Source organism: Trematomus bernacchii, unplaced genomic scaffold (assembly GCF_902827165.1).
Source record: "Trematomus bernacchii unplaced genomic scaffold, fTreBer1.1, whole genome shotgun sequence".
Lineage (NCBI taxonomy): Eukaryota > Metazoa > Chordata > Actinopteri > Perciformes > Nototheniidae > Trematomus > Trematomus bernacchii.
In genome coordinates, this window is record NW_022987564.1 from 18,704,811 (window position 1) to 18,970,641 (window position 265,831).

Here is a 265,831-nt window from a genome sequence, read left to right on the forward strand (position 1 = left end):
ACAATATATAATTTAAAAATAGCATGATAGGTGTCCTTTAAGGGGCGCATGCTCGGTGAGCGCACATACGGGTTCTTCTGCTCTGACAGCTAGGCATGATGGGTAATCTGTGACGTTTCGTTCTCTCAAAAGTTGGGCCATTTTGTCCTCATGCGCCAATGAGCAGCTCTCATAGGAAAGAACGAGACCCCGCCTCCCACGCTGTATCCAGTTCTTATTATACATCCATGGCTGTAACTCAATCTTAAATAAAAATGAACCATACTCGCAGAACGCCCCACAGACAGCAGAACTAAATGGTCCCAGGAGGGAGTTTTTAGCTAAAGACAGCATTAGGGTGCCTCCTGATGAGTTTAAAGATAGAAACCAGATATCAGCAGGTTTTGAATTAATATTCCTCTGTCCCACAATCAACAAGAATGTGGATGGGGTGAACTATATCTACTATAACCAGCAGAGATTCATAAATTACACCAGAGACGCAGTAAAAAAGAAAAATAGACATAGATTAGATTCACACCTCAAAAGGTGTGAAAGGAGGGATTTATTGTGGAGTCTATTTTTATATAAAATTAGAAAGACTGATTCTTATTATTACATTATAAGCTTATTGTGCTCATTTTATGTTGATGTGACTTTGGAATAAATAGACAAAATCACCAATCCCAAGGTTTATTGGATTGGATAGGAAACGAAGGGAAAAGTCACATAAGAAAGTTTTAGCCTGCAATACAGAGTAGCAAGATCAGGGGCAGACACTGGAAGAATACAAAGAGTTATTCATTAACAGGACATCGCTCCAGCCTTGAGTTGTATGGGAGCTTCACACCCATGCATAGCTAGGAAGCAGTGTAAATGGAGGATTCTACTATCTGTCTGCAAAGCAGCTTGAGCGAAAACAAATCACTAGGATAGCTGATAGAGTAGGGAGGGACTTTGCCGGCCGGCCGAATGCTGATTGGAAGGTTGTGTTGCCAAGAGACCTTATCTGATTCTGTGCACCAACAAGAGAGAGCCAAACCAAGGTTACTCTCCATCTAGTCTCAACCAATCATAAATGAGTATTTTAGAGTAGGCTATATCGCCTATATGGAGGGAGAGCAGCAGGGGAGAGGCTACCACGAATTGGAGCTCTCGCCCTAAATTGTTGGTTGGTTAATTGCAGTGTGTGTGCCGTGTGTGTTGACAATTGCCGAGTTGTGTGCCTCCGGTAGAGGGTGTTCGCGTGCCGTGTTCTTTGCGTGGTGCCTTGTTAACGCTATTAAACTTGCCCTGTGTTGAAGTGTATAAAGTGGACTCCACAGTCTACTGGGGGTTTCTTGTGTCCCGTGTACTCGCTTCCTCTCTTGTTCTCTCCTCTCCTCTTATCCACGAACTGTTGTAATAATAAAGATTGTCCTATATTTTGTACATCGCTGTCTCTGTATTTATTGGAAGGTTCTGACAAAGTGGTAGTGTTTTCCTGCCACACCTGAGCGAATCCAACATATATTACAATATCGTCCAAGCACAACTACCATATGTGCATAAGCCAGTTTCTTCCTGTGCTATAGAAGTCATGCCATCTCAGGCCAGGGAAGCTTGGGGAGCCTCTGACAAGACCAGACATCTCTGGCTGGGGAGAATTTTGGGGTATAAAGTGTTTGACACATGACTTTAAATAGTCCATCAATTATTACAGAGCTGCCCCTCCCACATGACAGGAGGGGGGACATCACCACAGACTCCCTTTTTCCCTGGTTAAAACCCTTCTAACCTACTGTTCCCCCACCCCTCTTGGGGCAACAATGTCCCCAAAAACAAGCCCGGCTTGGGACAAGGCTTTCCAGTGGGCCTCAGCTATGTGAAATATAAGAAATATGAAAGCTGCTATAGATGCTCTGCACCTATAGCAAGATATTTGACCCCTTTGGGTGAACAAGATGGACAAGTTAACGCTATCCCTAGTTAAAAAAATGTCACCTTTTGACCCAACCTATACCCCTTTTTGTATTTTATCTCAATTTGCCCCCTTCTCTAAACCAACTTGATTACATTTCATTTTGTACATACTACCCTTCCCATTCTTTCCCTAGCCTACGGCCTACCCCTTACCAACCTTCACCTCCTATCCTTTTTACCCTAACACCCAACCGCAATTTATTCATTATCCCTTTAAATATATTTTATAATTTTAACACATTTCAAATGTTTTTTTTCCCTTACATTCATATTTTAGGCTATTTTTGTGGAGTCGTTTCCAAATAACAGAAACTCTTCTTTGCTGCGGTCTGCTGGGGGGGGGGGGGGGGGGGGGGGGGGCAGCATCAGAGCCGGTCACACCAGCAGAATCAATAAATCGGCATCGGCATCAAGCTGGACCCCTTTGAAGATGTGGTGGAGAGGAGGACACTGAACAGGCTGTTGTCCATCATGGATAACCCCACCCCCCCCCTCTCCACCTGCAGCTGGACAGACAGGAGCTCCTTCTCCAACAGACTGCTGCAGCTCCCCTGTCACAAGGACAGATACAGGAAAACATTCCTGCCCACTGCAATAACTCTATATAACAAATCACCACTGGCTGGAAGAGAACTCACTTCTCCATAGTTTGAGTTTCTCCTTCCTAATAACCATGAACAATTAGCAAATTCTGTATATATGTACATTTTATACTTCACAAGTATGCTCCTGTAGTGTAAGCACATATCCCTTCTACTAACTGTAGTATCTTTTGACTTTTTCAGAACATTTAAAATATCCAGAATCTTATATATTATTTATATTGTTTATATCTGATATAATATTTTTCCTTTTATTTTTTATTTTACATTTTTAACTAATGCTAATTCTATTTCACTTTTTAAGGATTTGTATCTATCTCTATCTATCTATCTTCAACTCTCTGCATGCTTTTCCTGCAGGTCCATCCATTAACATGGGTGACATGTCACCAACTTTGCACATTTTTGCCAAAAACAAACATCCTTCTCTCATGCCAAAGTGCCCCTCACTATGTTTGTTTTAATAACAGTCCTGGCAAGGGGTGTACCACAGGGTTATCTATCTTTTTTCTTGCCCCTTCCCCGAAGTTTATATATGGAAATGTACTGTACACCCATGAACACTTTAAAAATTGGTTTGAACCTCCCCTCCTAACTAACTGGATTGTTTACAGATTTGCCCAAGGTCTTCGATTGCGACAAGTGGAAATGCTGCAGGAAGGAATTACTCGTAGCTCTGCAACTGACTAAGCTTGCAGACAAGCTGCGAAGAGTTTGCAAATCTGCCATGAGAAGAATGAGAAGAAGAGGCCAGCAGACCATTGGAAGATGAGAAGTTGTTATGATCGATGAAAGCAAATTTGGCCATAAAAGAAAGGTGTGTAAACTATGTAAAAACTTTAAGATTGTTACCTTGATGTCCAAACAATACATAATAAGAAAAAGTGTATTGCCTATGATCTTGCATAAGCCTGTGCTTAACAGAGCTACTTAATGTAGAGAAAATATGCATACATTGAATACACAGAAAGTTACAATTGAGTTTCACCATTTCTGCTGTACAACAGTGTTTATCATATAGACTATTTTTGCTAATTATACATAAAGTAGTAGAGTGTATTGTAAATTGTAAAGCATTTTAGAAACTGTTCCAAACATGGTGGATAAGTTCGCTGCTGTGTGAATAATAATAAAAAACAATTGCATACAGTATTCCATGTAGAGATATACAATGGTAAGGCTCTACGGAAAATATTTTAAAACATTCTTTATTTAAAGAAACTGCAGACAGAGCCATTTTAATGTAGCCATTCCAGGTGTATGTAATCCTCTTTCCCACTTTTACCCATCCCACTGTTTGTGGCTCAGGTGGTTCTGCATTATTGCCCAGAGCTCTATGTGGCCATAGGTTGCATAAATATACAATTATTTTCCCATGGAGCAAAGAGAAGGATGATTTTGGTGTGTCAAAACTAAGAAGTAGCCTTTGTGTCAGTATCCTTATCTATGAGAAATGACTGTTGCGTTTTGGAATAAGATACATGCAGTTAAATTATGCCATAAAGGGAAATGTCATATTATTCCTGCACCTCAGGACAGTTGAATATTTGTAAACATGCACTGCTCCATAATACTCTTGTCATTTTCAGTACAACACAGGACGGGCGAGCAACAGGAGTTCCTGGGTGTTCGGAATGCTTGGAATCAGAAATGACAGGAGAGCAGCCATTTTCAAGATCGTGCGTCGCCGCTCAGCCAGACATCTTATGCCTCTCATAAAGAAGCACATTAAGAACGGAAGCTCAATCATTTCAGATGGATGGAGGTCTTACCGCCGGCTTCAGGACGAAGGTTATAATCCCCTGACTGTCAACCATCAAGAATTTTTTGTTGACCCTCCAGTGTTTTCCCCTATATACAAATAGCGGCGGCGCAGGAAACCATCACAGAAATGGACCACTTGGAATGCTTTTGCATGACATTAGGAACAAATATAAAGTGTGAAGCCTGTGAAAGGTAGCAGAGGTTGCAGATAGCAAGTTGATATTTACACTGTCAGTCAAAAGCTTTGACACTATTATTTATCTTTGTGACCCTGTAGTAGACAGCTCTGTCTGCTAGAAAGACTGATAGAGAACGATTTGTTGCCATTTGTTGCCATTTGTTCTGAGCCTTGACAGTTGAGCTATTTGCACATTTATATTTTTGTGAAATTTGTACTGAACTATTGACACTTTTCAAATGTATGGCATGATTACACACACTGTTAGTCTTGTCAAAACACAATAACCACCTCTCACCTATTGTGTAAGTACATACAAGCAAGTCACACAGTATGATCACAAATACATAAACTCTGTTAAAAATCAGTTTTTATTAAAAAGTACAGGCTGCATATGTGTTCTCAGCTTTTGAGAAACATGACATGTTTTGGGATGTGTCTGAACCTCTCTTTAGTGGTTCATTAATAAAACAGATATTTCAACGTGGGCCTACTTTGTTCATGTGCTGTTGAGGTTAATTTCAGTAGTTGTGTGCTATAATGTATTTACAAAGTGTGAAGAGGAGGCAACTTTAGAATAGGGAACCTGTTCAGGTCAATTAGAGTCAAACTACTAGCTTATTGGTTATGAACAAGACTTCACTTTAAAATAGGGAACATATTATTAGATAGAAATACCTCATTTTGAGTTATTTAGACACAATTAACACTTATAGTTTCATGTCTTGTTACCTAAGAATAGATCATATTTGTTAAGTGTTATTATGGGAGAATTACTTTTCTTGCATCTACTGCCTTATTAGGCCCATATTGAGCAGAGCATATTAAGACCATCACTCATGTACAACAACTTCCTTACTTGCAATAAATAAGCACTAATTAGAGGGTTATTGAGGAAAAACTCTCAACTAATGGCTTATTACTTGTAGAATATGGTCATGTAGAATAAGGCATTAATAAGTGTTTTATAATGACTAATAAAGAGCCAATATACTGCTAATATGCATGCTAATGAACAACTAGTTGATGGTGAATTTGTGCACCTTAATATAAAGTGTTAGCAAATATTCATTAATGCAGTTCAATAGAAAAATATTTAAAAGGGAGTTCAACCTCAACCAACTCCAACAGTAAATGACATTAATGCATTGGTAACATGAATCTAATGATATGATGTATAATAGCTACACAGTCGCAGCTTTGAGTCATTTTACTTTTCAATCATTTTGCAGCACTTTTACTGGTGATAGTGTATTTTTGTGGTATTATTACTTTGGTACGTATCAGTTTACTATCTGTTAATATAAAAATTGCTTCAGCTTTACTTATGTAAACTGTAGTGTTAGTTTAAAATCTAACAAAACATAATTTATATTCTCTTCACTTTTTTATGCAAAAATCTTAATTTATAAGGTAGCTAGTACTAAAGCTGTCAGATAGAAGTAATGAAGTAAAAAGCACAATATTTACCTTTATGATGTCGTGGAGTAGAAGGTGGCGTGAGAAGAATATACTTAAAGGTGGGGTATGTAATTTATTTCAGAAACACTTTTTGTTATATTCCATGGAATGCTCTTAACATCCCGATAGCAATGAATATATTAAATGCTTTGACAAAAAATCCATAAACATTTTTCATCTGTGGAAGCCGTAGTACTGTAAAAAGCACGACCAATCATTTTAGCCGGCCCGGCTAAAATAACTGGATGGCCGACCTGCCTGTCAGCCTTCCATCTGTGCACAAAACTTATCTCGTGCCCTCATTGGTCATGTGCGCGTTCGTGTGTGTTGGAGGAGGGGCTCTGTAAGGAAGGGGCAGATTTTTTCCGGTTGTGTATTTTCAAATTCTAGCGCACTCGAGCTGGTTTCTCCAAAATTACCTACCCCACCTTTAAGTTAAGTACAGTACAAGGACTTTCAATTCGTACCTAAGTAAAGTATGAGCAGCTTTTTTGACAGAACTTTAATTTGTGCTACAACTGCTGGGTCATCTGTAAAAATGCATTAAACAAACTTCATCTATAAATTGTCTGTTTTTTGTCTTTTCATTTGTATGTTCAAGCATTTATTAAAGTGATTGGAGATTTACATAACAAGGTACTACAAAGATTACTTTCAACTTTTATTTATTGATACCAAAAAATAAAATCTTGAGTCACAGCTTAATGGCATCAACATTCAAATGACTCAAGGAAGATTTAAAAAGCAAAGACTTAACAAACAGCATAAATCAGCAGGTAACGTAGACTTTTCTTTTCTCTTAAAGATATCAAAAACATGTGAACATGGTTCAGAGGGTGGTAGGCGATGGCGATGGTGTGGAGCGAGTAATGACAAGAGGAGCGTTCGCAGAAGATCTGAACCCACAGCAGCTCCGCTCTGCAAGGCGCTGAGATTTTATGCCACTCAAAGTTTTTAGAAAACAAACTCCTTACAGAACTGTTACATTTTCCCAGAATGCTGCTGAAGAGAAGGGAGATTGGATTTTGTTTCCCAGTCAGCCAAGAAGAAGACGTATTATTGTAGGCCTGACATATTTCTGCCACAAACATGTTCAGGAAACCGCTGTCTTCAATACGAGAGAGCCGGAGTGGTGAAATGCTTTCAGGGTTTTAGGACTCATAACTGCACCAGTGACTATTAGTTTAAACTAAGCCACGGTCCAAGTCTTTATTTAATCACCCTGTTAGCAACAATCCAAACTTTTAAATGATTTGAAAAAAAAGGCTTGTAATGTTTGATTCATCTGAATTCGTGATGCAGAGAGTTTGAAATAATCACTTTACATTGTGTCCATCAGCGTGAATCCTCCTCGTCAGACTCAAACATGGTGTAATCTGACGCCTGCTGCTCCGTACCTCGTCTGTCGTCCCTCTGCAGCTCTCTGACGGCGAGGATTCGTGCGAGCATGGCCTCCATGGTGCTGTCGTCCAGAGGCGCGGAGGAGAACCACAGGGGGCTGTTGGGAACACAACACTGATCCGGGTGGAGGTAGAACAAGTCGCTGCGCTGCCTCACCGACTCTGAGCTGGAGGACGAGAAGACGCAGAAAATGAAGATTGTCAATAAGTGAAAGGGGGAAAGAGGAGAAAAAACGACAGATAAAGAGTCAAAAACATGACTAAACTCAAAATAAAATGACGCACCACTTGGAGAGGTAGAACTGGTAGAGTCTGACTGGACAGCGGAGAGGGTTCTCCGTGTTCTCCATCATCTCCACGATGTCCTCTTTACTCTCAGTTCTCTTGCGCTTCTTAGCTGGGACGCCGTATGAATCTGAGGAACACACATAACCACATCCACAAGTTCTGTAAGGCTCATACAGCAGTCCCATTGGCTCACTGGTCTTAGCCATGCCTTTCTTGGTTGAAAAGCCCATTTTCATTGAATTTGCACTTCCCTATGTCGAGGCAAGCTAGTACACAGTCACCTGCTCTACGATACGCTGAGTGTTGTTGACATCGCCATCTTAATCCACACAATGTTAATGCAGGAGGCCTTTCGGTCAATTAATAATAAAATAGATGTTAACAATTATTTAGGTGATTTTAACTGCAATATCGGGAAAAAAAACGTTCATAAAATAATCCCCATGTTAAAGTAAGAGATGATGTGCAGGCGGTCATTGATTAAAAAAGGACACCCTAAAGGACCATGCAGTGTTCCCGTTAGTTTGTACTTCCTGTCTGTCTTCTTCTGACGTCCAGTGCTCTGTTTAACCTTTGTCCTTCTCTTGTTTTCCTTTTCTTTACTGAGGACATTTTAGCCATCATGAATCCACAGTTTTGTGCTCTCCACAAATATAAAAATGAATATGAAAGCCCAGCAGCGCCTCCCCCCCCCCCCCCCCCCCCCCCATCATGTACACCTTCTACCGAGGCGCCATCGAGAGCATCCTCAGCAGCTGCATCACGGTGTGAAGCTGCACCCCCTCCAACCGCCCTGCAGCCCATAGTGAGCTCTGCTGAGAGGATTATTGGTGCCTCACTCCCAACACTCCTGGTCCTCCACAACACCTTGAAGCACTCAGCATTGTGGGGGACCCCTCCCATCCCCCATACTACCTCTTCACCCTCCTGCCTTCAAGGAGGAGGTTCTGCAGCCTCCGGTCCAGCTCCACCAGACTCAAAAACAGCTTTTTCCACCAGGCTGTCAGGATGCTGAACTCTCTCCCCTCCCTCCCACCTCTCCACACTCTCAAATATATTGATAATAAAGTTGACTTTGACAATCCTACTGGTACCTGACTCTGCCTCGTTTGGGGGGTAGAAGCGCAGGAAGGTGTTCTTGCTGTTGTCATGGTTGGTTTTGGTGCAGCGCATGACGTGGGCGAAGGACAGCTGGCGGTGCTGCTCCACCGTAGTGAAGCCAAAGTACTTGCAGCAGAAGAAGAGCAGAGTGTTGAGGAGGACGATGGGGGAGTACGTCCCCAGCTGTTTACATTCCCAGAGAAACTCCTCCTCCACACGGGAATGGATATAACCTGTAGAGAGGGAGGAGGGCTGTCAGAAGTCTGATCACTCTGAGCGGGTCATAGGCGGAGAAAAGACACTACGACTCACCGCTGGCTGAGACTGAGGGTCTGAAACTCTTCAGGATCTGGGTGAACATGGTGGAGAACTTGCTGTAGGTCAGATCACTGAATATGTTCTCCATACGGGCGTTCTCAAACAGGTACTGAAGAGAAAAGACAACATTTAAGTCAGATAAAGAAACAAAACTGTGTGAAGGCACTTACATCAGACCCTTCAATAACAATCGACAACACAGTGAATGTGAAACTATTATAAAGGGTCCCATTATTAATAGAATTAGCATCATAATCACATGATATCCAATATATATACACCATGCAGTGTACACAAACGTTAAATGTCATATGGAATAAAGCAAAAAACATATGACCCTATATCTGTATGAAACAGTTACTAACGGAGAAACAAGCTTATATGAGGAATGTTTTCACATTTCTATTATGCATTATGAATGATGGCACATGGTGATTATGTGGTGTCTTATTTTGACTGACTATCCTGCATAATGTACGTAAATATATTTAGCAAAAAAAGATATGGTAATGTAGATTCTTCACAGTTTTTTCATATCAATAACTGTGGTTGATTTATTTATGTATTCATGTACGAGGAAGTGGTAGAAACTACTATGAGAGTGCATAATAAAATGTGTGTGTAATGTTGCTCATCTTGCCTGTTGGATGCTGAGGCAGAGGTAGAAGAGGCCGTCGGGGGGGTACGGCTCTCCGTCAGGACGTTTCACCTCAGTGATGAAACGACACAGGCTGTCGTTCAGCTCTGCCGCGGAGCAGCGGAGAATATCTTTGTTAAACGTCACGGCACAGGCTGACAGGAGAAGAGGCAGGAGGACGTGTCAACAATGTTGTATTGGGTTATCATATACTTTATACGTTGTTTATTGAGTTCAGGTTCCACTGACCTATCTGTTGAGTTATCTAAATTAAAAAAAGATTATTCTTGAAGTGAATTCTAATCTAGATTGTTTGGGCTCAAGCTGAAATACTACCATGCGTGCCAAAAAAATAATATCACAATAATGATAGAAGTGTTAGTTTCAAATACCTTTGCACAAACAATTGCAGACATCTGGCATCAAGATTTGTTCTAACTCAAAAAACGAAACTTTTAGTTTAGCTAAAGAAAGTTGACGAGTTGAAGTAGAGAAGGAAGAAAGACAGAAAGACATACAGGAAACCAGGTCCAGGTCAGTTTGAGATTCCCTCCACTGTATCCATCTCTTCCAGGCGTCGATCCCACGTTGACTGTTCAGTTTGTGGCGCTTCCTCGTACTGACCTCCTCTCTTTGGGAACTCTCCGCTTCAGCCACGTTGGAAGGCTGTTGCGGTTTATGACCCTTTAAAAGAGAATTTAGACAAGATCAAGCCACAGAAAGATGAGACCAACGCATCTGAACTCCCAGGTGGTTTGTTACCTTGTCCTTGTTGTGGACTGTCCCCACAGTCTGTTGTGATAGCAGAGAGACTGGTGCAGGACTCAGTGAGCTCTGGGAATCCCCTCTCAGCTCCAGAGGAGGAGGGGGGGGCTCATTGGCCTGGCACAGCTCTAAAACCGGAGAAGGTTTTTCGCTGTTGTTTGGTCGACAGAGCGATCCAGAGCTGCTGCCAGAGGAGGAGTCTTCCTCGTTGGTAAAAGTGGCCTGATGATCTGAGTCCAAGTCATCGCTACACTTACTGCTGTGGTCTAGAAAGAGATTGATAGAAAATAAATTAGATTCAAGTATAAACTATTGTGAATCCAGATAGTTTGAATGTTTTTGGTTTTTCTAAAGCTCCTTCCAGAGATTTTTTATCTACGTTAAATTATTACCTATACTAAGAATTATCAATAAGCGCAGTAGTATTCTTCAAATCCTAACGATACTCATCCCTAGAGTAAATATTCACTGAGAGAAGAAAGTTGAAAGGAAGCATAAACAGCGCTAAATAAAAAAGAAAGAAAAACAAAGACGAGAAAACAGAATGACTAAATTAAAGGGATGCTTGAATAGATTGACAAATGTAGGGGGAGTCTAATGTAAATTACAACCTCCACTTCCTCTACAAATGAGTCAAAAAAAGTGTCCAACTCAAGGACACGAGTGGAAGCTCTAATCCGTTTCTCCTGTGGGATAACAACCTCCCTCTGTCATCTTACACAGAGCTGTTTTAGCTGTTTAGCTCCGTGCCTTGACTATAACTGTGTTGCAATTGTTAATCTAAAAAGAGAATTCATCTCTAGAGTTTTTTGATCCTGTGAGCACCAAAAGGAGTTTGTGCAACATGCTGAGCCTTACATCAGAGTCTGCCTTAACTCCTGAATGACAAACATAAGTAGATCAGAATCAGATCAAAGGAGGACCAATGTCTTACCCTTTGGAGCACGATTTTCTCGTCTTTGTCCCTCTTTTGTTACCAGTGTGTCTTCTCTCTCCTTCCTCTCATCCTGTGCTTTCTTCAGATCAGACGTGAAGCTGAGCTCTCTCTGCAGGTCCTTCATGGATTTCCCGGTTGGATTTGGTAGAAACACGGGCACAGGCAGCTGCAGCAGGACAGTATGACAAAGACAGGGTGGTACATTTGAAGGTAGCACCTGGAGGTTTTGTTGCCTAACCAGGGGAACCAATGGGAGGAGGGATAGAGTGGGGAGGCTGGATGTGTCTTGAATGGATGTGTCAGAAAGATGCCTGAAAACAGACATTCAACACTTTTCCACACACTCTTTTAAATGTCTTTACTGAAAAAAAATATTCATAACTCATATTCAAATACCTGAATAATTTCGAATATTCGATTAATCGTTCCCATCCCTAGGGCTTAGCAGTGCATCATGTAAGGAAGAAGGGAAACACTCTGATGTCTAAATGTGATCAAGGTTAGCAGGAGGAGTTTTACATACCAGTATGGGCAGGCCCACCGGCCTCGGTGTGTACTGGCTGTACATGCTCATTGGCAGAGGAACGTACACTGGCACTGGGACAGGCAGGACTATGACTTTGGGGAAAGACTTGTCTTCACACACAAAAAAAGGGGAAAAAAAACAGAATCACATCTCTTTTTTCAGGATAGAGGGTAAACGTGTACAGCAGGGCTATTCAATTGGCGGCCCGCGGGCCAAATCCGGCCCCGGGGTGATATTTACTGGCCCTTTGAGTATAATGTTAAAAAGTAATCAATTTTTTTTTTTTGTGCCATAGTGCCTTTATTCCAGAGAGGGTGTTACATTGAGAGATAGAGGGGTAGACAATGCCTGAAAACTTCGACCGGCTTGGGTTTCGAACCCACCTACTATACTGTAGTGACAACTCCTGTCATTGATTGCATCTCTGCGTGAATGATTAGATCATTTCACCTAAATGAAATCAAATGAAACATGTAGGCCTACTGAGTTCTGAACTTGCCATTTAGATCTATAAAGGCCTTGGGGCTATGTTGTTTGATTGAATTAAACACAATATATGCACTCCACTATGCTGTTGTAGTATTTACTGTATCTGAAGCTCTTCAATATGATTGCTCATATTTCAAGCCATCTTTTTCCCAGCCCCTTGCTTTGGATCATTTTCATCAACCGGCCCCCATTCCAAACTAATTGAATAGCCCTGGTGTACAGTACATCTTTGCACTAGTATATTTGTCATAAGAAAATATGTGTGTTGGTCACGAACTCGCTGATTCAATAAAACTGGCTAACATCTTTGATTTGGTAAGGATCAAAGAATGGATTCACAAGAACCAGACTAGCATTTTAGAAATCCTGAAATGATGTTTACCTGTCTGTGTCTCTGTGTTGACAGTCTGCGTCGTGCAGGAGACTCCTTTGTTGTGGACCAGCGGTGTGCAGAGCATGGACTTATTCTTCAGCTGCTTGGGGGAGGTTTGAACACTGGCCTGAAGGACACAACAACAATAACAAAACATCAAAAAGGTTAGATATTAGCTAATTCAAATGTGTGCTTGGAAAAACGTTTTTAATCTAATATGGGTAGGAGTTTTTGGAATAAACTTACATGACCAACCACCTTTGTCTGAATGTCAGAGACCGGCACTGAAGAGAAATGACAGCTTTAGTCAGAAAAACAAAGATGTTCACAGCAACTGAAGAAAGTATTTGTAGCGTTTATAACAAAGGCTGTACCACGTCGTCTTTTTTTTTTACATTCAAAGTTTATTTTTGAATGTATGTTGTATTTTATGATGTCATTACCCTAACCATAACATTTTTGATCTAATCCATAAATTCAATTTTTTTACAAATAAACTGAATCTACAGATGTCTTGACAGTGTGTGAGCTCCAAGTAAATGCAGCTACATAATAGGGTCTTTTTTAAACAACTTACGTAATTGATGAAATATACAATTAATGCCTTTGTTGTTGTGCTTCTATACATGTGATCATAGAGAGTGAGTGAGAGTGAGAGTGAGAGTGTGAGTGTACCTTGCTGTGCAGAGCTTTTAGAGGCACGGAGATGGTTAGCCAAAGCACTAGCGAGCGACACAACGTTAGCGATGACGGGGGAGGATTCCACTGTGCCTGAAGATCGAGGAGGCGAAGAGACTGCAGCCAGGAAACAAAGCAGGGACTGTTGGGATTGATCTTACAGCATTGTATACTGACGACAAACAAAGATCAAACCAATACATACCTGTGCTGCCCATCTGGACCTTTTTATTGCAGAAATGTAGGAGACATCTCAGGTCACAGAAGTGTTTGATCTCTCCCAGCAGGGGGAGACTCTGCCTCAGTTCACCGTCACGACCGCAGGTGTCACATTTGGCGACCTGAGAGAATCAGACAGTTATTGTTTAGTCAATACGCAGCACCTCATCACTATTTTCAAATAACAGCTTCAGCTTTTAGGCTAGCTTATATGCAAGTCGGCCGCAATTAACTATTCGATACATTCTAATTACAAGATTATAAGACGAACAAAAGAAAAAAGACTTCAGTAAGTTAAACATGATTGTGTGACTGTGTGCACAATATTTGTATGTTCTCCTATAAGAGAACATACAAATATGTTCTCTTATAGTTTTAAATAAATGATACATGATATAATTTGAACTTAACATTACTTAGCAAATAAAAACATAAAAAAGATACAAAAAAGGGCATTGCAAACTAAAGTGTCTACAAAGGTTGTTTGTGCAATAAGTCAACTTGTAACTCTACGTACATGGCAGCAGAGCAAATTGTACTGTGAGCTGCAGTTTTCAGAGCAGAACTCTTTGTCAGTTCCTTCAAACGTTGCCGTCACCACCGCCTTAGAGATGGAGGAGCAGTGCGCACACGAGCCACAGTGTTTGCCCCACTTCTTTCCCAGCTCCTGTCCAAAGAACACCCTGCAGCCTGGGAGGAGAGAAGGGAGGCTCAGAGATTCACAGCTTCATAATCCTGAATTTCATTTATTTGTGTTGCTGTTCTTGATTTTAATCATATAAGTGCAAAACTAAAAAAGGATAGAGTATTTGAACGTGCTTCTCACCATCGCTGCAGAAGTAGCAGTCTTTGCCGTTGACCTTCTTGACGTCGTCGATGATGCTTTCGTTCTTACAATATTCACACTTTCCCGTGATGTTGTTGATGCTCTTAAACTCTTGAGAGCACGTCAGGCTACACAAAAAACATATTTTCCCCTGTGCGGAAACACACAGTGTATTTTAAGGAAAAAATAAAAACATCAAAGCTGCATTACTGTTTCTGAGATATCACGGTTAGAGGATTGAAGCTGTTCTGAACAGTAGGGCAACATTGTCAAAGCAGAACTTTGTGAATCAATGGACATAACAGGACTTTTAATCACATCCTCTGGTTTAACTAGCTTTCTGTTCGAGCTGCCTATTCCATCTTTGAAAATGAAACCCCACACACCTTTTTCTCGATGACAGTGGGTGCACTTTTAATCTTGCGACGACACTGGGCACAGGGCAGTGTCTCTGGTGCTTTGAGGAAGTCGCCTTGGGTTTGATCTGCGGCTCCTGTTGTTGAGGTAGGGGCAGTCGTGTCTTTATGGGACTCCTGTGGCAAAGAAACGTACAGAGGTTTTAGAGATCCAATGTGTAGGATTGAGTGACATCTAGCAGTGAGGTTGCCAACAGAATACCCCTCCACTCATCCCTTCTTTTCCAAGAATGTTGGAGGAATATGGCGGCCTTCACGTAACGTAGATACTGTATACTAGTTGTCATTTAGGAAGAAAAGTATGGGCTTTGAAACTAAAACACTGGCTAGTGAAAAGCTGTAGGTATTACCTTAAAAGTCATGGCACAGGTGAGAGAGCAGAAGTTCCTGATGGAGGCATCTGACATGGCGAGGTGGCAGGCTGGTAATGTCTTCTTACCACACAGGTCACAATTCTGTGGATTACCTGGGAGGGAGAAAAGGTTTTGATGATACAAAAATTGCAATTTTGCAAGTATTAGTAACACTTCAGTAAGACTGAGATTTCATCGGTTTACACGCCAGGGACAAGACAAGAGAATGGAATATGCACATTTCTCACAGATACCTTCACACATTTTTTGCAATAATTAAGAAAATAAAGTTTTGTTCCCTCACAAAATCATAGATTTATTGTTGTTTTACTGTAATAAACCTTCACTCAACTCTACACACTGGAGACCGACTATTTCTTCCAAGTGTGCAATTCTGTGTAGAAAAGTTCAAATGTGGTCATATATTCCATAGATGGCACTAAATAAGCATGTTATTGTATATTGCTGAGCTTCATTGCACTGGGTTTCTATCATTTGTGACTGGAGTCCAAATATATTTATCCTACAGTCTGTATGTTGTTAATATATTTGATACATGGCTTTTAAAACAAGACTTGGAGGACAAGGGATAATACCTTTTAGACATCGTGGTTTCGTTAAGGGTTGACTGTGAGCTCCAATGTGACAGTATGAAGATAGTTATGATAACACGATCAACACATTTTCCTCAAACGTCAGTCATTATTTTATTGGTTGGTTATTGTTATTATCGGCATCCAAAATCCTTAGAAATAATTGACGTGCAATTTATTCGCAGAAATGATTTAGTTTGGACTGAAAATACTTAAATCCTCTCTATTTACATTTTGAGGATTTAGACCAATCGACTGCATTACATTTTATCTTCATTGACATACCTATTTCATTGAGAGCTATAATTAAAAGACAGGTAGAGAAAGAGAAGTACAAAGATAAAGAGCAGCTGTGTTGTCAAAGTTTAAGTGCAGTACCTCCTGCGTTCACTGCCTGGATCTTGGCTGCCATCACACAACTGTAGTTACAGAAGAGCTCCACCAGGTCCTCGCTGAATTGGTTTTCCAGCATTTCGGACATTAAATGGGAGGAGCGGCACATGGCACACGGCTGCATAGTCTTATTTTTCTGCAAAGAAATAAGAAAATAGCACAGGTAATAAAGTCAATTCACTGACTGAGTATAACTAAGAGCATTACAATTTAGTAAGTAATTTTTTGGAAGCAATGATTTAGCTTGTTTTGTTTTTTATTTTATAATATCCTTACAGCATTGTAATTTTCAAAATTGAGACCAGTGTGTAGAGGAATGTTTTAACAGAAATGTAATGTAAACCTTCAAATTAGTATCTACATAGCAAGCAGTTCCTCTTTCTTCCTTAAAGTGGACCTATTATTAGTGATGTTACGTATTGCGCCGAGGCTTCGGAGCGTGTGTCGAGTAATCCCCGAAGCTTTTTGTGAAGCTTGTATCGAGGCTTGTATCGTTTTGGGCCAGTGACGTCACCGATGACAAACGAAGCCTCGCTGCCTGTCGATACCACGTGACTGCTTCAGGAAGCGATTCAGATCGGTTGAACCACAACGCTCATAATACCCATGGATGTATAATAAGAACGATATTACCCTTCCTGTACCCGGGCCCGGTGACACAATGGAATTAAGAGAGCTCAGACCCTCACTTATATAGAGGTCGGAACATGTCATAAGTATAAATAAATAACAGCATAACTAAATGTAGGAATAAAAACATGAATAAATAAATGAATAAATAAATACAGCAATAAATAGCATACAGTTTTTACAGGTAGATTCAGTGTGTGTGCTGTGGCTCAGCTGGAAAGCAATTGACTCACAACCCGCAGGGTCCCTGGTTCAACGACTGGTCAATACGTATTTATTTTGTCTATAAAAGCTACAGCTAAATGAGATAATGTAGTTAATAAATGTATTCTTTGATATGGTTGAGCCTTTCTCAGGCTACAACATGGTTAAGTTTATGAATATTATTAAGCATCCCTCTTTGCAATGTTTACCAGCCTCCTTAGGCTTTTCAATCACAATCATTAAACTGGAATAAAAACAATATTGTTAACATGAACATATGATTTTATGTTCGTTGTTTAGAGTTATTCTAAGGCTTTACTCATTGGGAACTCGGTATGAGATAGAGCAGCGGTTCTCAAACTGTGGTCCAGGTGGTCCTTGGAAAAAAGCTAAATAAAATCCACTTTTTATTATCAAGGATTTTCGGGGACCACCTCATATGTGACTTGCTCTATCGAAATCAGTCGCATTGACCCGTGAGGCGTTTTGCTGAACAGAATGGTAATCGCCGCATCATAACAGTGATTGACAGCTGATAGGAATAATGATTGTTAATATTATCATATTAATTCAGACAAACATCGATGAGACAGTTAATTAATGTACTTATTGCAGCAGTCTGCATAGATTTGGTACCCCTGGTCTAAGAGTGAAACAAACTAATTCAGTTATTGTTCAGTTAAAATGCATTCAATTATGTCTGCCATCTTATATATCTCTATTTAAGGCTTTACTGATGTGCCACAATAATGTCACCTAATGTTATTGAGTTAAAATATCAATATTGTGGCTTTCCAAGTTAACATTGATTGATATGACTGCGATTAAATCAGCATATACTTCTGCCAGGGGATGCCACCCCTCAAAATCTCCTGCCACCCTCTTGCCACCCCATGAATATTTTTCTAGATCCACCCCTTTCGTTTCGTTTTCGTTAAGTTAATTTCAGGACAACTTTGGGAATTTTGTTTGTTTGTTTTGAGATTTAAAGTGGACCTATCATGCTATATTTGAATAATATAGTGTAGGACCATAGCTATATAAGGCATATTTATACTTTTTTTTTGCAACAGATCATGCATTTTAGCCATGCCTCATTTTGCTCAATTTGACATTTTTTATCCCTGTTTCTGCAAGGGCAGATTCAGTGAGAACAGCACCATCTACAGGCCTGGCATATGTACTACAGCGTCTCCAGCGCTTTCGAACGGCAATGGCCGTGGCTGTCTCCTCCTGATTGGTGGAGTTGGCCCAATAGCCGTAGCGCCACCGTCCTGACTTCAGGACAGTGTTCAAATCTGGATCAGTTTTTATCAGATCCGTTGCAGCCCCTTTTTTAGAGATTTGGGTATGGAGGAAAATAGAGAGGGTTGTGTTTTCTGACATTTGGTGAGTTCCCTGGAACACCGGGGACACATATTCATGTAGAAAAGACGAACAAAAGTGCATTTTGCATGATAGGTCCCCTTTAAATAGATTTTGAAAGTGGAGATAGAGAGAGAGAGAGAAGCAGCGCTGTCTGCTTAGTTGCAATACTGTAGCTCAAGCCTTTATGCAACTTAGGCCTATACATTGTTTATGTTACTTATGTCCTGTGTGTCCATGGTTTTGAGTCTGTGTGTGGAGCGCAGCGCCGTCTGCTTTTTGCAGTACAGTAACTAAAGTAGGACTAAGCATACCGGTAGTTTTTTGTAGACCTGTCTGGCCGTTTTGTGAGTGCACTGCGCGCGCACTAATAAATAGTGGTCTGCATAAACAAAACGTTTGAGAACCCCTGAGATAGAGCACACTGTTGAGATGTCAAATCTGCCTGTTTTACACACTTTGACCAACAGGGGGGCTTGTGTTCAGATGAAGCCCATGATGAAGTCTCATGAGATGAACCCTTTTGCGAACCAATTGGCTGGAAAGCTTCAAAGCTTCATAAAGCTTCATCTCGCCATCACTACCTATTATGCCAGTGGTTCTCAACTGGTCAGGCCTCGGGACCCACTTTTTACTTGGTCAATACATCGCGACCCAACATTTTGAAGCACTCAAATCTATTCAACAAAAAATCGTGCTGTAATATATACGCTTTTGAGCATACAATATTAATGAAAGTGAAGTACAGTGCATATATCCCTTATATCCCTTCACAGAACTAAAGTATGCTTTTAAAAAAGGTTTAATGAGATGATGGAATCAAAGCTGAACTATATAAAAAGGCACACATGCTGAAAACCCAACCCCAGCAGGGGGGTCTGGGGGGATTCTCCCCCAGGAGATTTTTAGAAATACTAACATAAACTACGCATTCTGGTACACTCTGAGAAGAAAATAAATAAATCTATTACTACCCGACATATTAATAATATTTTATGCTATTGTTTGTTTTTCACTTTGTTCTGACATCTTGCTGTGAGAAGAGTAAAGAGGAGATAGTCTGTGTGATTTACTTTAAATTGTGGGTAAGGGTAGATAGCTCCCATTGTTCTGTGACCTCTCAGTCATCAAACCGGGGGTCATATTTCATTATGTGTTCATTTTTATCTGAAGTTGTACCCATGGATGTATAAAGAAGAGTTCTACCGCAAAGTTATTCTCCGTGGGGACTTCCGGCAACAATCTTGATTCTGATTGGTCAGAAGACCCGAAAAAACATCAGCAAAGATGTTTTATTGAGAAGACGATCGTGACAGAAGTTTTCAAAACCGTTTATGGTCTCCGGTACTTCCAGTCCAACGCCGACTGCATGCACAGCGTTAGAAAATCGGGCCTTAAAAATAAAAGTTTGACTTTTTCCCCCAAAAAAAAAAAAAAAAAGAAATTTCAATTTCTTTTTTTCACTCACACATCCGCGACCCACTCGAAACGGGTCCGCGACCCACTTTTGGGTCGCGACCCACCAGTTGAGAACCACTGTATTATGCTATATTGGAAAAACATATTGTAGGGCCATATCTATACAAAACATGTCTGTGAAGTTTTTTGCTTAAAATACCAAACCCCATTGTTGCCATGCCTCATACTGCTCATACCCCTCTTTTGCAGCCCTGTTAGAGAAACGCGGATTTTGGGTACTTAGCTTAAAAAAAAAAAAGAAAAAGAAGAAACCGGAGCTAATGCCTGATCAGAATTCTACCGGAGATAAAGTTAAATTCTGCTGTGATAAAACGCCATCCTGTTCTAAACCACATCAAAGATTATTTCTGAAACAGTATGGAGCTCAAATGCTTTTTCTCTTGCGGGTTTATCACAAGGTGAGTTCCTTTTTTTATTTCCTGCTTTTTAAACACATGTGCTCTACACAGTACAGGTTAGCTCTGAGTGTTAGCGAGGCTTGCTAATGTAAACAAAGACGAGATTACGTCCAAAACACGTCAGGCATTGTTTCTGATAGCAACTTTCTGTGGGTTCGCCGCCAATTTGACGTCATATCGGCAGCAAATCTGTATCCACTCGTTTTGGGTACGGAGGAAAAGAGAAAGGGTTTTATTTTCTGACGCTGCGTGAGGTCCCCGACACACCGGGGACACATATTTATGTAAAAAAGACATCAAAAAGTACATTTTGCACGATAGGTCCCCTTTAATGTTGCACAAACATGTTTCTATAGTAGCCCAAAAGGGACAAATGATACCCTTGCTCTATAAAGGGGTATTTTGGTGGCAATGTGCAACCTCACCACTAGATGGCAATGAATACACACATTTTTGTTATTTTATCACTGCCTTAGCCTAAAATAATTCAGTACCATTACCATAAAATTCACAAATAACTTAACTTGATACAGCTAAGAGCCGTGAAGTAAATTCTGAAACTTGGATAAAAGTGTACATTTAAAATAATGTTTTTTAGATTGTGTTACCTGCTTGAATTGGGTCAGACACTCGGCACTGCAGAGTTTGATGCTGCCGCCCTCCGTCTTGAGCATGACTGATTTGTCGCAGCGGGAGTGACAGTTCTCACAGATTGACAATTTGTTGATGTTGCAGAAGCGGAGAAAGCAGGGCTCGCTGCAGATCTTGTGGACGACGTCCTGCTTTATGATCTCATGTTTGCTCTGCAGGACGTAGACAAACAACAGAATGTCAAACATAACTCATTTCATATAAAGCTAGTAAACAAAGAACGGAGAGTTAAAATGTTTATATGTGAGATGAAGATATAAGTTTTGCATGCAATATTTATAAAGAGTTTATAAGTCAAATCTATTTGGAAAAGAATGTGTTTTCTATTATCGGAACGTGGCCTATAACACAAACATGTAGTTATTTAAAAGGACACAGTTTGTAGTTAGTTGATTAGATCATTCTTATAGCAGGCATTGTTTTCCCATTATTGTAGGACAGTGAATTAGAGCCACTGTACGGAAAGAAATCATTAATTAATAATTACGAAGCCCGGCAAGAGGGTTATATTCAGATCAGAATATCAAGATTTAAGTCGTAAATTTACCAGATACTTACTTACTCAGATTCTCTGAGATAAGAAAAGCGTACTTTTGTAATGAAGAAATGTTTTTGTTGGAGATTCAAGTCAATGAATCAAGTTGCTTAATATTAAAGAAACATGAACTCTAATTGTTTCTATTAATATTTTCCCTTTTCTCTTACAATGCAGTATCTGGTGCACACGCTGCATTGTGACTGAGATGGGACCGGCTCGAGGGAAATTTTGGTCGACACAATTCTCTTGTAGTTGAAGGAGGACAGGCAGGTCTTGCTGCAGAAATCCATAATCGTCCCCTCGTTATGCACCGCAGCCTGGAGGACGTCCTGAGGCTGTGTAATCCCCCTGAGAGTACGAGGAAGGCTGAGATCAGTTCAAACTCATCTTGAAGCTTATATGAGTTCAGCTGGAGAATATTTAAAACCAATTTCTTTCAACTTGTCAGAGGGACAGGGGAAATGTTAAGATGACTCACTGGAGGCAGAAGTGGCAGGTCTTCTTAACTTGGTAAAATGTCCAAAGGCAGGGAGTGGAGCAGAAGATTTCAGCGTGGCTTTGCCTCTGGAAAACCGTCTCTCCGTCCATCAGGGGCTGTTTGCAGTTGAAGCAAGACGCAGGCAGATTCATGTGGGCTAGAGTAGGCGCTGCAGACGTAGAAGAGTCTTCTGTTAAAGAGAAGACTGATCCAATCTTCAAGTCCTCCTGTCAGAAACAAAAAGAGAGTGATCAATAAGCTGCTAATATTGTTTTTACTGTTATCCTAATGACTATTGTTGACATCTTTTATAAAAAAAAGAAAGGTTTCCTTCTCATATAAAGCGTTTCATGTGTCCTACCATAGCAACATCATCTCCGGCCTTAGGCTCATACTTGATGCCTTGAGTGGAAATGGCTGATGGGAGATTCTGGCTGTACTCTTGTTCATCATTGGGCTCTTCTTTGATCTTGATGAGGAGTGAAGAGAGAGACGGATTAGTTGTAACGTTTACAACAGTCTGTGAGGAGAACTGCTGTTGTCTTTTGTTTGCACTGCAATACACTCAATACACTCAAAAATAAATAATTGTGGTACTCGTAATACTGAAGTCCAACTGTCGGTGATATTACTTATCAAGCACAAAACAAGCTATACTGCTATACAGTACATCAAACACATTACTACAAAAATTGCAGAAATCATATTCATTCAACTGCCTCGAATCAGGAATCTGTGGCTTTCAATAATAACAGAAGAATTTATTCTGGAAGAAAATCAACATCGTTTGTATGTATAGATTTTATATATATATATATATATATATATATTATATAATATATGATATAGATAATATAGTATAATAATAGTATATAATAGATATATAGATATATATATATATTATATATATATAGATATATATATATATATATATATATATATATATAATATATATATAATATATATAATATATATATATAATATATATATATATATATATATATATATATATCGTTTCCCACTGTAGAGTGAAGGGATTCTGCCTGTAGTGAAACAGACAAGCTGGGAGAATGTGTATTATTTGTGTATCGGGATATTTTGTAAAATGTAGGCAGCTGTCTATGCAGATTATACATCATTAAAAGCCCAAAATATAAACTCAAGTGTCAAACAAATGTGGAGTCTCTCTAGGCAAAAACATATATATAGTGGGAGAATCACTAACCCTGCTCTCCGGTGATTAAAATTGAAGCTCACAAAGATCGATTTCAAAATCTTAAAAAGGGACAGTTTGTTTGATTTGGCAGCATGGAACCGCCAATTGCAAAACGGTGGTTATACCGTGTTTGCATAGATAGATAGATCCCCATAAACACTGGTCCTTTGAAATCTGGCATACAGGGTTTATTTAAATAAAAAACATGTGTTGCACTCAATAGATATTATGAAGGCTATAACGCTTCATGATATCTATATAAACGCTTCCTTGTGGGAAGTAATAAAGCCTGACGTTCTCAGCCACTATCCCAAACCCTGCTTCCACTGCAGAGAAAGTGGGTTACAAACATAATACTCACAAAATCCAAATTTTGTAGCGATGGCTTCACTTCTGTAATTTCTATCTCTTCTTGCAAAATCTTCACTTCTTTCATTTCTTTATCTTCAAGTGATGGCTTCACTTCTTTGATGTCATAATCTTCTGGAGATGGGCAGTTCCTTCCTATAAAGAAATGTTAAAAAGAGGGTTAAAGGTGGGGTAGGTAATTCACTTCAGAAACACTTTTTGTTATATTCCATGGAATGCTCTTAACATCCCGATAGCAATGAATATATTAAATGCTTTGTCAATAAATACATAAAGAAATGTCATCTGTGGAAGCCGTGGTGCTGTAAAAAGCACGACCAATTATTTTAGCCGGCCCTCATTGGTCATGTGTGCATTCGTGTATGTTGGGGCTCTGTAAGGAAGTCTGAAGGAAGGGGCAGATTTCTTTCGGTTGTGTACTTTCAAATTCTAGCGCACTTGAGCTGGTTTCTCTATTCTTACCTACCCTACCTTTAAGTGGTCATAGATGATGGTCTACAGAGATTGCTTTCTGAATTCACTTGAAAGAACATTAGATGGGATAAGCAGTGTTAATAATAATGAGCTTTCACTCAAAAAGCGATCGGAAAAGGTTTCTGCTTATTATTTCTTAGAACAGTAGGCTGGTAAATGCATCCCGTTGCTTGTCTTAAATTTGTGAACTGTTGTCAAAGCTCATCAATTATTCAGTTAAAAAGCTATACATTATAATTTAGTGCTAAAACGGGGGATAAAATATACTGATAGAGGATAACCTTGATATTGGAAAGAATTCAATATGACAATATTGTGTAAATATTCCAGTTTTCTTTCATTGCCAAATTCCTTATATTCGTTCTATGATAGTTATTCATTTGGAGAAAAGAGTCAAAATGCACCATAAACAAAGCTAAAGATATGACTGGCAGCATTATTTCCTTGATAATTGTGAAGTGAAAGTCAGATATCATGACAGCCATAGTGAAGCCAAAAAATAAACTGAGTGCAGTACCTGAGCCATTTGAAGACTGAGATCTGTGTACCATCATACATCTGTTGCTACAGAAGAAGTCCAACCAGCCCTCGTCGTTTTTATTATCCACCATGTCCGATAACTGATGGGACGTCCGGCACATGGGGCAAAGCTCAGGCGTTTCAATTTTCTGTAAAGATGTGAAAGAGTAACAGCAGAGAAACAAAGTGAGCAAACATGCAGGATTGGATGGGAACCCTTTATATTATATAAGCTGAAAATGTTTTGAAAATATTAAAATTCCTCTTTACTCCTTAAAGTACGCAGTTTCTCAGTATATGCTCTGTGTATTTGTATTTAAAACGCAGAACATATTTGTAATACTGTGGATTGCCTTTTTCTTTTAATCACAAGCTAACCTGATGTTTAAAAAACAAACTCCTGTGAATTAAAGTGGGCTTCCACTAACAAGAACCAAAAAACAAAAAAAAAAGGTTTAAAAAAGATTATCATAGTAGTCCAAATAAAACTAATTAAATAATAATTTAAATGAAATGCAGCTCAGTGAAGCTTTTTATCTTTCGATGAACCACCAATCCGTTTAAATAATTAAAAACTTTATTTTTGTCTTACACTGGCTTGTTTTTTAAATATCTGGTTGGTTATTTATTTATTCATTCATTTATTTATTCAGTCATTAAATCATTAATTCATTCATTATTTTCCAATTCATGCAACATAATTCAAACTAAATGAAGTAAATAAGTTTGATAATTGACCTACAGACTCGTGCTGTTTGTACACAAAAGGGAGTTGTAGATATTCCAACACTAGTTCCTCAATATTTACAGTGTCTTGGTCAAATGAATTGATGGTGATTTTGACATGAATTCCTCACCTGTTTGAACTCGACCAGACATTCCTCACTGCAGATGCTCTTACTGCCGTCCTTCTCCTTCAGCAGGAACTGTTTGTCGGTGCTGATGGAGCTGCAGACACCACAGGTGTACAGTTGCAGGTTGTTTACTTTTTGGTAGTTGATGAGGCAGGCGTCGCTGCAAATTCTGCCGATCTTGCCATCCACCGTCAGCTTGAATTTGCTCTAGGGATGACAAAAGAGCATGTTGATTGATAGTATTTTTGAAATTCAGATTATTCAAAGTAGAAAGCTACTACTATATTTTCTGAATATCCTATGAAAATGTGTTATTCCTCTGCTTAACAGACCTTATGGCTGCAAATAATGATTATTTTCACTATGTATTTATCTGCAGATTCTTCCCTTATCATGCAGGCTATAAATGCCAGAAAGAAGTGAAAAACATTCATCCGAGTTTCTTTAAGTCCAAGTTATATTTTTAAGTTTCTTGAAATCTCCATATTATCCATCCATCCATCTATCCATCTTCTCCCGCTTATCCGTGGTCGGGTCGCGGAGGTAGCAGTTCCAGCAGAGCCCCAAACGTTCCTTTCCCTGGCCACATCAACCAGCTCTGACTGGGGGATCCCAAGGCGCTCCCAGGCCAGCCAAGAGATATAATCCCTCCACCTGGTCCTAGGTCTACCCCTCGGTCTCTTCCCAGCTGGACGTGCCTGGAACACCTCCCTAGGGAGGCGCCCAGGTGGCATCCTTACTAGGTGCCCGAACCACCTCAACTGGCTCCTTTCGACGCGAAGGAGGAGCGGTTCAACTCCGAGTCCCTCCCGGATGACTGAACTTCTCACCTTATCCCTAAGGGAGACGCCAGCCACCCTGCGGAGAAAACCCATCTCGGCCGCTTGTATCCGTGATCTCGTTCTTTCGGTCATGACCCATCCTTCATGACCATAGGTGAGGGTAGGAACGAAAATGGCCCGGTAGACGGAGAGCTTTGCCTTCTGGCTCAGCTCTCTTTTCGTCACAACGGTGCGGGAAAGCGACTGCAGTACCGCTCCCGCTGCTCCGATTCTCCGGCCCATCTCACGCTCCATTGTTCCCTCACTCAAGAACAAGACCCCGAGATACTTGAACTCCTTCACTTGCGGTAAGGACTCATTCCCTACTTGGAGTGGACAGTCCATCGGTTTCCTGCTGAGAACCATGGCCTCAGATTTGGAGTGCAAAATGCCTTTCTGACATTTTCGCATGAATATGTATTTTAACATTTTTAAAAATCAACATGGCTCAAATGGCTGAGAGTGTACCAAGCTCTCGATTGAACCAACTTCATCAACATATGTTCACAATGATCCCTTTCACTTACATTAAACATGATTTAGTAATCCATTATAACTTATGGAGCCCTGTGCTTACTTACATGGATGGTCATTTCTATATTATCCATACGGTTGAACTTGCTGGCATATTTATTTATTATGATCATGGAAACAATGTTTTCTTTTCTTTTTTCCAGTAAATTCCATTTACTCTACTGTTGCAAATACTTGTTGTACTAGTATGAAAACTATTCAAAAGGTGAAAATAGTTCCCAACAAATGAGCCATTTACTGCAGTTTCAGTCAAGTTTGTTTAAAAAAAGACAGCCATCTTGTCCTTAAAATGTCATATCACAACATAAGGCATTGATGCAACTTAAAGTCAAACAAAAGAGTAAGTATATTTTTTTCTTACATAGACTTTTTGGAAGCACATCTTGCACTCTGAGAGAGGAGGACGTTTGGGGGCCGCCAACTTCCGCTTGGAGTTGACAGAAGCGAGGCAGGCGTCGCTGCACAAGTCCCTCAGAGTTCCTGAATCATCCACTGGACAACGAATCATTTTGCGAGGCCGCAGGATCACCCTGAAGGGGAGGAGATCAGGGTGGGATTTGTCAGTGTTGCATTGGGTGCTTTGCTTTCACACAGAAACCTTGTTTTTTTTATTTATGCATTTTCAGTCTCCTGAGTTGAAGGTGTTTGTTTGTTTTAAGAAGACATATAATGCTCATTCTCAGGTTTATAGTTGTATTTTATGCTTCTACTGTGACATGTTTAAATGCTTCAATGTTCAAAGAGGTCTTAATTGTTCTCTGCTGGCCAGCTCTGTTGTGATTTGTCAAACACTTAGAGATGTCCCGCCCAGTGGCGTCGCCTGGCCTGGGCATCCGGGGCTTTAGCCCCGAATGTTTTTTCTGTAGCCCCGGACAATTCTCCCTCAATAATATAATACATTAACCGGGCTTTACGTGAACCTCATCATGACACAAGAGAGGACGGCAGCACTGTAATTTCCCGTGTTCAGTGAATGCAACAGAGGCATGACACCAGACCAATCAGAGAGTTGCATAGAAATAAACGTGTGCTTGTGTCATTCAAGCTCGGCTCTGTGTGGCAATAGCGCATTTAGTGTGATAGAGAGAGAGGGGGAGGGAGGGACCGGTGCTGTTAGCATCTGGTTAGCTAGTTGCACTAACGGACATAAGGAGCTGTTTGTTCCACAAGAAGCTGGAGGAGAGTCCTCTCCTCTCAGACTGAGAGACTCAGGTGAGCTAAAGGACTCTCTGAGTGTTTAGATAGTTAACTTTAGTCTAAGTTATCTCAGTGGGTCTCAAACGGTTTGGTCACAAATTATTCAAAAGATTATTTCCGCGGCACACCTTCATATGATCATTATAGTTATACAAAAAATAAGAGAATAAATGAAAAACAGTTATGAAATACTATATGGCAGTAAAACAAGAATAGAGTTTAAAAGGGGAGTGATTAGTAAAATATCCATAAAGAAAAAGTACATCTGTTTACAGTTCTGCTTCATATGGGTGCTGAGAGAGGTATCCATAGATCTCTTCATTTTGCTCTCAAAGTGCACCAGATTGATGCATTTAACTTCAATATTTAAAAAAAATCTTCCCGGGGGAGCATCCCCCTAGAGGAGGTGAGCCCCCCACTCATAAAAAATTCCACTTTACCCCTGCATATATGCCGTGAGCTGATTATCGAGCCTTCATTGTAACAGTCGCGGGTGTACTGTGTTGTGTGCGTGTGGGGAGTGTTGCAGTAAAAAATGCCACTGTGGGCTAAGCCCCGAATGTTTTCAGGTCCAGGCGACGCCCCTGGTCCCGCCCCTTAGCCTATCACGTACAATGTATTGGAGCGCTAGCCAATAGAAGCAAGCGTGTTACATAGGGATGTCACTCTGTTGCGGAAGTAGAAAAGGAGTCCAATGGAGGCGTTTGAGGCAGGGGGGAGTGTGTGGGACAGTAACTCCCTTTGGAGGAGACACAGGGATTTTAACCTTTGCAGACCATTTACTGTACATGCACAAAAACATATAGAACACACTACAGGAAAGGGAAATCCCCCAAAAACATAACAAGGCCTCTTTAAACATAAGCTCAAGATCTTCAATTTATAACCACACCTCACAGCCCAGAAGCTTGAACAAGGGAATGCTTTTTTAAATGTTTTCTCTTGAAAGAAACATAAATTGATTTTCCAAATACTATTCTATACTATAATACTATACTATACAATAATACTATACTGTAGATACTGTATCATAACTGATGAACTTTGTTAGAAAATTTGAATTTAGTACATTTTGTCTGTTTTATACAAATGCAGACGTACAGACCCGAAACAGCATATATAGAAATATCCAGGACTTACTGGAAGCAGTTGTAGCACGTTTTGGTGACAACTGTCATGTGGGGATGCTTTTTGGCGAGGCATTCTGGTGAGCAAAAACTCTCCTTGGAGCTCTTTGGCTTGTAAAGCGTCTCTCCCCGCTGCAGTGTCTTTCCACAGTTGCAACAAGCAACCGATGAACATTCAAAGAGGAGTGTAGTTATGACCTCTGCAGATGCATCATTTTCGTTTGCAGTGGAGGGCTCACTGATCTTTCCCTCTTCCTGTGGGACAACACACAGTTATGGTACTGTTACTTATCTAGGCTCAAATCAGACAAACTTTGTATTTACTATGAATTTCTTTTATGCAATATACTCACAGTATTTTGTTCTGACTGCTTGTCGCTTTTCTTCTTCCTCTGACGACAGTTTTTCTTTTCTGAAGCGAGAAATCAGAAACACATAACAATTATAAAACGCCCTGTAAATACACAAGTTATCTTTTACTCATGGATGCACACATGAGTAGCCACAGTGGTTGACAATACATTAATAAACACATCAATCTGCTCACAACTACATCCTAGTCTGTTATAAACCATTATGAAAGGTTTATATATTAATTCAAATGTTATCAAGATTAAGATCAACATTTATTAATCCACGAGGGGGAATTCAGTCAGTAAAACTGGACATCCCGGATCATATTTTATTTGGGGATGCACCAATTGTGAAATTCTGGACCAATACCAATGCTCAAAATAATAATTTGGCAGATATAACCTTTAAAATGAAAGTTTTACTGCTTTTTTTTGTGGAACATATGGTTCTTGTTGCTGATCTTTCTCAGAATTAGTTCCACTTTTTTGTAAAGAAACAACACATGGATGGCACACTATGCCAGTGTCTGGTTAAAATGAACTGAGCCCAACACATGACCAATACATTTAGCCAGTGCAAAATGAATAGAAAATGTATTCTCCAGTACCTTGAAGCTTGTTTTCATTTCCAGGCCACAGCTTGTACGACGCCACACATTGGCTGGAGCAGAAGAGCTTCACCATGTTCTCCTTGTTTTTGTAATCAATCATTTCGGACATCGGGTGAGGGGTGTGGCACAAGATGCATTGGTGGGGTGTGTTGATTTTCTGCAGAATAAAGGGGGACAAAAAGTCGGAGATCAAACATCTCAGTGTCTTGCTTTGTGCCTTTAAGGTCCATTTAAGTACATTTTATTTTCTAATTTTTTATAATCATATTTTAAAGAGTAGTGGGTTTTAAGTGCTGATATTGATGTTTTTAGGTGGCTATATTTGCTGCTGTCCTCATCCACAGCTGTACATTTCTTAGCTCCTTTCTCTTTCTCCAAACTGGGACCCAGCCAACATCATCTACCCTTACATATAGGAATATGGATAAATACCTCATCAAACCCTGCTTACAAACATCCAAACTTTATCAATTTAAGTAACGTTTTTTTCTTTTCTTTTTCTTTCGCACCTCTATGAACTGGCGCAGACAGTTCTCACTGCAGATGGTCTTGGTCTCCTTATCCACCTCCAGCTTCAGAGGTCTGTTGCGGCAGGTGGAGCTGCAGATCTCACAGACGGCCTTAATCTCCCCGAGGAAACCCTCCAGGCAGGAGTTGCTGCAGAACGTGTGGACATCTTCATTCAGGGTTAACTTGCAGGTGATCTGAGGAGGATAATGATAAAGAGCCATCAATACGACAAAAACGTTATGGCTACAATAAAATAAATTTAAAAAATTGTTTTTTGCTTACAGTGCAGGATTTGTTGCACATGCTGCAGAGCTGCTGTGGTGTTTGGGTGCATACAGGGTTGGACTTAAAGGAAATGAGGCAGGTGGGACTGCAGAAGTCCTTTATAGTTCCTTTAGTGTCCACTGCAGCCATGATGAGGTCCAGAGGCTTTGATATCGCCCTGACACAACGAGGAAAACAGGTACAAAAAATGTGAGTACTAAAACATTATTTTCTGTTTTAAAGTCGTGTTTTTGAACAGACTCACTTGAGGCAGTGGTGACAGGACTTGGTGTCTGGTTTGTTGTTTGGGAATATTTCAAAAAGGCAGTTTTTGGAGCAGAAGACATCTGCGAATCCCTTCTTCTGGTAAGCTGTTTGGCCCTTCATCATGCTTTTCTTGCAGTGGGAGCAGTTCATCTGCGTCGCCTGAGATGCGAGTGAACATGGCAAAAAGTACCTGCTTTGATTGACTGTAGTTTGTTGGGCAAGGTTTAAACACATACATGCTAATCAAGCAAAAGTATAACAAAATAACTGGCATTTAAGTTAGAACTGCATTAACTTTATACAACATAGAAACATATCTAGAATACTATTTAGAATGAACCTGTATATTATTGAGAAAATTGAGAGAAGTTCCCAATGTTTGCACTTTTAGAACACTACTGTTCTTACAAACAAGACAATGAATAAGATAAATCTTTAAAAATATATATATTTTGCTCTGAGGATTGCATAAAGGAGTGTGGTTTCTAAAATCATGATTATACTATATATGCGTTTACCTTTGCAAAGCTCGGCTTGTCTCTGACGTTTTTGGATGTAGAGTTTGTTTGCTTGTTTTCCTCATGGATGGACGGATCTTTCACTGGCGATTTGACGGAGTTACAATCAGAGGGTAATTGGGAAATGTGGACTGAAGTCTGAAACTTTTCCTAGGACAAAACATAACAACAAATAACAATATTGCCAAATGGGGAAACTGTGGCTCTTGTTATGCAAATGATAACACTTTGTTAAAACAGAAAATAAGGTTTTTATGAGACTTTTCAAATGTGTGTCATTCATAATTTCTTACTACATAGGCTACAGTTTTAGCAATCTACACCCAGCCATGGGTGTACAATAGACACCCATTACACAAAAAGAGTGATGTGGTTGCCAACATTATGTGTATAAAGAATGTATTTAATGTATTAGTATTGTAGTAGTAATAGTAGTAGTAGTAATGTATTTAATTCATACTTCAAACCAGATTTTGAGAATGAAAACGAAAAAAACTGGATACTCACAATGTCAAGTTTGGGGATTAATATCTTCACTTCTTTCATTCCAGCGACTGCAGCTAATAATTTGTTCTTCTTTTCTATAAAAAAAAGAACACAAAGTAGGTGTAAAACCATTGAAATGTTATACAGTCCACATGCTTCTTTACAGACATTCATGGTCCCCAGAGGATGAAGCTTACCCACTTAGGTAATTCATTTTCCCTTTGCTTATCCCTGGACTTAATTGCAAATAATAGGCCAAGTTTAAAACTTATTCAATAAATAGTCTGACATTTCTTTTAGAAGGATAGGCACAACATTTGGTTTGGACATTACTGGTTCCTAGATTATGTATCCTTCTTAACGACTTTGTTGGCTTAAGAAATCTCTGGTTACATTTTACCTGCATTTATGAAGTCAGGGGAACTCCTGATATCCACATCCATGTTGTTTGCTGTATCACCTTCCATTGTCTCTTCAAGCTCTGCATCCGTTGCGCGATTGTTAAGTGAACAATTGTTCTTCTGACTATCACTGCTGTCATTGTCCTGCTCTGTCACATCTGGTATCAAAGGCGTCGTTTCACGTTCTTCATCATTTTCCTCATTTCTGACAGTGTCTTCATCTGTGTCCATGTCAAAGTCCGCATTCATGTCATCATCACCATCACTGAAAGACATGTGTGTAGCATCCTCGTTGGTAGGAGACATGGTCTTCTCAGGAGTGATGACAGCAGAGCTCTCGGGCATCTTCTGTGACTGGTCATCCTTCTCTGTGTTCTCTGAACACAGAGAAGGATGACATTTTCGGATGACATTTTCCACATCGCTCATCTCAGAAGAATCACTGTCCTGCCTCTTTTTCGGGGCTCGTCTACGTTTCTTCTGGAAAGGAATTTTTTTGGTTTCAGAAGAGTCTTTTGTGAATGGAAGACCTAGAGGAGATACATTTGAGAGAACATTATGAAAACTTGTATTATTCACTATTTACTTATTCCTTTCCTCCTTTTGTCCTTGAACAAATAATGATCTCAAAAACAAATGACACAGAGTATTCCATATCCTGTATAAAATGATAAATCTGCGCTCCTCAGTGCAACAGGCTGAAACCAAAAGTCATGGACAAAAGGTCAGCGAAACTTGTGCTAGATATAAATTGTTTAATATTCATAAGAACTGGAGCCCCGATTTAATTTGTGGGAAATTAGAACAATATGGTATATATGGATAAAATACATCTATTTCATCTTACTTTGTCATGAATTATGAAATAAAAATGTGTAATAATACATTAAAAACATATTGCATTTAAAACAAGACCTCAGTGAGTAAACAAAAAAGGAACCAAACACAAACTGCTTGGGCTTCAAGGGGTTAAATCAAATGATTGTAATGATTGTCGTTTAAAAGGAAAATACCCTAAAAGATTAAAAAGAGAGTTAATGAATCTAGATTTCCAAGACAAAGTCACCTAACTCCAATATAAATGATTTTATAATAGACCCCTCTTTCACATTTAATATATTGCTGTATCAAAAACCCTTATTCAAAAGTATCTGAATCGGTAATTAAGCTAAAACAGTTCGCTGCTCAAAATGCAGCTGTTTTCTGACGGTAATCTTGTGCCAGTGAATGCTAATGTAATGATGCGTTCTAACAGCTTCAATGCCACAGAAAACGTCTGCATGGAAAAACTATTCTGAATTACAGATGAGTATTGGAGTTAACAGTATCAGAGTTTGTGTGTACTACCTACTTCGCAGCAGAAGAGAACTTTCTGATTCTTCATTGTCCTCCTCAGCATCAATGTTCTTGGAGTTGTCCAGCTCTAATTCATCTGCAAAGGAAAACAAGATATATATTGTGGTACCACTAGGACTAGGTGATTTGGATTATCAATTCATGACATTATTCCAAAGATTTATATTTTTTTATTGAATAATCAGTTAAAGGCTTCTGTCTACTGCAGGGGTGGGGAACCTGCGGCCTCCAGGCCGTATACGGACCGCGAGACCATTTGGTACGGCCCTCGAGGTAATTTATAAACACACGCAAAAAATAATAATTAAAGAAATCTAGACCGCAAAAGAATTAAACAAGCGAGTGCCTGTTTTTCCTGGCCAAGGTCAGGGTCCTTGAACACAACACGAGCCTAACGTGTCATCACGTGGTATATGTCTCGCCTGACACATGCTGAAGGAGAGCACCGGAACGCTGCTCCGCCACTTCAGAAATTGCAGTACCCATAAGGAGCCGTACACATGCCGCAGTTTTTGTGTGGCTGTGTCTTTAGTTGTAAGCCCAGTGGCGATCTGTTCATCTGTCATATTGATACAGTCAATAACTTTGTTGTTATTAGCATCTGGTTAGCGAGCTATGCTAACGAATATAAGAAGCTTTTTCTACAACCAGTGAGGTAGAGGCACATCTTTATATGATCATTATAGTTATACAACATTAATGGCGCATTTCCACTACACGGCCTCGCTCGGTATGGCTAGGCCTCGTTATGCCTTGTTAGGACTGGCCCACTTTATGCTGCGCCCATCTACTTCCGCCCCATGGGACCTTATTTCGGAAAAATAATGTATTGAAGTCAATGGAGAGAGAAAACTTATCTTTCGATCCCGTTTGAATTGTGCCATGAATTACACATATGATGTTTGTCAATCTTAAAAAATAATTTCCATGTCAAAAAAGTCACAGTTTGTCGTAAAACTGTTGAAATATAAGACTATGAAAAATACGCAACTAGAAAGACTACAAATCCCAGAGTCGCGTAAGTGATGTCACAATTGTTTTCCTCCACTAAGAGATAGCTAAGATCAGCGCCATATAGATAGAATCTATCTATATGGCGCTGGCTAAGATAAGATAACTTTAACAAGATGCCTGTGTGCTTAGTACCAGGTTGTTATCATACCAGCAATGGGTCTTGCTCGTTCTTTCGCTTCCCGTCTGATGAAAGGACCAGGAGTGTCTGGATCAAGCTAGCTAGTAGCTAGCACGTTAGTTAGCATTACAGCCTTGTCATTTGTATTAGCCTTAACATGAAGTAACATTAAGTAACCCAAAATGTTAAACAGTAAGAGTAGTAGTCATATTTCGTGAACCCTTTGAAGAGTACTGTCACCGGTGTGATCATTCTATAATACACAATTTAAGCCAGGAGGAGAAATGCTAACGCTAACGATCTTCTCTACTTCATGCTATCTGCACAAATGGTTGACATTAAACATTAAAACGACCAGGCAGTTCAGAGAGAATCAAAGGAAGGCAGGCAGGCAGCTTTGCATGACTTTCTTCAGGACGTGTTTCATTGTGGTGATAGTGAGGGTAGTCAATCGTTTTGTTGACAAGACAGTAGTGACGGCCATCTTGGTGACGTGTGTTGTTGACCAGAGATGTAGTTCATTGAGTGTTTCACACAAACAAAAGTGTTACTTCACAGTTTTACGACACTTTTTTTTTTTTTTGACTTGCAAAATTATCTTTTAAATTGACAAACATCATATGTGTAATTCGTGGCACAATTCAAACGGGATCGAAAGATAATCTTTCTCTCTCCATTGACTTCAATACATAATTTTACCGAAATAAGGTCCCATGGAGGTCCACCGGAAGGGGAGGGACTTCGCCACTCTATTACAGTTTAGGAACTGGGGTAGTATCTATAGTAACGCAGTGTAGGCGGAGCCGTGACGTCATCTTCAATGAGAACCCCAGAATAACAACATCAGCCGTTAGCTGTTAGCACTCAAGCTCACAGCTCCTCATATCTGTTCAGAAACTAGACAAAAGTTAAACAAGTACAAACCACAGACTGTCTGTGTCATGGCGAATACAGTCGCTGGTTTATTTATGTCTGTATAGGCCGTTGTTGTGAGTGTGGACGGTCGGAGCATATATTGCGTTAGCTTAGCCGATCTCCATTTAGACAACGCGCATTTTAAAAGGTTTTTCGCCTGCCGTCTGTCTGCAGACTTGTCAAAGCATTAATTCATGGTCTTTACTAACCGGTATCAGTATGTTGTTACTTCGGCATCATTTTGAAACGTCTATTACAATTAAATCACGGTCAAATATGTTCATCTTGTTGTAGTTGTAGCCCCCTTGCCAGCGATTCTCTCTCTAGTTTAGCAAACTCAGCCCGACTCAGCCCTGTTTGTTGGCCCCGATAGAACCACGATTTTGTCGGGCCAGAAAAAACGCTTAAACCGCACCATGGTGGAAATGCGCCATAAGAGACTAAAGGAAAAACTGGTATAAAATACTATATGACAGTAAAAAAAAGTTGTTATTAATAAACAAGAATACAGTTTGAAAGGGGAGTGATTTGTAAAATATCCATAAAGAAAAAGAAAATCTTCTTACAGTTCTGTTTCATATGGGTGTTGAGAGATGTATCCATAGATCTCCTAATGTTGCTCTCAAAGTGCACCAGATTGATGCTTTTAACTTCAACATTTCAAACAAATCTTCCCGGTGGAGCATGCCCCCGGACCCCCCTAGAGGAGGTTAGGTCACTTAATTCATGTTCACATGGATAGGAAACTAAATACATTTGCACACATCTTGTGTCCATATCTTTCTGTTTTGGTGGTCATACCACATGCGCGAGTCATGGTAAGATATCTGGATTAAGAGGTTGCTTTTTCTTTGCACAGCATGAAAGAAAGGCGAAATGAATGGGCTGTGATTTTAGTATTTTTAAGCAGAGGTTGAGTTCAATAATTTGTACGGCCCTCGGAGGATGTTGTAAAAATTGAAATGGCCCTTGAGAGGAAAAAGGTTCCCCACCCCTGGTCTACTGAAACAAAAAAACACGAAAAAGCCAAATAGGGCTTCTTTAAGTAATGAGCTGAACACATACCTGGAATGTCAATTTCCTTGAGTGATTTGCCTTCATATCTTTCAAGAGATCCATCCTCCACTGCTGACAGGAGCACTGAGATTTTTGCAATGTCAGCAGCTGCGTCTGGCGTCTGATAGTACTCTCTGTCAGTCTGAATGTCGCGGCCCAACAGTTTGGCTAGCTGACCAAGCTCGTCATTCGTGAGGCTGACAATCTGGAAAACTTTGGCAATATGTTTATGGAAAAGTGCAAAGCGAAGGTTTGACGAGTTCTTTGCACCACAGCGAGCTGCAAAACTGGTGGCGAGGCGATGTCCTTCGTAGAAGCTTTTATGTGAGCCATCCGGTCTTGCGAATAAGAAGGGATTTTCTGTATGTACACCACATGCCTCTCTCTTGTTCTCAAGCAGGGTTAGTGCAGTGATCAATTTAGGGGTCAATGTAGCAGTAACTTTTTGGCCACCAATGGTCTTAACGTTTATCTTCACGGTGTGGTTGGACACCATTTTTTCAAACTCTGACTGGCTAGCAGAATCGTCTTTATGAATCTCTGTCTGGTCCCGTTCAAGGAATGACTTGAGCGTTGCTTTTGAAACTGCTGCCATATTTTTGTTTAAGACTGACACTTCTGCAGATGTCACCCTCATAAGTGCAGTGTAGACTGAAGAGCTTTCATGCATTGTCAGACTTTGAACCGCCAAAGCTGCTGTCTTCTGTATCCACTGATAGAAAAGCTGCACATCATGTATGAATGGTATTGTTGGTATATTGTTTGCACCTGATTTCAGTGGGACAAAGTTCCATTCTTTCTCACACAATTGTATGAATTTCTGTGCTTCAAGGATCTTCTCTGTATCAGCATTCTCTTTCCAAGCTCTGGCAAAGCTAATGTCAGCAATTTTCTTAAGCGAATTTCCTAAATCATTCATGAGAGTTGGTTTTTCACAGGACATGGTTTCTTCATTGAAGCCACTGAGCTCTCTCACTGCTTCAACAACTTTGCTGAAGTTTTGCAGTTTAGTAGCATCTTCCAAGCTACATATCGACTTTTTCTTCAATGCTAACAGGAGTCGTCCAATTTGCCTCAGCCTCAATTTGACACAACTGTATGTTTTTGCTGTCGTTTCCTTCCTGGGGTACATAACCTGTGCCAACTGCAGTAGTAAGGGACTATTCCAGATTTCATATGAAATGTCATCCCTCTTCAGTGTTTTTAACAACTTCCTCACAGCTGATGAGATTTGTTTGGGGTCTGTTGACTCCGCAGCAGCTGAAACTTGTGTCCTTTTACCTATCTGAGGATCTGAGGACGTCTTTGCAGAACAGTTGGGCATATGTCGCATAAGTTTCTCACGAACAAATATGTTCTTACAGTACAGACAGGCTGCATAGGTTTGAGTAGGGGTGGGAATGCTTGGTCTCCTTTTCACTTTAAGTTCTCCACAGCGAGTCTTCAAAACCTCTTGATTGTGTTTTTTATTTCCTCTGTCACGTAACTCATTCAGTAGAGCTTTTCGTTGTTTCGAATTTCTGCGTAGTTTTAACACTGCAGCTATATTAGGCTCTTCATTTCTATGGGTAAAAAGGTGACGAGAAATTTTAGTCTGAGCTGCACCGCAAACGTAACAATAATTTTTTTTGGTGAATGAGGGGTCTTTGAGCTCTTCATCAGAGCTTGAATCAGTGTTGTCCTGCTGCCTGGTGCGTGGGGCATCAACGTGTTCTTCAAAGCTCTGCTTTTCAGAAGACGGCACGTATTCTTCGTCACAGCAGGATGCTGCAGAACTGAAGGATCCTGCTGACTCCTCAGCCTGGAAATATAAAAAAACAAAACATTTAGTAATTCCCCACTATGCCATAAGAGCACAGCCTTAGACTCATATATTCTACTTTTAACATTGTTAAGCTTGTTTTGTTTTCCTTTTTCTCTTTGAAATAAACTGGAGCAATCTAAGATGTTCTTGTGCTGCTTTCTAGTTAGGTAATTCTAAGACAGATTTATGCTTGATAAAAATGGTTTAACAGGAGTCCAGCTGCAGAAAATAACAGCATAGGTTTGGAGTTATAGTTCAGCACTAGAGCACTCATTCATATCACCACCTCAAGCATAGACAGATGAAATACACCCGATTAAGCAGTATTGCACTTTGATAATATTAGAGTCTTACTTACTACTACAACCACCTTAATATTGTCATCATGGCCAACAATCTCCCATGGCATCAGAAAATTGCAGAAGAAAACACAAAGCACTAGGGATGCATCAATTTAAAGTGGACCTATCATGCTATATTTGAAAAACATATTGTAGGGTCATACCTATATAAAACATGTCTGAAGTTTTTTTTTCAAAATACCAAACAGATCATGCATTTTAGCCATGCCTCATTTCGCTCTATTTGCTCTTTTCCAGCCCTGTTTTTGCAAGGGCTGATTCTGTGACGTAGCTTTAATGCAAATGAGCTGGAGCTGACCACGCCCCCCTGAAGGAGAGGGAGATCAGCTGCTGGGCTCTCAGAAGAGGGGGAGGAAAAGAAAGGCTCCGTGTATTATTCTTATTTTGTCCAGAAGATTTAAACTTTAACGGACATGTTGACCGGCGAAAAAATATGTAACTGAAACTCTGCTGCACGGTCCCCCCTCGTCCCTTGGAAGAGGCGGAGAGGTGGGTGTTTTTCATCTGCTGGTGTCAAACCGGAGAGAATTACAGCAGCAGGAGCAAACGCTTGCCTCGGGGAGGGAGAAAAAGAGCCAGAGCGTCCACAGCGGAGAATAAACAGAAGGGCAACCATGGCATCCATGCGCGGGAAGTCTTCTTCGCTGCTTTTCTGGCAGACTACAGCGCCACTTACAGGCCTGGCATATGTACTACATCGTCTCCAGCGCTTTCGAGCGGCAATGGCCGTGGCCGTGACCCAACCTTCCATTCCCCTGATAGGTGGAGAGTTGCCCATATAGGCGGAGCTCCCTGTTTCCGACGTCAGAATAATTTCAAATCTGTATCAGCTCCGTTGCAGCCCCATTTTTAGAGATTTGGGTATGGAGGAAAAGAGAGAGGGTTGTGTTTTCTGACACTTGGTGAGTTCCCTGACACATATTCATGTATAAAAGACGTACAAAAGTGCATTTTGCATGATAGGTCCCCTTTAACATTAGTACCAGTGGCAGTTGTTTTCTCTTTGTGTTGTTTTTTGTGGTCTTACTCAGACAATAGCAGCAACAAACTCAACTGCAGATTCTTTGAAGAAGCCTCTGGATATACACCATCCTGCCATGGTGTGAAAGGTTTGACTTGTGCCATGAAAATGTACGTCCAAATCAGCATTGTGATGCTTTGTGTTTTTTTTGTACTGCCGTTCGGCCACATTTACCATGTGTTTTATAAGGATAATACATCAAACACTTACATCCTCAGATGAAGAGTCTTCAGCATTTAGATCCGTTTGTGGTGTATTCTGTTCACTGGATTCCTGTAAAAATGGAGCTTTGAGTTTTATTCTATTAGACATTGGTGAAATTGTCATGATTAGCATTTGATTTTTGAGTTATAGTCTTCTAGAACAGTGGTTCTCAACTGGTCAGGCCTCGGGACCCACTTTTTCCTTTGTCAATAAATCGCAACCCGAAATTTTTAACCACTCAAATCTATTCAACAAAAAATCGGGCTGTGATATATACGCTTTTCAGCATACAATATCAAAAAAACATCAGCAAATATGTTTTATTGAGAAGATGATCACTACGTGACAGAAGTTTTCAAAAGCGTTTATGGTCTCCGGTACTTCCAGTCCAACGCGTAATTCATGCACAGCGTTAGAAAATCGGGCCTTAAAAATAAAAGTTAGACTTTTTTCCAAAAAAAAAGAAAAAAGAATTCAATTTTTCTTTCTTCTCTCACACATGGGTGGGTCGCGACCCACTCGAAACGGGTCCGCGACCCCACCAGTTGAGAACCACTGTTCTAGAACATGTTTTGTCAGGTCACAATAACCTTAGACCACGGAATTGTAATCAATTAATCTTTCAGTCCATGCAAAATGTGTATAATATCCCTCCAGGTGCTCCTGAGATAAAGTGTTCAAGAGAATGGGACGGATAAACAATATATGGATAACTTAAAGTCATATGGCCTTCTTCCTAGGCTGTCACCACTGTTGAGGCACAAACAAAGATTATAAACCTACCCTTGGGCGCCACGGATAAGAGGAGTCTCCATAATTGTAAGTTATCTCCTCGCCTGGAGATATTGCTGTCACTGTGAACAGGCACAGGTGTGGTTTTCCCTCATAGACAATTTTCTTCATTTCACAGTTTGGACTTATATGATCGTCATTCACGAGTCTCCCGAGGGTCCCATCTTCATTCAAGGCTGTAATGCTAGAAAGAAAAATATTCTTAATGATACTAAAACCACGGACAAAATATATTTTGTACAACATTGACTGGGCTCGATTTGTGACAGATTGTTAGATACTTTATGATTTCATTATTAGCAACTTACACCTGATGCACAGGCGAATTAAGCAATTTAAATTCTACCTATCTAACTTTTTCAAATGTACACTGACATGGTAGCCTGATGTTGAAATATATTGTGTAAATGTACTACATACATACACACGTTGATAAATCAATGTTTAACTTGATAACATCAATATTTTCTGATCAAAAGCCAAAATATAGATTTTTTTTTTTACGAGTCCCCTCCTTAACTGAAAAATCTGAAAAATAAGTAAACTCACCGCCAGTCTCTTCCGATCCATGAGAAATCAAATGAATAGTTTTTCAAAGTGTCACCACACTTTTTTTTCCTGGTTTCTTTGCGACGGGAGATGTTCCCACGATACTCAACAACAAAGGTTGATGGTTCAATGGATTCATTTGTAAACACACCCCTCCCTATAAAAGCAACAATAAAAGAAATTCCATGTTACATCCAATTATTGACCAACAAATTCAGTAAGAGTTATTGTGCAGAGCTCATCCTATAGTGCACCGGTCTTTCTTTAGGACTCCCCGTTTGCATTTAAGGGTTAGCTATAAAGGAAAAAACAAAACAAACCTTTAATGGGGTCAATAAGCCGTTCCTCCAGGAAGGGTTTGTCTCCGCATGTCTTTATGTGCTCAAGGGCGTCTTGCTCAGGAGTCAGGCCTTGTTGTTCCGCAGCATCTAGAAACGTTATTATGTGTTTGATCAATTTCTGTGTTATTTGGGAGATGAAAGTATGAATAAAACAGAAACATTTGACAACATACCCCTCCACTGAAGGAAAACATCTGATTCTTCAAAGTACTCTACACCATCATCACTTTCAGAGTTGTCCTGCTCCGTATCTGACTCCAATTCATCTTGAATAAAAGGCAAGATATAATTAGTTATATGGTTATTTGTAGTTTTAAAAGAGTTTTTTCTCAACCACTGGCAGAAACAAACAGTATAACACTGGATGCCTACCTCCAATCTCAATTTCGTCCAGAGATGTTCCTTTGAATCTTTCAAGAGTACCCTTTTCCATTGCCAGAAGAAGTTTTGCTATTTTTGCAAGTTCCAAGGCTGCCTCTGGCGAACGATAATAGTCCCTGTCGGCCCGGATGTCCTGACCCAACAGTTTAGAGAGGTCATTGAGCTCGTCGCTCTCCAGGTTGAGAATCTGAAAGATTCTTGCAAGGTGCATTTGAAGATGTAACGACGTGAGATGTAATGGGTGCTTTGCACCACACAGACCTGAAAAGAAATTCATGCAGCTCTTTCCAGAGTGGGTGCTTGTGGGAGAAGAATCAGGCTTTGCAAACACGAAAGGATTGTCTTTGTGTACGCCACATGCTTTTCTCTTGCTCACAAGCAGATTTATTGCACTGACCATTTCAGAGGTCAACAAGGCAGCAATGTTTTGGCCTCCCCTGCTCCGAACATTTATCCTGATGAAGTGTTTGGACAACCCTTGAGTAGAGTCATCTCTTTCCTGGAATGTCTTCAGTGTCATTTTTGAAACCTCGGGTGCACATTTGCTTAAGACTGATGCTTGTGCGAGGGTTACTCTGCAAAGTGCATTGTAAACCTGTGGGCTTTCATACTTTTCTATGGTTTCACTGGCAGAAGCTGATGTTGTTTCTAGGTTCATGTAGAACATCTGCACATCTTGTGTGAAGGGTATGGTATATGCATTGTTTCCTTTTCGTCCACCCAACGAAGGTCGGGCTGTTTGGGCGACAAGTTCACACCATTCATTTTCAAACAGTTTCAAGAATGCTTTTGCGTCCTTCAACATCTGCTCATTACTATTACTTCCAGTGAGGACAATGGTGCAGATTCTTTTCAGCGACTGTCCAATTTTCAAAGGAAGACTTTGTATGTTATAGCTCTGCATCTTTTTATCAAAACCTGCGAGGTCTTTGACAGCCTCTACAACTTTGTAAAAATGTTTTGGTTTGATAGCATCCTCAAAGCTTAATATCGACATTTCGAACAATGCCAACAAAAGTCTTCCCATTTCTCGCAGACTGCTTCTTATTTTTTCATATTTCTTCTGGTTATTTCCATGCTTCTTGATCAGATTCTGTGCCAGCTGTATAAGAAGAAAATCATTTACAACTGCAGATGAGATCTCATCAAGTTTCATAGTTGAGAGCAACTTCCACACATCAGGTGTAATTTCTTTGGAGAATGGTGACTCTGAAAGAGCAGTTTCAATTAAGACTTTTGCCCTGCCGTCCTTTGTAGAGTACGGCGTTGTCCTAGAAGGACATCTGGATACGTGCCTCCACAAAGCATTACGTAAATACATGCATTTACAATGAATACAGTGCACATGGGTTTTAGAAGTGGTCGCACTGGTGGTAGGTCGTCTTTTCAGTTTTAACTCTCCACTGTTGTCCTTTAACACCCCTTGGTTATGTTGGTAATTTCCCCTGTTACGAAATTCACTAAATAACTCTTTTCGTTTCTTGGAAGTCTTCGGTAATGACTTCGCTTCAGCGATTTCAGGAACTTCCTTAGCATGCTTTAAGAGATGGCGAGAAATTTTAGTATGACCTTTACCGCAGACATAACAATAGTTTTTATTGGGACTAGAACATCTTTTGGGTTTTGGTTTAGCCTTCCTGGATTTGGAGTCTCCATTCCAGTCGAGTTCCTCAGGGTTGAAAGCAGAGTTGTCTTCCTGCTGGCTGCAAGAAGCATTATCTGGTTGCAGCATAGAGGTCCCCATCATCTCCTGAGAAGAGTCTAGATCTGCAAAAGCTGAATTGTCCATGAAATCCAGCTGGTGGTTCATATTGGTAAAACTGTCACTGCCAGGACTTGTTCGACTGTCAGGAAGTTCAAAGTCATCATCATCAGAGCTGGAATTGTCCGAGCTTGAAGCTGACGAGTCCTCATTCTGAAAATAGAGTACAAGCAAGGCATTTTATATAAACAATAGATAACTTGCATAAGCACACACTCGTATACACAAACACACATGGAAAAATATGTAATCTACTGCTTTGCCACTAGAAAACAAAAAGCCCAAAGTTTATTTCTGACAGTAAGTTTCAGATGTAAATAATAAAGTAGTACAGTATTATTTGTAGATAGTCTTTTATATACCCTTTCATTCCTTGGTGTTGATGTAGTAGCGTGAATGCCTGAGTAGGAAGTACTCGATCCATCATAGGACGCCTGTATAGGTTAAATGCCATAGAAAAGTTATGTGGACATTTGACACATGGATTACCTGGAGTGGAGTCATTGTCTACTGCCTGAATTAATACAAACCAGGTGTTGGCAAGATGCGTGGAGGCCCTACGTCAAATGAAATGCCTGTACCAAATGTATTTTTTTTATATTCAAAGCTTCTAGGGAAGTTTCGAATGAAGCTTTGAATATCTGCATATTGTGATGCGATTAACCTTAAAAAAGGTTTTTTTAAATCCTCGAATAATAGAAAGTGCTTCCTTGGACAAAATTAGTACGTCTGTTTTAATAAAATGAAGCTTATCTTATGGATATATGAAGTGAAAGAGTTTGAAAGGCTAAACACCAACTAATATGGTTTCGAAGCATAATATTTCCTTTGATAAAAAGATTGTTAGAATAGAATCGGAGGGATGAAATCGGAGGGATGAAACCCCTCTTTAATGGTCACACATGCAGAGCACACAGCACACACAGTGACATTTGGCCTCTGCATTTAACCCATCCTAGTACCAGGAGTCTAGTACTAGGAGCCAACACAGTCTCACGGCATTTCGTGTTATAGTCACGAAATTAATCTATTGATTCGTGTTCACCAACACGATTTCGCCATTTTTTTCGTGTCACACAGAACGATTTTAAAAGCAATGTAAATAATAACAAATTAGAAGGAAAAAGACATTTAAAAAAATACAGATTTAAGTATTCTGACACAGAACGATTTTAGAAGCAATGTATTTATATTGGTAGTATGTTTCGTGCCTGCACCAAATAATAACAAATTAGAAGGAAAAAAAGATGACATAAAATACAGATTTCAGTATTCTGAGGCTCTGAGCCCCATTTCTTTTCCTCACTGACGGCACAAAAACTCAGACATTATACAATTTAAAATAAAAGGGATAGGGTTAGGCTTAGGGTAAGATATTGAGTAAGAACATGTTTTTATGAACCACACAGCTTCTGGTCTTCCAAGACCCGACCGGACAAAAAGACGTGTTGCAGGCACGAAACATACTACCAATAGAAATACATTGCTTTTAAAATCGTTCTGTGTGACACGAAAAAAAAAGGTGAAAATCGTGTTGGTGAACACGAATCAATAGATTAAATTAATTTCGTGACTAATAACACGAAATGCCGTGAGACTGGGTTGTAGGAGCAGTGGGCAGCTATTGTACAGCGCCTGGGGAGCAATGGGAGTGGGGGGGAAGGGGGTTGTCCGGTGCCTTGCTCAAGGGCACTACGGCAGGGCCCAGGAGGTGAACTGGGACCTCTCCAAGTAGCAGTCCACACTCAGGTCTGTTCGGGGACCCTATGGCTCACAGTCCAAGCCCCTACTGACTGAGCCACTGCCGGTTAGGAATTTAGAAAAATATGACATCCATCTTTCTTTAAAGGTTTCCTATCATGCTATTTTTAGGCATATATTATGGGTCTCAGATATATAAAAAAATATAAAAAACATGTCTATGATGTGTTTTGTTCAAAATAACAAACAGATCACCCATTCTAGCCATGCCTCATACCCCTCTGTTTCAGCCCTGTTAGAGAAGGGCTGATTTTGGGTCCTTAGCTTAAAAAAAAACACATCAAGGATTATTTCTGAAACAGTATGGAACTCAAATTAGGGCTGCACAATATTGGAAAAAACTGACATTGCGATATTTTCTTCCCCTGCGATATATATTGCGATATGAAAAAATACAGGAATTGAAGAAAAGACCGTTTTTTTTGTCCGCAAATCATCCTTTCTTGAACTTTAATGTTATACAATTGGTATTTTTTTAACAATATTTAACCGGATGAAGGATTTTAGTCACGGACTTCTGGATCTTAAAGGTGGGGTAGGTAATTTTGGAGAAACCAGCTCGAGTGCGCTAGAATTTGAAAATACATAACCGGAAGAAATCTGCCACTTCCTTACAGAGCCCCTCCTCCAACACACATGAACGCGCACATGACCAATGAGGGCACGAGATAAGTCTGTGCACAGATGGAAGGCTGACAGGCAGGTAGGCCATCCAGTTATTTTAGCCGGGCCGGCTAAAATGATTGGTCGTGCTTTTTACAGCGCCACGGCTTCCACAGATGACATTTTTTAATGTATTTATTGTCAAAGCATTTCATATATTCATTGCTATCGGGATGTTAAGAGCATTCCATGGAATATAACATATATTCTGAAATAAATTACATACCCCACCTTTAAAGGGGACCTATCATGCAAAATGCACTTTTGTACGTCTTTTATACATGAATATGTGTCCCCGGTGTTCCAGGGAACTCACCAAGTGTCAGAAAACACAACCCTCTCCATTTTCCTCCATACCCAAATCTCTAGAAAAGGGGCTGCAACGGATCTGATACAGACTGATCCAGATTTGAACACTTCTATGTCGTCACAGAAGTGGCGCTACAGCTATTGGGCCAACTCTCCACCTATCAGGGGAATGTGGGGTTGGGCCACGGCCGGCCATTGCCGCTCGAAAGCGCTGGAAACGCTGTAGTACATATGCCAGGCCTGTAAGTGGCGCTGTAGTCTGCCACAAAAGCAGCGAAGAAGACTTCCCTCCCATAGTTACCCTTCTGTTTATTCTCCGTTGTGGCTTTTTTTCTCCCTCCCCGAGGCAAGCGTTTGCTCCCGCTGCTTTAATTCAATGCAATCCCTCCCCGTCGAGACAAGCACTGTAATTCTCTCCGGTTAGTCCACCAGCAGATGACAAACACCCACCTCTCCGCCCCTTCCAAGGAACGAGGGGACCGTGCGGCAGAGTTTCAGTTTCAGTTTCTTTCGCCGGTCAAGATGTCCGTTAAAGTTTAAATCTTCCGGACAAAATTAGAAAAGTGCCGGTCAAAGGTCTTCTTTGTTATTTATTGAGCTTTAAAACAAATGAATAACGACTCTATTGTAGTGATCACTGATTCATACATTGGGTTACATAATCCAATCATGGAACTACAGGTTCGGGGTACTGTTTCCACACGGACATATATGTTGTTGGTACTTACTGCGTGCCCTACCTTTTGCTTTCTCTTCTCTTCCCGGGCTGCGACCCGACAACATGTCCGCTTCTGCTGCTCATTAAAGTTCCCATTTGCACCTTCGATGCACCGCCTCCGACTCCTATCTCTCGGCACTACACTATATAATAAAACACGGAGGACGGAGATCTCTTTTTCTCCCCCTCTTCTGACAGCCCAGCAGCTGATCAGAGCACGTCTCACCTCTCCTGCAGGGGGGCGTGGTCAGCAGAATCAGACCCGTAGACAGCAAACAGCACATAGAGCGAAATGAGGCATGGCTAAAATGCATGATCTGTTTGGTATTTTGAAAACAGAAACGTATAAATATACCTTATATAAGTATGGCCCTACAATATATCATTTAAATATAGCATGATAGGTCCACTTTAAGTTATCAGAGCAACAAGCTGAGCTAGCTCGGTTATCCTGCTGTGATCTGATCAAGAATGGTTGTGATTGGTGGTTTGCTGTGCATGCAGAGCCTGCATGTCACTCACTCAAGTACCCCTGACATGAGAGCCGCGCGAGTTTTCCTTTTGTAGCAAGCAGCAAAATAATTGTAACACGACGTGTTTGAGTTCATTTGACTACTTAATATCGCACATCCTAAAAAAAGAAATTAAAACGATATATCGTGCAGCCCTAGCTCAAATGCTTTTTCTCTTGCGGGTTTACCGGGGACACATACTTGTGTATAAAAATCATCAAAAAGTGCATTTTGCACAATAGGACACGTTTAATAAACTTTGACTTTGGGACTTTACAACACTGGAAATGTTTGGATCACACAAGATTTCGACAATCCTACAAAGTCACAAATGGAATCTATATCTTCAAAGAGTGTAATACTAATAATATCAGTGTAGCCTTTAAGCCAAATAATGACCGTAGTTGCAACTGAGCACATAAATAAATTGACATAAAACTCAAGCTGTCATCAGAAAATAAAGCTTTTAAATATTTGATAAATTATTTTATGCATTGTTGCATTATTTATACGTTTTTGGTCATTATAGTAATTCTTATCTTCAAATCCGTACTATTTGTCACAGCGACCATTTTATTTTCATATTGGTCTAAAATAATTAACGGCATACCTTTTTGTTAACCAAGACAAACTGAACAGATAATGTATGAGATTGTCTGTATGAGCAGATGTCCCAATTTAAGAAGAGCTGTAGCTGTATAAAATAAAATAAAATACATTGTTAAATGATGATAGTTCCACTGCAGAATGAAACATTTGCATTGCAACCAGTTGCTGGTATTAGATCATAAACAACCTTTAAACTATTTTGTACTTGAAACCAAAATCACTGGTAGTGATTTGTATGACTGTAATTGCAGTGAGTTGCAGTAAATTCGATTTTTGGGAAATTATACTTTCACTTGTGTTTAATATTTGTCTATCCCATTTATGTCAATCAGAGTAGACTCTTCTCGTAAACATTTTCAACAAAATCTTGACGTTATACAACCTTAAAGAAAGGAGGATTGATTGCAAGACTGTTAGACTGAACTAGTTTGAATGTGTCTGTAATTCTTATACAAAGATCAAAAGTCATGCTTGTTCTGTAATACAAACTTACCATTGACCGCCATGGGTAAGACGAGTCCCCATAGTCGTAAGTTATCTCCTCACCTGGAGATATTTCTGTTACAGCAAACAGGCACAAGTGTGGTTTTCCCTCAGAGAAAATGTTCTTCATTTCACAGTTGGGACTTATGTGATCGTCATTCACAAGCCGTCCAAGGGTCCCGTCATCCTTTGAGGCATCAACGCTGCAACAAAAAAAAAAACGTTCTAATGAAACAAGAACATTTGAAATAACTGCACTTAACCATGTTGTTTTCTTAAAAAAACACTTTACATAAGTTAACCATGTCTCTTTCTGACGTAACTTACCACCACTGTGCTCCTTTCCATGAAAACTCAAAGAAATATTTGTTCAGATTATCGCCACATTTCTTCTTACGCGTTGTGTATTTTGGAGAGAAGATGTTCCCCTGATATTCAACCACAAACGCAGATGGTTCAATGGCTCTGCTGGTAAACACTCCTTTCCCTATGAAGCATAGATTAACATGAAAGCATTAGTCTGGTAATGATGAATTTGGATGACCACAATCATTGTTTTATTTTATCAAATATATTTTCACAATGAGACAAAACTTCTCCTGACACCCAAATTACATCTGGAAAAAGGAATGAATGCCTTTTATATAAATCTTGTGGAATGTTTCACTTTGTCTGCCATATATAACTCTAAACTGGGTTATCGTAAATTTACCCAGGACGTCTTACTTTAAATCCTAAAGAACAAATGTACCATACTGAACAATTACAAGTGAGTGTATGTGGACATATTTAAGTCAAAAATAGTCTGTGATGACCTGTGGTTTTTCACTCCTAGTGAATTTATAAAAACCTCAATTATAATGCACCAATGTTTAGATTTTGCACATCTTTCCTCAAAGGACTTATGTCATTTAAACTCCTTCTAAAACACCAGTTAAGGAGGCTTTGGGTCTGTTAAAAAAGGAGTGACTGCTATCAGAATTGTACCTCTTACCTTTAAAGGAGTTGATAAACTTTTCCTCCAGGAAGGGTTTGTCTCTACAGGCAACTATGTACTCCAGGGCATCTTGCTCTGGAGTCAGTTGGCGTCTTTGCTTCTCCATGACAGCTAGGAAAATGTCCCAATATAAAGATATTAGGTTTGGGATTATATGAGATCTGAGCATACTGTTATCCATAAATATATAGCAGGAAAAAAAATTGGTTTTAGCAAATTATTACTTCAACCACTTACTGTTCTACAAATACAACACTGCAACTCTTAATGTTAATCTTGTTAAGCATTGTTTCACACTGTTAAGATATGAGTCTATTTCTGTGTGTGTGCAATTCACAAGGAGTCAAATTCCTGTGTACATATAGGTAGAGATAGATGGTGATTTGGGAAACTTGAACATGATAGTAACCATTCTATTGTCAGTTTAGAGGAGTGAAATATTACCATTTCCTCTGAATCAAATAAATAAAAAAACATAAGGCAGTCTGTAAAGTAACTTCAAATATTTACATACATGTGTACATAAAAAGCTAGAAACATATTATTAAACTATGACCAAAGAAAATATACTGGCTACCTCGCAAAGTGTTGTGTTCATTTCTGTATAATTGCATTTTATTAAACCAGTTTTGTTTAAATGTATAAAGTTGGATCTGACTGTGGTTTGTTTTCTACCTTGCACATGTCTTGCTAGCATGCTAACACTAGCAAGTGGAGAGTAGGCCAGTATTGGTTTTCCAACACATTGCCCACTGCTTTTGACCCAAATAGATGTAGTTTCAGTAAATATATTTTTAAACACGTTTACCTTTCTTTCAATATCCCACAGTAAAAACAAAAAGGGCTAAAGGTGTATCTAACACAGTGGCAGCCATCTTCCCTCTGTCGTCTTTTTCCCGAGACCACGTGACGATGAAGCGACGACATCTACGGCGAGCAGCAGCAACTCCGACCAATCACTGACTGTAACGTCACAGGATGACTCTAAAAGCAGCCAATGAGCGGACGTGGATGTATCCACCACCGTGAGGACATACAAACACAATATATTACAGGCGTGTGTGGTTTATGAGGACCCAAGGAAACAAAACATGTTGTAGCATTTACTGTTCCTACATTGAAGAAAACAAACATTAGGAAACGCATACAACAATTCAACAACTTCCACCCCGGTAACTGTTTTCACATAAAACAACTACATTTGAAAGGATTTTATTCAAAAACAACATAGAATAGAAAATGTCAAGAACATTGGCAGCCATACTTTAAGGAATGGGGGTTAATATAACCAAGATATACATGACAGAACAGTATTTTTTTTATAACGCCAGGGACTCAAGGTTATGTAACAAGTCCATGTATGAGAGGACAGTACTGAAAACAGTAGGCCCTATGTCCAAAATGCAGTCATCAACACTCACTTCAATGCGTTCAGTCAACAAAAGGTAACTTAGTGAAATGTTCCAGTGGTGTGAGTCTTTTCAAACATGATACATTGCTTTAAAAAAATGTTTTCAAATACACTGAAATTAATTCCTAAAATTGGTTAATTTGTCTGCGAGTGAGGCAAGACGAAATGTAAAAAACTATTTGAATCTTTCAGTGAAACTTCTTTTCTTTTGTTGAAGTTCAGTTTCTAACATTTTACCAAGAGCAAATTGGAGAAGCCTGTTGAATCATTTAAACCAGCAGATATAATGGAAGAATGCACAATCACGGCACATTTTGGTAGTATTTACATTATGAATTCCTATGAATTCTATGAATTATTTTGTTATGAAGTGTGCTTCCTACATTTTCATAAATGACATTCAACCCTTAGGGTTTAACAATTGCGCCGCTCTTTGACTGACACAAAATCATAGTATCGATGCATTGTTAAAACTCAAGTATGTAAATGTTGGTCGCCAATTTACATCTACATCACAGTTAGCCGTTTGTCTTCTGGACATTTACTCACTGATAACCTAAACCAAAATTGGGAAGCTACCATCTAGCAGATAAAATACAGTATAGCTTTGTGTCCAATTGAGCAAGTAGTTGATAGTCCGAATTCTTAGTTGAGTCTTCCATCTCAGTTCCAAAACAAGGAATATCACTTGAATTGCAGTTCTGAAAATGGTACTTATGCTCCATAGGGATTATTCTGTCCATTTCTGTTTATTAGGTCATATTCAAATGATCTAATCTCTTTATTTACAATATTTTCACAACAAGTTGATGCACCAATAAAAAGGTATCTTCCCGCATCACTTTCACTCTGAATCCCCCTCTTCTTCCTCGCCAGGTATGTATGGTAGATCATCGGGTTTCTTCTGCTTTATCCCTCCATCTTTCTTCCTCCTGACATGCAGCTCTCTGACAGTGAGGATGCGAATGAGCATGTTTTCCTTTGTGCTGTCGTCCAGTGGGCTGGAGGAGAACCACAGGGGGCTGTTGGGGACGCAGCAGCGCTCAGGCTGAAGGAAGAACAGGTTGGTGCGCTGTTTGACCGACTCCGAGCTGGATGGAAGACAATTGTAAAATATCAACATGGTGAACAGCATTTTTTCACTTCTTTCAAGTTCCTATACAAACAATAGGCAGGTGCCCATTTTATAATTGAAACAGGCTGCTGTAAGTAGTTTGGTAACGGAATATACCCACCACTTGGAGAGGTAAAACTCGTAAAGTCTGACTGGACAGCGGAGAGGGTTCTCTGTGTTCTCCATCATCTCCAGGATATCCTCTTTACTCTCCTCCTCCTTACGCCTCTTAGCTGGAACCTCTGGATCTTGAGAGGACACAAACACAGTTCAAACTTTTTCAATATTTATACATCCAAAGTTGGATTTAACACGTACCTGCTGGTTAAAAATACTATTAATAAATACATTTAGAATAACAGTAAGATGTTTACAGTTATGTGAATCTACAGCCATTCAACTTGCACTATATAACTAAACTAACAATAGACACAGATTAACTTTTGAAATAAAACGTCCATGTATTTTTACAAAAGATAATACTGTCTGCAGTGTTTAAAAAAAATGTTTACAGGATGAAAAACTCTGTAAAAAAAAAAGACTAATTATACAATGCAGTATTTGACTGCAAAATAATGGCTTGACTTTCTCAAAGACTTCTTAAAACACCAAATTTGTGATAGTTAAGTTAAGATTTAGGAAGACTTTTGAGGTGTTTTCAAATATGTTTTAAATACATAGTGGAATGGAACAAACAGGTATTTATTTTAACCCTAGGCCATTCTGGTACCTGGCTCTGCCTCTGCCTCGTTTATGGATATTGGGGGGTAGAAGCGCAGGAAGGTGTTCTTGCTGTTGTCATGGTTGGTTTTGGTGCAGCGCATGACGTGGGCGAAGGACAGCTGGCGGTGCTGCTCCACCGTAGTGAAGCCAAAGTACTTGCAGCAGAAGAAGAGCAGAGTGTTGAGGAGGACGATGGGGGAGTACGCCCCCAGCTGTTTACATTCCCAGAGAAACTCCTCCTCTACACGGGAATGGATATAACCTGTAGAGAGGGAGGAGGGCTGTCAGAAGTCTGATCACATGTTTGTGTCAAACCAGGAAAAACGGAAATATTGACAGAAATTGAAAGAACATGAATAACTCACCACTTGCTGTGATTGAAGGTTTAAAATGTCTAAGATTAGTAGTGAACTCTGTGGCGAACTTGTTGTAGAACCGATCCATGAAGATGTTCTCCACACGACCGTTTGTAAACAGATGCTGAGGAGAGAGGAACGGTTCCAGGGTCACAATGAGCACAATGAGAATAGTCAAGCAAGCGTCAATATCATTTCATTGAATGAGGAGAATATATGTACGAATATTACCTTTCTTGACTTTTTGTGATTTTATTTAGTTTCATTATTAGATTAAAAACCTACGAGAACGAAATCAGAGCTGGAACACAAGTGCTTTTATTGTGAAGAAGTAAAAATAAATTATTTAAGCTTTGTTACCATTAGAAAAAAATGTGTATAATAAACCCTCATCAACTAGACACATTCTGAGCTGTTTGGTCAAATTTTTCCATGAGTGTCCTATGACTTGCCTGCTGAATGCCGAGGCAGAGGTAGAAGAGGCTGTCGGCGGAGTACGGCTCTCCATTGGGTCGTTTCACCTCACTGATGAAAGAACAAAGACCGTAGCTCAGCTCAGCCGTGGTGCAGCTGAGAACATCCTCCTTCAACTCTATCGGGCGAGCTGAAATCAAGATATAAGCAGTCAACAATGAACAAAGTTTAAAAAGATATTAACAAAAAAACATGGGCAAAAAGATAGTATATAAGAGAGTATGTCACAGTGAAAACAATCACCAATCACCTGAAATATGAAATATGTGGCGTCAAAGAGAGGGGCTTTAAATCAAAGGCTTTCAAATAGCTGTTAATAGGCGCTTTCACACCGCAGTACTTTTCCCACAAAGGTTCATCAGAACTTAGTTCATGAGAACTCTTTAGTTCTCATGAACTAAGTACAGATCGCGTTCACACCGGAATAAGTCCCTGAGGGAGGATTAGGCAAATGAAGCCGCTGACGTCACTTCTTCTTCTTCTTCTTCTTCTTCTGCTTTGGGTTTACTGGCAGGCCGCAAACAACTTCACGGCGTATCCTGTCACCCGAAGTCCCCGGCCGGAAGTCCCCGGAGTTGGGGACTGGCTTCAGTAGAAGCTGCTGGGACTCCCAGCAGCTTCTACTGAAGCCTTCCGAGTAAATCGCCAGAACGCCGACACCTCCTCATCTCCACCGCTCCCATGTTTTCTTTTGTGTTGCCATAAGTTAGTCTCTCTGCGTTTGTGCGCTGGGCGAATGCTAATGCTAATGCTAATAATGCTAATGCGAGGATAATAAAATGGCGGCTTCACAAACTTTTTGGGAGTTTTACGGGGCGTGGTTTGCATTCCGCCCAGCCAATCAGACATAGGAACCTTTTTCTCCCACGAAAGTCCCTGCTCTCTAGCAGGGACTGAAAAGGGGGTAAAAAGGTTCTGATGAACTAATTTTAGTTCTGGATTTTTTTGGTGTGAACGCAACATTTCGGGACTAAAGTGGGAAAAGTACTGCGGTGTGAACGCACCTATTGACTTGAGGCCTCGAAAATGTGTTTAACTTAAAATGGATAGTTAATCAAGATTACAAATGTTATGTCCTGTGAGTTAGCTCAGTAACAGACAATTATTTTAATGTATTTATCTGCACTAGTTTGACAATTAATCGTTTGGTCTATAAAATGCCAGAAAAAAGTGGAAGATGTCCATCACAGATTCTCAAACCCAAAGGTGTCTTTAAATTACTTTTAAGACATTTGGTCAGTCAAAAAAAAAAAGCAGGAAATCCTTATATTTAGCAGAATTAAAAAAATCATTTTCTGCTTTGTTAGCATGTCAAAAAACTTTTGAAATTCTCACAGACAACAACCATCAAGGTTTTTTGTTGTTGTGGCTCAGTCAATTGGATTTTCCCTCTTGGCATTTGAGTGTTCCAAAAATAATATTGTTCACTCGATGGAAACACTAGTGCATTATCAGGTTAAGTAAAATAACTATCAGTCTCGGCTTTAGTGGTTGTATTTACTTTACTTCCAGACTTACAACCAAAGCGTGGTTTCTCCATGTTGGGTTGAGCTGGCCTCTTCTGGATCCATCGCTTCCAGGCTTCAACTCCATATTCACTCTGCAGTTTTGGGACCTCTACTGCCTCGGCCTTTTGAGTCGACACTTCAGCTGTCTTAGACGAGCGCTTTGGCTTACGACCCTTAGACAAAATGGAGACATAGAAGAGATTGACTCCAATAAATAAATACAATGAGGGTGAGACAACAAGCCATATAGTAGGTATTCCCAGTGTCTAACTACACATTTAAGTACAATCCCATCTTGTCTTAAATGCACAAGCAGCCTCCTTTCTGTTTCCCCAGGCACCTACCCTTTTTTCTCTGGCTTTCCTGTGAGCTTGTCGTCGCCTTGGAGTAGCAGGCGGAGGGCTCGGGGTGCGCCTGGACTCGTCTCTTAAACGGGCAATTTTCTCCAACATTTCTGGGAATAAAACCAAATGAAACTTTAGACATGCCCACCAAACGATGTGTTTTCCCAAGCACTTCAACTACCCTCTGTAAACACAGGACAAGGGGGAGATCAAATTAAAATGTTGTCGCATGCCATAAATGTGCAAACCTCACCGACAGTGAAGTCTGCTTCGATGTCCAAGGCAGGGTTGGGCTCGGGGAAAGGCTCATTGGTCAGGCCCAGGGGAATGCCTATAACGGGGTTGAGCTTCTCGTGAGCGTGCGGCCGACTGGGAGACCTGACAGCTGGATCAGAGGAGGCTTCCTCCCAGTTATTGAGAAAACTTGCCAAGTCTTCTGTGTCTAAGTCATCACTGTAGTTACTGGCGTGATCTGTGAAATAAACATGAGAGGAACTCTTCATATAGTGTGACACATGATATTTATCAAACTAAAAGGGAAATAATTTTATGCGACAGGTAATGGATACACATTTATCTCGAATTTCATTATCTTTGAGAGTCACGCAATTCTTTCCTTTTCCGTACACTGGAATAATATCCTGAAAAATTGCCAGTTTACTGATTTTTAAAATCAAAAGTCAAGTCAAAGTCAAAGAGATCGAAATGACGTTTCCAACAATCCCGAATGTAAAATTATACAGTTATGTGTAAAAATATGTATAAAATATGTATATCCTATATACACAATCAACCGACACATTTACACATATGCACACATTAAGATAAATAAAAAAAACACGACAATCAATATATACAAAATAACAGTCACTTCAATATCAATATCTTTGGTGCAAGATTGTCCATAAAATGTGCATTTATTGCAGATTGTCCATAGCAGCGTAAAAAAAGTGTCTTTTGCTCTTGTGCTCCTACTAAAGTATTTTTAGATATCTCCAGAGTATTAACCCCCAAGTTTTTACCCCACTACATTTGATCTTGAAGCTGTAGTTATTCTGTAGATTAAGATGTTATATACAAAAAAAAGATGCAACTCATTCATATTATATATTATTCAATGTCTAAAAAGCAGAGGTGGGGACTCGAGTCACATGACTTGACTCGAGTCAGACTCGACTCGAGTCAGACTCGAGTCGCATATTTTTTTACTTCAGACTTGCTTGACTAACATTGATAAAAGACTTGGCTTGACTTTGACTTGGTATTCATGACTTGAGACTTGACTTAAGCTTGAGACAGATGACTTGAAAGGACTTGACTTTTTAAAATTAAATATTTGCGTTTGTTTTTGTAGTGATATATTACGTTTAGTTTTTTCGAAAAACGTGATTGGGTGATTATAGAGCCATGCGCGCAAACCTGGCAACCCACTAGACGGCAGGAGTGTCAGTTAACATGGCAGCGGCTAGCGTTACTCCAAAAATAGTGAAGTTTGGATTCAAGGATTATGTTGTCGATGACGCTAATAAGAAGAGAACAGCGGTATGCAGGGTCTGCAGCATAAAGATCAGTGACACGACCACCACAACATCCAACTTCATTCGTCACTACAAAAAAAAACACAGAGAAAGGTGCGTGAATGTGTTGTGTTAGCTAGAAAGCTAACGTTAAGTTTAAGCTACGTTAGACTTGGTTTAAAATTGATTAAGCATTGCAAAGAGAAGACAAAACGGTAAATGAACACTAGAACCGCCAAGGGATTGATTTGTACTAACCCCGATACTGACGGGCTGTCAGGAGAGGGAGAGAGAGAGGGAAAGAGATGCCTCGTTTATTTCCCCTGTGTTATTCTCAGAAGTTAATGTACACTTTTGAATAATGTAGTTCATCTACTTTTAGTAGTTTGTTTAAATGTTTTAATTATGTTGTTTTTGTTTGTAGAAGTGCATCATTCCTTGATTTATTGTAAAATGAATCTGAACTTTTTGATCTGTTATGATGATAAACTGAAGCAATTTCTAAATGAACCCAATTAACTGAGTTTTAAATCGTCCTACTTAGTTCATAAGGAAATTATGAAGAGGAACAAATTAAATGATTTGAAAGTGATATCTATGTAGGTGCTGACGCTGTTGGCGGTTCTAGTGTTAACAGACATTTAAATTAAATATGTGTAATGGCAAATGCCATATATGATTTTCTTACCTGGAATTCTGCCTTTAACAGACTTTTTGATTGAGTCCTAGCTATATTGTCTGCAGTTCTAGGGTTAATATGAATCTAATATGATTGTCATCGGTCTAAATTAGATTTCAAATGATTAACTGTGTATGTAATGAAGATCATAGTGTGGGTTAAATCCATTTTCATAACCACTGTCTTTTAACGGATTTAAATGCGGAAACTGGGCTTATTCATCAGAATTTCGTATGACTTGACTTGACTTGCTTGACCTGAGCAATGACTTGACTTGACTTGCTTGACTCTCACCACAGTGACTTGGGACTTGCTTGATACTTGTAGGTCAAGACTTGAGACTTGCTCATGACTTGCACATGTAGGACTTACTCCCACCTCTGCTAAAAAGTGACTTTACCCTTGTCTAGATTGATTATCCGAGTTCCCTAATGCCATTCTTTCTTTTCATGTTTCCTACTAAACTAAAACCTCAAAATGTTCTCTCTTACCATCTGGAGCAGTTACTTGTTTTCTGTCTTTTCCCGCCACCTTCTCCTTTGGTCTCTCCTCCTTGTTGCTGTTCTCATGTTGTTCTGCCACCATCTCGGCCATGAGGATGAGCTCTGCCTCGAAGGGGTCGGACGGGATCTTTTGCTTTATCTCCTGGATGGTTTCTAAGATGCGTTCAGCGCTGTCCAATGTCACAGGCAGGAACATGGGTACCGGCACCTAGGGTAGGCAGGAAGGAAGTAACAGAGTGTGAGGGGCTGTAAGGAGGATGGCTTACACCTACTTTTGAATAATTATTTTAAATGAATTTGACATACTGGTAATGGCAGCCCCACAGGTTGGGGGGTAAACTGGCTGTACATATTCATGGGTACAGGAATATACACCGGCACTGGGACGGGAACGATCAGGATTTTAGGAAAGATGTCGTCTGTAGAGAGGGGGAAAATAAAGACAATGTCAGAGTTGTAAAATCAAAATTAGACGGGATAGGTCAATAAAGAAGTTTCGGGCCAGCGCCTTCAAAAGTTGTGATAATCAGGAAATAAGGATTTCATTGTAGGCTATTAAGTACAAAACAACACTGCTTAATATTTGTAGGGGTATGTAAAGACAAAGATGTATAAACCAATACACACACAAACAGAAAATTGAAATGGATAATATGTTTTTTTAAGTTTTAGATTTACCAGTTGGTGCCTTCTGCAGGAGAACAGTCTCTAATTAAGATTTTATTTTTATTAAAATACTGATTTGTATTAAAGTATATGCTTGCAGAGAGTTAAAGCATTTGTAGAAACATTCATAAACAACTTCAAGTTTTCCAACTCAAGGTCTGCTACCGTTATTACGTATTCAGACATGATTATCAAACATTACATACAAAAACCAGCAATGACATTGGTGTATAGTCTATTTGTTTGACTATGGAGCAGAGATGTCGTTACAATAGGAACAACGTTTGGTAGTTACCCGTTTGTGCTTCAACATCGGCTGTCTGCGTCTTACAGGAAATCGCTTTGTTCTGCACCAGCGGTCTGCAGAGCACGGCCTTGTTCTTCAGGATTTTTGGGCGGGAAGGAGAAGGAACGTTCACTGTATCCGTCTGAACACTAAACTGAAGGAGGAAGTACATAAATAGTAACAACTCCAGAATAAAAATACTTCAAAATACATATAAGATACAACAACTTACATTTCCAAAGCTCTTGGGATGACAGGATGTGCCTGTTGAGACAATGACAGAGTAAGAAACCATCACATTCAAATAATCGAATGAGGAAATAGCATGTTTCTTTCTTATAGGTTTGAATATAGTTCATAAATACCTGTGTTTGTGTGTTGTGTACTTGTCTGGACAGTTCTGTTGGAAGCGTTTGATTTCTCTGTTGGAGGTCCTGCAAGTGAGATGACACTGGCGATGACGGGTGTGGCCTCCGCTGTACCTGAAGTAGGAAAACACCAGTGGGATATATAGCTAATACAATTCATAACATTTTTATTCATTTGCGCATGCTTTTATTTTTATTTTTTCAAATTCCAATCCTATAAAAAGTATTGTTATTGTGTAGCCAAAATACAGAACAAAAATTTGCCAAATTAAACCTACTAAAACTACTATTTTTGACAGCTAAAACAGCATAAAAAACACGCATTCAATTTTAACAGGTTTTAAATCTAGAATATGGTTTCAAAGTTGTAGTTTTGACTATTTTCCACCAGCTGAAAATAGTTTATAATGGGCGCCAAATAGATTCAAATGTTTTGGTTGCCCAATTAAAAAATGAAAATGCAGAACCATCAATGTTACTAAACATTGACAGACTGCGACATAGGATTTAGTACACAGAAAATAATTAAAATTCATCATTATTCAATTAAAATAAAAAAGAATAAAATGTTTTAATTGTGTCAGGAATAATTGATGTAATAATTACTGTAACCTTTTTCTTTTTTACGTGGGCATTTTTTCCTCTAAGGACATCAGATCAATATTTTTTTTCAAATGAGGGGACAATACTGTATGTTAAAAAAACATTATTAGAGGAAAATAAATTGAGCGGCAAAAATAATTCCACACCTTTGACGATTTCTCCCTGCGTGGCCACTTTATCGCAGCAGAACTGCAGCTGACAGGTCAGATCACAGAAGTGTTTGACCTCTCCCAGCATGGGAAGACTCTGCTTCAGTTTCCCTTTGCGGCCGCAGGTGTCACACTTTGCAACCTGAGAGAGAAACAGTGAATAAACATTTAGATCCATTTTTTTTTTCTTCCACCTATGATTTTAAAAGCTGCATTGCTTACGTGGCAGAAGAGCATGGTGTATTTGGAGCGGCACTCGTCAGAGCAGAACTCCTCGGTGGAGCCTCCGTACTGAGCCGTCACCAGCTCCTTGGACACACTGTAGCAGTAGGCGCAGGAGTTACAGTGCTTCCCCCAGCTTTTAGTCTGGTCGTGTCTGAAGAGGAGCTTACATCCTGGGAGGAAGGAGAAGGGAGGCTTTATCACATCAAGTGTGTTCTTTAAACATATACAACACAACTTGTACATAATTATATTCTTTGAATGTGTTTTTTATTGTCATCAGGAAATTAAATTAGCCAAATACTATTATAATATTTTTGACTGTAGAATGTAAAAGAAAATTGTCATATACATATATATAAAAAAAGCTTCTCCCCAGTTTAAGTTTCCTGAAAGATTCCATATTGTTGCTGTCTGGTGCCACTGTGTCAGTGTTTACAATTCTAGAGTTTAATCTTAGTATGTAAAAAAATCGTTTCAGACAGTTATTGCAATTTTTAGTATGTATATATTTCCATCTGTCTGGTTACCGTCGCTGCAGAAGTAGCAGTCTCTGTTGTCTATCCTCTTAGCGTCTCTGGTGATCTTTTCGATCTTACAGTATTCACACAGGCTCGTCACGTTGTTGTCTTTCTTGAACTCGTGAGCACAATCAATGCTGCACACGAAAACCATTTGGTCCTGCACACACAGAGGTATTAACATTAGGCATGTCAGTATGTACATCAAGTTCTCAACTGTCAAGGATAAGATACAAAAATTAACTTTTTTCAAATTCTTCAGGATTATGATGTATGGTTTATCCAACATTGCAATCTTTACAACACCACACTTTCTGTGTATTTTACAGGCAGTGTAAGACCTGTTCAAATTATCGGTTTTAGCAAAAAGGAATCCCAAGAGGGATTGGGCCTATTTACAAGAAAACAACATACTTGGAATTCAATTAAATCTACAGATGTGGGATTTGTCCATGATTAATACTGTTACACCTTCTCACTAACGTGTTGCATTTCCTGTTTACCGCCAGCTTCTGTGGTGTGATGAGATTCATCCAACCTTCAAAGTGGAGAAATGTGGTTCCTTGACAAAAAAAACCTTGTTACCTTGATCTGGATGACTTCAGGTAGAGATTGTATGTTGCGGGCACACTGGAAGCAGTTCAGTTTCAGTGGTGCTTTGGGGATTTCTTGCTGATTTTGGGCGGAGGTGATCTGGATTTGGGGTGATCCGACAGGCAACTTGGTAAAAATATTCACCTGTGTCTGGGACTTCTTGAACCTTTCCTATGGCACAGAAAACAATAAACAAGAGTGAAAATTCATTCATGTAGAGTTTCTAGGCAGAGTAATTAATGAGCAAAACAGCAAACTACACATTTTCAACAAAGGATAAGAATTGTATGTAGTGATAATAACCATTAGTTGTGTGGATATATTGGCTAAGTGCGTATATGCAAATAATTGAACCGCAAGAACAAGAATATTCAGAAAATGACATCTCTTTGCTGTTACAGTATACAGCCTTGAAAACCCGGAAAATAACCTTGTTATATAACAACATCAGAAATCCAAGACGATATCTTACCTTATGTGTCTAATATCACAATATCGATACAATATTGATATATTGCCCTGCTCTAAATTTGTATTTACTATGTAAACAATAATCAAGAGTGTGATTTAATAAGTAAACCTCATTACCTGAAAAGCCATGACACAAGGCAGAGTGCAGAAGTTCCTGATGGAGGTATCTGACATGGCCAGGTGGTAGGCGGGGACTGTGTTTTTCCCACAATTATCACAACTCACCCGAGCACCTACAAAAAAAGAGAAGGAAAGAGTATTACAAATATTTTAAAACATCAAAGCAGCCAAGAGCGAGGTAGTAAATCTGTCTTGTAAACTTCTTGTACCTGATGCACTGACGGACTGGACCTTGAAAGCCATCACACAGCTGCTGCTGCAGTACAGGCTCACTGAGTTGTCACTGTTCTTGTTGTGAATCATTTCTCCCATCGGCCGGGTAGTGTTACACATCACGCAGGGCTGGTTGGTCTTAGTGTTCTGTTATGAAATGACAAGACAGACATTTGAGGACTTTTAACAATCTTTTGCTTTGTGTTAAGTACATGTTTAAATCTGCGTGTCCAGGCCACAACTTTGATGCTCACACTGTACGGATCAGACCATCTGTAGCTCATACTGAACATAAGCACAGACTGTCTTGTTTTGTCCAGTGACTCTTCTAATAAAGGTTATTGCATAATATTCTATTATACAGAAAAATATATTAAAATGTTTTAATGAAGCCAGCATTACTTTCAGCAATTCACTATTGACGGTAACAAGAATTCAAGAAAAACATGGAGCCCCGGGTGTTGTTCTAATATAGTTGGGTAAGTAAATGTGCTCTATTGTTTAGAGGGTCTCTATATATTTGGCACACTTTAGCCATGCTGTAATATTTAAATGTGTTGTTTATCTCATAACGAGGGTTTCTGGAATTCACCTCTTGCAAGTAGTGAAAGAACCACATTTGTTTATAACTACAAAATCTGCTAAATAAAAGTAGTAAATGTGTCACTTAGTTAATGTATGTAGCCTTAGTACGCTAAGCAAACTGTAGCGTGATTAAGTAAACTGTTTAAATCTGTTCTCACATATTTACACATCAACTTTTTTACCATTTGACACCACAAATGATTAGCAATACATTGTTGAATATTCAGTTTTATGACCTCCTTGCCATATTCTGCACCAGTCTGACCCTGAAAGTCATATTCATACCTCTTTGTACTTGGCCAGACACTCTACATTGCACAAAGTTTTGTGGCTGTCCTTCAGCTTCAGCATGAGCGATTTCTTGAGGCAGTATGAGCCGCAGTTTTCGCAGCCAGCCATGGAAAGTTTGTTGACTTTCCGGAAACGGTTGAAGCAGGCGTCGCTGCAAAGCTTGTGGACAGCACCGCTCAGGATCACCTCATGTTTGCTCTGCAGGAGGGAGGACAAAGTGGATGTTATTTCAGAAAATAATCCTGTCACTACAGAAAGTGTAGGTTACAGGGTCAGCAGTTCTCTGTACTACTTGTGTAACATTAAACAATGCAGGTTTTTTCAAATCTAATTTAATACTGAAGATGCCACATTTTTTTTGTATTTAATACTGAAATTCCAGGATTTTTGTATTGATTTATAACAAAACAGAAAACGCTGGCTGCCAGACCAAGAAAAAAGTTATGGAAAAATTATTTCTTTGCATTTCTTTATCAAATGGGACACAAATAACCACAAACAATTTTTTATTTTTTTACTGACCACAGTTTTATTTTTATGAGCCTCTACCAACTGGTCGAGGTGGCCTTCTATGGTAAAAGTGCATCATATACAGTTCAGTATTTGTATGCATCAAACTCAAATAAAACAAACACATTTTTTTCTTTTATGGAAGATGAACAATACATACAACCAGTATGAGGAATCATGGAAAAAGTGTTTTTCATAATAAAAAAGGACTTGCTCATCTTACTGTATATGCTGAATTGGCCTAACAACAAACAACTGGCCTAACAGCAAATGTCAAAAGTCAAAGTCAAAGTCAGCTTTATTGTCAAGAATTCTACATGTGTTATACATCCAGAAATATCGTTTCCCGCAGTATATATCCTGTGTTGGCCTAACTTGCTCATCTGTGTGCAACAGCACAAATTATATTTTTGGGGCATTAGATTCATTACCATTTTTTGTGGTATACTACAAAGCATTGCTGGCTAGCATTCAAGCACAGAAAAACCATGCATTTCCCACATTTCCATCTGGACACTCCCTTTGGACAGACCTTGCACCGGCCCCGCATCTCACTGTGAAGTGGCCAATGTCCACAGTTGTCATAGCGCACATTTGGTGGTGGTTGTTGAGCTGTCTTGGTGTAGTATTTATTTTGAGACATGGGTGGTGGTGAGGAGGAGGGGGGTCTTCCGACTTTGGCTGGCTTATTGACTTGCTTCAAACTGTGGGCGACCTCCAGGCGAAACCTTTTGAGAGGCATGGGTTTCTTGTTCAGCAGGCCACAGTCCCTCTTGTAGACCAGCCAGGAATTTGAGACAGATAGGTCAAGCATGTATCCGAACAGGGGAAAGTACCATCGCCTTGCCTTGGCTGGGGTCTTGTATAGGTGGACCAACATGTCGGAAAGATCAATCCCGCCCATATGCTCATTATAGGCAGGAATGAGTGAGGGGCATGGGATGGGAATCTTTGCCTTGGCCTCTTGGCTCCACCGCTTGACAGTCGAAACAGGCTCGACCCCACAGGCATTGCTTAGAAGGTTGACGCATTTGTTGTCAAACCATTTGACTGCGACGACCCCTTCAGAAGATCTGTAATCAAAAGCTCCACGCCCTTTCTTCATCAGCTCTTTGTCTGTCATCAAGGGAGCTGTACCGTTGCGGTTTTGTCGGACAGTGCCGATGCACTTGATACCCAGTCCTGAGTGCAGGTTCTGGATCAAGTTGAAACTGGTGAAGTAGTTATCACAGAAGACGATTGAAAGCCGTGGCAGTTCTATGGTTTTGCACAGCGTTGTCACCACTTTGGCCCCTAGAAGTAGCTTCTGCTCCTGCTCACTTAGGGCAACGTTGAAAAACGTGGACGCCCCTTGATAGAGCAGCATGTCATGAATGATCCCAGAGGAACTGGCCCGGCAGAACAGTTTGAAGCCCCACTTGTCTGGCTTGTTGGCGATATACTGGCAGAGATTGCCAGCCCTTGTGCCCTTACATGCCACCATGACCTCATCCACACTCTGCTTGTAGGTGGAAGGGATCTTGAGACACTGCTTACGAAGCATCTCGAAGAGTGGGCGGATTTTGAGGAATCGGTCTGGGCTGTCATTGAACTGCTGATTATCACTAAAATGAATAAACCGGCGTAACTGTTGAAATCTGTTCCTCAACATGATATCAGCAATCAAGTTGAAACGTGACGCTCCGTGCCAGTAGTCTTCCATGGCTGGGAAGTGGAAAACACCCATGAAGAGTAGTATTGCCAGGAAATCTTCTATCTCTTCACAGCTCGTCTTGATCGGGTCTCCCAACTCCTGGGCAGAGTAGAGGTTGGTATGGTGAGTGATATGTTCTATCATCTGGTCAGTGAAGATTGTTTTGAAGTACTGAAAGGGTGTCTTTACTTCATCTGGGGGTTCAAACCTTGAATCAGGAACCTGGAATTGCTCTATGTCTTCCTTCTTCCAGATTCTCTCAGTGCCTTCTTGTGGGCCAGGGATCTCCTCTAGCTCCTCCATGGAAATTACTTTGAGGGTGTTTTTCCCTCTTCTCTTCTTCCGGGGAGGTGGTGCTGAAGATGTGCTTGTGGAGGCTTCCGCATTATCAGATTCAAAAGGACACACTTCTTCGAGAGTGGGCAGATATTCTGGATCATCTATTTCATTATCATCATCACTGAGATTCTCTGCGTCAGAATCTCGGGGATTCTCTGGTATCAGAGCCAGAAGATTACGGGGCTTTGTTCCATAAAAGCGGTTAGCGTCCATCTATCAATTATAAAAACGGAAAGAAAATCGCAATTACAAACCATGTACTATTATAATACTAGAAATATGTTTACCCCTGTCATTACAAACAATAAGATGGAACATTATTGAAAGTTAGATATTGTTCTATAAGGCCTTAGCTATGAATGCACATCAAACAAAAAAAACTATATACAACAAGGTGAGCTCAGTTCAGCTCTTTACTGTAAGTTTAGCTACATTTGTAAAGCACTTTGGGCTGCATTTCATGCATGAAAGGTGCTATATAAATTATTATTACTATTTCACTCTGAAACTCATAAGGCAGTACTAGATTTAGTAATATTACCATGAATCTAGCTATTTATTCACCATATTTGGAAAACATCTCTGAAACTCTGAAAAAGTCATATTGCTAGTTTTACAATAAAAGGCCAATTCGAACGGTTGGTTGAGCATATTTTCAAAAAAATAATTACACCCTTGTTAAAACTTTGTTTGTGCATCAAGTTATCTAATTCTGTATGTGCTCTGACACTAAAATATATCAAATGATATGCTTACCTTACAAAAGTTGACCAAAAAAAGAGTGATTTCTTCAGGAGTGATTTTTAGCATACCAACTTTCTCAGTAGCCGCTTTCACACCGCAGTACTTTTCCCACTTTCGTTCCGATATAGTTCCGAAATGTTGCGTTCACACCAAAAAAATTCGGAACTAAAATGAGTTAATGAGAACCTTTTTACCCCCTTTTCCATCCCTGCTAGAGAGCAGGGACTTTATGGGGCATTTCCACCATGGCGCGGAGCGCGGTTTAAGCGTGCCGTGTCGTGCCGGGCCCGTTTTTGGTTGCGCTTCCACTAGGCCTAGTTCCGGCCTGGGGGTACTTTTTCACCTCTTTTCTGGCCCGACAAAATCGTGGTTCTATCGGGGCCAACAAACAGGGCTGAGTCGGGCTGAGTATGCTAAACTAGAGAGAGAATCGCTGGCAAGGGGGCTACAACTACAACAAGATGAACATATTTGACCGTGATTTAATTGTAATGCACGTTTCAAAATGATGCCGAAGTAACAACATACTGATACCGGTTAGTAAAGACTATGAATTAATGCTTTGACAAGTCTGCAGACAGACGGCAGGTGAACAACCTTTTAAAATGCGTGTTTTCTAGATGGAGATTGGCTAAGCTAACGCAATATATGCTCCGACCGTCCACACTCACAACAACGGCCTTTCCAGACATAAATAAAGCAGCGACTGTACTCGCCATGACAGACAGTCTGTGGTTTGTACTTGTTTAACTTTTGTCTAGTTTCTGAACAGATATGAGGAGCTGTGAGCTTGAGTGCTAACAGCTAACGGCTGTGTTGTTTTTCTGGGGTTCTCATTGAAGATGACGTCACGGCTCCGCCTACACTGCGTTACTATAGTAACTACCCCAGTTCCTAAACTGTAATGGAAGCGCAGCATGAAGTGAGCCGGCCCTAACAAGGCCCAACGTGGCCTAGCAGTACCGAGCGAGGCCGAGGCCGACCGTGTGGTGGAAATGCGGCATAAGTGGGAGAAAAAGGTTCCTATTTCTGATTGGCTGGGCGGATTGCAAACCACGCCCCGTAAAACTCCCAAAAGGTTTTATGAAGCCGCCATTTTATTATCCTCGCATTAGCATTAGCCCAGCGCACAAACGCAGAGAGACTAACTTATGGCAACACAAAAGAAAACATGGGAGCGGTGGAGATGAGGAGATGTCGGCGTTCTGGCGATTTACTCGGAAGGCTTCAGTAGAAGCTGCTGGGAGTCCCAGCAGCTTCTACTGAAGCCAGTCCCCAACTCCGGGGACTTCCGGCCGGGGACTCCGGGTGGCAGTATACGCCGTGAAGTTGTTTGCGGCCTGCCAGTAAACCCAAAGCAGAAGAAGAAGAAGTGACGTCAGCGGCTTCATTTGCCTAATCCTCCCCCAGGGACTTATTCCGGTGTGAACACGATCTGTACTTAGTTAGTGAGAACTAAAGAGTTCTCATGAACTAAGTTCTGATGAACCTTTGTGAGAAAAGTACTGTGGTGTGAATGCGCCTATTGGAAGCTAGCTGAAGGGCATTCTGTTCGAACCACAGTGATATCTAGAGGTTGTTTTGTGCATAACATGTCGACCAAATGGTAGAGATGGCCGAATCAGATGGAGTTAAACTTGTTCAATAAGATATCAAGACACAATATGTGCACTACCAAATGGTGGCGCTGGCTGTTAAAGGGTTAAAGCTGAAATTGCAGGATTCAAAATTGTATTTGTTAGAAATATTTTTTCAAGATTGTTCAATAATCAGATATCAGATGACTTTTGAGGCTTAATGCTGTAAATCAAACAAAGATTGATTTACTCTCTAAAAGTTGCACAATGTTTATAATAACCTTACTTTAAAAATAAAGATTATATCTGGGTTAATTATTATTTGTGAAAATAAGCAGAAAATAAATCAGCAACCTTTTTTTTTCTTACAAAATGTTAAACTGTTTTTTGTAACCTTTTGACCAGCAACAGGGGTTGGACACAAACATCAGCAACCATTTTGATAATACATGAATCATTTCAGTATTCTTTACAAATGTACAAAACAAGACACTTGTTCTTGAACTTTGGGACACTACAATGCTGATTCGTCACTCTTTTTGACCTTTTATAGACCAAACTATTCATATGTTAATCAGGCAAATAAACAACAGATCAATAGATAATTCAAATAATATTGAGTATGAGCACTGTTGTGTTTGACTTACGATGCAGTATCTGCTGCACATGCTGCAGAGTGACGGGGTTAATTTTGGTTGAGATGATTTTTTGATGGCGTCTTGCTTGAAGTTGAAGCTGGTCAGGCAGTTCTGACAGCAGAATTCTTTCACGCTGCCACTAGCATCTGGAGCCAGGATGATGTCCTGAGGCCGAAATATCAACCTGGGTCAAAACAATAAGAGATACACATTCAGTTATAGTTTATTTGGGTCATGATCTTTCACAAAATAAGCACAAGTTTATTTTTAAGATAGGTCTTCCATAACATGTCTTCCATCTCACTAGTGAAAAGAACAAATCCAACAAACGCAATTAGCTTTAGCATTGTCTACTTGTGATTGAAGGTTTCCTCTTCAATTCACCACAATTGAATTAAAGCTTTAGATAATACCTTATTTGCATATTTAAATATGATATTTCAGAAAGCTTGAGAAACAGAAAGTGATTGTCTTACTGTAATTAACAAACTGTGAAAGTTTTAAGGTGATATCAATTGCTAAAACATTTTTACCATGATAACCTGGAGTCCCCTTAATATTAATTGTGTCAAAGTGTCGTTAGTTTTGAAAGAAGTTACTGTTTTCTGTCTAACTCACTTTTGGCAGTCGTGGCAGACCTTAGTGACTCCTTTGGCTGCGGGGAGCGACGTGGTGAGGCAGGAGGTGGAGCAGAAGAGGGCGGGGGAGCCCTTCCTCTGGAAAGCAGTCTGTCCTTTGATCAGGCTCGACTTGCAGTTGGAGCAGGACATGTGCAGGGAGGAGGGGTTGACGACGGGCAGCGATTGAGCTTCAGCAGCTGGGGTCACAGAGAAGACCGATCCGATCCTCAGGTCCTCCTGTCAACAACAGAACAGGAAAAAGGATTCAGTCGTAGTCGGGATTTGACATTTTACTGGGTATTCCATTTGAAAAAGTGGGGGTAATTTTATATACGAGGACTAGAAATGCGCTCACTTTTTTTTGTCTAAAAAAAAAATGTAGAAAGGTTATTTGTTTTATTTTGAGACGTTTAAAATGTACCTGTTAATCAAACTCAACTTTAGCATTTTTAGAGTTGGCACAGGGATCCAAATATCCACACAGGTGATTAAAATCTTAGGGCAAGAGTGTCAGATTATTGCTGTGCTTGTAAGAGGGTTTTTTTTCTCCACCTAATATGGCCATTATGTTACAAGATTAACATTCATAGTAAATAAAACTTGATCAGACAAAGTAAAATTGTTGTTATGACCATTCAGATATGAGACTAAGACATTAAACTGCCATCAGAAGGCTTGTGACCTACCTTTGCAATATTGGGCTCATCTTTCACGTTTGCAGTGGATGTGGAAGATATCAGAGCTTGATCATAATCTTCATCTATGGGCTCATCCTTCACCTTGACCAGAGGTGGTGAGGGAGACGACCTGATTGGCTGGTCAGCAGCATTTTCCTGCAATAGGGGAACACAAAAGAAAATTATTGTTGTTGTTTTAAACATCCATGGTAAAATGACATCCAATGTGTTTCTATGGACTGGTTTTCATATACACATTTAAGTGGATTGTCTTACTTACTCTTACAGTGTCTAATCTTGGTATCGGCAGGTTAACGACTTTTATCCCGTTCACTTCAGTCGCTGGTGAGGATATGTCCCTTCCTACAAGAACATAAGCAACATGTTGATTTGTTAACTATGTGAATACGTTTTCAAATTAAGTAATATAGACAATGCAATAATCCATTTATTGCAACAGTGACACACAAATAAAAGACAAAATCATGAAGTATGTGATTGAACCAAAATCAAAATGAAAACACAACTGGACAGGAGGATGTAAGGAAGCATCAAGATGCTAGTTCTATTTTATTTGTGGAATGCTTATGACCTGTAATTAAGTAACAAGAAAACGTCACTGGTTGGTAAAAGCCTGCAAGTGTGATGAGAATTGTATACGTTAATCATGAATGCACTTAATTTGACCCCAAACCCCATGCTCTGAGGCCCTTTCTCATTTCTCTAATTCCCCTCCTTGACTCCCCTCCTCGACTCCTATCCTCGTGTCTTAGTCCCGCCCACAGGAGATGCGAGCGGAGGAGTCGAGGAGGGGAAGGAGCAGGCGGTTAGAGAAATCATCTCCTCTGAGCGGTCATTTTAAAGAGACGTCCACTAATGATGACAGGAGGCACAGCAGCCCTCTGTCTGATGGACAGAACTGTGTTCATGACGACTTATATATTTACTTTTAATTCATTCACAGTGCGGTATAATGAGACAATAACAGGCTACAGGTGCAGGCATATATACACACACATATATATTTATATAAATATATACAATTTCTGATTCAAATAAGTATGAGAGCACTCTCATAATAACATAAGACTATCAGAGACTTGAGGGGGTTACCCGACATGTCGTTGCAGTGGACCTTCTTAATCTACCTTCTTTGGGGGCCCCCTTCTGGTCCGGGGCCCCAGGCAGTTGCCTACCTTGCCTGTTCGCAAAGGTGCGCCCCTGTGTACAACACGCACCTACAGCTCCTAAAGCATATAATATATATCAGGATACAGCCGTTGTGTATTTTATTATGTGAAGCACTAAATGGTTTTAGAAAAATATCGACTCTTTGTTTGTAGATATCGACTAAACTAAAGCATACAAATAAAGAGAGTAATGTAGGCCTGTTATACTGAGTGATATATATTTTACACACCGCTGCTTTCGCCACGGACCTCACAGCTGTTCTCACTGGAAACATTGCGTCGCGATTAAAGCAGTTAATAAAATAATATCCAGGGGATGCATGCAGAGCTGTCATTGGCTGAGATAAGTCCGGCTGTGCGTCACAACTCTTTGAAACATCACTGTTGTCGGAAATACATCCGCTGATGATCCGCAGAGGACCCATCAGTGTATCCTCGATTATAGCTCCTCCTGAGAGCCTCCTTGATGCTCGATCCTCGGTTCTTGATGTGCATTTAGAGAAATTAGATGTCCTTCAACATGGCGCGCTGAAATCCATTTCCGGGTCACTACCGGAGGACCGAGGATTCGAGGAGTGGAAATTAGTGAAATGAGAAAGGGCCTGAGGACACTTACCCGTACTTGTCGTGGCTTCAGGAGGTGGAGACGAGCTGGACCTCAGCATATCTAAAGCCACTTTCACGTCCTCCACCTGCTCCTCCTCTGGTGGGGGCAGTACGGGGGGTTTCACATCAACTTCCTCCTCAACAGCATCACTGTCTAACACTGAGGATGTGAGGGAACATTTAAAAAAAAAAAAAAAATTAGTTGGATGATATAAGATAAGATAAGATAAGATAAAAAGGGCTTTTATTGATCTCCGTAGGGGAAATTCTGGTGTTATAGCAGCAACAGAATAAGACAGAAACACAGATAGTACACATGGAATAATAAGAATAAAAATAAAATAAGAACAAATAAAATATAAATAGCAAAAAGGTGAATGGACATACAGTATATACAGATATGTATAAAGGTTACATATATATATATATATATACACATTACAATATGCAGGTAACACTGTGGTGAAAGTCCTGTCTGCATATAGTGCACATTTTATTGATATTGATATTTAGTGCAGGTTAATTTTGATATAAAGTGCTTTGTCTACCTTCTCAGAAAGATGCTGCTATGTTTCAAAATGTTTGGACGATAAATAAGAATGTATAAAGTATTTAATAAGCAGCACTGAAAACAATGCGATCACCCTTTTAACCTGTTCACTTAAATCCACTCCTGGGAACTTTCGCTACAAAAGGTCCAACAACTTCATCAATCTGAAGCTCGGAGGTGCGGAAAAATGGAAGTCATGCATCATAGAATTTTTTAACAGGTTGTGGCTGAACCTGGCACTGGTGACAAAACTGATTTACCACTCTCCTCTAGCTCTCGTTTGTACTTACAAAGAAGTAAGGTGTATATATCTGTCTATCTGTCAGCAGGATTATGGAGAGAAAAAATTGCCAAATTTCATTAAACTTGATGAAAGAATGGAGCCGTGGTCAAGGAAGAACAACTCCGAAACTGATATCAATGTATTGTTTAGGAGTTCTGAGCAATAAAATACAACAAATCTTCTTTAAGCGTCCATGTATCCAGATTAACACTTAAAGCTTGTGAACACACCAAAGTAGGAAAAACAACCTGTCATCCTCTGCCAATTTGACTACCCAGGAGCACGTTATTTCACCATTGAAAGGTCTGCGTCATGAAACAGAAAACAACTGTGATAAAAAGTGTACTCTGCTTAACTTTACCTGTATGAAAAATGGCAGGTGAATGGCTGCAATCCTCCTCCATTAAATGATTCTCTTGCTCCTCTTTCATCTGAGCTTCCTGTTCCCCCTGATCTACTGTACCAATGTCCATCATCTCATCGAGGTCCTCTGCTTTAGGAACCCTGGATTTACTGCCAGGTGACCCCTGCTGAGTGCCTTTGTCCTTTGTAGTGTCCATGTCTGTTTCCATGTTTAAGTTTGTTATCTTCTCAACAGTATTGTGCATATTTGTATCCTTGCTCATATCAGGTTCTGCAGGATTTTCCTCTGAGCTCAACTCAAACTCTTCCTCGGTTTTCACCTGACTACCTTCTTCTTTCTCAGTCTCTGATGTGCTATTTGACCCAACACTGTGAACCATAACTGTGCTGACTGTCTCTTCAGTGGATAAAGTCTCTTTATGCTCAATTTCTTTAATTTCTATTTCTTTTTGAGCAGCAACAAAGGTATCTTCCTCTCCATGTTCAGAGAGTTGTTGAGAAGCTGTGTGAACAAGCTGTGGTTCTCCAACATCTGCAGAAAATCCTGGCTCTGAAACAGCCTCCATAGACTCTCCGTCTGTTACCTGTGAAAGAAACAAAAACCTCCCATTATGTGCAATGCTATTGAAAATAAGTCATACACATATCAGTATAGAATGTTGCGTAATTACTTAGAAATTATCAATCAGAAGTGTTTATCAGATAAGCTATCAATTGGAAAAATCAATTTTCTTGTCCTCCATTTAAAACAATGATACTTTTGACTAGCTTTTCTTTGTTAATGTTTTTTGTTATTAAAGGTCATTCTCAAAAATGTTTTTAATGAATGTTTGCTTTTATCACATCTGTTTTGCATTATATTGTCCTTATCATATCTGTTCTTGCTATTTGCTGCCTCTCTTTTGTTATGCACTGGATTGCTTGGTTTTATAGTGCAATGTTTGAACTTCTCAACTTTGCATGTTTTCATTTATTCCCTCTTATCTTCAGTTTAAGGTAAAACTTGTTGAACTACACACTCTGTATGACATGTGCTTCATTCATAAAGTTGTATTGTCAATATATGTATAAAAAAGGAAAAAGTGAAAGAAAAAAGTAAATATACCGACTAGCTGATAACACAACCAGTGTAACTACGGTTGCAGATATTATATCCAAAATGCATGCATAACAAATATAGTTATTATAGAACTCGTGTTTTAGAAATGTAACCTGACATTAGCACGCCCAGTCAGCCGTGTGTTAACCGTGCTTCCTCGCCAACAAACACGACAACACAGTTAGCTTGTTGCTGCAAATGCAATGTAAACACAGCTAGCATCACTGCTGCAGAGCTGTTAAGACAACAACAGCGGTGTTATTACCTCCTGAGACGCTTCCTTGGATGTGGCCATGTTACGATGATGTGTTGACTAAACACATGAACTGCAAACAAGAGAAAAACTAGCTCACCAGTCGCTAAGCTAATCTAGCTTGCTTTACAAGTCTGCACCATGGTCGGCACACGTTTCTGCCGTAGTCCTCCACAGTGAGCTAGCCTTATAGTAGCTCAATAACTAACCGCTTTGCTAATGAAATAACTTTTCTAGTTGTGTTATGTTGTATTAATTTCTTCATACAGCAACGTTATGAGGATGTATATAATGTATACAGCCGTAACAACGTGCAGCGTATTAGCGCGCCAGCTTCTTGGCATACGGGACTTGATTGGTAGTGAGCAGTGGGTGTCCATCCCCGGTTTCCGTAGCCGCCATGTTTGCTCCAAAATTGGAGTTTTGCAACTAAATATGCGAGTATCTGCGTTTAAAAATGTGGTTTACATATACTCTGCAACCATAAAATACTTTTAATATGATCCCTTAGTACATATGTTGCATCCAGTCTATCACGTTGCAGTGTTTTGCTTCCTTGAGGTTTAATGGTAGACTCAGACTGCAGCTCAAGGTTTAGGGGCATACAGCCACCTACTGTACCGGAGTGGGAAGCATCATGATTTTATATATTTTTTATATTATTGATTGAACACATTGCACAATGCACATGTCATACATACTCTATAAGTAACCAAGTGAAACATTCATACATTCAAACATGTGAGTAAGAAGGGGAAAACAGCAGGAGCTGAAAAAAAACTTAACTTAAAGGTGGGGTAGGTCATTTTGGAGAAACCAGCTCGAGATCGCTAGAATTTGAAAATACTCTGGGTGTTTCTCAATCGCGAGTACGCTTGCTTGGTAGCACATGTCTGCCGAGCATCTTGCTTCAGAAGCGAGTCAAGAATACTTCCTGGCATTCGGAAAACGAAGTGTGGAACACGCTAGCAAGTGTGCGTCATATTAGAGGCCCCGCATTACATCTTCCGCCACAGATTTTGGGAAATTGGTCCGTGCGCAAAGCATTGTGGGGATTTTAAGACCGCGAAGTCTACTCATGTGCAGACTCGATATTTCTCCAAACGGAGTACGCCGGGCTCGGTAGATTTCCAAATATACTGGAGATTGGAACAGTACTTCGGCGGCACTCGATGACGTAGTATGCTTGAAATAGTGGCTCTGAAGCAGCTTTACTCGCGATTGAGAAACACCCACAGCCGGAGAAAATCTGCCACTTCCTTACAGAGCCCCTCCTCCAACACACACGAACGCGCACATGACCAATGAGGGGACGAGATAAGTTTGTGCACAGATGGAAGGCTGACAGGCAGGTAGGCCATCCAGTTATTTTAGCCGGGCCGGCTAAAATGATTGGTCGTACTTTTTACAGTACTACGGCTTCCACAGATGACATTTTTTTTATGGATTTTTTGTCAAAGCACGTAAGATATTCATTGCTATCGGGATGTTAAGAGCATTCCATGGAATATAACAAAAAGTGTATCTCGAGCCGGTTTCTCAAACTTACCTACCCCACCTTTAAGTTATTATAATAATTATAATGATGATTGATAATAATAAATATAATAATAATAATTACAAAGCCTCAATTTGAAATTATTATTATTTAAATATTGGCATTCAAAAATGTGTTCTTACGGGCCGTCTCCACGGCAGCGTTAAAAAAATCTTGGAGGTGGGCGTATCTGAAGCTTGGGGATTGTTTTGCGATCAACCAATCACATGAATCTCCCGCCCGCGACATACGAAGCCAAAAAGCCCGAAGTAAACTGGATATAAACTCCCCAAAACAGGCGAAAACATACCACTGTCTCTGCCACCTCCCTCCATGCCTGGCTCCTCCGGTTTATATCCCGGTAGGTCTGGTCATAAAGCACCGGGTGATTGATTCGCTACCGCTAATTTCTCCTCCATTTTTTGGAATATGAGGAAATGATCTGCGGGATATCTCTCCCAGCATACACGCCGTTTGATTGGCTAGAGCTTGAACTGTCAGATTTGCGTACACGGGATTTGATTGGCTGACGCTTCCTCCTCAGCTTCAAAAGTTGAACATTGTTCAACTTTGGATCTTGAAAATCCTGAGAATCTCCGCTCGCCTGCCCACAATGCATTTCGGCGAAAGCGAAAAAAAGTGACGTCACCCCATTCAAAGTGAATGGGCAGAAGCGTTTCAAGATTTTTTAACGCTGCCGTGGAGACGGCCCGTTACTGTTTGTAAAGCTCCCTAACCTGCATTTTCAAGGCTTCGTTCTCGTCGGCCACCTGATTTGCCATCACTGCCGTCGCTGGATTTAAAGAGTAGTCATGATCCGGCGGCGCAACTGTTTCCACCTCGTACTCAGCTGTCAAGTCCGGGGTGGGACTCTCTGCCCTCGGCCGACGCTCCCAAACATTACGTCTTGGTGTAGGTAGCTCGTAGTTATTCCATGCAAAGAGAACAGGTGTAGCTCCTTTCTGTACTCTGTTCAGTCCTCCAGCTGTGACCAATAAGTCTCCTGGTCGAAAATGCCTACTACACACACGGGTATTTTTTGTGGGGCTGAAATTGTCCCTACGGACCTTGATCAGCCACTGAGCCTTTACTTCAGCATCAATAGGAAATGAATGGAAACTTATCTCCCGATTATAACGGGACGAATTTGTACAAAGGGGTACACAGCAATGTAGTGCCGACTTTCTTACCCGCTGGAAGGCCAATCGCCTTTCTTTAACCTTTCCAAATCCGCTCATTCTTGCTCTTGGTGTCTATGTCAAAACAAACTGTCAAAACTCTGTATTCAAACCGGAAGTACTCGCCCTCACTCCCCCACCCGCCGGAAGTTGATAGACGCCATCTTGTAGGCTATTCCTGCTGTTGAAAAGGGGACTATGGTTGCGGTCGAATAATCCAAAAATCAGCTCCTAAATTCTAACCCTATCGTCTATTCCTTGACCTCTGAGTGAAACGTCATGGGGTTAAGGGATAGTGGATAGGAGAATTCAAAAGGACTTAGGAGAAGAGACTGCGGTACTTTAGAGAATCCGACTGCACTTTCACTATCCGACGTGTTTATGATGCTCCAGCGGACGTCATAAAGTGCGTCTGCTGCTGTGGGGAAACTACAGTTTTCTATACAGCGGACTACAACATGGATGTTTAATAAGAACGAGGGACTACTGTAAACTCATCTAGAGACTCTGCACCGTGCTCTGATGCTGTTGTTTTATGCTTTATGAACGGGGACAACAGAGAAACATATTCTTCATGACCAAAGTTGGAATTGAAATAAAAAAGGAAAGTGAAACGTATGCTCGTCACCCTCTCCCTCCGGTCCACATTAATACAAATGATCCCAATACGTATGATTGTATGAACTATGAAAAAATCTTAAAATCAATACAAATGTATTTATTATAAACGTTAGTCCTTAACATCTATCACTGTGTATATCACCATTCAAACATCTTTTAAAAGTTGAACAAACCCCACACAGCTCAGTAAAGACTGTGAAATGTTGACTTTATTTGATCATTTCAGTAAAAACTAACGTTCATATTTCTCTTTTTGATTATAATACTGATGAACGTTCAAAACAAAGCACTTTGGCAACTTACCACATACGTTTTAAAATGCTTAATAAGCACCGTAACTTTCATGATATCATTTCTCGTTCATAATCGGTTGTTTCCGTGAAGGCATTGTGGGGCAGCATTTTCTCCTCTCCTTTCGGTTAGGGAGGTCCAGTGGTTCCTAAGCTAAAGGAGGTTATAAAGGAAGTTTGAAACCTCCTTTCCTTTCATTTAGAGAATTCGAACGGCACTTATCATGGCTGCCACTGAGGGACTTCCGGGTCATTTCACTCCGTTAGGAAGGTTCCTAAGCTAAATGGACTATTCGACCGCAACCTGTGGTTTATTTGAAACAAAAATGGTGGAATGTATCTCAGTATGCTTCATATACTCAATTACTATGCTTAAGTACAATTTAGAGGTATTTATACTTCACTTGAGTCTTTTATTTTAATGCAACTTCTACTTTAACTCCACTAGCCTAGATCTCTGATGGAAATATTGTACTTTTTACAACCACTTAAATCTCGCAGTTTAGTTACAAATTAAGATTTTTGAACAGAAAACATACAAAGAGATTATGAGCTCATCCTCCACAAACTTTAACAGTATGAGTAAATTGTTAGAGCAAAATGTCAGTGCACGTCCCTGCTTACCGATGCCGTGACGGTCCCGCTCCCACCGTCTGCTCTGGAGCACGGTTAGCGGACGGGACGGCGGTGGGTGTCGGATAGGTGCAACACTTCATGGAGGATCAAGTGTTCGGGTGAAAAACTAACTACAGTTTGGATATGAACAGCAACGACCATATTATGTTATCCATCAGCTACCAAATATAACAAATAGTAATATTCTCTAATAGTTCAATACTGCTCATTAACAACATGGATAGAAAGAAGAGAAGATATTGGAGCAGAAGGACGCCATTAATGTTTATATCCTTTGGGCCAATCAAAAGCGTGTATTTATTTCGGGGCGTGTCTAAAACATGACTTGAATTTTGGAAACATCATATGATGAATTAGATAGATTATTATGGTTATTTGTATCGTATTCTCCTTGTTCAATTATGTTGCTTGCAAACTTTGTATATGTGTTTAACAATGATAATGTTTGTATATTATCCAAATGTTTAATTAAGGTTTAAAAAAAAAACATTAATAATGCACATAACAACAAACCAACTCCAATATATCAAGACAAGCTCATCACCAAATGCAAATCACCAACAAAAATACTTGTTCCTTATCAATATTCATGACATATTTTCTCCAGAAAGTGATATCCTTATGATATGCAGATTAGTGCAAGCTCTTGACTTCAACATTAAAAAGGTAGCAATGAAAATGTTTGTACATTCATGTGAATAATATATGAAATTTATGCTTTTCATTTGCTACCATTTTATTTTCTATTTCATAATAAGAACTTGTTTTTGTTACACTAATAAGAAACCAATTTTATATACACAGGCATATTTACATTTTTAAAGTAGCTTATTAAACTGTGTGACTTCCATGTTTTTGATTTCTCTCCGAGGTTCAGTGCTTTGTCTTCTACAAGGCAAGGCAAGGCAAGTTTATTTATATAGCACCTTTCAACACAAGGCAATTCAAGATGCTTTACAAAAATGAAAGACATTCAGACAAAGGCATTCAAAAAGAGTAATTAAAAAGAAAAGATAATAAAAGAAACATTAAGAGAAAAAATACATTAATAAAAAGTACATGAACCTTGTAAGTGCATTACAAGGGAAGTGTACATGAATAAAAAGTTACAGTGCAGTTTAATATATGAATAGTTCACACAGAAGTTCCATTTTACCGATGCCTTTCTTTAAGGTTTCTCCGAACATGAGCTGTGTACGCTTGTATGGCACATACGTCCCGAGCAGCATACACAGAGTAAATCAGCCAGGACAAAGTCCCCAGACACTGATTCCCTGGGGTTACTAGCCCCAAATGTTCATTAACCAAATACGAAACACAACCGCTCAGTTTCAATTAAAAGCAGCGGCAAAAAGGAAAGTCTTCAGCCTGGATTTAAAAGTAGTAAGAGTTGCAGCGGACCTGCAGGTGTCTGGGAGTTTGTTCCAGATATTTGGAGCATAATAACTGAACGCTGCTTTACAGGCCAAAGCATAAATAGATGTTTTGGACCAGGCTGCATTTAAAGACATTATATGGCCAAAAGTATGTGGACAACCAATCATTACATAAAAAACACTGATTAGATAATGAGGTCTGTGCAGTTTGTGTTTCACTTCTTCCCGAAAGTGTTGGGCAGGATTGAGGTCAGTCAAGTTCTTCCGCAGCAAACTCAACAACAAAAAACGGGTCTTGGCTTTGTGCACAGGGTCAATGCCATGTTGAAGCAGGGCAGGGCCTTACATAAACATGCTGCCACATAATTGGAGGCCTTAACCATAATATAGCCCTAGTTTTGATTTTACTGTAGATAGCATGTTGGTGTGACGTGTAACACAATTGTGCCTGCACCTCCATTCAATGTCCATACGTTTTTCACAGAACAGTGAGCCTTTACAGCAGGGCTGCCCCGGAGCCTCGCTGCGGGGAAACTGGCGTGGATAATTGCGCCGCATTTGCGCATAAGATGAGGCCCACTGCGCAAGATGAGGCCTTACCCACTCTGCGTGTTCTGCGTGTAGGGAGAGGTGACCTGCTTTACAGGTTGTGTAAAAGGGGCTTTAGGGACTACTAGACGCACAACTCAGATTAAAGGTAATCTGAGTTAGGTAGGTAATTCACTTCAGAAACACTTTTTGTTATCAAACTTTTTAGATTGAATATAGACCAATAATATTGGAAGAACCCTTAGTAAGTGAGAGTCTTTGCTGCTCCCTGTTGGAGCTTGAGAGAAATTATCTTACTGTCCAACTCATCCATGAAGCCTTCATCCACAGATTCACTTTCCACCTCCTCTCCTTCAGCCTCTGTGGGCAGGAACACATGAAGCTGAGTGCGGGCCGGACCGGCGGCAGCAGAACGAGCCGGGCGTTCACTGCTGCTCAGGAGACAAGGCTTCCCAACGACATACAAAGGCTCTCCCTGAGGAGATGAGTTGCGATACTGCATCACTAAAGGTCTGAGGTCACCCTGCTGTTCCATCTCTGCGCTCAGGGTCGGGTTGTGGGAATGGCGCCTCACTGGTCTTGGCTTGGAGCCGGGCTGGATGGCCTGGGAGAAGTGGAAATAGGCCGGTCTGCTGCAGTTTTGGACCTGCCGGTGGTTCTGCTGCTTGCTGGTCCCAGATGTGAGGCAGGTCTTGCAGGGGAGCAGGACTGATGACTTGGAAAACGGAGTAGGAGGTGCAGAGCCCTTTTTGAAAACACTTGGGCGACGATTGTTTGAGAATCCCTCGAGTAGGGCGTTTTCATGTGGGGTGAGGAGGGATGGCTCACTGAGGCTGTGGAGACAGTAATGAAAGTTTAAGTAGAAAAAACATTTTTAGAAATATATTTTAATAATAAGCAGACTTCATTACCAAGTTCGATGACTTAAAATGTTACTTGACCAAATCCGAAAAGATTGTAACACCAATGACTTGATACTTCCCTTGGACCTGAGCCTTTTGACTAAAACATACTTAATACCTTACTTAAAGCCCCAAATCTAATAATTTCCCTTAATTTCCCACTACTCAATCCCAGCAAGAGATCCATTATGTTCAACCAGGCAACCAATCAAGTTTCAATAAAGAACCATACAAAATGAATGTCACATGACTGAAGGTAGCAGTTGGAAAAATCCTTCTGGTGGTCCACAAAAAAACAAATTGTAGATAAGTTGCAATTTGATTTGTTTAGGATTTGAAACCTAAAGTTTAAAATTGTGGACTTGCAAAACCATGTCTTTGTTGCTCTGATAACACTCTGATATTAAGCAGTTGTAATGTTTTTCCCATGTGTCATCTTATTTCAGCGTTTTAGCATGATTACATTTGCTATTAGCACTTAACAAATACGATGACTGAGGCTAATAGGAATGTCATTAGTTTAGCTGGTAATTGGTCACGAACCGAGGATGGCACTGAATTGAAATGTAAGTTCTCCAAAATGAATACAACTCATCCTAAGGGAACCCTAAATGTCTAAATCAAGTTTCATCAAAATCAGTCCAATAAGTAGGGAGACATTTTTGCCAAAATCACAAAAGTCAACCTCATAGTTGCAATAGAATAAAAGTTAAAGGATGACTAAAGTCAGTACAATTCATCCTCTGGGGACCATGAATATGTACCAAATTTGAACACAGTCTATGAAATAGTTCTTGAAGTATTTTCCAGTTTGAATCAAAGTGGTTGACTCACAGAAAGACACTGTCAGGGCCACTAATACAAATAGGAATGTTCAAACAACAGAACGCTTCATCAGTTTGATGATTATTCAAAACCTGCTGTGTGTGTGTGTGTGTGTGTGTGTGTGTGTGTGTGTGTGTGTGTGTGTGTGTGTGTGTGTGTGTGTGTGTGTGTGTGTGTGTTTAAGAGCTTAAAGTTTGTGCGTTGGTCACTCAGGTTTCTCCCTCCTCTGAGTTAAGCTGCATCAGGAGACAGATCAGCTTCCACACCTGAGATTTATGACACACTGTATCCTGGCCTTCTGTAGTCAAAGCAAACCAGGGGGGAGCGCAGAGGTGGCCTACTATCTGCTATCAAATTGGGACGGACTGGAGAGGAAACAATTACACTGTAATTCCAGTCAAGCGTTGAACGTTTGACAGGCACTTTTGCTGAGATGAATAGAGACGGTGGAGATGTGAGAGTGGAGATGACATACAGGGGATTAATCACATTCAAACATGCCGCATCACTGACACTGATGTGACTCAGGGCTATGCCTTTTTAAATATAATTTGATGCTATTCTATCATTATATAATACACATTGGACATATATTACTTCAAATTAAGTGCTAACTGTTGTATGTCGGCCTTAGGGAAGGGACTCAACAAAAAAATTAATATAAACAAAAGATGATATGAATACTGGTCTATCATGACACTAATCTATTTATACTTATATACATACCACATGCTATCACTATATTCCTTTTTTTCAGTTTATTAATGTAGTAAAATGTTCCTGTCTAATTCATTTAACTTTTTTGTAATATTTTACTGTTATATGTTATATTGTATATTTTTCCCTTTTAAAAAATTGTTTTAAATTCAGATTCTCATTGTTGTTTTTACTTTCATGATCTTCTTCTATTCCTTTTGTATACATATTTAATGAACATCGTAGGAGGAAGGAGCCTCAGACTGCTTCTCTGTCATTGTTGTGGATAAAAAACAACTTAAGGATACAGTTAACATACACAGTTAAATTGATAAGTAATTGCTTAATATTTGAGCATGAAAGTACAACATTTGTTTTAATTTACATTAAAGGAATAGTTTGACATTTTCGGAAATACGGTGCAAGAATTAGATGAGAAGATGAAGACTCATGTATGTCCTTATGCAGCTTGAGCCAGCCAGCTAGCCACTTAGCCTAGCTTATTTTATCTTAGCCTAGCTTGTGTTAGCTTATTTTATGAAAGTTTAGCTTAGCTTAGCCTAGCCTATTCTATCTTAGTTTAGCCTATTCTATCTTAGTTTAGCCTATTATATCTTAGCTTAGCTTAATGTCTGGAACAAGGTAGCCTGGCTCTGTTTAAATATTACAAAATCCACCAAATATCTCTAAAGTCATATGATAATCCACTTAAAATAACACCTTGTTGTTTTAACACTTGTAGGCTACTCATTGAAAAGGATATGAGAAATTGCTATTTATTTTAAGTTATGTTGTTGTTTACTGTTATGAATAGCAGTTTACTGGCAATGCTGTTATTATAGGATAAGAAACATTGCTTTTAATACTTTATTTTATTAAAAATATTCAAATGAGTGGCTTTCAGTTATTAATTTGCAGATATTGATCCAATCCTCACTATGTGACAATCAACAAAGCATTGGAATAATGTGTCGTATTTTTATTTTTCAAATGTCTTGCAAGATGAGTTTGGAGTTATGTCCTTTCGAGCTTTCTAGGAAATTGCAACTGGACAAATGTGAAGCAAACTGGGGCTATATATAAACTGAACCAATCCAGCCCTTCAGTTAAAGTGTGATGTGCTGCTTACCTAAGACGAGCTATGCTTGGCCTGCGGGGCCCCTGGGCAGTAAGTGAAGGCAGACGGAGAGGGGTCCTGGCCCCCCAGCCTCCTCCTGCTGTGGGTGGAGGGTGCACAAAGCTCGGAAGTAGGTAGGTCTGGACCAAAGCTCGGCTCTGCTTCGTGGCTTTCTGATTCCAGCGTCCACTGATGTCCAAACCCAGGCCGAGCACAGCTGCCTGGGGCGCAGCTTCAGCGGGGCCACTCATTGGTCTCTGAGTTTGTGTCTCACCTGGAGGAGAATTTATCTGAAAATGTCCTGATAATTTAAACCATGGACGGCCCTGACAAAGGCAATATAGATCCAACAGACAGAGGACTGCTGCAGAGACCTAGATGTGGTGCATGTACTACATGTGTGTCGTGTACGGGCCCCGGGGGGTGAATGTAGAGGGGATTGTACGACTCCACCTGCGGGCAGCGGACACCATCAATGATGCATGTCCATTAATGATGCATGGCTGGAGCTGGTCAGGTGGACAGCACCGACTTTACCTCTCTCCCTTTCCCTCTGCACCAGGTCGGCTTACAGTCGCAGGGAACAGATGGTAAACACACAGGATGAACGTAGCTGCGATACAATGAACTTCAAATAAACTCTTTATTTGTTTTTGTAATTACTGGGAACCGTTCGGGTAGGCTACAGTGTAAACCAAACACAGTCCTAACCCTAACCCTAGAACTGTTTCATATTCAACCGTGCTCCGCGCTGTAGTGGAAACGCGCCAGTAGCTCAGAGCTTTATAAATGCATAACAATGCAACATTTTCAATAATTTAGAAATGATATAAGTGAAAGTAAGATGCCATTAAAAAGGTTCACAGAGCCTGCATTTCTTATAGTTTTTTAATCTATTTTAAAAGAATAAAACATGACACAAAGTTCTGCCAATTTCCTTTCTTTAGTCGGTTGTGTAGAGTTTTGAGCGATTAAAATAATATAATCTACTCAGATCGGCTCAGCTGAGAATTGACTCAAAGCCTCTAAAGTTATTAGCAAGAAATGTAATGTGTACCTATTTAGGGATTCCCAAACACTGGTAATAATTGTAAACCATGGTGTACTTCTTCACTACAGGAAGTACAGTACATGCAAAGATTTTACAGCCAAAGAATGTGTAGCAATATTTTTTGATGAATTCGCTTCAATAACTGAACACTGTCATTCATTAACCTAAATTAGCTTTTGACTGCTCTTTCCAGGTAACTTCCTACTAAATTATTAGGAAATATTAATATATTATGTGGAAACAAGTTAGTTACTGCCAATGTGATGAAAAAATGTACTGTTAATAGATCTCGAAATAGAATGTCATATCACAATATGAATGACTGTCTCTAAAATATGATATGGCGGCCTGGAAGGTCTAAATATTGAGTGACTATATATATATATATATATATATATATATATAATATACTATTGGGATTTTTTCCCCCCATCTTATGATCTCATTGCTCATCTTATTTCTTTTATTCACTGAAATGGGTTGCCATAAATATACAATCAGGTAAAATAAGCGGTTAGCTTTCTTGTTTACTGAGAAATTGTGCATTTCCCGCACATTACCACTTTAGCACACTCATTGGATAGTGTCATCTTAAGTTTCCGGGTTTTTCCTTTAATTTGTCACCTGTCTGTGTTTCTGGCTGCCAACAGCCTGTAAACAGAGCGTTATAACACCAGAGAGCAGCTCAGGTGAGCCGACACCAAACTGACCCACATCCAGCCTCCCTGGGTCGGGCTCCTGAGCTTCAGACTCCGTATCGCCTTCATCTCTCCGGGCTGGACCTCCTCCAGGGTTGACAGCCAAACCCTCAGGATACAAGTGATCCAGCAGTGGAAACCTTGCACCTTTATCTTTAATTGTGACTGGCTGGTTCAGGGCAGGAGCACTGAGGCAGGTCAGCGAGCAAACTGAAGAGGAAGCTAATAACCGGCTCAGCCTTTGGTATGGGGTAAAAATGTAGTGAATCAGTGAATGTGATGTCAAGTACATTTCCAAAACCCTTTCAACGTTTTGTTGTATCCATTTGTTCATTGTATGTTTTTTTTGTTTAGTACTTTAACATGCATGCTTATATATTTGCACAAAAAAAAAAGTGTATTGATTAGAAAGTCTACGGTGTAAATACAGCATCATTTTTTTTTAATCAGTCGTAAAGATGCATCGATAAGACTATCAAGCTATTTTTTATATTCCTTTTTGATTATATATCAATTATTTGAAAGGCTTCATATGCTGCAACTTAATGTTGACTGAATATATGTAATTTTGTTATGAATGTAGTATGGTTCTTATCCAAACTCCTACTAATTTGTCAATATAGCAACAGGTTTAAATGGACTCATAACTCCAACAATATGGTGATCATATGCCTTGTAAAAAAATAACAAACCACTAATGTCAGGTTAATATAATTTATTAACACTTTATTTTTTAAAACAAACAGTGCATCCATCCTCTGGACTGCGGGCTGCTTGGCCTCCTGCTGGATGCTTCCTGGTGCTGCATCGCTCCACCCGCAGCTCTGACAGGGAGAAGCAGAAAGAGATTAAAAAAAAAAAAAAAACTGAAACCATGTTTCAACAGGTAAACTGCGATTTTAAATGCATCACATCTTTTTCATTATTATTCTGGATTTATTTTCTTGAATACTTAAGTAACAAGATATTAAATAATAAATGTCTGAATGGTAAGCTGCAAACTTACATGGAAGCCATCCTGGCGTCCGCACACAGTGCATTAGCTCTCCTGCAGCTCTGGCATTTGACACATAAGTCTTCATTTCACCTAAAAAAAACAGGAAGACACAAAAGACAAGACCAACTGTTAATTAACTATTACACATAACACAACAATTTGTGGTATTTTTTAAATGCCCTGCACAGCCTCACTGGAGCTTTAGTTGGTTCAGTGTGTGTATTTACGGATGTATTTTACGTTTTTTAATGTGAAACTCTCTTAAGCTTGTGTTGACCACAGACCTTATTTCAGGCAAAAAAACATTGACTTTGAGACAAGGGACCCGGAAATGGTAAAATACTAACTCTTTTCCGGGCTTAAGGACTCATTCCTGCACCACCGTATGCATGACATACATTTGGAGAAGGGTGGGCAGAAAATTTGATTTTCCTGGTTTTCAACAGGGGCAGACTTGCTGTATTATGCGTACGAGGCAATGCACTGAACATGTTTGTCACAAACCCAACAAATTGCAGAGTACTAACCACTGTAGATCTCACCTTTGTTTAACAGCGTGGATTCTCAGCCTCCTTCCGCTGCTCGAGGCTCCTGTGACGAGAAACAAACAATGAGAGCCGAGTAGTGAACTGCTCAGCAGGTTTACAACATCATTTTTTAAATGCTTGTTTCATACACAGTTTGAGGTTGCCACATTTGAGAATAAAAATATAAATACAAGACAGCCTGAGCATCTATAAGTGTTTTGCATGTTTTTGTATGTGCAGTGACTCAATGTTTTAATTGTAAATACAAGTAATGATGTTATAATGAAAACATGCATTTAGAGTTTAAATGTGAATGTGAGAAAAAGTTCAAATATGTTGTATGAGAGAGTGATACAAGTAAACAACAGATTTAAGAAAGGCATCTCAGCATCCTGAAGTAGATACTTTTGTTTAGAAACTGCAGTCGAGACAAAATCATGACAACGTTCAGGTCTGTTGCAAACCTTGGGAAACTCTGTTACAAAGCCATGGGAAGCTGAACTTCATATTGACACATCCGGGGTGTTACTGCAAAAACCCCAAACAGAGCTGGGAGCTACACCACAAGGCTTATAGAGAGAAGACATTTTCAGTGTCAGTCGTGCAGACTTTGAGGCCATTAGAGGCCGTAAGGGTTGTTCTGGCATCACACTCATTGACAGGACATGGAGATTATTTTGGCCAATCAGGACTGAGGACATGGTTAGAAAATGGATCACAGTGCAGACAGATACATCTCGGCAGCCTCCAGGGGCTTGATTCACGGCATTAGCTGAACAGTGTGGTTCCTTCTTGATCAAGGAGAAGCGATAACTCAACAGTTATTTTGTCTCCTACGTACAAGCAACAAAAAGGAAAATGCCACAGTTGTCATGTACTGTGTATCTCGATGAGCGGCCGGACACTGGCAGTAAATGGTATTCAAAAAGAAGTGAGATATCATCAGTGAGAGATACTGAGGGAGAAAGGAAAGCAATAAGAGTCCAGCACTACTGCAAAATCAAATTGTCACAATAGAATTACATCTCTTCCTGTTCATCCTCCCGTCCCTTCAAGACAATGTCAAAAAAGGTTTGTAGATATATTTTTTTTTAACCAGTTTTCTTTAGGGGCATTGCCCCATTACACTGTCAAAAGTGTTTATTGGCGTAACCCAAAATAAATAGTGAAACCTTTGATAATCAAAACAACGGATAATAAAGCTGTACTTTTTTAAACTACTGTTCCCATGATGCATTGGTGGATGTAAACAGGAAGTAAATGTTACATTTAGTTAATTATGATGTAGGCGGCAAATGTTAATATAAGTTAGGTTTTTTCTAAAAGAGACATCTCATTAGCACCATTTTAATTACAGGTTTTTTGTAGTATTTGTACCCATATGTATTATGTGTAAAAAATGGAAATGTTTATGTATCTAACATACAATATTTCTGTGCATTTGCAAGCAAAGTTTAACTTTGCAAGTGTATCTGCAAGTTCAAGACAATCTAAAATATTTAAGAAATACATTTTTCTGTATATATTTAAGACCTGTTGTGAATAACGCACTGGTGTCACCAGTACGGAAAGTCAAGAGAAAAGGATAAACATGAGATCAGAAAATGAGTCAATTAGTGAGAATTTGAAAAACAATTCTCTCAAGATAAAAATAAAACTCTCCGCCCACAAACAGTAAGTCACGAAGGTTGTTGTGTAAGAATCAGACTGGAGGAACAGAATGACAAAGGGATTTAAATGTTATTACAATCCCACCCAGAGCAACCCAGCAGTATGTGCTTCACTTCAAAGCTGCAAAGATCCCAACCCAGTACCACAAAGTATTAATGTTTATAGTTTTACACTGAAGAGAGTCAGGAGTGGTGACAACAGATGCTCTGGTCAAATGTAAATCATTAAAAACTAGTTTTTATTATCGACCCGGGTTCTGCGAATCACAATAGGACTAAAGGTAAATTCATGTGAAACAAAGTAGCCTGCAAACTGTCCACTCGGCACTACGATTGTGAGATGTAAAAAAAAAAAGAAAGAAGATGTGTAGCACAAAGACAAAGCTACCCAGAAAGCCTTTAAATGAATGCCATTTGAGTTTGACTCATTTCTGGTCATTGTTGCACACAACCTGCCTGTTACTTAAAGTGGACCTATCATGCTATATTTGAAACATATATTGTAGGGCCACACCTATATAAAACATGTCTGAAGTTTTTTTTCCAAAATACCAAACAGATCATGCATTTTAGCCATGCCTCATTTCACTCTATTTGCTCTTTTCCAGCCCTGATTCTGTGAGAAGTCTTCTTCGCTGCTTTTGTGGCAGACGACAGCGCCACTTATGGCGCGTTTCCACTACAGCGCGGAGCACGGTTTAAGAGGGCTGTGACGTCAGCAGCCCGTCTTTGGTTGTGTTTCCACTTGGCCTAGTACCGGCCGGCGGGTCCTAATTCACAGTTTTTCTGGCCTCATAAAATCGTGGGTCTAGGGCCAGAGACAACGAGGCTGAGTCGGGCTGAGTATGCTAAACTAGAGAGAGCATCGCTGGCAAGGGGGCTACAACTACAACAAGATGGACATATTTGACCGTGATTTAATTGTAATACACGTTTCAAAATGATGCCGAAGTAACAACATACTGATACCGGTTAGTAAAAACCATGAATTAATGCTTTGTCAAGTCTGCAGACAGACGGCAGGCGAAAAACCTTTTAAAATGCGTGTTTTCTAAATGGAGATTGGCTAAGCTAACGCAGTATATGCTCCGACCGTCCACACTCACAACAACGGCCTATACAGACATAAATAAAGCCGCGACTGTATTCGCCATGACACAGGCAGTCTGTGGTTTGTACTTGTTTAACTTTTGTCTAGTTTCTGAACATATATGAGGAGCTGTGAGCTCTGAGTGCTAACAGCTAACGGCTGTGTTGTTTTTCTGGGGTTCTCATTGAAGATGACGTCACGGCTCCGCCTACACTGCGTTACTATAGATACTACCCCAGTTCCTAAACTGTAATGGAAATGCGCCATAAAGTGAGCCAGTCCTAACGAGGCCTAGCCATACCGAGCGAGGCCGTGTAGTGGAAACGCGCCATTACAGGCCTGGCATATGTACTACAGCGTCTCCAGCGCTTTCGAGCGGTCTCTCATTCCCCTGATAGGTGGAGAGTTGCCCATATAGGCGGAGCACCCCTTTTCTGATGTCAGAAAAATTCAAATAATAATAAGCTCCGTTGCAGCCCCGTTTTTAGAGATTTGGGTATGGAGGAAAAGAGAGGGTTGTGTTTTCTGACACTTGGCGAGTTCCCTGACACACCGGGGACACATATTCATGTATAAAAGACGTACAAAAGTGCATTTTGCATGATCGGTCCCCTTTAAGCTAAATGGTTTTTAATATGGCAGAAAACATTCTGCAAAAATGACCTAAGAAATCAGCATAGGCCGACTTATTTGGAAAAGATTAAGCCTTCTAATACTTTTCACCTTGTTTGAAGTATTCAAGCAATGTTCTCACAAACTGACAGCAGCACACCTTTTTTTAGAAACTGTAGTGTTGAACCATCGACTCAGCAGTCCATACATAGTACCGTTCATGCATACATACAGAAAAGCCAAAGTACTACAACCATACACACTGCACGGTCTACAATGAGTTACCACATCCACACACAAAAAGGTTGAAAAACTGAAATCTGCACTGTGATGCCATTCTTTACAAGTGTGATGCCAGAAGCCCTGTGAGCGTCACTGCGAACAGCAACGTGGTGTAAGAGGACGGAGAGAAGAGTTAAGTTATGGGAGAACTTTGCATCTGGTATTATAAACATGGATGGAACACTTACCTTACTTGTTCAGCTGATCTGTGTAAGCATACCTCTGGCTGCAGTGCAAACAAGTCCAGGCTTTACTGTCCACTGACTTCTGCAGAACTACCCATCGTCAATGTAACCCAACTGCAGAGAAGAGCCTCTACTGTGGACTGGGGCAGCCTGTCTCTGACAAGCTGGCTGACAGCAGCTACACACCACTCACTTTACCAAAGACACGAAACACACACACACACAACACGCCATCCTCTCTTCAACCGTTAGGTGTACGGGACTTCCTGCCTCAGGTCGGTTGGTAAATGGGAGGTCAGTCAGGTATACTAGTGCAGTTTTTTCCAACAGCAGTCAGGGGATTTCCAAAAAATTAGAATATGGGTGATAATGGGATGGAAAGGCATGAGTCCTTTAAACAAACTGATACCTTCTCTTCAGGAATTTCAGTGTCAAGCTATGCGAAAATGTGTTGCATTATGGGATGTCCATGTTAACTTCTTTACTATAGTTACTTAAGTCAGTTGACAAAGAAATTCTCTGTCGAAGCTTTGCTTCCATGTTGCAGTCAAAATATGTTGATAATAAGGCACATCCAGATCTCAACATCCAATATAGTTCCTGTGTATTCTCCTAAGTGTGGTCCACATTGTATCAATCTCGACAATATCGTGCCATAGCGTTGATTGAACTACCACAATGCCATCTAAATGGGTGGCACTTAGTCCCTGTTCTGAAATTCTAATATACTTTGTGTACCTGGATCAATGTGGTTGGCAACAACCTTAACTAGAACCGCCAACGGGTCAATTTTACCCGCAGCTGTTTCTTGATTGTATGTAACTTTTTTTCAATAAAATATTCATGTCTCCCAGTCTGTGACTTTTCCTGAAAGTGTGTTATGTAGCACCCTCTGTTGTTAAAAATGGTCAATGGTCAGTTGGAGTGAAAAAAGTGGCCCAAAAAAATTGCCATTTATACCCTTCAGCGCCAGCGGGTAATATTTACCTTGTAGAAAATGCAGTGATTTTCGCGCTATTGATCTTGCTCATAAACATGACGTGTTGCTATAGCAACGCCTGTTGTTTACTGCGGTTCCTTATAGATATAGAGAGCTAGATAGATGGTTATAGATAGTTATAGACACTTTTAGCGATATTTTATACCTCATGCTATCTGCACAAACTCGTATAACTCAGATATCATATGAAAGCTGAGAGTCCACAGATTATATTGGTATAAGTTTCATCACTGTGCGATCAAAACTCACTGTTAACCCTGTGTTCTAGTATGATAAATAAAAGAACATTGTACCTTGAAAATCAATGCATTCTAATAGCGGGTACATTTTACCCGTTGGCAGTTTTAGGTATACAGCGACCCCTGGCGGTTCTAGTGTTAAATAAAGGTTAACTCTGAACTCTGGTTACCATTTTACTCAACTAGCAAAGGCTAATAAGTGCGTTGGTAAAAACACACATTCCAGTTTTAAACTCCAACAAGGGTTCTTATTAGTTCGTTGCTTGGCGACACTTAACAAATCTTGAAGAACATCACTTGATGAATATTGCCAAGATCTTGACATAAATAATAAAGTCAGAATGTGTTGGCCATGAGAGAAAACCCTGTCCAAAACACCTGAAATCAAGTCACTGTGTAGTCTGTAAAAACAACTTAATGCCTTTATAGACAGATATTGACAATAACTATTCTCAAAAAATGTCAATGTTTTTTCTTTTCAGCTACATCAACACATTATGGGGAAATATACTGCAACCTGGGCAGTTTAGGGTTTTAGTGCGAAAAGGATGGTAAAAAGTTAAAATCTCCATCTTCAAACTTCACAAGCTTCGAGCAAAGCGCAACCTTTCATGATTACACATTGATCTAAGTCTTTCAAAAACAAGTTCTATTTGGTCCTTAAGGTTTCATTATCAAAAGCGAAGAAGCTACAGATTGGTCTCTTTTTGGAAAGTTCCTTCTCACAGTCCAACACGTTTAAAGATGGTCAAACCTGTCAAAGAAAAACAATTTGTACACAACACCAACACACAGACATAACATCAAAAGATTTAAAAGGTATACCTGGGTCACTTCAATGAGCACTTGTACTATGTTGCAGGATGTTCAGATGCTTTTAAGAGCAGAACGTCTCTGTTCAACTAGCAAAGTCCTTTCTTAACTTCATGTTTCTTTACTTACTATGCTTGTGATACTTACTAATTGTCTTACCAACTCACTTGTGCACCGCCAACCCCCCCCCCAAAGTTTTTCCATTCAATGTGACAAATGGATTCCAGAGGTCAAGTTAACCCAGAAAATCTGGTTAAACATCTGTCCATTGAGTCACACACCGGACTGTATATTTACCAAAGACTACAAAACTGAATCCTTTGTTGCTGTGCTAAAGTTTCCAAATTAATGGACTTAGTTTGTAATTAATTCCCCAAAAAAATCTAAATGTAAGCTTGACAAATTATAATAAGAAATTAAATAAAAAAACAAGCAACTAAACATTTAATTTAGAATCCCCTTAAAAGCTTACAACAGTTTAATGTTGCATTTTTTATTAGTTTTAGACTGTAAACAAACAAAAAAGAGAAAACTCAGCATTAATCTTCAAAGACAATTGCTGTAAACTATATCCAGACTGAACTTTTTCTGGAATGGTTCTCTTCAGCTAATTTAACTTAACCAACACCAATCTGGGAAAACGTTAGAAGTATGTCTTCAAATATATGAGAAAATAAATACTTAATTACTGCCGTTTAAAAAATAAAAAAAACCCTCAAGTTGTAGACAGAATTACTGTTTTTACATCTTGACTGACATAAAAAAGAAAAAATCAATAATGTATTTCTAAAGTTGCAATTCTGTCATGGTTGTCATAAATTTAACGGTAGTTATGTCTACAAGTATCCATTGTTGTCAAAGGAATTGCCACAAAGCTAGATGAGCATCATCGCTCAAAGGCTAACATGTCAGCATCCTGATTTTCTTCCCTTTTACATTGTTCTATTGTGAGTCTTACTTAAGTACATTTGTACACGGGTCCAGTGTCACTTTTTTTTCCTAAAGCATTTTTGATTCCACGCTATACAGCCACAAACTCCTCCACAGTCCACAATCTTTAAAGCTGGTCAAACCTGTTAAAGAAAAATGTACATAACACAAACACACGTAACATTACAGATGAACAATCCTTGTTATCCAATTATTTTACCAAGTATCCGTAGTCCGGTGTGTTTTTCAGGTTTCTCAGATGCCACTCGAAGGGAAAGGATTAACTAGGGATTCTTGCAGGGCAAACATGTGAAGGACATGATGGGTATCCAAATATTATAGGTTTTTTTCTGTTGTGGGAATAAAGCTCTGAAAAGTGTGTGGGAAGGGGATTAAGACATGTCACCACTTACAAATGATAAGGCTCAGTTAAGTGGCCATTTTAAAACAATGTCAAAGTGTTTAACAATAAAAGGTTCAGTTTAAAATCTTTAATTTTTACTATTGGACCAAGAGAGGGTTACTCAGACCTGGCAAAAATGGTTATTCGTATTGCTGGAAATGTCGGAGGGTTAAGGGATATGCCAGAATGTCTAGATTAAGAATGACAGCAGCATTGGCAAATCCAAATAACTGGTTGGATACAACATTTGCTTTTGGAAAAGCATTTGCAGAGGTCTGAGCATTTACTAACAACTAAATTATTTGTTGTTGACAAGGAAAGCCTTGGGGAAGGATAAATCATGCACTTGCCCCGAAATTGTTCTGCATAATCAAAAAGTAAAACTAATTCGATAAAAAAAAAGGGTGTGAAATGCACAAAGCCCTTATAGTGCTGGTTATTGTGCAGAGTAAATTGACACTGCATGAGGACCTTCAACTTTCCTTGCGTCTCAAATACTTCAATGTTTTTGCAGCTATAAAAAAGGCAAATGAAAAGAACTACCACTGAATTGTGGTCCTCCAATTATAAGTCCAAATGTTGTCTTAAGTCAGCCAGTGGATGTTTACGGTTTAAAAAGAGCACAGTACCAAAGACTGTTGATCAAGACACTGCCAAAAAAAAAAAGTGCTTAATTTCTGAGCTCAATTTCCATCAGAAAAACACAGTACGATGAAACAAGTATACTTAGCAGTTAAATCCTAAAAGAAGTAGTTAATACAAAAATACTTACACTCACTTTTAAAGCCCATCTCCTTCTATCACACAACTCTGAGAAATGTTTGCAAAGGCAAGCCAGTGTCCATTTGATGCCAGCGTGATGTCAATGTACTTCAGAGCAGGTACTGACATGGTTCATGGGGAGGGTCCAGATTGGGCATTACAGTTATAATTTGAATATCAGTTGCAGGAAGACTATAGCAATGATGATAGAAAATGTTAATGTTAATAATTTGATGTTTAATTTTAAAAGCAGGCTCTTTTTAAAATGTTATAGACCTCATTGTTACTGTCGCCAAGGATTCGGTCTGGTCTCTTTGTAGGATTATGGAAAAAACTACTGGCCAAATTTTCATTACATTTGGTGGAAGGGTGTTGCATGGGCCAATGAAGAAACCATTACATTTTGAAGCGGCTGAGCCTTGGCGGAGGTCCGTGCTCTAGAAGGGCCCTCTAGTTCAAATAGGTTCCTCATACTGGGCACAAGGCAGCTATAAGGCAGTATAAATAAGATTGTATTTTATTTTTTTTAAACATCCTGCATCCTACAATATTGAAACAGATGACATTGATGCAACTACAGCCTAACACGCGTTGTCTCCTTTAATGCAAAACGGTGCTGTAAATGGGCTCCTGATAATGTCACCCAATTAATGATATGAAGCAGTAGGAATAAACACATTGAATAGAATTGAGGAAATAAAAAAAATGAAAGAATTGTGACCTTTTGCGAAGTGACAAGATGTAAAAAGGGAATTCCCAAATTGGAGAATGTGAAATATCACCATCTCTTGTTAGAAACCTAAAGTAGAAGATGAAGCCAACATTGGCCCGGTATTCAACTGCAGTTCAAACCACATCAATGCAGTCGACCTTGCTTAGGGAAAACATTCTCGTCTTCTTACAGGACAATACATGCTTTGCAACCTTCTACTTTTGCACAAGTTTCAACAAGTGCAAGATTTTACAACACGGGCTGTCTTGCTGACTCGTGTTATACTAATTTCATGTAACTATTCAAATCAAAAATATTTGAATCATATTGGAAATATATTTAAAAGCAAGCATTTAAAAGAGTCAGTCACATTGTTTTATGTTAATTAGGGGGAAGCCTTTTTTTACTTTTATATTGTCTTACTAATTACTGAGCTCTTTCAGACTGATAACATGTACTTATGTCAACAAATATTGTATCTATGGTATCAACATACAAATTAGTTCAACTTTCTTAAACATAGAAGATGTTGATAACTGTACCCAAAAATAATTATTTGACTGAACTGGTTAGGACTACGTTTAGATGCAGGTATGTTATATTGTGGGCGGTCATTCTCTGTGATCTTGGTCGAGTCAATACAAATAAAATAGGGGTCGCTATTGACAGTAGCTTGGCTTTTTTTTCTTTTTTTCTCATTGGTCTGCAGCGTTTGAGCTCCCATATTAATTTGCAAGTTTAGCTTGCTTGAAATCTCACCTGAAGAGTACCAACAAATTATGCAAGTTTTTCTAATGGAAACCAAAGATTGTTGAGCTGTACAATGCAGTAGTAGAAGTGCATCATTATATTGGTCTCACCGCTGACTAAGAAAATTACCAACACAGACTGGGGGTATTTAAAAGCATAATGCACAACTTGGTGGATTGTTTTGTTCAATTGTAATGAGCTCTCAAAAACAACCCATTTACTACCAAGAAGAGGCCAACAGTCACTTTGATCAAATGTTTGCAACTAAAGAGGAGAGCATGGTGATCCTTACATTTTTAAATATTGTATTCGACTGCATGTAAACGTAGTCAATAGCTTAAAAAAATTGCACCAAAGATGCACTAACGTTTCCTGTAAGTCACTCAGTATCTGATATAAGCATTTGTATTTATAAGAAGACGAGTGTCCACTTGGCTACCCACAACCACCAAACAAGTCTTTCTTAAAGGATCTATGTGTAGTATTTCTGCTTTCCGAAAACATGACTTTAAAAGAAGAGTTACTGAATAACAGTGAATGGAACATGCTAAACAGAGAGCGGAGACCTCCATTGCCACTAAGCAGTGTATATGGAGAAACAATTAAAAGAGGTATATTTAAATGGATTCATAATATTGTGTCTCCTATACAGTTCGAAGACATTGATGCAGTCTAGACTTGCAGATGCCAAATGTCCAAGCCCTTTACCAATAAGACATGTCACTGCTAGATTAGTATAATTATTTGATAAAAGTCTAATAAACACTCATATCAGGAATGCAAATTGTAAGTGTCAGCTAGTTCTTTGAGTTTAATGGGAATAAAAAAACAAGCAAAAGACTGCAGGGAAATTTGCAGCATATGCATCAGGAGGAGCCACGCGTCGCTGAGCGATTGAGGTTCAGGACTTCGGCAGAGATAACACATAGACCCTTTAAGACCTATCGTGGCAGAAATAGCCACGTCAATTACAAACAACTATTTGTTAGTAAATTGTTGCTTTTGAACATATAAGTTTATAGTTTCAACTTTTAGGAATAAATGTTAACGTTTTGCCGGACAGAACCAATGTCTCTTTATTATAATACATGCTTTGACTCCAAATGTATGGCACAAAACACAGCCATAGAAGGTAGAGAAAAGTGTTACAGTTATCACTTCACGGCGACTCACAGAGCATAATACATCTAGAAAAGAAAAGTATACATGTGTCAGAAAGAGCTAATGATCACACGAGGGTGTTCCATCTTTCCATACTACTGACAATACAAAATAAAAAAAGGAAAATATTGACTTTGTCATAAAATGAGTAAATTGTCAGGCTAAAATGTAGCAACAATTTAAACTTAAATACAAGAAATGCGACTCAACAAGTTTGTGGTGGAGAATCTATACAAATGTTGCTGCTGGAAGCTTCAAATAGCAGCATTTAAAAACGGGGTTTCTTAGCAGGACCATCAAACTCCTCACGGACCCTGCCGAACCCGGGGGTACCAGGACCCATTCCCCTAGGACCGCCCTGGGCAAAGCGCTCGTTGCGCTGTTGGGTTTAATTTGCCAGGTGGGCAGATTGGAGAGAGGGTGTTAAGTAATTGTTTAGTGCGCAGGCACAAAGTTCATGTCCATATGGAAGTGTATAAATGGTACGGTAGTAAAGGTGATTTGTTTTATATTGTGAGATTTACAACACAACCAGCAGGAGACACATCCGAAGAAACGGTTCGTTCCAATATGAAGGTCCACAGGTGCCACAGGTTACATACAGAAAAGGAAGAGAGGGTAATGCTTTCGTTAGTCAGTGCCTACCTAGTACGGTCTCTCCAGTGCATGCCAAGACCAGCCTTAAGCATAGTCTTACTACTCCGTAGGTCTAGCATTTTGTGAATGCTGCCCACAATTGGCTTTTAAGGTAACTTAATGTAGCAACAGAAAACGCCTTGGAGGCCTTTCAATAAAATAAATGTTATAGTTTGTTTTTTGTTGCGGGCGTAAGTCGTTTTCTTAAATTATATGTGGTTTGATGAGCAGAAATTACATATGTCCTGCTATTACAGCACCTCTTATGGCACTGCAATTTAAAAAAAAAATCATTAATGACTTATGGTCCCAGACGAGACCAGACTGTGAAGTACAAGGACTACATCAGGAATGCATGTGTAGAATATTGCCACTGTAAAATGAAACATTGCACAAGACATTTCTCCAACAGGAAAACAATATGCACATGATATGCCAATGCTGGCATACTCTGTGAAACCTTAATAGTGTGAAAAGACTAAAAGTCTCAAAAGCTAAAAACTCCAACACAGGGGGCTATTTTTTCAACACAAGGCTACATTGGAATGTGGTAAAAACAGAACATACACAACGATGTAGTAATAAAGTGGATTACGAGTATGTACTCTAGTGGAAATAACACTGATCAGACGTCATGTTATACGGAGCTTTACATTAAGACATAATTATTAAATAGTGTCATAGTGAACATTTCATGGATTGTGAGAATGGTGCATTTCCAAACTTCAACAACATTTTCAATTCATAAGAAACCTTTTCTAAAACCACCAAGGAAAATCATGCTTTAAAGGTAAAGCAAGAATTGATAACTATCGGATGCTCTTATTAGCATGAGAACACAACATTTGATTTATCAAAATGGGAAAAACTATTTTCAAATAATGTTTGTTGAACAGAAAATGGTTGTATACAAGTCAATTGTAATTCGGGATGGGCAGCGAAAACTGTTATTAAATGCTCCACAAGGCAAGTAGTAGTATCAATAAACTCTAACTTAAGCAGTTATTTTATTGGCATTTTAAAACGTTCTGGTGTAATCTATCACATCATCATTTTCTCTCTTTGTTGTGTAATGCCTGAGTTTGTCTCACTAAGTCCTATTTGAGAGTACAAAGCCAAAAGTTAAGCAATACACACTTTCAATCATCATAGATGTAAAAAAAATATAGATATAGATCTGCTCTGACTACAGTCTTTAAGCCCCTGCGCTTTACATAAACACAACGTGCTAGATTTGCTAATGGAAAATTGTTACAAACAAGCTATTTGTGTGATGTCTGTTAGCTTGAGTCACAAATCGAAAGAATTTGTAAATGTATCCGCAGTTCTCCTCCCTGTAGGCCGTCTCGTTTATGTTTTTTTAATTTGTTTCCAGAGTTTGCGGTACAAAAACATTTAAATTTGATCCATAGCTATATAGATATTAAAATATGGATTAAATCTAATCCTCTTCTCAATGATTTAGTTTATGAAAAAAAGGTATAATTTAGTAATGAAAAGAACCAGTAAGAGTATTGATTAAGAAACTAACTGAAAAAAGTATCGTTAACAGAATCCGCTGTGATATAATCCAAACAATATCCATACCTAGGTGTTATCCAGAAACCAACCTAACATTAGGCGCGTTCACACCGCAGTACTTTTCCCACTTTAGTTCCGAAATGTTGCAAGAACTAAAATGTCCATCCCTGCTAGAGAGAGCAGGGACTTTCGTGGGAGAAAAAGGTTCCTATTTCTGATTGGCTGGACGGATTGCAAACCACGCCCCGTAAAACTCCAAAAAGGTTTTGTGAAGCCGCAATTTTATTATCCTCGCATTAGCATTAGCCCAGTGCACAAACGCAGAGAGACTAACGTATGGCAACACAAAAAAAGACATGGGAGCGGTGGAGATGAGGAGGTGTCGGCGTTCTGGCGATTTACTCTGAAGGCTTCAGTAGAAGCTGCTGGGAGTCCCAGCAGCTTCTACTGAAGCCAGTCCCCAACTCCGGGGACTTCCGGCCGGGGACTCCGGGTGGCAGTATACGCCGTGAAGTTGTTTGCGGCCTGCCAGTAAACCCAAAGCAGAAGAAGACTAAGTGACGTCAGCGGCTTCATTTGCCTAATCCTCCCCCAGGGACTTACTCCGGTGTGAACGCGATCTATACTTAGTTAGTTCTCATGAACTAAGTTCTGATGAACCTTTGTGGGAAAAGTACTGCGGTGTGAAAGCGCCTATTGGTACTACAATTCTGCCAGAAACATAGATCAAGATCTTTGTCAGTATTCAAAAATACCCCTTCTCAACACAAATGTTCACAAGGTCTTGCCTGCCCCCATCAATTAATCCTGCTGTAAATCCATTTACAATACTGTGTTCCGGGTTCAATACCTTATACCGTCAGCCTGCACTAAAAGCATTTGAAATGCTCAATCACTTAAAATGTTTATGAGAAAAGTAAAGGTTGCTTGTCGAGAAGATGAACAACACCCCAACCCTAGTTCAAATACATGTAGCCTGTTGATATACAACATAACTTCCTCTTATTACAGACAATGCATGAAAGGATAGCTCGGTATGAAAAAAGTTTTTTTTTCTTCACATAATCGGCCTATTGGCAAAGGTTAAGGGAAAAAATCTCAGTTAGACGACATACTGCCTCTGGTGAAAAGGTGCCTGTCCAGCTCACATGAGACAGGGCTTGCAAAAGCAGTCCACTACACAAATGTTGTGATAAGAGAGAGCAGTTCCATTGAGTTCTGCTTTTCGCTGTCAAACAGCACATCATAATGCAATTTCTTATGATTTAGTGCAGGTTGACGGGTTTCCTAGCTGAAAAGCAGTAAGAGCCAGTTGGAGGTAACTGAGGGGGCTTGGCTTACCATTGAAAAAAAATCAGGCAGGCAACACATCTGTCAATACAACAACCAGCAAGCCACCCGAAAACAGCTGGGAGCACATGTCATTCATAACTTCCCATCGTGCTTGGCCAGCTGGCCTTGATGTAGAAAGATCAGCTGGGAGTCCCTCCAACAAAAAAAAGGAGGCGTACACAACAACGACATGACCGACAACTCGTCTAAAAAGAGGGATACATTACCATTTCGTTGGCCATCAGGCCTCCTGCAGCTGGTCCCTTCTGTCCCTCAAAGCCCATTGGGAACTTCTGGTTGGCTCCACCAAATGGCATATCTATAAGAAACAACACGAGTCAAATACAAACTCTGCACATCCTTATAAATGTGTTGAGACACGGTCCCCATGTAGCATTTTGATGGAAAAGGTGATTAAGCAGACTTAGGCAAGTTATACTACTATGGCAGATGTATCGTTTAACCAGTTATGCCCCAAGCCTGTTTTCCAGGTCTCGGGCTCGAAAATGACATTCCCAGAACAAATTAACATAACTACACTTCTAAAAAGAGTCAGAATCAATATAGATTTTTTTTTATTTTAAAGTAAATTCAGATTGAACATAGTAAAAAAATGTAAATTATTGTGTCCGTCCAAAAAAACAACATTACTTTTAGTGGAAACCACCCTTGAATGATGGGATAGTAGACTAAAAGCTTTAGGAATCCAAACTATAACATAATAAGTACCCTGTATCAAGATTGATGCAAAACAAGTGAAATTTGACCTTTTTAGAGAGGTTTAGCAAAACACTTCTGAGGTCATTTGGGTGGATTTGACCTATCTCTGGCCCCCCTTGGTCGATTTTGATGATAAACAATGGAATCGAGGGGAAGTTCCACATACACGTTACCAAATAAGGAGTGAGAGTGACGTGTAGCCAAAACCGGAAGCTGCGATACACTCTGGTGGCTACCATTAGCAGCTAATATTAATTCTCCGATTTTTACATAAAAATGGAATTATGGATTATCAATAATTTTTTCAAAGGGACACAGACACATTGGATTAACCTATGGATTAACTTTCAGCCGTGTTTTTCTCGTTTTAATGCCATTGAACACAACTTGATCAGAATAACAGCTAAAGGTCAGCATATCTCCGTGTTTTGCTACCTAAAGCTACGTCGTGTGTTGTCTTTATTTGCTTCCCCTGTCGCGAGTTCTGATCGCTCAGTGATGATACTTATATATTTCTATAATCTGTGGAATCTCAGCATGTTAGCTAAGCTTGTTTGTGCAGATCCGATAAGTATATCGATTGATTTATACCTAGTTTTGTGCTAAGTGCATTAGCATGTTTTCACTCAGGGCTCATTTAGACCCTTCTTGTGAGACTTGTGTTTTGTTTCGGTAAAAATGGTTCGTATCATCAGTTAGCTGAGTTTTTCCCGTTAGGAGGGTATGACACATTCATAGTTTTTTTAAATATTAAGAAGCCCTGAGACGCAGGGTGTTTCTCAATCGCGAGTAGAGCTGCTGCAGAGCCACTATTTCAAGCATACTACGTCATCGAGTGCCGCCGAAGTACTGTTCCAATCTCCAGCATACTTGGAAATCTACCGAGCCCGGCGTACTTCGTTAGGAGAAATTTCGAGGCTGCACATGTGTAGACTCCGCGGTCTTAAAATCCCCACAATGCTTTGCGCACGGACCAATTTCCCCAAATCTGTGGCGGAAAATGTAAGGCGGGGCCTCTCATATGACGCACACCTGCACACTTGCTAGCCTGTTCCACTCTTTGTTTTCCAAATGCCAGGAAGTATTCTTGCCTCGCTTCTGAAGCAAGATGCTCGGCAGACATGTGCTACCAAGCAAGCGTACTCGCGATTGAGAAACACCCACCGTGTCGTGAAAAAAACCTGTTAAGACCCCGCCGGCGGGGTCTTTGGGGCTTAACAGGTTAAGTGGGTATGACATTTAACAAACTATTTAACATAGTTTGTTTAAATGTTAAGAAGCCCTCAGACACTGTTTCTTGCAAGATGTTGCGTTTAACTGGTTAACACAAGGGGGCTCTGGATAGTCTCAAATGACCAAAAAGGCTCAAGAATCAGGCAGGCTGACTTCTGAAGGTGGACCTCCTACAGGGGTGAAGGTCATACCGGCTCTTCCAAGTATTTTTCTCTTTGAATAAGTGACAACAATTAAATTATTGAAAAGTAACTTACCATTCATGCCAGGATTCATTCTCATTTCCCTGTCCCTCTGTAAAAAAAAAATATATATATTAAACCAGACAACTATTGATGAGATATTTTGCTTCATTGCGGAATGTATCAGTTTTACATTTTACCAGTTTAACTTACATCCATGAAGTTGCCCATCCTGAAGTTCTCCTCACGCTGGCGACGCATCTGTTCTTCCATGTCCCTCTTGCGAATCATCTCTTCTTCCCGCCGCCGACGCTCTTCTTCTTGTCTGTATCAACAAACAAAAAATGTTATAGTGTGATTTTAGTTTATTAATATAAGCAAATCTGCATCGAAAAATCGACATGAAAAAATTATGAAAGTTATTTTGTGTTTATTAAGTTGCCCTAGTGGCTAAAAACCCCTTCCTTAAATAAGCAAACCGAATTCTATTAAATAAATACCTGATCTGCATCTCCTTCCTCTTCTGCATCTCCTGACTGTGCACCTCCTCCATGCGCCTCAGTTCCTCCTGTCGCCTCAGCAGATCTGGTAATGTGAGATCAACACATTTAATTGTGGCACTTCAAGTATTGAACATCTCAAGTGGGACATCCATCTTGTCTCATCTGGTAAAAATACAACTACACTTGCCCTGTCTGAGCATGCTGGCCTGGTGCTCGTGGAAGGCGTCCTCCATCTCGCTCTCCAGCTTGTCACGGGCCTCGCGCATGTTCTTCTCCACCTGCTGCCTCTGCTGCTTCTCCATGTCATCCAGGGACTTCCAGCGCTTGGAGTACTCGTATTCGAAAGTACCAGGACGAGCAAAACGAGGAGGTTCCTCACGCTCTCTATAGAAATAATCAACACAATGTACAAATTGTTAGGTTAACATGATTGTATACGCAACATAAAACTGTGTATACCCTTCCAGTTGGAATTACTAAAGCAGAGTAATTTAAGAACTTGATATATGCTCCATTGTAACAAAGATTGCTCAATACAGTCCAACAGTAACACTCGATTTAAAACTGGACCGCATCGTGATATCAACTTTTCATTTGCAGCCATTGTCCTACAGTGAGCAATAGCCGCTTTCACACCAAGTACTTTGCCGTACTTGGTGCCCCCGGCACTTATTACCCCAGGGCACTAAGTACCAATCGCGTTCACACCGGAGTACTTTTCCCTGAGGGAAGATTACGCAAATGAGCCGCTGACGTCACTTAGTCTTCTTCTGCTTTGGGTTTACTGGCAGGCCGCAAACAACTTCACGGCGTATACTGCCACCCGAAGTGCCCGGAGTTGGGGACTGGCTTCAGTAGAAGCTGTTGGGACTCCCAGGCTAATGCTAATGCGAGGATAATAAAATGGCAGCTTCACAAAACTTTTTGGGAGTTTTACGGGGCATGGTTTGCAATTCGCCCAGCCAATAGAAATTGGTACCTTTTTGGTACCACCTCTCTAGCAGGCACTGAAAATGAGGGCACTAAGTACTCTTTTTGGTGTAAACGCAACATCAGGGGTACTAACGGAACTAAACGGGAAAAGTACGGGGTAAAAGTACTCCGGTGTGAACGCGCCTAATGTTGCCAGAAAAATGCTATTTCCCCCCTTCAGTCAGTTTACCATCTGCCTCTACACAGAACATTGACTTTTAAGAGCTGCAATACCTTAACCACAGCCCCACCCCCATCACACCATCTGCTGCTCACAAAACAATGACTTAGCATACAAATAAGCATAGAGATGCTTGCAGAGACTAATGCCGCGTTTCCACTACACGGCCTCGCTCGGTATGGCTGGGCCTCGTTAGGACTGGCTCACTTTATGGCGCATTTCCATTACAGTTTAGGAACTGGGGCAGTATCTATAGTAACGCAGTGTAGGCGGAGCCGTGACGTGATTTTCAGAGGACCCCAGAAAAACAACACAGCCGTTAGCTGTTAGCACTCAGAGCTCACAGCTCCTCATATATGTTCAGAAACTAGACAAAAGTTAAACAAGTACAAACCACAGACTGCCTGTGTCATGGCGAATACAGTCGCTGCTTTATTTATGTCTGTATAGGCCGTTGTTGTGAGTGTGGACGGTCGGGGCATATACTGCGTTAGCTTAGCCAATCTCCATTTAGAAAACACGCATTTTAAAAGGTTTTTCGCCTGCCGTCTGTCTGCAGACTTGACAAAGCATTAATTCATGGTTTTTACTAACCGGTATCAGTATGTTGTTACTTCGGCATCATTTTGAAACGTGTATTACAATTAAATCACGGTCAAATATGTCCATCTTGTTGTAGTTGTTGCCCCCTTGCCAGCGACGCTCTCTCTAGTTTAGCATACTCAGCCTCGTTGTCTCTGCCCTGGCCCCACGATTTTATGAGGCCAGAAAAACTGAATTAGGACCCGCCGGCCGGTACTAGGCCAAGTGGAAACGCAACCAAAGACGGGCCGCTGACGTCACAGCCCTCTTAAACCGGGCTGCGGGCTGTAGTGGAAACGTGCCATTAGGCCCCGCTCACACGGGACCGTTTGCGTTTATGCACAGTATGCGTATTCAAAAAAGTCTTCCGTTCACATGCATTTGTTTCATTTAACGCGTCTGTTCAAACGAGGCCGCTGGAAACGCTGTAGTACATATGCTGGGACTGTAAGTGGCGCTGTAACTTCCGCCAAAATACACCAAAAGCCGCGAAGAAGAGCAACCGAGCAGCCCCGCTGCAATGTTGCCATGGCTACCCTTCTGTTTAAGCCCCGAAACTGAAACAAACCGAATCTGTGGATATTGCATCCTGACTAAGAAGCACGTCTCCGTGGAGAGGACGGCTCAGAAAGAGAGAGATATTCTCTACAAACACCGGGTGAGATCCTCCTTTGTCAATATAATGGATCAATGCATGAAATCTGACTCTGTTTATTTTGTTTAAGGAGTATATTGGGCGTTAACTATTCTGGTTTGCCTTTTATAATATTATTTCATTCAAGAACCCCTTGTGCGTTTAATTAACACAGCTATTTTTGATAGTTGCTACAGCAGTGAGCAGGAGAGGTGGGGAGAGGCGGGGCTATCGTTATTTTTTCAGGAAATATTCGTATCGAGGTGATTACACGGACTCGGTTGACCCCCCCAGAGCGTTTCGTTTGCAAATCTATCCACCTTGGGACCCGTTATTGTTTGTGGGGTCAGTTTCTATCGGCCTCGTGTAAATAATAGGGCTATACGCACGCGAAACTATGCAGATACAAGCAGTTTTCTCCTCGTGTAAACGGCGCCTTAAAGAGCCTGTGACAGCCTCCCAACAACTGTTGTGCAATGAAATATTGGGCTAGTAATCTCGAACCGTCAGTTTAAAAAAGAAGGTGCGATACCGTTCCGATAAATATCAATAATTTCGAACATCGCGGGGAAATTCCTTCGACTCATTTTGAAGTTTTGGGGGAAGCCGGAAGTCACGGCCAAAGTGTGTTGTCATGCGTATAAATGGTGAATTACTGAGTTTAGGCACGTTAATAACGTTTTAATGAAGTTGACTACAGTATATTCATATTTGTTAGTGCTTTTCATGTCAATTCGGCGAACATAAACATAAATGATCGTGGTGAAGATGATGATTAAATTAGGATTAAAAATCGGTAGTGAGAGCTGCTGAATTTCCTCCCGTCGGATGTGATATAAAAACAAACCGATTATTTTTGTAGTTGTAAACTCAAGTGGATTAAACTACATTTATTAGTGCTTTCATGTCAATTCGGCGAACATATGATACATTAAATGATCGTGAGGATGATGATTAAAAATCGTTTGTTTGAGCCGGTCTGCATTTCCTGATGAAAAAACAAACCGATGCTTTTTGTAGTTTTAGTACACCAACGTGGATTAAACGTGTTTTTTTTACCACAATGTTGGGGAAATGAATGGATAAAATGCACGGATTATGATTTATGATTATTCCCACTCCGATCGGGACACTAGGTCCACTGTTTCCCCGCAGCGAGGCTCCCCCCGTTGACAGTTTACGTGGGCTGGGCTGGGTGCAGTGGAGGACTGGCCACCGGGACGAATCCCGATGGGCCGGTACCGAAGTGGGCCGGTCGGATAAGTCACTAGCACACCCCCCACTCCCCCCGTTGACAATTTACTAGCGGTACCGAAGTGGGCCGGTCGAGAGTCCCGGGCTGATTTTTAGTCCCAGTCCGCCACTGGCTACATGACCGTATTATCGCCCATATTGACGCACCTAATTCCTAAACTTCTAACAGATAAAACATAAACTGATTAGTGTCCACTGCCATTATTTGCAAACAGAATCGTTATTTAGTCAAACTCCGTAAATAAATAGTTTACAAACCATTCCACATTGTTGTATTTTAGTGTTGCCTCTGTCTTTAGTGTCCTATCGGTCTGTAACTTTGTGTGGTAGTGTTACCACTGACAGGTCTCTCTTGAAAATGTGACCTTGTGTCTCAATGAGATTTTACACCTGTATAAATAAAGGCTAAATAAAAAAAATGTTCATGCGTTGTAGATCGAGAGGTATCTCTCGTCGGGCAGGTTGTCGTCTCCACTGTCCGACTCGGAGTTAGTTTCATCCGATTCAGAGGCATATGGTTCGAATCTGTAGGGCATATAGCCAATATCGTCTACGATGTCATGACTATCACTTTCCGATCCTTCAGCCTCATATGAGCTCTCAGACACGTTCAAAATTAAACTGTCATCGCTGTCTGAACTTGCTGCTGTGTGCGCCATCGTGCCTTTGCATGCAGATGCTGGGATCCGGAACGGTGCAGCTGGAGCTCTTGGCCCGCAATTACGTCACACATAATTTGGCGGGATTTGAAGAACCCCCGAGAAGATCCAGAATATGGTCAACATTGAAGGGGAGATTAATGGTTATCAAAGTACAAATATCCCAAATCAGTTCAGTAACAGTTTCAAGGGGACAATATTTACTAAAATTGATGGGTTTGGATGATGGGGGAAACTCGTGTCACAGGCTCTTTAATTAAGCGTTATTCAACTCAAAATCGCATCAACCTTACTTAGCAATCACTTATATACAAAGGCAGATGTTTGTGACGAACTGAACCTTGCTTACGCTTGATATCTGGGGTTTTTCTGTGCTAGTTTTTCTGGAAGACCATCTTCATCGTCATACTGCTCCAGAGGCTCCACAACAACAGGCCGTGGGGACCTAAATGGGTGAAACAATAAAGTGAAATTAGTAATGTTTCATTAACTTAGTGAGGTGCATAATAAAAGCACACAATGTTTTTTTTTTTATTAAACATAAAAAATGCTTACGTGGTGAGAAGGAAGACACCCTCGTTGCAACGATCCAATGCCTTTCTAGCGGCAGGTTTGGAGGCAAACTCAACAATTCCCTTGCCTGTGGGGCGTCCGCGATCATCCACGATGACAATGGATCGCTCAACCATTCCAAACTGTGAGAAGGCTTCCTCAAGGAGCTCGTTTGAAACAAATGGTGACAGGTTCTTCACAGACAAAGCGGCAGAGTGTGTGGCAAATCGAACACGCAGAGGTCTGCTTCTCATCGGCTTGTCATCCAACTCTGCTTTTGCTATCTCTGCGAGTGCACGGGACTCCTACAAGAAACAAAATGTAAGATTAGTATTAGGAACTTTGAATCAGCTTTTCTCCACAATCACCTGCCCTTTCATTGACTATTTCTGAAACAAATAAGAATATAATGTCTTACCAGTCTGATGAATCCAAAGCCTTTGCTTTTGTTGATGAAGACCTCGCTGGGCTCACCATATTTTGCGAACAGCTTCTTGAAATCTTCCTCTGAGATGTCGTTGGGGAGATTTCCAATGAACAGGCGACACCGCTGCGTGTACGTCTTCTCGCCAGGCTTCAGCAGCATGGAGAGGGTCGCCTTGAACGACTGTCGACGATACAACAATACACATATTTAGTTGTCCATCTACAATACTACACCCTGAAATAGTTTATAGTTAAAATTCCAATAAACAAAGGTTATATTGTGCTCGGACATGACTGCTTTTGCTTGCCCAGTCACGTAATTTGTATTCATGGGTGTATCCCCAGGCGAGCAGCCCATCCCCCATTCGCCATTGTTGCTCGACGGAAAAACATGATTGACTTTCTGACGTCAATTTTCTATAACCTAGTGTACTGGACATGTGGCACAAAGGAAATTGTAATTGCTGTTAAATAAACAGAGGTGCGTTTGTGTTTCAGCACAAGCAACACATTTAGAGATTTGTGAATGTAGGCCCAAGTGTTGTAGACAAGATGGCGGAGAGCTAAAGCGAATGCAATAGGGTGCGCATGATTTGAATCACCGCGTGTACAGTTATCATTTTACATTCCTTTTAAAATAGATAATTAATTATTTTCATTAGAAATAACTATTCGGCAGAGTGTTCTTGTTTACAAAAACGAAGAACAGACACAGACGACTGAATACTGGAAATAGTTAAGATAGGAGAGAAACCCCCGCCCGCTCGGGCTGCACTGTATTACTTATCGAGCGCATTGACAACTGAATAAGCTAACGTTAGCGAACAAAGACTCGACGTGACTCACAGTAAAACATTTATTAAAAATAACACTGACCGTATCATGGCTGCCGTCGGTCTCGGCGCCGTCGTTGTTTCCGCACATTCTTACGACTTGGTCCTGTTTGGGCCTCATTGCCGGGGGTCCTGTCCGCTGGCCCTGAAAGGGGCCTGTCCTCTGGCCTTGATGAGGGCCTGCTCGCTGGCCGTTATTGCCTTGGTTTGGGCCAGACCTCTGACTTTGTTGGGGGGGTTTTGGGCCTTGTACAGGCCCCGGCTTTGGGATCGGGTTCGGAGGCGGCTTCTGTCCATTAGTGTTTACTACCGGTGACTTCAGCTCCTGGTTCTGGTTCTTGTTCGCCTGGTTCGGAGGAGGGGAAGTGATGTTGGGTTTCGGAGGAGGTGACTGAATCTTCGGTTGCGGTGCAGGGGTTGCCGGTTTCGGCTCCGGTTGCTTTTCTGGTGTTGCGTTGGGCTGTTGTGCCGGTTTCTGAATCTGCTGCATCGGCCCCTTCATAGTGAGAGCTGGGCCAGGAGTTGGTGGAGGAATAATTGGCAGCGACTGGTTAAGTGGCGGCTTCTGTGGGGTATTTTGCCCCTGGTTGGGAGGTCTGTTTAAGTTATTATTGGCTCCCCTCCGATTTTGGTTCTGATTTTGGTTCTGGAAAGGATGGTTCCTGAAATGTGGGTTTCCCATTATCCCACCCCTCATAGGGCCGCCTGGCCCACCGCCTCCTCTGCGTTGCTGGAAATGATTCATCGCGAAGCCGCCACGATTATTGTTGAATCGAGACATTGATCCTTATTTTAGCGAAAACTATGATTAAAATGCAAAAATGGATTCAACTGTGCTGCGTAACAACGGTGTTCGGCCGATGTTTGCAGGTCGAGCACCTCAAAATGGCGATTGACGACTGTGTGTGTCGGGAGGAGTCTTTCTTCTTCAGCAGAGCGACCCCCCACCCCCACGAGCCGCTGATTGGTCCGCTTCCAAAAAGAAGGAGGGACCGGGAGTGTTCAGGGTCTTATGAAGCATCAGTTCATTTGACTCTTTGCTAAAAAAAAAACTAATTCAGCTCTCTTTCCCAACCTCTCTGTCTCTTCTTTTTTGTTTAAAGTAGAACATGTACACAATATACCTATTAAGGAAACTATCATCTAAATGTAGAGGTATTTAGTCATGGCTAAAAAGAATCAACATTATTCTCACAACAGATGTAGCCTATATATTTCTGGATGTATTTTGAATGGGATTTTCATTTTGCATTATACAAACATTACTGACTGTATTACCATTGAAAAGGACCAACAAATCATTACTAGTTACATTTATTATCAGTTTAAGTCTATCTATTAATGTATATTATAATTGTTTGGACCCAGACAGTCTTGTCTGTCAATCCTTGTGTACTTTTTTGACCAACAGAAATCCCTGCTAGTGATCAGTCTTTATGTATCTCACGAAAAATATCAGAAATATCAAGCTACGGAGAATGAAAAACACTCAACTCTAAAGAAATCTTTTTTTTGTCATTTATTCCGCATACAGGTGTTTCAAAAACCCAAAAAACTGGAGACCATCATGTCTCACCTAAACATGTTTTTTTAATGCTTATAATTAAAAACAAACAATAAAAGGATGAGATGACAACAGCGACAAAACGCAACAAAACATAAGTCAAATAAACAACAAAAACATGAAAGTAAAAACCAATGACAACATACAACCCAGGAGAGAAAACACAAGACCTTTTCACACAGGGGAAGTGTAAGAAATGAATACAAAAAAAGGTGTCAAAGAGAAGAAACTAAAAACAGAGACGTAGAATGAAGGCAGGGCTGCATCAGATTCAGAGTCACAGGAAAACAAAAGGACTCGACGGGGGAAGAGACATTCACTGATTCAACAACAACAATCAAACAGATGTGTTCCTTCCTTTTCTTTTGTTAAATCAGGGTGAAGAACACCAACAAAGAACAATTAATCATGAGGAGCAAAATAACCATTCACAAAGGAAAATGCAGAACACCTGATATATATATATTTTTAAGCACAAACTCCTCAGAGTTACACTCCTATGTTCAAGGATCACACGATGTTCAAGGTTTACTGTTTTTTATTTGTAAAATCACCCTTCAGTTATGATGGAACAGCTTCTTGCCAAAGCTCCCAGTGTATAGCCATTTTATTTTTTAAGAAGTTAACTATAATAGCATTGGGATTCATTTTAAATCTGACCTTATATGGGATATTAGTGGGTTACAGTGTGTTGGCGAAGCAGGGAGCAAGGAAGTGAATATTTTCTTAGGAAAAAAAAGGTGTACGGTTTAAAACTCTGGACTGCTGCGGTGTTGTGGAAGAAGATATAGTTAGCAGGTTTTTCCGGGGTTTTAAACACAAAAAGAACTTTGAAAATCCACTGGGACTGATGAAGAGGAGGGTGGTGGGTGGCAGATGCTGAAACAGGAACACTTGAATGGGGAGAATGTTTGAGGAAAAAGTGTGTGTGTGGGACAGTGAAGCGACACTGGTGTGCAGTCTGTGCCGGCCAGCAAACATCTGGAGCGATGTTTTATTTCATGCAACTCATACCTACAATCTTACATATTTTTGTAATCAATTGAGGTAATAAAAATAATAATCAGAAAGCAGAAATAGGTTAACATGCAGATGTGGACGTTTTGAAATAAACAGCACAGCGTGGCAAAAGCATGGATTGATTGGTTTATTTCAATTGGATTTTTCTTCATGTACTTCAAGATATTCTATTACACCCGTTAAAAAAAAGAAAGGAATGTAAAACCCTCGTGTATGATTGTTAAAGATTACTCAAGAGGGGCCTCCGTACGCGGTTAGTGATGCAAGACTCGGACAGGCTGCTGTTTAGAATTTGTGTGGTGGGATGGAAACCAGATTCTGTGGGACTGACATTGAAGCAAAGCCGTAGTTGGACAGAATTTCACATGGCTGAATTTATTTAATCTGGCCAAATGTACTCGTGTGGTGTAGCACAACAAATGTAGGAGGGGACAGGAAAAAGCTTGGGCAGGGTTTTATCAAACATTGTAATGGTCTTTAGCTTTGTTTCTATCTATGCTCTGATTGTAGTATTGTACCATGCATTTATTAAGCAAGACAATAAACTCCCCTTTCCTAAACTTGTGCATTGGACAGATAATATTTTTGCTGATTCAATCTGATTGAACCAAAGGAAAAAGGTAAATTCCTGACTAGGAGTAAATGTGTTGCATCCCATTCCGTGTGGAAATGATTGGGAAGTGAAATTCGGTCTGACTGCGCCTTAGCATGGTGGCTAACAGAATCATGTAGCTGTTAACCTGCTTATCTGACTCAATGTCTTACATATTGACACAGCAACGAAAGACCGAAAGCAAAAGAGGATGTGACAGCTGGAGGTTAAGATGAGGTAAAAATTTGATAGTGTGGAAGCGACTGACAGAGGTGGTTAAAATAAAACCAAAGGGAATGTATCATGTGAGTTTAGTATTCTCCCTCCGAAAGGCTAAGACTTGTGAGTGTTAGCACTTATTAATGTTAGAATAAATCAGTGCATTTTCAGTATGAGTGTCTGAAGGACTGCATTTGAGAGAAGTATGTTATGTGTAGCAGTATGGATTAAATCAATATTAAATGTGTGTGCGTGTTTGTCATCTTGCTGATGTGTGTGGAAGAGGGGGTGCTCATGGCTGTTTCCTGTGGGAGAATGGCGGATCAGGCGTGAGAGGTCAGTGTCTCAGAGGGTCACAGTGGGGGTGAGGTGAGGTCAGACTCGGGGCATATACTTCTCGATAAATTCCTTTACAGTCGCCATCTCCTGCAAGAGAGCAAAGAAAATGTTGGTACAGTGAAGAAATTAATCAGATGATACTTTTACTGGAACAATTAAATGAAGTGTAACCATTTTTTTTAACGCTTAAGGCTTCGACTAAGGGGTTTAAATGATGTTTCACAAATATTTTATGACATCATTATTGTGGTTGTAAAAATTATAATTTTGGGATTGGAGCTAGACTGCCAAATTAAATCAGAATCGTACTTACTTACCTACCTACTTATTTGTCTTTATTTTTGTTCTAGTATAACCAATGTGTGCTTTTCTTCTCTATATTATTAAGTTAGCTTATTCTGTATTATTTCATGCCTTTTTTATTACCTGCTATGACACTTTTTGCTGTAAAACTGTACATTTGGTGGGACTAATAAAGGATTTCTGATTCTGATAAGTTAAAGTACAAGTGTGCACATTCTACTTCAATTTATATCATATAATATAATATAATATAATATAATATATATATATATATATATATATATATCTATATCTCATACATACATATTGTGCAAGCTGGAGAGCAACTTTTGTTATCTTCAGTGAAAATCTAGTTTTTTTTAAGGCTAAACGTCAAACAATTTGTGTTGCTATAAGCTGAATATTTGGTTGCATTAAACCACGTTGTTCCCTTTGGGACTTTACAACACTCTGGGGTTATTGGAAATGTTGAGATCACACAAGTCAAAAACAATCCTACCACCAATAGAGTCTTATTCTACAAATAGTGTAATACTTAAAATATAAGTGCAGCCTATCTTTAACTGCAACTGTGTAGAAATAAAAGCATTAACATGGGAATTTACAAGAAAACGTTTGTATTGAAGACAGACTTAAGTGAGAAAGGCCTCAACAAATATGCAAAGAGAGAGGGAATATTTCAGGTTTCTGGAATTGCGAATTTATTTTCTGTCAAGACAATTTTGGGTGAACCTGTATGGTTAGAGAGCGCGGAGGAATAGCGGGGAAGGCCCTGAATCGGACACGTGGGGGGAGAAAGCGGAAACATGGGGGGAAGGAAAAGAGGCGGCGGGGGGGGGAGTGCAAAGAGGGACAACTGGAGAGACCGGTGGAAACAGGAAGCGGGGGCAAGAGAAGGAAAAACCACACACACACACACACACACACACACACACACACACACCCACACACACACACACACACACACACACACACAGCACACACACACACACACACACACACACACACACACACACACACCACACACACACACACACACACCACACACACACCACACACACACACACACACACACCACACACACACACACACACACACACACACACAAACACACACACACACACACACACACACACACACACACACACACACACACACACACACACACAACACACACACACACCACACACACACCCACACACACACACACACAACACACACACACACACACACACACACACACACACACACCACACACACACACACACACACACACACACACACACACACACACACACACACACACCACACACACACACACACACACACACACACACACACACACACACACACACACACACACACACACACACCTGAGGGCAGGAGCTGTGAGAGAGCCCTGGGTAGGTTTTGAAGGTGATCATCTGAGGGTTGACTATGGTTTTGAGCTTTTCTGCCGTCATGCCACCAAACCTCACTGGGATCATGCCGTCCATCTCACCGTGGCACTGCAGGATGGGGAGGTTCTTGTGGCCGCTGGAAGCCTGCAGGACACACACAGCTTTCATCTATCTTTTTATTTGTATAGGTCTCATTGTATTACATTTAGTATTTCTCTTTATTCTGATCATTTCAGTGAAAAACTAGGAGAACAAAGTACAAAGAAGAAATACCTTTTAAAATAATATTTATTTGATCCTAGTACATTCTTTTGCTAAAAAAATTTTCCTTGCACTTTCTTTTTTTCCCCTTTACTTTGCTTATGTTTGATACTGCTGTCAAAAAACTAACCTCTATAATATATATAATCTGTTTTACTTCTGTACATCAACATGATTTTACATACATAAGTATAAATACAAATAATTGTATTTATTTAGTACAAATACAAACCCTAACATTAACACTCTTCTTTGACTCAATGAGAATATTTGGAAAATCACAAAAAACACATTTCAAATGCTAGGAAAATCAAATAAAGAAGCCAATTAAACAAGTTTGGATTGAGGAGGCAGAGAACCATAACCTCTCCCCATTATGATAGGTAATAACTGTACCGATGGGAAACTCCTGTGGAGCGGCAGCCAGCAGCTGAGGGCCACGACGCCGGCCAGCTGATGCTGGCAGGTCAGGGCGGTGTACAAGGACAAGGCTCCACCCTGAGGAGGGGTGCAGGAAGCAGAGCGTTATTAATCCACACTTCTTATTACATTGATTCAGAGATATTTCTCTTGTGGAATATAACACATGGTAAGATATGAAGTCCAACCTGAGAGAAGCCACCGAGCATTATACGGTGTGGGGGGATCCCATTTTTCACCTCATGTTCGATTATGGCCTTGACTAGAAGATAGCAAGAACAAATTTGTGTTATTCAATATATATAAAGATATAAAGCTTTTCAAGATTATATAAATATCAGTTTTTCTGATAATCCAGGAAGAATATTTACAATAGAGAAGTTTAGCGCTCACGGCAACGCGTTTATATCTTTTACTTTTTCGTTTAGGATATGCTCCGGGCGTACGTTTTATGAATTGCTATGAGACAACATGAAAACGGGATTGTTCATTTTAAATATTTTTATTTGAGTGATTTCTTTCAATGAAGCACCACATTATGCATTTTTTGTGCAGATCAAGCTTTTTTAGAAAGTATATTTGAATTAAAGTATATTCCAAATCTTAAAAAAACCTATTGGTTCAAATTTAGCATTTTCCAAATGTTCAAGACTCTGTGTGAACCCTTAATGTATAATGCAGATTGCTAGGGCCGCCTCACCCTACAGGCCGATCACGCAGACTCCACTAGCACCCCCCCCCCGTAGACGCTCGCGACACAGAGGGCCTCATATAACTTTGCGTGGGGCCACAAGTTGGCCAGGGGCGGCCCTGCAGATTGCCCTTCCTTGTCACACTGTATTTAAGGTGTTGTTATGCTCTATGACCACCAGGGGGGGACTCAGGTCTTTAAAACATTTCTGATAGTTAGAAAATCAAGGTTGAAAACAAAGGGTCAGAAATGAATTTGTTTTATATAGTTTTATAAGTGTTAACAGGTGAGAGGTGTACTGTAAAGATGTGATGAAAATGTGTCAATCATGAAGAGGTGGACGCAGTTTGTGTGTTTTAATCATGTAACATCACAGTGCACACTTAAACTTACTGCTGTCTGCTGCCTTCTTGATTCCAGATTCATCCTCCGCGGAGTCGGGACTGAGACCCTTTAGATCAAACCTGCACACAGGAAGAGACGAGCGTTGAACGGAACTCAAAAGATACAATCGCATTGTTGTCAATGCCATTATGGGAGCCTATTGTGGTTTCCACGGAAACAATAGCATCCAGTGTTGGGCTAAAAGGCTGTTTTCATCACGCCAACTCACCACGCGGGCATCATCGCATTCATGTTGAGAGTGACGGGAATCGGGGGCCTGCGAGGGGCAAAGAGGGAGGGAGAGAAATGAAAACACGAATCTCAGATTAGGAGTCCAGCTGCAGCTAAACGCAAGTGCATTGTTTGACCTAAAGCGCAAATTGGCTTTAAAATAGAGATGGAAATTGTGTTTTTATTCACACAATCATGCAAATTATTGATAAAATAAAATGTTATGTAAGAATTCCTTCCAGCCCACAAAAAGAAGCAGAATAAGATATCGGAGAAGGGAAAAAAAAGACTTACGCGTGGGGGCAGATGAACTTGACGTGAGGCAGCTGGATCCCCGTCAAAGTGTCGGCCCACCCATGCCTAAAAGAAAACAGAGAGAATTTGTTATTTTGCTGAAGCTGGATGAGAAACAGATAGGTAGTATCAAAACCAGAATGTGTAACAACTTAGTACAACACTGTATATGGCCTACAAATAAAAAAACACTTCATTTGCACTTGAGGTACAATTAACAGGGTATATGCAGGAATCCTGAAGTCAAATGTAATGCATTTTAAGACCTTTTTTAAGACCCTTTCCATACATTTTAAGACCTCATCGCCACTTCGAGTTTGAACCGGTTACATTGGCGACACACTTTACCTCACATTTACTATACAACAGTATTGATTGTCCTCCCTCCTTATCTTCCAACCAGTTGGACCCAAACTTGCATTTCCCCATAACGATGTTGTTTAACAACCGGCGTAAACGGGCCTTCGCGCGCTATCAAGCAGTGAGCGTGCGATGTCCTGTTCAGATGACGTCAAATCCAACAGGATGCCATGAATAAACTACACAGAATCACACTACACACCTACGCAATGATTACATTCAGGCAGACTGTAGAATACAACCTCTTTGGACAATTTATATACTCATTGAAAACAAGCTACAAAATGTAATACCTTGGAAAATGCCGTTTAATACTTTTTAATACTTTTTAATAGCCTTAATTTTCGCTAAATTGATTTATCAACTTTTAATACTTTTTAAGACCCCTGAATTAAGCACTTTAGAGAAAAACACCCACCAAAGGAGTTTTTTTTATATCTCTATTGACACAATTGAACATCTGTGTAAGTGAGTCACCCAGCATGGAGTGATGGTTTGAGAGCCTTTTAAATCATTTATTCATGTTTTTTTGTCAGTGGTTTATTATCAAACTACATGATTGAGGGAATCAATTAAAATGTTTAACACCAAACCACTCTATGCATATTGGCCGGCAGGTAGAATAACAACCATGGGCCGGTTTAATAAAAATAAACAAATAGACGTCCAAATTCATCTGATGCACAAAGCTAGTAGTTCTTGTCTTTCTTGTATAGGACACATTTTACATGAATGAAGATACAGTATTAAGATATTCATTAAGATAACACCACACTTCACTAGTCAATTAGAAAACAGGCTTATTACATTGTTCATAGTGGCTGCTTTAATAACTAAACATCACTCACCCTGAGTCTCCTAATCCATGAAGGAATATCACCTGCAGCACAGAAGAAAGCTGGTTAGAACATTCTCTTTACACTTTATGACTCCAAAATATTGACAATATGCACAAAGAAACAGGGAACATTAGTTATGTTTTCATTGAGGTTCAAACAGCTGACCAGTGATAGCAAATGTGAAACATAATGTTAACAGAATTATTTATTGATAAAATAAAATGTTAAACTGTCAATGTTTTTAATCCTTTCTTACAGCAGATAAAGACTTGGAAAAGAGGATTTGCTTCTTCTTTTTATAATCATATGTACACTATTACTCCATTATTAGATTGCTTTTGATGTATTGCAGACTTTACGGCAGCACGAAACTATTGATTTTTAGAAGTTTTCGAAAGAGTCTCTCATAGCAAAATGAAAAAAACATTTAATTTCCCCACACATTTAAATCAATCTAGCTCCGGTTCGCTCGACATCTACTGTGAGACGACAGGAGACAACAGATCATATGAAGACGGATTGATGAAACACCAGATTATGATAACAAGAACATTCAAATGACTAACCTTACAAAAAACACAAGGGATCAAATTAAGCATTTTCATACAAACCCTCCACATACAAAGATACTGAGAAGTTTCTGATAGGGATTTTTCACTTCTGACACATTAATTGCTGGAGGGAAAACCCCAAAATAAACTCTCTTTGAACTTGGAGATATTTAATCACATTACATCTATCTTGTAGTCCACAATGTACTAGTGGTAAGTGTGCCTTTTTGTTCCAAAACAGAGAAAATCAGGTGCCAATCTACAATTCTTGCCTCGATACCGCCTCATTGGCAGTTTCCACAAACGCTGCTCCCCGCAAAGAAACCATGAAAGGGAATAACAACAATTTAGAAATCTGGCAATTCCCTGCTCGCTGGCTGAAAATCAGAGACTCAGCTGTCTTTGCTCAGATCAAAACACATTTCTTCCATGTAGGGTTTGAGGGGAGCGCGGCTTTGTAGTGTTCAACAAATGCCCGCTCCGTACCTGACAACGGCTCAGATCCTTTTTACACTCAGATCCAGCTGAGCATCTGAATGTGTGCTCCCTGTACTGTGCTTGTTACACGGCCTGCTACAGGTGTTGCATTTTCAGACACTCTCGCATGAGAAATTATGTCCTGATCATTTTTTTAAAAAGCCCTGCCAGGATGTAAAATAAATGTCGCAAATGTGCGGCATCAATTATTTAATTAATGATCCTTTACTGCAGCCTTTACAAATTAAACTAGTGTAATCAAACTTTAATTACATAATGAAGAAAGAAATGATGACTAACTAAAAGCATTTAGCGGCTAGTTACTATGGTTTCAGGTGAGATGACCCAATGCAGCCCAGGATACAGGATTGAGTAACAGATCTATACATTTGAAAGCTTATCAGATGCTATAACAATGCTCTGTCGCTTATTTTTACAACCAAGGAAAGATATCACAGCGGCATGATTTAATCTTTCTTTGCAACAATCACAAGTTGAACAGTGCTCTGATTGGTTAGCTTGCAGGCTCTGTTGCAATTGGTCAACAGCTTAGAGATGTGCTTGCCAATAGAAGTGTGAGTGTGACAATGATGCCGCTATGTTACCGAAGTACACGATGGAGTCCAATTTAGGCGTTTCATGCAGGGGGGGGGGGGGGGGGAGAGAAACTACCGGATTTTAGCCTTTGCAGACCATTTACATGCAAAAAGACTTAAATAACACACTACAGGAAAGGGAAAGCATAATAGGGCCTCTTTAACGTGTTATTTTCAAACCAAGGATCGTGTTTTTACGTTAGGGTAAGGACTCTGACATTTTCAAATACTTTAATACAAAACCCTGTTTATCATCAAACGGAAGAAGCAATTCTCTGATGTTAAATGTAAACTGAGAGTGTCAGGAACAACCTGATGGCAATATCTGACCAGACGTTTTGTTGCCAGTTGTCATTATTTAAAGTTTATCCAAAATTCTGCGCTTTGCACCCGATTTGAAAATTCAACAATTGGAGAGTAATGCTTATTATACTTAAAGGTGGGGTAGGTCATTTTGGAGAAACCAGCTCGAGTGCGCTAGAATTTGAAAATACACAGCCAGAAGAAATCTGCTACTTCCTCCTCCAACACACACGAACGCGCACATGACCAATGAGGGCACAAGATAAGTTTGTGCACAGATGGAAGGCTGACAGGCAGGTAGGCCATCCAGTTATTTTAGCCGGGCCGGCTTTTTTTCACTTTTTATATATAATATAAATATATATAATATAATATTCATTGCTATCGGGATGTTAAGAGCATTCCATGGAATATAACAAAAAGTGTATCTCGAGCCGGTTCCTCAAACTTACCTACCCCACCTTTAAGGAAACTATTACAATCAAAGTGTATAGACTGAAAATATCAAGTCATATCACTAAGATAATATAAAAAAAAGAAGCAAAACAAGTTATTAGAAAATAACGGAGTGATGAAAATCTCTGTTTTACTTAAAACAGATTTAAGCTTAATACCAAGTGTTAATGACAGTGTCAAACCAATTTTAAATATTCCTCAAATCTTTTTCATAAATGAGTATAAATACAGTGTAGTTTTTTATTTGTTTGCCTCCGAACAACAATATATTTCCACTTAGGAATTTCAGTTTTTAAATCTAGACTAAAACCATATTATTCTCAAGCGCTTTCCACTAGGCCTTAATGTCTATATATATCGTTTTTGTTGTCTTTCTTTTTTTAATAAAAAATATATAATTTATTCTATTGTGGATTTATCTTTATTTAATTGTTTTTCCTTTGAGTTTAATTTTCCTAATTTTTTATTGCGTTGTTTGATATCAAATGAGTCAATCGATAAAATTAGTCTGAAAGGCAAATAAAGGGATATTATACACATGTGGATACATGAGAAAAGGCTCATCTTCTAGCCAAAAGTATAGAGGATTGGATGTAAAAGTACTGGTTTTAATATCCCTTAAAAATGACTGTCTGATGTACTTTAAATGGAGCGGCACTAGTATTGGAAGTCACCCAGACATCTCCTCTCTACCAGCTCTCAACTGCTCAGTGACTGTAAGATGCTCCGAGTAATAATACGCTAAGTTTTCCAGTTTCCACTCACCGCCGCAGTCTCCTTCTCCATCCCAGACACCGTCACAGCCTCGGCGAGCAGCGGAACAGACATGTTGTTGCCACACATACACTGTGAGAGGTACTGCAGGCAGAAGAGAAGACAGAAAAAGGGTCAGCTCAGTGCGAACAGTGTGGACACACAAGAAATATGCTGTCATGTGCATTAGGACTCAACAAAGAGCTTTTTTTTAACTCATACATTTCAGAGCAAATTGCTAAATGTCCACATAATTCAAGAGCCTACTGCACATATTAAACATAAGACTATTCACATGACAGATATTAAAGAATCCACTTACAGTTCAGACTATACATATTTTATTCACGTGGTTCTAGGGAGGTTAGTTAGACCCTTATCTACAGGAGCATTTACTGGATGCTAAATGATTTAAAAAATACAAATATATTATTTTACGCTAATCAACAGTCAACATTTCTTCTAATGAATCAGCCCCGGGAACTTGATTCATTTGATTATACATATTACCAACATTATTTATTTGCTGTGTTTTTAATCTGCAACACAAGCAGTGGCGGCGCCAGATATTTCTTTTGGGGGTGCTGTGGGGTAGCTTGACGTTTCATAGAGGGTGCTCAAACATGTAGGGTTTCCCATTAATGTCCCGGGCGCTACAGTGGAATTTTCTACTGCAACAATCCACACGCATATACACAGTGTACAGTGTGGACTGTTACAGTGAAGGCTCGATAATCAGATCACGGCATATAGGTGTAAGCAGGGGTAAAGTGCTATTTTTTTTTTTTTATAAGTGGGTGGTGGACCTGACCTCCTCTAGGGGATTATAATTAATCTACTAAAAAACACTGGCAAATAGATTTTTTTGACCTAAAAGTTACCTATCATTTCGTAGTCCCAAGTCTTAAAAACAAATATGTTTGATCTATATCATGATAATGGATAAAAGTATTAGTTTAATGTAAAAAGCAAATTACTTTCCATAGTATCTATATCAGTGCTGCTAGAGATGTCCCGATCCGATCACGTGATCGGGGATCGGAGCCGATCACGTGATTTTCAAAAGATCGGAATCGGGAGAAAAAAATCGGGGATCGGAATTTTTTTTTTAAATTATTATATTTAATGTTACAAAACAAAAATGACCATGTTCACATCTTAAAGTCATCCTGAGGCCTTAGTTTTGGTTTAAAATTACACAACATCATGTATGTGTTGCTTCTTTTGGGCTTGTTTTCATAGACCTGGTTGCTTATTTCTCTCAAATCTGGCAACAGAGTGGGCAGGGCGCAGTGTCTAATAGTAGCAATAAGCTAACAAGAGGCTACGTTCAGCTGGTGCCTCAGGAGTCGGGACAGAGAAAATGTCAGGAGTTTGGAAGTATTATAAAATTGAAAGCGAAGGCAGTGTAACAGCCAGATGCAATGTTTGCAAGGCGGAGGTTCCACGTGGTGGAAAGAACAGAGCTACGGTCAACACGACCAATCTAATACAAACACCCAACAACAACACGACGAGTACACAGCGGCCACTCAGGTAACGGCACTGAAACAACCGACACTTTCAGAGACTTTTAAAAGGAAAGAGAAACTGCCCCAGAACAGTGAAAAGGCCAAAAAAATAACAGCCAAGATAGCTGAATTCATCGCGTTGGATGACCAGCCGTTATCTGTTACCTTTTTTTTCTCTTAATGCATTGCATAAAGATCGGATCGGCAAAAATCGGTATCGGCAGATTGTCAAAATCAAATGATCGGAATCGGATCGGGAGCAAAAAAAGGTGATCGGGACATCCCTAAGTGCTGCCCTTAATGGGTCAAGCTAAATACATGTTTGGTTCATCAATTGAACAATAATAAATGCAGCTCTTACTTTTATAATGGAAAGCATGATAACTTTGGTCATATTGTATAATTTAGAAAAACGATAAGAAACCTATATAAATTGTAGGGTATAACAGGGCTCCCTTAAGCACAAAAACTGTTTTCAATTATTTTTTTGCTAAAGAATAAACATGTTTATTACATCTTACTTTCTTGTAAGCTGTTTGCAAAGTCAAAGCACTAAATGTTCTAATAACCAGGATGTTTAAAGTTTGAAACAAGAGGAGCTTATTCAAAACAGGTTATTTGCAGAGGGTGTAATGGGCAGTGTGGTGTACAGTTGTATCGTCATGTCGTTTTAGACGACCTAACGGACACAATGACCAGCTCACAGTCAGTTACAACTCTGGCTGGTCATCAATGCAGCCATTCAGTACGCAGACAGAAACAACAAAGCTGAACATACCACGTATACACACACACACAAAATGAAGCTGGACCCCAAACAGCAGTCATGAGGTGTGTGTGTTTGTCAGCAGGCGGCGAGACTCATTAACTAAATGTAACACAGCCCCTCCCCTCTACTGTACTCTGCAGACATTCATCCCTGTGCTATGAGTAAGCCATCGATACAAAGCATGAGATCAGGTGGTTGCTTTACAGTAAAGTGGAGCACTAAAACCTCCTCATGATGCCCTTTCACTTTGTGTTAATGTGGGGAAAAGTGAGGCAAGACAGACGGCGGGTCAGACGCCATGCTGCCTGGTTAGAAAATAGGTGGCGGGGAGACGTTGAAATGTCTAGACGCAGAGGTTAATGGGTAAACCTTGAGCAGGATTACACTCTACGTGTGTTAAAATTCCTCTGCTGCTACGGCCGAGCAGCTAAATGCTGCTTAGTTTCACCCGTGTGGACTTTGTGTTTGCTCTTTGGCACGTGACAATTTAACATCTGAAGGTCATAATCTCAGCAAAAACCTGGGGAAGTGGACGATGAATTAGTGATTAAGTGTAGGCGAAAAAAGGCAGTTAATGCCCTGCATCCAGACCCTTGATAAATGAGTAATAGTTGAATAATAACGGGGCAGAGTGAAGCAACAGGAAACAGTCTTTCAGAACTGTACACATTTCTATTGTGAAGCTTCAAGGACATCTTCTACATGCACGCTTTCGTGTTACAGTCAGTTTAACGTGATATTTTGACAATTTTCCTCCAGCACTGAGTCATTGCAGTGTGTAGAAGGACGGCCTCTATGTTGTGAGCATCAGGAGCCCGACAGCAAAAGTCCGCCGGGTGAGGTGAAGAGAGGGTGGGCGGGAGTGTCACACACTGCGATAATAAAGAGCCATTTAGAAATCGAAAAAAATACCCCTTTAAGTACCATTCTAAGGTTCTTGTATTTCAATGGTAGGCTTCTCTTTATTCATACTTGACCACATTTACTGCACTATTAGGACTGCATAATATGATATTGCAAATACAATATCATTTACAATATTAGAGGGAATTAAACAAGATAATTGTATATATGAAATGGATAATAGTTTCATTATTTCAGATCATTTCTTATTTAGTCTGTAGAATACCATTTGTAGACCTGGACTTCTGTGCCATTTACTTTCACATATTTTGCCTTTATGTGTTGTGATTTCCATCACATCTTTATTAATTATGCAGCTCTACACTACATCTCACACTACAGCTGTAGTTATTATATCCTTTTTTTAAATTAGGATTTGGCATTTAAAAAACATATTATAAATTGTAAAATGACAGAATAAAACAAGTGATGTGTCTACTTGAGGCCCTTTGTCACAATTAGTCTGATTTCCTCTGTCATTTTCTTATCTTTTCTCTATCATTAACCATCTGATGACCCCTCACATTTATCTTGGGACCTTTTAGAGTAGTGGGAGTCCGAGTTAGTAGACCACCCAGATTGACTACATAATTATATAAAGAAGTTTAAAAAGAGCTCCACATTAAGAGGCCAACATACTGATGCTTAAGTATTATGATCTACTAATGACAGATATAATAATACACATCAGGAACAGTGGCTTATTCTTTGCAAAAACAATATGATCGTTTTCATTTGGGCACATTTTTCTGTAAAATAGGTATTTGGGAAATGATGGAATTGGTAATTTAATTTAAGTAAAAGATGCGAGTACTTTTATCTCAACTAAATGCTTAGACACATTTTGTGGGATTAACATGTGCATCACAAGTTGATCATTGTCCCCAATTTCTAACTGAGGGTATAAATAAATGCAATTTAGCCCTGGATGGGAACAGACAGAGCCACTTAGATAATATAACTAATAGTAGACCACAAGAGGAGTGGAAGACAGTAAGAGATAAAGATGGAGGAGGAGGAGTGCAGGAACATGGGATAATGTGTTCGAAGAAGCTCTCTAAACATGCCAGAACATGCAAAGAGGCGATTAATCACTTTTATTCCCTTTTTGCACTCGCCACCTGTTATTGTTTAGCAGGTTCACAGTGACCCGTAACCCAGAGTACCAGCACAAATAACCATGTGGGTTTTCAATGCGAGCTTAGACACAATGGCTCGCTCTCTATGCTTCTGGAGGAGGCTGCTGGTTAAAAACAGTGTCACGCTGTGTACCAGCATCTTGTCCAATTCAGGTTGGGTGTTCAAAACAACTGAAAACAGGATGTGTAGCACAACGTCAATCTAATCTAGGACCAACTATATATGTTCACGGGCAGAGGAGCTTATTTAGAGCATGCTTCACAGATTAATAATGAAGCATGTTGCCAATTTGATTTATGAGAACCTTTTAAACTTCTCCTCATGTAAACAGCTAGAATAGAGCTGTGACAGTTATTTTCTTCATTTGTGTTTGGAATTCGTTTATTGGTCTAGTTATGACGGCATTGAAAAGTTCTCAGATCCCATAGAAAGATCTCAATATGACTTGATGGTCCAATAAATCAGTCACTCAGTCTAAAATTAACAAGCCTTGAATATGAACATAAAACCGTTCCATTACACAATAATCAAATTATCAAATGTTTATCAAAACTGCTGGCATTAATTCTCTGTTTGTCGACTTATCATTTCAGGCCTCAGTTGGTTATTCATTTATCAAACAAAATGTGTATTGTATATCTACCGAAGCCCTGAAATGCCCATTAATAACTTCTGTTACAGGTTGAATTAAGAGATAAAGCTGATTGATACAAAGAATAGAGATGTAACCAGTCCGAAAACAGAAAATAATTAGCAACTATGTCGATAATTGATAAATAATAGAGATGTGTGGCTTTATCAATTTTTTATACGTTAAATTATGTGGATATCTTAGGTTTTTGTATTGAACAATAAGACATTTAATGAAATCACCCTGGACTTGGAGAAAATGGGATGAGCCTTCTTTCTTATTTTTTAACAATAGTGAAAAATAATTGCAGCCCTAATGAAAATGGATATTATCAAATGTTAGTGGATATAGTCACTCATGTGGTCATCTTGGTATTTTTTATATTAAACATTGTGCTATAGTCAAGTGATACTTGTTTTTTTAGGATATAGAAATATTGTCACATGATTAATAAACTGGACTCTTTATGACTGCTCTGTGATACTTTTAGGTGACAGAAACACCGAGATAGGAAAGGAAGAAGCCTCCTGTGTTGCAGCATTCAACTTAAAGCACATCAGGAGTCGCCATCCTGCATGACTCCAATTACATTCAAATCAAACACACACACACACATAAACAAAGTCGTGCTGCAGTTTGTGTGTGTAAGGTCGTCAAACAGGCACACACAAACACCCGGTGCTGCATTCTGACAGCTCTTTGGCTCAATGGCTTCGGATGGGTGGCAAACAGGATAATATGCGGCAATGAGTGACAGGCACGGCACCCCCCTCGTTCCTCCTACTTTAATACACACCACCAGCAGCTTTCCGCCTGCTGCTGCTTGAGGTTAATAGCGCGACTACTAGCCGATGTAGAAACCGCAGTCAAGAGAACAAAGTGAAAGCAGAAGGATTAATCGGTTATATAAAAAAATAAAAGCTTTAGTTGAAGCAGAGGAAGCGAGGGGTGTGGGTGTCGAAGAGGAAGGAGACAATGAATGGTTATTCGACCCATCCGTCCTCATTACTAGTAGTGATGGCATTCAGCACTGCAAAGCCTCTCCTGCCCCAAAAAACACTTCTCCCATTGCTCGGCTTTAATCTCGGTTTATAGCTGGCCAACACGCGCGCACATACACACACCATGCGCGCGCGCACACACACACACACACACACTGCACAATAACCGCGGCTAGCTGTAGTAGAGCTGCTAGCTAACATCATTGTATTGTCTCCTGCCGGTGTCTCTCTCTTAGTTTACCTCTCGCTAACGTTTTGAATCGAATTCGGACCTCAAACACGGGTAGTTTTTAGAAGACACCTTAAGCAACACAATGTTCTAATAAAAATCAAATAAGACCTGGATAAAGTGGATTAAAATGAACATCCGAGGCCCGCTAGCAGAACAAATGCATTACACTTACCGCTTTGCTTTCCCAGTTCGCGACGGAACGGAACTTCCGGTACTGGCCGCACACAAGCAGGGGGCGGGGCCAGGACGTCACCGCATAGCAACGCCCTACTGTAGCTACCATTGTGGTCTTTTTAATGGTTTTTATAATATGAACTTCGTTTATATTGTAAATATATAGGTTAAACATCTGCAAAATAATATATACTATTAATTAAGAACCATTTCCGAAGTTTAATTGTATCCTTATGTGACGGCTATGCAGCTACTACATTGGTAAATGAAAATTGACCAGGAAACAACACAAAGCCAACCACTATTCAAAATATAAATCAGACACTATTGAAAAAAATATTGAATAAATAATAGGCATGCATTGAAAACAGCAGTAATCTATTTATCACTTCCACATTTCTTCTTATTTTTATATATATATAATGACATCTGATCATCATGGTTGTGGAAACAACTGAATGACCAAGGGTAGAAATACGAGGCTCTTATTTGTTTGATTCTTAATTATTTGATTGAAAAAATGTACAATATGTAAAATGGCAAGAAATATTTGTGGTTTGTAACCTGTTTCTTATTGAACCTTTTAATTTTTTTTGTGATGTAGACTCACATTTAGTTATAGCTTGGTCATGTTTTTGTGACTACAACATGTTTAAAAAAAAATCGATGTAACATTTATTAATACATATGAATATAAATTCAATAATTTATAAATCAGTGATTATATAATTTTGCTCTATTTAAAAAAGAAAAGAAAATATAGAGCTCAAAGATCCTTTTTTAACATATGGTCTTTTCTAACACTGATCATACAATTTGCCATAAATGCACTAACAACCTGGTGCTGACTGCATGATGACACACTGCATTACTCAATGAAATCACACAACATAACATGACATAGCCCCTTGCTGGAAAAACAAAGGATAAACAAGTGTTTAGGTGATAAGATTGTTTTCAGGGAGTTGATGCCATTAAGCATTTGGGCAAATGTCACCATGGAAGTGACATGTTTGTACTATAAAGTGAATCACAGCTCGGACCTTTACTGCAGGAAGCCTTGGATTTGGTCCACGCCTACTTAATTAACTGTGTCAACGCACCATGCAGCTGCTGGAAATTCATCTCATCACAGAGATAAAATCAGAGGAAAGACAAACACAGAATTTTGGATTATGGAAGGAAACCCATTTAGCGTATGATCTAATCACATAACTGCTAGCTGGCCGATATTATCGGACAACTACTTAGTGGATGTGTTGGCCTGTCCAGAGTACTCAGTACTCAGATCTTTTACCAGTCAAAGTAAAAAATATTACTTCAACAATTAAAAGTCCTTCGTAGAAAGTAAAAGCATCAAAGTATATTAAAAGTACGAAAAGTAAAAACACTCATTATGCAGAATGGTCCATGTCAGACTTTTATAGATCATACTTTATTAGTTGATTAATATTTAGTGTTTAAAGTAACTAAAGCTTAAAATAAAATTAAGTAAAGTACAAAGTCAATTGGAAAAGAAGTGGACTAGAAGCCTAAAGTGGCATTAAATGGAAATAAGTAAAGTACAAACACTTAAGTTGTATTTAAGAAAAGTACTTGAGTAAATGTATTTGTTACATTTAACAGTGCTTAATGAACTCAAATAATCTTTTATTGACATTATATTAGTTTTTCGACACTTCCTGCTTTGTGTATCCAGAGTGGCTTAACATTTCTGACTGTGTAACACTGAATTCTTTAATTCCTGCAGATGTTTGAAATACCTTTCTTTACATGTTTACTTCTACCTGTGTGAATACAGCAACCAAAGTTTTTCACAAATCAAAAAAGTGCCAACACTTTGTTTATTTCCAGCCTTTTGTGTTTTATTTCATAGATGTGACCCGATTAAAGTGGTAAATATCTTTAGACATGAATACAGGTTAAACTGATAGCAACCGTTTTGCGTGTGAAATGTTTCATGCATTTATTATTAAGCTTTCTGCCCACATTAAGCTGTTTTATTGCCATAGAAAACAGAGCAACTACATGGCACTTCCCGGCACATCTGAAGCTCTGCGGTCAGATTTCAGTGCTCGATCCCTGTCGAGCTCAACCAACCTGCCGCCACGCAGCGCTGAAATCATCTTGAATTTCAACAATGACAGTCAGCAGACGCCACTGAAACATTTCTTCATCTTCCTCCTCCTCTTCTTTCTTCCCACTCTCTGAAGCTTCTTCAGGAAATGAAGTTGGTTTGTGGGATGACGCTCTCCACTTTGTGATCTGCAGGGTTGGCTGATGCCTCGTAGTTACAGATTGTCACTTCATGTCTGTGAGCCTGAAAAGCAAACAGAGAGAAAGACATGTTGACTTACAGCAAAGAAACATTCATAGATATACAAGTAGAGTTTCAGGTTAGGAAGGCTGGGCTAAGGAGGAGAACATAGCTGGTTGTTCCTTTATGTATTCGTTACAATGAAACTTAAGTCAAGTAACAATCTTGAAATTTGAAGTCTCGATTTGTTCTCTTTGGCAGTACCTATGGCAATATGAGGCAATTGTGCAAGTTTTTGGCTCTCACTTCCATAAGATCCAAACAGTGTGATGTCAGAGAGTTGACCCCTTTGGTTTTGTACTTGTTTTAGAAGTGTCATTGTCTATAGTCATTGCTCATTTTTTGGGTGTGTTTGGCCTAGGTAACAATTCAGTCAATATCAATCAATGTTTATTTATATAGCCCAATATCACAAATGTTACATTTGTCTCAGTGGACTTCACAGTTTGTACAGAATATCAGTATGACAATACGACACCCTCTGTCCTTAGACCCTCACATCGTACAAGGAAAAACTCCCAGAGAAAACCCACAGTTAAAAGGGGAAAATGGGAGAAACCTCAGGGAGAGCAACAGAGGAGGGATCCCTCTCCCAGGACGGACAGACGTCAGAGAGGAGGAAAAAAAAGGACGCTGCTTCACACACAAGTGAGCTAAAGAGCAAGTGTGTGCTGCAACTGCAAGGGCTGAACATGAGTAGACCATGGGCTAAATCACTGTGGTGTGTTAACCATTACAGCATAACAAAGTGACTCAACATGAGAATCTTCAAGACTAACTAACCAACCAACTAGCTTAATATCTAGCTAACTAACTAACTCACTTGCCAGCTAACTAACTAACTATCTGACATCTGACACACTTCCTTTTATTATGCTACTTATTTGACTGTGGTTGTGTATGTTTTATTTTAATTCACGCAGGCGCACCTCTTCATTTGATGTTATCCTACTTATTTTATTTTGCCTTTCATCTGCAGTGTGCCTTTGCTTTTAGAACACTTTCAGGCCCCGGCTCCACGAGGACAAATACGGCAAAACGCATCGGAGTAACGCAAATGCAACCGCAAAAAACCTTCCGTCCCCACGCAATATACACCGGATTGTGTCAAGCTCCACGAGACGGCTCCGTTTACATCCAAACGCTGGAAAAGCTGCAGTACATATGCCGAACCTGTACGTGGCGCTGTAACTTCCTCCACAAAAGCAGCAACTTCCTCCACAAAAGCAGCGAAGAAGAATGGTTGTCATGGCTGCACTTCTGTGTATTCTCCGCGGTGGGGTCCGACAGAACCGGGCAGAGTTTTTCGCCGGTCAGCGTGTGTTAAAGTTTAAATCTTCCGGACAAAATTATAAAAGTGCCGGTCAAAGGTCTTCATTGTTATTTATTGAGCTTTAAAACAAATGAATAACGACGATATAATGATATATAATCATAAAATACACGGAGCCTGTCTCTTTTTCCTCTCTTCTGACAGCGTCAGTGTCTGTCTCATGCAGTAGCTGATCCTGTAATGAGTGACCCGACAGTAAAAATGAACATATTTATAACTAGTTTAGGTAGTTTGAGAGGTAATTAAAATAGCTAAGGGTGATGATCTGACTTGAAGTGTGTGTTTTGCTCCCGCTGCATCACAGCGGCAGGAGCTGCGTGTCTCCGTCCTGTCAGATTAGACTTCACTCGCGTTTATGTCCATATCGAGATAAAGATAAATAATCTGAATTCAAGGAGGAGCTCCTGTAGATGTTGCACAAAGAACTGTAGCATGGTCAGTAGCGACTGGAGCACGATAGCAACCCTGCGGGGGAGAGGCGGGGAGAGGCGGGGCTATGAAAACGAATGACCGTATAGGCGACTCCACGGCCCCGTTGGACCCCCCCAGAGCGCTCCGTTCCCAGATCTATCCACCTTTGGACCCATTGTCGTTTGCGGGGTCTGTTTCTACGTTTCCCTTACGGCGTCGTCGAGCTTAGAGGGCTATACGCATGAGAAATATGCGGATTCAACCCGTTTTCGTCCCCGTGGAGCCGGGGCCTCAATTTCCCTGCTGTCGGAGAAGAACAGGATTTTGATTCTGATTCAGACTCTCCACCCAAATTCCTCCATATTGGGTTGTTGTGACCATATCAAATAAATATGTGACCTCTCTGAGTAGCTAAGACAACAAAGATACAGAGACCTAAAATGAAGCAGAAAATATTGTACCCACTGGACAAGCTGTTGTTTGTTGCTATCCTGAAATGTTGGGCAAAATGGTAACCCATGATGTAATCACGCAATAACATAAAAGATAATGGAGGACACTGTCATGTTTTGATAAAGTTACAGTCAACATGAACTCTATGGTGTTAATTTAAAAGAGGCACTTTGTGAACAGCTAACACAGCCGTCACAACAACAGCATCGCAAAAAATTGACGGACACACAGGGCTCTTTGTAGGCTGGAAGAGAAACTGGAGTAACACCAGAGAAATACCTAAACATTTTGGGAAAGAATCGGCAGCCCTGGGGATAAAAGAAGAGTCCAAATAATATCTTCTTTCAATGAAGTTATACAGAAAAACCAACCATAGAACAGTGGGAAAACACATTTCTCTGAACATAAAAGGCCATTTACACGACATATTAAAGTGCAGATTTCTACTGATACTCTCCGTCAACTAACTCAAAAAAGTGTGTTTGTCAGGTAAGTTGCCACCCTAAGTAGTACAGTGACAATGGAGTACCTAACACAACCCCACTTTTAAAAACATTAAACTGTCACTTAAATGTACTGGTCTTGAAAAGGGTAAGAGTTACTGCAGGGGGGGGGGGGGCACCAAATAATTGTTTGATAATGTTTTTAAAAGTTGCTGTTTTTTTAAACTTTAGATACAATATGTCTAAAGTTTAACAGTATGTCTAAAGTTCAACATTAAAATAAACATTACTGTAAAAACAGACCAAACCTGTTGATTAGAAAGATATGTTAAGGATAAACAAACATTTAATTTAGCTAAACTATGCTAAATCACTATAGCTTAGTATTGAATGCACTATAATAAGATATGTTTATACAAGGCATTTTACAAGACATAATTATACACGTTATTGTGAGCACTTTAAGGTATTTTTAGGATCAATAAGAGAATTACACCCTAAAACATGTCTTAGCATTTCTTTTTCAAGACTAACCTGTGAGAATTCTCCTCTCAGACCAATGTAGTACACCCTGGTGTTCTCCTCTCCAAAGTTCTTTGAGATGTGGATGGAGAGGTGCTGGACGTTGGAGAAACGAGCGATCCTGAACAAATAGAGACACTTTAGACAGACATTTGTAATGGGTTGCAAACTAAAAACTAAAAACATGTTCATACAGAGTGTTTGCGTTGGTGGGAGTTTGTGTTTAAATAGAACAGGAACACATATGAGGGAGGCAGACTGAGACAAACAGAAAGAAAACTGAGAAATGGTTCCACTTGTGCTTTAAACGCTTCATCGAACAGGATTCAGAAGATTGGATTTCACTGCATTGTCATGTCATCAAGCTCCTTATATACCAAGCTACATCCATTTCTTATCCCCATCTCATTTCATATTAATCAAGAGCAAAAGTTTTTAAATTCTCTTAAGGATTTCCTAGAAAGTTAAAAAAACTAAATTGTTTAACATTCAAGCCAATAAAGGGTATTGTCAACTGAGTATTTTAGAGAGTATTTCCTGAAATCAGTCTTTTGTCTTCAGGCATTGTCAACAGTGAGCTGGTTAGGCTAATCAGTGTCCAGCTAGCAGCCACAATGTAGGGAATGCTTACCAACATGACAACAACTAAAAGCAGCAGAAAACTAAAGAACAAGTCCACAGCAAATGTCCACACAATACCAAATAGAAGCTTAAAGTTGCTCAGGTGATTAAACATGGTTCCTGCTCTCACTTTGTCGGGTACTCCAGCTCCGCGGTGGGGTCTCTGTTGAGTCTGAAGGCTTGTTCAGGTTCTCTGCCAGTGTCGTCGAAGGACATCTGAGGGATGTTCTTGTACCTGGAGAGAAAAAGAATGTCATGAAATCACTGCCCTCTAGTGAGGGAAGATGGAGAGACATATTGACTGCAGATCTGAGTTCCTAGCAGGTTTTTATTTATTTTTATAAATAGGATTCAAAACTTAAAAGCATTTTGAATCAACACTTTTTTTTGGTATAATGGTGATAAACAAAATTGGGGCTGTTCTGGTGGCCCCAGTTCAAATCCAGATTGGTTCCACCTTGCCTCCCTAATAGATATGCCCCAACTATTTTCTCTCCAGTTAATATGAATTTGAATGAAAAAACAGAGATACAGGGTCCTACATTTTTATGTGGTAAGACTAGAACACTCATTTGTGCACCAGTTAATCCAATAATGAAATTCACAGTTCAAGACCAGATCAAATGTACGTTGAAGAGTCTTGAACATGTTGTCTTCAGTGATTGTGTGGTGTTGAATGTCTGTTTCCTTGTTTCTCATTTTAAATAAGGGTTGGTGTTTCAAATTAAGCAGCTTTGTTGCAAGAAAATTGTCGGAGGTGAGTGACAATAAAATATTATCGTACCTTATGCACCTCATATTTCATATTTTGTGACAGTCAAATTAACTAACATTATAAAGGTTTCATCTACTTCAATTCGTTTTCAGTTGAATTTTATTTGTCGAGTTACCTTGAGCAGTTTCAATTTGAGATTCTTTTGAGAGGGAGAGAAAGAAGGTCCTGTTTTTTGGTGCAGTGTTGGAGAAAATGTAAGTTATTTGATAGTTGATGTTCTATTATGAACATTTAATTTAATTGCAGTCCCTCATAAAAGACAGTTACATTAAAGTGTGTGTATCCTGCCGATTATAGTTCTTAGAAAGAAAGAAGGGCAATGGGTGCATCTCCCTGATCAAAGAAGCGGTGAACACTCACAGTCGAACCTCAGCTGGATGAGAGTCGTCATTTTCTCCAGAGATGATGATGCCTTTCAGCTTCACGCTGCCTGTAAAACTGGAAGAGATGACACATTCATATTCACTGCTATCTTTGACAAAAGAGATGCCTCAGGGCACAAAATAGAACGCTGTGAACGACAACAAGCTGTCACATGAAGATGAATGGTGGCTTAGGGAAAAATGAAAATGAAAATAACAACCACAAACATATTGGACATTACAGCAAATATCATAGAGTTCTTCTTATAATTTTTCGTGAGGAAGAACCTTGTTAGCAACTTACATAGACACTTTATGATAATAACAACTTATGTGCCATCTCAAAATACTTTCTTTTAAGAAATGATGATTTCAGGACTTACGGGATGTTAAACAGCAGCTCTTCATCTGCGTCACTCTCAACATACTAAAAGCAAAAAGAGAAAGAAGAGTAAATCTTTTTTTTACTGAAATACAACAGCAGTAAAACACACACTACATCAAGTAATTGTGATAACGGTTTTAGTGCCAAGAAGACGACAGTACAAGCAATCAGCAATGGGCAATATCCAACATCTGATAAACACACAATTTGTTATTAGTTAATAAAAACTGATCTGCAAAATTACCAACAATGAAAACAATTGTTACAAAAATCTTTTCAATTACTTTACGTGTCCTTCTGTCAACATTTGCCATATTGTGATATACCGGTTTATAAATATCTTAATTTTAAAACCATGTTTGATCGGATGATTTCTACTGTGGTGAACAACTACTGAGTTAAGTCACAGTACAACTATGTCAAAATACTGACATTTTCAAGTAAGATGCCTTAATTGAAAGTAAAAGTATAGATTGTAGAGCCGATGAATGGGAGTCGGAGGCGGTGTGTTCAGTATGGAACTCCACACTTTATTTTCCATTCGTTTACAGAAAGGTAGGAACATCTGCTACCTGCTACTGTCAAGCTAGAATTAATACAACAACACGGTACACTCTCTAACAGGTCCGTGGTGCAACACACAATATATACAACGGTGAATTATGTCCCATAAGATGTATGTTCAGCTGAGTGTATTTAAAGGATCAAAGTCAAAGTAGGTTTTCTGCAAAAAAAACACTCTGAATTTGTATTATATTACATGATAGGATTATGGTGATGCGTTATGGAAAGAGGGCTGCAACTAATTTGCATGTATACAATTATAACTGCCTGTCAATGGTTACTTTTGTATAATGTATACAAAAGTTACTAGACAGGCTAATAATGTAGCCTACTGGACTGGAGCAAAACGTTCAACATCTGAACAGCAGGTTAGCAGTTTAAAGTAATACACAAAACTACACTAAGTACGTTTTAAGTTACTTGCTTTCCCTTGATTTGAACTATTTTGTTTATTGTTATAATAGTAAACAACATGCCAGGCTCCAGCTGTAGCCTCATGTCATTCGACAGCCTGTGATATAAATAAAGTTGTTTTTGAACCTGTACGCAGCTTCACAGCGAGGCTCCGCAGCAAGAAGCCCAACCGGGCACACATTCAGGGAACAACCGTAAACCTCCCCTCGGTCTGTCCCGGACATAGACAGGATGACTGGCCGGGGTAGGGGCTCTGTGCGGCCGTTACCTTGTCCCGCTCGTGGCGCTGGTCCCACGGTTTGAACACCAGCTTCCCGTCCCCGTCTCTGCTCTCGTTCAGGCACTGCATCTTCTCCAGGTCGATTTTCTGGTACAGTCCGTACTCCAGGCCCCTCTCCGCGGGCTCATGTTCCCCCTCACACCCGCCGTGCCCGTGACCATGGCCATGACCGTGTCCGGACATCGTGGAGCTTAAACACGCTACTTTCCGTGATTATTTGGGACTAGGAGCAGTTTACTGCCAATGCGTGTTCAGTGTGTTTTCAGAAATGAACTGCGATAAGCAAGTTTCACTTTGCATCTTAAAGCAAACTGAAGGTGGTTCCGGTTCAGGAATTTCACAATAAAGCAAGCAGTTTTTGTCGAATGTGAATGGGCTGAGATCTAAACATTGAATTGCCTGGAATAATAACGAGACAAAGAAGCATTAGGAAATACAAGTCTCATCATAAGCCAAAATATCAACTATGGCTGGCTCTGTATGTCCTGTCAGCATTTATTTCTTTGTCATATTTTTATTTACAATTCACATTCAAATGTACTTCAATATGTAGACATTTTATTATTTACTGTTGTTCATCGGGGCTTTCAAAATATATTTTAATATAATTACATTTGATGTACACACATCTTTTCACACACGTGTGTGAACATAATATTCCTATCTAGACTTTACATTCATGTGTCAAGCTTTGTTGTCTTTCTTCCTAGTTGTGTGTGACTGGCAAAGCCGCTCAACTACTATTATTGTTAATTTCCGTGTAAATAGATTGAAAAAGAAGCCCTGGATCTCAGGCTTCCTCCAACAATGCACACTAAATATAAAACAACATATAAACACACATAAAATGTTAAGTAATATACAATTGTGGTAGCATGTTTTTGCAAATTATTAAACTTGACAGTAACACAGCCCTTCATTTAGATAGTTAGTCATTAGATTTCTTTTACCCGCACTAACGACTGTATCTATTTATTTATTTATTAAGGAACAGTGTTTCTTTGGAGATAATAGAATACAGTGTGGCCTCTTAACGTTGAACAGTGTATTTGATGAGCAGACAAATATTTTATTTTGAAGGGGAAAGGAAATATTTCTCTACAACATCGTAGCCCTTTCATCTGTGGAACAACAAACCACTAAACACAACGCATGTCTGTTCTTTGATTGGCTCGCATCTCTCACCACCAAACGTCGATACTGTCGTACTGTCGTAAAGTAAAACAAAAAACGCAAACCACAACATAGAAACATAGATATATATAAACCGATATAAACACATGAATGTTTATATATAGCTATAGAAACACCCTTCCCTGAAAATAGTCTGCATTAATTCAAATAAATGCAGCATATTTTGTGTAATTAAGTAAAAGTACAAACACATGCATCAAAAATATACCTAACGAACCAAAAGTAAAATTACCCATAATGGAGTGGACCATTTCAGAATAACTGTAATTGATATTATAATTATTTCATTACAATTATCAATGCATTAATAATCACTTTAATGTGGCAGAAGAAAATGGTTTTGCACAATTTAATTAATTGATATACTCCTGGGTAGCTTAATCTTTATTACTGTTTAAGAATTCATTAGTTAATATTTTTTATTCAAAATATTTAAATCTGCAAATTAACTTGCATAAATATGCAAATCTCAATTACTTGAAATGTTTTCAGAATTGTTTAATTTTAAAATATCAAAGATTTCATCAAATGTGAGGCAAAATAAGGTGAAAAGTAAAATAAAAGAAAGCATAAGTGTAAAAATTCTAAAATTACTCTACTTAGCAGGATAAACCTTTATGATAAGAGATATTTGAAACAATTGGGAAAACACAAGTATTAGGTTTAATTCGTAATAAATGCCGCATGATTTAAGGTTGTGAACAATATTATACAGTAATAATACAGCGTATCTCCTCTGCAGAAAAGAAGAAAGAAGATCATAAGAAAGCACAGGGGATGTGTGCTCAATAAATCACCTCGACAAAATGAAGGGCAAAAAGTCAATTTTAATAAAAATGACCATATAACATTTATTAAAATCTAATAAAATTACAATTTTTAATCTAATTCCATTCGGGCCCATGTTGTAGGGTACCAGGTCCCAGTGTTGAAAATAAATACATCTCATCATCATGTTGTAGAAACTGAAGCTGCAGACGTCCTATTACATAATTTCCCCATTGTTGTGTTTGCTTGATGTTCTTCTTCTCTCCTGCAGTCTCTTCAGCTCCCCCTCAAGCCATTTGTCACAGTGTGCATATATTAACAACAGGGACACACACATTCAACAGCAGGAAAACATGATCTGAAGCCACAGGAGGGTTAAAAATAAGTCTACAATGTGTTTGTGTGTGCGTGTGTGTAGTTGACTGATATCAGTAAAGCCCTACACAAAGAAACGTTTAAATATGCATCTGTTTGTTTGATTTTAAAAAGCAGGGTCTTTGACAAGCCAGTTTTTGTCTCGGCTGACGTGCACCATGCATGCAATTAAGATTAAAAAAATTCAACGGTATGTAGCCTAAAGTTTTTCCTCATGTAGTGTACCATTTGATCGTGATTAAAAACAGCTAATCTTAAAACATCAATGAATCAGTATTGTTTTCTGTCCCATGAAGAAAAGTTTGCTATTTTAGTTGAAGGAGAATGCTCATTTATATTTTGCCAAGAGTTACATAAGAAGATTATTCGACTCCTTCATCTTGTGTATGCTAAACTGTGAAGCTAAAGCCATTAGCTGGAAACGGGGAAAAACAGCTAGCATTTCAGCATTACCCTACCACCACATATGAAGCTATCTCAGTTTTTCAATATGTACAAAAATAGTAGTAGTTTCCAACTAACTTTGTTACCTTTGTAAAGATCAAGGCTAGCTGTGTCCCACCTGCTTCCAGTTAGACTGCTAAGCTAAGCGTCTCCTGGTTCTAGCTTCATATTTAACATACAGTCCTGAATGGTATCAATCTTTTTGTTTACTAGGAAAAATAGTCTTTCCCAAAAGGAGTGGAGCTATTCCTTTTTTTAAAGTTTGCTGGAAAACAAGAAAAAGTAACAGACTGTGTGTTTGCAAGTGCGTGTGTGTGCGTGTGTGTGTGTGTGTGTCCTTTGCGTCTTGTAAAAAGGGGTTGACTTCATTGTTTTTACACAGACCTCGACCGTCATTTCATTTAAAAAAACTAACCATGTTTCAAGCAATACTGAAAAGTTCCTATGATATGTTCGATGGGTAAAGATGATGGTGTGTGTATTTACTTATGTATGTGTGTGTGTGTTGGGATGAAGGGGTCTTCATTACAATTTTGCTCAACTTAAATAAAAAATTAAAAACACAGTTGGAATTGATAAAATACATTCAGTCTCTTTCACACTATCGGCGGGAGAATCGGTTCTTGAAAGCTTTGATAGTTTTGGCCATCATGGGGGCGATTTCTGCGAGAGGAAAAAGCGTTGGGAGATTTGAGAACAAATAGAAAAATAATGTAGTCCCTTTTAAAGATCCTAAACTCAAAGCCCTTTACACAAACACTTACTTTTGACCTGTGGCTTGTCCTTGGCGGCAGGTCCTCCTCCTCCTCCTCCTCCTCCTCCTCCTCCTCCTGCTCCTCCTCCACCTGCTGCTGCTGCTGCTGCTGAGGAGCGGGACGCGCCTGCAGAAGGGTTAAATTGGGAGGAAGAGGAGCGCATCGATTCTGCAGAGTAGTTTATGGTGGCTGGTCTTATTCTGAAAGGGAAGGGGAAAAGAGTTGGTCACGTTGCTGTATGTAAAACAAAAGACCAACTTTTTGGGTGGTCCTGAATTGATCGTTGGGTTAGGGGAGAGGGACCCCTCCTCTCTCGCTCTTCCTGAGGTTTCTACCTACTGATCATTTTCTTCCAATTAACTGATTTATAATTAAGTCCTTAACATGTAGAAAAACAGCAAATCCCCGCATAAAAAGCTAAGAAGAGAAAGTCTTTTTTATTTTTGCTTTGTAAATTACTTGAACAATTGATTAATTAAAAGTAATTTCCTGCTGATTGAGAAATCAGTTAATTAACTAACTGAGTACTTAATTGTATAAATATTTAAGAACTATATTATGCTTTTGGAAAAAAAAGATTTCTTTAACTGCATAGCTAATGAAGTGGGGTGGTGTTTGCGTCAAAATGTGAAGGGAGTTTGTTAAATGATCCATGTTGATACAGCAGAAAAACATGAAAAACAGTAATTTAATGTCCTGAAATTAAAATAAAAACTACATCAAAAAATGCTGTCTTTATAGTATTTAAAGAAATAGATGGATATCTATCAACATTGAGGATATGGAGAAAGAATGTGCTAGACATAATCCAACAAATTGGAATAATAGTAACACAGATTTACTTTAAAAATCATTGAACATGTTGACAGTGGGTAATTCCATAACTGAAGGAGGCCCATTGAAATTGTATGTAATGTTATTATAATTTCCGAATATTTTGTAGTCATTTTTTGAGTGGATTTGAAATATTTAAAATTGAACTCCCTGTGCATGCATAAATACAAGTCACATATATAAAAGTGATGCATCTGTATCTTATTCTATCTCAACACCAATATCATAAACCTGAATGAAAAATACGATACTGACTTTATGGGAGCGGCCGCTGAGGTGGAGGAGGCTGAAGAACCGCTGATGGTGCCGAACTTCTCCTGGCGGCGGCGGACGTCACGCGGCGGCTTGGCCACAGAATTCACAAACGCCATCTTTACCTGCCGCCCTGCCAGGACAAACACAACACCAGCACTGAAACACCAATACATTAACAAATACACTTCAACAATAAATGGTGATGTTTGTGTAGATATTAATGGAAGAAGGCTTTTGATTGGAAACTTGTTTTTAGATTAATTTATGATTCACTTACGATATTGTTAGTTCTAAAAAGTTATAATTTTCTATTGTCGTTTTATTAATCAATTAATTTAATTTTAAAAACATTTAATACATTATTCTGTTTTATTTTAATTGTATTTAACATTAACTTTATTGTTGTATAGCTTTAAAATGATATTCAGAGTTATTTTTTGGAGGAAATTAAGAATTAGCTTAATTTTATTTCATTGTCTCCGTACATTTGCTTTAAAGTGTTACTTTTTGACTTGTTTGTAACATTTTAGTTTAACGGTGTACTTTTTGATCTTTTTTTGGGCTTGTCAGTCATCTGTGAAGCACTTTGAACTGCATTAAACTGTCCTTTACAAATAAAATTAGATTTATTGATTGCTGCTCATTTTGTCCCAGAGCTTCTCCTACCTTTTGGCTTGTTGGCGTGGGCGGAGGAGATGTTCTGGGTGAGCATCCTGAGGCGCTCCTCACGCTCGTCGTGCAGCCTCAGGTACATCTCCCTCCACGACTCGTACTCCTGAGGAGACTCGCGCTTAAAGTCCCGCTGACAGTGACGCATCCACAGCTCGTCAGATTCCTCCGTAAACCACTGCAGCAGAGGAGAACAAAATCAATGCCAGAGCCATCAGTATTCTCAGAATCAGAATCTGTTTTATTGCCAAGTAAGTTTAAACATTCAAGGAGTTTGCTTTGTTATAAGCAAATGCTTAACACACATGTGATGAAAATAAACCAGGTCAGTTGTTAAATCTCAGCAGTCTCACTTAAAGGGGAAATTGGGAAAAGGATTAGATACATATATGTTGAGATGTGGCAATCTGTAGCTACACTTACCTTCAATTTCTTTAAAAAATACTAACACATTTAAGAATTGCTCATAGGCTGCATTGGTCTAAAGTAAAAAGATAGCCACAATTAATATGAATCCTAAATGTGATCTCTGTGGAATCCCTTTCATTAATTATATTATTGATACCCTTGTATAAATGTCCCTTCCCTTACCCGACATGAGTTTTTTGTGTGTATATATTATTTATGTTTTGTTAAATGTAACCTTATTTTAAATTGTGCTTTGTAATGTTTAAAATACAACAAAAGTGCTTTGAACAAAAATGTCAGGTGTCACTCAGTGTCTAGTCCACCCATAGAAAGAGCATAACACAATGGAAGGTATGATGTGGACAAAGGACATCAGTATTGAAAGTGTTCTGTGTGTTACCTGGTTGCTCTGCTCGATGCGGTACAGCTGCTCCGGAGTGCCTCGCTCCAGCACCGGCTCCAGGATCTCAAACGGCACTCCTCCAACCTCAGCGATGGCTGAAAGAGCACAGAAGCACGGAGTCACATCTGTGCAGCAGGGTCTGTTTGTTCTAACCAGCCACTTGTGTGATAAGGAACAATGCCACAACATCGGTTCTGATTTGTATAAAGTCTTGACTACTGCTACTTTGGGAAAGTATGTAATATTACAAATGTGATTATGTATTTAATGAAAAAACACTTCTATCAACAGTTACACTTTTTTTGAGAAAAAGACAAGATAGTGTTTTTTTATGGTATTGCAAAGTAAATATTTGTACATGTTACATTTTATTTACACTGCATATGTTTGTGATTTTCAACTTGTCCCCTAAGACAAATGTAAAATATGTGATATTGGGCTATATGAATAAACTTTGATTGATTTGGGAGAATCTTTTTATTTATTTAAATATGTCATAACAGGTTAATCTCAGGATTATGAAATATATTTAAAAAAAGAAAAAAAGACCCAATGTTTCTAAAACTGAAAAAGAAAATTGAGGTTAGGGTAAGAGAACTTTGTAACTAAAATGTTTGCGAGCAAAATTTGAATTGAGATGGGAAGTGACCGCAGAGGAGTACATATTGACTTTATCCAGTAATTGTGAAAAGACTTTCTGTTTATCTACCAGGTGGTGAGCCACACCTCTCTGGCACCTCTATAACAGTTTCACTATTTGTTCCAGAGCCTTACTATAGTAGTAACTCATGCATTCAAATGCAGTGCTTACTCGGGCATCAGCAGGTGCTCTAGTGCGACTCAGTGTTTTTCTAGCTTTGTTGCTCATGAACAAACAGGAACACTCACAGTCGATGTTGTTCTGCAGTACGCGGATGCACTGCTCATACAGAGTCATCATCCTGGGCAGGTAGGCGGTCTTTGATCCCGAGTAGACCGTCATCTTAGAGTTGAATCTCTTCCCTGTGAAGCCGGAATCCTCCTCATCGTTGCTGACAGGAACTGAGAGTAAAGAAGGGAGTGAGAGTCAGACAGTTTGACACAGCAGGGCAGCACGAACTCGTACAGATACAGTGACAAGAAGGAAAAAACAAGAAGGACAAGATTAGAATTGGCACAAAAGCCAAAATTCACTTGTATGAACATCAAGGTAACAATTACGTATTTGACACCCACATTCTTAGCGGTTGAGAAGCCTCCCCAACACCTCACCATATATAGAAAGCATGGGTTGCACATTTTTAAGTGTATTTTAGCTAACTGAGATTTGACCTAATGGGCTGTGGAGTAGTTTCAATGTGAAGCAACATCCAGAAAGTTTTGCGTTGTACAAGAAGTTACTTTTAAAGAAAGTATTGCTGATATCTAAAATGTCTGATTACTGTTTTGTTTAATTTGTAATTAATAAGCAATGCCTTGCGATCAATAAATTAAATAAAGTTGTAATTGAATATTCCGTGTCTGGGACTTCCTATGGTACTGCAACAGCCTTGGATATATTTATACATTATTTTCTCTTCCTTTACTTGCATATTTTCCACCAGTTGCCTTTAGTTAATTGTTATAAATGATTACGTTTCTTGTCTACAGTTCTATTTCATTGCTATTTTTGCTATATATTTATTTACATACTACAAACGTACTGTTATCGTTGTTATTTATACTACAAAACTATCACTTTATTCCTTTGTTTCACTTTATTTCCTATGTTTAGTCTTGGGTTGGGATTAAGATTGTAAAAACTGAAAATGCATTGTATAGTACCTTTCTATTTGTGAACACACTGTACATTTCTTAAATTAAGAAGAAACCCCGTCAACCATATAATTGCCCTAAAAATCCACTGTCCCTTGAAGAATATGGGGTCCTCTGATCCCTTTCCACAATTACAGAACCCAGAGGCCTGTACTACGAAGCCGGATTTTCGCTTAGCGAGCTAACTTCAGGGAAAACTCTGAGTTTCCGGTCCTACGACGCTGGTTCACTTCTTAGCGGGCTAGATCTCCATGGTAACTTATGCTGAACGGCTAACCTGCTCCGGAGCAGGTTAGCCGTTCAGCATAAGAGATCAACTCAGTGAAAGCACCGCCTGCTGACCAATCAGAGCTCAGTGTGCGGAGTTTAAAGCGATCAAGTCATATTACAGGAGAAAGGAAATACAGAAAAACTGCCGTTGCAGGAAAGACGGCCGGCAAAAATCAACTGACTGTGTGAACGTGAAAATGAATAGAATATCATCTCCCATCTTCAGAGCAATCAGACTATTATAACATTACCGTTAAGAAAGCTTACTTAAAGGGGACCTATCATGCAAAATTCACTTTTGTACGTCTTTTATACATGAATATGTGTCCCCGGTGTTCCAGGGAACTCACCAAGTGTCAGAAAACACAACCCTCTCTATTTTCCTCCATACCCAAATCTCTAAAAAAGGGGCTGCAACGGATCTGATACAGACTGATCCAGATTTGAACACTTCTATGACGTCACAGAAGTGGCGCTACGGCTATTGGGCCAGCTCTCCACCTATCAGGGGAATGTGGGGTTGGGCCACGGCCGGCCATTGCCGCTCGAAAGCGCTGGAGACGCTGTAGTACATAAGCCAGGCCTGTAAGTGGCGCTGTAGTCTGCCACAAAAGCAGCGAAGAAGACTTCCTGAGTCAGCTTCTTGAGCCGTATCTGGCGTGCAACACTCACAGTGTCACATACTGTATGCAGAAGTATTATTTTAAGCAACACATTAAGTTGACGAAACACTCGAGTCAAATGTAATTAAAGTCAGATCCACTCGTGTCTTGGACGGGGCAGTGATTTCATAAACCTGTTAATGTACGCATTCCAACACTTTTCTTTTACCAGCTGTATTCACCTTGCAGCTGCAGCTATGTGGCTTTTATCCTGGATAAAGTGTTTAAGTCATGGATGTTTAAAGTTTAACGTCTTCATATTTGTCTAATTATAGTTGACTTTTCATTCAGGAAGTATGACGCGCTGCGCTGTCAGTACGCTTGTCCATGTTTGTGATTGGTCGAATGCTCCAAATACCACCCCTTTCATGTGAACGCGCACCTAACTAGATAGGGCAAAGCTGGCTTAAGTTAACGAGTTGATAACCGGCGTCGTAGGACAGTTTAGCGAGAGCGCGTTTGTTTTGGATTTGGTAAACCGGGTAACTCAAACATATCCAGGTTATCTTGAACCGGCTTCGTAGTACAGGCCTCGGATTTCTTGTTTACATGACATTTAAGAAAGCTGGTTTCGGAGAAAGGGCACATTGTAACCCTGTTCCTTCCACAGAAGGTCACAATAAAGCATTGTCAGCATAAAAGAAAAAGAGGAAACTGTGGTAGAAATTCATGACCAAGTTTAAAAATAGATAATATGAGGATTAAGATCCATTAAGCTATGGAATGATGGTCCCCTTAATGGTTACGAAGAATGATGCTTCAAATAGCAGACACGAAGCGTTGAGGTGCGGGCGTTACCTTTCCGTCTCTGAGGCGACAGCGGAGTGACGTCGAGGGAGGGCAGAGGTCTGTAGTTGGGCTGGATGGCTGGCAGAGGGATCTCAGGGAGAGATGCAGGGATCTCAGCCGCCTGCAAACAAAAACAGATCAACATCAACAAGCAGGATCAGAAAACAACTTTTCAAAATAAAGTGGATAATAAATAAAAGCAAACGAAAATTAAGTTGGCAGAAAAAAAAGCAGTGATATGACATATTTGGGGACATATGCTTTTACCATACTACAACAATAATCCTTTTATATTAAAGTGTAAAATTTCGGAGGAAAATTTGATTATTCTCTGAGAATCTAAAAAAAAAGTTTTTGTCTAAGAAACACATGGCTTAACTTTGCAATACATGATGAAGACACACAGGAAGTGATGCGGTGCCACAGAAAGAAATGTGGCGATATCCTTCTTCTTTCCCGTGTGATGTAATTCCTAATGCACTAAAGCTCCTCATTCAAATCCATCGGTTGCTTCCTAATGAATAGGCTTAATGCACGGCATAACTTCTGCGTGCTTACGGTAATATGGTGATATTACATCTCGAGTATTTCCTCATTGCTAATCTTTCTGCAAAAGACTACTATGATTAAGTTGCCGCTAATTTATGTTTTTTTTCTCGAACATTTTCCCAACTTTTATCTCATGAATTCTCGATGTATTTTTTTTTATTTAAACCAACAATGATCCTTATATGTTTTTGTATATCCAAAAATCCTTCACAGTGAGATAAACCAACGCTGCTACAAAAAAAAACAGCGTTGATGTTGGGCTTAGTGCTTAATAAAGTATTTTCAACACAACATCATCTGCATCAAAACATGGAGGGTTTTCATTTAAAACTGGAGCAATTAGTCGACTAAATCGACTAATCAGTTGACAGAAAAACCTATCAACAACTATTTGAATGACAGTTAATTCTTTAAACAAACATTCTCAAGTTGATGGTGGCTCCAATGTAAATATGTGATGCTTATCTGTGGGCATACATCATAATAAGCTGATTATTTATTGTTAAGGACTGTTGTTCAAGTATTACATCACATCACATCACCTTGGGCTGCAGGAAGTTATAACAACATTCTGACAATTTATAGACCAAGGTGAATCCATTAATTGAACAAATGAACAGCAAAATAAATCAATGTTAAAAGAAATTATTGGTTGCATCCCTAATATTCGTAAACAAATATATCTTTAGTCTCTGCCGCTGTTCTTACCCTCTTGCGTTTTTCCGTTGAAGCCGAGCTGGAGCCTGAGTGTTGCCTCTTGCTGCTCTGCGTGCCGTTAGCTTTGCTCCCTTTGGATGAAGAGGAGGAAGAGGTGGGGGTGGGGGTGGGGGGAGGGGAGCGTGAGCGATGGGAGGACGACGTGGAGGAAGAGTGGGATGGTCGACTGTGTGAGGAGGAGGAGGATGATGAAGGCTTCTTCTTCTTCTTAACGGGCGTCGGGGCGTCATATGTGAGGAAAGACTCGAAGGACATGGTGGGAGTCTCAAAGTCATCGTCCTCCTGTTTGGGCGGAGTTTCCCTCGGCGCCCGCGGTTGCCCTGGAAACACAAGTGGAAAAGTTAGGGGATGCAGAATGGGATGGGAAATCAGGAACTTTAAATCCTGACATTTCTGCTTACTGAATAAATTATTTAAATCAACGCCAATTTAACATTACATGTCACTTGTTAGACGCTTTTATCCAAAGCGACTTACATACTCAATACTGTGGACAATCCCCACAGGAGCAATTTTGGGTGAAGTGTCTTGCCCAGGGACACAACGACATGCTGACTGCAGTGGGGTTTGAACCTGTGACCCCCTGATCCCAACACCTACGGACAACCCACTACGCCACACGCCCCACAGAACATAATTTCCTACCAAAAAAGCAAATCAGTTTAAAGGGGAGCTATTATGATCATTTTGTGCCTCCACACTTTAATGTTCAAAAAGGTCAGCTGCTGTGATTGGTCAACCGCTTAGAGATGTCCTGCCCTTTAGCCAATCACGTACAACGTGTTGAAGCGCTAGCCAATAGAAGCGAGGGTGTCAAATAGTGATCTTACTATGTTACGGAAGTAAACAAAGCAGACCAATGAATGGAGGCATCTTAAAAAAAATTATAATAAATCGGACAATTGTGTCAGGTGCTATAATATAGCACATGACACAATTGTCCGATTATATATTATATAGCAGCTATATAAATGAAGTGTATTATTATATAACATTTTCCAAAACTCAAAGATATTCAGTTTGTTCTGTAAGCCAATGAATAGCAGAAAATGTGAACATTTAAGAAGCTGTTCCCTAGGCTTAGTGATGGGAATTCCGGCTCTTTTTAGTGAGCCGGATCATTTGGCTCGGCTCACCAAGAAGAGCCGGCTCTTTCGGCTCCCAAACGGCTCTTCATTTTACCACACATACCTTTTACAATTCAGTCAAATGTAGCCCTGTTTTGACTAATGATTTATGTGTGTACACATATATCCCTTAAATTATTCAATACATCCTTTGTACTGAAGTATTCAAAAGTAAAAATTACATTTTTAATATAAATGATTTGCTGTGGCCAATTGTTTTCATTGCATTTACAGACCCTTGTATCTCTCTGATACCACCCCATGAATGCACTGACTTGCTTGTAGAACCACGCTACACAAAGCAGATAGCAACACCTATACAAACTTAAGCATAGACATTTAAAAAAAGGACAGCTACTGTATCGACATTAACAAAACAGCAGGGCTCTATTTCAGTATTAACTAAAGAAAAAAAGACAGCAACAGCTGACATCAAATCTTTGCTGAGCCAAAAGATAATCATAAATAAATAACATAGTGAAAACAAATATATTGCAATGCTCAAAACAGCAGCATCCAACAGTCTCTAATCCTTGGATATTACATGTCACTGCATGCATGCACGGAGCACCCGTAGCGCGGAGATCATCATATCTCTTTGAGCCGGCTGTATCCACTGCCAAGAAAGCGGGTTGACTCCCGAGTCCACGGAATGTTTCAAGCATTTCACCCCCTCCATCTCCCCCTTTCAACTCTTCATCTGTAATAAAGTTACTCTGGCCCAAAAGTGACCTTTGACAAAAGAAGCTGGAACCTGTACATTTTTTACAATTTGTAATTGTTTTAGCCGTACCTTAACACACACACACACATGCGCACACACACATCAATAAATTAGAAGAGGGTTACTTCCTGTCGGTAGTCACTTAACAAACAGATTGTATCTCAACTAGCAGTGCAGGATGTTGCACATTTTGTGGATGATGAAACAGAAACATGGTGCAGAGTTACACATCTTATCATCTGATAAAAAAGTATCATTATCGAATATAACAATTAAAGGTTTATGAAATGCAACTGCATTGTAAGCTTTGTGTAAACAATTCCCGCTCTGGAACACCAAAACAAAGCTGAATGTAACTCATCTCTGTTTTCTGGCTTTTCGTTATATTGCAGCAGGTGCTTTGAACCAAACCTTTCTACGACGAGGACGGGATTCGAACCCACGCGTGCAGAGCACAGTGGATTAGCAGTCCATCGCCTTCACCACCTCAACCTCAACATCTCTGTTTTCCCATCATGTACTTGTGTAATGTCAATGTATAAATACTGCATAATAAATGAATGTATTATGTTGTTATCTTTAAGGAGATATCTGGAACAAACTCCCAGAAAACAGCAGATCCACTGCATCTGAATGAATTTAAATCAAGGTTTATGACTTCTCTGTTTGAATGTCATTTTTGGTTTCTTTCTTTTGCACCATCACTGATTTTTTTTCTGTTTTACATAAAGCACTTTGAATTGCCTTTATGCTTATACTTCTATATATCAGGTTATATGCAGGAATCCTGAAGTCAAATTGTATACTGTATACCGATGTCCTGTTCAGATGACGTCCAATCCAACGGGATGCCATAAATAAACTACACAGAATCACACTACACACCTACGCAATGATTACATTCAGGCAAACTGTAGAATACAACCTCTTTGGACTATTTATATACTTATTGAAAACAAGCTACAAAATGTGATGCCTTGGAAAATGCCGTTTAATACTTTTTAATACTTTTTAATAGCCTTCATTTTCGCTAAATTCATTTATCAACTTTTAATACTTTTTAAGACCCCGCGGACACCCTGTATATCCAATCTATTCATGTAGGGGGAAAAAAAGCTTTTGCTATCACCGAGCTATCTCTGGTGTCACCATTAACCTCTTCTATCAAACACAACCTTCTCCATCAATCAGACTCACCCTCATCTCCTCCCTTCTTCTTCTCCTCCCTCTTCTCCTCCCTCTTGCCCTCCTGTGTGGTGGACTTCCTGCTGTGCTTTGCAGACTTCTGTACCGGACTCTGCTGTCGCTCTCTGTCGGCGCTGCGTTTCCTCCCTTCATCGGCTTCATCGGCTTCTCCTTCTCCTCCTCCTCCTCGATCACTACTCATCTCTGCATGGCGTTGCCGCCGCTCCTCGTCTCTGTCCCTGTTTCTGTCGCTGTGGGACCCGTGGTGGTGATTTTTGATTGGTTCTTTGTTTGGTTTGACGTGGCGGACATCTTTTCGGGGAGGAGGAGGAGGAGGACTCGGCTCATGCTCGGGCTCAGGTTCGTGCTCGGGGCTCTCGCACTCGTCTGACTGGTAGCCTCCCCGCCGTGGAGGGGTATACTGCTCCTGGTGGGGGGGAGAGGGCGAGTAGTTTGTGTGATAGCCTCTCTCTTCCTCTTCCTCCTCTTCCTCCTCCTCCTCCTCCTCCTCCTCTTCTTCCATGAAGGAGGGCGCTTCCTCCGGGGAGGGCTCCCGGGTGCGTCTGTGGCCTCCTGCTGCCTCCGGGACTTCAGAGTTATTGTGTGAGCGTGGAGCCTCGTTGATGTGGCTGTTGGTGGGTCTGAGGTAAAAACATACACAAGGGATAAAAACATATCATATTAATAATTAATTCTCCTTTAACTCCAGAGATGTATTAAAACTGGAACAATAAATCCCAACCTGGAAGTTGAAAGAAATGCATGCCGGGCAGAGAGACAATTAACAGAATACAAAAGCTTGAAAAAGTAACAACAAAAAACACAAATTCCTTTTCTATGTTTATTTTCCTTGTTAATTACCAAATTAATTGACATCCTTAGGCCTCTAATAGGTTTTAAAATGATCAGGAGCAAAACAATCTACTGATACACAAGACATTCTCACAATGCAGCCGCATGTTTTTATTTTTAAATCCAGCCCACAATTTTCAACTCATTTAGATTTTACAAAGTGTTTTATTTCACCCAAATGTGATTTGATCCTCAACACCTAACATTGTTTTATTTTTGGCATTGTGTACATTTTAAATGTTGTTGATTACCTTTTTTAATATCTGTACAGCTCTATGCTTTAAATCCCAATACTACATATATTGTATCATATTATACTGTATTTAGCTTTTGGTATATTTATATTTGATGTAAAGTGTTTACAATAGTTATATTAAAGCATGGACTTCTCCACTCCCTAATACCACTGTTTGTTTGTGCACTCTCAGGTATGCAGCACTCACCTGTCTGCAGACTGAGGAACCAGTTTCTTCCATTTGGCAACGAGACCTTTTGCCACCTCTCCAGCAAGTTGGTGTTTCCTAAAAGAATTCACAATCTTCCCCACTCCAGTTTCCTACAAGAGAAAGCAGAGGAAAGTCAAAACATGCACACAGATTTAATTATTTAACAACACAAGCAGTCAAATAAGTTGATAATACTTATATTTCCAGCTGTTATCATATCTTTGGCAACTTCAGCCGAGTGATCTGATTGGATTTCTGTAAATTGCGCTTGAAATTAAGTAGAAAGCTGACTAAGAAAATAATTGATCTCTCAAAATAACTTTCAACAAAAGGTCCAATTCTTGCATAGTACAAACGCTGTATTATTGCATTTTAGATGGAGATGTCAGTGATTATAGACGCTTAGGAGCTCCTTCCCAAACTGGTTATTTACTGTTCCTGTCTGCAAGACTGCAGCATCATATTTTTGGTGGGTCTTTTTTAGTTTAGAAATCAGGAGGCTCCTTACCACCAGTATGTCCACTGTCATGGGAAGTTCCCCCAGTCTTTTCAAAGTCTTCAGCAGCTGAAAAACAAGAAAGGATTTCAGTGGACACATTTAAAATACCAGAGCAGAGGTTCACACGTTGTGAGTAATACCAGTAGTGCCATTACATTTGTATTTTTTTCATTTAATCGTTTATTTGGCAGGGACATTGCACAGTAATGAACACTTAAAACATTCAAATGTGTCAAGCGTAACAGTGCCAGATTTAGCTTTGAGCTCATTATTATCTATTATTATTAAAGATAAATGTATTCTTCATTTACATTTTTTACAAAGAGTAAAGGTTAAGAGTGTTTTAATCTGGCTTTAGATATTCTAGTTTTTAAGCTTTAATTGTTGTTTATTGACATTGTTTTTCCATCCTTGGTGTTTATCTTGTTATATTGACTTATATTAATAGATGTGTTACATTTTGTCTTGTTATTGGTCATTATAAGCCTTGCCTATTTTGTGTGTGAAGCACTTTGGGATGCATATACTACTGTACCACTGTATATGTTGCATGAAAGGTGATATATAAATACATAAAGTCGACTTAATTTACAATACCTATATTCTCTGAGTACCGGTAGTTGTAAAAGAACCATTCAAAACATGTTGCTTATTATTAGGGGTTGAAAATATGACCGTATATATTGTGATATAAATACCAATTAATATCTCTGGGTGTATGTTATCAATGATAAATCAATAAGCAGGACTGCTTAATGACAATACAATATGTTTATAGGATTTTGGCATTAATGTCATGACATTCTTACATTTATAAGGTTCATTAACTGGTTTATCCAAAAACAGACTGTCCCTATTTATCCATAAACACATTTTTAACAGCTAGGCGTGAAACTTTACAACCCCATCTGAAGGTCTTCCTCAGTGGATGGAGTTGGCTCAGTTGTCATGGACGACCACCTGTTATCAAACTGTTATTAAACTTCAATGGTAAGGGTCACATGGCAACAACTGAGCTATCTCCATGACAATAAAGCAAACTCCATCTGCTGCCAAATTAATGTGGATGAAAGCAACGAGAAGAGATTATTTTAACTTCAAACTTTCTCAATACATTTTCAGAAAATCTACTTAAAATATAAAACTAAATATGTTCATTTTTTTGTTAAACCTTATGTTACATTTGTATATGCTTGTTTTGCTATGTTAAGATCAAATAAATTAAATCAAAAAATCTACCCCCACCAAATGATATTGATATTTTGAAACACATTTGGCATTTGAATGTCTCCGTCACAGCTAAATAAGTGTATATATGTACAGTAAAAAGTTATTGTACATAGGTAACTTGCTTAGTTTTGTAAACTGACAAGTTTAATAATAATGTTTTTTTGGCAGAATATATTTGTCTATCTTTATTTGGTTTGGCTGTTGTAACTGTGACATGTTCCAATTGAATATAGCTATTTTATATCATACATAATAAGTGAATATATATAAGGTTCAGACTGATAAAACAATACATGTTAAGACCTTGGACTCTGAGAAAGTGTAATGGAGATCTTTCAATATTTTCTGAAATGTAATAGAAAAAACGATTCATTAACAAATGAATGGGCAGATTAATGAAGAGTTCAAGTAATAGTGATTTGCAGCCCAAATTCACATATGTATACATGGCATGCACGTCACAACCAGTTGTTCACGATTGAATTGCAACCTCTCTTCAGTGTGACTTAAGTAAAACAAAAAAACTCAGGTGTGGAATCCCTTTGTTCTCATTATGTGCTTTAAATAGAATCCAACCTAAAGAAACTACACCTGCTTTTTACCCGGAGGTTAGGGATCTCTTCCTGCCTGTAAGTGGCAGTGAAGTAAGAAAACTCAGTGTCTGACTGAACAGTAGCATGTAGCAGCCTGTATCCTCATGGAGACTTTATAACGTGGCCTAACGGGTCCGGGCTGTAGTCAAATCACTCAGCTGTGATTTCAACATTTTGAATAAATGAAATAATATGTTGCACAACACGGAGTATATCTTCTGTTTTCTAAATCTCACACACCATTACTGCTTTGTTTTGGGAGGTTACATTTGAGGATGAAAGTAAACAAAGGGGTGGTCGGACATTGTTAATTTTCCTTTATCCGCTTTTCATTTTACACATTTTAAGAGTTCGGTCCCAGTGCATTGATGTGCAGCTGTTGTATATCATGAACTAACATTTATCAGCTCACATTACAGGCCTGGAGTCGGTGTAACTGTCAGTACTTTCCGCACTAACGTTGGTTAGCTAGAAGGCTAACGGCTACTCTGGCCCCGAGTTTCTTCACAAGATAAATTACGTTGTGTCTGATGTTATTATTTTAATAACACATACATTGTCTATGAACGGTATTTAACTGAGATGACAACTGTTATTAGTAGCTCAAATGTAATCTTAAAGAAGTGAATTTTTACAAGTTAAAACCCCTTAATTGTCGTGACGTTTCACATGATGCCTTCACAGACTGTTGGAAATACTGCCATTCTATTCTATAGTGTCAACTTTTGATTATCTAATTAGATCTATTCAGCTAAGTATCGTTTTGACAGTTATCCTCACCATGCATTAAGTATGCAAAAATATCACGAGTTACATCCACATTCAATTAGATCAAGATTGAACTAAGACTTAGTTTTAAGTTAAATGTATGTTACTTCTGTAACACCAAGACTAAGTGTCTAAGTGTCTTTTTTTAAGGAAAGGAAGATATATAAAGACCTCCAATCACATGTTTATTGGATTGGTGAAAGATATACTGATGTACACTCATTGTCTTAGTTTCAAGCCAATTAAAACAACAAAGTCCTTTCTTCATTTTTTTTAAATCTGAGATTCATGTATATCTTTTCAAGTTATTTTTTTGACTGTTTGTTTTTTTAATCAGAACAATTCTACAGATCTTTAATAACAACACACATGTATACATTATAAATCTGACAAACATTTTTAATACATAGCGTATCATTATTTACCTAAGTCATTTGTGAGGGTTATATTCGGACAAGACTATCAAGTACCATTTGTATTTATAAAGGATAGGGGATGTGCAAATCCTAGGTTTTTAATAAACAATGAATTTATTTTAGTGCAAAAACAAGTCAGTGTATTATCAGATAGGGAGCTGATATTAGCCTATATATTTTTCTCTTAACCTGAAGTAACCTGAGACAAGCGTAAACTAATAATTAATGTTGTTTTATTACTTGATGTGAATGTTGATGCTTATACTTGAACCATCATGTTTATCATTCTTTTTTCGTTATTACTTCAGTTGATTTTTACTTTCTACTATCTAACTACTTAAATTATAAATAAAACAATTATTACAGAAAACGACTGTACTATGGAAATAGTATTTGCAGTTCCAACCCAAAAGAACAAGTGTTGCATTCTCTTTTACGGAAAAGATATTCAGAAGACGGAGCACGAAGGCGGCCCTCAAACGCAGCATTTAAAAAACGGTTGCGACTTTCGGAGAGCTACCGTGAGGCTCAGATTTAGGGAACCGGGACAAAGTGTCTCATTTAGGGACGCATTCGGTGCTAAACACACCATGTGTCCGTCTAAACGTTACCTTTCGAGGCTCCGGGTTCTCCAGGAGCCGGGACTGAAGTCTATCCACTGTTTCCAGCAGGTCCTCCGCCATGTTTACTGCTGGTACCCTGTCGCCCGGAAACGACTTCATCTGAATGGGGAAAAAAACGGATCGGTTCCGCTAGTTTAGTGACAGCTACTAAGCTCAACAGACGCATAACAATTACAATATATTATTTTTTACTAAAATATTATTAATAAATACATTTACACTATACAAGTAAAGAAATATTCGGTGAAAAAACTAATGTTTTTATAAATTATTGATAAAAGTCGGAAGTACGTCACGGCACAGCTGACGCAGGACGCAGTGACACCTGTTGGTTTGACGTCAGTGAAAACGCTGAATCAGCATGTAGTGTAATTTACTGTATATCCTGTAACCACAGACTGTGTAAAAGAGCCTGTAACATCACATATTCTTTCAGAGAACTATTACTGTTGACCTCATAGCAGTATGGAGTAGTAGTATGAAGTAGCATAACATGGACATACACATTACTTTGAGTTATAAATTATAATTCCCTCAAAATATAATATAATATAGTACTCCAAAGTACTTCATTACATTCCATCACTGATTTGTAGAATTACTTTTTTTCAAAAATGATATATTATAGACTCAAATAGATGCATCCAAGCATAGTGTAAAGGAAATATAATTATTATAAATATAACTACAACAAAGTTCATTTACTTGTACAGTATAGCAAGTATTTGAAAGTAATACATTCTTTTAATGCATCAATAAAAAAAATCCAATAATACGAAATATACACTCATAAAGTAACAAAGATACATCGCAAGTAAAAATGGTTCAAAAGCAAGGAAATAATGGGTGCCAAAGTTCTTTAATTATATAACTGAGGTTATAGTTTCATATTATTATCAATTATATATATCTTTAAATCTTTAATGAATACATAACTAATGTTGTAGTTCCCTTAATCTGAAGCCAATTTAAAGTACTGTCTAGATAAATTGTAAAGTACTGCATCATTCAAGCATGCTATATCTAGTTAAAGTAGGAAATAAATATAGTGGAGGAAAATGTATATTTCCCTCTGAGATTAAATGAAGCAGAAGTATAAAGTATAGCAAAAAATGCCCACTTAAAAGACAAGGCCTTCTTTTACATGACATACTCTAAGTAAACATGTTTGGAATTATTTTATATACCTCTTAAATTAACTTTTGAATTCAGGCACTTTTTCCTGTAACACAGTATTTTTTACATTGTTCTATTTTAATCAAGCAAAGGGTCTGAATACCTTCACCAATGTAAATAGCTTTAGTAACTATAATTACAGTGACCCGGGTTCCACTTTAAATACTAGCTATATTAGATAACGAGTTTTAAACCTTAAAAGCAGATTATCTGTAAGATTGCCCCCTGTGTTTTTGACACCAAAGAAAACCTTTTTCAAAAGAACACAGACACACAACCAAATCTAAATCCTGAAACCACAAAGGCTATGAAGGGGTGAGGCGGGGTTGGCTGAGAGGAGGGACGGTCTCTAATGGGATATTTTTGGAGGGGAGGGCGACAAGGAGTGCCTGTATTTGGATGTGGAGGTGGGAACTGAAAGAAGAGAGCTCGGGGAGGCTTGGTTGGTTTTACAGGTCCTGGGCAGGGGGGCCTTCAATCCTACGTCACAGCTTTGGATGGGATCATGATTTCCTTCTGATACTGACACACACACACACACAGCACTGAGACAGAGGACGGACGGAAAAAGGAACCTGTTAGAGAACAACGAAGAAAAAAGAAATAACGTAAAAGAAAGCTGGAAGAAGAGAAGCAGAGAAAGCAAAAGGAAGGGAAGAAACGCAAGAACCAGGAGGGAGAAAGAGGTACAAAAAAATACATTTACATTACAGCTTGTTGAGCCAAAGTTTTGCATCATAAAATATCAGCTTTCCCTTGAAGGTAATCAAAATAAAAGCTTGGTTGACATTGGACAATTTCATTGCATTGAAATCACCTTTTAAGTAAATGTTCTAAAGTGCTTAATTGAAATGTTGAGGTACTTTACTTTACTTCATACTTCTTCTCCACTACATTTTAAAGGCAAGTATTGCAGTTTTTACTCCTCCTTACCTAACATCTTTAGTTCTTTTAGGATCATTTTTACCCATCCAACCAATAGTTAATATGTTCTGCACCACTGACATACAAATGGTGTTTCATAGTGTGCATACGCTTCAGAAGTCATATCTAATTCATATATGACATTATAACTTTAAGCTTGAAGTACACTTTGCTAGTAATACCTTTTTACTTTTTCTTCAGTCAAATCTTTAAATTGTATTTTTTGTATGAGTATTTTTCACAGTAAATAGTGGCAGTGCTTCATTTTTGTTTGAGAAAAATATACCATATTACTTAGTCTTCCAGCACTTAAAAAAACACACATAATATAAAAGAACACAGATGGAATGATGCGTTTGACATTATTGTAGATTTTTGTAAATGATACTGACATTTATATTTAACTGCTCAATGGAAACAATGTGAAGTAGTTGCCAGTTGCCGTGTGGATTCTGCTACATGGGGGTGTCAATCCTTGGCTGCAAAACACACACAAAATGCACACACACACAAAGTAAATGTTGAGTGTGTCAGCGCCTATAAATACTCTCATGAGATAGGCAAGGAATTCAGCTGCAGTTCTGAGCGTTAGAAGTGGAGAGGCATGCAGGGTGGTCTCTGTATGTGCAAAATAACAGAACCACTATAATACACAACGCTGTTGGTAATACCACTTCGATAAAGATCGTATTATTCAACCTGTCTGTTGTGTTGATTCAGTTTAACGGTCATTTTGAAGGACCTATTGAAAAAGCAACTAATAAGTTGCCTTCAACTCTACTTTTTAGTGTTTATTAGCTAATTGTTTTGATTTTACAGCAACTTGGTTTAATCTTATCGCTCTGAGGCCATCTTTTTTCGGATTGCATATAGAACGTAGCTTTTCTTAGGGAAAGAGCTCTCCAAATCCACGTTATACTATCTGCCCATCACCTTGTAGCATTTAGCGGGTAAAGACTCAGTGCTAAAACCCAGCAAATAGTTAGCATTTTAGCACAGTGTCTTTGAATTTTGGTTAGATTATTTATTTATTTATTTATTATTGTGATGCTATGAACTATTTATCGTGTAAATTGTAATGATCCACATCTGTGCTCCCGGGTGTATCTGTGTGTTTTCTTCTATGTTCCTGCCTGTGTACATGACATAAGCTGCTGCTCATAACCAATTGCCCCTTGCGGGATTAATAAAGTTGTTGATTGATTGAAATGCCTGAAGATAAGTCTTTGGTTGGCACAGGATTAAGAGATTTGAACCTTTTATTCTAGATCTTTAAAGACGTCAGTAAATACCAGAGTTTAGTGTTGGTGACGTTTAAGACATTTTGTGTAGTTTGTTTCTAGCCTAACATGAGCTTTTGACTTCTGGTGATTGTATGTAATGAACTAGTGGTGTTCATTGGTGAAGAATCATGACCTATATCATACATTGCAATAATACCAAATCCAATATAGAAATACCATTGGATTTTTGATGCGCGTGATGCTACTTTCCAGTTTGGCCTACAAAAGTATGTCAACAGTGCAGCGCTCAGGATTTGGTAGAGACAGAAAACAGAAGAAAAGAGTGAATATTGAACTCATCAGCGGGATGACTCGAACGCTAAGATGACCTTTTCTAACACACTTTTCTGTTTGCATAAAAAAAAACACCAATCACCCCCCACTGTAGTAATTACAAATGTATCTGCAGTTACAATACCAAATCTCAGTTTGCCAGTTAACAAACACAGAGGAAAATGTTTTTTTCCTACGCATAAAACAGCCAATAGTTAACTGGGGAAGTTCAATAGTGTCACATGACTTCAAATGTTAAAATCAAAACATGAGTTCACTGGATTGCAATCAGAGTAGGTTAAGGGTGTACATTCATGTTTATCAGAAACCAGAGGCTGCAAACTGAGGCTGATGTTTCCGCAGCACGTGTTATGATAAAGCCTCTTATGATGGCAGTCATTCAAACCAAGCTCTAGTTCTGTCTCGCTGGATGTTTGCATTTGATCATATCTTATACCTAAGCAAGTTGTTACCCACATTAGATTATGCATAGGCTTTCGCAACTTTGGGCTAATGTTTTTATGAATAATTTGGGAACTCCCATGAGTCTTAAATGGCAATTGAAAATCCCTTTAATACTTTAAAAACAGTATTGATAATCATCCAGCTGCCTGTCTGATATCTGATTCTATACTGACATCTATACCCTTTTTGAGTTCTCTTAAATATAATGTATATTGTTAACGACAGGAAGAATGAAAAGAAGACTTTATTTTAAAAGTCTGTTCGCCAATAGTTACACAAAAACATCCTGTAAATGGTTTCTATTGTAGGGGAAATAGTGGTAGAGTTCTCAACAGTTACTTTAGTTAGTGATTGATCTTTTCATGGTTCATTTATTACAGACTTTTTTTGTTCGATGATGTTTCTCATTAATAAAGCTATAACAATATCTTTGAATGTAACAAAAATAATAACATATCTACATATGCACATACATACAAGCACAAATAGCAGGTACCATCATGCAAATAAAATAAATCAAGAAAATGTAAATGAAAATGTGTGTATTCTTCACAGGGCTGTGTGCTAAATCTTACAGGCTCCTGTATACAAATTGCACATTTTTCATGGCTGTCCTACTTAAGTCACCACCAATTAGAAAATGTCTCTATTTAAGATATTATCCATGCAAAATTACAAATTACAAATTAAGCAAATGTAACATTTCAGGGACAGAATGGTGCAGGCATGTGTAGTTTAGATAATTATTTTTATTTTATACTACTCCTCAACATTAACTGATCAGCTGCAGTTACTGTGTTCTAGATACAAATTTGACTTGGAATACACTTTGTTAAATATTAAAATAATGGTTTAGAAAATCCAGTGTCATGTTTCAGCCTTTACATTTTTAACAGCAAAAAAAGTGATTTTACCCCTAACCTGTCAGATTTCAGAAAAAACGAAATCTATTAACATTCACAAGAAAGTTATAGAAAAGTCAAAACATTTAAACAATCTTGACAACACGTATAGAATAATCACCTCACGACCCCTCAGATTAATCTTGTGATCCCTTTAAGGGGCCCGTCCCCTAGGTTGCAAACAATATGACTAAACTAAATAAAGTTATAACTATTCCACCTTGGGTAGCTCCAACAGTAACAAGCTACTTTCACACAAATGCATCAGTTGTGACAGTTTAATATAGCAAATATAAAAATAAATATCAGTCACATTGGACATTTATCTGCGGAATGAATACTTTTACTTTTTATAATTGTAGTCGATTTTGCAAAAAATGCTTCTGTACTCTTATTTAAGTTTTTTCTGCGATATTGGTTTATTTGGTAAAGTAAGAGAGAAGTATCTGTTGTGGAAAGGCAGAAAATATGTGGGAACTGATAGGCTCTCAGACAGCAACTGTTTGAAGGGTGATTGCAACATCCACATGTAGCCTGTAGGATCTGTAACAGTGTGCGCCTCCTCTTCATATGACACCGCCAACAGCTGCTGCGTCCTGTACAATCCTATCTCTGTCCCCCGGTATGCCCATGTGTGGAGGCTAATACCCAGCGAGCCAATAGGTGCTATTTAAAAAGAGCCGAGTACTTACAGAGCGAATGAGAAGGAGGGGTGGTAGTGGTGGACGGAGAGAGTCATGCATATATTTGTGGTGAGGAGCACTGGATGTAGCATCATTAGCATTGTCAGTGATAATGATATGGCCTCCAGATGAGGTTATTGAAGAGGTCACAAGACAGTGCTAAGAAATGGTCAAAGAAGGATAGATAAGATAATACAAAAAAAAACATCAACTGGAAAGCACATTAATGAACATAGAAAGTATGAGGATTGTAGACCTCCACCAAGATAAATTCCATACAAGTAGTACAAAATAACTTATATAGTGACAAAGTGTTACGGATGAGCTACACATTTTTCCTCCGCCCATGCTACATGATTTTGCCAAGTTCATGAAAATCATTCTCGCTGACAAACAGAAAAACAACCCAACAAATCAAATCGAAACAGGAGTCTATAAAAATGCTAACGGCTGCATGCTAACACCCTCATAATGAGGCTAAGCGGGTATGTTTTCATTTTCACCATGCTAGTTTAGGGTCTAGCTAGCACATGCTAGCACTTTTAGTATCAAAACAGCCACATAACTGAGGATGTGTGTAAATGCAATTATTTGGTCATTCAACAAACTAAAAACTTGACCTCAGGATGATGCTAGTCTGAAAGTGAGAGGATGTCTGACCCAAGTTTCATGCAAATCCATCTAACATCTGTTGAGGTATTTTAGTCTGGACCAAAGTTGTGAACCAGCTGACCAACCGAGACATACATTTGGTGTAAATATACCAGATAAAATCTAAAAATGCAACTAAAAGACAGGTTACATAGCTCCAAAACGTAAATGTTTCTGATAATATTGACTACAGCGGAAAGCCGAAAGGGCGTTGCTCCAGCAAAGAACAAAACATTTAAAGCAGCGATCCTGGCACACAGCTGAAGCCTAAAATAGGCTCTGGGGTTACTTTTAATTCCCACTCTGACACAGCACTGAGGGGATATCTGCTCTGAGGCTCAGGTGAACAAAAACAAACTGTGAGCCAGAGACAAAGATCTCCTGCTGACGTTTCGACGTCCAGCTCACTATAAAGGCAGTCAACACAGCAGTAATATAGCACGATATTACTGAGCCAGAACGCTGACTTTAGGACTCCTCTTGACTTCAGCGGCTGCCAAAATGGCTTATGGTTTTATCTAAATGCTAAAAAGTACTTATAGCATTTCCCCACAATTGTCATTTATAACTGCTACGCAAAAGTCACTGTACATAGCCCTGCTGTGGTAGCTTAAGACCTGGGTTATACAGGATGTTGTTTCCAAAGCTTTGTAAGCAACTAGTTGTTGTAGTTCGACCTTTTTTGCAAAAAAAAAAAATCAAAAGAGGTTAATTGGTCCTGTAAACTATTAAATGTAATGCTTCCTAATACATGTTGCAAACTGGCAAAATAGGAAGTTAAATACAAAATGTCCATTTCTTTTTTAGACAATTTTGCACTCTCAGCCTGCAGCAGATACAAAACCGAACCAACATAATTGCAAGAACACCACAACAATTGGGGTCAGTACATCCCCCTTAGCTGCATCCAAGAAATTCGATGCTCACCATTTCACTATTTGTTTATGTCAGACCCTCTACTCTGCATACTGTATATCAGCACTACATGTGATCCCTTCTCTCTCAATGACCGCCTCCTCTTTCTACACTAAACTGCTGCAGTTTGCACATGTGGCTCATTATGATCATGAATAAGGTTTCCAAGCTGCATTAAATGCTAGACGTTGGCTGTAAACCACAAAAACCTGACCCTGAGCTTCTCTCTGCACACTCGCACCTGTCATTCACTCTGCTGCTGGCCCATAGAAACAGAGTTTAGGGGGTCCTCAGTTTGATTTAAGGTGTCAGTCTGAGTGTTGTTGTCTTGTGTTATGTTCAGAGATTAGCAGAGAAATGTGCATCTGTTAGTGGGTTTGTTTTGTTCATCAGCGACCTTGAAACTTTGAATCAAAGCCTGGAAACATTGCTGAGCGTGCTTCACTTGTTTATCAAGAACTTCCTTTTTCTCTGTATATTAAATATAAAGACACAGAGTAAAGGGGTTTAAAGTGGTTCTTCTTTTTTTAAGTAACTGTGTAAATCAAGTAGAATAAAGATACATAAATCACATAAAGATACATAGATATCATAAACTCAAGACATAACTGATTAACATTATTAAGGTTTCTAAAAATGTGTGTCCTTTTGATACAGGAACATCTAATTCCAGACCATTCTACTAATCCTATACTGTGAACATCATGTTCTTTTATCATTGTGAAAGTTAATCAATACAGTCTGGTTACATTTTGTCCCGGTTGAAAGATCAACAAGAGCAGAATGTCAAGATAAGCTAAAATGAGCTAAACTCGAACAAGAACATCTCCAACATCTCTGAATATTGGGCAAATGTAAACTGATGGCTGAAAAAAACACATTAAAATATAAAAATATCTTTGTTGTTTGTGACAATAGGATTCTTGTACATCAAAAACAAACACTTTGTACAATCATTTGTGTCACGGCCCTGTGACACTGATTTAATCCATGAATTAGTGGGTTGTTTTCATGGCCCATGCTTTACCCATCCGCCAAGTTTCATGAAAATAGCTCCAGTATGGCACACATCTGGATGAAACAGAGACCCGAGGGTTTAACAACTTGCGTCTTAAAATTAAATATGTTATTTTTTTCTTTTCTTCCAGGTGCTGTGTGCTGTGTTTAAGTGAAACCACCAACACAATCCCAAACCAGTCTAACCAATATCATCATCAGCTGCAACCTCAAGCTCAAACACTTACGTGAGGGTTAAGAAACATCACAAAGTAAATTTGGTTTAACATCTGGTCTCTTAGAGAACCAGTGTCAGAGATCTTTACTGAAGAAAACCAGAAGTAAACTCATGCCATCACCTTCAAAGAACAGCCAAACGATGGCTCCCAAGAAGAAGGCCCCCCGTCAGAAGAAGCCTGCCGTGGAAGCCATCTCCCCGGTTGCCATTGAGACCCCCCCGACCCAGCTGAAGATGGAGAACCGTGGTAACGGTGTGATGGTGATGGAGAGCCATGTGAAGAAGATTGAGCAGATGGCGGCACTGGACATCGCTCAGCTGAACAGCCTCAACCTGCCGCTGCCGCTGCCCGTCATCAAGCCCGGGGAGAGGGGCCTGGGCCTGGGCTGCGAGCTGACCCGGCCCCTGCACGGGAACGCCCTGCTGGAGGAGCTCAGCAAGATGCGCCAGGAGAAGTACGTTCTGATACTTACTGTATTGTAATTGTATCATATGATGAGTGATGCTGTACAATTCTGACACGATACACTTCAAATATAATACAATATAATTACAATAAATTGCAGTACAATTATAATGCAGTCTAATTACAATGCAATTTCAATGATAGAGTTACAATACAGTACCATTTCAGTACATTACAATAGAGTGGTTCTGTAAGGGCTCCCTCAACTAAAAGCAATGGGACATTTACATTGGAATATTGCAGAAAATAAGATCTGTGGCAAACACATGTTTAAGATAAAAGCTAGTTTTGTTCAGCAGCATTTCCACATATTATCACCACTTCTATAATATCGAAGCGTAAATGCAATTGCTAGAAGTAAAAAGAAAACATGATGCTGAAAAGGAACTGCATGATAGTCGCATGACTTACATCAACACCGCTAAGCTAAGGGTGGCTAATGTTCTGCGTGATGACGTTTTGTAGACTAATTCAGACACCATTTTTAAGATACGTAAAAGCTTCAGACGTTTTCCAGTCGGATATTCACTGCCGACGATCGAATCATATTTTTTTACAACAATATTCACATAATACAGTTACAATCAAATTCACTTACGATAACATACATTATTGATACAATACAATTTAGTTATGGCATAATTAACAATACAATATAAAATTCATACACTACTGTATTGCCACTAATTATGTTGTTTTACATTATAATTTGCCTTTTTTCCTATTTCAGTATATTATAACATATGTATTGCGTGTGTGTCCTCCACCCTCCTCAGGTTCCTGACTGACCTGGAGCTGGCCTCTAAGACGAAGGCCTTCGACGTCCACAAGCTGGTCATCTCCTCCGTCAGTCAGTTCTTCAGAGAGACTCTGGCCAAAGACCCCAGCATGAAGCGCCTGGAGCTCCCCTCCCTCTCACCTCTCGGTATATTTACCTATTCCATTTATCTAAAGCCAAGATTTTAAAAATACATGTCATTCAAACCTCCAGGACTTTATCTTAACTTGTAGTCAAGATCCCAAACGTTCAAGATGATAAACAATTAATGGCATGGAAATTGGCATATATTGGAAATTAATTAGTTGATTATCAGCGAATAACAAAAGACAATGGATTTGAAGTTTTGTAGCTCTTATTCAGTTTGCTGACATTTTATAGACCAGACGATTAGTTAACTAAGGAAGACCGCTAGATAAAGAAATAAAAATACATTGGTTGCAGGCCTGTTTTCCTAACTTAGAAGCAGCTTGAAAGAATTATGTAAGGAAACAAGTTCAAATCATTTAGTTCCTCTTGTCCCAAGGAGGTTTTATTCCTACATCCTGACAAATATTTGGTTTTAAGTCTGTCCGTTGTGTCTTCAGGCCTCGCCAACGTCATCACCTTCGCCTACCTGGGTCGTGTCCACATGTCCCTCTACACCATCGGTTGCACCGTCTCTGCCGCTGCCACCCTGCAGATCCCTCAGCTGCTGAAGATGTGCATGGACTTCCTCCTGGCCGAGCTCAACGTGCAGACCTGCGTCTACATCTGGAACATCGCCGCCGCCTACAGCCTGGTGCCGGTGTGCGAGGCCGCCCGCCGCTTCGTCCTGGAGAACTTCGTGCAGTTCGCAGAAACACCGCTGTTCACTCAGCTGACCCTGGAGCAGATGGCCGCCTTCCTGCAGGACGACGCTCTGCTGCTGCCTTCAGAGGTCACCGCCTTCCAGGTCAGAGGTCAAATTTAGCTTTTGAAGATTAATGGCGGAAATCTTTAGCTGGAAATCAAGGTTGAAATAGCACACGCTGTCAAGAAAAGCTTTTCATTCCTGACATCCTAATGAGGAGACGGGCCAGGTCTTCTAGGAGGCAACCTCCAGTATTAACTCGTCCGACCCTCTGGGCCTTCCTGCTATTTTCATCCAAACCTAAAAACAGACCTGAGACCAGCTGCTCTGAGCATAACACAGACCCACGAAGCAGAGTCAGTCCCCTTTATGTCGACTAGGAGCAGAAACCACCAAGTATAACTCACTGTACAGTATGCAAGAAGATCGCTCGTTTATTAATATACAACTCTGTTACAGCCCTAAATAGACAGACAGCTGAGAGAAGCACTGATCATAACTATTTATCATCTCAACTAAAAGCCTGTTAGCACAGAAACATATTATTATCCTGGTTTAATATATATTATGAATTGTCCCTTTATTTCTTATATCTTATGAATAAGAAATACATTGACATATGATTTGATTGGATTTTACATTGTGACAAAACAAACCTAAGCAGTAAAATGTTAACTATGACTATGACTATGAAATGGCAAATGGCAAATTTGCTTTCAAATTCGTGTGACTGTGTCTGTACCACGGTTTAAACATTTGAAAAATCTTCATATTTCATTTTGTTGTTAAAAGTTGATTTATAAAGATGATTATCAAACATAAGCTACAATACATATTAAATGTGAATGTTCCTCCCTCAGCTGGCCATGAGGTGGCTGGACTTCGACTCCTCTCGCCAGCCTCACGCCGCGGAGCTTCTGTCTCACATCCGCTTCGAGACCATCCCGGCCAGCGAGCTGGTGAGTCAGGTCCAGCCGGTGCCCCGCATGATGATGGACCCTCACTGCCACCGCCTGCTGGTGGACGCCATGAACTACCACCTGCTGCCCTACCAGCAGAACACCCTGCAGTCCCGACGCACACAGGTCCGCGCCGGACAGCAGACCCTGCTCACCGTCGGTGGGCGCCCGTCACTCACCGAGAGAGCTCTCAGCCGCGAGGTCTGTGCTTTTAATTCGTTTTCTCTATGTATTCACTAAATAAAACACAAGGACTCACTGACCTTTGACCTCTGTGTCCAGGTGATGTGGAGGGACCCTCGTGAAGGAGGAGCCTCCTGGCGTCACCTGAGCCAGCTGCCGGCTAAGAGCTTCAACCAGTGTGTGGCTGTGATGGACGGCTTCCTGTACGTTGCCGGAGGAGAGGACCAGAACGACGCCCGCAACCAGGCCAAGCACGCTGTCAACACCATCAGCAGGTAGAGGAATGAATACAGAAAACATTGTATGATCAGACACAATACCATAGCTGGATTTCTAGAACTTTTTATTTATGAAAATTCTACAAAAAAAGCAAACGAGAAACAAAAAAGCAGACAAATATTACGTCACAGAATGATCAGTAAGCTGAATAGTCTATAGTCTTTCATTATCTTTCTTTAGTCCATCAAATATAGAATGTCAAACTGATGCTAATAACTGGATTAGATCCCTGTCACTTACCCTGACCCTAGTTTTTAATGCATGTAAATGGTCTGCACAGGCTACAATCCCCATGTTCCCGACAGAGGAAGTTTCTCACCCAGAAACATTGGTGTATCCTATAAATCAATGGGTTCTACAAAATAAGAACAAATTATTGATACGACCAAAAATAAGAGGATATTTGTTCCATATTGCTTAGTGCATGACCACCAAAGAATGTTGGGGTTTTGGAGGCCCCTAGGTTTGCTGGTTTTTTACCCTCTCCCCTCTCCCCTCTCCCTCCACCAGATACGACCCTCGCTTCAACACCTGGCTCCACCTGGCCAGCATGCGTCAGCGCCGCACCCACTTCTCTCTGGCAGCCAGCGGCGGCCGCCTGTTCGCCATCGGAGGCCGTAACGTGGAGGGCCTGCTGGCCACCACCGAGAGCTACCTGCCCTCCTCCAACACCTGGACGATGCGTGCGCCCATGGAGGTTCCCCGCTGCTGCCACTCCAGCGCCACCCTGCCCTCCGGAGACATCCTGGTGACCGGTGGCTACATCAACTGCGCCTACTCCCGCTCTGTGGCGTGCTACAGCGTGGACACCGACACCTGGAGCGAGAAGGCCCAGATGGAGACGCCCCGCGGCTGGCACTGCTCCGCCACCCTCGGAGGGAAGGTGTACGTGGTGGGAGGGAGCCAGCTGGGGCCCAGTGGTGAGAGGGTGGATGTGCTCTCTGTGGAGGTGTTCTCTCCGGAGAGTCGCTCCTGGAGCCGTGCCGCCCCCCTCCTCCTCGGGGTGAGCACCGCCGGCCTGTCCCCATTGGCCGACAAGCTGTACCTGCTGGGAGGCTGGAACGAGGCGGAGAAGCGCTACAAGGCGGCGGTGCAGAAGTACGAGCCGGCCACCGACAGCTGGTCCATGGCGGAGGATCTGCCCGAGCCCACGGTGGGAGTCTCCTGCTGCACCCTGACCCTGCCCCCCCGACACGCACCGCGCCGCCAGCAGCACCGCAACACCCCGTCACACGAAGAGCAGCAGCAGGCCGCGAAGAACCGCAGCAGAGAGAGCAGCATGGCTCCTTCACAAAGCATCACTGCATAGAGAGGAAGAGTTTAACATCAGGGGAACATCTGGATCATGTCCGCTCTTTATTCTGTATCTAGGCCTATAATAACTTTTGTGATTGAAATTCAAATGTAATTCAGTTTTTCAATAATCTTTTTTACTAAGAGCATTATATTACTTAAATATATTGCAGATATTAAGATAAAATATACATTTTAATATAATAAATTATTTATTGAATAAATATTATAAATATATATTATATGTTTGATAGATGTGACTCTTACGGTTTTAATAATGATAATCTGGAATTAATTTAGCAAAATAAGCCTCTAGATTTACACAATTTAGACGAAGCATTGGTCCTTAATTCTCCCTGAGGTGATCAAATGTCTATTATATCAATTAAAATGGAACAATGATAGTTTAAAATGGAACCAAATACTCATGGAAAGCCCTTGTATGTGCAAGATTTGCAAGAAAGAAAAGAGAGCTTGCATGATCCAAAGTGGTCTCAGGAGGTTTTACGTTGATGGAGTCTGGGGAGAAAAAGATGGATGAGGGATTGTAGTGGAGCAGGTGGAGAGGTGATGGTGGGTGGAGGATGGTGGAAAGCGTGAACAGTGGCAGGCAGCGTTTGTCACTGAATCCACTGGCAGTTTGTGTACAAAGATTTATCTAGGCAGATGTGTGTGATGTTCAACTGTGAAAATAAAGTGTGGATGTGTGTGTGTGAGACAGGAGTGTGTGTGACAGGAAAATGAGCCAATTCTGACCAAATCTGCAATAATTAAGATTTCTCACCGGCAAACTTAGAAGTATTTCTTCACGGGGATCGGAGCAAGTCAGCAACAAAACAAACCTATATTTATGGTTTTTATTTATTTTATATATATACATATTTCAGAAGTAGTGCAGCTCAATTGTGACAAAATGAAAAAAAATGTAGTAAATATTTCGTAAGTGCAATGAAGTGAAAGGATTAAGTGAACACAAGAGGGAGGTGGCGAAAACTGAAAAATGATTAGATCTATAAAGGAATTAATTTTAAAACATGTAAGAAATATATATTGATATGTACTCTTAATGAAAATAAAAATCAGCAGTAACATTAATACATTAATAATAAAGGAAAATTCCCCCCAAACCTCACCTGTGTTCATTTTAAAACTTGCCATCCTCTTTTAATTTTTACTGAAACCAAGACAAAGTGAAGAACCAGTGAGACTCCAGCAGGTGGACGGATAAACTGATGACGAGCTGCAGCTGCATTTACAGTTATTACCAAGTATTGATCATGAGATACAATCAGAATAACCCGACTCATTTGATTGGATGAGTCCCTCTGTATTTGTCACTGGATGTGCTGCGGGTTTCACTGAATAAAGCAAACGTTATCAAAACATATTAAACCGTCTTTTTTTATTTATTTATAACTACAGACTGGGCTTCTGGGAAATGTAGTCCGACCTCAAAAAAGACTCAGATGTGATGCAAGATACATGTAATTGAGTTCAAATAATTAATATTCCAATACAATGTAGCATAGCATTCAACACTGAGCTAGGTTTAATGAGATTGGATTTACCTCTTAGATAATTAAGGGATGGTGTATCAGACGCAGTGATGGATATTTTAATTCATGCGTTAAAGATTTTAGGTTTAAGTATGAAAAACAAAGGTCGTCATACAGGAAGAATATCATGTCATTGTTAAACACGAAATTTTACAAATTAAGTAAGCAGCATTTAAATGAAGCTGGTCAAGGTGCATCAAACGTTAAGTTTTAAATACTGTTGGATAGTTTCATTTATCATTCAACAATATGTTTTACATGTTCAAAAAGCATTTTAAAATGAGTGAAGGTTAAGTATACATAAAAGTATTTTTGGCTCAAATATCAAATGTAGTCTCAATGCAGTAAGAATTGCCCCTTTGTTTCTTACACTCATGTGTAAGCAGCATTTTGGCATTGTAGCTGGTAATGTACCTATTTTATATTCCAATGGGTAATTTAATGCTATATATCTGTCGTATAAAATTAGTAGAGTAATAAGTTCAAAATGTCCCTCTTAAATTAAGTTGGGTAGAAATGTTAGTATCAGAAAAAATACAAACTACAATGAAGTACCATCAGAATTGTATTCAAGTATCCGAGTAAATATACTTGTTACTTCACCACTGCTTAGGTGTCAGGTTTCTCTACAGATGGGGAAAGTAAATCTATTTCTGGTTTGTCAGTTCCTTCAAAACAGAATGTGTGTACGTCACTAGTCATACAGGGACATTTGTAAGCTTGAAGGCATAAGGTATAATAAGCTTTTTCCAACTTTTAAGTCTCTAAAGGTCATACTGAGCCACACACACCCACCCCCACACACACACACACACACACAATCTTTCTTGAAGTAAACATTAACTGAAGGTATGAGAGCCTAGAAATACCACAACATGAGACAAGTCATTTTTTCCCATTTATTTGTTACAAACATCCAGGAGTGGTCCTTTACTTGCCGGGGAGGATGATACCATCATACTGTAGAAAAAAAGTAACAAGACAAACATTAGATACTGAACAGAAAAGCAAGGAATTTGTTTATAAAAGTATAATTTCAGATACAGAGGGGCACAAGCAGGGGGATAAAGCCAAAGAAGCAAGAAATTGCAAATACTAATCTATTAAAACTTATAAAATCATTATTGGCATCAACTACTGTGATTAATAAATGTACCGTTTATCAAGCGTTTGTTTATCAGAGAAGAGACAAATCTCCCAGATGGCAAATTAAACGATTATATATATGAAATAAGGCCTTTAAAACTCCATCATTATTATACTATCAGTGTTAATCAATGATCAATTCTTAATTTAATGGGTTTAGATGTTCTGCAAATTATCCAACAAATCTCCCCATCATAAACATTGTTGACCTTACATAAATGTAAACATTGATAACTATAAAATATACCAGGGATTCCCTTCTTTCCTTTTAAATAGCCATACCAACCATGAAATAAAAAGTGGAGCTAGTGTACTGTTTTCAGGCGTTAGCATTTGTGGTAAAGCAACACTCACTTTCTGCTGGAACCAGCGCATGGCCTCCTCTCTGCGGATACGATGCCTGAAGCCGATGCGGCCCTTCTTCCGCTTCTTGTCAGCAATGCTGAAGCCGGGTCTGCCCAGAACCTGAACACAGAGGGGAGGACGGAGTGGTCAGAAAAAAAAAACAGCACAAATACTTTATACATTTGTACTGCCTCTTTACTTCAGTACTGGTTGAAAATTATGCTTAATATATTTCATAGAGATTTAGGAGTCTGTAACACAGGAGTCCAGTGATTATTTTCTACAACCCAAATGAATATACTTTTAAATGATTGTTGTATTTAAGATAAATTGCGAATTCTAAATTCATTTCTGCATAGGTTACCATTACACACCAACAGCAGGAGCCTTCTTGTTTGTTATATTATGAATAGGAAGTATTTCACATTTTATTAAATGATCTTAAATCAGAAAAAAAGGAGCATCTGTATTTGAGTACCCTCTGATTCTAGATCCAATTTAAAAATGAGAAAAAAAACATGCAAGACACCATTAACATGCTTTTCATCAGGAAATATAGCGCATCACACAACTAGAACAAACAGCATTTAAATGATTTTATGTTGACTACCTACTGTGGAATGAGTGCCAATAGAAAAAGGTAAACTAAGCTGCAACATCTTGTGTGTAAAGCACAAAACCTTCAGCCTTTAGAGTCTAAACATAAAACACAACTTTGTCTCGAACGTGTACTTGCCGTTATATCAAAAGACAGCTACATTAAGAATTTGGTTTTTTGGGGCTACTCACCACGTAGAAGTCCAGGCCGTAGATGCCGATGCTGGGGTCGTACTTGATACCCAGATCGATGTGCTCCTGGATACCGAAGCCGAAGTTCCCGGTATTTGAGAAGTTGCTCTTTCTCAACTCGTACTCACGCACCTGAAGGCAGGAAGTATTAACTTGTCAATATCAAAATAAAAAAGAATGAAAAGCAATTATTAGCATCAGTACACACCACCAATGACATTACTTCCTAATTTCACTGCATTCTTTTTTTAACATGAGCTACTCTGTCCCATAGTATGCCCTTAACTTAAATTCAGAAATCATTAACAATAGCAAATGGGTCATTCTGAGGTTTCTTTCATTTTTCCCTCCAAGTTTCTTTATTGTGGTTTTCTGTACAGATTGCATATTCCCTTGGAGCCACAAGCCAAAAGTAAGACTTCAGACAGTCTGAACTAGAGAGAAATAAACCACATGACTTTCTTACCTTGAGTCCTTTCTCGAGGATCTCCTCTGCTTTGGCACCACGGACGGTGCAATGGACAGCGATCTTTTCATTTCTGCGGATACCGAAGGATCGCACGGTGTAGCGGGCTGCAGAAAACACCAAAACTTAAATACAGTACTTTGATTTATAAAATACTTTAACATCTACAAACTGTTCAGATTTCCCCCTATTCCGTGACTCCTGTATAGACATGTTGAACATTTAAATAAAACAAATACAAAATGCTACTAGAAAAAAAGAGGAAATTATACAAGGGACAGTCTTTTTTCACACTACTTCGATTTTACAAATAGAAGTCAACACTTCCACAGCTCCTTTAAGGTTGTTCCTACACACAAACACCCACCTTTGGAGAAGACGGGAGTCTGTCCCGTGAGCTGCTCCAGCACCTTAGCAGCACGGGTCAGTCTGTCTCCGCTCTCACCGACGCAGATGTTCAGGCAGAGCTTGCGAATGCGAAGCTCCCTCATGGGGTTCTCCTTCTTCTCACCCTGTTCCTGCAGGACAAGAATATAGCAATTGTTAAAGTCATGGCAATAACACAGAAACAGGACTATGGAAACTTGTGCTGTAAGTCTACTGTTAAATAAAACAGAAAATTATCTTTGTAAGAAATGCCCAACTTTCTATTATTAATTGAAGATAATCAGATAACACCTGACCAATTACAAAGGTTTTGATCGATAAAAACATCCATCTCCCTTCAGTCGTTTGGCATTTAAAATGAAGACAGCCCAGTCTTCACTACCTGGGCAACACAGGAAAGACCCATGTAGACTTTACCTGCTAACGTGTTAACATTGGCTAAAAAAACTAAACCAAAGTTTCAACAACAGTCCATTTTCAGTTTGACATTGACATGCATTATAATCTATAATTCCCAGAGTCCTAACACTGCTATTTTCCGTCTCAAAAATCCAACAGACTGAGACAGACACATCAACACATGCCGGCCGGAGGACATGTCGCTACATATCCCCGCTTTGCGCTGATAGCATTGACACAGCTCACAAAACGTTTTGTTTCCGGATAGTAAATAATAACTAAGAAAGCGCATACAACGAGTAGAAACATAACTGCTTCATATTCGCAGCATCACAATTTGGCTGCAATATCAATAATGAGTATATATAAAACTGCAAGTATACGTGCGGACCGTGTTATCAAGGAGCTAGCACGTTAGCATCACTCTCATTCTTTAGTTTTAAAGTCCTCCGTTACATTTATTGCATTAATAAGACTCTAGTTTAATTGTTCATGATATAGTCTAGGTCTCTGTACGTCAAACAGCGGTTAATAAGACCCCACAGCTCCGATGATTGTGGATTTCTAACACAACTTCATGTTTGTTCGATGTGAGAGCGTACTCACCGCCATGTTGGATCACTAGTAGAGGCCGACACGTTTCCGGCGAGAGACTTTTATAATGATGTGTTCATGGCTAATAACCCCGGAGAGACATCGCGGGGAAACGCAAGGGTTCCGGTTTACGGCACTTCAAGCAAAAGATATTACTCAAATGGCAAGACAATTATATTGTTCCATCTTATAAAATACCTAACCGTACTTTCAAGACTTAAGGTGCTCCATACGCTACTTCACATAGTTTTAATGTAGAGTTAATAATTGAAGACATGTAGAAAAGAAGTAGGACGAAAGAAGATGTATACAGATATGTACATTTATAAATTTATTTTGTTTGTATAAAAGGTGTTGTTTACTGCTTAATGAATAGGTTATTCTTGTTTTTTTAAACACAATATATATATCTAATATATCAATCTAAATATGTTGATCAAGAAAAGAGAATCTGCAACAGTAGATTGATTGGTTTGAAGACTTGTGTTTTTTTACTGTATTTGCTTTTGCCATATATTTCTCCTAATACCCTTTATTCTTTATTACACCAAAAACACAAGGCATTGAGTTCCATTTAAAAACCTTTCTTTAATTAGGAATCAACATATTAATTCAATTCATAAGTACAGTTTACTGGAAATCACAGAAAACACAAAAAAAAACACTTACCCTAACATTAAAATGGTATAGAATACACAACATTAAGTAATTTAATTAAAACGGGTATGGGTAAAAAAGACCTTGCACAGAGACAATGTCACTCTGATCTGAAGCAAGGACTGAAAATAACTCTATTATGTTACAACATTTTATAAAGTTTTTTGTTTCTGGAAAAACATAATGAATATTTTCTTAAAGGTCCCATGACATGGCCATTTCTACTGATCATAATTCCATTGTTGAGGTCTCCTGGAATAGATTTACATTGTTCAATGTTCCAAAATACAACATTGCTTCACAAAGACAGCACAACAACAGACCAATAACAAATCAAGAGGTTTAAGTAAACAGATAAAAAAGCTTTTGGTGTGTTTAAAACAATATAGCATAAAAAGCTAATAAATTGATTAGAATATAAGAAATAAAAGACAGTTTAGGAAAGTAAAACCAAAGTTAGATCCGGAAAGACTATCTGATAAAAGCATGTTTTAGAATACACTTAAGGAGAACTGTGACCCCGGACATGATTTCCTGAGACAAATTAAGGTGTGCAAAATGGTCTCTGTGTCTGTTCATATATTTGAGATATTTCTAAGATGATAACATTATGATTGTTGAAGCTTTATTGTATGCTGCTCAATCATTTAAAGGAACATGTTATGTGCTTTTATGTGTTTTGGTCTAAAAACATGCAAAGCCATTCAGATTTTACTCCCCTTCCTAAATCATAGCAGGCTCGTTAGAATATACTGCCCCCGTTTGTGCGTCTCCGCCCACAGATTAAAAACTACCATTACAATATTTTTCTCGTTTGTAAACTGAGACTGGGCCTTTTTTTGGAAGGGGGCTTTAAAGAGATAGGTGCTTATAATGTGTTTTTTTGTATGCATGTTGAAATGTTTCTAGAAGAAACCCATAAAGTATGAACCTGAAATTGAGCAGAACCCAAGACTATTTGCAAGAAACTTCATACGATTCAATAAATATGATATTATCCAATTAATGATCATTTAATTAAAATCTATAAGGAATAACTCCCTTAGTTATCTGTTTTCCAATGTATACATTGCATTAAAAGAGGGAGGAGTGTCTTTGATGCTTTATATATTCAGTGTGAATCCCCATTTTGTCTATAATGTATATAATAGGACACACACAAATGCTGCCACAAGCACTAGGACTAGTTTCATCAATGCAGTGTCCAGAGAGCAGACTGCAGTCAGTATGGAAGGCTTTTCAGTGGATGTATCAGAGAAGCAGAGAGGACCCAGAGCAGTGAGGCTACGAGGTTCAGATTCTCTCCAATCTCTCCTTACCAACTTATTGGCAGAGAGGGGTGAAGAGGATGTTAGAATAGGAGACAGAGAAGGGGAAAGTGAAGAGGGGGAGTCAGCAGGTGAGGGAGGAAGTGAAAAGCTTTCATCAGATATCCCTTTCACAAAGTTGCAGAGCGGTGAGACAGGAGCGGGAGGCTTCAGCAGGGGCAGGCCTTCCCTCCTCTGCTCCTCCAAAGCATGGAGGAGGAAAGACATCGCTTTGCGGGGGAAGACAGCACCCGAGAAGAGGTTGTAGTTGGGAGCGAAGAAGTGAGGGAGGACTCCTGCACGAGTGTGGGCCTCCAGAGCCCCGAGGAGGAGCAGGAAGCAGGCGGGGAGCTGCTGGAGAGCCCACATCGAGTCGTCAAACCTGACAATGAAAATAAAACGTCAGAAAAATGACTGTAAGAGAAATTAGGAAACTGAGAGATATTTATTAGTAGTTCAGTAAGAAACACTTAAGTCAAAAAAGCACTCAAGGTGGAAAGAGTACTAGCACAAGACAGAACAAAGAAGGCATCGATGTCAACAGAAATGACATTTGAACAGTCCGATACAGCATGGAAGAAGGAAGAGCTGGTAGAGCTTGGCCGCTTAGCGACCAGCAGAGGAAGCAGCTTAAATTGGCACCCTGTTTGAGGTTTATTAATCAGATGCGAAAATGTAATCAGCTGTTCATCATCTAATGTAGCTGGGATTGACACTGATGCCTGACTCTGTGGCATACTATGCTTAATTCTTCAACTAGTAATAATAATAATAATAATAAATGGAATTTATAAAGCGCCTTTCAAGGGACCCACGGTCGCTGTACATGGTGGACAGACAAAACAAAACAGACAAAGAGGAGCAAACAAAACAAAATAATACTAATATCATTCAAAAGGTACTAGTACTATAACTGCAACAAACACAATGGCTGTTTATCTTTTGCAAAGCGCAATACATCATACACACACTTTATAAAAACATCCGCTGGAACACCTTACGGCAATTTGCACATTTTATTCATAATAAATATAATGGAATTAAGTCCTACCTGATGGACAGCATGTGAAGGAAGGCGGTCTTCCCGTGGTACGAGCAGAGGGGATCCAGCTCTTTGGGGAAACGTTGTTTCAGACCTTCAATCAGAGACTTGAGCAGCATCAAGCACCTTTTACTGCCAGAGAGAATAGCAAATCATTTATTGTGAAAGGGCCCAAATAAAAACAAAAACACTTATAATACTTATTGTAAAATACAGTTATTTATAATAATAATAATAATAATAATAATAATAATAATAATAATAATAATAATAATAATAATAATAATAATAACTATTTATATTGCACCTAAAAAACTATTTTACAAATGAAAGAAAATTAAGATAACATTAAAACATGAAGATGCATGGGAACAACTATATACAAATCTAAAATTGTTTTTATAATCTGATCTTATTAAGAATGACTAAATACAACTTAAAATCCTTTAATTAAGATATCCTATTAGAAAGCGGCACAGAATATGCTCAATAAATAGTTTTATAAAAAGCTAATATTAAGATATTTCATTTCAGTGAAGCTCTGTATAACCTCTCACCTCGTGACCTCGTGTTTTGTTTTATATATTTAAAGTGTGTTGTTTATATGAATTTTTACTCTGTAAAGTGTCTTTGAGTTTCAAGAAAAGCGCTCTATAAATAAAATGCATTATTATTATTATAACCTACAATACCTGACACTATTTTTTAGATTAACAAGGAAGTAAATGTTACGAAGATGTGAAGATAAAGAGTTCAGAGCCTAACCGGCAGCATTTGTTGGCTTTGCCCTCACAGCAGGTTTTCTTGTTGCCATGGCTCGTGATGATTTTCTTCTCAACGTGAGAGAAAGAAATCCTCCAACTTTCTGTTGCAGAAAGACAAAAACACACTCATGGGAACATGTCATCACACAAATAAACACTCACAAAAATAATAACAGTCCTACATGTCCTCCTGTAGCAGTCGGCATGAGAGGATTACTGAACACGCCTGTCTTGCCTGCACCTACAGGATTTCCCTGAAAAAGACATGTTCCAACTACAACGAGACATAAAGCAACTACAAAAAGGGACACGCAACCACAGACACAAACTAACTCAAATGACACAAGATGTCGGAAACAAAACAAAGTTACTAAAAACTAAATGACCTCAGAAGAAACACCCATTTACGAACTCAAACTATGGTAAAGGAATATAAAATGTCCATGAAGAGAGACACAATGGTCACAGAGGTTAAACAACTTTAAAGTCTGTGTGTATTGCTCATTGGAGGAGAGCTGGTGAAGCCCTTAACATGTCTGTGCCAAGGGGCCTACCATCTCATTATCCATGCAGGGTAGTCAGGAGGAACATTCAAGCAGAGCTACATTGTCTGTTAATAAAATCATTTTATATATATTTTTGCCTTTATTAGACACAGCTGAAAAGAGGAGAGGGGATGAGGGTATGCAGAAGAGGTTTGATTTTGTCAGTCATTGTTCTTCACAGACAGATGTTTCTCTCACCTTTGGCTTCCCCGCTGAGGTTTCTTCCCTTCATCCTCTTTGGTACGAAGTAACACGGTAAACTGGTGATCTCTTTGCGAACCTTCTTTCCCAGCCAGTTATCCACATCGGGTCCGTTACGGACTGGGAGAGGCCAGCCCTGAGAGGAGTGAACCTCCAAACAGGAACAGGGACAAGTGCTTTAAGTGCAATACTGCTGTCACTAGTACCAACTCTCAGTGGTGGGATATGTTGAAGGATATATTTGAGGTATGTGTGCTTTAGTTGAGTATTTCAAATGTGTGCTATTTTAAATTTAAACTACATATCAGGCAAATAATGTACTTTGAATTTTACTACCTTTATTTGTCAATTCAGTTAGCAGAACTAAATCCTTCAGTTAGCAGAACTAGATCCTTAATAGAAAAGATATTCAACCAATACAAATGATTTGTTATTATTAATTAAGCTACCAAGCGGTATATAAGACTTTTAAAATCAAGTATAATATACTTTGTTCTGAAATACTGCATAACAAAATGAGATGAAACTATGTCTATAGTCAACATTTTCAGTCACTCACATGTAGAGATTTCCAGATTTTCTCTCTCTGTTAATATCTTCCGGTTTTGGACAGACAAAAATAAATCAAGACATCAACTTGGACTTTGAGAAAACTAGATGGACATTTACTTTATTTTCTGACATTTTTCATAGAACAAATGATTCATTAATTAATTTAGAAAATAACTGGATGATTAATCGAAAATGAAAATACTATATATAAGTGCATTTAGTCTTTTTTTTTTTTCCCCTTTGCAACTTATGTTTTAGGACTTTAAGTGTCTCTTATCAGTATCTGTAATCCAAAAAACATGGAACATTTCTGCAGATTGACACTACTCTTCATGATAAAAATAAACAGATACAATGATTTACCTCCAGAGCAGGAACCAGGTCCAGAGAGATCAACTCGTCGCTGTACATGTCAATCCTGAACAGAGACAAGGTCACAGCCGGTGAGCCGGGTTTCTTCCTGTTCACCTCCCAGCGACAGCCTTCATCTGGCACTGGAAGTAAGAAACATGATTAAAAGGATTATCCAGGTTCCCAAAGCAGGATGAATGTCAACAAAATATACAGAAAATTTGTCTTAAAATCTCCAATTCCAACAGAAAGTAGGGCAGATTTTCAGTCAGAGAGATGAATGACCAGACCTTTGTAGTTCTTGAGGAACTTGCGGACCAGGCGAAACGTCTCATTCAAGATCTTGCTGGATGAGAGGGTGAGCCCATTCTCCAGGAGAAAAACTTGTATGGGGCCCCGAGTCGGCCGGACAAGATCGATCTGGTAGAAAAGGCCTTCGTCGAGCTCCTTCATGTTGAAGCGTGACGGAGCCTGAAGCTTCAGCATCATGTCGAACTCATCCGGGCTGTGGATCTGAGATTAAACATAGCGACAATGGAGGTGCTTGTTTGTGTTCTGTCAATAGAGTATTTATTTCTCTCTTCTCAAGACACCCATTCAACATTGACTTTAAACACAATATGTCATTTTCTGTCACTAGGGGTCCCTCAATCTCAACAATAACGAGAAACTAAATGTTCTAGTATTTTAGGATCATGGGGTTGTTGTTTCCAACACCATTAACGTCATTGGAGTAATGTTCTCCCGGTTAGATTTTCTCATTGTTTAGGAGTTTTTTCCAGGTGCTGAATTCCTTGCAAAGCTGTCCTCCTCTCCGTAACAAACTCACCCACTGAGTTAAACCAATTAAAGACTTCACAAAGCAGATTCACATTAGAAATAAGGGGTTGTGAGGCGCAATACCACTTCCGCTTAATCAAGATCCTAAATTCTAAAAAGTAAAAATAAAGAGTTAAAGACAGCTATGATCTAAAAGGGTTTGGTAAAAATGTGGCCTAAAACTGGATAAAAAGTCAATTTATGACGCTTCTGACAGACAATTACTAACCTTGCCACGGCTTGAAAGGGGAACGTGCCCATAACAGTTGAACAAATGTAACAGTGTCACCTTAATTAAAATGTAGTTTTAAAAAGTAATTGGAATTATTGGGACAATAAAATGTCACCAAAAATGTAACACAAGCACTGTAGTTTTTAGACATTTTAGACATATTACTATCAGTCACAATATTCCCTGTGTTTGTAGCTGTATGGTTGCATTTAGACATTTTAAAAGTTCCTCAAGTTCTCACCTTCACTTTCTCAAAGTAGCTGCCGGTGGTGAGGAAGTCAGCTGACTGGAAGAATGGCTGATCACTGCTGCTCCGCAGGAATTTCACCAGGTTGTCTCGGAAATCGTTGACCACCTCTGCAGCCCAGCGGCGGTCTGTCTGCGGGAGCTTTAGCTCATTGGCGTTGGCTTTGATCCAGGAACTCAGCTCCGGGGAGATGGAGACCGGCTCCTCCAGCACTTTGGACCACTCCTCTGCAAGGAGACAATAAGACTGCAGCTCAGTATATTTACTAAATACTGTACCAAGTTCACATTTAACCTTACAGATTACATTACATTAAATGTTTCTGTCCCTTGAAAAACCATGTTCCTCCAAATGTGTTGATTTAAATTGTTTGTGATTAAATTAAGTGGGTTTTATTAATGTGTTTTAAACATTTTCCATCATCTTAAACTGAATACAGTATTTAAAAAGCCTCTTTGATTGCCTAGAAATGCATCTTCAGAAAGCTGAAAACATTGATGTTTTTCTACAAAACTTGTAAAAGTTGACTTTAAAGATACAGGACAGTTACAACGCTATAATGATCTGCTGCTGATTGCTAAATATTAAACTGATTATAAAGCAGTAAAACTAAGGTTTCCAGATTTACGTGTAGTGGATTATTTTCTATTGCAGTTTGGACAAAATAAATGCTTAAATGAATACAACCAGGCCGAGAGTTGTACACACTAAAACAGTTGAAACTGCAGTATCACCTGTATATTTTTGCTGTTGAACTTGTTTTCTTGCTGGCGTGAGTCGTAGAGGACTCGCTTTTCCCCTTGTGGCATCTTTACGCTGCATCTCTTCAATCAGACCGGCCTTCACATCTCTTTCCTCTCGGTCCATATTCACACGTCCCAGCCCTGAATATTTATGTACAGAAAACAGAGAAAGAACATCTTAAAGTAGAAACCAGTTGTTTTTGGTTGAAAGGTTTGAGAGAGAACGTTGTTGTCTTTTTCCTAATGATAAAAACATCAGATCGCCATGATTTAACAGCATGTACATTATTTTGGCATTAGCAATAACTTAAACACATACACACAAACTACAACTATTTGACAAGCTTGACAGCAAGTTGGTAAAGATGAAACAAACGAAAGACAACCAATTAACTCTACATCACCCCTGCCCCCAACATATGTTCCTTACCCTAACAATGAGTGTGTCCACAGCTTTATTCTAACTTAACATCAGGTTGGTAATTCATCTTCAGATTCTGATTTCCGGAAATGCACTTTGAAAGTGAAGCAGTTATGAATCACTAGTCGATTAAGAGGAGTGCTGAGTCAGCAGTCAATGATGGTGATAGCAGTCAATACAAATAATACACTTTGCAATAATCTTTGAATTCACATCACTGCAACCATGAGAGGTTTTTGAGCACAAATGAGCATAAAAACACACACACACACACACACACACACACACACACACACACACACAAACACAAACACAAACACAACAGTATCTCCTCACGCCTGGCAGAGGTAACAAATAAAACTATTAAATGAATTAGAGAGCGATGATAGATAGATAGATAGATAGAATAGAATAGAATTGGGAGGGATGAGACCCTCTTTAATGGTCACACATGCAGAGCACACAGCAAACACAGTGACATTTGTTCTCTGCATTTAACCCATCCTAGTACCAGGCGTCTAGTACTAGGAGCAGTGCAGCTATTGTACAGCGCCCGGGGATAGATAGATAGATAGATAGATGGATGGATGGATGGATGGATGGATGGATGGATGGATGGATGGATGGATGGATGGATGGATAGATAGATAGATGGATAGATAGATAGATAGATAGATAGATTTCTAGTGGTTAACCTCACCAGTGTTTGTTGAGCTTCTGTTGCATCAGTGATAGGAGCTATTGTGTGTATTCCCTTCTAATCAGCTCTATCCAGTCTATTTGCTTTCACTTTCAATTTCTACTAAATGTAATCTGATGCTGTTGCCTTCCACCTGCACAGTTCCACCCATGATAATTACGCTAGTCTCTACATCCTGTTCGGAGGTCACATATTGGTCCAACCAGTTGTACAAGTGTATACGTGTCACTTTATCAAAAGGTTTTTCTTTAAATTATTCGGGCCATGTAGCAGTTCATAACTAAATAACTTGTTTGCCATTTATGAAAACATCTCAACGTAACGTTCACATATAGACATGTTACAGTTTTTTTCAGTTGCTAACACACAAAAATCTCACATAAAGCATAATTATTTAAACTCACACTCAAAGAGCAAAACCTCAGCTCAATACTCCAAAAACATTTTCAGCTCTGCGCCCAATTTGCAATTCAACTTGGCACTTTTTGCAAAACACTGCACAAGGTTCTCTAAGTAAAACACAGTAATCTGACATTTTCACTTATTTGCCATTTTTAAAACACTGCCATTAAAAATGCCACACACATGAACCAATCAACAAATACACGTGCCAAATGAACATAAACACGGAAATGCTTTATTGTTGACTCAGCAATCAGGATGTAAGCACTTGAACAAGGTTCCACATAATACCTTTTTACAACATCAATGGATATATGGACAGCAGCAAGAGGAAGAGGCAGAGGGAAGATAAGAGTGAGAGGGAGGATGAACTGAAGTCAATTGAAGAGTTTATTTGCAGCACAACGGTCAAAGCTGCAGAGCATACTTTTGGTCACACAACTGCAACTGTGTTTGCTGTGCATACATTTTGTTGTGGAGAGAAATACAAATGTTTTGTTTCAAAAGAATATTGGTGTTTTTGCACATTGTTCTGTAGTGCATAATTTTCTACATACAGAAATAAAAAGCATAAAAGTAAGAGTGCTTTAGATTGAGCACCACAGTGTGTAGTTAGTTGCAAAAGTTGGGTTTCAATAAGAATTGATGTTGTTTTGAGTGCAGTTAGTCATTATACAGGATATATACGTTTTTTTGCAACTCAGATACGTAATTGTATGGGACAATGTCAGCTTTCATCGAGCAGCCACCGTCCAAAACTGGTTCGTTGACCACCCACAATTTCTGCTTCTGTATCTTCCACCCTACTCTCCATTTCTAAGTTATCTTCGGCATGGCGCTGGAAGGTGTATGACCGTCAGCCATACGAGCGCTTGACTCTTTTGGAGGCAATGGAAGAGGCATGTGATGAGATTGATGTGAGTGCTATCCAGGGATGGATACGACACTCAAGACGCTTCTTCCCTCGATGTTTAGCCAGGGAAGATATTGCTTGTGATGTGGATGAGGTGCTGTGGCCAGGCCCAGCTAGGTGGCGAGATGCACCCGAAGCACTTTTCTCCTCTGTCTTTTTGTTTTAAAAAAAAAAGGTTTTCCTCAAAGATTTCCTTTACATTTACTGTGTTTGAGGCATAATTTGTGTTTACACAACTGTTACTATTTGTTCTGCATGAATGTTGCACCAATTTGTTTTGGACAAAAATAAAAGTATAACAATGTATATTTTTGTCTCTGCACATCATTTTGTAGTCTTGAACAATCTTTATATGCAGAATTCTCTACATAGAGGAAAAAGACGAGTGTGCTCTCTAGATAAAGCACCACAGTGTATAGTTGGTTGGACAAAGTGGCTTGTACTATAAGTGAAGTGTGTGCCATTTGGTGCAAAAGTTAGGTTTTGGTAAGTGTTTATGTAGTTTTGGGTGCAGTGCTTCCTTTTGCAAGAAAAATTAGGTGTTTTGCACTTTGGGTGTGTGGTTTTGAGAATTGTGTTTAGTGTTTAGAGAAAATGAGCCCTGTTGTCAAAAATATATTTTAGCAATTGAAAAAAACTGTAATCACAAAAAAAAGCTTTAGGAAGACACATACTAATCTCTGCAGAAGAAAATAAGAATGTATTTTATCGATCTTTATTGTTGGAGTCAACCTGAAGTGTGCTCTTCTAGTTCAGATAATTTCTTCATGAAGTTGTGTTGAAATCTTGACACCCTTTAACAAAAACCAAACCTGTGATAAACATTTGCTTCTTGTTTTTGTTATTTTAAAGATTAAATATAATAATAATAATATTAAATTAAAATATATATACAGGGAGACAATTCAGTCATCCGTGCTAATGGGAAAGTCCTGACCTGACGGTGCTGGAAAAGAGGATCACCAAAGCAGCTGCAATTGGTCCCGTGGAAAACATAAATGTACCACATTTCATTGCACAAATCAATAATATGTACACCATATATCAACCACACTACTTACCTTATCTTAAGAGGCAACAGTAAGTCAGGGTTATGCCTGTTCTCAGTGCAAACATGCATCTTTAGCTCACTGTCAGTTGGTCACTCCACAGATATGTCCTACCCTTTCAAAGATTTGCATAGCATCTTGTTTCTCGTTCTCAGAAAAATAAATAAATATCTAATTTTTCTCTTTTCTTTCTCATGTTTAAAAGTTCTTCATGTTCATACGGTGTTTTCTTAGATTTTTAATAGAGCTCTTAACTGATTTTTCCAGGACAAAGGTAAAGGTACAATAAATAGACACCATCATTTAATCCCATAATCCATAGTTAGTTTAAAGTGCAGGATTAACAGTTGACATAGTTAGCTCAAAATGACAGGTTAAAATCGACAAAAAGCGGAAAATAGTATAAACTGTTCAAATAGTTATCTTAGAGTTATAGATAAACAGTTTAAGTAGCGTAGAGTTATAAATGAACAGTTTCAATAGTTAGTTTAAGCTAATGGATAAACCGTTTAAATAGTTAGTTTAAAGTAATGTATAAACAGTTTGAATAGTTAGCTAAAAGTAATGGATAAACAGTTTAAATAGTTAGCTTAAAGTAATGGATAAACAGTTAAAATAGTTCGATAAAAGTAATGGATAAACAGTTTGAATAGTTAGCTTAAAGTAATGTATAAACAGTTTGAATAGTTAGCTAAAAGTAATGGATAAACAGTTTAAATAGTTAGCTTAAAGTAATGGATAAACAGTTAAAATAGTTCGATAAAAGTAATGGATAAACAGTTTGAATAGTTAGCTTAAAGTAATGGATAAACAGTTTGAATAGTTAGCTTAAAGTAATGGATTAACAGTTTAAATAGTTATCTTAAAGTAATGGATTAACAGTTTAAATAGTTAGCTTAAAGTAATGGATAAACAGTTTGAATAGTTAGCTTAAAGTAATGGATAAACAGTTTGAATAGTTAGCTTAAAGTAATGCATAAACAGTTTAAATAGTTAGCTAAAAGTAATGGATAAACAGTTTAAATAGTTAGCTTAAAGTAATGGATAAACAGTTAAAATAGTTCGATAAAAGTAATGGATAAACAGTTTGAATAGTTAGCTTAAAGTAATGGATAAACAGTTTGAATAGTTAGCTTAAAGTAATGGATTAACAGTTTAAATAGTTAGCTTAAAGTAATGGATAAACAGTTTGAATAGTTATCTTAAAGTAATGGATAAACAGTTTGAATAGTTAGATTAAAGGTGGGGTAGGTAAGTTTGAGAAACCGGCTCGAGATACACTTTTTGTTATATTCCATGGAATGCTCTTAACATCCCGATAGCAATGAATATCTTAAGTGCTTTGACAAAAAATCCATAAAAAAATGTCATCTGTGGAAGCCGTAATACTGTAAAAAGTACGACCAATCATTTTAGCCGGCCCGGCTAAAATAACTGGATGGCCTACCTGCCTGTCAGCCTTCCATCTGTGCACAAACTTATCTCGTGCCCTCATTGGTCATGTGCGCGTTCGTATGTGTTGGAGGAGGGGCTCTATAAGGAAGTGGCAGATTTTCTCCGGTTGTGTATTTTCAAATTCTAGCGGGTGATTGGGTCCTTTTATTATTATTCCTAAATCACAGCACATACAATGAGCACAATAAGCTTATAATGTAATAATAAGAATCAGTCTTGTAATGTTATATAAAAATAGACTCCACAATAAACAGTTTGAATAGTTAGCTTAAAGTAATGGATAAACAGTTTAAATAGTTAGCTTAAAGTAATGGATAAACAGTTTAAATAGTTAGCTTAAAGTAATGGATAAACAGTTTAAATAGTTGGCTTAAAGTAATGGATACACTGTTTGAATAGTTAGCTTAAAGTAATGGATAAACTGTTTGAATAGTTAGCTTAAAGTAATGGATAAACTGTTTGAATAGTTAGCTTAAAGTAATGGATAAACTGTTTGAATAGTTAGCTAAAAGTAATGGATAAACAGTTTAAATAGTTAGCTTAAAGTAATGGATAAACAGTTAAAATAGTTCGATAAAAGTAATGGATAAACAGTTTGAATAGTTAGCTTAAAGTAATGGATAAACAGTTTGAATAGTTAGCTTAAAGTAATGGATAAACAGTTTGAATAGTTAGATTAAAGGTGGGGTAGGTAAGTTTGAGAAACCGGCTCGAGATACACTTTTTGTTATATTCCATGGAATGCTCTTAACATCCCGATAGCAATGAATATCTTAAGTGCTTTGACAAAAAATCCATAAAAAAATGTCATCTGTGGAAGCCGTAATACTGTAAAAAGTACGACCAATCATCTGAGCCGGCCCGGCTAAAATAACTGGATGGCCTACCTGCCTGTCAGCCTTCCATCTGTGCACAAACTTATCTCGTGCCCTCATTGGTCATGTGCACGTTCGTGTGTGTTGGAGGAGGGGCTCTGTAAGGAAGTGGCAGATTTTCTCCGGTTGTGTATTTTCAAATTCTAGCGGGCAGTGTTGCCAACTTGGCGACTTTCTCGTTAAATTCGGCGGCTTTCCAAACCCTCCGGCTTCTCATTTTTGTCAAAAGCGACTAACGACTAATTTAACGACTTGTAATGGTGTTATTAGGGACTTTTCTGGTGTTTGGAGACTCAAATATTGTTCAGCAGTTAACGAGCCGCGGGTGCTGCCGTGAGCCCCTCTGCCCTCCCATAGTAGGCTACTCATGGCGCAGTTCCACTACAGCGCGGAGCTCGCTTTAAGCGTGCCGTGTCGTGCCGTGCACGTTTTTGGTTGCGCTTCCACTAGGCCTAGTTCCGGCCCGGCTCGGCCGGGGCCACTTTTTCACGTCTTTTCTGGCCCGAGAAAATTGTGGTTCTATCGAGGCCAACAAACAGGGCTGAGTCGGGCTGAGTATGCTAAACTAGAGAGAGGAGCGCTGGCATATTTGACCGTGATTTAATTGTAATACACGTTTCAAAATGATGCCGAAGTAACAACATACTGATACCGGTTAGTAAAAACCATGAATTAATGCTTTGTCAAGTCTGCAGACAGACGGCAGGCGAAAAACCTTTTAAAATGCGTGTTTTTCTAGGTGGAGATTGGCTAAGCTAACGCAGTATATGCTCCGACCGTCCACACTCACAACAACGGCCTATACAGACATAAATAAAGCAGCGACTGTATTCACCATGACACAGGCAGTCTGTGGTGTGTACTTGTTTAACTTTTGTCGAGTTTCTGAACATATATAAGGAGCTGTGAGCTCTGAGTGCTAACAGCTAACGGCTGTGTTGTGTTTCTGGAGTTCTCACTGAAGATGACGTCACGGCTCCGCCTACACTGCGTTACTATAGTAACTACCCCAGTTCCTAAACTGTAATGGAAGCGCAGCATGAAGTGAGTCGGCCCTGTTAAGGCCAAGCCGTACCGAGCCGTACCGAGCCGTACCGAGCGTGGCCGAGGCCGACCGTGTAGTGGAACTGCGGCATCACAGTAGAGATGGGCGAGTCCTGATTAATCCGGATCATTAACCCGGATCCTAGAAATGAGCTGGTCGTGACGAGTCTCCCCTCTCCATTAACCCGAGTCCTTGAGTCCCACACTTGGTGTGACGTACAAATTAAAACTATAAATTGCGTCACTCGCTACTCTCTTTATAACATGTAAAATCACATTACAACGTACCCCAGTCCATCTACCTACCCTTTAGCAAGTATACAGGATAGCTGCCTGCCAGAAATTATCGTTTGGCTCAGGGGAGGGGACGCGGATCAGTGAAACTTCCTGCAGACTCGTGGGGACTCAGAGGAGGCGACGGCTCCTAACCGTAATAGCATAGCAGATCCAGCGATCCATACTCGTCATGTGCACGAGCATAGCCCCTCCTCCAGCACCCGGCTCCCGCGCTATATTATGGACGAGTCAACAGCAGACTCGCAGATTCGCAGATTCGCAAATCCTGACTCGCTGCAACACACAGCGGATCAGACTCGTGCGGACTCTGAGCCGTAACCATATAGCAGCAGATCCAGAGATCCAGCAGACTCGTCGTCATGCACGAGTCAACAGCAGACTCAGATTCGCAAATCCTGACTCACTGTGCAACACACAGCAGAGCAGACTCGTGTGGACTCGGAGCCGTATATAGCAGCAGATCCAGAGATCCAGCAGACTCGTCCTCATGCACGAGTCAACAGCAGATTCAGATTTGCCAAATCGCAAAATAACCCTTTTTTTTGTGATCAACATTTTTTATTAAAGCAAAATACACTGTGTAGCGGAGGTTAATATAACGTCAGTTTAATAGATAGATAGATAGATAGATAGATAGATAGTACTTTATTGATCCCAAATTGGGAAATTGTTGTTACAGCAGCATAAAAGGCATTTTACAATAAAACAAAACTACAAAATATACAAGAATAGAAATAAAAATAAAATAAAATATAAAATATACATGTCGAAATAGAAAATATACATGCAGATATTATATATATATATATATATACAAATATATATATATATTCAAAATATATGGAATAATAATATGCTCGTGAAATGCATCAACTTTTCGGTTTCACCGATAGGATTTCTACGGTCTTGGTGATGCTGACTCATATGACTCAAATGACTCGTATGATCCGGATCTCTTCAATGACTGACTCAGAAGACCCTGGCCGTGTCTCAATTCAGGGGCTGCACCCTTCGGAGTACGCAGCCTACGCGGTCCACGGAGGACCCAGCCCACGTAGACCGGGTAGGCTGGACCGAGCGGCCTACGAAATGAGACGGTCTAGCCTACGGAGCGCTTCGTATTTATGTCACGTGATACGCGCTGTTCGGTTGCGCTGCTCCAGCAGCCTGCTAGCAAATTAGCTTACAAGCTAACTCAGCTGAAAAGGATCCAGAAACTTTACTTTTACTTTTACATTTTTTGGAGATCACCGTCGGCGATGAATTAAAGAGGACCATGGCCAGGTAAATAAGATGAAGCTGTTCCTTTAGCCCCCAGTAATGTTACATTAGTAAGTTAACAAGTAAATTATATATAGCTGATGTAATTTAATCATATTATTTATTTAAAATAAGTCTTAATTGTTCTGTACTAATAAAACAATATGTTTTTTAAATGAACCAAAGCATGTTGTATAGATTGATTCTTAACAATATTAGTGTTCTAATCTTAATAGCTGTGATCAGAACAGTTTATATTCTCCTTCTTCCCCTAAACCTGCCCAGATGATGTCCCACTGACCCCAGGTCAGCACCTCCAGGTCCAGCAGCACCGTGACCCCCCGCTCTGCTGAAATACACAATTAAACATTTTCTATGACCTATTTTTTGTATTAATAAAATTAAACTGAAGACAGTTGAATGACCTAGAGATATCCTATTATTCCACTGCTTATGTACACATGTTGTAAATAATGGTTAAAACCTCAGTAAATGAAATAAACAATGTGTTTAACAATTACAATTTAATATTGTATTTTCATCTTATCACAAAGTAGAGGTAAGAATATATCCATCCTCTCTCTGCAGCTTCATGTCTTCTATTATTATAACTTTCATCATTGAGACAGAGCAAATCAATCATGTTATTTAACATCACCAGCAGTAAAACAAATATCAGCAAAAGTGTGTTTATGCAGTTGTTTATTTGTATTATATGTGCAGCAAGTATATAGAAGCAGTTGTTTGGGGAATCAGACAGACTCGAGCTATAATCGTTACATATCTATTCAAAGAAAGGACACATACAAAATCATATTCTGAAACTAAGACACACAAGTATGTAGGACGGCAGTAAGCAGAGGTCTGGGTGGAGGATGTTCCTGATCGCCGTTTTGCTTTCTTCAGCACCACGGGGTGTCCAGGTGGATGGCAGCTCTGTCCTGATGATCCGCTGGGCACTTTTCAGATTAGGGGTCCTTCTCCAGCAGATCCATTTCTCCAGAATTTTACTAATTACAGAGAAAAACAAGAGAAAAATTAAAAAGTGAATTAATCATATTAAACACAGGGTTGCAGAAGTATTATTGCAAAATGTAACTAAGCATTTCAGAGTCAGACAAACAATCCCTAAAGGATCATTTAAAATGATGTACTGTTCTGGTTTTTAAAAAACTAAAGAGATGAAATGACAGTCACACGTGCATCCCTTTGACAGCACGGCACAAACTAACATCAAGCAAAAGGCTGCTGTCTATTTTTGATTGTCTTATTATTATGGGATTAGGATACATTAAATAAACTTTAACCTTATAAAAGATGATCAAATCTGGTGGAAATATTTAAAATAGGCTTTTCTTTTAGCCCTACCTCAAAGCAGCATGAGCTGAACACAAAGGTTGTAATGTTGTCCCAAAGTTTAATAAACAGTAAAACATTGCAACATGTCAGAGAAATACATAAAGCTAACAGCAGCTACACGTCAGGGTAGCCTTTTATAAATCCCACCGTACTGTAGGCTATACCGGTCTAAATGTTTTCACTTTGGTCTATTTATGTAATATAAAGTATAACTTATCTATAACAGAGCCACGATCTCTGTATGACTTTAGTAAACTTCTGAATTGAATTAAAAATAAGTGTAAACAACAGTGCAGTACGTCCAGCTAGCTAGTTAGCGTCACATATTTATCCGTATTATTTAACGAAAATGTACGTTTTAATGCCCCTTGGGTTTGACGTGTGTGACGTTAGTTAATTTAAAGTAAGTTAAAACCCAATACTCACATTTATTAGTGATTCCTCCGCTTGCTGCTGCTTTTAAATCCACTCTGCTGGGGAGACCGGAAGCCATTTCATTTGAAAAAAACTCACTCTTCCCTGCGCGTATTGCACCCTGGGATATGGTAGGCCGCGGAGTGTACATCAGATGTATCCTTCAAATTGGGGAAAAGTAGGCTGCATTCGTGGGCCGCATTCGGAGGAGTCTCGTCTTTTTTTTAAATTGGGACAGCCTTCTTTCGGCGGAAGTGACGTATGCGGTCTACGAATGCACCCTTCGAAGGATGAAACCCCTGAATTGAGACACGGCCCCTGAGTCCGTAAAAGGATCCGGATTTGCCATCTCTAACTCACAGGCGCTCAGACTCACAGGCTGCGTTTCACTTCGGTTAAATGGATTCCTTGCGTCCCTCACTTGCGTCGTTTCCCTGCGACTAGTCCCTCCCACCAGGGAAGCATGGAGAGACGCAAGGAAACCACGAGAAGCAGGGAAATGAGTTTTAAGAGCAATGGGACGTGCTTTCCTCCGGAGCGTCACGTGAAGCGACGTCCGTTTGTGATGACGCCGCACAGCTGTTCGTCTGACAGCAGCTCTGTCCCCGTTATTTTCACAAACACCCCCGTCTCTGTTAGTACACATTTACCGACACAAACATTTGTATCATCTGTTGTAGACCCAAATAAATAAAATCAAATAAGAACTAATTCTCAAAAAAGATAAACGCCATTCTTAAAATGTATAAACGAATATTAGTTTGATTAATATTGATTAGAGTGCACAATATAAATAAAAGAATTGAGAGAAGAAAAAGAGATATGTTATCTATCAAAACCCAGTTAGATTAACATTCATTGGATTGCACACTTAGTTTGTTTGTGTGGATATGTAGCAAATTAACATGTTAAATAGCACTTAATGACTGACTGAATGGAAATGACAATAAATGAAAATGTAAAACGAAAAAAGCGATCACGAAAATGTTTCCAATAAATGAATGAAATGATTTTTGTCCACTTTGTTGTTCAGATATATCACATATTTGTAACTGAATGATGCATGCATTGAAACAAAACACAGTATGAACTGAGGAGTGAGTCCCGTGAGTTTTCTTCACTCCGCTGGGAAACTGCTCTCATGTCAAGAAGCATCAGATCATTGCATGCGCTGCATCGTCCAATCAGTGAGCGATACACAGTAAGGGGGCGGGGCGAGTGTCTGAGGATTTAATCGAAGGATGGTCTGGTGGTTCCTCGGTTATAGCTCCTCCATTATCGCTCCTCGCTCCTCGATCCTCGGTCCTCCGGCAAAAATAAGGCCATTGGGACGCTACTCAAGATGGCGCAGACAAATCAACTTCCGGTGAGACCGAGACCGAGGAGCGAGGAAATGAAAAATAAGAGAAGTGAAACGCAGCCACAGTTGCCTCCCGCAGCAGCTCAGCTGCAGTCAGAGCAGAGAGGACGAGACAGCCACACTCTCCCGCGTCGAGACTGCAAATGAATTGCGCATGAGCGGGATTTAAATGTAAAATGTAAATGTTTCTTCACTGTCACACTATAATAAATAACTGCCTTTGCTTTGCTTTGACTCACACAGCCTCAGTCACTTAATCACCTCGTCCACTGTGTGTGTGCCTCTGTGACAAGCTAAACATCCACGTAGGTCATCATGTCAGTCTAAAGTTACTGTAGGCCATGGGTCGGCAACAGGCGGCCCGCGGGCCATTGTTGGCCCGCCAGCAATAATATTTGGCCCGTAATTTTGAGAATAAAAAATAAAAAAATATTTTGAGATTTTTTCTTTTTTTTTTTTACAACATCGGACCGACAGTCGCACATATAGGCTATAATGTCCGAATAGAGAATCTACCTACACCTGAATAATGCTTATTGTACTTTTATCTATGTTGAGAATGAATGACATACAGCACAGGCACAATCAGGCAGCGGGGTGCACTGACGTAAATTAAAGTACTTATTTAAAGGACACCTATCATGCTATATTTAAATGATATATTGTAGGGCCATACCTATATAAGGTATATTTATACGTTTCTGTTTTCAAAATACCAAACAGATCATGCATTTTAGCCATGCCTCATTTCACTCTATTTGCTGTTCTCCAGCCCTGTTTTTGCAGGGGGCTGATTCTGTGAGCTGCAGCTGACCACGCCCCCCTGCAGGAGAGGGGAGCGTGCTCTGATCAAGTCAGAAGAGGGGGAGAAAAAGAGATCTCCGTTCTCCGTGTTTTATTCTTATATTATTATATAGAGTTGTTATTCATTTGTTTTAAAGCTCAATAAATAACAAAGAAGACCTTTGACCGGCACTTTTCTAATTTTGTCCGGAAGATTTAAACTTTAACGGACATCTTGACCGGCGAAAGAAAACCTAACTGAAACTCTGCCGCACGGTCCCCTCGTTCCTTGGAAGAGACGGAGAGGTGGGTGTTTGTCATCTTCTGGTGGACTAACCGGAGAGAATTACAGTGCTTGCCTCGGGGAGGGAGAACAAAAGCCACAGCGGAGAATAAACAGAAGGGTAACCATGGCAACCATGCGCGGGAAGTCTTCTTCGCTGCTTTTGTGGCAGACTACAGCGCCACTTACAGGCCTGGCATATGTACTACAGCGTCTCCAGCGCTTTCGAGCGGCAATGGCCGGCCGTGGCCCAACCCCACATTCCCCTGATAGGTGGAGAGTTGGCCCAATAGCCGTAGCGCCACCGTCCATTCTACTCAATTTGATCAGTAACCCATATGTGGAGACATACAGTCATACACCTTTTCAATGTCAAAGTACACTATTGCCATTATCTCTTTCATTTTCAATGTTTTTTCCACATCATTACTCACTCTTACTAAAGCATCTATTGTGGACCGCCCTTTACGAAATCCGCTCTGAAAACTACTCAGCAGCCCTTTCTGCTCCAGTACATGTGAGAGCCTACGGACAATGATCTTTTCCATCCATTTACATAGGTGTGATGTAAGAGCTATTGGTCTGTAGTTACTAGGGTTAGCTGTATCTTTCCCTGGCTTATTGAATGGTAGCACGACTGCTGTTTTCCACAAACTTGGCATATCTCCTTCTCTCCAGATTTTATTGAAAAGACTCAGCACCATTGTCATAGTTTCCATAGGTAACTGTCTAAACATAGCATAACATAGCTGGTCTTGTCCTGGGGCTGTATATCCTGTACCTTGTAAGGCTATTTTGAGTTCTGACATTGTAAATTCCACATCAAGAGCTGACCTATTATCCTGTCTCTTCTCCTTCACGTTTTCATTCTCTGCTAGTAACTGCTGTTTTTGCTGCCTATGAATCACTGAGATGTTCCCCGCTATGTACTGCTGCAAGTGTCCTTCCTAACATATCTGCCTTCTCTTTATCTGTCACTGCCATCCTCTCCCCATCAACCAAAGCTGGAATTTTAATGTATTTCCTTTTCCCACTCATCCGCTTAAACATGGACCAGACATCACCTAATTTTACTCCTCTGCCAATGGTAGAACAAAATGCTCTCCATGTTCTCTTTTTTGTATATTTTATTGTCCTTCGAGCAGCTGCCCTTTTCCTTTGAAACTCTATAACATTATTTTGTGTCATGTTTTTCTTTAATTCTCTAAATGCATTATTTCGCTCTTTAATAGCCCTGCTGCATTCCTCATTCCACCATGGCACCACTTTCTTCCTACCCTTGGTTGTTGTTTTGGGTATACTGTTCTCTGCTGCATTTAGAATATGTTGCGTTATTTGGCTTGTAATGACCTCTATGCTTCCCTCTGATGTTAGCAGGTGTACCGACTCCTCACACCATATCCTACATTTCCCCCAATCAGCTTTAGCAAAGCACCACCTGGTTATTACACCTCCTTCCTGCATATATACATTAGTATTCATTTTAGTAAGCACTGGATAATGGTCACTTCCTACTGTGGAGTTATTCAAAACAAACCATTCGCATGTATGAACCAAACAGTTTGACACTAATGTCAGATCCAGGCATGAGACTGTCCCCCTGTGTACATCTGTCCTGTTCAGTTGATTAGTTTGTGTGCATTTCAGTTCTAGTTTTTCTGTCTGTCTTTGTGAGATTATTGATGTTGTTGATCCATTTGAGGTGGAGTTACATCAATTTACCTATTCCTTGGCTTTCTGCTATGGTAGGTGGAGGGGAGCGTCCAGTGTTGAGCAGAAAGAGGCTGCTCTGGCAGAGGCGCACCAGATGGCAACAGAGCAACCATGTTTAGTGAAGTTCTTACCTGGCTGGATTATGGACTTCCTCCCGACATGTGATTTCCGGCCTGCTAGCCCCAGGCATGCTAGCCCCCTGCCTCCCAATTCCCAACCTGACACCATACGTCTCGGTGTGTTCTGTCAGCCCCTGCTTCTTCCCCATTTCCTGCTCCTGTCCAGGATCCGTTCTCGGGTACTCGTCTGGCTTTTGGAGGTCCACGGAGCCTCCAAAAGGCTCCTAAGAGAAGGAGTCGCAAGTCCAGGCTAACAGCCCGAGCCCCAGAAGCCATGCTTTGGGCTCCAGTATAGGCCCCAGCAGCCATGGTTCCGGCTCCAGTACCGGCCCCAGCAGCCATGGTTCAGGCCCTGGTTCCGGCCCCAGCAGCCATGGTCCCAGCCCCAGCAGCCATGGTCCCTGCTCGAGTACCGGCCCACACAGCCATGGTCCCTGCTCCAGTACCGGCTCACACAGCCATGGTCCCGGCTCCAGAACCGGCCCATACAGCCATGGTCCCGGCTCCAGAACCGGCCCACACAGCCATGGTCCCGGCTCCAGAACCGGCCCACACAGCCATGGTCCAGGCCAGGGTTTCCGTTAGCCGGTAATTACCGGTTTTTAGCTGGTAAAATTTAATAAAAAACGGTAAATTCAAAATGTCCGGTAATAATTAGGGATGCTCCGATCGATTGGCCGCCGATCATTATCGGCCGATATTCACTCTTAATAGTGTGATCGGTGCTCTCTATAAAGGCCGATCAGGAGAGCTGGATCTGATCGATATGGACATAAACGCGAGTGAAGTATAACCGGACGCGAGAGAGAGATCAGATCAGCTGCTGCATAATCACCTGAAGCCCAGCCCACTGTTTAGCGAGCTGCATGAGAAACTGACGGGCTGTCAGGAGAGAGAGGGAGGGAGAGAGGAAAAGAGAGGATCCGTTTCTCCCGTGTTATTATTCAAAGTTAATGTAAACTTTTGAATAATGTACTTCATCTACTACAAGTAGTTTGTTTGAATGTAATAATTATGTTGTTGTTTGTGGAATCATTTATTGAAAAATTTATCTGAATTTTTTCGATATGTTACGATTATAAACTGAAGCAATATAAAAATGACTCCCATTAACTGAGTTTTAAACATCAGCATATCCGGTCATTACCTGCTAACGTAACTCTGCTACACTATTCTTATTATTATTATTGAAACATGAGCGGTAAGTTTCGAATTTGTCTGGTAAAATAAATTCTGTCCGGACATTTGACCGGCGAGAAAAAATCCTAGCGGAAACCCTGGTCCAGGCTTCTGTTCTGGTCCCAGCAGCCATGGTCCCAGCTCCAGTTCCGGTCCCAGCAGCCATGGTTCCGGCTCCAGTTCCAGCCATGGTTCCGGCTCAAGTACCGGGCCCAGCATGGTCCCGACTCCGGTTTCAGTTCCAGTACTGGCTCTTCGGCCGACGCCAGCACCCCGTGTCCTGTCGGCGTACCGGCCGACTCCGGCTCCTCGTCACCTGTAGGCTCTCCGGCCGACGCAAGCCCCTCATGTCCTGTCGGCTCTCCGGCCGACGTCAGCTCCCTGTGTCCTGTCAGCGTACCGGCCGACTCCAGCTCCCCGTCTCCGGTTGGCTCTCCGGCCGACGCCAACCCCCCGTGTCCTGTCGGCGTACCGACCGTCTCAAGTCACCTCTCAAGTCCCCTCTCGAGTCCCCTCTCAAGTCACCTCTCGAGTCTCTTCTCGAGTTCCCTCTCGAGTCCCCTCTCAATTCCCCTCTCGAGTCCCTTTCCAAGTCCCTTCTCAAGTCCCTTCTCAAGTCTCCTCTCGAGTTCCCTCTCAAGTTTCCTCTCAGGTCCCAACCCCGTGTCCTGTCCTGTTGGGGGTCCCGCCGACACCTGTCTCACCGGGGGTCCTGCCAACTCTATGTCCTGTCCTGTTGGGGGTCCCGCCGACTACTGTTCTGCCGGGGGTCCTGCCAACCCAATGTCCTGTTCCGTTGGGGGTCCCGCCGTCACCTGTCTTGCCGGGGGTCCTGCCAACTCCTTGTCCTGTTTCGTTGGGGGTTCCGCTGAGGGTCCTGCCAACTCTGTGTCTTGTTCCGTTGGGGGTCCAGCCGACACCTGTTTCGTCGGGGGTCCTGCCAACTCCTTGTCCTGTTTCGTTGGGGGTTCCGCTGGGAGTCCTGCCAACTCCGTGCCCTGACCTGTTGGGAGTCCCGCCGACACCGTGTCCTGTCCCGACGGCTCCGGTTCCTGTCCGGCCGACACCGGTTCCTGTCCCGTCAACACCGGTTCTTGTTCCGCCATCCCCAGCTCCCAGTGCTCCCAATTCCTGTGCTCCTGCTCCGGCGATCCAGCTGAACCCGGAGAGGCCCCATCGCGGCCTACGCCATCTTCCTGCCCGTCTTCCTGCCCGTCCTCCGGAGCTGTCCAGGCACTGCCTTCCTGCCCGTCCTCCGGAGCTGTCCCGGCACTGCCTTCCTGCCCGTCCTCCGGAGCTGTCCCGCCTCCGTCCTGCCCGTCCTCCGGAGCTGTCCCGCACTGCCTTCCTGCCCGTCCTCCGGAGCTGTCCCGCCTCCGTCCTGCCCGTCCTCCGGAGCTGTCCCGCACTGCCTTCCTGCCCGTCCTCCGGAGCTGTCCCGTCTCCGCCTTCTTGCCCGTCCTTGTGCCCGGCCCCCTGAGTTCCCCAGCCGCGGCCTTCGCCCTCGAGCACGGCCCCCTGACTTTCCCAGCCGATGCCTTCGCCCTCGAGCCCGGCCCCCTGACTTTCCCAGCCGATGCCTTCGCCCTCGAGCCCGGCCCCCTGACTTTCCCAGCCGCTGCCTTCTCCCTCGAGTCCGGCCCCCTAATTTACCCCGACGAGGTCTTCACCCCTGTCTTCGGCCCTTTGAGTTTCCCCGCCGCGGACTTCCCTGCTCTGTTGCTGTTCCCCCGGGCCGTCCGCACAAGTCCCCCTTCTCGGCCTCTGCCTTGCCCCCGGGCCGTCCGCCCGAGTCCCCCTTCTCGGCTTCTGCTTTGCCCCCGGGCCGTCCGCCCAAGTCCCCCTTCTCGGCTTCTGCTTTGCCCCGGGATGTCCGTCAGACATCTCTTACACTCTTGTGCCACAGTGTAAGTGAAGAACTTCATTTTTGCGGACATATGCCAAAGAGGAAGTGTTTAATAACTCAATCGAACTCATAAACCGCATCGGTCATTATTGCATTCAATCTTTAAAAGTCATGAACAAGATAACGACAAAAATCAGTGTTTATAAGAAAATAAACATGTTCATTTGGAATGTTTACGATTTTTATTATTTGCTTTCAACCTAATTCTTCTAATAGTTTTACAAAAAGCCTTCCTTTCCGGCGAAAACCTTTCCGATGGCTCTTATTCATTAGAAGCCAGACAATGGCATTGGGATGAAGAGTGTATGGCTGCTGAGATTGGATTTTCTGTTGAAAGTCATTCATGAGAATTCATTTCTTCTTTTCAGCAACTTTAGCAGCCTTGGTGACTTTTCCACTAGCATCTTTTTTCTCAACCTTTTTAATGACACCGACAGCCACTGTCTGCCTCATGTCACGCACAGCAAAGCGACCTAAGATCAAGAGATATAAAGAAAAAACTTCAACAGAGGAGTCAAGAGGCAATAGAAGATAATTTTGTGCTCATTTCATGTCATGACAGAACCTAAATGAAAAAATCTGACATAATGAATAAGATGTTTTACACAAGAAGCGTTTTTTGCATTATGCAAATCCATTGATTTTAATCTAGACGTGCAGAGTGCTTGACGGCTTTGCCCTCATATATGGATTGCTGGGCATCAAAAACGTTCTGCCAACAAATAAATGCCTCAACAAGATTTTGTGTTGTGTAGAGGCAGAGTAATGAAAACCCTACTCACCCAGTGGAGCATAGTCGGTGAAGGCCTCTACCACCATGGGCTTCTGAGGATTCATTATGACAATGGCAGCGTCTCCTGACTTGACAAACTTGGGGTTGTCCTCCATCTTCTTGCCAGAACGACGGTCGACCTTCTCGGTGAGCTCGCTGAACTTGCAGGCAATGTGAGCTGTGTGGCAATCCAGCACGGGGGCGTAACCTGCGCTGATCTGTCCGGGATGGTTCAGGATGATGACCTGAAATAATAATGTTTAAGTGCATTTAGAAATGATGAGGAGGGATCTCACTTTGAGCCTGAGATGATCACCATTGCACTTCCTGATAATGGGCAGCAATCATGCATCTCTTTCATCTCAAGTCACTATGAATTGACTATTTGAAAAATATCTTGCTACATTAATCAATATATTTAGGGGTTTAAGGGATAGTTAACAGTAGATACCTGACATTTTGACCAATACATTGAAGATATGTGGGGAAGGGTTAGGGTGTTGGGGTAGCCCCTCAAAATAAAATGTTTTTTTTTTTTTTAACATATTTTTTTACACTGTTGAATGGACTTTAAAATGTAGGTTTTAAAAAGAAAACTAATAACCAAGGAAGTATAATTCATTTCGACCTTTGCAGGGTGGCGTGGCTGAGTCCTGCACTTTTTGTGATCTGTACATTCAGTCCTTTTCAGTTTAATAGAAAATACAGTTTCACTTAATGAGTCATTAAGAAGGAAAGAGGGAAAGGACGGTTAATATTTCTTTATATCCCTTTTATTTCATTTCTTCCGACTCACCTGGGCAGTGAAGTTTTCAGCTCCCTTGGGTGGATCGTTCTTGCTGTCGCCAGCCACGAATCCACGGCGGATCTCTTTAATGGACACGTTCTTGACGTTAAACCCGACGTTGTCACCGGGCATAGCCTCAGTCAGAGACTCGTGGTGCATCTCCACAGACTTCACCTCAGTGGTCAGGTTGGGGGGGGCAAAGGTGACGATCATGCCGGGCTTCAGGATACCGGTCTCAACCCGGCCCACGGGCACAGTTCCAATACCTGGGAGAGCAGACTTTTTTTTAATATGCTCCTCTGTTCAATACAAAGAGAAAATAGTCTTAAAGGATTACTTTGCCAATTTTTGACCCGTTTTTGTATAGTTGCAATGCAGGCAATATATGCAAATGAACCGTGTTTGGCTTTCCTCCATGTTACTGTCGTCAGGGAGCTCTGGGCAGGGAGAGGTAAGCCAATCATATTTCCTTCCCGATTGCAACCATACAAAGTAATCCATTAATTAGGAGAAGATTCATTGAAGTGTCAACTGTAATTGGAGTCTTTTGGGGCTGAGCTACGGGAACTTAAAGGGGACCTATCATGCAAAATGCACTTTTGTACGTCTTTTATACATGAATATGTGTCCCCGGTGTTCCAGGGAACTCACCAAGTGTCAGAAAACACAACCCTCTCTATTTTCCTCCATACCCAAATCTCTAAAAAAGGGGCTGCAACGGATCTGATAAAAACTGATCCAGATTTGAACACTTTACTGACGTCAGTAAAGTGGCGCTACGGCTATTGGGCCAACTCTCCACCTATCAGGGGAATGTGGGGTTGGGCCACGGCCGGCCATTGCCGCTCGAAAGCGCTGGAGACGCTGTGGTACATATGCCAGGCCTGTAAGTGGCGCTGTAGTCTGCCACAAAAGCAGCGAAGAAGACTTCCCGCCCATAGTTACCATGGTTACCCTTCTGTTTATTCTCCGCTGTGGCTTTTTTTCTCCCTCCCCGAGGCAAGCGTTTGCTCCCGCTGCTTTAATTCAATGCAATCCCTCCCCGTCGAGGCAAGCACTGTAATTCTCTCCGGTTAGTCCACCAGCAGATGACAAACACCCACCTCTCCGCCTCTTCCAAGGAACGAGGGGACCGTGCGGCAGAGTTTCAGTTTCAGTTTCTTTCGCCGGTCAAGATGTCCGTTAAAGTTTCAATCTTCCGGACAAAATTAGAAAAGTGCCGGTCAAAGGTCTTCTTTGTTATTTATTGAGCTTTAAAACAAATGAATAACGACTCTATAGGCCTATTATAATATAATAAAACACGGAGGACGGAGATCTTTTTTTCTCCCCCTCTTGACTTGATCAGAGCACGGCTCCCCTCTCCTGCAGGGGGGCGTGGTCAGCTGCAGCTCACAGAATCAGCCCCGTAGACAGCAAACAGCACATAGAGTGAAATGAGGCATGGCTAAAATGCATGATCTGTTTGGTATTTTGAAAACAGAAACGTATAAATATACCTTATATAGGTATGGCCCTACAATATATCATTTCAATATAGCATGATAGGTGTCCTTTAAGATTACGGTCCATACCATGGAAGATGTACAAGTAATAGAAGTAGTTAAGATATCTGTGATAGTCCAAAGTTACCGCCAATTTTGTAGACGTCCTGCAGGGGCAAACGGAGGGGCTTGCCGGTGGGGCGGGACGGGGGCAGGATGGCATCGAGAGCCTCCAGCAGAGTGACTCCATTGGTATTACCCTCCTTACGCTCAACCTTCCATCCCTTAAACCATCCCATCTGAGGACAGATTCAAAAGAAAGATGTAGTTCCAAGTCTAATCCACCCTGTACACAAGTCAGGCACCTTAAAGTAACATTTCTCACCCTTGGACTGGCTTCCATCATGTTGTCTCCGTGCCATCCAGAGATGGGAACAAAGGCCACGGTGGCGGGGTTGAAGCCGATCTTCTTGATGTAAGTGCTCACTTCCTTGGCGATTTCTTCAAAACGGGTCTGGCTGTAAGGGGGCTCGGTGGAGTCCATCTTGTTGACTCCAATGATGAGCTGCTTCACACCAAGGGTGTAGGCCAGCAGGGCGTGCTCACGGGTCTGGCCGTTCTTGGAGATACCGGCCTCAAACTCACCAACACCGGCAGCAACGATCAGCACAGCGCAGTCAGCCTGAATATGGAGATTTTTTTTTATTTTTGACATATTTGCATGCTATGTTAAAGCCAAATAGATGGTTTTGTGTGTATTTTCGGAACAAATGCACATTAGCCGCGTTCACACCGGAGTACTTTTCACCGTACTTTTCGCATTTAGTTCCGTTAGTACCCCTTATGTCGCGTTCACACCAAAAAGAGCACTTAATCTCGGGAACTTTTACGCCCATTTTTAGTGCCTGCTGAGAGATGGTACTTTCCTGGGGGAAAAAAGTGCCCCAGTTCTGATTGGCTGGGCGAATTGCAAACCACGCCCTGTACAACTCTGAAATGTTTTGTAGAGCCGCCATTTTATTATCCTCGCATTAGCATTATTAGCATTAGCATTCGCCCAGCGCACAAACGCAGAGAGACTAACTTATGGCAACACAAAATAAAACATGGGAGCGGTGGAGATGAGGAGGTGTCGGCGTTCTGGCGATTTACTCGGAAGGCTTCAGAAGAAGCTGCTGGGAGTCCCAGCAGCTTCTACTGAAGCCAGTCTTCAACTCCGGGGACTTCCGGCCAGGGACTCCGGGTGGCAGTATACGCCGTGAAGTTGTTTGCGGCCTGCCAGTAAACCCAAAGCAGAAGAAGACGAAGTGACGTCAGCGGCTTCATTTGCGTAATCTTCCCTCAGGGAATTTATTCCGGTGTGAACGCGATCTGTACTAAATGCCCTGGGGTAATAAGTGCCGGGGCACTAAGTGCCGGCACTAAATACGGCAAAGTACTTGGTGTGAACGCGCCTATTGTATGGCTCCAACCAGGGCCGGACTGGGACAATAAATCAGGCCGGGAATTATACACCCAGCCAGGCCACTACCAGTTTTGTGCCATTTTGCTGGATTTGTGAATATTTACAGCGTTGCTGCCCATAGTGATAGCCCTATAGTTTAAATACCCAATAATAAACATATGGACATGGGTTACTATTTCAAAAAATGTGCAAATGTATTTGGAAACCTATCAATGTGAACTTATTTTAAGTAGGGGTGGACCTCAAATCCTCTAGGGGGGTCCGGGGGCATGCCCCCCCGGTAAGATTTGTTTTTTAATTTTGGAGTTAATTGCATCATCTGGTGCATTTTGAGGGGAAAATAAAGAGACTAGATCTATGGAAACACCCATATGAAACAGAACTGTATACATTTAAATAATCATAAAATCATAAGAACATGGCCATAACCAATAACATACCATATCCAATATTAAAAAACATTGAAACTTGTTTATTTATGGTTCATTTATAGTTGTGAGTGTGTCTGGGCTCCTGAACCAGCCTCACCTGTCTCCCTCCTCTCCCCCCTGCTCCTCTTTGAGGCAGAAGCAAAGACTCGTTTTAGCTCTCAACAAGTTTTAAAAGTTTATCTTACCTTTTTTCACCTATTTAAAATGTTTTTTCTTTTTATTCATGCATATTTTACTAATCACTCCCCCCTCAAATGGAAAAATGTGTTAACATAAATGGTGACCAAACCGTTTGAGACCCACTGAGATAACTTAGACTAAGTTAACTATCTAAACACTCCAACATAATAACCTCCATTTTCAATATGTCATATCAGCGCCATTTCAGAAGACACAGTAGAGAGGGAAATTAATAATATAATAGAGTGGTGCAGGGATGATGTACTGTATTTATGTAGGGCAACCAGAAAGTGTGCATTGCACTGGTTCCTTTCTTAAAAAGCCAATGGATTTTATAACAAAATTAAACATGTGCTAAATAAATGTTAAGAACACTTACACATTTTGTTCAGCAAGGTAATCTCCACATAATAATATCCCTTTTAGGAGTTTTGAAGCTTTAATGCAATCGCCAGAAGTCAAAAGCTAAACCGACGGAATGTCGCCTCACGTCTCCTGCGTCTTGGCCATGTTTCGCACTGGAACGCTGGAACACACCGCAAAGACTTCAGCCGACGGCCAAGTTGCACGTACGAACTGCGCATGCGTGATTTTACTTTTCATTAATGAAGTATGACGCTGCGCTGTCAGTACACTTGTCCCTGTTTGTCATTGGTCAAATGTTGCTAACCCCGCCCCTTTCACCTGAACGCACTCTGAGCTGGAGAGAGAAATCCTGGCTTGATTTACCGAGTTGATAACCAGCGTCCTAGGACCGCTTAGCGAGATCTCGTTTGTTAGGGTTAGTTAAGATAACTCAAACATATCTAGGGGTATGTTGAACTGGCTTCGTAGTACAGGGCACAGGTGGCTGCATAGCAGCGCTAATGTCAAAGACACAAACATTATATTTTTATTTTACCAGGATGCAGTGACAAAAATATTTGGGAAGGCTTAGCCTTCCCTAGCCTACAGTACCCGCCGCCCCTGGTGATAACCGAGAGAAGAAGAACAGACTGCGTGATATAAACAAACAACAAATAGCGTGTGCGTTCCATTTTCACTCTACAACGAGAAGCTCATGGGGCTTTCCCGAACCTGTGTCGGGAGCAGCCACGGCGCCAGGATTTCAATTGCGGGTGGGCCAATGTAATTTCAGCTGGGCCTGTTCAAATGTTTTCTCGCAATTTTTGTTAATAATCTAATAAAAATAGGACATTCGTGTTTACTGAGAGCATAGTCGATGTGTTTCCAGTCCCTGTAACCATGGCGACTGAATGTATCTTCTCCGCCGGCCCCGCCTCTCTCTCTAAAATGCCGGCACATTTTACAAAACACACTGTCCTTGCTAATGCTATACTCCAAGAATGTGTACTTGTCATACCAGTGGGCAGCGAAGCTCCTTTTCTTTTTTCCGAAAAGTGTCTGAGGGTACTTTATGAGCTTTGGCTGTGTAGCCGCCGGGTCATCTATGGCTGAGAGGTCCGGCACTGGGATGCTATTTTCTGTTTTCCTGCAACGGGTGCTATGTCCCGCAGAGGGACTGAGCTCAGCGGGGGCACAACATTAAACACACTCTCGTCTCTCTGAGGCGGCACCTGCTGTGAGGATGATGAGTGTGGTGGTTCCGGCGGCAACGACTCTGTTCTTGCTCTTTAAAAAAAACCTGAACATCGATTGTTGTGACATCGTTAGTGAGCGCGGTATATTTTTTGTGTCTGTCTGTCCAGTCCACTGTCCTCCTTCGTCTGCGCGCGGCCGCGAGACGTTCTACGATGTGTTTGCTCCCGCGCTTCGACTATGAGTTCGGCCTGATTACGTTAATTAATGTTGCTTTTAATTTGATTATTTTTTGAAAGGGAAACACATGTTAGCTCTTATTTTATTATTTAATTGTTAATTTTGATCAAAAATGTTGGAAACTATATTTTCGCCCAGTCATTTTTGATCAATGAATGGGTGGGCCCAGTGCCAGAGTGGGTGGGCCTAGGCCGACAGCCTCCCGATTCAACATGTCGAATCGGCGGTGGAAGGTGTCGGCACGGCCGAAAAGACACAACGGTGCAGTACACACCAAGACACACCAATCTGAGTATGGCGACACGACGCTCATCGACGGCCCTACATCTATCGACATCTATCGAGGCCGAAAATCGGCTTGGTGTGTAAGGACCTTAAAGGCTATTTACCCACTTATAAGCAACCACCTTTTTAAGCCACATATTCACAAGCCGGATGTTCATTGACGCAATTTATGTACCAGAACAAATCAACAAGTCTCTTAGGTTCATTTGAATCATAAACCTTATTTTAGGCATTTACATTTTTTTTTTCTTTCAGACGAGGGCATCAGAATTGCTATTATGCTAGCTTATTTTCTCATTCCTACATCACGCTATGCGGTAAAACTAGCATTTTCTTTTTATTGTTTTGTATGCACTAGCAAGCTGAACATCTGGGATCTGGGAACTTCAATTTAACTTAACTAAAGTTTTAATTACATTTTTTTATAAAACGGGATTTTAGGGACTACTACAACTCCAAAATACTGGTTGTTGCAATATTGGCAATATACCCTGAACCTGATAAGAGGGTCTGCTAGAAAGATTACATCCTGAAAGTAAAAGTAAAGAAAGAGCATGTTAAAGGGTGTGTCTTCACCTGAGAGGTACCAGTGATCATGTTCTTGATGAAATCCCTGTGTCCAGGGGCATCAATGATGGTCACGTAGTACTTGGCAGTCTCAAACTTCCACAGAGCGATGTCGATGGTGATACCACGCTCACGCTCTGCCTTCAGTTTGTCCAACACCCAGGCGTACTTGAAGGAGCCCTTGCCCATCTATTGTGGTTAAAACAACACAGAAAGAGTAGGAAATCGGAAAAACAAAAGGAGAGGTGAATCAGGAATGAAGTTTAACAAAAAATAAAACAATAAACAGAAACATATGCGAATCCAATTTTTGGAAACATCATTTTATCTTTAACATTTTTTACATAATTTGAAGAGGTTACAGTTTTGACGTCATGTTAAAGATTTCCACTGAAATTAGCGTGCTAACTAACTAGCCTCAGCCCATCATGTCTTGTAATACCACTTGTCCCTCTAGAGGTGACAGTAAGTCATCATAGCTCCAGATTGCCCTCAGTTGCTGAGGTATTGCCACGTGTGCCGACTGCTTCCCATGTTGACTGCTCTAGTCAGGGCCGTCCCTCCCTACAGGCCGATCACGCAGACTGCGTGGGGCCTCACCTCGCGGGGGGGGCCTCACCTCGCGGGGGGGGCCTCACCTCGCGGGGGGGGCCTCACCTCGCGGGGGGGGCCTCACCTCGCGGGGGGGGCCTCAACTGAGCCGCAAATGCGGCGCACCTATACGCTTATGCGGCCCAATTAGTGTGGCCCGTCGACGCTCGCGAAACAGAGGGCCTCATCATCTAACTTTGCGTGGGGCCTCAAGTTGGCCAGGGACGGCCCTGGCTCTAGTTGCCACAATTCGGATGGACTAAGGTGCGGAACTTTTACTGTGGATATAGTCCAATAAACCCATTTACTAACTCTACACGCAGGTGGAGTACGCGTATAAACAGAAAGGAGGCCAACGCCTCGCAGTGGCAGTGTTCATTTGGCCAGCTCTAAGATATTTAGCAGTTCAGGGGAAATTTGCATATTCTTCAGTTGTCAGTTAATATCAAGCTTTTTGACAGAACAGATGACTGTAAATTTGATTGGATGCAGAAGTAAAGGTGAAATGCTGCCCCCTATTTCTAAGAGCATCTGTCTCTGAACTACATATTGCACCTTCAACACGAGTATTGAGGGAAGACTTGTTAAAGTTTGTACACGTATTTCAACAGTAGATGGCAGTTGTAACAAGGCAAAATTAGGGAGCAGTTACATTCACCACACCTGTTTTTCCACACCTGACACATGTCAGTTTGGGCCTAAAATGTATTAAGTTTAAGGCCTTTGGTGTCTCCTAAAACCAACCTCAGCGGCTTCCTTCTCGAACTTCTCGATGGTTCTCTTGTCGATTCCTCCGCATTTGTAGATCAGATGACCGGTGGTGGTGGACTTGCCGGAGTCGACGTGGCCAATGACCACGATGTTGATGTGGAACTTTTCCTTTCCCATTGTTGATGTTCTGGCTTTAAACAACATGACAGGGAGTTATGTTGACTTTTAAATTCAATATTTCAGTTTCACATACATCTGGTAAATAAAGTAAGATCAGTGGGACCACCATTGAGGTCCGTACCACTCAAACAGATTATTCAAAATCAGTTAGCTGTTAGCTAGCAGGACTCTCTTGCAAAATAGAGTTTTAATCTCAATGAGAATTTCCTAGTTATCTAAAATCAAAGAATAGCAAAATAAGTAAAGTAATAAGTAAAAAAAACGTTTTTAAAAAACCGAGTAGCCCTCCTTATTTTACCAAATATTTGAGGTTGCCCAATTATTAACTATGTTTTCTGTGCAACGCACCATGTTAAATGAACTGATAATATATTTTGTTTTAAAATCCTAATCTGAAAAGTATTCAGTAAATGGGAAATAAATGTAATCCAAACCACTTGATCAGCAACCAATTGCCAACAGTCTTTTTCTATGTATCAGGTTTGTGGTGGTATTTTTAGAGTTAGGACTTTTTTTTAAAACACACACACAAAAGTTTAATGGAATCGGTTCACATGTCAGATCTAAACATATTCCAGCCTTTTGACTCACCTGGTTGCAAAGCAAAATGGACGAGGTGGATGCGTGTCGTCTCTTGCCCTTCTTTATCAATCTGCACCCTCACTTCCTGCTACTTCAGCTACTATGTGATCTGTGGAAAACGCCTCTCCTATAACCTCCTCCTTCTGCGTATCTGTTTAATGAATGGTTGTACTGTTGCTTTAATTTAATGTGTGCCTCTACAGACTTGGCCAACTAGTTTTGCCAGTGTCTTCTTGTTCGTTATATTTTTAATAACCATGCCTGCAAGAATAATAATCTGCAGTAGAAGCGGGAAATATTTTACATAGAGAAAATGCAATGAAACACAAAAAAAAGATCTTCATTTGGCAATGTTTAAGATTTTTATTGTTTTGGTTTCAACTTAATTATGATCATAGATTCCCCTAAAAAGGCCAAAACCTTCCTTTTCTGCGGAAACTTTTACGATGGGTTTTAATCAGCATAAGCCATTCCTTTAGTAGAGAGCTCTGTCTCAGAGCAGACGGCGCTGGGGGGCAGGGAGGAAGGGACGGGGTGGGCCGCTGCTGCTGAGACGTGACTCTTTGTCGGACGTCCTGCAAGAAAATTCATTTCTTCTTGTCGGCCTTCTGTGCAGACTTGGTGACCTTTCCGCCGGAGGGGAGCTTCTTGTCCACAGACTTGATGACACCAACGGCAACAGTCTGCCTCATGTCACGCACAGCAAAACGACCTGAGAGGAGAAGGTGGATATGAGAAAAGAGACAGAAAGGAGGAGGCAATGAGAGGCCGAAAAGATGCCATCCTATCTATGTTTATTCAACTTTTTTTTCTTATCATACAATAATTAGTCTTTAAACACTTGTGGTTTTTTTCCGTCTATTTCATTATAGCTAAGAAAGAAACTAGCCTGCCGGCTCTGTTGTGATTGGTCAACCGTTTAGAGATGTCCCGCCCCATAGTCTATCACGTGCAATGTGTTGGAGCACCAGCCAATAGAAGAGTGAGTGTTAAATAGTGATTCCATTATGTTACGGAAGTAAAAAGGAGTCCAATTGAGGCGTTTCAGGGGATTGGGGAGTGTGAGGGAGAACATCCCCAAAGTCCCTCTGGAGGGACTTTGGGGATGTTAGCCTTTGCAGACCTTTACCTGTACCGAAAACTGTAATAACACACTACAGGAAAAGAAAACTCAAAAAAGCCTAATAGGGCCCATTTACGGGGTGGTGACTTTGACGATTGATAAAGCTGGCTTGTTTTACTTTATCGTACTAAATATAGTCTTTGGCCCCAAAACTTCCCATAAACATAACATACTATAATAAAGGTAAACACAAAAGTGCCAGTAGAAAAGTATGATAAAGGTAAACAGCCAGAGCAGCAATATATTTTCAATGTATGCCCTGAACTTGTATTAATGCGTTCCAAAAATCGTAGATTCTGCATCATAATATTTGTTTAAAATAAAGGGTTAGGAACTCTTAATCTCTATTCTTGTGCATCTGTACTAAGGATGCACATTTCTTATGATTTCCTTACTCTTCAACCATGTAAATTATGATTGATTGAACAATTATTCAAATCTCATAGAAAACGTAATGTCTTTCCCTTATTATAGTGATACTGAAATACTGTAAGTGACAGGAGCTAATTCAACCTCTTTATCCAAATAATCTTCCAAACATGATTCTGAGTGACTGTCAGACTTCTTGGAGTGCATAAAGGCATTTCAAGCTTTTCTACTTGGAAACGACCTCTACAGCACAACATCTAACAAAATGATGATATAGTAAAAATGTGTACAATAGTTCATCATAGATGTTGTGTTTCTGTCCACCTGATGAATGGTAAGTATTTACTTCATTTTTGCTCTGTTTTTGGTCTTCACCAACTCCTGGGGGAAATAATTTGCTTTATAGCTGCAAATTGCTCCACTATGTTCCCCAGCTTGTCTCTGACGGTGTCTGTGTGTCCTTTCTTTAATGTTAGGGAGGAAGCATACATAAATATAAGAGATATTGACAATTGCTTGTTCTCTGACCGCTGTAATGAGACTAGGAGTTGGTTCATTGAGAAAAGTAGATGGCGGTTCTCCTCCAGTCAGAGAAGCATTATACCATTGTAGAGGAGGAGGGCACGATTCAAATTCTGTTTGTTTCATGTACTATTTTAGGAAGGTAACATAATAGATCTGTGTGGAGCAATAAGTGGAAGATCTTTAGTCTCTGAGAGATTCTGAAGCATAAAGTAGGGTAGGTAAGAATGGAGAAACCAGATCGAGTGCGCTAGAATTTTAAACTACGCAGCTGAAAAACATCTGCCCCTTCCTTCAGACTTCCTTACAGAGCCCCTCCTCCAACACACACGAACGCGCACATGACCAATGAGGGCACGAGATAAGTTTGTGCACGAGATGGAAGGCTGACAGGCAGGTAGGCCATCCAGTTATTTTAGCCGGGCCGGCTAAAATGATTGGTCGTGCTTTTTACAGCGCTACGGCTTCCACAGATTAATTTTTTGTATGCATTTATTGTCAAAGCATTTAATGTATTCATTGCTATCGGGATGTTAAGAGCATTCCATGGAATATAACAAAAAGTGTTTCTGAAGTGAATTACCTACCCCACCTTTAAGTGGATGGTTAATATGTTTCCTTCACACTTTTGCTTTTGTCAATACACCCACTTTTCCACCTCAGACAAGGACCAAAAAATGTTAGAAGAAAAACTTTGAATTATTCTTTTCCTATATTTCAGCATTTCCCTTCAGTTTGTTTTATGTGTAAATAGGAAATGCACATTAAAAACTAATAGACGGAAACGCACGTGGTAAGAGCTGACAGGGAGTTGGCTTCTATAAAGCTGCTGAGGTTTTATACTCAGCCATTTGCAGCTTTAACTAGACCTTGTCTCACAGTGAAGTTTTGAATTGTTGTAGAAGGTGTGACCCGTTCTGCAGGTCCTTAACATCTGGGTGTAACCGTCATTGACGTAAGCAGCTACAGTGGCGCCAACATGTCTGCATTGATAACCATGTATAAATCCAGGAGATAATACAGTGAGTCACTCACCCAGAGGCGGGTACTGGGAGAAGCTCTCAACACACATGGGTTTTCCAGGCACCATGGTGATGATGGCGGCGTCTCCAGACTTCAGAGCCTTGGGGTTGTCCTCAAGCTTCTTGCCAGATCGACGGTCGATCTTCTCCTTGAGCTCGCTGAACTTGCAGGCAATGTGAGAGGTGTGGCAGTCCAGCACGGGGGCGTAACCCTGGGAGATCTGCCCGGGGTGGTTCAGGATGATGACCTGCAGAGGGACAGAGGTTAAAGGAGACACATCCAATGTTCTCCAAGAAGAGTGGATGAAGATAGACTGTCCACTATAACAGTGTCACTAAGTAGTCTGGTTCAATTTACATTATGATGCATAAATATAGGGGATATACATATTTTCACCAAAATGGTTAAGTACACCTTCACGTTACGATTAGCTAGATTTAAAACTGAGCATCCCACTCAATTTACGACCAACAATTTGGGTTGTTTTAAACGCTTCCACAAAGAGTTCATGCATGGATTAAATCAAATTATATCAAAGTGTATTTATATAGCCCAATATCACAAAATATGTTTGTCTCAGTGGGCTTTGCAGGTTAACAAACATAGATGACAGTGTTAGGAGCTAAATAATATTACAAGAAAATAATAAAAAGACAAAGTAGAACGTGAAATACAAATAAAATAGATACAAATAAAACCAAATAAAATACAAATAATAAATAAAATACCATAAGATGTAGGACTCAGGAGGACAAACATAGGGTAATCTTAAAGCAGCTTTAAGTTTATGCTTTTTTAAAACAGGAACCTCTTCAGCACACTCTTATTGTCGTGACTTGATGAGGGGAGTATGTATGTAAATGTTATTAATAGTAAGGATTTTGTAAAAAATCCACACGCTTGATTTGTATTTTGTTGCTGTCATAACATCTGCCTAGAGAATGTACTCTAAATCTGCCATGAGAATTGGCACATTTCAAGAAATGTCTTTGACTGGGTACAGAACTTTGAATACGCCCTCTACTCTGGGCTGACAATTCTTTCTGACATCAGGCAAGAAATGTCTGTTATTCTGCTTTATCACTGTCTCTTTAAACTGTATAGTAAACGAATAACTCACTTGGGGATAAATATGGGTATATTTACGTAATATGAGTTCAATTTATGTAAAAACGAACACTCACCTGGGCGGTGAAGTTGTCTGCGGCCATGGGTGGGTCGTTCTTGCTGTCTCCAGCCACGTTTCCACGGCGGATTTCCTTGACGGACACGTTTTTGATGTTGAAGCCGACGTTATCACCAGGGAGAGCTTCAGTGAGAGTCTCGTGGTGCATCTCCACAGACTTCACCTCAGTGGTCAGGTTGGGGGGGGCAAAGGTGACGATCATGCCGGGCTTCAGGATGCCGGTCTCCACACGGCCTACGGGTACTGTTCCAATACCTGGGAGAGCAGGGGACGTTTCAGTTTACTCCAAAGTAAAATAACTTGCATTAGAATAAGCTGAATCTTTGGATGCAAGAGTGTGAGCTGTAATTTAGTTTCGACATTATTGACGCCTTGTAGCAGCTGCTAAACAGTATTAACTTCATTAACAAATAACTATGACTAGTAATCTCCAAATATGTTATCCAACAAACTATTTTGATGGTTAATAAGAGTCGATGTCAAACAGCAAAAATGTCATAAAATCCAAACTGACCATATCTACATGGAATATTTTTGACAGCAAAGAAAAAAGTCGAAAATGTAGTGAAAAAGCTTCATAAACAAATTGCTATGATTAGTTATCCACGACATTTTTATGAACACATTTGCCAAAGTCATTAGGCCTAACTGTGACTATATCAACATGCAATATTGTTGACAGAAAAAGAGGAAAGATGGACAATTTGTTAAAAAATAAGCTGTCTTTATTATGTTGGAGAAAAAGACTTAGCAAAAATATTTCTAATGTTTGCATTCATCGTTCCTTGTGCTGTTGAGTGCCACATCAGAACTACACCCATTATTTAAACAGTCTATGCACTACACAGGCAGCAAACATTAAGAACAGTCGGGAGACTTTAACACCAGTAATCCGGACACAGAGACATATATATCGGCTCATGGGCTGCATTTTTCAATATAATCAACAAGAACAGGCTTGTCAACAGTTCTCATTGTCTAAAACCAAAACCGTTTCCGCTCCATTCCCAGACTTGTAGTCAACTAACACTCGACCCTAAAAAATGTATAAAGGTGGACCAAAAACTATAAAAAAACTACCAGGAACATTTGACTCAGGACTAAGACTACATTAAAAGAAAGCTGACTAAATTAACACCAAGTCAGTATTTCTCTGGCACAGAATAGAGTAAATTAACAATAGTGTTAAAACATCCCAGGTGAAGGAGTATTTTAATTATACACAGATACTATCCAAAAGATCCAGTTTCATCTCTGTGATTGGTCTGTCTTAGCTGTCTGGATCCACTCCCACAGAGCAGATATCAGAGGCTGGATCTAGGTTGTGACAGCTCACTCAAGAGTCTCCGATTTCACCACAAGCTGCTGCTGCTGTTACTGTTGATGGTGCCACACTCAGGTAAGCAACTTTTCTCTGTACTTCTTTGTTTGGTTTGATTTTTTGCAGCCGGGTTTCAGTCCAGATCTCCTTTTCTTTAAGTTAGCATTGACTCGTATGTACAAATGTTGGTTGCGAAGCTCTGTGTTTTGTTTTGATAGGTAAATGAAACCCTTTTCAGATCGAAATGTGTGACATTGCAGTCTATGCGTCTGTTGAATGAATGCCTTTTTTGACATTCGGGCAATGTCTGTACATAAATGTCACTTCCTGCTTCATTCAGACATGAAATGGTTACAGAGCCTCAATGCTCCCTTGATGTTTGGAGATATTTAGAACGTAGGTAGGAGTGGTGACTCCTGGAAAAGTGCAGTGAGCAGGAAGCCAATGGTAAAGAGGAAGAGGAGTGCTTTCTGCTCTGTCGCAGTGACGTTTAAAAAGCCTTTTTTTCCCTCTCTTTGTGATCATTGTTGGAAGCAGCGAGGCTCATTCTGCCCCTTAACCAATACTTCTCATCTATTTCATTAATTGCAAAGAAAATGGTGCTGCATATTTTTATAATGTGCAAAAGACCCAATGAGGGGATGTCATTAGCTCAGATGCTCTATAATAAAGGTTTTGACTGGATATTCATAAACTAGAGAAAGAGTGCTGATTGGTATATAATGGCGATTGAAGCGTTATTTTTAATCACTCTTTTACCATCATTCGGCTTACTTATTTTACTTCAAGGTTCTTGGTTCACTGTCGGGGTTTCCTGATTAATTCAGCTTTTCATTTTGTACAATAAATAATTATGGCATTTCATTTTTTATGGTGTTGGAAGTGATACAGAACCATGACAGGGTGAGATTGTCATTGCATTAAAGTGACACGTGTTCATATTCACACATGAGATCGACATGTTAAATCACATTTACGTACAGTTACAGTGCACATCTGAAAGGGTTATATGAGGCTAGTCTGCTTTTGTTAATGGGTAGTTATGAGAAAGTAGTGTGCCTTTCTATGACATAATGTTGCCTTCTTAACTGTAACCTGTAATGAAATCACACTCCTTACCGCCAATTTTGTAGACGTCCTGCAGGGGCAGACGCAGGGGCTTGTCTGTGGGGCGGGCGGGGGGCAGGATGGAGTCCAGAGCCTCCAGCAAGGTGGTGCCACTGGCCCCGCCCTCCTTACGCTCGACCTTCCAGCCCTTGAACCAGCTCATCTAAAATGGAGGGTGCCCAGAGAGAGGCAAAAAGACAGGAAGAGTCTAAATAAAGGATTATTTGCGGTAAAAAATAAATAAATAATCGAAGGCATAAAGTTGAAACTTCTCATAGTGACTACGTGTGTCCGGGGGAAATCCATCATTTTAAGAGGATAATTATTATAACCAAATGTTTGCCTTTTATTTATTTCTCATGCAAATTACCATCTCATTGAAAAATTTATATTTATTACCTAAATACAAAGCACCGTTATTTACTGACTTTTATTATTTGTGGTTCAAACATTTCTCAAACTAGAACAAATTAAATTACTGTACTGTGGATATTTCAAATATAGAATAATATACTACAGTACTGTATAATATAGTTTTACCTCAGATAAATTATAGTCAGATTAAAGCTCCAATAGTATAATTTTAACTGGCCTAAAAATAAATGAGTAATAATATAATATACATAAATTCAAACCTATTATGATATAATTTAGACAGCATTGGTATAGACATGATTTTGTCACAAGCTTTTCGACCCGTAAAAGTGGGTTAATAGCCTACTATAACCTTGATCACTATAAGAGAGTTAGTGTCACAGATGTGTGATGGAATAATTTAAAGTAAGTTGACGTGAGGCAAGTTGTCCACCAACCAGACAACTTGAGCTTTGTATGTTCCTCACCTTTTCACTGGCCTCCAGCATGTTGTCTCCGTGCCATCCAGAGATTGGGACGAAGCCGACCGTGGCTGGGTTGTAGCCGATCTTCTTGATGTAAGTGCTCACTTCCTTGGTGATCTCCTCATAGCGCTTCTGGCTGTAAGGGGGCTCAGTGGAGTCCATCTTGTTGACTCCTACGATGAGCTGCTTGACACCGAGGGTGTAGGCCAGCAGGGCGTGCTCACGGGTCTGGCCGTTCTTGGAGATACCGGCCTCAAACTCACCAACACCGGCAGCAACAATCAGCACAGCGCAGTCAGCCTGAAGAGGGAGGCCTTTTAAAAAATGCATGTACATACAAATAGTATAAGTATAACAAATTGAGACAACATTGAAAAGTGTGTCTTCACCTGAGAGGTACCAGTGATCATGTTCTTGATGAAATCCCTGTGTCCAGGGGCATCAATGATGGTCACGTAGTACTTGGCAGTCTCAAACTTCCACAGAGCGATGTCGATGGTGATACCACGCTCCCGCTCTGCCTTCAGTTTGTCCAACACCCAGGCGTACTTGAAGGAGCCCTTGCCCATCTATTGTGGTTAAAAAAACAAAGAAAAAACAGGATGTATAATGAAATATAAGTGGGAATCAGCCAGAGAAGTTCAACACGTATAGTGTTGAACTGTACAGTTTTTCAAAAAAGTTTCTCAGTGTCATTACCAGATGTAATTCACTTATTACTCAAGACTAACTTAAAGTAGCAATATGATATTTTGATTGTTTTTTGATACCTCTGTTTGGTGACCATTACATTTTGTATTCCTTAATTAAACAAGATATGCCAAATTGCAAAATGCATCAGATTTAAATAAAGGTATTTTCCTCAAATAAAATATAATTTGGTATGTTTGCTGATTTATATCATTTAATATAAAAAATAATAGGAAACATTAGCACCAAAATTGAATGCCAATTTTGTCACATTTCAGTTAATTCAAGTTTATTACCTGTTCCTAATTTTCATTCTGACTCCCCTTTATCGAAGCATATACTTTTCCAATGTTCATTTTAAACTCTACCACATCTCATTGTTTTCTTTTACAATATTCAATTAAAAAAAGTTCAAAATCAGTAATCTAATTTTCCACTTCTATTCAAAACCTGTTTAAACTAAATGTAAACTTACAACTTGATATAGATTAAACATTGCATTTGGGATTTCGCTCTAGTTTAGTGAATCAAATCCCTCAGATTGATTTAATTCCAGTTTTTAATAAATTAGTATTTATTAGAATATTATATGCATACTAAATATTTATTTCAATGATCATTTGGGGCTGGTTTTCAGATAGCTGTATTACCGAACGAAGGTTTTGCAAGTAATATTTGCCAAGATGTCAACACAGTACTGATACTTACAGTAATTGGGGACAGTCAGTGGCGTAACTATAGACGGTGCAGCCCAATGGCATTGACCAGTTCACGCAGTCTTCAAAGTAACCAAGCAACCTAAATTAATTTGTAATTTTTCTGTCCAATAACCTTGCTCCCTTTCATGCAGGGCCGGTTTTTTGGCATAGGGCGCCAGATCTGGGGGGGGGCGCTGCGCTGGCAGCTCTGGGAGGGGGAAAAACATTTTTGACCGTTGGGGCTCATCCTAATTTTCGGCCTTGGTGTAACAACATTCATAATTAAGTAAAGGTAACACCCTTTTCACCCCGGTTACACTTTTCCTTTGCCCTGTACGATGGACGCTGTAAGTGATGAAAGTGGGCGCTGTGGTTATTAGGATCTGGTGCTAGCTGCGCTAACGGATATAAGAAGAAGATGTTTCTACAACAAAGGTGGAGGGGAGCTCTCTCCTGACAGACTGAGAGGCTGATAACTACAGCTCAGTGAGGTAAAGGACTCTCTCAGTGTTTAGATAGTTAACTTTAGTCGAAGTTATCCCATTGGGTCTCAAAGGTTTTGATCACAATTTATGTAAACACATATTTCCAAGGCACTCCTTTATAATTATTGGGATAAACAGGTTTGAAATCATTCCAATGTATACTATAGGACAGTAAACCAAAAATATTGTTTAAAACTGGAGAGATAAAAAAAAATGCATTACTAAATAAATGTTAACTAGGTAAAATAAGATATGAATGAACAACAAAAATAAAATAAGTTACATTTATTTGTTATTGGCTATGGTAGGTTATTGGTTATGTTCATACTTATTTGATTATTAAAATGTAGATATTTTCATATGGGTGTTAAGAGTTGTACCCCTAGATCTAGTCTCTAGTAATTGTGTGCTCAAAGTGCACCAGATTGAAGCATTTTACTTACAAATGTTCGAACATTTAGCCTTTTTAGATGTATATTACCTATGTCAATACGTTTCTGTTTTTGTAGTGTATTTATATTTTGTATAGATTTTTCATTTATTCTTTATATATTCTATAGGGGGGGGGCACCAGCTAAAATCTCGCCTAGCGCATCAAATTGGCTAGAACCGGCCCTGCTTTCATGTCATGTGATACCTTGCGTGACGAGCAAACCGTTTAATCAACCTGCTGTACTGTAGCTAGCAGCAGCAAGTTTGGCAGCATTATAAAAAATGTAATAGCTTGCATTTATAATATGCAGCAAACCAAAGCAGAAGAGCGGTGCTCAAAAGAGAAAGGACAAGAGAGAGTGTATGTCTGTGCGTGCATCAGCGTGCGCTTATGTTTGGGGCAATGGGGGGGGGGGGGGGGCCCCAAAACAATATTTGCACCGGGGCCAATCACAACCGTGTTACGCCACTGGGGACAGTGCATGTGTTTAAACCATAGACTGTATATATAAAGGTTTAAACAGTAGTTGGCAGTTTAAACCAAGCAATACCAGGGAGCAGTGTCATCCACCACACCCGTTTCCCTTACATATCTGATGATATAGAAGATAATACCGATTTTGTCTTTCCTATTTTCATGAATGTGTGATTTGCTGTGATTTGTTTAGTGACAACATATAATCAAGGCATGTGTTTCCACAAACCAACCTCAGCGGCTTCCTTCTCGAACTTCTCGATGGTTCTCTTGTCGATTCCTCCACACTTATAGATCAGGTGGCCGGTGGTGGTGGACTTGCCGGAGTCGACATGGCCAATGACCACGATGTTGATGTGGAACTTTTCCTTTCCCATTTTGATTTACTGGTTATAAACATGGGGAACAGTTATGTTGACTCTACTAGCAATATGTCAGACTTATTGTATGAGCAGCACTATGATGTGAGGTCATTAGCTGTGAGATAAATAAGCCAACTTTATAGTAAACTGCTGGACTTTAACTGTCATTAAATCATACTATGAATAATTTACCATTGTAAGTAGTTACAGTACATATCTATGAAAGTTTGAACATCTGAGTAGCGTGAGATCAGTAGGGACACATGACACATCACGCATTTTAAACGTCTCATGATTCATCTCTGCGGCATATTAAATCAGTTAGCTAACGTTAGCTCGTCAGTCGTTACGTATTGAAGCATAATGTAGCCGTGTAGGGCGATTAAACGTCGAGTAAAGAGTTAACGAATTCAGTGCGAATGTTAGGATGGGTTATTTTCGACATGAAGGACTCACTATCTGTCATTTTGGGCTCTCGTGCACGCCACCGGAAAGGCACTGGATGAGTCACGCGCCATGTGCTCGGTGCCGGCTGCTCAGCCTCCATGTTGTGCCGCGAGCGCAGAGCCGCCATGTTACCGACTGATGCAGGCGCGCTCCCGACACAGTGCAGCCACAGCAGTGTGCGCGTTCACGACGTTAGACAGAAAAGACTACAATGACTGGCAGAATGATATCCGACAATTGTAGACCTGAAGTTTTCCAATTAGGGAGTTTGTACACCTAATGCCATAAAGCCCCTTTAGACCAAGTCGAACAAATATTTTTAACCATATGATATACAAGGTTTGAATAAGGTTTACATAGGTGAGCTGGCATGTTAACCCTGTTTGTATGTACTTGGATAACATTTTTATAAAAATTGGTTGAGCAAGATTGTATATGGTCTAGGGCAGACCAATTGGCCATAGATCAAGCTTGTATACATGACTCCAAATTCCCTGCCATGAAATAACACTTGCTATTTTTGCAAAGACATGCATGCAGTAAAGCTTTTATTAAAAGATGTGTCACCAACCTGTGCCCAGCAAATAAGACGTTCCCTGATATAGAGTGTAGGGAAGGCAAAAAAGGACTGAATGTGATCCGTCCCGAGTTTTTATACTGAACTAGGGGAGAGGGAGGGCTGTGCATGCTCTTGTTGCTGTCAGACTAAAATAAGGGATGCCATTGGCTGGGGTGGCATAATTCCTACCGAGGAGATTGGATGGCAAGTGCATCACTAGACAGATAGCATGGTCAAAAACAGCTGCACCACAGACAGAGGCAGCCGAAATCTACAACACCTGCAATAATGTAATAAGGGCAGACAAGCCAATTTCAATTTTTTCAAAGACATTTATTTTTATTAGTTACCAGCAGCTTTCTTTCCAATTAAATTTGTGGCATTTGAACAACATTTCCAACTTAAACTTAACTGAGAAGAGGCACCGTCATGTGATTCAGGTAAGTGACAATGCCATTTAGTTCTTTTTCCTGCGAAAACTTTTGCGATGGGTTTTAATCAGCATAAGCCAGTCCTTGAGTAACGAGATCTGCCACAGAGAAGATGATATAGGGTGAGGGCATGGCAGGGGGAAAGGAGTGGCCCGCTGCTGCCGGCACACTTCTTGTTGCTGGATGTCCTGCACGACCATTCATTTCTTCTTGATGATCTTCTCTGCAGCCTTGGTTGTCTTTCCGGAAGCATCCTTGGTCACAACAGCCTTGATGACACCGACAGCCACTGTCTGTCTCATGTCACGGACGGCGAAACGACCTGGAATACAGGTGTGTCGACATTAGTAATGCATTGTGCACATAAACAGAATGTAGACTTCATTTTAAACATTTTTCAGTTTGTATACAACAGGATTTCAAATACATACCGAGGGGAGGGTAGCTGGAGAAGGGCTCCACAACCATGGGCTTCTGTGGGATCATTTTGACAATGGCGGCGTCTCCCGACTTGACAAACTTGGGGCTATCCTCAATCTTCTTGCCAGAACGACGATCAATCTTTTCGATGAGCTCGGTGAACTTGCAGGCAATGTGAGCTGTGTGGCAATCCAGCACTGGTGCGTAACCTGCGTTGATCTGGCCAGGGTGGTTCAGGATGATGACCTGTGGACACATTTTCATTAGAGCTCTACCAAATGGAATATTTTTATCATTATTTGACCATCAAGCCATTTAAGTTAAATGCTAACCTGGGCGTTGAAGTTGTCAGCTCCCTTGGGTGGGTCGTTCTTGCTGTCGCCAGCCACGTATCCACGACGGATTTCCTTGACGGACACGTTCTTGATGTTGAAACCGACATTGTCACCGGGCATAGCCTCAGTCAGAGACTCGTGGTGCATCTCCACAGACTTCACCTCAGTGGTGAGCATAGCAGGTGCAAAGGTTACGACCATGCCGGGCTTCAGGAGACCGGTCTCAACACGACCCACGGGTACTGTTCCAATACCTGAGTAAAATAATTGGGTTAAGTCACCTAGCTTTAAGAGAAGTTATAACTTGCAGCACTCCCTTTGGTAATAAAATGTTCCATTCATACCGCCGATTTTGTAGACATCCTGCAGGGGAAGACGGAGGGGCTTGTCGGTGGGGCGGGACGGGGGCAGGATGGCATCGAGAGACTCCAGCAGAGTGACTCCATTGGCATTACCCTCCTTACGCTCAACCTTCCATCCCTTGAACCATGTCATCTGAGGACAGATTCAAAAGAAATAATTAGTTCCAAGTCTAATCCACCCTGTACACAAGTCGGGCACCTTAAAGTAACATTTCTCACCTTTTCACTGGCTTCCAGCATGTTGTCTCCGTGCCATCCAGAGATGGGGACAAAGGGCACAGTTAAGGGGTTGTAGCCGATCTTCTTGATGTAAGTGCTCACTTCCTTGGCGATTTCTTCATAACGGGCCTGGCTGTAAGGGGGCTCGGTGGAGTCCATCTTGTTGACTCCTACGATGAGCTGCTTCACACCGAGGGTGAAAGCCAGCAGGGCGTGCTCGCGAGTCTGGCCGTTCTTGGAGATACCGGCCTCAAACTCACCAACACCGGCAGCAACGATCAGCACAGCGCAGTCAGCCTAAAATAAAATTTGAAGTTTAGATTTGTATGTCGACAGAAGACGTATGGATCAAAACTTGAGCGTGCCATTTATTAATATGATAACTTACCTGAGAGGTACCAGTGATCATGTTCTTGATGAAATCCCTGTGTCCAGGGGCATCAATGATGGTCACATAGTACTTGGCAGTCTCAAACTTCCACAGAGCGATGTCGATGGTGATACCACGCTCACGCTCTGCCTTCAGTTTGTCCAACACCCATGCGTACTTGAAGGAGCCCTTGCCCATCTATTGAAAAGGGATTCATTGGGAAATATTAGATGGAATTCTTCAGCCTCTAGAAAACGGTCAATTGAAGACCATTTGCAAAATGTCAAGAATCGATTATCATATATTGTTTGCTATAAATTGTTCTGCTACATGATGAGATTTTTGAATATAGATACTCTCTTAAATTAATGCATTTTTGGCAGTAGTGTTTAAGCCTATTATTATTTTAGAAAACAAAAACATTGTAACTTGTGTTATAAATGGTAGTCAGCATCAGGCTGTGTAAAGTGCACAGTCACAAGCAACGCTGCTCCCGTTAGGCCCCACCCCGTGCGTGCGCGCTCACGGTTCATTCTCGTGCCGGGCAGTAGCGGCTCAGAGTGGGCATGCTGGCGCCGCCATCTTGGCTGTATAACGGTGTGAAAAAATAGATATAGCCTAATTGCTCACCTCAGCGGCTTCCTTCTCGAACTTCTCGATGGTTCTCTTGTCGATTCCTCCGCATTTGTAGATCAAATGACCGGTGGAAGTGGACTTGCCGGAGTCGACATGGCCAATGACCACGATGTTGATGTGGAACTTTTCCTTTCCCATTGTTGTAGTTTCTGTTATAAAATAAAATAACCAAGACCGTTAAGAAATGCATCAAGTGGAAGTGCGCCATCATTTATTAGCCTTGTTAATGCCAAACTAAAGGGCGGTAATGCTCCGTTAATGAACCAGGATGACCCGGGCCCAGAATATTATGAACAGTTTATTCAACTTCTTTTTAATAGAAAACCCGACACTAAGCTCAACATTCAAATACATAACACATCATTCAAACCACTTAATATTAAATACATTTATCGTTTTGTGTTAACGTCATTCTGTCCATGGTGTGGGCAGCTAGCAAGCGGCTACTGCGGCTAGGCCTCACTCGGCCACAAGCCCGACAGAGACACGTGTTACACTATGGGCCACGTCGTATTAAGTTACAAAGATTGCCAAATATTTAGAAGCTATTGTGCTAGGCCCGCCTGTCACTGGATAATATGTGCAGTTGTTAAATGAAGAGGGGGAAAGAAATGCTATTACAACATCCCCGGTTCTCCGCTTTCAAGTCCCCTCTTTGTTCCTTCCTCCACACTCGGTACACCCGCATTAACCGCCTTTGTTTCAACTTAATACAGGATCAAACTAAAACACAAAACACGCTCAAACTAGAATACCCAGTTATAACGATCCTTTACATGTACCGGTAATTTCTTCACACAAAAAGCCACAGGTTTGAGTTAAGTTAGATAACCGAAAAGACAATATTTTAAATAAAAAAAACTCACATTTTCAGAGAGTAAACTCCTAGCTAAATCTAATCCTGCGATAAAACTACTAAAAGGCCTCAGTCAAAGTTGAACTCACCGGTGTTTCTGGGTTTACACGGCCAATGCTGCTGCCCCTAGCCAGGTAACAGAAAGAGAAGGAAAAAGGGTTGGACTCTGGGTTTTATACTGACTGGGAGGCGGCCTGACTTCCCGTCGCCCTCCTCCGCAAATCACACACATTCCTGCAAAAAACGTCAGCACGTCACTGGATGAACCGCATGAAACATGCATGATGCGTTCACCAGACACTGTGCATATTTTAGAGATGAAACTCACGATAACAGCGATACTCTAGCTGTTACAGACATGTTAAATATATGGAAAACAGAGAGTAAAATAACACACTTTGTCATGTTTATGGGTTATTTCACCCTCAACTTTTTAAGTTCATCCATCAGCTATTTTACAAGTTGTTTTTGACTTCCTAGTAGGACATTTGTCAACCATTGAGACAATATAAATAAATTATGTAATGCAGAAATATTATTTTTAAAAACGGTGTAAATATAACACATAAAACAGATATTTCTCTGCATATTGGGAAGTGATTTTTCATCATTAATATAAACAACAATAGGAAAAAATAACAATTTCAGACCATAACAGCACATATTGTCAAGTTTAAGAGTTATTTTACTGGCAACTTGTTGAGTTCATCCATCAACTGTTTTATACGTTTTTATTGACTTCCTTTTATGACATTTTTCCACCATTAACACAATATAAATACATTATATAGCATATTCTATTTACGTGTATATAGACTTCTTGCACTATTTTGTATTTGTATTTTTGCATTTTATTATATATGTTGCATAGTTGGAGGAGCTTGGGTCATAACATTTTCATTGCCATTTCTACATTGTAGCTTATGTGCATATGACATTAAAACCTTTGAATCTTGAATATTATGTCATGCAGAAAAGATTATTATTGAAAACAATACCTTTTTCAAAATATAATACGATAACTGACTTTTTTTAATAAAATGTAGTCCACGTTAAAAAGACACAAGACATACAATATGTCTTCATGACATAGCCTTTATAAAGTTCAAGTTTGATTCAGGGATTTATAATTCAATTATTTTATGGTTTGTGTAAATATCATACATAAAACAGATAATTCTCTGAATATGGGGAAGTGATTTTCATCAAAAAAAATTACTATTTCAGACCATAACACCACAGGGATTTCCCCCTGTCCCACCCCCTTACTGTGATACTGGGACCAATCATCAGCCTGAGAGGATTATCTCAATCTGAATGAGAGATTTACATTCAAACAGAGCGAAGACCCAGAAAAGAGGAACTCATGCTGTTTTCAAGACACCTTATCTTGCCAGTCATTTACATTAGGGACCAACGCCTATACACAACTGATTGAATTAAACATGTTGTTCGCGGGGTGAAGTGTTTGCAGGGTCACCTGATTTACTACTTTACAATCAAAAATGATTGTTTGACATCCTCGCTCTTCACCTTTGGTAACTTCACGGTGATTTTTATAAGCATATTGTTTTTTAAAACACTTGCATTTGTATAATGTAGCTAAAGTTTTAGGTTAATAAGGAATATTTGATTTATCTTGGGAAAATATACAATCACACCCATATTTTCATCGTAAAGCCTATGTTGTCCCTTGGATGCTACTTAGGGGTGAGGGAAGGAGGTCAAATTCTGCCAGCTCTCCCATCACTTGGCATATTTCCCGTATAGAGGCAGCTGGCAGACCCTTCAACCACACGCACATTTTTATACTCGCCCGGGCAAACCCTCCAGTTCAGGTAACAGCACTGGACTTGTTTATAGTTTCTAATTTCCTTGATTGTAAATGAATCCCTGGTAGATGTCAGATACACACAGTGCTAGCAAGCAACATAAACCAATCCTCCTGTTCTCCTCCTCAAATTCATATTATAAAACCTGTCTTAGAAGGTGAAGAACCACGCCTATAGATCTCATTGTATAAGAAAAAGCCTAATGCATTTTTGGTACCTTCTGTCTCCACAGTTGGTCACAATGTTAAGCAACCTCCATTCATAAGAGTCTTAAAAATGTGGTCGGAGCACTTTTGAATTTGCTAGTGAGCAACACTGATTCTGAAATATAGGTTAATGAGGTGCAATGTCTGTATTTTGACTCACATCTGCTTCTTTTCATTAAATCTTGGAAGATAGACAACACACTCATTTTAAAACACAAACACCTATAGTGCTTATATCATTTGAAAACCTCAAGTGTGACTTTCTCTGGCTTCATAGGAGGTGACTGGTTTTGCATACAGAAAAGTAAACTAGCGTGTTTTACAGTGAAGCTCTCAATGTGGGCTACAAAAATGTGGACAGGCCTCTTTACCTTTAGGCCTTAACATTTGTGGCCTGAGGTTCTCAGCTAATGGGCAGCTGTAAAACAACCCCGTATTTCTATGACCGCACTGAGAGATGGCAACAACATTTAATTATACCGAAGTATGATGACAATAAAGAGATTCTGATTCAAAAGTAAAGTAGTCATTATACAGGGGGCGGAGGAGAGCCCTCTTTTAGATGGTGACATATAAAAGCATTTTTATATAGGCTACTTTGGTTTATTATTATGTATTTAAGGCAACACTTTTCATGACTTAAAAACATGAAGCATGTTTTTTTAAATAATTTCTTTATTATAATTTCAGCTTTACTTTATAGTCATTTTATGTCAACACAGGGTCAGTTGAACAACAAAATGTTTTGGATGAAATGAAGTGTACTTGACTAAAGTATTTGAGTGCACTTACAGTAGTGACAATCAACCATTGAATACAGCATGTCTTTGTTTCATGTCTTCTCTAATTTTACAGGGTCAACTAGGTAGAGCAAGAAGAGACAACAGGTAAGTTGTAACATTGAAGAAGAGATGGCTGGAAGCTATTCCAGCCTCCAAAGGGAGGAGCAAAGGAACTGGACCGAGACAGAGGGGAACTCAGTCCTCTTTTGTCACAGCAGTATTTTTACCAGTCACTATTACAAATATCTTTAAAAAAGAAAATAAGAGACATATATTCAGAAGAGTATCTAAAGAATACACACTATACATCTACAGAAGAAATTAGAATACTCTCTTATAAACCAATATACTACTGAAACACTTAAAGATAGGGTACTTTAATTAAAGTCAAAGAACTATCCAATTCTTCAATACAGGTAAAGGATACAACTATGAAAAACGCACTCTGGTTAAAGTGGTATAAATATGCCACATGTAACGACAGGAGAATGTTGACCTAATATTGTTTTTGGGCTCATAAGCCAGATAAAAGGTTTGGGAACCACTGCATATAAATAATACTTGTAATACAATCACAAATACACTCTATCTATCTAATCTATCTATATGGGCGACATAAACACAATATTCTGCATGGCATATTCTTTAAATAATAAATGTTATGTGAATCTTGCAAATTCCTTGCACAATTTAGCCCCTACTTTAGCTTCTACTTTATATCATGGTTTATTGTCCTTTCTTTCATTCCAAATGTGTTATCTTGAGTATATTTTATAATATATAATATATATTTGTATATGTTATTTTGTATTTATTTTATTTTGTCAATGCTTGCTTTCATCTAATTGTTCTATTACATTGATGATTTTATGCACCAACATCCCCAAGCGTCTATATGTGAAAATATACTTGGCAATAAACCAGGGGAATTCAGTCTTTAGTGAAACTACTCAGGTGAAAATGTAGACATAGATTTGAAAGATAGACAATGTTTAATCTCATGTAGTAAATTAATATGCACGGAAACACTATATGGAATCCAGTATAACACCACAGTTTCTAGTGAGCAGCATTATCAACTGTTTCTTCAGAGTTGCCTTTATCTGCCAGATTTAAGAGTCGTGACTGTGTGGGTTCAGGAAAAGAAGGACTCTGACTGACTGTGATCAATGCCAAGATTGAAAGTCTCCCACAGCTACATGCATAGAATAAGATGAGGATTTAAGGTAACGCAATCTACATACCAATGTCAGCACATAATATGTAAATACAATCTTAGCAAGGGACAGTTCATGTAAATAAATCCCATTTACAACACATAGCCAGTTTCACATCTCCTGCAGCCTGCTGCAGGAGATGTGCTGCTCCCTTTTTTTCACACTTGCAAACAAAGTGTTCCCTTTTGATTTCCAGGCTACCATCTGCATTTGTTTAACACCCAAAGTGTTTATCTCATGCATATTACAGCCTCCAGGGTGGGTATGATTAAAACGTTTGCATGAAACTTTAGGGGCTGCAGGATATTTTTCACCCACCTCTGGCTCCCTCTTTGTCTCTCCCTGTTTGAATTGCCAATTTCTAAGTTTTGTCTGTTGGTTTTTACACATATGCTGGTTTTGCATCCGTAACATAACTGTTGTTGATGAGTCAACTCTGTAGGTTATGGAATTTTGAGATGTAAATAAACTTTTTATAATAATCAGGTGTGTTTATTTCTGCTCTGTGCTTGGTAAGTGACATGTGTATATTTCATTAATATTTGAGCTTATTAATGAAAGTACAAAAATGTGCACTGCATCCTGCTTCTTACTTAAGTGTTGAGGTTTCTTGTACAGAAATGTATAAACAAATTCAATTTTCAAAAGCAAAACCTTTAAAAAGAGCCATTTTGCCCCCTTTGCCACCAAAACAAATTCTATAACACAGCTTATTCAGTTGTACACATAGTTATACTATATAAACAAAAAATAGTTAGTTGTTTGTTTTCTAAGGCCGCTGGTCTAAAATGTAGGATGAGCCACCTCCAGGGAAAAGGTGCCAGGAAAGAAAGTTGTGACACAACTGTTAGTAATATTATTTTCACATTTTCCCTGAAACTCCAAGATAAAAGGCAATCCTTTCAAACAAATGTCAACTGTTATTTAGTGGCATGTTATATTTTGTCAAAGCTAGGGAGTCACTATAGAGGGGCTCTAGAGCCGCGGGTTGCCTATCCCTGCTCTTTTCAGGTATTTTTTGTGGTAAAGCAAAAACACTGGAGAAAATTGTGGGAGTACAAAGTAAAAGAACATTCATGTGAAAACAGAGCTCCCAGGCAAACACTTTTACACGTAGTTTGTTATTTTCTGTACACAGACAATGTTTTGTTGTTCTTGTTGGGTGGATGGGGCCTCTCTCTGGGGCCCCTGGGGATATTCAATTCGCAACAATAATGGAAAGGCTTGTCACTTTGTACTTCGATATTTTTTTGAATCACAGTGAAAATGATGTATGTATATCTTTTGTTAATTCAGCTTTTGAGTCACAGTCTTGCATCACACACTCAACCTTTCCAAATGATGGAAGGGAGTGTCCTCTGTCTTGGATACAAACTAAAAAGAGGAACAAACTGTCCATGTTAAAGTTACCCACTTTTTAAGTATACATAAAATATATTAGGGGGTTACATTCATTTTCCATGTGCAGAATAAAGATTCCACATTTACTATAGATTGAATTCGCATAATGAGGAAAACAACAGCATTATCACCAAATGATAACATGACCTAGCTAACGTTAGCTTATAGATATCTTACATTACAAATAATGTTTTGTAACGCAAAAACACCGAGGCCACTACGTTGCTACAGTCAGAAAAGGCATATTTAAGGCAAATATCTACATAATAAGCGTCTACATAAGTGAGACAAGCATTCGAATAAATAAGCTAACTTTAGCTAGCCGTTTTAAAATCCTTCTGTTGACACGAATACAACTGAAAAAAAGAAAAAAGAAGTTACGCCGGAAACATTTAAAGTTGTTTCAAATAAGTTAGTTGACTGGGAGAAATTGAAGTTTTAACAGAGTGACAAGAGTAATGTGGTAGATACATAAATGAAAGCAGGGGATGTGATATAACCATAGACTGTATAGTCTATCTATGGTTATACATCCCCTGCAGCCCTGCTTTACGAAAAAGGAGGGGGCGACGATTCCCGTGAAACACCGGTTTCGTCAGAAGAACATCCGGGTCACTCATCAAAAAATCTGATGCAAGCTTCAACACTACCCTGTAACAAGAGGAGCTACACCCTGTTAGCAAACTGTGACATTTTTCATTTCAGCAGAAGACGTTATATAATTAATTGAATTAAGTAAAACTTTTTGTAAAACATTTAAATACTCTTATTTAAGTAAAATACATTAAAGGTCTCACTTAATAACAACAAAGTATGAGCATTAAGTTCCACATTGTGAAAGTAAGCAACTTATTATGCAGACAGCCCATTGCAGAATATATGGGACACATAATGGCACTTTTTAATAATTATAAGCATTGCTTTAATGTTGCATCTTGAAAAGGTGGGGCTTATTTGAACTACTTTAAATACAGCCCGGTAGCTTAAGTTATTAGTTATAATTTATTAGTTGACTTATATTTAGTCTGAATGATATGAATCTTTAGAGTAACTGAAGTTATACAAGTATGAGTTATTATAAAATAGAAATAGTCAAGTAAAGTACCTCAAAAGTGTACTTTTGTGATAAGTACAGGGTGGTGAAAAAACTTGTACTTGAGTCAATTAACTTTATACAATGTTATACTATACTTTTATAAGTACATGGACTTCCTTTTAGAAACGAATGCACTTATAAAATACAATGCATTGTTACAGTAACTTGAACCACACAGCGTACAAATAAATAAATAAAAAACTTTACCGAAGCCATTAAAAAGCATCTTAAATATAATATAATGTAATAGTATTATATCTAATAATTTAACAAGCGCAAAGCATCTATGGCTGCACGGTATGTACCTTTATACTTATAGAGTAATGTAAACTTACTTGATAAAATGTTTCCTAAAGTATAATTTTGAATGGAGTTTTACTTGTAACAGAGTTATTTTATAATCATTGTATTGCTACTTTCCCTCTTTATATAACATTCAGGTTTAAAACTGCTTCTTTTATTAAAAACGGTTTATTTTACTGTCACAAAGTTTATTTCCATTTTGACTGCTCAAATATCACTTTAATTTAGTTTCTTCTGCCATCTAGTGGCTGAAGAGAGGAATTGAAGTCATTCACTGTATGTCCAAAACCCTTGGAAGAAGGTATTCATTGCATATTGTATTATGTAAATAATAAATGTATGTTTTATGGTATTAAAAGTCCAAAGGTGGGTCATGAAACCATTCCCACAGCTCAAACACAATATGTGTGATGTACATCTCTGTACATCCTCTTCAGACAAATAAACGTTGTGACACAAAAACAAAAAGCTTTCCTTGTTGGGTGTTTTTCATCCTAAAATAAGTATTATGTGTGTTTGTGAGGGTTTGTAATCTTGTTGTGTAATGTTATCCTTCATATGTATATGTCTGTTTAATTTAGCTTATTTGTATCTATTCATGTATTATATTTACACAAAATTATACTAATATATATATTTTCTAAAAGATAAAAAGACAGACACCTCACTCAGATTTCACAGAGTTTAGTTTTGCTCTGTAAACAAACTTGATCATTTACCCAATAAAATATTGAGTAAACATATTTAACATATTTGTACATCTCACACATTTTCAACACACAGAGAAGGTAAATACATTATTGCATCTGTTTAAAAACATCATATTTTTACAATCAGAGTGCACTTTTAACAAATGGCATGAGTGAAAGAAAGGATGACAGATTAAAAACACTGCAAATCCACATATTCTTCTATGAAACATAATTCTGTCGGCAAGTCAAAGTTCTTGGCACTTTCTGGAATCTGAATTGGATTATAAAAAACCTCTAGAAAGATCAAGTAAAAGGCTTTTGGTGTATTATTCTGTGTGGAAAGTGATTCTTTTGTTCCGTTTGACCGTCTGAAGGGTTAGAAAACAGACACAGCTGTGAACAAAGCAGCTGAAGGTACAGGGTTTAAAATCATCCTTTTTCGTCATGTCTGGTTGCTTCATAAAACAAATGGTCCCATTTCATTTACAGCTAAAGAAATCTTATAAAATCCCACAGCAAGATCACCCACATTTGTTTTGGTCTCATATGAGGTGCTGTACAGTTCATGTAATATAAATGCTCATGTGAGTTTTTCCAACAGTATACAGGACAAGTGAAAAAGTATCCCTGATTCCTAATGTATTAGTAAAGGCAGTGAATATCCAGCAAATCATACTTAAAAAATGTGCGTAAAATTAGATTTTGATGTATAAAACTGCTTTACAATAATTATAGTCTTTGCTGGGTTTATAGTACAAATGAGTTCAAATGCTCACCTGAGAATACATGTTCTAAAATAGTATTGATAAAAGTTCTCCATGAAACTATCCTGGACAACCATTAAATGTTGTCAGTAAACGTTCCATTCTTCATAGTTGTGAATTGAGTACTGCATATATTCCTATAATTTATATAATTTATACATTGAGAGAGTAGAACTCTATATCTGTTTTTCTGGGTTGAAATGTACCCATCAGTCTTTCAAAGCTGTACCGCGTGTGCCCCTTTTGTTTGTGTTGTTGTTTGTATTGGTCTGAGTGTTTATGTTTTATGTAGAGATAGACCTGCTCCTTTCTTTCTCGGTCTCTGCTCTCTCGTCCTCGGTATTGGCCCACGGCTGGATCTTCCCGCTGGCAAATATGGTGTAGACGAGAGCCCCCCCCACGTTGATCCCCGCTGCCACCCAGAACACCTTCATCCAGCCCGCCATGGTGTGCTGACAACCACAGAAGAAGAGATGCAACACCAGATGTATTCCAATACCACTACTAATTACCTGTGGTCAGTAACATATTCCAACTATTACAATAGTACTATAACCTGATTATAACATTGCGATTACCTTAAAACCACAAATAAAATAAATATAAGAGTAATGTTATTTCACAGAAGAAATCAGAAAAGATTTAACAGTACAGTAGAAAACAGTACAGTGCCTTCTAGTTGCGAAAATGCTGTAATCACTTAAGGATTTAAAAAATAAATGTATATATACAAACTATAACACTATAACTGAAAATAATGAACTTTAATATCTGTATTTTTTTATTTAGAATTGTGATAAAAAAAGAAAAAAATATAAAAGTATAATATATTAGTTAAAGGGGGCATTTTCTGCATTGAGTACTTCAACTTTGAAACTTTGAATGCCTACATATTTGAAAAACATTTTATATATATATATATATATATATTTATAATTAGTAAAAGATTTTAACCGTTCAAATATTAGCACAGTTCAAAGTTGATTAGTTTAGGTATAAAGAGCCTATATTGAATATAGCGTTTTTCTTAAAAATATGATTAAATGTGACATTTCTCTTCATGTCTCTCGTTCCCACTCAATATATAAATATATATACATTTACAATATTATATATGGTAACTTAAGTAACTTTATGACTATTTATTTTAAGACTTACACCCTCAGTGAAGTATCCTGTAACAATAGGGGCCAGGACTCCAGGAATGGTCCCGAAAGTGTTGCTGATTCCCAGAAGGAATCCTGCATACCTGCGAAGACAGTGAAAGAGCAAGTCGTTATCAGCCTGAAATGTTATATTTTCCATACGGCCAGATTATATTTATTACATTTAAATTAGTTTATCACACATACAGTATGTACGTTTATGAGTAAGCTGGAACGAAACAGGAATATTTAACAGAGACTTACTTGGCAACCGTTCTGATAATTCATTCTTCAAGTACAAACCAGTAATATAAAAGATTCCAAATAAACAAAGTCTCTTTAAGTAATATGTATACAAGGAGGGAACTTGGATTTTAGCCTTTGAAGAAGAAAACCTATAACACACTTCAGGAAAGGGAAACCCCAAAACGCATATGAGGGCCCCTTAAAACTGAGGTGTAAATGGCTGAATTAGTGAGAAGTGAAGGTGTAGGGCAGTAACACCCACCGTGGAGCGATGTCTATCTGGTTGATGTAGACCCCGGGGGCGGTGATGCCTCCAAGGGTGGTGGAGAGCGTGAGGAAGGTGACGGCGAGGATATGGTTGCAGCCGGCGAAACTCACAGCCACGAGGAAAGCTGCCGGGAGCATCAGACCTGCACCAGGAGGGAGTCAGGAGAGGAAGGAAACCCAGTACAGGCTCAGAAAACATCACTGGGGTTACTGGTTCTGTCTTTTTAATATTTGGATTTGACCAGAGGTGGAATGGAGCTAAAGTCCTCTGCTTAATTTAAAGTTTGTAGGTACTTTTATCTAATCAATCTTAAAGCTTTAGTTTCTTAACTGTGCATACATACATTCATATGTGAACTACACATGAGCGATCTGAGAGGAAAAGTGTCTTTTACCTATTAGTGTGAAGAGCTTGCGTACGACGGTGATGCTGAACACCTCCCTCTCGATGAGGCTGTCTGCCACCACGCCCGACAGCATCGACATCAGCCAGGCCCCGAGGTACGGCAGAGCGGACAGGAAACCATTCTGGAGACAGACAGAGACATTACATCAGAGTGTTCAGCGGAGGATTTGATAGTAAAGCAAGCATGTTTGTCTTTGTCAAGTATCAAGAGATGTGCATGTAAGTGTTCAGAAACAGAGACAAAAAGGTGAGGACACCTGGGAAATGATTAAAGAAAGAGCTTCAAGAACACAATTATTGTCTTTCTTGCTGAGAGTTAGATAAGAAGATTGATAGTACCCTCTCCGCCAGCAGCTTGGTCGCTTAGCTTAGCATTAAGACTGTAAACAGGGGAAAACAGCCAGCACCAGGACGGAGCTGCCATCCATGGAGGACCTCTACAACCAGCGGCTCAGGAAGAAAGATTATCAAAGATCACCCCAGCCACAAACTGTTGTGTCTGCTGCCGTCTGGCAGGCGGTGCCGCAGCATCAGGACTAAAACCACCAGACTCAGGGACAGTTTCATTCCACAGGCCATAAGACTATTAAACACCTGAACTTGCACTGTTTTTATGTTGTTATTTAAATATTTGAGTAAGTTGCACTATTGAGGAACCTGTGATCTCAGTTCTTCATACATTACATAATTACACCGTAGTTGTGTATATGTTATGAAAATAAACCTTTGAATCTTGATCTCTGACTAAAGTTATACAAAATCTGCACTTATTTGGAAAAAAATAAGTTTCAACCAAACACTTTATTATATATGATAAATGTTTTCTTTTTTTAAACATGAATAATGATAAATATAAAAAAACATAATGACTTATTTTTAAGATATATATATTGTATTTCAACCACATATTTCCATCAATATATAAAAACTTCTTTCCATATTTATATTATTATTATTTTATTTAAATTCCTACATATATATATATATATATATATATATATATATACCGTTTTTTATTGTACTCATGTACCTGTACCTACCCTGAACTCTACCCCCATAATACATGTGACTTATCGGGCTATAAGCATTTCTAAAGCCCAATAATTGATATGTTTAAAGTGGAGATTGTAATTACTTACTTACTCAAGCTCAGTTATAAACTGGGCTGAGTGCTAGAAAACATCTAGCATTGATTAAAATCCGAAGAGAAGCATCATTTGTACTTTTGGAATGGGCAAGCTGTGTTTCATTTTAGTAAAACACACAACATTTTCAGTAAAGAAGGGTGAAGTGTCCCTGACACATATGGACAGAAGATTAAAAATGATATTAACGATAAAGCGCTATTTAAAGGAAATGTTTTATCGTTTTTTTAATATGAAATGGAAGAATGGGATAGTGGTGGTCTAATGGATAGTGAGGTGGGCTGAAGATCGGAAGGTTGTGAGTTCAAATCCCGGCAGGAACACCACCACCAGTGTGCCCTTGAGCAAGGCACTTAGCCCTTAGTTACTCCAGGGAGAATGTCCCTGTAATTGGTAATTGTAAGTCGCTTTGGATAAAAGCGTCAGCTAAATGAAATGTAATGTAACAATTAATGTAAAGCTCACCGATTTGAGGTCAAAGTGCATGACGTTGTCCATGTAGGTGGGCAGGGAGGTGAGCAGGGTGTAGTAGGACCAGTTGGAACACATCTGGGTGATGATGATGGCCCACAGAGGGACCGACATGGACATGGACAGCAGGGGCACGGACCAGCCATGACCTGTACCCTGCACACACATCACACATCCTCAGACAACACTTCAGACAGTGAATAATGTCCACAACAAACCCTTAGTTATCATTGATATCATGATCAGTGGTGGGTAGAGAAAACAAAAAAACTGTACTCAAGTAAAAGTATTGTTGCTTTATCATTATATTGATCAAGGTAGAAGTATCTTATCTCCTGCTGTCGAACAACTGCTGTGGGATCAGCTAAATATAAAAGCTGTTTCTAGCTATATGTATGAATGAAAGTCTTAGTCTACACACATTTAAAAGGTTAAGGCCAATGTAAAAGAGTAAATGCACATGCTTTTTTATGTTAATGTGTTCAAGTGTGTGGGTTTTAACTGTGAACAATAAAAACATGAATTAACAGATTTAAAGAGAAGGGACATTTACAGGCATATTACATAAATGTGTCCATATGGAAGATTTCATTAAGTAAAAAAAGAGAAGAAATATTCTGTCACTTGTTCTCATTTGAAGGTATTTTAACTTGTTGGGATTAGGAAATCTAAACGACAGAATGACAGCTGAGGGGAAGAGGAAGTATGGAGAAGAGGAAGTTTCATAAGGAACCTAACAACATTTCACTGCAAGCTGAACAAGTCTGAAAATGGGGTAAAAGCGTTCGGGACAAGGTATTGTCATAAACCTAAAGTAAATGAAATTGATATTATTTAAGGAAATCTAAAACGGTTTAGAAACAATGTAACATTTCATAAATACAATTAATTTCATTTGAGTTTTTCTTAAGTTATTTATCAAAAAGTAAAGGTGACAGCTTGGATTTATGTCACCTTTTGTGGCATTTAACCACAGGATTTGGTGATGATGATATGCTGCAAATGCTTCACATGACTAATTCTTATAGTGGATCAAAAGCTTGGGTCTGATGTTAACCAACTTGAGTAGGTTTCTTCTAACTGTGGTAGTTAAAGAGGACCTAAATGAATCAATTCATCCAAAACAGCTGGACTGAAATGTTGTTAGAAAACTGCACGTCATTTTCTTCTTCCATAGTGGCAATACTGGGACACTACCAGTGGACTCATAAGGCGCGTTCACACCGCAGTACTTTTCCCACTTTAGTTTCGATATAGTTCTGAAATGTCGCGTTCACACCAAAAAGAGCCGGAACTAAAATTAGTTCATGAGAACCTTTTTACCCCCTTTTCCATCAGTTTTCCGTCCCCGAAAGAGCAGGTACTTTCGTGGGAGAAAAAGGTTCCTATGTCTGATTGGGCGGGGCGGAATGCAAACCACGCCCCGTAAAACTCCCAAAAAGTTTTGTTATCCTCGCATTAGCATTATTAGCATTAGCATTAGCCCAGCGCAGAAACGCAGAGAGACTAACTTATGGCAACACAAAAGAAAACATGGGAGCGGTGGAGATGAGGAGGTGTCGGCGTTCTGGCGATTTACTCTTCAGTAGAAGCTGCTGGGAGTCCCAGCAGCTTCTACTGAAGCCAGTCCCCAACTCCGGGGACTTCCGGCCGGGGACTTCGGGTGGCAGTATACGCCGTGAAGTTGTTTGCGGCCTGCCAGTAAACCCAAAGCAGAAGAAGAAGAAGTGACGTCAGCGGCTTCATTTGCCTAATCCTCCCCCAGGGACTTATTCCGGTGTGAACGCAATCTGTACTTAGTTAGTGAGAACTAAAGAGTTCTGATGAACTAAGTTCTGATGAACCTTTGTGGGAAAAGTACTGCGGTGTGAACGCGCCTATAGTAATATTTGTTGCATTTAAATCCCCAGAGGAGCTACCATAAAGCAGAGCACGTCATTGTTCACCATGCTCTCATTTAACATATTATAAACAAATACATATTTTGTCATTTCTAATCTCTACGGCTTTCTTTCTACCAAAATTGTAGGGCAATATTGAGAAAAGTTAGCTGTAAATAAAACATTATTTCATGCGTACCTGAGATCCAATGGATTTTATGATGTAATCTCTCTCCTCCTTGCTGATTCGACGGTGGGTGCGAGGGTCATCAGATACGAAGATAAACCAGACGACTGCCCAGAGGCAACCAGCACCACCTGAGGGAAAGAGAAAGAAGGTGTTACTGGATATAGTAATGAATAAATAAAGCAGGGTTGACAGTGAAGGCCTGATGTCATAACAAAATCAAACTGCTCTAAAGGTATTGTTGAAGAAGCTGTGAAATAGAGACGAACAACTTCTAAGTTTGACAAAACAATGTGTACTGGTTTCCAGCTAAAACAAAAAAATAACAACTATTGGAAAATGATATAATTAAAGGGGCTTTATTATGCTTTTTGGGTTTTCCCTTTCTGCAAAGGCTTAAATCCCCGTGTCTCCTCCAGAGGGAGTTTCTCTCCCACACACTCCCCCCCCCCCCGGCCTGAATTGGACTCCTTTGTTTACTTCCGTAAGATAATTACATCACTGTAACACTCACGCTTCTATTGGCTAGCGCTCTGACACATTGTACATGACAGGCTAAGGGGTGGGACATCTCTAAGTTGTTGACCAATCTCAACAGAGCTGGACAGCTAACCAATCAGAGCAGACTGGGCTCTGGTTTCAGACAGAGTGTTATGTTTATGCATGGGTTTTGTTGTTGTTGTGTTATTTCCTGTTTTGCTCCTTTTACCCCTCACTACTCTGTCTCTCCTTCTCTGCAGGGCTGGTGTGTGACAGGGGGCGTGGCTGGTATTCTCCTGGCTGCAGAAGAGGCACACCTGTTCCCACTCAGATAATCACCTGCTCTTTAAGAGCCTGGCCCTCACCTCACTTCTCTGCCAGAGAATTAAATGCTGTTCAACGATCCAGAGTGCCTTTCTGCAGCCTTGAGTTTTGTTTTGTTTCTTTGCAGTTTTTGAGCTACTTTTCGAGTATAGCCTGGGACGTTTCCCTCCGCTTTGTTTTTGGACCTTTCTGCAGCCAGCCAGCTCCCCGTTTTCAGTACCTGCCTTGGCCTATTATTTATTAAACACCTTGAGCTTAACTTGTGTCTGTCTCTGCTTTGGGGTCCAAGAATCCATACGTCACACAGAGGGTGAAAAGAGGTGCTGCAGCACAGGCAGGATGATACAAATACCTTTTTGAACATTAAAGCATGGAATCATGTTACAGTCCAACTGTTACCGTGTTTGAATGAAGGTAAAACGTCACTTCTCATCATTTGATTGCTAGTGTTTAACCAGACAACAGGGAGTTGTGCCTTTAGAGTACGCCACACCTTAGCATTCTAAGAATATGTAACTGATTACAGCGTTTTTGCATTAACCGTTTTGTTCAGCATCTACCACCATGGCATCTTTCCTGTGAGAGACTAATGTATGTGTTGATGAATGTTTCAAGTATGTGATTGTGTTTGGTTTCCGTCCTCACCACAGAGGTAGAAGACAGCGGGCCAGCCTAAGCTTTGGGAGATGAGGCCGGTGAGAGGCAGAGCAATAAAGGCCCCAAAGTTTCCCCCAGACCCCGACAGGGTCATCAGGCGAGAGCGCTCCGGAGGGGGGGCCCAGCGAGCCCACATCGCCATCATGGCTGGGAACGTCACTCCCTGAGGGGACAGAAGAGAGGGGAGAGGGCAGAGAGGGAGACAGCAGAGAGGGAGAGAGCAGAGAGGGAGAGACCAGAGAGGGAGAGACCAGAGAGGGAGAGACCAGAGAGGGAGAGAGCAGAGAGGGAGACAGCAGAGAGGGAGACAGCAGAGAAGGAGACAGCAGAGAGGGAGACAGCAGAGAGGGAGACAGCAGAGAGGGAGACAGGAGAGAGGGAGACAGGAGAGAGGGAGACAGGAGAGAGGGAGACAGCAGAGAGGGAGACAGGAGAGAAGGAGACAGGAGAGAGGGAGACATCAGAGAGGGAGACAGGAGAGAAGGAGACAGCAGAGAGGGAGACAGCAGAGAGGGAGAGAGCAGAGAGGGAGAGAGCAGAGAGGGAGACAGCAGAGAGGGAGACAGGAGAGAGGGAGACAGCAGAGAGGGAGACAGGAGAGAAGGAGACAGGAGAGAGGGAGACATCAGAGAGGGAGACAGGAGAGAGGGAGACAGCAGAGAGGGAGACAGGAGAGAGGGAGACAGGAGAGAGGGAGACAGCAGAGAGGGAGACAGGAGAGAAGGAGACAGCAGAGAGGGAGACAGCAGAGAGGGAGACAGGAGAGAGGGAGACAGGAGAGAGGGAGACAGGAGAGAGGGAGAGAGCAGAGAGGGAGAGAGCAGAGAGGGAGAGAGCAGAGAGGGAGACAGGAGAGAGGGAGACAGGAGAGAGGGAGACAGGAGAGAGGGAGACAGCAGAGAGGGAGACAGGAGAGAAGGAGACAGCAGAGAGGGAGACAGGAGAGAGGGAGACAGGAGAGAGGGAGACAGGAGAGAGGGAGAGAGCAGAGAGGGAGAGAGCAGAGAGGGAGAGAGCAGAGAGGGAGACAGGAGAGAGGGAGACAGCAGAGAGGGAGAGAGCAGAGAGGGAGAGAGCAGAGAGGGAGAGAGCAGAGAGGGAGACAGGAGAGAGGGAGACAGGAGAGAGGGAGACAGGAGAGAAGGAGACAGCAGAGAGGGAGACAGCAGAGAGGGAGACAGGAGAGAGGGAGACAGCAGAGAGGAGACAGGAGAGAGGAGACAGGAGAGAGGGAGACAGGAGAGAAGGAGACAGCAGAGAGGGAGAGAGCAGAGAGGGAGACAGGAGAGAGGGAGACAGGAGAGAGGGAGACAGCAGAGAGGGAGACAGGAGAGAGGGAGACAGGAGAGAGGGAGACAGCAGAGAGGGAGACAGCAGAGAGGGAGACAGGAGAGAGGGAGACAGGAGAGAGGGAGAGAGCAGAGAGGGAGACAGCACAGAGGGAGACAGCAGAGAGGGAGACGGATTAGAAAATATTTGTGTTCATATCAAATGTGGACGATTAGCAATAAAAGGTTACAGATGTCTCCTGCGCAAAAATACTTCACTTTGTTTATTTGACCAGCTGATCAGGATGATTTGACGCAATGTAATGGTTCTTTGCTAGCTCCGGTCCCCTGCACGTCTTGGGTGATCCCAAATATTAAAAGACTGTTGGTTCACACGAGTGACTGTGTAAATGAATTCGGGATTATGTTCAAATAACTTGACATAATGGGCAATAAAAGCAATTTTTAAAACCTTCCAGGTTCTTTATTTTATTTTTTACAAATTCTGTAATCAAGAAAATAATCAGCAGATTAATAAATAAATAAAATGTGTTAGTTGCAGCTCTGGTGTACAATCAACTTAAACTTAAAAGGGACAAATTATTTCCTCTCAATCACAAACTGTTCACACAACTATTGAAATAATATGTACTGTTTACAAGGATTACAATAAGAAAAGGCTTTTAAAGAATTAGCTTTACTATTACAATTCAATTACATTTATGTAAAGGTAATTGAATATACTGTGTGGTTAAACTGGTGTGGTGTAGCCTTAATCATAGACAATTCCTCTAAAAGACAATGTTTGCGTGAGAAAAACGACCTGCCTGATTGAAAACATACTTTGAAGAAGGGTGTAGCATGGGCCAAGTAAGAACCCATTACATTTTGGAGAAGACCCTGATTATAAATTAGAAGTACACAGACAGAAACGTTACACACTTCTTATGCTACAGCCTCCTGTGCTCAGCTCATCACTCTCACCTCCCCGAAGCCCTCCAGCGCTCGTAGTGCAAACAGCCAGTGGGACCCCATCTGAGCAGCCAGAGGGGTGAGCAGCGTGAGGAAGGCAGTGACCAGCACCCCGACACCCAGGAAGATACTCCCCCCATAGTGACCCGACAGGTAGCCCCCCGGGATCTGTGTGCACAGGTATCCGAAGAAGAAGGCCCCCAGCAGCCAGCCCTGAGTCTCCGAGTCCCAGGGGTACTGGGGGATCTGGGAGAGGAGGAAGGGAGGGTTTATGGGGGAGGCATTAGACTCTGTTGACAGGCCACATACTCTCATTTCATATGATGTTTACCCTCCAGGCAAAGGTGGTCCACTTCCAAGTGTGTGATAGAAGTTGTATACAATATATATTTGTTTTAAATGTGTAAGTTATTGTCTTTTTTACATTTAAAGCTTCCATTGAGGTTTTTGGGATATTGGATGTAGTCATCAGCGGAAAACAAAAAAATGAAAATGTGTTAAATAAAAAAGCTTCAGTTTGAATGAAAAGATTAATTGGATGAAATTAGTACTTTTTATTAATTCAACTTTATTAAATGAATCTTTTTAACAGGACAAACACAAACACATTTGTTTCGAAGCAAGGTCTTAATATTTGACAAGAGTAAAACATTTTGGGAATTTTGGTAATCATTACATAAAACTTTTTCAAAACAGGTTGACTTTTGGATGCTTTGTATTGTTTTGAGTAAAAAAACAATCCTACAAGCCGCCACCACACAATATTAGCCTGCAACTTTGCAAAAATATGAAATTAAACACAATGAAAAGGTGTGAAAAAATGGTAATCAGGAAAATGTATATTTAATTCATTTTGAAGTCATTAGCTTCCTCTCTAGTTACTCTTTTGACCGACTGAAAAGTACATTATTCAGTCAGATTTGCAGAGAGGTTATGACTTTCCTTACTTCATTCAAACAAAACATACACTCTGACTAACTAACTGATAACATGTTATCTTGTTTACCAATGTTTTGTTCCACACTACTCATGTATTGTTATTGTTGGTCACATGATAATGAGTGGAAGTGGAGATGTATTCATGTATTTATATCATGTATATAATGTAGTAAATACACTGCCGTCCAAAAATAAAGTCACCAACTGATTTAACTAAGCCAATCTATAAGAGCCTTCAATTTGATAATTACTGCAGTGATGAAAATGTTTCAGCCCGCAACAAGTTATTTAACCCCAGCTGTTGCGGTCTCATTTCTTAAACCACCATGTCAGAAGAAGACATATCCTGTGGTCGTGGAGAGGATGTTAATCAGTTTCAGAAGGGTCAGATTATTGGCCTGCATCAACCAAAGAACACAACTAATATAAGGAGATTGTTGAAACTAATAAATCACTAAATCAATGAATCCAGATTTACCCTCTTCCAGAGTGATGGGCGCATCAGGGTAAGAAGAGAGGAGGATGAAGTGATGTACCCATCATGCCTAGGGCCTACCGTACAGGCCTGTTGGGGCAGTCTTAGGATCTTGGGTTGCTGCAGTTGGTCAGGTTCAGCTGATTACCTGAATATATTGAATGACCAGGTCTTTCCATCAATTGAGTTTTTCTTCCCTGATGGCACGGCCATATTCCAAAATGACAATGCCAGGATTCCTTGGGCTCACATTGTGAATGAGTGGTTCAGGGAGCATGAGACATCCTTTACAAATGGATTGGCCCCACAGAGTCCAGACCTCAGCCCCATTGAGAATCTTTGGGATGTGCTGAAGAAGACTCTGTGCAGCGGTGCGACTCTCCCATCATCAATACAAGATCTCGGCAGAAAGTTAATGCAACTCTGGACAGAAATACATTTTGTGACATTGCAGCAGCTTGTCGAAATGATGCCACGGCGACTGCATCCCGTAATCAAAGCTAAAGGCGGCCCAAAGAAATATTAGAGTGTGTAACTTTTCTTTTGGACGGGCAGTGTATAATGTGTACTGTATATACAATGTATGGGATTGACTGTTACCCCAGGTTGATGCAAAGAGTCGCTGCTGTTGTCCCCTCCGGGTGGCAGTGGACAGGCAGAGACCACCGAGCTGTTCAGAGCTGGTTCGGGGTCAGTGGTATTCACCATGGCTACCATGGCAACACTGAGGTTGACACGGAGCCCGTAGACCACGGAGAACCCGCAGAACATCAGGAAGGCCAGGTTGAGGCGCGCCGAGCAGCACTGAGGAGGAACTGAGCACACAGAACATACAACACAAAGATGTTTACATGAAGGGAGGACTGTGAGAACAGAGTCACTGTGAAAACCATTTTAAATGATTCAGATCCATTTTGACTTTCGCTTCTTTTATCTATTGAGAAGGTTATCTTACTTTTTTTAAAGAACTATATCTTCTTAAGCTAAAATATAACAAATCAGAAAACAAGCTCCGGTATTACAAGATGGTATTATGCTGTTTTTTAAGATAATGACACTCACCTATATATAATATTTAAAATAACTAACATTTTAACAGCATTTGATGTTAAATTGATATCTAGTTAATCGTGTATTCAATTCCAATCCAAATATTGGCATTACATTTGACGTGTGTAGACACACTTACTTTTAGGAAAGACAATCAATGAAGGAAAATTGAATTTAATGACAATTTAGGTTAAAAGAAAAACTAAGGCTAAGTAAATAATAATATAATTATACTGTATACATAAAATAAGTAAACAAATGAGTGATATAATGCAAGAAATAAAAGTCAATATGCTGGCACATGTTTATATCCCCCCTGTGTTTTTAAAAAAAAAAAATTTATATATCTGTTGTAATTTATTGTCTTTTATTGTGATTGCAGTAATGTTTTTTTATGATTGTAGTATTTATTACATGTACAGCACTTTGGCCCGACCAAAAATCGCTTTTAAATGTGCTTTATAAATAAACTTTGATTTGATTTGATTTGATTTGATATCATATTTATTATTTCTATCTTTATTTGACAGATTACTTAAATATATTATGTTTATACATCTTATTTTATCCTTTATTCCACATTTTAATTTCTTTATTATACTCGAATGGAACAACTGTCATTAAAACCAGTGTTCCTGATGCTGATTCATCTACTTATTATGACACAAAACATACAAACATTACACTTTAAATGCAATGTTTGAACAAAGCAGTAAATGCAGCTTAAGGGTAGACACTCAGCTACCCCAGGTTTCTGCAGCATCATCACTTTTCCTGCAGTCACTTGATGCTCAGCTGCCTCATCAAACCTTACATAAGAAGTGGCAGGGGGGTGCTGATCTACAGCACACAATAGCATACAATAATAAAGTAAATGACATGTTTTTAATATACAGCCTTACTATCTTTTTTCATGTCGAAAACAGAAGGAGAACATAAGCTATATTTCATTAAAGCAAAAATAAAATGTTTAATGTCAGGAAGAGTGAATGGCTTGGTTTGCATCAGAGGTTATGTTAAGTAAGAGATAATTTGTCTCATTATTTCTTGACATTTATATACACTGTTGTCCATAAAGTTGGAATCATTTTGTTTTCAGACACATTCCTCTTGTTATTCCTATTTACACACACAATCCTCTTAATGAAAAGAGGTACAACATATTTTATTAAAGGGCCCATGTCATGGCCATTTCCACTGATCATAATTACATTGTTGAGGTATACTAAAATAGATTTATACTGTGCAATTTTCCAAACTCACATTGGTTTCGCATACAGCATCTCTGTCAAGCATGTGTATTCAGCAGTATTCACTTTCTCCACTAAACGACTCGTTGGAGCTCTTGCCCCCCCCCTCCCTGTGAGCCTAGTGTGCTCCGATTGGTCAGCTCGGCCACTCGTTCTGATTAGTCAACCACCAGAGAGGCTGCGCCCATGTCAGTGCTTTTCCCGGCTGCTCTCAGCGTAACATCAGTCTTATCATGGCGTCGGTACAGCGGTATATTTTATATACATATATATTTTTAACTGTTGTTATAGAAGAGTGTGACGGCCCCAGGGCCTTTGTCTTACGATGGGGTGGAGCTGAAGAGGCTAATCAGCACGATCACGGACACCTCCGGACACTACGGCCCCAGTCTCTCTCCAAAGCGGCTGCAGGAAGACTAACTCTGCGATCCTCTCAACCACCTATCTCTGCATTTATCACAATAAATGTGCCGTGGTTTTGTAAACTCGTGTATGTCTCCTTGTCTTTGTGGCCTACGAGCCGCTCATAACAAAGAGTAAGTTATTTTTACCCGTTATAAACTACTACTGTTTGATGAGAAATCAAATCATGGTTTGCTATATATGAATTCAGGGAAGAAAGGATAGGCCTACTAAGTATTTCCATTAAACTTTATTTTTAGAAATGTACAAAATGAACATAAATATACATATATACACGGTATATCATCCATTCCTCCTCCTCTTGCCTGCGCACAGCCGGTGCGGTGCGGTGCCTTTTAGCACCCTCAGTAGAATCCCTTCCCCGTCATGGATTGTCCGCCAGGATCTGGCTGGACGAAATCAAATGCAAATCACAAAATATTAGAGAAACTTAGTTGTTTTAGATTCGTTAGTAGTAGTTGTGTAATGAACAGCTTGCCTGCTAATATGCTAACCTAGCTTTGTTTACCTTGGTAGCTAACACGATATGAACGTTAGCTTGGAGGAAAGGCAACTATAATGCAGTGTAATAAAACTACTATGAACAAAAGCTAGTGGTTCATATTAGGCTAGCAATAACGTGTTATAATTGCAATCGTATACGGGTATTCTGCTACCATACAATGTAACTTGCATGAATACATTGTTTTGCGCTAGCATACAGCTAGCCTCGTTAGCTACATGCAGTATATGTACGGTCACAATGTACGGTAAACCGGAGTATACTGTATGAGTATTCCGTGTGTGTGACTGCAGACATTCTCCTGCCATGACAAACATGTAAGGCCATCTGCTGACATTGTAGTTGATATATTTAAACGCTAGCAACGTAGCATCACAAAAATGTTTTTCTGACCAAAACTAGCTCAAGCTCCGTGTGTTAGATCGCTACGCCAGCTATAATGTAATTACGTTTCGCGACTGACCGGCAAATCACCCGCAGTATACTGTCAATAGGTATTTTGTGTGTGAATGCAGACATTCTCCTGCTATGAGATACATGTATGCAAGGCCATCTGCTGATATTAGAGTTGATATATGGAAACTCTAGCAACTTAGTTAGCACAGTTAGCACTGTGTCAATGGCTTAGCAGTCCAACACAGTTTACACATTTAAACAGTCTTGTTTGATAAATACACAAATAACAATGCAAACTTACAGGTTGTATACCCAGATCTTCCCCTGCTCCAAACGGTCCAAACAAGCTGTGCATATCCGGCCTCAAACTGGGCAATGTTTTGGAAGCTTTCGTCTGTGAAATGCCGGTTCTTCGAACCTCTGGAGGAGGAACACGCCGCTGCTGGTGTGGCCATAGCTCTTCGGGATTGGTCCATTTCGTTCCGGGTACCGCATGACATCAGGCGGTACCCGGAACTAAATGGAAGACTCAAATGGGCAGTGACGTATCTCCAACGAGGCGTTTTGGGGAGGTATTTTCTGTGTTAGAGTTTTACTCGCTACAGGGTGTACTTTGAGGGTTTTGACTCTGCACACCGTTTACATGCATAAAAACCTTCATAACACACAAGGGGACGGGTAATAACCGGAAAAGCATGACATGGGAGCTTTAAAACTTTATGGGCAACAGTGTATATACATATTTTTCTGATTGGTTAGTTTTTCTGCTCATTTTGTTTCTTTCTAAATATATATATAATATAATTGTAGTCTTACTAAATATACTTGGCGCAAATGTTCATTTTAATTTGTATTATAATTGTATCCTATGTCTCTTTTAAACATTTGTAACTTGACACTGCTGCTGGAATAATATAATTTCACAACATTGGATAAATAAAGTATATATCATCTATCTATCTTATTCTTAGTATTGCCTAAATTATGTTTATGCCTGTGGTTTCTTGACCTCTCCTGACTCTTTTATAATTTGTTCACTTTCTGAATTTGATGCAGTCTTATGTGTGTGCAAATAAAAAATAGTGAAAATGTGTCAATTTATCTTAGGTTAACATAATAGTAAAATGTAGTTTTTTTAGACTTCTGCTGGGACAAAATGTACAGACCAAACGATAAAACAATACAACGATAGGTAGTTGAATTGATAATGAAGATAATTGCTGGGTGCAGCCGTAATGAATACACATTCTGTAAAAGATACACATACTTGGGTCATTGTCGATGAGGGGTTCAGTGTCCTCGTCTTCGTCCAAAGGGGCCGTGTTGATGGAGTTGCCATTGGGTAGCGGCATGGCACTCGGGAAATATTAAGTGGGTAAAAGGATGTCTGTGAGCATTGGTGGCCACGCAACCTGCTGAATGGAAGATGTTAGTCGTTTAAAACAACAATGACGCACAACAGGGAAGTGAGAAAAACACGTGACTCAGACGAATCAATACAAGAACACAAGTTAAGTTACACAACACATAAACGCCTCCAGTGTTTCCCCTACCATTGTCTTGGACGCCAACGGAGCCCCGCGCCCCCCCTGAAATTCAAGGTGTCTCGGTTAAGGCAGCAACCCCCCAAAGCAGTAAACCTAGGGGAAACACTGGCCTCACCAAACATGATCTTACCAGAGTTACTGATGCTCGGGATGGATTCACTGCAGAGGGAGAGTGATGATGGAGCTCAGCATGAGTTTGTCTCTTTATTAAACTGGAACCTGTGAACATAAAATAAAAGGTCACCTTACAACAGAATATACTTTGGTTCTTCTATCGTCAAAACATCTCATTTTCAATAGAGTTGCAAAGATTATTCGACTTTATGAATAAATCTATTCATTGCTAAAGTAATTTATTTGCTAAAATTGCAGATAACACTGTTTTAAACCTCTGCAATATGAAAATGTTCTACCTTTTCTCAATTTGATATCATTTTAAAGTGGATACCAAGACATTTAAAGACATCCGAATCAGCCTTTTTCTGTCATTTTATATACAGTACCTATTGATAATCAGTTAATCTAGAAAATAATCACTTTATCGTTTAAATAAATCATTACAATAATATCTACCTGATTTACCTATTGCTTACTATATATAAAATAATTGAATTCAGTCATTCTTTCATTCATTCTTAAAAATAAATGAAAATGCCTGATGTCTGTAGGTTCCTACTTCCTAAATGTCCGGATTGATGCTTTTTACATTTTTTAAGTATGTTTGAATATATTTGGGTTTGGGGATTGTTGGTTGGATTGAAATTGTAATATTAAGTCACTTTTGACTTTATAAGTGATTTTCACAGACATGGTCTAGACAAATCTTAAAAAATTAAAATAATAATAATAATAATAAATAATCAGCACGTTGATCAAGAATAAGACAAATTATTAGTTGCAGGTCTAATAGAGTGAAAGTAATTTAAAAAGTAATAAAATAGCTGCTATAAGTGATATGAGGTAGATTTGTCTAATAAGGTAAACGTTTTTTTAGGGCAGAATGTAATCGCTGAGTCGTTATTGTGAGTTTCACTTCCCACTCAAACTTGCTGCTGTCAAGCTTTAAAAGGCAATGAAGTGTTGACTCATGATGCTGTTATTTAGGAACTGATGATGAAAAAATACTACAGAGCTTGTTAATGCATTTTCTGAAAGATAAAAAAAAGGTTTTTGGGGCTGGAGCTGAGTTACATAGCTCTAATAGGTGAAGATTTCTCAAGAGAGTGGATAAACAGTTATCACATTCAATAACAGGACGGGATCGTCTGAAGCAGCTGATCTGAGGCCTGGGGGGTATACTACGAATCTAGTTCAACATATCCTGGATATGTTTTGAGTTATCCGGCTGACTAAATCCAAAAAAAAAACGCTCTCGCTAAACGGTACTACGACGCTGGCTATCAACTCGATCGCTCAAGCCAGCCGTGTCCTATCTAGGTGTGCGTTCACATGAAAGGGGTGGTATTTGGAGTGTTCGACCAATCACAAACATGGAGAAGCCGTGTACTGACAGCGCAGCGCGTCATATATTTCCTGAATGAAAAGTCAACTAATATTAGACAAATATGAAGACGTTAAACTTTAAACATCCATGACTTAAACACTTTATCCAGGATGAAAGCCACATAGTTGCAGCTGCAAGGTGAATAGGCTACAGCTGGTAAAAGAAAAAGTGTTTGAATGCGTACATTAACAGGTTTATGATATCACTGCTGCCCCGTCTAAGACACGAGTGGATCTGACTTTAATTACATTTGACTCGAGTGTTTCGTCAACTTAATGTGTTGCTTAAAATAATACTTCTGCATACAGTATGTGACACTGTGAGTGTTGCACGGCCAGATACGGCTCAAGAAGCTGACTCAGATAAGGAAATGTATGATACATTATGATGTGATATGTGGGACACATCGCCGTCTGCACTCACAGTGCCGCGGACTGTATTTAATGTTACTCTGATCCGGTTACTTATGTTGTGGCAGATATTTAAGTAAGCTTTCTTAACGCTAATGTTATAATAGTCAGATTGCTCTGAAGATGGGAGGGGATATTCTATTAATTTTCACGCTCACACAGTCGGTGATTTTGGCCGGCCGTCTTTCCTGCAACGGCAGTTTAAACTGTATTTCCTTTCTCCTCCTGTCATATGAATTGATCGCTTTAAACTCCGCACACTGAGCTCTGATTGGTCAGCAGGCAGTGCTTTTATCCTGGAACCTATCCTGCTCCGGAGGCTAGCCGTTCAGAATAAGTTATCTAGCCCGCTAAAAAGTGAACCAGCTTCGTAGGACCGGAAACCCCTGAAGTTAGCTTGCGAAACGAAAATCTTGATTCGTAGTATACCCCCCTGCTCCGGAGCAGGTTAGGTGGCAGGCTAAGAGATCAACTCAGTGAAAGCACCGCCTGCTGACCAATCAGAGCTCCATGTGCGGAGTTTAAAGCGATCAATTCATATGACAGGATAGAGGAAATACAGAAAAACTGCCGTTGCAGGAAAGACGGCCGGCCAAAATCAACTGACTGTGTGAACGTGAAAATTAATAGAATATCTTCAGAGCAATCTGACTATTATAATATTAGCGTTAAGAAAGCTTACTTAAATATCTGCCACGACATAAGTAACCGGATCAGAGTAACATTAAGTACAGTCCGCGGCACTGTGAGTGCAGACGTCGATGTGTCCCATTATCATTCATATCATATCACATCATAATGTATCATATATTTCCTTATCTGAGTCAGCTTCTTGAGCCGTATCTGGCCGTGCAACACTCACAGTGTCACATACTGTATGCAGAAGTATTATTTTAAGCAACACATTAAGTTGACGAAACACTCGAGTCAAATTCTCCTAATTAAAGTCAGATCCACTCGTGTCTTGGACGGGGCAGTGATTTCATAAACCTGTTAATGTACGCATTCAAACACTTTTTCTTTTACCAGCTGTATTCACCTTGCAGGTGCAGCTATGTGGCTTTTATCCTGGATAAAGTGTTTAAGTCATGGATGTTTAAAGTTTAACTTCTTCATATTTGACTAATATTAAAGTTCACTTTTCATTCAGGAAGTATGACGCTGCGCTGTCAGTACGCTTGTCCGTGTTTGTGATTGGTCGAATGCTCCAAATACCACCCCTTTCATGTGAACGCTCACCTAACTAGATAGGACACGGCTGGCTTGAGCGATCCACTTGATAACCAGCGTCGTAGTACAGTTTAGCCAGAGCGCGTATGTTTTGGATTGGGCCAACCGGCTAACTCAAACATATCCAGGTTAGGTTGAACCAGCTTCGTAGTACAGGCCTCTGAGGTCATCACAACAATAAACACTGAGATTGATGCTGTATAAACATTATAACTACAGTTTAATCTCAATGAATTTCCCATTCCGAATCACTGCTTAACGTCTGATCTGAGAGATGTGTCAACTACCTACAACTGCTTAGGTAAACACTGGAGACATACACCAAGTATCATCACTAATTTAGCCTCAAACATACTAATCACAATTTCTTAGTAAGTAATTTCTTCAAATTGCACTCCAACATTTAAATATATCCACTTAAACATCACATATGACTTGAACAATCATTTGATTATGCAGATGATGCAATTTCATTTCTGACTTTCAAAGTTGTTTTCTCATTTGTCTTACTTTTTTTTAAACAGTTGGACCCAATTACAGTAAATGCCAATGTGTGTACAAGAAGAAAGGAGTCAAACTGGAAAAACTGTCTGTGTGGGAAGACAGGTTGCACAACATCTATAATGTTCAGGGTTTGCTTTGATCGGGATTCCAAAAACATGTCCCGAGACATACTTTGAATTGCTCTCACAATAGTATGCAACTCTGGAGTTTAACTACTGGAAATCTGCTGGAGATGCATATCTCTGTATTAGGATTCGTCCTGATTTATCCCTGAAGAATATACTGTTTATCAGATTTACTATCATTGATTTTAAGATGTCACTACCCCTTATAAAGCACAGTGGAAACCCTTATATTAACACTGTTATCAATTCTACTTTCAAGACACACTTTCATAGATTTTTTTCTCCCATTTCTTTATTATGTTATCCTTTAATTTCAATGGATGTTTTTGCTGGACTGTTTCATTTTTGTTGTTGTATTTTATGTGTATTTGAGGGCAATTTGTAAAAAAAGAATTCAAAATGTTTGATACAAAAAAGTTTATTTGTATTATAAAATGTTAGTATTTACTCTGCCAAAAAATAATTAAAAAATATATCAGCAACAAGTTGTAGCAATGTTGTATGCATATTTGACCATGTGACCCATGGCTGTGATTGTGCAGCTATGTTTGTGTGATCGCTTATGAGATCCTGAGATAAACAGCCCAACTATCTGAAACAATGATTGTATTATGCAAAATAAACTGTCTTTGTTCTTTTTTGGCATGCTTTTGAGGTTTTTATCTTTGTCTGGACCCCAGGAAGCTGATGCTCTTAGTCAGGTAATGAAAATCAAAAAAATCCTAATGTCTGTTTTGTGCCAAGTATCAGACATACACAGATACACAGAAACTCATGTTACACAGGTCAATGAGTATTAACCTTTATATATACAGTCTATGGTATTAACACAAGACCACATCCCTGAACATGCTAGGTAAGTGTTGACTACAGCATAGCTTGTTACCTAGTTATAACTGATGTTTACTACTTTTATTACAATTACTATTTCGTGAAATACATCTTACCTTGTGAGGGTTTTCAAAGCATTGACAATCGATTAAGGCAGCCTGAACGTTACAGAAAATAAAACATACAATGTATCATGTCCATTTTGCCATCATCTCAGCCGGCGAAACTGAACCGTGTTGCTGTTTTTCCCCACTGGCAGAGAAAAACAGTCACATGATGAGGCAGCCCAGATCTATAAAACAATGGACTGGCTAGCTACACCTGCTTTATAGCCCTTATGATCTATAGATCTGTTGTACGGATGTGACGTAAGGGCACATGACGAACAGCTTGCACGCCCTCTCTTGCTCGAGCTTCCTTAGCTTGTACAATTAATACAAAACGAAAAACATAAATATGTAAACGTATTTTAACAGGTGGACAGTTTAATTTATTCCAACAAAAAGTTTATCTACAAAACAGGTCAATGAAAAATGTGTTTTTGGCAGCCGTTTTAATGTGTTGTTATGGCAACGAACCCACCTCATGTATGTTGTAAACTCACAAACATACAGCAGCATAGAGTTATACACCTGTCGCCCATTTTTAGACATCTGTAAAAACACAGCTATCCTCGCACCCATGGCCCACTACAGAGTAAGCATCCGGTTTCTTTCTATAGCTGGTATTTGTTTCTGCTCGCTAAATAAATGCTGTAGTTGCTCGTGTGAAGAGTGTGCTAACTAGCTAGCATGGTGAAGCAGTTAACTGCCCTCAACCGGAGTCTGAAAATTATTTATCCACAATTGTTTTCTTAATGGATAAACCAGTCAGACGTGTGCTGTTAACCTTCAGTGAGTCAAAGAGTTTGTGATAGTCAAATATTAATCTTGTGTTTCAGGCCCCGGAATCGAAGAGAGAACAGTTTAGAAGATATCTTGAAAAATCCGGTGTCCTTGACAGTATAACAAGCGGTGGGTATAAAAGCTATTCAGATCCAGTGTTGTAGCATTTAGGGGACAAAGGAATGGTTATAAAACCTTTGACCAAAAGGGTCCATTCTGCATGGGGAAATGTCAAAGCTGTGTGAAAAAAGGTGCCTATTTACCACCAAAACACTGCTTTTCAGCTGTGAAAGTGATGTTTAAGACCACATTTATATTTAAACTAAGTGCTGATATAGATGGATTTTAAATTATGAAAATCATATTAGATTAGAATGTATTGTAGGTAAACAGTTAGATTAACATACGCTATAGGGTATATAGACATAAAGTAGGCCTATACTTTATTATTCTAACGTTTTTTTAAATGTCAGCACCAGGTTTATTTGTTAAGGGCAAATACAAACAGAGCTCTTCGTTTAGGACTCAGTTCTACAAAAAAAGTTTCAGAAACAGCTCAATAATGTGGATGTGGAAGTCATTCTTAACCTGTTAAGCACCAAGCCTGTTTTTCATGTTTCAGGCTCGAAAATGACATGCCCAAAACAAATGACTACAACTTAACTTCTAAAAGGGTTATATGAATAATTTATTTTATCAAAGCAAGGTTACATCTGTGAGTTGGATGTAGAAGTGTCAGAATCAATATAAATGTTTTTTATTTTAAAGAAAATTCAGATTTTACATAGTAAAAAACTGTAAATTATAGTGTCCGTCCAAAAATTATTTTTTACAGATAGTGAAAACTACCCTTGGATGATGGGTTAGTAGACTAAAAGGAAGGCAAAAGTGAGGAGTGAATATATTGTATTCTTGGGGAATTTGTGGTGTGGTCTCATCACTTTTCTTTATTCTTAATCCTTAATTTGAAAGTTTACCCCTGTAATGGGGCGGGTTACAACAATGGCACACTTTAGTCATTATTTGATTGATTTGGTAAGACAGGTAACATTGCTAATTGTAGCTCCTACACAAGAAATCCTGAAGTAAGGCACTGAACCAAGAAGTGTTTACAACCATCCACTGTCTCCTGTACATTTGCAATCAGTGCATGTTGGTGAGCCTATCCATTAAGTGACATGATATCTCTGTTGTGCTGCTTCATCACTGTTTTCTTTCTCTTTTTGCAGTATTAGTGGCACTTTATGAAGAGGCCGACAAACCTGACAATGCACTGGAGTATCCTTTTCTCATGTGTGCAGCTTTACAGAGCCATTGGGGTTTACAAGCCTAATTTACACTAGCAGCAACCCTCAGACGCGCGTGCACACACCCATTCACACTGTACCTCACAATCACTTGTCCCCCGTGCCAAATTCCAGCCTCCTAGGACGAAAACTGTGGTTCCAAAGGAAGCTGTAAAGCTACTAATCACAACTTAAAAACAAGTGTTGGTGTATCAAAATTGATTACCCTGCCCAACCCCAATACAAAAAGGGATACAGTGTGTTTTATAAGAAAATAATGTTAAGAGAAACATAGCATTTCAGTCTCTTCACCTATGGACGTGGTACATTGAACACAAATGTATTGAATAAGAATACCCAGTCTATAATTCATGTAAAGCTGAGATATTTGGTCCCTATTGTACTTGAGCCTACATGGCAACACAAATGACTGACTTAAAACACTATCTTTGCGTTCACAAGCCACATTTTCTCCATTCTGTAAATGCAATGGGAAATCTTCTTGAGAGCATACATTTCCTAACAAGACATTTTTTATGACACGTCACTCAATGATTAAACATCAATTTAATTCCAGGAAAAGTTTACAGTGTGCTTAGAGATTTTTTGACACAAGCCTGGTCTAAGGTGTTAGGCTGACTGGACAATTGCTGTGGAAGATATCAGCCAGTCGTTATAAAGCCCAGTATTTCCCCTGTTTAAAATGTCAAAACAGCTAGAGAGATAAACAGCCATTCAGCTGGTTTTAGAAATCTCTAATTTAGGCGGCCTTTTGTCAGATAATTTTTTGCTCCTTCTTCTCATCTGGATAAACAATTGTGTCTTTGGGAATCAGATAAACATTGATTTTCTTTATGTATAGAAAACCAAAGTGTGAAACCACTGCTAGATAATTGAACCCAGCAAGACTGCAGTTTAGCACCATGCTTTAGGTTAATGTACCTTAGTTAATAGTTGCGGTGATTCCTGCAGAAATCATACTTTTTCTTCACATAATGGCTTTACAGAGAGCGCACGTTGACCTTAACCAGCTGCACAGCTTCATAAAGCTTCACCTCGGAGCGGCCAGTCCAGAGCCGGCCGATGTTGAGACTCTTCGCATGGAGCTGGCTGACCTACAACAGAAATGCAACCTTCTCATGGGGGAGAATAAAGAGCTGAAAAACAGGGTGAGATGCAAGTCTAAATAAAAAAATAACCAGAGCTGCTTGTGCCTTAGTGTACTCTAACCCCTGCCTTAATCTCATTTCCAGCTGATGCAATACGAACCATCGCCAGAAGAGAGAGCAGCAGAGTAGCTGGAGGGGCTTTGTCATGTACAAAATAGAAGAAAACGTTAAGCATTCTTTTGGAAGAATGTGTAAATGTTTATTAAATAATAATGGATGAACCATGAATATAACATCACTGCTGTTGTTTGTCATATAACAAGAAGCAACTTATCCTATGTCATAAATAAAAATGTTTCTTTTACAGAATATGATATCAGCCATTCCCTTGAATTCATACAGTATCTCTATTTACAACCAAAGGATTCTGCTTACATCACACATCCATTCATCTGAAATAAATACATAATAAAAAAGACAATACTCTTTTGGAAGGTCATTTCATTTTTTTTAAATATGTTGATATTAGAATGCTTTGCTAAGAAAAAAGGGGTCATACAAAATATATAACTTAGAGGTCGCAGTTTATGTGTGAAGGGAAATTAAAGTCTGATAAATGATGCATTTTTTATCATTGTCACTACAAATATATTTAGCACTTCATTGTGACATTGTGTTGAACGTTCCTTCTGCCTGAGTTTAATTCAATCAGACAGCATCAACGATTTTAAAAGTATCCCGTTGTGTAACGGCACATTGTGACCTGAAACAACTTATAGATTTGTGCTTCAGTTTTCCACTGCCCTCTAATCATTCAGACAGAGCTGCTGCGTACAATCAAATCATTAAATGTCCATTTAATATCTCTGTAACAGACGTGTTGAAGTAACAAAACAAAACATTCCATTGTAATCTGACCCAAAATGTAAAGGCTTTTCATTGGTCTAATAACTGCAATGTCCTAAATGGGCAACAAAGGCTTTTTTTCCGCTTGTTAAATGTCTCTCAGGGGTATAATACATAACATTCCCAAATTAAAATATTTAGTTGTGTACTTAAGTTATCACAAATGCTTCCAAAAAATGTTGAAACCTTGAGAAATCGTTTTTTTTCAAGGTAACGGTCTGTTTGCCGCATCTGTAATGGCGTCGTAATCCGATTTTTGCATGCGTCATTGTTTTTTTCAGAAGCTGTCATAAATATACTTTTTATCCAGTTGAAGCATAATTTTTACAATAGACTTTGTAGATCTGCTCCTTTCAACTCTGTATTTGAATTGGATAAAGGATTTTAGTCAGTGGACGTCTTAAGTCAAACAAACTGAGCTAATGTTAGCCAATACGTTCATCAAACCTGACTGTAGAAACGACAAACACAGATTCAATGTAAGACTGCTTTATTAAGTCTTTTCATTGGTTTTTCTCAGTGGGTCCGTTTATTTTGAACAATAGGAAAGCTCTGCGGATAATTCGGCTTCCAGTGAACCCCTCCTGAACGATGAAAAAAAGCAGAATCCTGTCCGTGAGGAGCTGACTGCAATCACTGTAATGTTGGCAACTCCAAGGATCCATCGATACTTCACAACCAAATTCGTCACATTTTTTATCGAGAGATATCTAGTGGCAAAAAATGACATCTTGTGCGTTTTTGTGTGAAGTGCAGGAATATAGCGTTCCAACAACTTGCATCCACATATGGCTTATTGAGAGTTTGTGTCGCCATGTCGGAGCAAACGGTTTATATTTGCAGATCAGTTGGAGCTCTTCTGCTGCTGCCGCTGCTGGCCGCTGACACTCTGCGGTTTGGAGAGGAGGCGGGGGGGCTGTTACTCTCCCTGCTGTGTCGGGACACTGAGCTCAGCTCCCCCGCAGAGTCCGGGCTCTGAGACCTGCTCGGCCTCTTAATGTCTGATTTAGAGAGGATCCTGGCTCGGGGTCCCACGCAGCTGCTGCGGAGCTTCACGCTGCTGTTGTTCCCGTGGTAGGAGTCACTGTCCGAGCCGTTCCCCTCCACCAGAGTGGAGCAGTTCCACGGTGGACTGACCCTCCGAGACTTCCTCACAATGCCTGACAGCGCTGCGCAGGACGAGGGGTCCGCTACGGGGAGGGTGGGGTACTCAGAGGCGGCACACTCCATGTCCCCGTGGTTGGGTTCCTCTGGCTCTTCCTGTTTGTCTGCAGGAGGGGAACGCGTCTCGCTGCTCGTGTTGTTGGAGTTGCTGTTTTGCTCCGTGGGGCTCGGCACCCCCTCCTTGCCGTCCTTGTGGCCGTCCGGCTTTGCAACCGGGTCCCCTTTTATTGGGACGAAGGCCGAGGAGGCGTTCAGAAGAGGGTAGGTGGGTCCGTTGCCCTGCTTCTCCAACAGCAACGTGTACCCGCATGGTGCCGTGGGGATGGTACTCTTGCGACCCGCAGATGTGCCAATGCAAACCTGATGCACGACTGAGTTCTTCTTTGACTTGTCGACGTAATAATCGTCCATGTCGTCTTTCAGATGAGGGTAGTAGGACAGGATGCCCTTCTTGAGCTTCTTGAATCCCAGGTGCATGATCTCCAGAATGCTGAGGAAGAGGGAGATGCAGGCGATGCCCTGCATGAAGATCATGAACACAGTTTTCTCGGTGGGCCTGGACACGAAGCAGTCCACCACATTCGGGCATGGCTCCCTCTCACACTTGAACAGAGGCTTCAGGCGGTTTCCGTACAGAAAGTACTGCACCACCATGAAGCTGACCTCCACCACGGAGCGGGTCATAATGTGGACCAGGTAGGTGCACAGCAGAGAGCCTCTCAGCGGAGCTTTGTTGAGCTTCCCCTGCTCCAGCTGCTTCATCTCCTTCTCCATCCTCCTCCGCACCTCCACCAGCTCCACGTCCACCGCCTCCAGCTCCCGGCGGAGAGCCACCTTCTTGCAATGGCGCTCCTTCTCCAGAGCCCGCAGCTGGTAGATGGCGTGGCCCATGTACACCAGGGAGGGGGAAGACACAAAGATGACCTGCAGCACCCAGTAGCGGATGAGGGAAATGGGGAAGGCCTGGTCGTAGCAGACGTTTCGACAGCCAGGTTGGTCCGTGTTGCAGATGAAGTCCGACTGCTCGTCGTTCCACACGTCCTCCGCTGCCACGCCCAGCACCAACATCCGGAATATGAAGAGGATGGTCAGCCAGATCTTGCCGACCATGGTGGAGTGGATGTGCACCTCCTCCAAAATCCCCCCGAGGAAGTTCCAGTCTCCCATTTTTTATATTAGCAGTTCTGTAAAAAAACAAACAAGGTAAAGCCTAATAGATAATGGATTTTTGGGGGAGATTATGGCATGGCTAACTGGGTTTTTTTTTAAATCAGAAAGTGATAATCTTTTTGTAGTGACACATCATAGGCCAACTATCTTGAAGCCAAACCCTAGATTTGTGGTTTATATAACAAACTAACACACTTTGTTAAAGAGTGTAGAAGGTATAAAATTGTGTAATTTAGTATTGTGTGAATAATGGGAATAATTGACTTCATTAAGGTGAATCATTAGGTTTATAGTCCAACCATTACTTCAATGTTGGGGCCAATACCAATGTTGATATTTGGGTGTTAAAAAGTCTGATTGCTCTATAAATAACAATATATTTTATTTTTTTTACGAATTTTGATCAATATACTACGATGGCCAAGGTTGGATCTACTCTATCATACATCTTCAAATATAATCTAATAAAATATAAAAGATTGTATCTTCTGGAAAAATCTCAGGGATTAGAAAGTTCTTTTTGATGGATATTTCCAAAAATGAACCTGCTATGTCCTAATATGCCCCTTTTTTCACCAACCAACATTTAATCAACATTTAACAGCATCAAAGATATTAGAATAGTATTAATTCCCTTACCTATCATCTTGGATATGAAATGCAACAACGAAGGCCTTAATGCTGCTGAACACAATCCTACGAGTACATCTTCTATCTTCTGCATCCTCTTCTAAACAAAGGACAAACTGGCAAACAGCCTCCACTGGACAAAAGCAAATGATCCCTGGCCAACTTATAGCCTGTCAGAGACAATTCAATCGATACTGTTGTGATGCTCTGTTGCCATTTCCCTCGCAGCAGAATGAATGGAGTGACTGCCCGTTCCTGGGACTCATTAAGGGTGAGCTGAAGGGGTTTGTGTCTTCTGGCTGAACCTAAAGGACCCTGAACTTGTTGGAATGCAGATAGGACAGAACAGGATGCACAGGGATGGGAATCTTCATCTGAGAGCCTTAAAGGTGGATTCTAAAATACAGGAGAGGCTTTAGAAGCGTTATATTGAAATATTGGTTATATATCCCGTACTTATTACAAAGGAAGAAATGTTGCACTAGAGCCACAGCAATGAGCAGTGAAGCTGAAGTTCACATCCAGCTCACAGGTCTGTTACTGCAGTGTTGGATAATGTGGGTGGTTTGACCTGGCTCACAATTTATTATTGTTTAATAGGTCAAAGTAGATGTCCTTCTTGATGGCTTTTCTTTCCAATATAATTAAACTAAATCAGTAATCATGACCTGATAATTTAAGATTATCCACAGATTTTGATGCGAGCAGAAAATAAGTTGAACTATTCCGATCCCAGGTCCTGCAATCAACATGTTGATTTCTCCGATTGGCCAACAGTGTGTGAATGTTAGTTTCTCTGAGCAGGTGGAACTTTGTATCCAGTCACTGCCTCTGTATGAATGGGTTGTGATGAATGAGGAAATGAGGACTTGTAGAATGTAAAGGCGCTTTGAGGGGTCGTTAAGACTGGATAAAGCACTATATAAATGCAGTCCATTTAGCTAAGGGCTCCTTTACTGCAGCTCATCTGAGATAAAGCTCAGCAGAGGACGCCATTCATGTTTACATCAGACTGATATCTCCAACACTCTCGGATAAAAAATTAACCAATTTAGGTTAAGAAACAGCACTACAGGAAGGACATTTTAAAAAACGTTTTGATTGTGGGGGGAATTGTCCCTTTAAGATGACACTTATGTTTAAAGAATGACTTACATTTGTAAATAATCAGAATTATTACAGACATATTTACAGTCAATTGACTAATTGATTCAGGCTCGTCCCACTGTGCGTTTGCTCTTTGACACAGAACGGCGGATGGGAAATCCACAGATGTTCAACAACACAAGAATACAGATTGGCCTTCTTTTTGTATAACTATAGTTTAGAACTTAACTCTGTTATTGTTCAGCCTCCATTTGTACGTCTTCTTATCTGTCAGATATAACTACAGTATAAATAAAGTATTATCTTGCTTCCGTTTGTCCTGTATTTGTAAGCTACCCTTTGCTTTAAAGCAGCTATTCCTGACAGACTCCCATCAAGCCTCCATGCTGCGTTTGTACTTGTTTAATCAATGTTCCTTTTTTCAATGCAGGGATCAATGAGACACGTCCGATTTCATACATGGTTGCCTCGTCACTGTGAATCTAATTTAAGCTGTTTTTCCCAGCCACTGGTCCATTAAAAGGAAATCAATATCCATGGCTGGACTGGTTGTTTTCCATGCAGACGCCCGAAAACTGTAGTTCAAACTTATTCTCATACAACCAAAAACAAGTACTGCACATCAGGCTGTTAGAGAGGAGGGGAAACTGTGGGCAAAAATGTATCTCAAAACACTTAAATTGCACTTTCTGTTCCCTTTGTCGAACCCAACAAACTTTTTGGTTTAAAGCTCACCTATTATGCTATATTTGAACAATATATTATTGGGCCGGCAGTGGCTCAGTCAGTAGGGGCTTGGACTGTGAGCCGTAGGGTCCACGACCAGACCTAAATATGGAGTGTGGACTGCTACTTGGAGAGGTCCAAGTTCACCTCCTGCCCTGCCGTGGTGCCCTTGAGCAAGGCACCGGACAACCCCCCCACCCCCCGGGCTCTGTGCAATAGCTGCCCACTGCTCCTAGTACTAGGATGGGTTAAATGCAGAGGCCAAATTTCACTGTGTGTGCTGTGTGCTCTGCCTGTGTGACCATTAAAGAGGGTTTCATCCCTCCCAATATTATTATTATTATTATTATTATTATATCTATACAAAACATGTCTATGAAGTGTTTTGCTCAAAATACCAAACAGATCACTCACCCATTGTAGAATGGCCGCTATTTCAGCCCTGTTACTAAAGTGCTGATTCTGGGCCCGTAGCTTTAAATGTTGCTGGCCACGCCCCCTTTGGAGCTGCTGCTGGCCACGCCCCTTTGGAGTGCCCGGAAGCAAGCCGTGAGCTCTGTGAAGAGAAGGCTGTCTACCAGCAGAAACTCAGCTAAATGCTGCCGTGATTAAACGCCATAGTATGTTCCAAACCACATCAAGGATTATTTCTGAAACAGTATGGAGCTCAAATGCTTTTTCTCTTGCGGTTTTACCACAAGGACAGTACCTTTTACATCCAGCTTCTTTACACATATTCTCTCCATTACATTGTTTCTCATACAGCAACGTTTCTGATAGGTTGGGCCGTGGGCGGAACTTTGCCAGGAGTTCATTGTAAAGCCAGCCCACATGTTAATAATGTCGTTATGACCGCACAAAATCTGGATCAGCTCCGTTGTACCCCTATTTAAAGAGATGTGGGTACGGAGGAAAAGAGAGAGGTTTATATTTACAGGTTTAGGTTTACACTTTGTGAGTCTCCTGACACACATGTATGTATAAAAGACATCAAAAAGTGCATTTTGCATAATAGGTGACCTTTAATACCTGTAGTAAGAGTTGGGGTTAACACAAGCTTAAGAGATGTTCAAGTTTTGTTCACTGACTTAAAAATGTAAGTGAATTCCCCACTCCTGATATAACCATTTTCTTAAAAAGGGTGGTTGCTATACAGTAGCTAAATGAGACCGCATTTTTGTTATAAGTTAATTGGACATTTTGTTTTATCTTATTCTATTTTATGCATTTATTTTTGTATTTGTCCCTGCAACTTTCTAGCACCATTATGTCAATAGCATTATAATGTTT

At 39.9% G+C, this 265,831-nt stretch overlaps 15 protein-coding genes across 24 annotated transcripts; 2 read left to right on the plus strand and 13 right to left on the minus strand.

Annotated features, from left to right (window-relative positions):
* Positions 1–6,595: 6,595 nt before the first annotated feature.
* LOC117477635 lies at positions 6,596–51,145 on the minus strand. Its single transcript, XM_034124350.1, has 48 exons — positions 51,058–51,145; positions 50,247–50,360; positions 49,580–49,739; positions 49,263–49,455; positions 44,560–44,631; positions 42,427–44,350; positions 42,228–42,320; positions 42,034–42,141; positions 41,714–41,870; positions 41,156–41,348; positions 40,379–40,441; positions 36,991–38,782; positions 33,874–33,954; positions 32,522–33,052; positions 32,143–32,216; positions 31,636–31,785; positions 31,116–31,276; positions 30,869–31,028; positions 30,586–30,780; positions 30,074–30,233; positions 29,466–29,524; positions 29,126–29,367; positions 27,150–27,318; positions 25,437–25,640; positions 24,578–24,728; positions 23,579–23,721; positions 22,363–22,470; positions 22,002–22,228; positions 21,691–21,871; positions 20,943–21,137; positions 16,244–16,394; positions 15,270–15,385; positions 14,890–15,036; positions 14,504–14,654; positions 14,195–14,367; positions 13,664–13,799; positions 13,456–13,575; positions 13,027–13,064; positions 12,790–12,907; positions 11,916–12,028; positions 11,390–11,558; positions 10,453–10,721; positions 10,209–10,374; positions 9,694–9,845; positions 9,048–9,162; positions 8,729–8,968; positions 7,632–7,761; positions 6,596–7,513 (listed from the first exon to the last, which is right to left on the minus strand). The coding sequence occupies exons 2-48, from the start codon at positions 50,353–50,355 to the stop codon at positions 7,282–7,284; spliced, it is 10,791 nt and encodes a 3,596-aa protein (XP_033980241.1). The 5' UTR covers positions 50,356–50,360; positions 51,058–51,145; the 3' UTR covers positions 6,596–7,281.
* Positions 51,146–51,445: 300 nt separating this feature from the next.
* On the minus strand, positions 51,446–78,824 carry LOC117477636 (zinc finger MYM-type protein 4-like). Of its 5 annotated transcripts, none has more exons than XM_034124353.1 (27): positions 78,749–78,824; positions 73,756–74,341; positions 72,572–72,721; positions 71,046–71,128; positions 70,775–70,921; positions 70,087–70,325; positions 69,478–69,652; positions 63,962–64,165; positions 63,088–63,238; positions 62,876–62,991; positions 62,279–62,458; positions 61,703–61,853; positions 61,173–61,345; positions 60,948–61,092; positions 60,196–60,312; positions 60,063–60,094; positions 59,840–59,984; positions 59,185–59,297; positions 58,867–59,086; positions 56,433–56,651; positions 56,180–56,289; positions 55,846–56,008; positions 54,306–54,457; positions 53,863–53,977; positions 53,505–53,759; positions 52,896–53,022; positions 51,446–52,751 (listed from the first exon to the last, which is right to left on the minus strand). In XM_034124353.1, the coding sequence occupies exons 1-27, from the start codon at positions 78,788–78,790 to the stop codon at positions 52,505–52,507; spliced, it is 4,557 nt and encodes a 1,518-aa protein (XP_033980244.1). In that variant the 5' UTR covers positions 78,791–78,824; the 3' UTR covers positions 51,446–52,504. The 5 variants fall into 5 exon arrangements, with proteins under 5 accessions (XP_033980244.1, XP_033980246.1, XP_033980242.1 ...); XM_034124355.1 differs by having other exon boundaries at positions 78,756–78,782; XM_034124351.1 differs by lacking the exon at positions 78,749–78,824 and adding an exon at positions 77,384–78,060.
* Positions 78,825–87,285: 8,461 nt separating this feature from the next.
* sfpq (splicing factor proline/glutamine-rich) lies at positions 87,286–111,853 on the minus strand. 2 transcript variants are annotated; one of them, XR_004555374.1, is made up of 12 exons: positions 110,982–111,853; positions 110,098–110,286; positions 109,683–109,984; positions 109,477–109,572; positions 105,033–105,229; positions 104,843–104,927; positions 104,556–104,667; positions 104,418–104,454; positions 102,435–102,526; positions 88,125–88,173; positions 87,592–87,672; positions 87,286–87,409 (listed from the first exon to the last, which is right to left on the minus strand). XR_004555374.1 is itself a non-coding variant. In XM_034124847.1 (10 exons), the coding sequence occupies exons 1-10, from the start codon at positions 111,717–111,719 to the stop codon at positions 98,987–98,989; spliced, it is 1,959 nt and encodes a 652-aa protein (XP_033980738.1). In that variant the 5' UTR covers positions 111,720–111,853; the 3' UTR covers positions 97,503–98,986. The 2 variants fall into 2 exon arrangements, 1 of the variants encoding a protein (XP_033980738.1); XM_034124847.1 differs by lacking the exons at positions 87,286–87,409; positions 87,592–87,672; positions 88,125–88,173 and adding an exon at positions 97,503–99,097.
* Positions 111,854–112,439: 586 nt separating this feature from the next.
* Positions 112,440–129,448, minus strand: lypla2 (lysophospholipase 2). Its single transcript, XM_034124859.1, has 10 exons — positions 129,351–129,448; positions 123,004–123,096; positions 119,865–119,896; positions 118,657–118,722; positions 118,361–118,408; positions 118,141–118,211; positions 117,245–117,318; positions 117,033–117,134; positions 116,349–116,519; positions 112,440–114,759 (listed from the first exon to the last, which is right to left on the minus strand). Exons 2-10 carry the CDS (start codon positions 123,079–123,081, stop codon positions 114,709–114,711), a joined length of 693 nt encoding a protein of 230 aa, XP_033980750.1. The 5' UTR covers positions 123,082–123,096; positions 129,351–129,448; the 3' UTR covers positions 112,440–114,708.
* A 1,747-nt stretch (positions 129,449–131,195) lies between these two features.
* Positions 131,196–138,524, minus strand: pithd1 (PITH (C-terminal proteasome-interacting domain of thioredoxin-like) domain containing 1). The gene is made up of 6 exons (XM_034124860.1): positions 138,221–138,524; positions 136,973–137,016; positions 136,588–136,665; positions 135,583–135,687; positions 134,844–134,952; positions 131,196–131,672 (listed from the first exon to the last, which is right to left on the minus strand). Exons 1-6 carry the CDS (start codon positions 138,413–138,415, stop codon positions 131,571–131,573), a joined length of 633 nt encoding a protein of 210 aa, XP_033980751.1. The 5' UTR covers positions 138,416–138,524; the 3' UTR covers positions 131,196–131,570.
* Positions 138,525–140,233: 1,709 nt separating this feature from the next.
* Positions 140,234–157,669, minus strand: eloa (elongin A). The gene is made up of 12 exons (XM_034124861.1): positions 157,570–157,669; positions 153,961–154,017; positions 153,450–153,562; positions 152,167–152,795; positions 149,110–149,438; positions 147,862–147,973; positions 145,226–145,378; positions 144,335–144,432; positions 143,524–143,704; positions 142,858–142,987; positions 141,778–141,968; positions 140,234–141,676 (listed from the first exon to the last, which is right to left on the minus strand). Exons 1-12 carry the CDS (start codon positions 157,639–157,641, stop codon positions 141,615–141,617), a joined length of 2,127 nt encoding a protein of 708 aa, XP_033980752.1. The 5' UTR covers positions 157,642–157,669; the 3' UTR covers positions 140,234–141,614.
* A 1,531-nt stretch (positions 157,670–159,200) lies between these two features.
* Positions 159,201–172,269, plus strand: klhl43 (kelch-like family member 43). Its single transcript, XM_034124863.1, has 7 exons — positions 159,201–159,443; positions 166,002–166,542; positions 167,330–167,478; positions 167,919–168,265; positions 169,024–169,323; positions 169,405–169,580; positions 170,095–172,269. The coding sequence occupies exons 2-7, from the start codon at positions 166,199–166,201 to the stop codon at positions 170,891–170,893; spliced, it is 2,115 nt and encodes a 704-aa protein (XP_033980754.1). The 5' UTR covers positions 159,201–159,443; positions 166,002–166,198; the 3' UTR covers positions 170,894–172,269.
* A 1,048-nt stretch (positions 172,270–173,317) lies between these two features.
* On the minus strand, positions 173,318–176,642 carry rpl11 (ribosomal protein L11). Its single transcript, XM_034124866.1, has 6 exons — positions 176,572–176,642; positions 175,547–175,697; positions 175,180–175,286; positions 174,714–174,845; positions 173,934–174,044; positions 173,318–173,393 (listed from the first exon to the last, which is right to left on the minus strand). The coding sequence occupies exons 1-6, from the start codon at positions 176,575–176,577 to the stop codon at positions 173,364–173,366; spliced, it is 537 nt and encodes a 178-aa protein (XP_033980757.1). The 5' UTR covers positions 176,578–176,642; the 3' UTR covers positions 173,318–173,363.
* Positions 176,643–177,182: 540 nt separating this feature from the next.
* LOC117478011 (cyclic GMP-AMP synthase) lies at positions 177,183–185,222 on the minus strand. Of its 2 annotated transcripts, XM_034124865.1 has the most exons (10): positions 185,141–185,195; positions 184,450–184,534; positions 184,011–184,160; positions 183,271–183,503; positions 182,269–182,491; positions 181,991–182,121; positions 181,073–181,226; positions 180,331–180,430; positions 179,575–179,697; positions 177,183–178,905 (listed from the first exon to the last, which is right to left on the minus strand). In XM_034124865.1, exons 3-10 carry the CDS (start codon positions 184,141–184,143, stop codon positions 178,350–178,352), a joined length of 1,653 nt encoding a protein of 550 aa, XP_033980756.1. In that variant the 5' UTR covers positions 184,144–184,160; positions 184,450–184,534; positions 185,141–185,195; the 3' UTR covers positions 177,183–178,349. The 2 variants fall into 2 exon arrangements, with proteins under 2 accessions (XP_033980756.1, XP_033980755.1); XM_034124864.1 differs by lacking the exon at positions 184,450–184,534 and having other exon boundaries at positions 185,141–185,222.
* Positions 185,223–201,710: 16,488 nt separating this feature from the next.
* Positions 201,711–211,504, minus strand: LOC117477715 (elongation factor 1-alpha-like). 2 transcript variants are annotated; one of them, XM_034124439.1, is made up of 9 exons: positions 211,375–211,504; positions 210,637–210,794; positions 209,311–209,490; positions 204,980–205,276; positions 204,873–204,893; positions 204,743–204,836; positions 203,120–203,376; positions 202,334–202,568; positions 201,711–202,024 (listed from the first exon to the last, which is right to left on the minus strand). In XM_034124439.1, the coding sequence occupies exons 2-9, from the start codon at positions 210,778–210,780 to the stop codon at positions 201,903–201,905; spliced, it is 1,350 nt and encodes a 449-aa protein (XP_033980330.1). In that variant the 5' UTR covers positions 210,781–210,794; positions 211,375–211,504; the 3' UTR covers positions 201,711–201,902. The 2 variants fall into 2 exon arrangements, with proteins under 2 accessions (XP_033980330.1, XP_033980329.1); XM_034124438.1 differs by having other exon boundaries at positions 204,743–204,893.
* A 216-nt stretch (positions 211,505–211,720) lies between these two features.
* On the minus strand, positions 211,721–223,169 carry LOC117477716 (elongation factor 1-alpha). Its single transcript, XM_034124440.1, has 8 exons — positions 223,016–223,169; positions 221,869–222,021; positions 219,245–219,424; positions 218,859–219,155; positions 218,029–218,179; positions 215,587–215,843; positions 214,415–214,649; positions 211,721–212,077 (listed from the first exon to the last, which is right to left on the minus strand). Exons 2-8 carry the CDS (start codon positions 222,010–222,012, stop codon positions 211,953–211,955), a joined length of 1,389 nt encoding a protein of 462 aa, XP_033980331.1. The 5' UTR covers positions 222,013–222,021; positions 223,016–223,169; the 3' UTR covers positions 211,721–211,952.
* A 146-nt stretch (positions 223,170–223,315) lies between these two features.
* Positions 223,316–226,826, minus strand: LOC117477718 (elongation factor 1-alpha). Its single transcript, XM_034124441.1, has 8 exons — positions 226,722–226,826; positions 225,771–225,925; positions 225,159–225,338; positions 224,771–225,067; positions 224,534–224,684; positions 224,187–224,443; positions 223,866–224,100; positions 223,316–223,756 (listed from the first exon to the last, which is right to left on the minus strand). Exons 2-8 carry the CDS (start codon positions 225,912–225,914, stop codon positions 223,635–223,637), a joined length of 1,386 nt encoding a protein of 461 aa, XP_033980332.1. The 5' UTR covers positions 225,915–225,925; positions 226,722–226,826; the 3' UTR covers positions 223,316–223,634.
* A 7,311-nt stretch (positions 226,827–234,137) lies between these two features.
* On the minus strand, positions 234,138–255,835 carry si:ch1073-513e17.1 (sialin). 3 transcript variants are annotated; one of them, XM_034124983.1, is made up of 12 exons: positions 255,676–255,835; positions 251,086–251,174; positions 250,676–250,820; positions 246,388–246,602; positions 244,386–244,619; positions 242,122–242,296; positions 240,685–240,803; positions 238,600–238,761; positions 236,979–237,111; positions 236,579–236,726; positions 236,084–236,174; positions 235,210–235,377 (listed from the first exon to the last, which is right to left on the minus strand). In XM_034124983.1, exons 3-12 carry the CDS (start codon positions 250,758–250,760, stop codon positions 235,210–235,212), a joined length of 1,530 nt encoding a protein of 509 aa, XP_033980874.1. In that variant the 5' UTR covers positions 250,761–250,820; positions 251,086–251,174; positions 255,676–255,835. The 3 variants fall into 3 exon arrangements, with proteins under 3 accessions (XP_033980875.1, XP_033980874.1, XP_033980872.1); XM_034124981.1 differs by having other exon boundaries at positions 250,676–250,823; XM_034124984.1 differs by lacking the exons at positions 251,086–251,174; positions 255,676–255,835 and having other exon boundaries at positions 234,138–235,377; positions 250,676–250,760.
* A 109-nt stretch (positions 255,836–255,944) lies between these two features.
* On the plus strand, positions 255,945–259,327 carry LOC117477549 (c-Myc-binding protein-like). The gene is made up of 5 exons (XM_034124228.1): positions 255,945–256,255; positions 256,500–256,572; positions 257,673–257,721; positions 258,769–258,898; positions 258,983–259,327. The coding sequence occupies exons 1-5, from the start codon at positions 256,145–256,147 to the stop codon at positions 259,025–259,027; spliced, it is 408 nt and encodes a 135-aa protein (XP_033980119.1). The 5' UTR covers positions 255,945–256,144; the 3' UTR covers positions 259,028–259,327.
* A 938-nt stretch (positions 259,328–260,265) lies between these two features.
* Positions 260,266–262,134, minus strand: LOC117478146 (gap junction alpha-9 protein-like). Its single transcript, XM_034125063.1, has one exon. It carries the CDS (start codon positions 262,073–262,075, stop codon positions 260,576–260,578), a length of 1,500 nt encoding a protein of 499 aa, XP_033980954.1. The 5' UTR covers positions 262,076–262,134; the 3' UTR covers positions 260,266–260,575.
* Between the last annotated feature and the right edge of the window lie 3,697 nt (positions 262,135–265,831).

What these genes read in the sequence shown, in the direction of transcription:
- LOC117477635 (XM_034124350.1), bottom strand. Translation starts at nt 50,355, where the DNA reads ATGGAGAAGCAAAGACGCCAACTGACTCCAGAGCAAGATGCCCTGGAG. An exon ending in CAACACCAAGGAATGAAAGG is followed by an intron (nt 44,351 to 44,559) that starts GTATATAAAAGA and finishes CTCTATTTTCAG; the next exon opens with AATGAGGACTCGTCAGCTTC. An exon ending in TGTGCACCAGATACTGCATT is followed by an intron (nt 21,138 to 21,690) that starts GTAAGAGAAAAG and finishes TACGTCCTGCAG; the next exon opens with AGCAAACATGAGATCATAAA.
- LOC117477636 (XM_034124351.1), bottom strand. Translation starts at nt 77,884, where the DNA reads ATGAGCGGATTTGGAAAGGTTAAAGAAAGGCGATTGGCCTTCCAGCGG. An exon ending in CGATGTTGAAGCACAAACGG is followed by an intron (nt 59,298 to 59,839) that starts GTAACTACCAAA and finishes CCCTCTCTACAG; the next exon opens with ACGACATCTTTCCTAAAATC. An exon ending in TCTGCCTCGGCATTCAGCAG is followed by an intron (nt 53,978 to 54,305) that starts GCAAGTCATAGG and finishes CTCTCTCCTCAG; the next exon opens with CATCTGTTTACAAACGGTCG.
- sfpq (XM_034124847.1), bottom strand. Translation starts at nt 111,719, where the DNA reads ATGTCTCGATTCAACAATAATCGTGGCGGCTTCGCGATGAATCATTTC. An exon ending in GGTGTCTTCCTTCTCACCAC is followed by an intron (nt 109,573 to 109,682) that starts GTAAGCATTTTT and finishes TCACCCATTTAG; the next exon opens with GTCCCCACGGCCTGTTGTTG. An exon ending in AAAAACCCCAGATATCAAGC is followed by an intron (nt 105,230 to 109,476) that starts GTAAGCAAGGTT and finishes TTATTTCTATAG; the next exon opens with AGAGCGTGAGGAACCTCCTC.
- lypla2 (XM_034124859.1), bottom strand. Translation starts at nt 123,081, where the DNA reads ATGTGTGGCAACAACATGTCTGTTCCGCTGCTCGCCGAGGCTGTGACG. An exon ending in CAAGAAGGCAGCAGACAGCA is followed by an intron (nt 117,319 to 118,140) that starts GTAAGTTTAAGT and finishes GCTATCTTCTAG; the next exon opens with TCAAGGCCATAATCGAACAT. An exon ending in TGCTCGGTGGCTTCTCTCAG is followed by an intron (nt 117,135 to 117,244) that starts GTTGGACTTCAT and finishes ACCCCTCCTCAG; the next exon opens with GGTGGAGCCTTGTCCTTGTA.
- pithd1 (XM_034124860.1), bottom strand. Translation starts at nt 138,415, where the DNA reads ATGTCCGGACACGGTCATGGCCATGGTCACGGGCACGGCGGGTGTGAG. An exon ending in AGCGCCACGAGCGGGACAAG is followed by an intron (nt 137,017 to 138,220) that starts GTAACGGCCGCA and finishes TTTTGCTTTTAG; the next exon opens with TATGTTGAGAGTGACGCAGA. An exon ending in TGAGAGGAGAATTCTCACAG is followed by an intron (nt 131,673 to 134,843) that starts GTTAGTCTTGAA and finishes TTTGCTTTTCAG; the next exon opens with GCTCACAGACATGAAGTGAC.
- eloa (XM_034124861.1), bottom strand. Translation starts at nt 157,641, where the DNA reads ATGGCGGAGGACCTGCTGGAAACAGTGGATAGACTTCAGTCCCGGCTC. An exon ending in GCATCGAGCAGAGCAACCAG is followed by an intron (nt 143,705 to 144,334) that starts GTAACACACAGA and finishes CCTCTGCTGCAG; the next exon opens with TGGTTTACGGAGGAATCTGA. An exon ending in TCAGCGGCCGCTCCCATAAA is followed by an intron (nt 141,969 to 142,857) that starts GTCAGTATCGTA and finishes CTTCCCTTTCAG; the next exon opens with AATAAGACCAGCCACCATAA.
- klhl43 (XM_034124863.1), top strand. Translation starts at nt 166,199, where the DNA reads ATGCCATCACCTTCAAAGAACAGCCAAACGATGGCTCCCAAGAAGAAG. An exon ending in CCCCTCCCTCTCACCTCTCG is followed by an intron (nt 167,479 to 167,918) that starts GTATATTTACCT and finishes TTGTGTCTTCAG; the next exon opens with GCCTCGCCAACGTCATCACC. An exon ending in GCTGTCAACACCATCAGCAG is followed by an intron (nt 169,581 to 170,094) that starts GTAGAGGAATGA and finishes TCCCTCCACCAG; the next exon opens with ATACGACCCTCGCTTCAACA.
- rpl11 (XM_034124866.1), bottom strand. An exon ending in ACGGCCTGGACTTCTACGTG is followed by an intron (nt 174,045 to 174,713) that starts GTGAGTAGCCCC and finishes CTCTGTGTTCAG; the next exon opens with GTTCTGGGCAGACCCGGCTT. An exon ending in TGCGCTGGTTCCAGCAGAAA is followed by an intron (nt 173,394 to 173,933) that starts GTGAGTGTTGCT and finishes TTTTTTCTACAG; the next exon opens with TATGATGGTATCATCCTCCC.
- LOC117478011 (XM_034124864.1), bottom strand. Translation starts at nt 184,143, where the DNA reads ATGGACCGAGAGGAAAGAGATGTGAAGGCCGGTCTGATTGAAGAGATG. An exon ending in GTTCCTCAAGAACTACAAAG is followed by an intron (nt 182,122 to 182,268) that starts GTCTGGTCATTC and finishes TCTTACTTCCAG; the next exon opens with TGCCAGATGAAGGCTGTCGC. An exon ending in CCTCAGCGGGGAAGCCAAAG is followed by an intron (nt 180,431 to 181,072) that starts GTGAGAGAAACA and finishes TTTCTGCAACAG; the next exon opens with AAAGTTGGAGGATTTCTTTC.
- LOC117477715 (XM_034124438.1), bottom strand. Translation starts at nt 210,780, where the DNA reads ATGGGAAAGGAAAAGTTCCACATCAACATCGTGGTCATTGGCCACGTC. An exon ending in TGATGGAAGCCAGTCCAAGG is followed by an intron (nt 204,894 to 204,979) that starts GTGAGAAATGTT and finishes ATCTGTCCTCAG; the next exon opens with ATGGGATGGTTTAAGGGATG. An exon ending in CACCGACTATGCTCCACTGG is followed by an intron (nt 202,025 to 202,333) that starts GTGAGTAGGGTT and finishes TCTTGATCTTAG; the next exon opens with GTCGCTTTGCTGTGCGTGAC.
- LOC117477716 (XM_034124440.1), bottom strand. Translation starts at nt 222,012, where the DNA reads ATGGGAAAGGAAAAGTTCCACATCAACATCGTGGTCATTGGCCATGTC. An exon ending in TGCTGGAGGCCAGTGAAAAG is followed by an intron (nt 218,180 to 218,858) that starts GTGAGGAACATA and finishes CCTCCATTTTAG; the next exon opens with ATGAGCTGGTTCAAGGGCTG. An exon ending in CTCCCAGTACCCGCCTCTGG is followed by an intron (nt 212,078 to 214,414) that starts GTGAGTGACTCA and finishes TTCTCCTCTCAG; the next exon opens with GTCGTTTTGCTGTGCGTGAC.
- LOC117477718 (XM_034124441.1), bottom strand. Translation starts at nt 225,914, where the DNA reads ATGGGAAAGGAAAAGTTCCACATCAACATCGTGGTCATTGGCCATGTC. An exon ending in GGATGTCTACAAAATCGGCG is followed by an intron (nt 224,444 to 224,533) that starts GTATGAATGGAA and finishes TATTTTACTCAG; the next exon opens with GTATTGGAACAGTACCCGTG. An exon ending in CTCCAGCTACCCTCCCCTCG is followed by an intron (nt 223,757 to 223,865) that starts GTATGTATTTGA and finishes CCTGTATTCCAG; the next exon opens with GTCGTTTCGCCGTCCGTGAC.
- si:ch1073-513e17.1 (XM_034124984.1), bottom strand. Translation starts at nt 250,760, where the DNA reads ATGCCGCTACCCAATGGCAACTCCATCAACACGGCCCCTTTGGACGAA. An exon ending in CCTCATCGACAATGACCCAA is followed by an intron (nt 246,603 to 250,675) that starts GTATGTGTATCT and finishes CTGTGTGCTCAG; the next exon opens with TTCCTCCTCAGTGCTGCTCG. An exon ending in CGCTGTCTTCTACCTCTGTG is followed by an intron (nt 240,804 to 242,121) that starts GTGAGGACGGAA and finishes TCTTTCCCTCAG; the next exon opens with GTGGTGCTGGTTGCCTCTGG.
- LOC117477549 (XM_034124228.1), top strand. Translation starts at nt 256,145, where the DNA reads ATGTATGTTGTAAACTCACAAACATACAGCAGCATAGAGTTATACACC. An exon ending in CACCCATGGCCCACTACAGA is followed by an intron (nt 256,256 to 256,499) that starts GTAAGCATCCGG and finishes CTTGTGTTTCAG; the next exon opens with GCCCCGGAATCGAAGAGAGA. An exon ending in ATAAAGAGCTGAAAAACAGG is followed by an intron (nt 258,899 to 258,982) that starts GTGAGATGCAAG and finishes TCTCATTTCCAG; the next exon opens with CTGATGCAATACGAACCATC.
- LOC117478146 (XM_034125063.1), bottom strand. Translation starts at nt 262,075, where the DNA reads ATGGGAGACTGGAACTTCCTCGGGGGGATTTTGGAGGAGGTGCACATC.